Source organism: Anas acuta, chromosome 2 (genome assembly GCF_963932015.1).
Source record: "Anas acuta chromosome 2, bAnaAcu1.1, whole genome shotgun sequence".
NCBI lineage: Eukaryota > Metazoa > Chordata > Aves > Anseriformes > Anatidae > Anas > Anas acuta.
The window spans coordinates 86,380,043-86,668,400 of record NC_088980.1 but is presented as its reverse complement, the minus strand read 5'-3'; the positions used below and the strand labels follow the sequence as shown (position 1 = coordinate 86,668,400).

The following is a 288,358-nucleotide window of genomic DNA, read 5'->3' as shown; positions in this document are numbered from 1 at the left end:
TACATAATGTTTCTGCTTCACCACATGGCACTTATCAGTGTCTACATGATTATTCAACGTCAAATAATGGTGTCAAATGGTCTGGTTAGCTTTATTCAGCTGGGTTCTTCTCAGGGAACGACGGCTGTTCCCGTCCACCGAGTCCTTGGCAGAGCAGTTAAGTCAGCATGATCCAGCCCTTTTTTCGGGGCCTCTAGATAGTGAGAAAATAGAGGAAAAATAATAGAGCCTTGAGAGCAAAAGGGACAATATGATTATGGAGGTTAATGATGTCTTGGATTGTATCGACACAATTTCAGAGGATCAGAGTAAGAATTTATAGCAGTTGACAATGAGACTCTGCGCCCACACAGACAACTGGGCATTCCTCCCACCACCGTATTATTCATCCTGCTGTATGTAGTCCATAAATCCACTGCTATTTCTCTGTGGGAGGAATTCCCCATGGGACACCAGTGGCATGTGGCCGTGGTTTTGCTGGTGGGCTCCTTCTCCAGGATTGTCACCTTTCTCTGGGTGGCCTTTTGTGCAAGGCACATGAAGTTGTGGTGGGCACACCTGCCAACATGTGCAAGTGCATGTGTGCAGAGGAGCATTGAGCAGTGTGTGTTTAGAGACTATGAAGGATCTGTTCTCAACTCTTCCTCAGGTCTCTTCTGTTTCTGTTTCTGCTTTTTAGCACAATTCAAGAAAACCCATCTTTTCACTGTTATTTATTAGGAATATCACAGCATTGACAACAGCTACAAAAAGAAACCCTTCCCATATGGATCTGCAAAGTAACTTAGGGCAGAACGCAAAAAGACAAAACACCATTTACAATTCAAAGGGAAGGGTTTAAAATGATACATTTATTTTTATTTCCACTCTCTTTTTAACTGAATTTTTCTCCACGATGGATTTCTGTTGGAAAAAAATAACAACAACAAAAAAAATTGCTTCAGCTATTGATTGCAAACAGATTACCCAAAAAATGCTTTTTTGTTTGCTTGTTTGCAAACAGTACCTAACTCCCTAACTCCACCCTAGAGAATAGGTGAACTGGCAAACCCTTCACAGTGACTATTTGCTCATCCTCGTTTAAGGCCTGTGATTGATATGCTGGGTGACGTGATATGTGTCTATTCCCTCGGTGCTGCGATTGGATGACTGGAGCTCTTTTAAATGGAAAAATAATGAAATAATCACTTGTGAATAATAAATCCTTGTTTGCATGCTAATACTCTGTTGAATATCAGGTGTGGTATAAAAAGTGGCTATTCCCCAAACAATTTGCTCAAACAAAACCCTTGTTCTGAATTCAAACACTGTTTCTGCCATATCCAGTCATCTGTAGCCGGAGGCTTCACAGAGAAAGTGTGTTTCAGGGAATGATTTAAATGAAAATGGGTGGTTGCTTGGATCATAAAAGAGGGAAGGAGTTCCAAGAATGAGGAACAGTTTGGAAAAAGGGCCAAAATCATAAAATGTAAATTTGTGCTTTTAGGAATTCTTCCCCACTTTTCAGACAAAAGGAACTGCTTATCTTCAGCTCTCTGGGAAACATGTCCTCAGCTGCGGGAGAACAAGAGGCTGTGAATTTGATAGGAAGACGGCTGATGCTGTAAAGGGGAAGCTACAGCCCATGAGTGGACTGCCTCTAATCCTTGGGTTCAGACTACACAGCGATGCCTATGAAGCCCTGGGCTGCTGACAGGAGAAAGAAATTCTTCAGCTCAAACCCAAGGGACTTTGCTTCTTGAGCAGGAGGAGACAAATCCCACATCAGTGCTGCCTGCAAAGATTGCTCTGGCAATATTATGAGAGAGACTAAGGAAGACTTTTTTGAAAGTGTTTCAGAATACACACACGTCCATGTGTATGTAGGTAGCATATATATAATGCGTATATGGAATGTGGGTGCATATGTGTGCGCATGCATCTACAAAACATCAGACTGACAATGGAAGTTTGTCTCTAAGAAACGTGGTTTTTTTTCAGATGCGGTTTGGTGATGTAGTAGGCCTGATTATCTGCCGAAACTGAAGAGTTAAAATTGTTGCATGCTGTGCAAAGGATTTTTATATCATTATATTAATCTTAAATTAATTTTAATAACTTTATTAGATTTACTTAGGTATCTGCTTTGTTTGCTAGATTGGATTATCCATTATAAGGACTAGATTTCCCTCAAATGTGGGGATACGCATGTTGCTATAGCTACCCTGGTGCTGGCTATTTATTCTGTAAAGCAGGAAAGCAGGAGTTCTGAACAGCCTTCCTGTTCCAGCATCTGAAACTATCCGTCCACAGTTTTTGTATTCACGTGGATCTTGCATTTAAGTAAATCAGATGGCAGGAGTTTTTGTTTCATTTGCCTCTAGAGAAATTGCAAAGACATTCATCTGAGGACATTTGAACTTCATTTAGGTACAAGGAGGGACATAAGGTGTTCAAAGAACACCTTTGAAATTAAGAATTCACAAAAGGGACAGTGGTGAGACCCTGGGGAAGCCCTCCTCTGCAAGAAATGGCTAGAAGAAAAGTAAAGAGGAAAAAAGCAAAAGCTAAAATGCCGCAGAGGAAAGCTCAGCAGCTGGAGAATTATCTAAAAGGGCCATCCACACTGAAATCCTGGAGATCGGGAACACACAGCTTTCTGTGTTTGCTCTCTCTCTGGCAGAAGACATTACTGGAACTTGATCCCTGCTAGAAGCGGGGGAGAAATCTAACCTGAGGTTCAACTTCCCCATCCAAAGCATCACTATAAAGTATCCCTCGGAGATGCTCTCTGAATTCCAAGGGTGCATTTAACACTGCCTACCTGTCCAGGGTCATACTCCAGTCCGAGTTCACCTAGAAACTTCTGATGGTTGTGTTCAGATGTGAATCTAGGGGAGAGTGGAGGGGAATACAGGGGGGTGGGTGAGAGAAGGTATGAGGAGGACAAAACATGTTTTGTGACTATAGTGCATACAGAATGGATGCAATTTAAACACCTTGGAGATGACCATCTATCCCATCTGGCCTTTAGGCCACGTGTCTAAGCAATCCTTTGTACATGGCTCTTCATATTACTTGACCTAGAAGCAAGCAGAGCATACAGCTCAGAGTTTCTTATGCAATGTGGATACCAACAGCCTGACCGAGAAGCACTGTGGAGGTGGTGGCACAAATGCAGAGAGTGAGGTCAGGGGGCACATCAGACTTTCCCTATTTTTGCTTGACAAGCCGTGTAGACATAGCCTAGAATTATCACCGTCCTCTGCTCCATCGACATCTCTGGTATTTCCTCCAGGCCCTGCAACTGGCAGCACTGGATTCTTATTTTACCTGGCATCTGTTGTTTCCTTCAGACCAAATGGTAGCCAGTGTGTCTCATACACTTTAATATCATATTAGCAAAGCCTCAAAATATGTTCGAACACTGGGAATGTGGTTTCCTAAGGTTACACGTTGTCTCCTGTTTTAAAGCCCAATTCAAGGTTTTTGTGTGAAATAAATAAAATAGAGGGGAAGTTTCTACCCAAGCAGGAGTTTTTAGCTTTCAGTCTGCCTGAAACCCCACGAAGTTGGTTCAACCAAAGGGAAAGAAATAGTTCACTGTCAGGCATGCCCTACCCCCCCCTCAGGGGCTGGCTGCCTCACCTAAGCCAGCCCTCGCTGTCTGGGCTGAAGAACTGACATATATAACCTTGACTTCACATTTCATGGCATGCTTAGTCCAAACGCTTTTATTATTCAACAGTTCGTCTAAGCAGGGTGTGACTATTTGCAGAAGCTGAGATTTCAGACTTGATAGGTATCAAGTTACACCTTTATCACGTATTAAATTACTTTATGATTCCTAATAGCACGAGGTAGACTGTCCAGGATGTGCAGTAAAGTCTGCCCATTCATCAGCAGATGCTATGAATGTGACCTTATGTTCCTCGAATGAGCTGTTGATGCAGTTCAGGTTTCCCTGACCCCGTCTGTCACCCATGTTGCCTCTCCTGCGACCTCTCCCAGCTCCCTGAGGGCACCCTGTCCAAGCAGTAAGCAGGTCCCCTCACTACCTTCTCAGGTATGAGCTAACAATCTCCCCAATTCCACCACCAGGACACATCTTTGTGCCAGCTGAGCACGACACTTGCCCTTTACATGCTGTAAGACCTCGGCCTGGAATTTCCCTCATGCTTTGGACAACCCAGTTATGCTTTGGACTCTCTGATCACTGGCTTTTGTGAGAGACAATTTTCTATTTTCTCTCTTCAGGAGTCAGGCCCTTAACAGACCTCTTCCTTTCAACTCTAAGCCATGTCAAACAACTCTGCCTCTGGGCTGAGGAGCCAGGACTGTGGAGTCACCTTGGAGCTGTAAATCTGTCTGAGGGGATGCTAATTAATTTGGGCACTGTTTTTACCTTTCCTGCACCCTTTTTTAGCAACCACTTATGATCTAATGTTAATAATTCAGATAAGGGTTCTCTGTCACACAGACACACTGAGGTTATATGACATGCACCTAAGTAACACACATTAAAGTTCAAACTTTGTGCTGGGAAGTTAATAATCAAGTTACCCGAGTTACCCATGTCAAGGACATTTTGACCTGGCAACCTTCATAGAGACAGCTTCACTTTTACAGTGGGTGAGCTGCAAAGGGCTGTGTTCATGTGCCTAACAATCTTAATTATGTCCTAACCACATCCCAATAATCTTAAAGGTGTGCTTTCTCCAGAGATCACGATTTCTCCTTGATTGACCCCATCACAATCTTGGTCATTACCTGCCACCCTGCTTAGTCACATGACTTCTGGAGATCAAGAATCAAAGTGTACAGGAAGTGCATCAAAAATCAGTATCCTACCAAAACACAAGGGTCTGATTTTCGTAAACAGTTCTACACAGAGACATGTTTACCAATGTTTTTAAAAAATTATGGTAAGAAAGAGGTGGTGTCTTGCCCATCCATTGATCACCTTTTGTCTAGACAGCTATTGCCTTCCTTTATCTACAGTAATTTCATGTTTATTTCTCTCCAGCTCTCTCCAAGTAACATCACTTCCTTAATACCAGTTGATCTTGCTGTTAATCTCTTTTTTACTTTTTCTTGTACATTTGGATGTATAGTACAGGCATCTGATCTTTTTTTTTTTTTTTTTTATGCTCAAAACTTCAGTATGTCAAGCTCCGTTGATTTAAATCTGTTTACACTAGTGGGATATCCAGCACAACACATCTGTTACATGTTCAGAGACTTTCCTCATCTTGGCCCTTACTTTGTAATCTAAATTTTAAGAACAACATTTTGCCACCATCAAAAATATGCTTAAATATGGCAATACAATTTATTTTGAACATCAACAGCATGCAGTATTCAGCATTAAAATGATTAAATTTGTTTACCTGAAGTTTTAGAAACAGAGAAAGTTATTCTCCATACTTTCTTAAAGTAGCTCGTTGTGCAATTTATTTAACTGCTCCAAAATGGCAGAATAATAACATTTAATTACATTGGGATACACTGAACTCCCAGCGCACTTGTTTAATCAAAAGTAAATGTTGTATCTGCAGAAGTTTTTTTAACAATGTGTTATGACTACAGCATGTCATATAATATGTTGTTAAACACAATTGAAAAAGTAATATAGAAACATCTGTTCTGTAGAACAATGATATTTTAACACAAATAGTTTTCTATATTAACAGCCTGCTACAGAAAATGAAAAATGATAATAAATATGACTGAATTATCTAATGGTTTATATCTTTCTGTTTTCAAATTTGGCTTTGGCATCTTTCAACTTTCAACTACTGACTGCTCAGCATGGTATTTAAGTTACCCAAAGACTTATTATATAATTTATTTATATAATTGGTTCCAGCAATATGCTGAGTGTTGTTTGAAGCACAGTGATAAAAACATCTCTTGTCACAAATTATTTACAGTCTAGATAGAGACATGGTCCAATTCCCTCACAGCTCAAAAGCTCAGGATACTAACAGTCTTGACAAAAGTTAAGGATCATGTTGGTTTCAAGAAATTCCACTCAGTAGTATCCTTGCCCAAAGTCTCTGCTGCAAACAGCACAGGGTTTTGTCTTCCACTCTAGCTGAGTTGCTCAGGTGCTCAGGCACCTTCAGTCTCTTCCTGCCAGACTCCAGAGCTGGACAAAGATTATTTTGGTTGCAACCCATGCCAAATGGAACAGAAAGAAGGAATAAATTGTGGGTTTTAGGCTACTATTAGACCTTGTGTCCATCTTTTGCACTCTGTCTTGCACGAATCTCTAAAGAACCATTCATTGCCTGCTCAGGAGGGAGGTAAGGGGCCTTCTCCAGGAGAAGAAGCTGACCATCCTGTGGCTCAGGAGCTCCCCAGAAGCACAGCTGCTCACCACCTGCCTCGCTGTGCTGCCGGTGGGTTAGGGGAGCAGAACAAGAGAAAGCTGGGCCTTACACAAGTGAGAAAACATCCATGTCAAACATGACAGGAAGGGAAGGTTCCTGCCTCAGAAAAGGAGTCCTTTGATAAGCACGGTGAATCATCTAAAACCCAGCAACATGGCAGTCGTTAATTAAACCATCATGCAAAAAGGGGCTGCTTCAGCAATTCACTTGCATCAGGCATTTCTAAAAAGATATATGCTGTCCCACCCAGATTTTTCATGAGTTGCGACCTCGGGACACGTCTCTGTTACCAGCTGTGCAGCGGTGATAGCATTTGTCATGCGGCGAACCCAAAGCAGATGAGGCAGAGATGAGTCCTGCAGGGCAGCTTGAGCAGGTCGCAGTACCTCATACCACACCGCAAGCAAGCCTAATCAAAAGCAGAGCTTTGCGTGAAGCCTCGGGACCTCTGCTGTTTTATTCTTTCATGAACCAAGTGTCAGCCAGCACTCACCAGCTATCTCTCTCTGAGCAATGTTTAATTTATTGAATTGTTTCATTTATCATGACCACAAGGGTGCTTTAAAGTTTGAAATGTATTATGTCACTGAGAAATGCATGCTTGGAGAGGGTGAACTCTCCTGCTGCTGCTGTCATTACTAAAGTCGTTAAAGAAGATGATCAGAGTTTTAATTGTTCCCTGAGTCATTGCATCATATCTTTGTTTGGGTTAGGGCAGAATGCTTCATGGGCTAGTCGCCATTCCAAAAAGTGGTGGAAATTAATCATCTGCTGTCTCACTGTGGTCCAGGGACACTGACCCTAAGGAGAACAAACAACAAATCACCTCTCCATCAACAGGCACGGCTGCTGATTGCCCATGTGCATGTAGAAGTGGGCCTGGCACCCCTGACACTACTAGAGGAGACCTCTGGCTTGGACAGAGGAGCAAACAGACAGGCGCAGCGCCCACCCCTTGTCCCCTGCTCACCAGAGACTGAGGGAGAGACAGAAAGAGGACCCAAAGCACATGCTGGTTTTCTTGAGGGCACTGCCCAGAAGCTGAAGATGTGAGCATATTGTTTTTAAATGGTAGGGAGGGAGTCAGCATGGGTTTTATCTGGCCAACTGCCTCAAAATGAGTCGCTCTAAATCAGTCCCTTGGAATCCAGACAATGTAAACCTTTCCTGTCCCAAGCACATGCCAGCATTCACAGCTGCTAAAATGTGGGCATACTCCTGCATCCCAAAAATAAATTGTGACCATAGTCGATATACCCAGCCCTGCACCCGTGGCTGCAACTGTCTTAGAGGCCAGCTGTGCAGAATTCAAGGCACTTAGACTATTAGGAAATGCTGGCTATAGAAGGGAAGAGAGCATGGCAAAATGTTTTTCATATCTTGTGAGTTGTGAAGCCGGGGAGACAATAGACACAAATTAGGGCAAGAGCTGAGGTGGACAGGGTAAAATGGTTTGGGAAACTATTTGGGAAACATTGATCTATCTCTAGGCCACTGCCTGTATCCTCTCTGGGAGGCTCAGCTGGGGCTGTGCTGAATTACACCACCTAGAGGCTCTGACCCATGGCATCAGGTTGGCTGAGAAGGTTTGAGCAATAATCATATAGCCCTTATGAGAGCCAAGAGATAAACAGAAGAGCAGTATCCTGCTACATCCAGGAAAAGTGCCGGCTAATATAAAATGTCCACTGTAGTGTCCTCTAAGGTGGTGGACAGTCTGGTGACTCTTGGAAAAATTAAAAATTGGTGAATAGTGGTTTAAAATGGACATGGCTCAAATTATGGATGTGGTAAGAACTGCCTTGTGTTTTGAAGAATGCTTCAATTGCAGGAAAAAGAAATTATGCCCTTTCTGTCCTTCTGATCCCAAGAGGTGGGATGATTGCCAGACTCCCATTTTATACTAGTAAGGACTAAAGCCACTCAGCACCATGCAGAAACAGAGCCCATAGCTATTTATGAGGAACATTTGCATGTAGTGATGATCCTAACCACTAAATGAAAGAACACTGCAGTCTGCATAGTCCCAAATGCATCAGATAAAAATGGTCATAAAAGAAGATGATTTGCTGAGGCTTAATGTGTTTAAATATTCGGTTTTCCAACAGGAAGAAAATCTACCTAACATATAGCTTATAAAATATATATATATATCCTGCAAGAATAGCCTAGGCACCTTTTGTAAAAGAAAAATGTTTTAATTATAAACTGATGTTGCTCAGAGTACATTCTCCTATCTTTACTACTGTGATTCTAGGAGCTGAGGGTTTGTGGTTGTTCTTTATAATTTTCATTTTGGGTGGAATATAACTCTATTCAGAGAGGAAACAGAAAAGAAATGAGGTCACTGAATTTAAAAGAAGGCATTACACATCATCTTCCTTTCTCCTCACAGTCGTGAAATAAATTAAGTGATAGTTCCTCTAAACTTGGTGTTCACCTCTCAGAGCTCTGAATGAGAGTTACATGGACAAGACCACAGGAAACTCTCTCCCTACAAAGCAAAGAAAGTTACAGGGAAGACACAGACAGTAACTTGCTGATCACAAAAAAAAAAAAAAAAAAAAAAAAAAAAAAAAAAAAAAAAGGCAAGGTTGAAATGTACTAGGTAGGGATCATCAAAGGGGTGAGTAGTCACAAACTGCCTGAAATCCAAAGGCCTGTTCAATGTTGTGCCCCCTTTCAGATGTGCCCTGTTGTCTGCACCCACGGAGGTGCTGAGACCTGTTGTTCTCCTTTCTTGCCGGGACCACTCGGAAAGATCCCTCAAAATAATAAGATAATTACACCGAGAATAAAAATCCCAGTAGAGCTGCTACTGCTTTACTTTCCCTCAATAAAAGTATTGTCCTGTGCTCAGTCCCATTGTCCCTCCTGGTGGGAGTAGGCCAGTCCCCAGCAGACCTCACTTGTGTCTCTGCAGGCCCTGCATTAACTAGGACCAGGTAAGCTTGCTGAGGTTTTGATGCTTGTTTGATTTTCCCCTGGAAGGTGAAGAGTCTTGGACTCATCATGACCTGCATTGTTAGAGGCAGACAGGAACCAATTCAGCTGAAGAAAAGCTGACCACAAAATAAGGCTGGCCTCTTGCACATCTGGGTTTCTTTCAAGGAAGCACAGACTTTTCAGGCTACTACCAACTTCACAAACAGCGCTTTAATGATGTTCCTCCAAGAAGGACATGTTCACTGAAACATCTCAGCACCTGAGGATAACAAATCAGGCTGATTGGCTCTATTTGACATGCAGAAACAGAAGCAGGAGGGCAATGTTTCTCATGCATGGCATACTGTCGAGGCTGAAACGTAAAACTGCCCGAAGCAGGAAAGTGCACTGCGAGTCTTATGCTCATATGTGACATCGGGTTATGTCCCTGTAAACTATTATTAATTTCTTATTTATAGTTCTAATAGGTATAGAAATGAGTGCATAGGACAAAGTAAATTGTTTAATTTCGACAATTACATTTGTGTCATAGGTGTTCAAGCATAAAGGCCTTTAAGTTAAAACCTAAACTGCAAGCTCGGATTCTGCAAGAGATAAAGCAAAGAGGACCGTGATCATGGGCCTGAATTTCTACTGCAGATGCTCTTCTTGGATTCATTTCAGGTGCCTCTGAGTCTACCATGTAATTAGGCAATTTTTTAACTGTTACATCCCCAGCACAGGAGCTCGACTGATTTCTGTCAGACCTAGATGATGCTCTGACCCTGAAGTCCAGCAGCCTCTTTCAAATTGAACGAAACTAAAGCATCTCATTTTTCTCATTCTTCTTGATGTAGTTTTAAGAAAGATAAATTTTGAAGTGGACAAGAGTAAATACTGCCATTTTGTTCTTGCTCCAGATCAGGTAGCCTCTCTTGGCCTCTGTGTTAAGTAGCTGAAGTCTCATGAGACGGTTTCTGAGACGCAGAGGCTGGGAGGCGAACACAGCAAACTGGATAGGCAGGCAGCTTGGGAGATTTTGTCCTTTCCTAAGCTGGGACAACACTGTACAATACAACAGACATCCTATTTCCCTTAGCAATAATCGTGTTCCCATGTAGGGAAAAAACTGTTCAGTCCTTCAGCATTCACAGTTTATTCAGTCAGGATATGTATTATGGCCTCATAAACTGGGACACCTGTCTCGTTGTCTATTAAATATTAACAGCAGCAACGTAGAAATGAACTGTAATACTTTTATTATAGTGGTGTTCTGGGTAAATCTCATTACAGTGTAGTGTAGATGTCAACAAACAGGGAAAAAAAATTATGAAAACATGAATTTTATATGAAAATTGCAGACTGATTTGATTTAGGCACAATAGCACCCTTTTGGCATAGGTAACAGTACTGAGTCATCCTTCAGTATTACATTATAGAAATGATAATGCTTATCACCCCTGAAGTATCTTTGTATTGGTAGATATCAAAGCACTTGTTTAGGGCTGAAAAAGGCCTTAGGAGCACGAAGCAAAAGAAACCAGAGGTACAGGTGGTACCTGAAACAGGCTGCATCAGCCTCAAGAAAGGCAGTGCAGAAATAGGGCTGGCACCCTGACTCCTGGTCCCAGCACCCTGCTTTATCCACTTAAGGGTGCTTGCTATAAAGGGACGGCACGCCACCACATCTACCCACGACCTATATCCCACGCAATCCCATTAGCTCTGCCGCCTGGTTCCTGACCTTTATCAGCAAAGTGCGCCAAGCTGGGGGGGCTTGAGAACCGTCTTTAAAAAGCAGCGTACTCGATACTTCCTTGTTTCAGCCCAAGCAGGAAGCAGCAGCACAGAAATACTGCACCAGAGGCTATTTTTGCCACTTTCCAAGCCCGTGACCCTCAGCATTGCTGTTCGCGTGGATAAGACTCCACAAGTCTCCGGATTGGGCTGGAGGTCTCCAGAGTCCCAACTTTCTTGGTGGCCTTCCAGTCAGTCCTGGGTTTAGCTGAGCTGGGAAATCTGTAAGAATAGCTTTTGTCCTCCTGTCACTCGATTCCTGTTTCCCAGCCTTACTGAAACAAAAGAGGGGCAGGTGACATTTCTGGTATCTCAGACAAAAACGATTTTCCTGGAACTAAAGAAAAGGTCAAATTCAGTTCCTGTTGCAACTCCTGTGCACTTCTGGCCCATGGGTCCTTGTGTAGGAGCGGTCTCTCTCTACACTCAAAACCAGATAATGCTTTTTTGCCCAATTGTAGTCCTTTATGCATTAACTTATTTTAAACATCAAGCAAATAAATGTTTTATTCTAGCTTCATTGACCCAAATCATTAATTAATGCCATGGATGTGAAGGGTATAAAATCACTAAGGACTCAGTTTAAGAGATTCTTAATGTCTCTCAGACAATTCCAGAAAACAGAACCTTGAGGCTACATCAGAGAAAAATATTGTATGCCAGGTTAAGCCATCTTAAATGTGTCCTCATCACTCCAGTGGTCCAGTCAGTAATACAGAAAAAAAAATAATCTGAGAAGTGGTCATTTTAATTGAAATTTTGAAGTGTGGAAGTCTGTCAATAAATGACAAATCACCCCAAATAATTGCCAACAAAATTTTACCCATACAGGTAATATTTTTCCTATACGAGTAAAATTTACCTATACAGGTAAAATTTATTGTATATTTTCAATATGCTGACAATTTCCTTTAAAAAGCACCACTTAAAAAAATAGTTCAATGAAGGTTTTATTTAATATTAATGCTATTTTTCGTCTGACTTAATCTGTAATAAAGTCAGAGTTCTGTCATACTATGCATATCATACCATACTGACCTTGACAGGGAAAAGAAAAAATAAGGAGAGTATATACTGGAAAATCAAAAACTGCCTGCAGTAAGTTTTCCATCTGTAATAAAAGTCCTTAAAGGGAAGGAATAGGAGAAGGAACATGTCTGGTCTCTTTTTCTTGCCTTTCTCCCTGGTCTATATTTATTATCTTGCCAGAGTTTATACCTGGGTATAGTCCCAGGCTAAACATTGTGTGGGAATTGAAGGGGTATAGGGAACTCCACAGTTATTCCACATTCCACAGAAATTCCACATTTTGTAGAGATTTGGGAGAAAGATTGGGTGATGTTAACATGACTTCATGTTTGAAGCTGATCAGTGGTACTTCCAGGACAGATGCTCACAGATTTTTACAGTTTTAAGTGCCTGATTAACATTGTGACTATCTCAAAAGCTGGCTGAATGATAAGGAGAAGATTTGCAAATTTATATTTAAATAAAGAACCTTACAGCTCCTTTTAGGGTAGAAGCTTTTGTTACTTCAGCTCTTTGGAGGTCACAGTATTTGTTATTTTAAAATATTTATAAATTCTGAAATTGTAAGAGTGGATTATGTATTATTTGTTTGTTTGGGGGTGTATTTTTGTTGTTTTTGTTTGTTTTAGTTGTGAGTTGTCAGGGTTTTTTTGCTTGTTTGTTTGTTTTGCAAATTACTTTTGAACATTATCCTGTTGAACTTTTTCAGTCATTGGGTTTGGGTGTTACAATTACGCAGTATAACCCAGAATGATAAAGCCGGTAAATAACCAGAGCAAAGAGCTTGCAAAGAAACTATGGGTAGACATACTGCTCATCAAAAACAGCTAGCAAAGTTTTGCAAAAAATTACTTTTATAGGGAAAAGTAGGAAAGATTTTCTGACCAGTGTACAGTCCAAAGAAAAGACAGGAAGTTACAGAAATTTATGCAATGCTGGGTTCAATAACCTTAATAACCTTTCTTTTAATACATGTTATTTATACAATATCTATTGAGTAAGTAGAACAAGAGCCCATCAAGTATATTCTGTACCTTAAGGAATTTATGTTCTGTCATTAAAAAATGGTATTAATGGCTACTACATTGTTTCAGGTCATAAAGTTCAGTTCTGGATTAATGAAGAACATGTATCAATGTTATATTATACCTGAATAGACAAATTTAAGGGAATTTTCTTTCCACTCATGATCAATGTCACATTTAAAGTCACAAAGGTCTCACATACATATTGAAAATAGATTTATTTCATTTAGAAAAACAAACAAACAAACAAACAAACACTGTTGCTTAGTAAGATATTTATACTTTGTTAGGAAGTAAAAAAGAGAGAATATGAGCTAAGTTATATGTAACTGCTCTGTGGCTCTACTTACTGAAAAATGCAAACAAATAAATATAGAAGCAATAATCTATTTCAGTTGTGTCTAATGGCAGATAATGTTGGTGATAAGTAGTGTAATATGTTCTGTCCTCTTATCTGGAAAGACCACAAATAATGGCTAACTACTGATACAAACAACATTTCCCTGAGCAAATTCTTTTTTTTCCTTCCAACTATGTATGGACTCTGTGAATAAGAGCCCTGTGATGATCATGACTTCTGAGTAATTTATGTGATGTCTTGGAATAAATATTTAATTTATGACTTTGTTGATTACCCTGGCTGAAGGGGAAAAAGCTTGAAGCTCCCAAGCCCCCACCTCATCTGCTTTTTCATCCTCCGATGTATTATTTTCTCAGCGGCCCAGCTGTTTTCTCCTAATACTGTACTCATTGTCAGGATTATCTTCAGCAATGTGAACTGTAAACATGGCTCACTGTAGCACAGCTAACGGTGTGGCAGAAGGCCAAAAGGAAAACTGTCCCTTACATCTGAGAGGCGTCTGAAAAACAGACCCAGAAAGGGTCTTTCTTCCCTTTTCTGGAGAATCCCTGATGTCACTCATGAGCTAGTGTCATCTTCTCTCCACCAGAGATTTAGTCACCGTGAATGTTTTCAGTAGAAAATTACTTCTGTGTTTTAATTTAAAAGTTCAGTGGTAATGTTTGAGAAATCGTGTCCATGTATTTACCTTATGTAGCATTGTATGTGGGGAGTAGCCAAAGGTTGTTCTGACTTCACGAGAGACAATGGCAAAGTAAAGCTCCACAATATCAGAATAACAGAGCAGCTGTTTCTAGGAGATGGGGTACTCCTGTGGAGACATGTAGCACTTCATTATTTTTTGCAGTTATGAGTAAAATAAAGATTTGTCTTCATTTTCCACTGGAGGTGGGGATGTTCTTCATCAGCACACTTTCAGAGACCAAAAAGGAGAACTCGAGGCAATCAATTTCCATTTGCTATGAATTTGGGTAATGCAGTTCCTCCATGGTTCAGGTTCCTCACATGTAAACATGGAAAGAAAATCATCCCACTAGTTTGTAATGTATCTTGGTAGCTGTAATATCCAGGCCCTAGCCTATTGCTAGAAAGAAGTATTTTATTCTACTAAAGTCTGTCTGAAGGGTAAGAATTAGGTCCACAAAGATTTGAAATCACTTATTCCTCCTGAAATTATTGGGTAGCAGAGGCCAAAGTGGGAATTGAGAACATAACTAGTTCTCTGTGCCTGTGTCCATGGTACTACCAGTATAACAAGGAGCACCAGTCAAGAAGAATCCATGAAGAAGACTGTTGGCTTAATGGGCAACACAGATGACATCAACAGAGGTGGCTTTTTTAGTTTTGCTTAGCCATTCTTCAAAAAACACGTGTTTCAGGCCGTTGTGAAATTAGCTGTAGTAGGGTAAGGGTATCATCAATGGTATCATCAATAAATGTAGCTTTCCTCTATGAATTCCACAAACGACTAGGAAGTTAAACACTAGAATAGAACAGCTCATCAGCCTTCACTGGAGCTGTCATTAACTCTCAGACCTTACTTTTACTTCCTTACGTCACCCACACTTAGCTTTCAGTTTAGTGAAGGAGCGAGCAGTGCTTCATCCCCAGTCCCAGTGACGGTCGGGATGCAGAGCCACGCAGACGCTGCAGTCAGCAGAATCAGAGCACGTGTGCGAGTCCTGTCTCCAACAACCCCTCACACATATCTCAACTTTAGACCAGATTAAAGGTCAAACTTTGCTTCTGCCTTTTTTGACGCGGACAGCCAACGTCCTCAGGCAAACAAGCTATTATGTTTTATTTCCCCAGTTAGTGGAAAGCAGCTGTAATGCTTAGCATAATTAACGAGGAGGTCAGACAGTAATGCTTTGTATACAATAGTGTTATATGCAGCACTAAGGCAAGTAATTGCCCATAAAAACTCTATCTTGTAAAAAGGGAGGTGAAAACCCATCTCCCTTGGAGAAAAATCTAGGAGCACAGTACTTCCTTTTAGTCATCCCTAAAAATATTCCCCCTTTATGTCCTTCAAGGCCAGAAAATCATTTAACAAAAATATTCAGAAAATAATCCACAGCAATATCCACTCCTGTTTTTATTAAAAATCTGTAAGCATTGACTGTTACAAATATACATGAAAAATACACATTTAAAAAGAAGGAAATTGCACATGGTGCTGTATTTACTGTGTCCCCTGATGTGTCTAAAGATAATTTAAAATTATAATTTTGCAAGTTGATGTTCCAAGTAGCTTCTTGTGAGCTCTGTTGTGGAAATTGTTGTTCAGCGTTTCTTTGATTGCAAAATAATGCATTCCTACAGATAGGTGTGAGAAAAGCTATTTGTATGTGCTCATTTTTGATAAAATGGCTGCTTCATTTCTGCTGAAACCAACAAAGGCAAGAGCAAAAGACACACTTTCAAAAATAATGAACAAACTAACCCAACACTAGCTCAAGTTGAGTCATTCACTAGAAATATGAGGATGCTGAAGAAATGGCAGGAAGAATGGTATCACTTTTAAGCTAAGTTTCACTAGCTAATTTGTCTTTGATCTTTTTTGATAGAAGTACAGAGTGGCTTCTGAAGGACCCACGGTGGTAAAATTGAGGACATACGAACACCTGTCTTGCTCACTCCACTTAAGAGATGATGTTCAGCTCCAACAAAAGGCCTTTCTGGCTCATCCCTGGAGCATCTTCTCTTGCTACTGTAATGATAGGCCATAACACAAAGCATTTCTTGGACATCCCTTTACTTCAAGAAAGCTGTTTTTGATTTTGCTGTGAACTAAAGACATCTGAAGACTACTCTGCCAGACTTCTCACGTTAACTAGTAACCTGCTCTTGTACCAATGTCTTCGGCAGAACTGGAGGACAACAGGATCAGAATATATATTATACAGGTTACAGCATGTATATAAAACTGTATGGAGTCTTGCTTGATGTGACTGATCTTGACAAAATGTCAGTCAGCACCTTATTGCATTTACACTTTCACCAATTTTGTGATGTTCCCAGTGGAATTGATCAGTTTGATGTGACCAGTTCAGGTACTATATAAAAATGTTAGGACCCCATGTAAGAAGGTATATTAATATATGGATTTTTCTAGAAGAATTAATTTTATACATTATGTTTGTATATATCAGATGGTATTAATAGCACCTGAACTCAGCCATCTAGAAGTAAGGAATCTAGTCCTCTCTACTCCACAGGGGAGGTCATCCCATCCAAAGGTCCTTAGTGACTATAGAGGCAATTTAGACAATCATTTTAGATTAAACACTTAACCTTTGCAACTGTTCCTTAGAATGAAATAAAACAAAACAAAATAAATAAAATAAATAATTAGTCCTGACTGGCTTTGGAAAAGGCTATAAAGATGTAAACCATGAGCTACATGGGCAAGATGTTCACTGTCTCCCCATCTTTCTTCTTCTTTTACTTCCGTTTTCACATCAGTATGACCCAGACTTCTGCTTACCATTGCTGGGACACCAGCTCAAATGGAAGGAGCATCTGGGAGGAAACGCACTTGTCATGACATGCTCTGTGAATGTTTTACATGACATTTACATTTTTATTTCACAGCTGTTTTGGCATTTCAGTGGCATGGGAACAGTGCAATTGAACAGGAGCTTGTATATTGCTGTTTTTTGTTGTTTTTGTTGAAGCCTAGAATATTAGTTAAAATCTTCAGGCATGTTTTTCAGTGCACTGAAGAGGCACTCTAATATTTTAACCTAAGACACAATGTTAATAATATCCTTAAGGCTGGCTCTTGGACTCCCTCCTTATGGAGACAAATGCTACCCACACATTCTTTTGCCTGATACACAGACAGTCATAACTTGGCGATTAGCATGGTTTCAAGGCCTACTGAGATAAATCAGAAAGGAGCACCACATTACTTTATATAGACTAATAACTTGAAACAAGTGGGGTATGGAATGCAGAAAAAGCTGTAGGAAGGAATATTTCTATTGAACAACTCTCTGTCAAAGATAACAGCAAGGAGTATAAATTATGGATGGCACAAGCAGAAGAGAGGAAAAACAGGGAGGAATTTGAAGACCAAATAGCCAAAGATATAAAAGCAATTTATAAATTCTGAGCCGATTCTGCCATCTCTGAGACGTGACTAATGCAGAGACAATGACAGCACATAGATGTCTCAGGGAGAAAGAAAATGTTACAGGAAGGAAAAATGGGAAAAAAAAAAAAAAAGAAAAGAAAAGAAAAGAAAAGAAAAGAAAAGAAAAGAAAAGAAAAGAAAAGAAAAGAAAAGAAAAGAAAAGAAAAGAAAAGAAAAGAAAAGAAAAGAAAAGAAAAGAAAAGAAAAGAAAAGAAAAGAAAAGAAAAGAAAAGAAAAGAAAAAGATAGTTAACTGTCCCTAAGTGTGAACTAAAAACAGAGTTGTATTTTGACCTGTATGCAATAATGCAAGGTTAAAAAAAAAAAAAGAGGAGTAGAAAAGCACTGATTTTATATATAGGTTCCATATCTTGTTTGCTGATTTGAGGTGTCTGTTTTCTAGCAGATTAATACTACTTCTTTTCTCAAAAATAAGGAGATATAAAGCACTGCCTGTAGATTTAGTCTGATGGCTGCTTCATTGATTCTGAAGCTGAAATAATGTAGCCTCCAAAACCACTAATATTTCTATTGTGACCAGGCTTGTCCAGAGTTTTACAATCCTAATTAGTTTCACAGTTGTCTTGTTGTTTTCCTGTACTCCCCCTCTGTCTGCTCATCACCATCTGTTGTCGTCCACGGTAAGATCTTAAAGGAAGGACCATCTCTTTGTTCTGCCTTTATACAGCACTTCACAGAAATAGCTCATTATGGGATCCCAGGGCTGAAATTCCTAAACACCATGGCAATAAATGCAGTGGACAGAAAGTGTAATGAGTCTCAGAAACAGTGGAGAAATGCCCCAACTCTGGCTTTTGGACAATATCTCTTGCTTTCTGACTACTTTTTTTTTTTTTTTTTTCCTGTTCCATTTCTGTTTTGGCTATCACTGGAATTAGTAGAACAAGGAGTTAGATGCAAACACAGAGCTTGATGATGATACAAACATCATTTGGGAAAAAAAAAACAATGAAAGATGTGGAACAGACTAAAGTAAACTTCAGAACAAGTCCTCAACACTAAAGTGAGGGCAATATGGAAAGTCACCTTTCCTTGTACCTATACTGCAGTCTATTTGAGTTTTATTATTATTATTATTATTATTATTATTATTATTATTATTATTATTATTATTATGTTTGTTTGCTTATTTTCTCCTGTCAGAAACACTTAAATGAAGACAAGTTGGCTATCAATCAGTTTTCATATTGAACTTTTGGTGGACCCAGTCCATGACTGTGCAGTGACATGGAGCATTAGTCCTAAGGACCTTCTATGCTCTCCTCCTTCAGCAGCTCCTTATTTCCTCTATCCAAGAGCAGACTGAAGCTCAGCATGATACTCAGTAGATGCTTCCTATTCACTGCTCTTCTTTCCCACAAGACCTTTGTGCTTGTCATTTAAACTTGCTAACAACCTAAGATCATAGTTCATACAGTAAGTAAAAGCATGGATAACATAGCAAGAACAAAACAAGAATATTAGTTCAGTGAAGTGAGCTGGTGACCAGAACTGGCATCTCTGAAACTTAGGTGCATTGGAAAATATTGTGTTTTGGAGTCAGGGAGGTGGCTTACATTTTTGAGAAATTGTACGGAAAATCTGAACACAATGAAAATTTTTTACTGCTAAAGAAAACAGAATTAACAAGATTAACAAGAAACGAGGAACAAGAAAACAAGATTAACAGAAAAGGCTAAGCACCATGGAAACACATTAGTTCAAAGGCCTTACTTTGATTGGATGTGAAATGTGAGCTATAAATTACCTCCAAAATCTGAGTTTTGTGTCCATACAGCTGTTTAGGAGACATTGTCTTGAACATCAGTGAATGGAGTTTGGCACTTGAACAAGTCAATACAAGACAGCAAAGCTAAATATTTGGGAGGATAGTCTTTCAGATTTTTTTTTTTTTTTAATACAACCAGTTTTGTGCTTCTTCATGTTAAATTGTGGTCAATATTCATTAAATTCTTCCAATGGAAACTGCATTTTCAAAGGTTTATTATTATTTTAATTTATACATAATTAGTTATGACAACATTCAGCAAATCATTTTGTTGTCTATGCCCACAGTTTGTGTCCATTTTCAGTATTCTCTTATAAAATACTTACTCTGTATTATACTGTGACTTACAGGTCCATCATGACAACCTTCTAATACTCTTTTAACCCTATACAAATTTCTAAGTACATCATTGCTATAAAATAGGGCCTTAATAGGCATGGTTTTTTTATGTTTCAGATGTCCACTTTTTAAAATGCATGTCCTAACCTGTGCTATTATTTTAAAATGACATGACTGATGAAGTAAATTACAGCCCTGTTTTAAAAAATTAGATATCATCTCTGCAACATGTGCAGTCTGTCTTAATGTAGGAAATTGCAAGGTGATTGAGCAAATGCTGAAGCCATACTATTTAGTTGTTTGAGGTGACTTTAAAAGACAAGATGACTACTCAGAAGATGACTGTTCCCAGGGTAGTCCCTTACACTGGTAACACAGCAGCCCATTGTGCAGGGCAGCAATTAGGAGTGCCAGCGCTGATTGGGATCCTGGGGAGCATTGTTCTTCCTGATTTTCAGGTCATTCCACCCAACGGGCAGATGCTGAGGAAGTCATAATAGGGATTATCAATTTGGGAGTTCAAATCAGCAGATGACCATGGGTAAGTGTGGGATTTTTGCACGTCAGAACTGTTTCGTAGAGGAAATAACTGTGTCTGAGAGGAGAGGAGAAGCTAACTGTGACACACACAAGCACCTGGTGTTGATTTTAGGGAGGTAATTGTCAGTGTGCCTTTTGCACCTCAGAGGAGCCATGGGGGCTCACATTCCTTTCCTCTCCTACGCCCTGTAATCACAGGGGTAAAGACCATCATTACCTGCTCCCTGCAGAAATGTTCCCAGGACATATCAACTATTGCACCTAAAGCCTATGAGTGCTTGAAAAATTTCACGGCAGCAATAAATGGCCCAGAAAATTCTGGGGTCTCCCTTGTGAGCTGTCTGCCAGGCTAGCTTCAGGCATATTCCCGGGGAGCTGAACACTTTGGATACTGCCCTTTCTGTGCTAGTCATCCTTGGAGGCCGGTGCCATGCCCTCACAAACAGCCTTCAAGCTCTGCCGCAGAGACCGGTTGGCAAAACTGGTCTTTCTGCATGAGATAGGTCCCCAGTGCAGAAGAGTCAACAGTCAGCATCCTATGTTAAAGTGCTCCTTGGGGAACAAGTTTTTTGAGCAATATCAACATGCTCAGTCCATGCTCCTCCACTTGGGAGAATTGGCTCTGCGCCTTGCCTGTCTCTTGGACCTGGAAAAATTAGGCTGCATATTCCCCTCCCCTCCCTTTGCCTTATTTTTTCTCAACATCTGAGCTATCAACAACCTAGGAATAGTGTCATGCAGATGACCTGAATGGATCTCCAGGTGTGACATTACTGTTAAGAGGGCCTGAGAGAGCCCTTGGTGGATGAGTGAGCTGAAGAACACCAAGCTGGAGCATGGAAGAGAAATTACTGTGCCTGCCTGGGGCAATATAGAGACCGTGGCTAAAAGACTGAGGATTTACACCAGAAATAGGCCATTGAAAGTTGGAAGAGCAGCAAGAATAACTAGAAAACCTTTGCCTTACAGCAAATGACATAAGGATTGTGGTCTAATGGTTTGGAAGTGAATGCAATTAATTGTGGGTGCAGGTTACTGAAGAACACGGTAAAATCTAAATCACTGAAGTCTTTAAATCAGACTGGCTATTATAAAATATAAGATAGCTGAGAAAGGAGTTGAAACAGTGAAATAGCAAAATGATGTCCTACACCCTAGGTGCTGGTTAATCAAGAGATGCTGGCATCGCAGAGCCTAACACACTCTTCATTACGCATTTTCATTAAGTGCAACATATCATTCTTATCTAAACCAATACCTGTGAGTTGAGCAAATTCCTTATGCTTATAAGAAAACATCTCTAATTTCATGCCAAAACTTATTTTTTGTGCCTATGTTTTGCAAATGTTTCTACTCACTGTACGATAGGTCATGAGGAGGCAGGAAAATTTGTGATCAGGTTCCTGTATGGGTGTATAACTGTGCAGTGGTAATATATTTACTTGCAGCAGATGGAATGAATATGGGAGAACATCTAATGTGGTAATTGACGCTAAAATCTAAGGCATTAATTAAATGTGTGTTCTACTTAAGGAGTCAACTGAATGATGAGTGACAATTAAAAATGATGTCTTTATAATTATTCCAATTCCTACTTATGCAAGTAGAGTGTGACTGCATATTAAAATATGATTGAAGGTTTTATGACTCCTTATTCTTTCACAGCTAAAACGTTTGCAATTATTTCTCACTCAGATTAGAGAAATGCATAGCAATGTAAAGTAAAACAGCGTAGGCTTGATTCTCCAGTCACTTAACGCAGGTTTTATATTGGCATATGGTGACTCCCTTGAGCAGAGAACGCCTCGGTTAGGGTGATTTGAATGGACAATTAGGCTCAGCATGCTGAATGCTGCAAATTCAATATGAACATCTGGGGATGTATTTATGGATCAATGATTCATTTTTTAAAATAATATTTGGTCAGGTTTGCAATGTCTCCTGCTGAAACGCTGGCTGCAATGGTAAGGGTGGAGAGCTCTCCTTCCAGCCAAAACAGTGGGAAAACTCCCTTTCCTTCACAGGCAGGGGGGTTAGCCCATTCACAGAATTTGGTGTGCTCTCCCTCAGTCTGTGTATGCCTAACATATTTTTCTGAAAGCACTTAGCTGGTATAGCAGATTCAAACTCTGCAAAAGGGTGCCTGCAGCTCGCTTTGGATTGGAGCAGCTAGAAGTTGTAACTGGCTGTAATTCCAAGAGGCGTAGTCAACCCAACGCTCCTATACTTCCACAAGGACTCCCTGAGACATCAGACAGTGGAAAATTCCCTTCTCTCTCCAAGTTTTTGCAAACTTCTCACAATTGCAGCCAGAATTAATTTTTTCTTGGCCATTATGTAAGCATGAGTAGTCCTCATTTTCTTTTTCCTTCTTTTTTTTTTTTTTTTTTTTTTAAAGTTGTATTGCAAATGTTTTTATCCAGGAACAGAAGACTGGATTTATATTGCACCCAAGAGTTACAGTATTGAGAAGATGAGTGCTTCCTTTATTTAAACTTAACTTTTATTTATTTATACTGTGAATTATTATTATTATGCTTGCACACCTCCTTGCTGTGCTTGCAGTTCAGGTACTGAGGAACCACCAACACAGATCTTTAAGAAGGCAGCAAGCTCAAGGATAGCTGGCAATGCCATTGATTATTTTTACTGCAACTCTGAAAAGACAGAGAACAAAAAGTGTGTGTATGTGTATATATCTACACGTTTATACACACACACACCAAAGATAAATATTCTCTGAAGCTTTAAACCCCGTGCCAAGCCTGGGAAGCTGGTTTTCATGCTGGAGTCTCTCCTAGCACCCAAGGCAAAGGACTCTGCCCCTGGATGCAGAGCAGCAGCAGGGCATCCTTGCAGCTCCTACACTTGCTGTTCTTCCAGGTGGAGGGGAGGTTGGCCAAAAGCCTGCTTCACATGCCTGCTCTTCTTCCTCAGAACTGTCAGTGAGCCTCTTTACAGCCTACATGGCTGTCACCTCTTCATTTGTTCAAATCCACTTGGCATTTTGCAGCAGGAATGTTACTGTCCCCCTGCTAGAGCCTCTGTGCTGGCCCCCATGTTCTGCACACGCTGCTAGGCGCTAGTGCCTGCTCCTGAGGGACACTGCAGGCATCCTTGCTGCCTGCCCTCAACCCCATGCCCCGCAGTCTTATTTTGCCCAGCAAGCCTTACTCCTTCCAGGGGCTATAAGAGCACTTCTACATCTTCATGTTGTGCTTGTCTGTCTGGAAAATGTCTTCCCTCTTCCAGCAGCCTACCAGCAGGTCTCCAACATCTCTCTTGGGCCAGCCAGTTCTCCCAGCCACCCAGTGCATCACAATGGAAAAGATTTGTTATTTACCTCATTCAATTAGGTTTTATTCTGCTCCAAATTGGATTTTAGCAACCCATAATTTATTTAGAATTAGATATATTTTCGTAAGTCATTTGAAAAACAAGGATATCAAGCTTCCAGATGGCATAAAATACTGGTTTCTGGATTTAGTACTTCTCAAGATAGAACCTGTTAAAATCATGACTGACTGGGAGGGTAGAAAAAAGCAAGAGGGCAGCCCAAGTAACGTGCTTCTGGGGGTTTGGGTGTTTTTATTGGTCTTTTTCTTCCAAGCTGGCCTGTTACAGGTGCCAGTTACATGGAAATAAGCAGAGCAGACCGAGCAATCAGTTCCCATATGCAGAAGATGAATCCAGAAGGAAGTTAGGACTTGCACGAGAAGCTAACCAGAGGCTCAGAGCCTTCTTGTTCCTCTTGATGTTGAAGATGAAATTAGATGGTGGAAGTGCTGACATTGTTATTTGTGACACTAGTTTTATTCAGGTCATAATGTGAATTCACTAGCATAACTGTATTAATGATAAACAGCTGTATAATTTAGGATTTATTTATTTATTTATTTTAGTTCAGTATATGTGAAGGCTGTGAATTAGAAAATCAGAAGTTTAAGTACAAAAACAAGGTGATTTTAAGGTCAGCTTTCTTCAACACATTCAGCCCTTAAAACAAATCTTTTTTTTTTTTTTTTTTTTTTTTTTTGTAATTAGTGTCACTCCATTTAGATCTTCTCCTGCTTCTAGCTTCCTTCTTACTTTATAAAGCTACTGCACATCAGCTTATCTCCACTGCAAAGATCCCCACACCTTTAATCTGTTTAGTTTCTGTGTCATGGCCTTTCTCCCTTTTTAGTAGGTGAAATTAAAATATTCTCACTGACAGCCTATCTTTCTCTGTGAAGATTAGATTATCTCGGGATCTTATAGACAGAATTACGAATTGGGCACAAAACACACACTGCAGCTTGCTTCTGCCATGGAGACTTTCCAAATCCTGCTCACTGAAGATCTTTTTGCCCCAAAGCAAAAGCCTGGGAGCTGTGCCTGGCTTTTCTCCAGCAGAAGACAATTGATGAAGCAATATGGGAAAGAAACGTCTAATCAGGAAGTTCCTATCTGGGGAGGGGAAAAGCATTTAGGAAGAATCACAACTAAATAAAAGTGTCCGTTTCCCTAAAAGCTATGTCTGCACACACTGTCTCTGTGTCACGCTGTACATGAGCTCCTTCCCCGAAGTCCCAGAATATTGGGCATGAGCTATACAACCCCACAAAGCATGAGCTGTAGCAAGGCTGGCAAGCCCAGGCGGGTGGTAGTTGTTCATTCAGAGATATTATTTTTGAATGTTGACGGAGAAATCTCTCCATGTTCTTTTGTGGGTCTGCTATCAGCTATGGTGGTGTTTATATTATGGCTGCATTTAGGTAATATTTATGTATTAGTGCTATTTTCATTAACCGACCTTCTCATTTGGAAATTGTGCACACAGTTATGGTGGATGTAAAGGCCACCATGGTGGCCTTACCAGTAGTAAATAAGTGGTAGCTGTGCTTACGGACCTATGCATACATATTAGGCTAGGGGAAACTACAAGTTTAAAACTGCAATAATGCCTGATTTTTCTGTCTGGTTGCAAGTCAGAGGATTGCTAACTTTAACTAGAGACTAACCCCTTCCAAAAATTAGAAGTGCTGACAAATTACTGCTCTAAACTAATAGCAGTGTTGAAGACCTCTCTGCTAACACTATCAGATAAATACATCTACAATTTCTGCTTCCCACATTTGACACTTCTTAAGGGCTTGCCTACACAACAAAGTTGTTCTTACATTGATTTTAAAAAATGTCGTCTGGTTTATGAGTGATTTAGTTCAACCTAGTTTAAATAGATTCTTTTGAAAAATATGTGTTTATATAAAACATTGCATGTACGCAATTACAAAAGGACTGCAAAACCCAACACCATCCAGGTTCTGACTTGGATAGAAATTGGATTGTTGTACAATTTCCAGTCTTGGATTCAGATGAAAGTTTGTGTTTTGCTTTGGTTTTTAAAATAAATGAAAATGTCTCCGGGCATTTTAAATTAATGCTAAATTAAAAAAATATGATTGATATGTATGTATGTGTACATATATAAAAATGTATATATATATATATATATGCATACATATACACATATCTTACTTCTGTTGGCATAACCAGTGCTTTAATTTAGATGTCCTGATCTGCTGAGAGGCACTTTCACTGAATAAAATAAAAAAATTGCTGTCTGAGACAGTCTCTCATATAATCCCAGTATTTCTAGACTGAAGTGCTTTCCTCCTTGAAATACAGAACGTTTAACAATTCCTTATCACTGATATGCTTATAGCTAACATGGCATATCCTTTCTCTGTTGCCCATCCAATGTTCAAAGACCAAACTTAAATCAGAATTGTCACAAGTGGAATTTCTCTTGCTCGGCAACATAGAAGAATAGCCAGTCATCATCTGTATAAATGACTCTGTAGTCATATTCATATATGATACGGTTTTCTAATGAGGCCAATTCCCTAGGCAACAGCCCAACCCTGTAAATATCTAAGCACAGGAGTACAGCCAGCAGGACGTCTAATTCAGTTCAATTGATGATTTGCTACTCATAATCACCTTACCTCCACAAGATGTATGCCTGTTTTAAGTAATGTATTCAAAAGAAGAAAGTATTTAAATACTCCTTCTTATAATGAATTATTTCAAAACCTTCTAATTATTCTCATATTGTACCTTCCACATTCTGAAATATGGTTTCTCTCCTGAAATTCAAAAGAACCATCAAGAAAAACAACTAGGAAATGATTTTGAAAAAGCTCTAAGTATATTTAATACAATGGCTTGTGGCTTGAGTAATCAAAGGATTTTACTTGTCACCTTATATGTTCCCAAAATAAGAATAAGTTTCATTCTCTCAGATCACAGGTCACAAGCCAATCTGCTTTTCTTTTGTCTTGCCTCTCCAACACTGAACTTCTTCTCCCCCGCATATACATTCATCTGTGTGCAAAGTAAAGCAAAAATAACTTAATTGCAAATCAGTGGGATATTTTGTCTTGTTAATTCTTTCAGGCAACTTTTGCATGCATTGCAACAGACACATGCATTGCATCTCAATCAAAAATAAGGCCTAATTGATTTCTTAAAAAGAGGTTGGACAGCAGAGATAATTAAGCATGGTGATAATTTAGCTCGCTTTACATGCAGCGTATGTCTAGGGCACCACAGCATTTGCAGATGTTCTGACAATATCTGCAAACCCGAGATCCACCATCCATTAGAGCTATTAAACACCAACATGGGTTACTGCAGTATTACTGTGAAGATCTGCATGAACTGGCCCCAGGATGAAGGAAAACAGACTTTAAAGTCATTTCTGCATCACTGCCTGGCAACTGTGCTGCTCAGCCTGCCTCTGCCCGGGAACCTGGTGTCGGAGCAGCTCTGCAAGGCTAATAAAAAGAGCCATCAATTTTTACTCCTCCTAAAGGACAATGCAAAGAATATACGCCTCAAAAACAAGCTTTAAAATGAAGTAGACAGTATGAAGGTTTTACTAGGTTGTAAATGTGTGATTCATTATAACCTGACTTACGTGACGGGACAGAGCTCACCTAGATATTGGTTGCATTTTCATTCCCAGTGAACCTGCTGCACCATGTAATATTAAACTGCTAGACACACTAATGAAAAGGAGCTTGGGGAAAGTAAGGGTACATTGCTCCCTATCTGTCAGAAAACTGCCTAGGGAAATGAGGTCAGCTATCTGCTCAGAAATTGTGCTTCAACATGAGGGAGCCTAGATTTGTTTCCGTAAATTACAAGTGTTTTTGCCTTGCTTCCACTGACAGTGAAGGAAAATTCCTTCTGCACTCTCATTAAAGTAGGGTCAGCTTTATAAGGCACAAAGATACAAGACAGCACTGGGACTTGCTGTTTGAGCTGAATACTAAAGTGTCTTTTAAGTGTACGTAGCATTCTTTTTTGTAGTGGTAAACAACAAACTGACAAACTCACCTGCTTGTTTTTTCCTGATTTATCCTCCACACCCTTGCATTTATCCTTGGTTACTCTACCGCTGAAATCATATGATCAGATGGAGAAGGAATTATCTGATACAAACATGTGTTATCAGGAATAAAGAAAAAGGACTTTTACTTGACTAGAGGGACTGGTAAGGTTTTATGTTCAATCTCTTAGCGTGACCTTGACTCTCCTCATCTGGAGGCTTTGTCTTCTGCTCAGGTAGATTTGAACCGCCTTTTAGTAACACAGGGGACAAAATCCCCCTAGCTATGACTGTTCTTTCTGCTGGATCACCTTTTCTGTATATGGATTTCTTTTAGCAAGTTGTGAGCTAGGAATAAAGATGAGTAGTTGTTGCAAGAAAGCATCTATGGTTATGTCTGTCTAGAACTGGAATATTCTGCACCTGTTCTCTGCTATGCAATGTGTGAAAAGACACACCATTTGCTCACCTTTCTAACTACTATAAAGATAAGAAGGAGCAAAGTCTGTTCTTTCACATAAAATTTCATAGTGGAGGCTAGGAAGCATTTTCCAAGAAATACAAACGGAGGAGGCTTTTGAGGGAATGACCTTCCATCTAAAAGCCTTTAGTAGGAAGCTCCTAGAAACTGCTGCAGAATCTAGATGACTAATTAGGAAGGTTATATGAGGACTTAACCACAGCACAATTAAAATATGTAAAGTCTGCAGTACGGGCTGTAAGGTCTAAGGACTGATCATCATACAAGGAAGAAACTGCTTTCCATTTCCCCTGCTTATCTTTTTTGGGTAGTCTGCCACCAAACTGTGAATTAGCCTGGGAAAGTTGGGACTCTTCCATCTCTCGTGTTTAAAGTCATGTTGTCCAGCTCCAGATTTGGGTGGAGAACGAAGCCTCTTGTTCTGAGGCAATCCATTGATGGCTGTAAGGCATTAGAGTTGTTGACATCTGCAAAGAATTTTAGAAATTGTGTGTGGATATACAGTGATGAGCAACACAGAGGCCACATCAGACCGGAGCTTTATGGTCACCAAGGAGTTGCGTAATTGAGGACGATACATGGATTCTTTCCAGAAGATGTCAAACCCAGTCCATCTGCACTGAAGCAGGGCTGCAAAATTTGTACCGTGTTCAAGCAGACATTCAAGCAAAAACTCAGTCGGAATTTCCCTCTCACAGCTCTTCCTGATGTATAGTTCTGCCTTTAGTTTGATGGGCTCCTTAACACATTAATAGCAGTACATTTCTCTTGGTTGCCTTTAACACGGACAGACTTAAATGCACGTATTACATCTCACCTTCCTTGTGCTGATTTCTCTATTATCATATTTGCATTCCTCCACAGCATGCTCTCTCATTTGTCTTTGTTCTCTTTCCTAGGCAGGTGGGAGAGTTAATTAATTAACACTCTTATTGCTGGGAGGTAGAAACATGTAGATTAGCTCAAAATAAGGGCCATTACAAGTATTCAGTTGAGATATTGTAGGTACTAAGTGGGAAATACTTCATCAGAAGCCTGAGACGCCATGGGTTTCAGGCAACTTTATTTTCCTCTTTGGGTCTTGCTTTTCCAACCACTGCAGGAGTTCCTGGTTGGGTGTCCAGTCTCTCCTCATGGTGGTGATGGAGAGATTCTCTGCTCTGGGTTTGGAGGAGCCTGTGCTGATTTGCAGAGTAAGGGGAGGCTTTTTGTATGCTGAGCTGCTACACTTCATATCATATTTTGATTGCATGCCCCTCCTTTCCACCCCTTCCCCATGCACAGATGTGCTGATTGCAAATCTACCATTGTAGCTTTCCTGGTGGCTTACATCCATTCAAATGAGGTGCAAAATCCCAGCAAGTCAGGCTGTCATAAATTCACCTATATCTGATGAATGTGTTGGTGATCAAGATGGAGGAAAGCAGAGAATAAGACTGGAGAGATCTTACTGGGACCAGTAAGCTGCTGTCTAGGTGTTAAGTGTGGTGTCATGCCTTGATTGTAGAGCAAATTATGATCTTTCTATCTATTACTATAACAAACAGTTCTCTCCTCTTGCCCCCATACTTTTTTTCATTTTTGTAAGAAGTTTTTCTTTGCCATAGGTCTTTCCTACTTATAAGACATCAACTGGATATTAAATTTGCTTTTTTCTTTAGATATTGAACTAGAAATACGATCACCTGCAAACATATGCAGGTTTTGGGGGGAGAAGGTTACAATCCTATTTGCCTATCTTTGTAAGCCTTGTTTTCTTTTACACACTGTCATGAGTAGGACTTGCACAAACATGGAGAACTGACTAAGTAAAGAGCAAAGACACAGAAACTTAAAAAATAAAGAGACCTGTCAAATGTAGTGAGTGAGTGGGGAGGAGCAGAAATTTTCTCCTAATCTCTTTCAGCTATTGTAAACACAGATCTCACTTGCAGCAGCACATCTTATCAACAGATGTTGGCTGCTCTTGTCTTTCCTTGCTGCTGTCACTTCAGCTCCTAGCTGTTCCTGCTGCTGCGGCGCAGTCAGTAAGAGGACACTTCTCCACTAATTTCTTCTTGTTCTGCTCTCCTGCCCCTGCTCTGGGGGGATGCTTTCTGTGCAGCTTCTGGAAGGGCAAAAGGTGCTGGTCCCGATCCTACAGGCTGCAGAAGAGGTGTGTGGCAGGCGCTACTTACAGAAAGCTCCTCGCGTGCTCAGGCAGGATCCCCTCTTTATCCTGCATAAACAGTGGCAAAGTATTTTTCTCCACATCATCTGCTCAATTCCTGCCTCTTTGCTGCTCTTCTGTTCCTGCCCCCACCACTGCCTTTTCTTTCTCCCCTGGGACTGGCAGAATCTCAGAGGAAATAAGTAAAGCTTTCCTAATATAGAAGCTCATCTTCTCTGAAACCACTTCTCATTCTGTTAATGGAGTTCTGGAAATGTTTCAGTTCTCTCCCTACTCTAAGACTTTATTCTTTTCCTCTGATAGCTGTCCAAGCACCAGTGTCATCAGTTTTCTTAGCTTTATTAGCTCGTTTTGCAAAGAAATGCACAGGCAGTCTAAAAAAATAATAATAAAAAAATTGGCTGGAGAGTTTTATAGCTATGTACTCTCTTTAAAAAATAAATATGTATCTAGAGACATCTTTCTAAGGCCATTCCTTCACTGGGGTTTTACACTTCACAAATATATATATGCCCTATATAGAAGTAGCGATGGAAGAAAATGCAGGATGCTTAATTCAATTACATACATTTCTTTCCCCCTTCCTTTCTTACCCCAAAATATGTCTGGCCCAGGGCTCTTCTTCCAGAGCCTTTGCACCTTCGTAGACGTGACATCAATGTTGAATATTTGCAAATCCACTCTTAAAAATTTATATAACAAAAGCACCAAGTGCCTGCAAATCCTCCCTGTGCAAGGGAGTGCTTTTTCTGTGCCTCCCTCCCCCTCAGTTACACTCGTTCTGGGGAGAAGCAAAGGCAGCGCAGAGCAGCAGACAAGGAGAAGCTGTTGTTCTGCAACGAGAGGAGGGTTTTCCTCCAGAGAGAAGGTGTGGGGTAGCACCGGGGGCAGTGGGATCTGCCTCACCCAGCGCTGATTCTCTGGGGTGCAGCAGGGATGGAGGGCAGCTCAGGAGCCCTCTGGTCCCCTCCAAACCCCAATTTGGCGGTGGGTGAAGGGCAGCTGAGCAGGGAGCCTTCCACCCTCAAAATAGAAATTGTGGGGAGCAGGAACATGCTAAGCAGGAATGCTTGGGAGGGTGGGAAGTTAGTGGGAAGAGAAGTTCTTCAGAAAGGTGGCATCTGAGGAGGCTATGTCTGAACGCAGGAAGTACGGGCGGCCCATAATGGGAGAAATGCCTGCAGTCGCCCTGGGAGAGAACCAGCTACACTAAACATTAAGCAGCCTTGGAAAGCACCTGCTCAGAATATTCCACACGAATTCTGGAGGCATCTATTACCACCAGCTACCTTCCTTGAGCTCTATCCTAGCTGCCCAGGGCATGCTTTCCTGTGTATCCTTTTGTAGATACAACACATACAAAAATAGGAGCTGACTGAGATAAGCACCACGCACAAAATGAACAATTGCTGGCAGACAGCTCCCTGTCTAAATGGCTTCTCCCAAGTGTACAGGACAGGGAGTAGGAGAAGAGCTGGCCAAGATGGGCTTCGATTTCACGCAGCCTCTTCCATGGGCACAGAAAAACCTGCCAGGCCAGGTTGCAGCATTTGGCCTGTTGGCTCTTCCATCCCCTCGTGACTCACGAGGAGGCTAAGACAGTTGTCTGCCTGTGATAAGGTCCAGCCAAGTCCACAAGTGAGGACAAGAAAAGGAAACTGGACCCCTGCAACTAGTTATATGAAAGCAGTTCAGGAAATGAACTGATCTTGATAAATGCTAGCTCAGCTAGCCTCAGGAGGCAGGGCTATGGATTTGGTGAGAGCTGGTTACTATATGTATTTGGTACACAGGGAGTGCAGGGGCAGGAACAGAATGAGCAAAAACCTGAGCTAAAAAGTGTGTTCTCCAACATGAACATAGAATTAAGGTGCTACTTTTATGCTGCATTTTTATTAGTGGCATCTCAAAAATATTGCTTTCAGCATGCCTTTTTCACTTCTCCCACAGAAGCATGGAAATTAACATCAGTTACCAAAATTTTCTGTTGCTTTGGAGGAAATGTTGAGAGGTGCTTGTACATTATTTGTCTCATTTGCTTTTTTTTTTTTTTCCTTTTAACTTTAGCAAAGTCTAGCTATAGACTTTTTTTTTTTTTTTTTTTTTTTTTTTTCCTCTCTAAGGCACGATTTCATTCTTTTTCCCCTCTCAGGTTTTAAGACACAAACACACCAACAAGCAAATCACAAGACCCTTCATGCTAAGTCATTTTCCATCAAATTTCACACTGGGAATGATACATCAGCTCAGATAAAATGCAGAAGTGAAAGCCACAGGTCTGACACACAGCTCCCAGGGGCAGGCAGTAAGCTTGCTTCCTGGGTGGTTTAAGAAGGTCTGGATTCTGCCCCGTGTAGGTGAATCACTGTGCTGCTCTTGGAGGTGAGGTGGGACCACATCTGGGAGTCACAGCTGATTCCCATCAGTCCTTTATCCCCCAGGAGAAGAGTTTGAGCTCATGTCCTCTTCCAGCTGCCACTGTGCCTCCTAGCGAGATCACCAGGCCCTAAAGATCCCGTCCCCACCTGTCTCAGCCCACCACCCCCAAACACCTCTCCTTTCAGCCCAAATGCACCAAGAAGACCCCACAACCCCACATGCAGGTGCACACAGCTCTGCGGCCGGTGCCAGAGGAGAAGGCAGGGACAAGTCCTATGCCTGTGCAGCCCCCTCCCTGCTCGCCGGGCGTCCAGGCCGCTACACACGCCTGTCTTTACCTGCTCGTAGCCACACGGGAGAGACAACCGGTTGTTCTCCCCCGGGGCTGGAGCACTACCACTTGCAAATAGCTTATGCAATCCCGTCCCTGAGTTAGCTCTGCCCCAGACAGGAACCCGATCAGGGTGAAGGCCGATGCCTGTGAAAATATCCCGTGCTGCTGCTCGGCCTAGCGTCCAAATTACTCAAGGTCGTTTTTTTGTTTAACCATGCTCCCTTCAATGATTTTTTTTTTTTCCTCCAATACTAAAGAACACAATTAGATAACAAAGCCTATGTAGCTTGTTTTCTTGGATTGTTTCTCAGCTTGTTCCTAAATTGTTACTGCCCCTTTGGACTTCAGCAGTGGGGTGGCTGCCAGGTTTCCACAGAGATGTGAAACAAATTCTGTGCAATAAAATATCATCTCTACATAATTTAAGGCCCAAATGTACACGGTGACAGTTTTATGTTTGAATAATATGAAAATCCGAGATATTGGATGTGAGTATAATTTAGGATCAAGACCGGCAAATATTTCTGTGCCCTGGAATCCAGTTAAAATGCACCATTGCACACACTGTGTTTCAGTGGTGAAGTATTGCTCGCCTCACATTGCTGCAGGGTAAGAGCTTTATTTTCCTAACCCATGATTTAGTGCTTTCCACCCCCTGTAAAGTGTAACTAACAATGTCCTCTATGTGAGCTCTGATCGTTTAGGGGACAAGGGGGAGATGGCTGCAGGGGGGAGAGAGGGCGGGAGGAGATGAGATGGGAAAAAAGGGACAGTTCACTGGGTGAACACAGCCACGTCTTGCCTCCTTTAAAGGGATGAAGGCTGGATACTGGGACAAAACCCCAGTTAGACTGTGGCAGCAGAGCTCCACTGATCTGAAGGAACCGAGCCGGCCTGTACCAGCTGAGGAGTCGGCTGCAGTTTTGCATTTGGTGCCCAGCATCGTTCGAGCAGGGGATGTTTGAAACTGTACTCCTCACATACCGTGGAGGGGGCTGTGGGAATGATGTTTGCTTTGGCAGGGAAGCCCGTTAGCGTAGAGCTAGCAGGTTTCGCAGTGAAAGGCTCCATTCTGCACTGTGTAATGGTAACTTCTGCAAAGAGAGCAAATTCATTCAGCGGCAAATTCATTCAAATGTGGCAAATTCATTCAAATTCATCCTTGTTTAATGCACAGGTTCTTGCCCTGTGTGGATCTCAAAGCAAATCCACGTGGATGCTCTTGTCGCTCTTTTCATCCCTCAGTGTCCCATGTTTCCCTGTAGGGCAAAGGCTTCACAGTTTCCCGTGGATACCAATTCCAGACTCCCTCTTTATGTACACATCAGCAGAGGGGGTCCATGTTCAAAGCTGATAAATTCTGATATATTTGTAGTACCTCCTTCCACAGGTTTTGGGATTAGGGAAAAGGAGCCGTTGCATTTCCTCCATCCTCCCTTTGCCATATGGGCACCACAGAAAGGTTTCCCCAGCCAGTCAGGCAGGCACCTTCTAGTGGAACAAGTCCCTGAGAGGGAGCTTGTGCTAAGATTTTCACGTTTCTGGCATGCTTTCTGAAATTTGTTCTCTTTTTCCCTCCTGTTCTCTTCTCTTTTGCCATATCTTCTCTGGCTCTGTCTGGTTAGAGAGAGTTATCTTCTCCCAGCATGTGAAATTAAGAAGTTGCTACAAGGAAAATGTGGAACTAAATAACAGGCTTCTCTCTCCACAGGCAGTCCACAGCAAAACCTTTCAAGCAGAGCAAGAAGGCCCAAATGAGGGAAGGATGCAGCAGAGCTAGCATCTCAGGATGCACCTTACAAAAGCCACGTCGTTTCAATGACTAATGGGGAAGAAGACAGGTGGATAGGTGTGGCACCCAATTTGTTTTCTGATACAGCAACTAGAGGACATGAAACAAATAGCAGGCAAGAGGTTTAAGACAGACAGAGACACTACATTATGCAATTCGTAAGTGCTTCCCCAGTTTGATCACAGAACGCTGTGAAGACCAAAAAATTGCATGGGTTCAAAAAGTGATTGGCAAATACATTAAAAGTAAAGAAAATACTTCTGATGCAGGGAATCTCTGAGACACAAGACCTGGAGGACAAGGAACTGCTGAAGGAAAATACCACATTATTCTTGTCCAGCTGTTGGGCTCTCCCATAAACCTCTACTTGCTGGACATTTTCACAGGTAGGATGCAGGACTTTTAGGCTTTGGTCTGATGCAGTATGGGCACTTCTATCCATGAAAATGCATACAATTGATGCATATTTAATATGACAGAGTCCTCATGCAGAGTCCTCATTTTCCCATTAGCAATCAGAAGGGTCATGTTGGTACGGGCAAAGGACACACAGTCATCCCATTCAGGAATAGATTCTGATCCCTAAATGACTGTACTATTTTCTTCTGATGGTACATTATTTCTCTTCTGATGTTATTACGACAGATCCCGAAAATCCCAACCAGGAGCACGTGTCTATTGACCTGTGCAGGCATTTTAAGCTGCTGCAGTACACTGGGTTTGTTACAGGCTGGTAAATGGTAATCCCATATGAACTGATATTTGGCAATATTTTAAGTGTGGCAACTTGAGCAAGGCTCTGGGCTCTCAGTTAGAAATACTTTATCACAGAGGAGTTACTTATTCAGGTTGGCTGTTATGTCACAACACACCACACCGTGATATGAAATGGTGCAGTTCAGGTTTCTCAAGATCTTAGGGATGTGAGTAATATTTATCATTTAAAGGCCATGCTAGTAGTGTATCCAGTTCTTTGGTAGCAAAGCCTCTGCAGTTCTGTCTTACAAGTATCTAGGATTTCTTTTTAACAAATGCAGAGCAGATGCCACAGCTTTCTATTCAGTTTCTTCTAAATTATAGAATATATGTCATAATGTCAAGTCTGCTTGTTAGGAATAATCGGAAATATCTGTTATCTGTCTCGAATAAATGTCTCCTGCTCTGAATGCCCTGGTGTCAGCTAAGGAATATATTAATATTGAACATGTGAACTTATTCATTCCCTGCTGAACAAAGATTTATGGTCTAAGAGTATACAACTCAACAGTAGAACAGATCATTCATCACAACAAACTGATAATAAGCATTTATAGAAAAATGGGACAGCATACACAATTCTAGATCCTGTCTCCCTTTCTCATTTCAAACACACCAGTGGTGAGTAGCTGTAACACCTCTTGCTTTCCAAAACTACCCCAGGAATTGCTCAGTGGAGCACCAATAGTGTATTTGCCAACAGAGGACCAATGACATGTTTCTTCCACCACCCAAGCTCTCTTCCTTCGGCTCCCTGGTTCTGGATACACAACACAAAACAGAAGTGATTTTAATCCCAACTCAGAATGTTTGAATTGGCAAAGGTTGCGTGATACCTGAACTATGAGATGTTGCTGTAACTTTCTGGGGAATATATCTGAAAGTTCCTGAAGATAATGGGGACAAGGAAGGAAAATTGTTAATTTGAATGTATTTTATATAATTGATTTCAATAGGATCTTCAGAGATTATCAAAGTACAGCCTTGCATATTCATACTACTTCTTGAAGAAGGAAAGGAAAATTGTATGACTGAATTAATATACTTATTTAATAGGTCTCAGTTGTATGTTGAGGTATGTTTAACTATGCTCCTTTCATCTTTTTTTCAAAGAATTTTACAAATTGCTTCTCACAGAGTCCTTTTAAGAAGGTGTGTCAGGTTTGATGACTTTGTACACCTCAACGCAGACATCTGTACAGATGGCTAACCTGGTATGGTGACCATTGCTCCATCAGATCTGATATTACACTTTCAGAAATTATCTGATAAGATTGATTTGGCTATGTATTTTATTTATTTGGTGTAAATTATATACCTAGCTGTCACTGTAATTTCTGGACACTTCATAACTACAGTGTGCTAGTTATCCCTGTTAGCTTTGATATTGCATAAAAAAATAGTCGGGGCCTACCTCTGAGAAAGAAGTAATTAAGAAAAGAGAGGAAGATGTTTTAGGGACAAATTCTCAAAGATCAGGAAGATGTCCTGATGTGCAATTTATTATGCAAATTAACTCACCCCATTCTAGGATTTCATTAGTTCTTTGGATCTTGACGAGTCTGATGTGTGAGACTGCCACTTGCTTAAACTATCCTGTACTAAATTCAGGTTTTCAGCTATCTTTTTTTTTTTTTCTTTTTTTTCTTCTGTTGTCATTCAAGTTCTCATTGCATTGTAAATATAGAAAAAAAAATGCATGAGAGTGCTTGGAGCATGAGAATTCTTAGACTGGATGACCAGATGGGGCTAAATGTGCAAAGATTTTGGATATTTACTTTTCTGAGTAAAATCCAGCCAGTCTAACTCATTTTGGTCAATTTTGAATCTGATATAATTTCCACTTATATTAACAGGAACTTATCCACCACTTCAGTTGGCAGAACCCTGTACTAGCATTAAGATTAGTACAGTCAAGTGTATAACAAAGTTTACATTTCAGCTTGATTTTTAAATCTTTTCATTTTATAAGCTTCTCTAAAACCATGATGTGGTATACCAAAGAGCTGCCTCTCTGTAGATAACAAAATATTTAAATGAGTTTTACATAGGGGAAGAGGAAAAAAAGATGCAAGACTTGCCTAGTAACTGTTAGAAAAAAAAAATGAAATTTTACATTGGGGTTGAACACAGAGTTAAATGGGGACATGAGAGGAGATGAAGGAATAAGAAAAGGGACAGTACACCTATGTGTACTAGGAAATAAAAGAGTATGTTGTATTAGCCAATATGGCTGTGAAAGAGAGGTTAATGAAAAAGTTAGCATTACCTTAAAATTCCTGTTTTATTTATTTATTTATTTATTTATTAAATAAAAATCACTGTTTCATATGGTGTCTCAGTTTCTTCACACCTATTTCCATTACAGAATTAAATATCAAATTAGCTGTCTTCTCAAGAAGAACTGTGCCAAAACATATACTAAATCCATGAATAAAACTATGAGACACAAGTCTTCCTCTTACTTCAATCTAGATATCTTTTATTTTTTATATTTGAACTTGCTATCTTTGCCTACATGACATTGGTTTCTGGAACAGCTTGGATTTGTGCACATTACAAGATGTCTTAAGCTAATTTTTTTTTTCCTTTCATTTTGTTTTATCTCACCACTGTTCAGAGTTGCAGCCATCTGAAGGCAGAATTTCCAGAATGTTTAAAACTCGAGTAAAAAAGCACATACTAGTTTAAGTTCCTACAGCTACCTTAGCCATGCGGCTTTTCTTACCATTTGAGCTTTTATCCTTTTTTTTTTTTCTTTTTTTATTTATTTATTTTAATTTATTTTTTTTTTCCATTTCTTTAGGCCAAAACACAAAGACGGGGACCAGGAAACCTGCTGTGGTAGAAAGGAGAAGAACCAATTTTGTGCTATCCACTCTCCTTGGTCTCCTTCTGGCTGGTCACTTATCACTACTGCTTGCAATGCACTACACATAGGTCTTTCCACTCCTTCTTATCCTCTTCTACTCTTCTTTGCAATGGCGAACTGCCTTTCCTCCACAGATCAACTCTTCCACCTTTTTAGCTGATTTGTGTTACCTTCCTTTCTTTCCAATGAAGTTTTGCGGGTTGACAATGCACGTGTTTATTTCCTTAGAAACAGAAGTCCATGGGTATGGTCTGCCATGTGTTTGCATCGACTTTGGAGATTTTTAGATTCAGTCCTCTCTCTCCAAGGCACGGATGTCAAAGCAATATGTTATCTCTCCCTTGTTGGTTCTAGAGTGTTCCATGTAATACTGCAAATTGAGTCCATGCCTTGCGCGCAGCATTCGGAAAGTTGCTGAATGTTGCTTCTGTGCTGTACATTTATTGACTGAAACATTTCAGTTGTTGCTTTTCGCACTGGTAATTTTAGAGCGCAGATGCCTAGCATGTTTACTCACATACCAGGGCTCACATTTAATGAGCAAAATGTCAAGTATATTGTTATCCACCATAAAAACTGTGAAAAATATCCTTGCCATCTGCAGTATGCCTTCTGCTTCAGCCTAAAAGACTTTTACAAGCAACTACATGAAATTAACATTAAAGTCAATATTTATAAATGGAACCACCTCTAAAGGGCCGGATCCTCTCCCCTCCCACACCCCCGTTCCTACTGGAGTTAATGAGCTGGGGGAGGAGGCTGGGTACAGGAAGCGGAGCTGCCTTGCTTGGCTCCTCATTGCAGTGAGCCAGAAGGGTCTCGCAGGGCTAAGGAAGCGGTGGAAGGAGAAGAGCGGCACTAAACGGCATCGACAGCGGCTGAGGGCCAGATCCCGAGCTGATGTCAGCTGGCATAACTTCATTGTCTTCACTGACGTGACGCAGCAAACGTAAATCAGCACGGCCCTGCTGACTTGTGTAGCCCAGTGCTTGATTTGTGCCAGCTGAGGATAGAGCCCGAAGTAACGTCCATGAAATAGGTGGTGGATAGAGAATAAGAAACCAGGATTTCTCAGACTGCCGTGAGACAATATAGCATCTTCCAAGAAAATGTTTTCTATTGCTCAACAAAATGTAAGCTTCTTTGGGGCAAGAACTGGCTACTTGTTCCAATTTTTTGTGGTGCTGAGGGCAATGGAAATCTCATCTGTCACTACAAACTCTAGGTTGTCCTGCAAGAATAATAAAAATTAATAATTAATACTAAAGCATCCTTCTCCAGACTGTCTACAGGCTTTTATTTTTGCTCTTGCAACGCCTTCCATCCCAGAGTGCTTAGTGCATTGCAGAAATGAGATCTAAGCGCATTTTGGAAAAAATGCTGTTGTCCACTGCTGTTATCCAAACATCTAGAAGCAGCTGAAATTCCAGACAGACCCTTATGGGGCAGAGCTGACGGACCACAGGCAGCACATACTGCCTTGAACAGGGGAGCAAAGATAACTTTGGCCATTTGTTCCAGCTGCTCTGGAAGTCCCCCACATACCCTCAGCTCCACCAGGCTCATCTGATCTGCAGTCCAGCACAGACGTCAGGAGAGCCGATCGCTCCCACAGCTGGAGGCTCATGAAACAAAGGCAGCGTAATCGCATAATCGGTGCTGCCTTGCCTTGTTCCTCATACACATGTTGAACAAGAGGATCAGAGAGAAAATTGCTACAGTAATTAGTAAACACAGCATAAATATTTATTGAGGAAACTCCAGGTCAAATGGATTTTAAAATTTTTATTTAGAGTTGTTTAGATGTAAACATATATCCCTAATTGGACTTTAAGAAGGGCACTCACATGTTTCCTTTTGAGCATTTCTAATGTAATCATCGCTTGGGCAATTAGGCCACTCGCTAAGCCACAAATCTTATCTTTCACACTGGTGAGTCATAAATAACGACTGAATCACAAATAGACCAGACAGACAAATGGTGGCAGAAAGGAAGTAAGATTGGCTGTGAATATATTTAGTCTGGAAAGTAAAAGATGGCTGCGGACTACCTGAGGAGTGCAATTCCCATACAGCTCTCTGAATTGGCAGAATTGAGAGGAGAGATGTAACTTAAACTGCTTTATCATTTAGCTTGGTAAGCTCATGAAAGGGATTGAACACTAAGTAGGAGACTTTCTTAAGGCTGAATTGGATGATCAGAGTCCTTGAGTATTCAGGGTTTCTGCCTGCCACGACTACCTGCAATTGCAGGGTCAGCAGCCTGATTACCCAGGTGGTCCCAACCCATCCTGTTGTTATCAGTGGTCCTTAGGGCTCCCCAAGAACAAAGAGGGGAAGTTTGCACACACATACCTATACCAGTGTCATCATACGTGCAAGGCTCTGTTTAGCACAAAATCTAATGTTTGCGTTGTGTGTTTGCAGCAGTGTGGCCATATTGCAAAACCCTCCTCTTAGAGAAAGTGAGGACATCTGGACTTGTTACGATTGCATTTGAGGTCAAGTGTATTCAATTATGGGGTGCACCTAATAAGATGGATATGGGCTAATAGTTCTACCAGCTAATGAAGTGCTTCCACTGTTTGACCAGTGCAACGACTTCGTGTTGTGTGATCAGAGTTCCTGTGAGCTGTTGCAATACACGTAATGGGACTTAGCATGTTGGGTTAATCTTTATGTCTTCTGTACTTTTCAAGGAGAAAGGGGGGCTAGGATTCTTGCTAGTCTTTGAAGACAATTTACTTCCTTTATGTAAGTAACTCTGAATACTCAAATAGAGCAGATAACGGAGGCTGGAAGAGTGTCTGAGTAAGTGAATGCTTTCTGTGAAGCGAACAAAATCCCATGTCAGTTGAATCATGGGTTTAACTGTGCCTTCCAGTCCTACATTAGCTCGGTGTTGCAGCAGTGGCCTCATCTTTGATTGTGCTCCTTGCTTCACTGTGACACGGTGTGATGCAAAAATGTTGTGGGTTTTAATCCATCCTAGAACATGGATGCACAGCCTGCACCATGTTGGTGTTTGTACCAGTATGCCCAGGACACGGCCTCCTCCCTGTTTTTCCCTTTCCTGCATGCCCTGTGGACTCTTTCCTGTCATAGGGTGGAGGTAGTTGTATTTCCCAGAGGTATCCATGCCTGGTTATTCAGCATAAATGCATGCGATGTGATGTTGAAGCTATATAGCCATGCATGATTATTGTGTGGTAATAGATGTTTGCATTTTCTTAGGCCGATGACCGTGTTCCCCAGCCAGTGCTCTATGCATCTGAATTAAAGGATCTTTCAACTGCAGATATCAGGGCTATCAGCCTGCTCTGACCACAAGGTCTGGTACTAGGATTTTAGGGTCAGTTCCTGCTTGTTTTCTGCAAGCTTATAGTTAGTGTTTTAACATTCTGGAGAAATACTTCTATTTCTTTCAATTTCTGAATGTTTGGTCAGTCTGTACGTTGTGATGGAAAGGTGCTCTACCTCATTGCCTCAGTATTTGGAAAATTTTAAGTAGACAAAAAAATATAGAGCACTCAGAAGATTTCCCTTCAATTTCCTAGAAATTAAGAACAGTTAAAATACTAGTGTGTAAGCAGTTAACATATAAAGTGACTTTTAAGTATGCATGTTGCAGAGTTTAGAGATGAATAAATCAGGTCCAACTCAAACTTGCACTTTTGCCTCACTGAGACCAGAATTGCAGCCTAGGATATAATACAGCCTATTTTTTTTGAAAAGTAGCATGTCAGGACATGAATATCAGCCACTGAAACACATTCAGTTTGAGCCAAATTCTATCAAGTAAAACATCTTTTTCTTTTCTTCTTCTATTCCTTTTCTTTTTTTTCCTCTCTCTTTCCATTTATTTATTTATTTATTTATTTTTAAGTAAAGTATATTTGTTACTTGCATACTTAACTTTCTGAAATGGTAGTTGAAAAGTGAGATTTGCCCCTCCAGAAACATGCAATTTTTGTCTCCTAGGTGGTTTGACACTGGTTCAACTTTCTTTTTCTCCTTTGCTCACCTACATGGTGAAGATCATTCTAAAAGGATTTCTGTTTTGTAGGAGTTGGCTTTCAAACATCTCTGAGAAATCACCCTACCAGAAGCACAAAATAACATCTTTGTGAGCTGAATCCCCACTCCATACCATGCCTAATCTAGATGGCATTGTGAGCTTTGCAAACCATGCCATGTACTTCATACAACATATACCTGATGGTTGTGAAGGTAATGGTTGGCTGATCAATGTTTTTATAGTTCTGCCACTATACAGAGCATAAACCAGCTCAAGATCTGCTGCTGCAGATATGCACTGTAATTGTGCAGAGCTGTCTGCTGTGTGCCCAATGTTGCTCATGCTTGAGGGTTTTGCTTTTGACCTCACTACATATAGGATAAGGTCTGAGAAGTATGCAAGCTTTTTCCCACTCTCAAATTAACTTATTTATACCATCCTCCAACATTTGGGCTGAAATTCTTCACATTTCAGTATCATGACTCTATCAGTTACTATATTGGTGTAAAAAGAACCAGGAAAACCTTCCTGCTTTTTCCATTGTAAAAACTGTTACTGAAGAGCTTGGCCCTTACTAGGGAAGAAACCTGCACGTGTGTTGGTGGAGAAATTACACCATCCTGTCTTGTTCCCTGAATCCAGCTGGGCTGCAAGGTGTAACGCTTGGCTGGTATTCACCTTCAAAATGTCAGTTCCTGCTTTAAACAACTGCTGAATTTGTCTAAGAGGTGCTTTGGGTTGGCGAGCAGTTTTGGGAGCACACCTCATGGGTACACCTCGTGGGCACACCTCGTGGGGTCATGGAGTGCCCAACAGCACGACGCAGTCGTGGGCAGTTCAGGGTCCTCCCTCTGCTGTGTACTGCCCTGTGTGACTTGGGAAAGCCTTGTCTGGCAGTAGCTCTCCCTCTGATTTCCATCCCTTACTTTCACATGCTTGATCTTTGGGTGCCAAGCGTGTGGAAGAATGATGGGATTGGGGAGACGCTTAGAGATTTTCTTCTGACAGAGAATGTGATCTCTTGCTAAACTGAGGGCATGGGAATGGTGCAAACCTGACTTCCACATGCATCAGTCACCCCACGTGCCAGCCCTGCTCAGTGTGCTTTCAGGGTACCAGAAAGTCACATTCGATACTGTTTGCAAAAAGCAGCAGGTTTCTTAGATCAATACCACTACTGAAGTACAAAGTAATAGTACTTCTAGAGGAGGAAGAGGATTGCCTTTTGAGTTGCCATCTGCTCCTGGCCCGATTCCAATTGCTTCATGGTGAGTAATCTGAAGGCAATTTTTTAGAATCAATTTCGTATCACATTTTCACAATATGACATATGTGGCTCTAGGTCTTAAAGAGCAAGGAACACTCCACCAGCAGCCTGCCTCCCACTGTAAAAGTAAATCTTCTAAATTAGAGGATAGTAATTAGTAGGATTCATTGATTTGATGTAAATATCCTTGCTGTGTTGCCACTCCATTGTGGTTCACAGAATGAAGTCTTTTTTTTTTTTCTTCCTTTTTTTTTTTTTTTTTTTTTAATATGGCATTTTCTAAATGATCTCATCCCTAAGGCATGGGTGAAGTAAAGGTCAGTTCAAATGCTTCCCAAACAATAACCAGTGTAAGAGGATCACCAAATCTTGTGGGGGGAGGAGGGAGAACCTACAAAGCGATCAATGTAAGACCAGAAATGTCATTTGTCATCTTAGAGCAGAGGCTGTTTGGAGCAGAACCCGTGCCTTTGTAGTAGGCAAGTGCTCACACAGAAGCCAAATTCCTGCTTCAAGACATCCCTCCTCAGCAGAGCCCTAATCTTGTTTAGGCCCTCTAGCCATCCAGTGTACATATATCCACGAGGAAGTGTATCTTGAGGCGTTTGGTCATGGAGAAGGAACTGATCTTGCCTGGTAGTTGTAGCTGTCCTGAAAGTCTTTTCTGCAAAGGTTCAGTTCACGTTCCCTAACCTTTCCAAGGTCCAAATGGTTTACGGTATTAGGCAAGAGTGCACCTTTATACTACTATGTTCAGAAAAATAGAGCACATATTTATATTGTGGGCTATGGGCTGCCAGCTTGCCTGCCCCAAACTTCCAGCTATAGATGGTGAGAACCTCCCGAGGAGCACCAAGGGATCTCCTCGCAGCTGCTGCTGTAGGTCCTGCAGGGACTTCTGACATCTCGCTGCCTGTCATCCTTCTTGGACCTACAAGCACTGATGAACATCTGCGCTACTGTGTTGTACCACATCTTTGTTTTTTCTACTTCGCATCTGAGAAAGCATCAGAAGAAAGCAATTAGGGGCAACTTGACCTTAATAAATTTAATTGACCTTACTAAGATTAATTACATTCTTTGATAGGCAAATGAGCAATTCTCAGATTTTTCCTTCCCAAGGATGTCACAAATCACACCAAGAACATATGCAGATTTTTGCATATATCTGGCAATCAGGGAAAGGACGTCCTTTGACAAAGAACAACCTTTGTAATTTGAGAGGAGATCTGCGTTTGTCAGGATAGCAACTACAAGGCGGTCCTTTCTGTTTCAAGAGAGAGCTCTCTTAACAAAGGATGTATGTGACAAGGAACAATTTGTCCTCCAAGTTTTTCTCTACAATAACGATGCAGTGAATGCCTGCTTCTGGACAGACAAGCTGAAGTGCAGGTCCCATCAGGATTTGCAGATGAGGAATGTGGCCCCAGCTGACCGAGGCATTCTCTGAATACACACCTACCAGGTTCAGCCTAGCACAAAAGCTGGGAAACGATGAGAGCTCTGGCCTTCTTCTTCTAGATGAGGTGACCTACACCAAGTGGAGAAAAAGTTTTAAATCTCTTCTTTGCTGGAAGTGAGATACCCCTCCGAAGAAACTGACCCCCGTCACCAGGCTGGGTGATATTCTGGCATGAGATTCTTTCAGTCTGTCTTTCTGAAACTGCTTTGCATGAACTCATTAAGTGAGAAGAGCAGGAAGAGTTAAACCAGTACCTAACAAACCTCTGGAGAGTGAAAGTCAGGTCTCTCCTGTCCTAGAAGGCTGTGCAAAGCCTCGGGGTCATTCTCATGCCTTTGGCTGATTAAATATTTTTCCATACAAAAGGGAATCATTTAAATGGGAGAATGACTTCCTACTCCTCTCATATAGTCTAATAAATAAACAAGATTTGTAGAAGATAAGATGTAAAATCGCTGCAGACACAATTTGTATTTTAATGGAAGTTCTCAATACTTTGCATAAGCAATCTATCCACTGTTTGCCACGGATGGAGCAAGGGAGTCTACTCCTGCCAGGTGATTTGTGAGAAAGGTTTTGCTTAATTGGCTAAGGAGTGCTTGTGAGGCATTACAACTTTATGACAAGGGATTAATTTAGATGATAATACGATGTAGGTTTGTTTGGGTTTGGAGATTTTTTTTTTTTTTGGTAATCTCCTGTGCCAAAAAGCAAAATGAGACTCCTGTTGGAACTGAATTCTAAATACAAGAAGTCCAGTGCATTTAAACAATTCGAAAGTTCAGCTAGGTATTTCCTTTTGACTTAAATAGGCATTGCAAGCCTGAAATTACAGGCAGCCTTGAAAATGCAGGAGAGAGGAATGCATAGATTTCTATTCCTTAAGAAACGAATAGTTTTCTAGCAGATATAAGAAGCATTATTTGTCGACGTTTCCGCCAGTACATCGAAATACTTTCCTTTCTTTACACCAGTGGCACAAGATGCTGTGTGCCAGGCAGCCTGGCAGATTGATAAGGGATGTGAGCAGATGCTGATATTCCTTGGAAGAGCTCCTTGCCCAGTTGATCCTGCTCTTTCAGGAAGTTCTTTCAGAACTTTGCATTGGCGAGCACTGGAGCATGGTGTGAGATGTGAAGTGGCCGCTGTAAAGCCTGGCAGTGTCTGCGGGACAAGGGAGGACCAGGCTCAGCCTTGGCTCTGTATTCATGCTGTACAAGTCACCAAAAGACATGCTGACACCTTTCAAGGCTGCGTGGGACAGAGAGGCATTTTAATTCCGAGGGTGCTGGGATCTGTGCATGGCTTGGTGCACAAACCGAGGGAGGATCTGGTTTGGGTCCAGTGCAGCTGGATTGCTATGTCTCTTCTCAGCTGGGTAAAACCTACCTCTATGTAATCCTTTCCTGTTTACATTTCTGTAACGTTTCTGGTTTTCAGATGGCACTAGCTGGAAGATCCTGCTATGGGACTGGTGAAAATATGCTCCTAATAGCTTCAGCATGCAGGACAAGTTATGGCATTGAAGATTTTCTTTTTGTCTTTATTTTTATTCCCTCCCCCCCCGGAACCAAGAAAAGACTTTAGATGAAATCATGGTCGCGCTAAGCTCACTGAGAGCTTTGCACACTGACTTTAATGTGGCTGGGTTTCATTCTGAGTCACAGCTCCAGTTGTGTTCTCTCCTCCTCGGTGGCAAAGCTGTGAATGAGCACGGCATGTTTTGAATAAATCCCAATTTCTCTTGTCAAAAAATGAGAATATGTAGTATAGCTTGATCCGAATCTCCTCCTATCACAGTATAACTTTGAATTTTTCTCCCATCTAGTGTTATCTGGCATCCCAGTTGAAAAATTATGCATCTGGAAAGCAGCTGACTTTGATTTGGAAAAAGCGAAACACTTTTAACATGTCATTTCACTTAACATCTTTGATGTCCAAAAGTACCCAGGTTTCTAGAACAGAACTGAGAGAATATGGTAATATCTAGTCATTAATGTTGAATTAGTGAGTTAATTGTCAGGCTAGCACTGGGAACAGATGTGTTTTTGCAGAATGGTGGGCTAAACGTATTCATTTTTTTAATGCAGTTTCTCTTTGGATCATCAGAATTCCCTTCTCCTTTCTACCACCTTGTGTAACTGCTCTATTTTGCACAGCCAAGAAAGAGCACATATCTTTCACTGGAGCTTACAACTCCATCTCAAATTACAAAATGTCCCTGACTATTCAGCCTTTTGAAAAAGCTGTAAATAGAGATATAACTTACCTAGCAACAAAAAGTAGATCTCCACAGTGTTGTCTATGAACAGAGAGTTTATTCAGTTATGGTTATGCCCTAGCTCTTATTTTCCTGTTGTTAGTCTTTTAAAAAGACTATTAAAAAAAAAATGTTTCTGTTCTCAGCTAATGTTAAGAAATCCTTCTGATAAAAACTGGGCAGAAAATTAATTATTTAAACTTCTACAATTAACATACTCGGTAGAGTTTCTGCTGGGTCAGGTGAAAACAGAATTGAGTGAATACTGGGGAAAAAAAAAAAAGTAAAGTTTTGAAAATGTCAGTTTTTTTATTGAATATTGAAATACAATCTGTAGCCTTCAGCTCATACAGATATATTTAGTGAATGTTTTTATAAACATGTTTAGTGGTGTTTGTTTTTTTTTTTTTTCTCTGAGCATTTTCCTTCCCCTTTCAGCTTTCAAACACCACCATACAGTAATAAAAAGAAGTACAATGGAAAAGAAAGATGTAGACAGAAAGGAAGGAGAATGTTTCCTTTCCCTTTCTTAACATTACAGAAACTTCTTTTATTTTTTCTGTATAGCTTTTAAAAATATTTGAAGCATTTGCTTCAGCTGTAGTAAAAGCAACAGAAATATTAATTGCAAGTTGTTTTGTTCCAGATTTAACCTTATTAAAAATTCTGATGTGTTAGAAGACTTCCTGTCTATTTAAGGTGAAAAGCTTGGTCTGTGACAAAAGAAACTTATTATCATTTCAAAGGTTGGTCAGCATTTTTGCCTATATACCTACTAGGTAATAATGACCACGTTGACCCTTTTTTGATTGCTGAAGGCTTTTATCAGTGCATTCATACTAGTTAAAGATGATGCTCAATGCCGACTTTCATATAATGCTTTCATGAAAGTGCCTTTGAGAATGAAAGCAGTGGCCAGATTCTGATCTCTCTTCTTCAGATCTTACACTGCTGGATTTTCATTTCCTAAATCAGTGTGATAGAAAAGAAAATTATGCTCATTCTCAGAATATATATGAAATCTAAGGGTGTTTCTAAAGAAAACATCGTATCTATTAGGCAGTTTTCATTATTCAATTTAATAAAAGTTTCAGATGACCTCTTTCTCTCATGGAGCTAACTGAATTGCAAAGCTTAGTGTCCTTTGGATAAGTTCCAGAAGGGAAAGTCACCCTGCAGAGTTTAAGTCTCAGTGCAAAGCAAACTAAGTCCACTGTACTTGAACTTTAACTACCATTTATTATGAGGTCTTGAGCCCTAAGTGTAGCGCTAAATAGATGGAGAATGCCTGAATTCAGCTTGTATTTCGGACCTGTTTCTAAAGCCTTAACGCATGAGAAACTTAACTTAATGTAAGTTTTCTGAGGAGTAAACAAGGCAGAGAGGGCCTTTCCCATTTTCTCCTGATACTTCAAGAGCAACAAATTGGAGAATAAATTGAGAAGCTGAGCCTGGTTGTACCACTGGCTCTGAACTGGGCAGCTGCGAGGCAGCCGGGCCCCCTGTCCCCTTCCCCCCAAGAGCCCTTGATTTGAGCATGGCAGGGGAGCCTCCAGTACGCGCAGGTCTGTTCACATCCTCCAGTCTTCACTAACCTCTCCCTTAACTACTGCAAGGATGAAGAAGATGGGGAGTTGGGGCAAACTTAACCTCGGGTGAAATTCCTATGCACAGAAGTCCTGAAGGCACCAAGCATCTGCACTGATGTTTGTGCTTACTTTTGTTGACTGTCCTTGAGCAGAAATGATGTTTATGCAGTCGCAGAACATTATTTCCATCATTATTTCTTGCAGAAAATGACAATTCTTGTCTTAGAGAGAATACTGCTTTTTTTTTTTTTTTTGGCAGATATTTTTATGATATGGCATGCAAAACATATGGATGTTTTTCTGAAGGGTTGTTAACTAAGTGAAAAGAAGATAACTACCATAGGTATGTCCTTCGCTGCCATGGAAAGGATGCATTGCGACTTCTACATTTAACAGCTTTAATGGTGCTATTTTTGATAAACAATTTTATAAGAGTACAGTTTTGTCTTGAAAGACACAGCTGTAGTCTAGGAAACTAAACATATCTCTCCTAGTGTTTTTATTTGTCAGAAGAATATTGTCAATACTCATCTTCATCTATGTTTTTTAGCCCACCGCAAAATGAAAAATATCATATGGTGAAGACTTCTCAGTCTCCTATTTTCGTACAGATCAGAAAAGAAATTTAAGTATAGACACATGCTTAATAATAATTCAATTGAATGTTTTTTCATTGTCAAAAACACTGGTAGAGGAATCCATCAACTATTCTGATTTCCATACAAGTCAATTTACTGTCTTCAAAATGTAACGCTAATGGCACTCAGTGTACACACTGTGATCCTTTAAAATAACGTACATGGCAAGCGGATATGTTCTCATGCATTAATAATTTAAAAGTTAATTTTAGGTACTTACTCAATATGATTAACTGATGGATCAGCAGTCTCATATAGAGAAACAGTGAGCACACTTAAAGAAAGAGCATGCTGGAAGACCGCCAGGTGGCTGCCTGTGGGATGGTTCAAAAATACATGAGCTTTACCCTTCCAGTTTCGCTTCGGCATTGGATGTAGAGCATCATGTTTCTAAGGGCGGTCTCCGGTTTTAAGATTAAATATATGAAGTATCTGTCGGGCCGAGGTATCAGAACTTTTGGGGAAGAAGCGGCGTGTTTCGGAAGCCAGGAATTCCTGCAACGCAGTGCTGGTGGTGCCTGATGGACTCTGCAGCGCCGGTCACGATAGATAACATCTCCCCTTTCACTTCTCTCTTTTTGAGGACACCCTGTAACGCTGGGCTGTAAGCTGATCTTCCGAGGTGGAAATACTACAGATGACAAAGTATAACCATGCCGCTACGCGGCCAAAGAATGTGCCAGGGCAAATAGCATTAAACAATACGTAGCATAGGCGGGTGCTGAAGTCTTTGGCTGTGTCCGGGCAGCGGGCTCTGCAGAATTAGTAGGAACTGGTCTTAGGGACATCTACTGCACAACCCCGCTCAAGTCATACAGGGTTTGTGCATGTATCATGCGAAATGGAGAAAATCATGCGTGCTTTATACATGCAGGTTGCTTCTTATGTGACCACGTGAGGCTGTGATGCCAGGCACACCAGCCCTAGTACCTGATGGTCAGTAGGTGCCTCTTTGTCTCCAGAGGGATCTTGGGCAGAAATCAGATGCCACCTACCTTCACCTGCCCACCAGACAGAAACCTGGGCTTCATCTTTTTGCTAGGGGGAGAGCGGTCAGCTTTTATCCTCTAGTGAGGCACCAGCACTCTCTGAGGATGGAGCAGGACCGCTCAAAGAGCAGTCATGGGGAGCCATCACCCACCCTGCCACAGAAACTTGGCCATCTATTGAAGGGGAAGAGGGCTCTGACCTCTGGGAACGTGACATCTCCCACTGACTTCTTGCAGGAACGCTTCCCAACACTCCCCCCAAAAAAACAATTTAATCTGTGTCAAGCAACAGCCAGTGGAAAGTCAGGGCAGGCCGATGTGATGGCGGGACGCCTGAGGTGACCTGGGGCGGGATGGGACGTGTGGTAGCGGTGCTGACAGGCTGAAGAGCAGCCCTCAGCGCTGCGTGAAGAGGAGGGAGACAGCCGAGGGCAGAGTGGTGCCGGGGGCAGGCCAGAGGTTGGCCATGGGAGGAGGGAGGCCGGAGGGTGGCCAGGCAGCCCGCAGCAGGGCGGCACACGCGCCCGTGAGGTGGAGGTGATGCGCGTGAGGAACGGGGAGGTTATCTGAGAAGCCGAACAGAGAGAATGGGCAGTGAGAAGAGAGATTGATCTGAGCAGGGCGGAAAATGTGGGAGAGCGGGCTGATAGCAAAAGCATTCCCTTAAATACAGCAAAAAAGAGCCACGGAGGAGGAAAGAAGGATAGCGAGGAAGGTATCACGTTACATTTCAGAATAGGTTCGGCTGGAGAGTCCGGCCCCAGCGCTGCTATTAGACTGCGTGCATCTATCTGTCTTCAGAGGAAAAGCATGGAGGTTTGCTTCTTCTCGGACTCGGCTTCCTTTTATAGTGCCAGCCACTTCTTACGAGAGGTGCTTCTGAGCCTGGCAGGTGGACTATCCCCCCGCTGCCCGAGTGCCATGGGTCACGTCGAAGCCTATAGCGCCGTAAAATGGTAGCTCCGAGGGCTACCTAACCAACGTCCCTCCTCGCACGGAGCCTTCTCTCCGTCCGAGTTACGTGCAAGTTACTCGCCAGCAGGACTGCTGCGGCAAAGCTCTGGAGTGACATCCGTGCAGTGAAACACCCAAGGTCCCGCTGCCAGGAGCCGCAGCAGGCTGCGGGAGCGCTGGTGGCAGCGCGGGGACTGGGGGGATGAGGGTGTTTGGGGTGTTTGGGGTGTTTTGCAACACTGAGAAGTGCTTTCCACAGCCTGGCGCACACCGAGGCACGCGTCGCTTGGGCTGCCGGCATAGTTTGTAGGGGTAATTAAAAAAAAAAAAACAAGAGCAGGGTGTGCAGGTGCGGTCCAAAAATAAATAAATAAATAAATAAAGCACCATCACCACCACCTGCACTCACTCCCGGGAGCACTTTATGGCTTCTTTTCCCTCAGGACCCCTCAAAAAAAAAAAAAAGAAAAAGAAAAAAAGAAGGAAGCAGGCGGCGGGACAACCTGCCGCCTCACTCTCCTCACAAGGCAGAGAGCCTCGACCCCCCTCACCCCGGGGCGCTGCAGCAGAGCCCCCCTCGACCCAGCACTCGCCGGCCGCCCCCTGCCCGCGCCGGGCCGGGGCCGGGGCCGGGTCCAGGGCCGGGTCCGGGGCTGCGGCTGCGTGCGGCGGGGCCGGGGGCGGGAGCGGGGCGGGGCCGGCCGGAGTCAGCTGGGCGCGGGGCGGGAGCGCGGCGGCGGCGGGGCGCCGTTAGCACCGGGAGCCGGCGGCGGCAGCAGCAGGAGCAGGAGGAGCAGCGGCAGGAGCGGCAGCGGCAGGAGCAGGAGGAGCGGGCGGGCAGAAGTTTTCCCCGCAGGTCCCTCCCGCAGCCCGGGGCCGCCTTGCGGAGGCGTAGCCGTCCCCGTGCGCGCTGGGTGTGTTTTTAATTTTATATATAATATATAAACATATTATCATTATTATTATTTTTTTTCTGGTTCCGATTTTTTTTATTTTATTTTGTTATTATTAATTTTTTTTTAAATTTTTTTTGGAGGCGCCCGGCTCTGAGAGCTCGCCTTCCCACTCCCCCGCTCCCGACCCCCTTTTCCCTCCGCCCCGAAACTTGTCGGGGTGGCGGCGGGCGGGGTGCCGGCCGGCCGCGCTGCAGGTAAGGGGTCGGGGGGCGCCGGGGGGGGGCCGGGAGGCGGCGCCGGCTCCGGCTCCTCGGTGGTGGAGGCCGGGGAAAGCAGCAGCAAGCAGGAGGAGGAGGAGGAGGAGGAGGAGGAGGAGGGGAGCAAACTTCCTTTTCCTGGGGCCGCCGAGCCCCGTGCCCGCGGGCAGCCCCCGGGGCTGGGCTGGGGGTGCCCGGCGCTGCCCGCGGCCCCTTGGCTCCTTCCCCCGCTGCCCCCCGGCGGGAGGTGGGCTGGGGACCTGCTCTGCCCCGCCGGCTGTTGGCCGTGCTGCTAAAAGTCTCTTCACCCCCTTCTCCGCTTTCCTTCTCCCCGGTTTTCCCATTTTTTTGCTCCCCCCCACCTCCCGGGGGAGGGATCCCCGCTGGGCACCCCGCAGAAGTGCCACCCCGGGGTGCTGCCACCTTCCTGCTCCCATGCTTTGCAAACCCGCGGCGGCAGCTGGGAGCCCTGTGCTCTCCTACCGGCTCCTTGCCTGCCCGCCGTGGGATCGTGGGGAGCGCTGGGGGTGCCCCCGGCAGGGTTTTGGGGTCGGGGAGGGGGGGTAGCGGGGGTCCTCGCTTCCCCGTTTTGGGGCCAGAGCTCTGCATGCACCGCGCTCCCCTCGTGTGGCTGCGAGCTGGGACCCACGCCGGGGCATCTCCTCCGTACGAGCAGTTTGCAGTTAATTGCTTTGGCAGATGAACTCCTGCGAAATCCTCTTGCCCACTTCTGCTGCTTAAGTGCCCCCCCCCCCCGCCGTCCTTTCCCCCCCCCCACCCCTCCCCGCTCTGCTTTGAAGCCTCGCATAGCTCTGTATTGCCAGCAGCACGGAAAGTGCTGATTCAGCAAGCCCGGAGCCCCACTCCATCTGAAGTGGTGGTCTGCCGAAAACCTTCCGATTTGTTGAAACGGGAACATGTGTTGCTGGTATGTCAAAGCAGCACTGATCGGGTTTTTCTAAAACGGCCCTAAGAATGTGGCTTACTTTTTCCCTTTGCAAAAGAAGGAGTGAATTTGGGGGGGAACAGCCCGTGCTTAAGCGGTGAGAGGGGGGATACGAGGGACGTGGGTAGCTACCACCTTCGGGTAGATTGTGTTGCTTCATAAAGGTGCTGAGCAGTTCCTCACGTTAGCGAAGGCTTTGTGGGATGTATCGCAACGATGCCTGAACGCTTCAAGTCAGTCTATTCCTGCATCTAGAGGCTAGTTGTACTTACTGCACTAGAAAAGGTACGGAGAAGGGCAACAAGGCTAATCCTAGGATTAAAAGGAGTGAGTTATGAGGACAGGTTTAAAAAAAAAAAAAAGCATATGGAGGTTAGAAAACCTGCTTGGAAAAAGGAAATACGCTGGAAACTTTAAGTGACAGCCCTGGCTGTGCTTCGTGATGGTGCTGGGGCAGGGGAGGGGTGCTGGGGTCAGCAGGATGCTCGGTGCGTGCTGCACTCCTCTTTCTGGAGGGCTTACCTAACAGCAAAGCAGAAGAGGGAGGACTCTGCAAGAGCTGTACTCCTCCGGCTATTTCTGTGCAGTTTTGTGCTGGTATCAAGGCTGTTTGGGCTTGCTTCCTCTGAACCAGGACTCTTTAAAATTCTGCACAACGCAAACAATAAAGCCTGAAGAGCAATGTTTGGTAGCCTTATTCTAAGCAGTAATTGACAGAGCAGCAGACCCTGACGCTTGCCTCCGGTGATCATTTCACCATGTTATACTCTGATTTATTTTCTTCACTTGGACTTTATTTGTTCTTAAAGTAGGTCTTGTTTGCCCTGGCTACATATTAAAGATCTTGTCGTACTTCCATGGTTTCCCTTGGTTTTGTTAATCAAAATATCCCCTCCCTTACTGCTGTGAGAGTTGGCTTTCATCCTCAGATATGACCACACCTGGATTTCAGTAGTGTATTTCTATAGATTTTTATTACGTAGTCCAAAAGTACTGCCTAAATGTGAAATGGATCTCTGCATCTCAGTTCTGCGTAAGGCTATATACCGTGCGCTCGGTGAATGAGAAAATATGTTTGCAGCCCTCAATCTTGCAAGTACTTAAAAGACTCCAGCAAGAATTGTCACAAAGGTTTTTAGAAATCTCCGGTCGTGTTCTCAGCGTCTCGCTGGGTGTAAATGGGCTAAAAGTATCTGGATCTCTCTGGCAAAGGGATTCTTCCAACGCGGGGAGTTCCCAGCTGGCAGAGGAAAGGCATAGCTGGGTCATGTGCCATTTCTGCCAGCAGCAGGAGAGTATTGCACTGGGAGTTTGTTTTCTGACAGTACCAAACTAGCAGATGTCCCTCTAGACTGCGAGGCACAGGCAGCTTCCCCCTGCGTGCATAGCTGTGGCAGGGGGCTCCCGAGCAGTGTCACACCGGGTGGGACCGTGCTGTCACGCCTCTTCTCCCTTCTGTCATAGCCCCAACCACGTCGGGTGTAGAGGCTTACAGCGATATGCCAAACGAGGACAGATTTGTAGGCAGAACTCTTCCTTAGACCAGCTGAGCTCTCTTGCGGGAGGTGGGGTGTCGGGGGGGACTTTAGCCCATCTTTAGAGACGGGGTAGTGCTGGAAGCTTGGGGGGCAGGTTGAGGGGGTGCCTTTGGATGACCAGTGGTCTGCATTTTTAGGATGCACATAAGTATTTGCTCAGGCACAAATCTTGGTGGCTACAGCAAATGCTGTGGTGCAAAAAACTTGTCAGTTTCTGCTTGATATGCTGTCGAAGGCTGAGATTTGCTTGGGCTGGTTTCAAGCAAAAACTATTGGGAATGGCTTCTGGACCTGAATGGGCTGTGGCAGTCCTGCTGAGTTCCTGGGCCTTTTTATTCTAAACCTCTATGTGAACTTATTAGTGGGACAAGGGAAGTGCTTTTCTTCATTTTAAGCCTACATTCATGTGAACGCTAGGACTAAGGAAGCCTACTTTTCTTTGGGTTTGTCTTATGATTCATTTCCTTTGTTGAATATGCCGTGAGCTCTGACTAAACCATTTTTGTCGGCAGCATTTCTAAAGGATTCTTGACTATGAGGACGTTGGTGCAGATTCACAGGGTAGCATTCCTTGTGTGTGCCCATCAAGCCCACTACTTTCACAAACAGGGAAGGTAACTCCTGAGACCACTGCTTCTCTCAGGATTGTGTGACATTTGCCAAATGGCTTGGTTACAGGGTGACTGCCTAAGTCTCCTTCAGTAGGAGAGCAGGCTATGAAGGAAGGATTGTTTTTCTTGGAACCTAGATCTGCTCCTGGACGTGTCCAAAACATATCGGTTGCAACTCTTCGGCTAGGGAAATCTGGGAATGGAGATCCTTTTCTAAAAAGGTGAACCTCCGATATCTTTTTAGGAACTAAGAGGTTGCCAAGGAATCCTTACATGAGCATTGAACTTTATTTATCCTTGTACTGCCTGCTGGTCAGGAGAAGACTTTATCTAAGCTTAGTTGTGGCAAAGTAGTCTTGTTTCCCATCATTGTTCTCCCAAACTTGTGGTTTTACCAAGTATACAGATGCTGTATCACTGCCTTTCTTTTCTTACACTTGTTGAGCTGTGTACTTCTGAACTCATCCTGTGCCAGGTCTTTCCTGTTCTGCCATCTGTTGAATTGGATGATCTTTCCTGACAACAGTTCTACTAACTGAGTGTGACTCCTGTCTTGTGTTGTGGATGGGGGGAGAACTATCCAAGGAAGCCAGGATCCACTCTGAGGACTGCATAAAAGAAAGTTGTTAATCGGGGTGATGCATCCTGTCTACAAGCAGACTGTTAATCTCTTCAATGATGGAAATAACCAGAATACCCTGACTTTGAGATCTGGTTGTATATACTGCACAAACCCTTTCCTGGCATGCTTTGTTCCCTTGGGCACTGTCTTTTTAGCAGATATCTGATGTGAGAGACAGACAGGTGCTACATTTTTCATAGAAGTACATTCATTTGGAAGTGGTGGTTGTTGTGGTTTCTAGCAGCTTTTGGACTCGGGATGTACACAGGAGCACTGAAGCTTAAAGGATTCATGAAGTGAGATTTCACCACTGCCAAGTTATCTTGAAATTTTCATTTTAAGAGAGCTTCACGTTCACACTGATGTGCACCCATTGCCTGAAAACTCATTTCCCTCTTGCTTTCCTAGGATGGTTCAGCTCATGCAGCCCAAATGTATGCAGGTGTCAGGACAGAAAATGGCAAATCCAAACCCTTATTTAGAGAAGTGCCCCTGTGAACTGTTCTGTCTTCCCTGATGTCTGTAGCAGGGAAGGACAGCAACTTTCATGTGAAGCACATAAAGTTCAACATGGCCAAGTGCAAAGTGCTGTAGCTGGGTCAGGGCAATCCCTGGTATCTGTACAGGTTTGGGGTTGAATGGATGGAGAGCAGCCAAGTAGAGAAGGACTTGGGGATATTGGTGAGGAAAAAAAAAAAAATGTGAGCTGGCAGTGTGTGCTAGCAGTCCAGAAAGCCAATTGTATCCTGGGCTGCATATAATGAAGTGTGGCCAGCAGGTGCATTTTTTTCCACTCACCTATACTCCACTCATGTGAGACCCCACCTGGAGTGCTGTGTTCAACTCCAGGGCTTCCAGCACAAGAACTACAGGGACCTGTTAGACTGGGTCTAGAGGAGTGCTACAAAAATGATCAGAGGGCTGAGGCACCTCTCCTGTGAGGAATAGCTGAGGGAGCTGGGATCGTTTAGCCTGGAAAAGAGAAGTATCATTCAATATCATCCTGCGTTGGAATGGAACCACAAGGATCATAGAATCAGAGGGTGATAGAATGGTTTGGCTTGGAGGAGGCCTTAAAGATAAGCTAATTCCAACCCAGTGCCATGAGCAGGGACACCTTCCACTAGACCACGTTGCTCAAAGCCCCATCCAGCCTGGCCTTGAACATTTCCAGGGATGGAGCATCCGCAACTTCTCTGAGCAACCTGTTTCAATGCCTCACCAACCTCATGAAGAATTTCTTCCATATATCTAATCTAAATCTACCTTTTTTTTTTAGTTTAGAGTCTTTACTCCTTTCAACTAAAAAAGGATAATTGAGTACCACTGGCTCCACACAGCAATATCCAAAAATCAAACCATATGGATGAGAGTGTTGCCCAACTGCTTCTTAAACTCCATCAGGCTCAGTGCATCCCTGTGGAGCCTGTCCCAGTGCCCGACCACCCTCTGGGTGCAGACCCTTTCCCTAACCCCCAGCCTGACCCTCCCCTGTCCCAGCTCCATGCCGTCCCCTCGGGTCCTGTCACTGTCCCCAGAGAGCAGAGATCAGCGCCTGCCCCTCCGCTCCTCTCCTGAGGGAGCTGCAGGCCACCATGAGGCCTCCCCTCAGCCTGCTCTGCTCGGGGCTGAACAAACCAGGGGGCTGCTCCTCATATGTCTTGTCCTCTAGGCCCTTCACCATCTTTGCAGCCCTTGTTTGGACACTTTCTGATAGCATCATGTCCTTTTTATACTGTGGCACCCAAAACTGCACACAGTATTTGAGATGAGGCTGCCGCAGCAGAGCAGAGTGGGACAATCCCTTCCTTCAACCAAGTAGCCATGCTGTGCCTAATGCGCTGCAGGGTATGGTTGGCCCTTCTGGCTGCCAGGGCGTGCTGTTGACTCATACTCAAGTTGCTGTCAAGGCTTCCAGAAGACCTTCAATACTTAAAGGGAGCTTATAAGAAAGTTGAGGAGGGACTATGAGGGTGATGAGGTGCTGTAACAGGTTGTTCAGGTTGTGGATGTCCCTTCCCTGTTAGTGCTTGAGGTCAGGTCAGATGTGGCTTTGAGCAACGTGATGTAGTTGAAGGTATCCCTCCCTGCCCATGGCAAGGGACTTGGACCAGATGATCTTTAAGATCCCCTCCAACCCAAACCATTTTACAATTTTGTGATTTGTATGTAATGGTGAAGAGCCAGTGAACTTGAAAACTTGCTGGAAGATGCTCTTACTACAGTATGAGGTGTAGAGCAAGGGGTGAGTCATTCCTTGTTAGGAGAAAGCAGGCTGAGTGTGTTCTTGAGGTAAAGAACAAGTAAACAACTTGCACTGGAAAGGCCCAGAGACTTGTGTGTGAATTGAAAAGAAGTGTAGGTATGATGAATCACATGAGTTCTTCAAAACAGTATTAATGTTCCGTTATAAGCCAAGAGAACTTCTAATGAAACTTACTGATTGCATCCCAGTTAGCTATATATATTAGTGACATGCATATTGCCATTCTTGAATGGCTAAATCAAAACTTGACCATCATAAAGAGTGGATATTCTAAATGAGTGGTCTTTGTAGCAGAGTAGGAGACCTTATCCAGTAGCATAGATTTGTACTGTGGATGCCTAATGATATGAGTTTCTACAGGAAGCTGTGAACACAACTCCACAACTTAGGAGTCCAAGTGAATATACCTCACAACTTGAGAGAAATCTTATTTATTCTATCTGGAAAAAACAAACAAAAAAAAAGTGTGAAGTGGGGAAGGACAAAGTGGGAAAAGACATGGTCTCAAACTTAACTGGAAAAAATGCTCATATATATTTTTTTTCTCTATCAAATTTCCCAAAATTGTTGAGGTTAAAAAGGACCTATTGAGATCATCTAGTTCAACCCTCCTGCTCAAGCAGGGTCAGTTAGAGTAGGACTATGAACAGTTGTGTTTTTAGTAACTCCACATCTTCTCTGGACAACCTCTTCCAGTGTTTGATTACCCTCACTGTAGAAAAGTGTTTTCTTGTGTTGAGGTAGAATTTCATATAAGTTAACTTGTTCCCATTGCCTCTTGTCCTGTCAGTGGTCACTGCTGAGAAGAGTGACTCTTCATTCCTTGAAGAGTCTGCCTCCTCTTCTTCATTTAGACAGGTGTTCATACACATTGGTAAGATCTGCCCTGAGCCTTCTTTTTCCCTGGTTAAAAAGCCCTAGGTCTTTCAGCCTTTTCTCATATCAAAGATGCTCCAGTATGTCCTTTGTCTCTCTTGTACTGGGGAAACCAGACCTGTATGCAGCACTCTAGATGTGGCCCTAGAGCTGAGTAGGGAAGGATCACCTCCCTCAACCTTCTGGCAACACATTTGAAAGCAGCAAGTCAAATAATAGGAACTGAACTGCAAGTCATACAGTAAATTAACGTGAGGGACTTCTTCCTTCCCCAAGCCTTTCAGAAACCTTTAAGTCATTTCTGGCAAGTGATTACATGATGCATTTCTTGATGCTTTGGGACTATGCTGGTAGTTGTGGTCTGTGGACGTAGAGGTGATGAGTGCCTTAGACAAGTTTACGGGGAACATTGTGACCGTCTGTGTTCTGTTTTTGTGGGCTGATGTTATAGAGTATCTGAGCAAGAAATGCAGTGTCCTATTTCTGCTATATTCTTGTGCTGGACTGCAGGGGAAGACTGCAAATGGTTTTCCCATTATCTAACCCTCTTGCTGCTGAGCTGTTGCCTGTAGGCCAACAGCAACAAGTAGAGCCGATACATTGATCTTAATGCCCAACAGTTGTGTTAATGATTAGAATATTAACTATTAGACGGTCTTGTTGGTCAACTTAAGAGTGTATTTCTTAGCAAGTCTCTTTCAGCTTTTATTCAGAGGCCAAAGCCAATGAGCATGGGCAAATTCCAAAAAGGCAGTTTTACACAGGCAGGTCATGGTGAATGGAGTAATTGTAAACATATGTTTGGTTAAACCACTAGCAAACTGGCATCTGATTCTTCCCAGCCTTGACCAATGCCAACTTCTTCTAGTTCTCAACAGGACAAAAATAGGAAATGACTTTACTCTCAGGCGATCCCTAGAGGAAATACCATGCCATCCAGTTTGAGTAAACCTATAGCAGAGTGGGAAGAGGTTCTTGTACTGAGGGGCAGTAGGGATTTCTATGTTTGTTCACAAAGTAAATGCAGAGCACAGTTCCTATGCTTCCTTCACCCTTACTGTGCAGAGTTTGCATCGGTAGATAGATTGGAGAAAATGAATGGTTGCTATGAAGCCAATCCTGTGGATGCTGAAGGCTGCAGATAAGTAAGGGTGGATAATACTCCATGACACCACTATCATTCTTCTATTATGTATCCCTGGTGAGAAAATCAATAAGCAGGGAGAATCTCTAAGTCCATAGAGACTTCATGGTGGAGATTAGCACTTGATGAACACTTGGAGACTGCTTTCAATGCCTGAGATCTAAATTCTGTGTTTCTGATGACTTGATCAAGTGGCTGCAGCTTTATCAGAACTCATTTTGTTGGTCTGTAGCACAGAGTAAGCTTCCAAAGCTTTTTTTTTCCTTTTGATTAACTTTATTTCAAGGTCATCTTCAAGCACTAGTGTCCTTTTTGAAACAACGGGGCACAGAATTCTTGCAATGTTACCTGAATTTGGTTCACCGTGGATGTTTCTGTTACAGAACAGATGGACCCTTAAACATATTCCTGATCAGGGGGTTGCAGCTGGACTATATATCTGTGTGCTTCATGTGTTCGTAGAGTGCTTCAGATTTCAGAACTAACTGGCAGCAGGGATTTGGATCCTTTTCTAGAGGAAAAGCTGATAGAAAACTTTTCCAGATCTCAATTTCAATAGAAGACAGTAGGACAATATAGTTGCATGTTAGAAGGGACTGGGCTAGAAGTTTTCGAGAGTCAAAATAAATGTAGGGGAGTAAATGAGGGGGGGGGAGAGGGGCGCGACCTTTCTTGTTTCCTTTTACCCCGTGATGTTCATCTGTGCCAAACTATGGGGCAGAAATTCAGATAGGAGAAGGTTCCTCTTAAATGGGAATTCAGAAAGGGGGAAGAGAGAAGGACTGGGGGGAAGTATTAAGTCTACAGGTTGGTCTTGCTTAGTGTATTGCTAAAAGCTCTGAACATCCTTGAAAAGGAATAAGTAGCTTTTATTCTATCAAAGCACAAACTTCAGGGAGCCTGAGAAGCTAAAAATTCAGAAGCTTGTGATATCTTAGATTTGTGCCAAAGCCTTTCCTAAAAGGCCTGCTTTCCCTTCTGGCTCAAATGTATTTAAGTCCATTTAGGAGAATGTTAAGGGAGGAATATGTATTACAAGGCCATTGATTATTCCCGAATTAATGTCTTGTGGGCGATCATTCTTCATTCTAATAGCTGCTTGTGCTGACATCATCCAAGATGTCAGGGGATTATGTCAGAATTCAAGCCTTGATATTTTACAGAACAAAGGCTCAAGTGCCAGCAAACACTTTTGCAGTGGGTCAGGTTGCTTTATTTTTCTTTTCTTGCTTTAACTGTGATGTTCCAGTTACTGTACTTGGTTACAGTGAGGAGTGTAGTAAACAGTTTCCCAGAGGAAAGCATCTGTGCAGGATAATTGTAAGAGCAGAATACTACTTGCCACTAAATTTCACACTGGAGGCAGATTCAATGTCAAGATCCATACTCTAGACACACAACGCATGTGTTTTTAACAATTTATGGAAAAGCTCATCAACTTTAAGCCTTGGCTTTATTTTCTTTTGTGATGAAGTGTATCATCCTTGAATCCTAAACTTCAAAAAGTTTAGGCTGAAAGTGTGTGTGTGTGTGTGTGTGTGTTAATGGTTTTGTTTTGTTTTGTTTTTTGTCCTGGCTTCTGGATACCTAGCTTCAGTTTTTAAGTGATGGTTCTTAGTGAAGGCCCTATAAGGGGTAAGCGATCAAAATAGCCTATTATTATTCTCTATGACTGATCAAAATAGAATCACAGATTATATGTGACTTTCATAAACTGATAGGTTTTGATATTATTAATTGGTAGGATATTATAGCATTATCAATATGACATTTTTATGTATGTTTTCAGAGGAGACATTGTTTTTCTTTTTGAAAAGGCTTAATGGGAGTGGAACAAGGAGGCTATGAGGTGAACTGCAGGGAGTGCAAATGCTCTTTGGGCTGCTAGCATCTCCAGGGTGTGCTGAGGCTTGTTTTGTATTCAATGTGCGTTTTTTGTTCTGGAGATGACATTAAAAAGGTCAGGAAAAAATCTGTGGAGTTCCTTGCTAGTGAAGGTGGATTCATTGTTAACAATTCGAAAGTCAGAGAAGTGTTGCAAAGGATGTTTCAGCTGATGCTGTGCATGACACGCTGAGTTCAGGTGTGTGACAACACTTTCAGTTATCATCAGGTAACCTTTTTTTTAAAAAAAAAATAAAATAAAATAGTTTTGCTGATACTGTCTTGGGTAGAGAATGACGTTGCAAGATGCTTCGCTAGTCTTAGCCTCTTAACCTTAGCTAATTTTAGTAAACATATGAGTTATCCTGTTTTACTTGCAAGTAGTTCAACTCCTGTTCCCAGTAGTTGGGGAAGTTCTCATGGGTGTTTGCAAAATGGGTGATGTTAAAAAGCGAAGCAACAGAAGGAGTTTGGTGCTGTGACAAACAGCCTTTCAGATTTGCTTGCGTTCTTCTCTGAGAACTTCTTGACCTCTGAATGTCCAGCAGTCCAGCTCCTACAAGGTTTGCTCCTAAGGTCCATCTGATTTAAAATAAGATGAGCTAAGATGACGTTCTTTAGATCATGTGAAGTAACCTATCAGGTCAATTTGGCAGCTCTCAGCACAGCTTCATGGGGCTAGTGTGCAGCCAGATGTGATACGAGTCACTTTTATCCTTTTTTAGAGAGCTGAAATGCAAATTTCTGTTGTGAAAAATCTGCAGATGTGAAAAGGTTGAAGAAGCTTTTCCCCTGGAAAAGAGGCAAAAGGTGTGAGGAATGCCAAGAGCTCACTGAAAAATGAAGTCGCTTTTGCCAGAACACATCTCTTATCTTGTGCCATCTTGCTCATTCGCTATGCGTTCTCATGGCTGAATCCCAAACCAGGTAGAGAGCTGCACCATGCTTGTGTGTGTTGTTTTTTTTTTTTTTTTGTGAATTGGTTTTCTTCTGTGTTAGAGAATGGGATCAGCTTTTGAAATTATGCAGTGGGGCAGCCAAAGAGATGCGTCCTTCCAAGAAAAGGAAGGGAAGAAATGGGAAATAGAAAATGGAAGAATAGGTCTCCTTTTTCTTTCAGTATTTGACTTGCTGCTGAGCCAGCTCAGCCAGGGAAGCCTTCTGATTTTTTTTTTCTGAAGCCCCAATATAGGTTTGTGTTTTTTTTCCACCCCCTGTGAATCTCAACAAATGTTACAGAGCTATGCAAGCAAACAAACTGCTGACTAGATCTGGCTTTCTGCAGCATCTCCAGAGGCTGGCTGAATTTGCAAGGATTACCTATGGAAGGGAGTCTTTTTTTATTTTTCAGTGGGTGTGGGTTTAGAGAAAAGAACTTGAGTTAACCTTGTGTGTCTGATCTGCATACAGCCCTGAAATGTGAATCTGAGTGACAGTGTCTTAATTTCGGTCTTTTTTGGAAAACTGACATGCATTTTGCCTTCTTAAAATGAACGTGAAATGTGTCAGTGCTAGGTGGGGATTTTTGGTTGAGCAACTCAGCCATAACACAAATGTTACTATTGCTTTGTACTCTTCAAAAAGAAAAATAGCACATCCGCAGTTTCGGAAGATTATGCAAGTAATGTGTGGCTGTATCTTATTATATGATCATCATAAATCAGAAACACTGAGGAAGTAACTGGTAATAAATCCATCGTCATTCATATTATGAGAAATACTGAGCGTAATAGTTGTTCATACTTACCTCAATGCTATGAGGAACGTTGCAGATTGGATTGACTTGCCCATTCTGGTAAAATGTGCTTGTTTCAGGGTCACTGGCCGAAATGTCCTTTTTTTTTCCTGTAACATCTTCACTGTTCCGGAGTTTCACAGTCCCAGGGTTGCATGTGAGCTGGTTCAGCCACTCAGCTCCTTTGGGTAGGGGTCTATACAGCAAAAGTCAAATAAAGGCATTAGAGATGACCACTTGGCTTCTAGGAAATGGTCTTGGTTGTTGAGCAGATCTTGCTCATAAACTCCTGCAACTCTTGAGGAGATGCCTTTGACAGGCTGCAAGTTTCTGAGCCTTGCTAAAGCTAATATGTTTTAGCATGAAAAAGAAAACCCACAAAGGAACAGCAAAATAAGATGCTTCTTTAGTAATTTCAGTTACTATTCTTGCCTGTGGTAAAAGTGAAGAATCATCTTCGGTTACTTTGTAAATATGGAATCGTTTTTGGTGGAGGGTGACAGATCATGGCTTTGTTTTGTTTTGCTGAGCAGAATTTGTGAAGAGCAGGAATTTGGGTTCTTAGCTTCTTGATTGCACAGCGGTAAATGTTGTTTCTCTTTAGAAACATTTAAATCTGGCATTTTCCATAAATTTAACCCCAAAAATGTTGGGCTGGTTGACTAGCTCAGTCTTTCAGGATAGGTACCCATAGTGTTGAATGAAAACTCTTGGATGCTCTGAGGAAGAGATCTGATTTGAGCCTTCACCACAAGGGTCTGCCTCAGTCTAAGATCACATTTTGTCTTTTTGCAAAACCATTTGGAGAGTGCAAAATGCACATTCAGTGTTCTTGCCACCCCTTGTATTTGGGGTGCTCTATACTAGCTTACCAGCTACTAGACTAAGGTCAGGTTTTAGAGTAAATGCTGCTCATAGTGCTTCAATCCCTTCATGTTTCTGTATTCGGATTTTGGGCTATGGAGATGAAGGAAGTCACGAATGACAGAAGTAGCTTTATGGGCGCACTGGCATGGCTGCATACAAACGCCAGGTTTCTTCCTCTTAACGGAGATGTAGCCAGCTTGTCTGCTTGACTTTAGCCGTGTCATTTCTGTAATGACTTTGGCAGTGATTCAGCGGGAGGACTTACCCAGCCAGAGAGAAGCATCCATGGGACTTTCCTCTTTTTTTTTTTTTTTTTTTTTTGAACTGTGGCTCGTCTAAAGTCAATGTTTGAGTACAGATCTGTGTTCAGGCGATGTGGTCAGAGTGAATTTTTACCTAAACCTATGGTTGAGCCATAAATCATTGCTCCGTGTGGGCAGCGATGCTTTCATCCAGTAGCTGCTCTTACTTCACCTCTTCGTGTGAGTATGTGAGTATCCTCTGAGTCTGCAGCCCTAATTGTCTGAGGCCAAACAAAGAATGTGTGCTTTGTGTAAGGAGCTTGCAAACTCTTTGAAATCCTGGCTTGCCATGTGGAAAGAGGGGAGGTTCTCAAAGCAGCTTTCTCTGCTCCCCCTCCCATCCTGCAGCCAGGGCTGCCTGCAAGCAGCTCTCCAGCAACGTCCCTGTCGTGCTCACAGCAGCCCTGTGGCCACGCTCTCCCCCCTCCCTGCTACCCAAACACCCCGTTTCTCTCTGGAGGTCCGGGGCTGGGTGGGGTACGTGCATCTTTGCCTTGGGAGAGCTGCCAGAAGTCCCCAGTGGTGACTAACTGCAGTGAGCTGGAGTTGGTGGTAAGCAGCAATGTTGTGAAGTAGAAGAGGAAATGTCTGAAAGATTAATAATCTCTTCCCGCATCAGTCCCTCTTGAAGGCAAAACAGAGCTCATCTCCAGTAGCTCTCACTGAATCCAGGCAAGTTTGTGCTGTCTTGAAAAGGCAGTAGGTGTGCCAAAAAACGAAAAGATCTTGCAGTAGGAGCAGTTTTCCACTTGTATTTTGAACTGTGTTAGTGTGCTGTGCTGACACTAAGTCAAGTTTTTAGGGCAGAGAATATAGATTCTCTGTACAGAAAGTACAGAGCTTCTGGGATATTTTACGGATATCGGAGACTTGCTCATGGAGGATCTTTAATGAGATCAGGAGTTTGCTAGGTAGACCTGACAATTGATGTAGTGTGGAAGGTGGGAACACAAGGGAAAAGGATAAAGGCAGAACATGTTGCTTCTCCGAGGGTGATAAACATCCATCTTTGCGAGTCAGGCTTAGTGCATCATCAGCATGGTTTCAATTGAAGTTCACTGGATTAGTAAGTGGAGTGGTACTCCGACTGTATTTTATTATGCGGCCCCTTCATGGAGCACATCTCCTGCGCTTCCTTAAAGCTGTCTGCAACCATGCCTCTCAAGGAGAGAACTTCAGTTTCCTTCTTTCCAGTCTTCTGGTGTCCTTTTTAAGAAGTGCTGGTGTGACCAGGTAACCGATGCTACCTGGTGCCATTGCAACACGGAATGAAGTTCCTAGAAAACCAGTGGACCTTCAGGACTTGTGCCTGAGGTGCTGCCTCTGAAATCCACTAGCGATTTAAAATGAACCAAATACCCTAGCTAGCTTAAATGAATCTTAATGACTTTCCGCTGCTTTAATTAGAAGAGTCTACAGCTGCCTTAGTGCAGCATAGATTGCAAGTGTTTTTTATCAGTGAGGATGATTTTGTAGCATGGCAGTCAAAAGTTAAAGCCTTGTCTGGGCAATGTAGAAATAACCAGATTTGTATAAGCCAAAGCAGAGCAGCCCAAGGAGCATTTCCTAAAACTGATCTAACCAAGAAAGCTTTGAGTTGCAATGCTATTTTCCAGCAGAAAGCATTGCAAAATATCCTTGCCCCCACCAAGGAATCTAATAAGAAAGGACTGAGCCATCTTGTTGTTAGGGAGGAAAAACTGAATAGAGGCTAAAGATGTGAAATATAATTAAGGATATAAATTCACTGTGGTTTTTTGGATGTAAATGAACATCAACTAGAAATGTTTCCTGGCACTTTCCTGTCATTCTTACTGGATAAGAAGAAATAGACACCATGCTAGCTTGCAGCAGCAGACAGGGAGGGGGGAGGAGAGGAAGCTACTCGAAAGGAGAGTGTTTGGGCGACGTGTTGAGAGCCTCGGAAAGCAGGCATGAAGGCAATATTGACACAGCTTCAAGCTTGCTAACTGACTTGACTTTTCCAGTGCACCCATTTCTCAGCGATGTGAGAGGAAAAGGAATCAGGCTGATACCCGTGGTTATGTAGGTAGTTCCTACGTGATGGAGGGACAAGGAGAAAGTAAAGCAGGCTTCTCCCCACAGCCCTCGGGTGAAGATGATGTGGTGTATGGGAGCTGGGATGGAGGAGAGTCACGGGGTGGCCAGGCCATGGCTCTGACAGTGCCAGGAGCTGATCGTCTCTTCAGAGTAAAGCTGCCCTCTTTCTTGGAGCCCCTGTTGGGGCTCTGTGTTTTTGGGAGCGGTGCTCTGCCAGTGTGATCACTGCATTGCTCTGCACTCTCTTCTACATCCCAGCTTGTGGAAATTAAATTCTCTGAGATGATGATTGCCTTTTCAAATGTGGAGGAAGTGTTAGGAAGAAGAAAAAAAGCAGCAGAGATCTGAGTATTTATACCACAGTGTGTGGTAAACATCCCACTTGCGATACAGGTAGCTAATTCACATCTCCAATTTGGCCTGACTTCAGTCCTGCTCTAAACCACAAGTGTCACTTTTGAGTAGATGTTTATTTGCCATGTCCTGTGGTCTGGTGGCAATTCGGACAGCCAAGAATCTCAGGGTTTACCACACAGTGAGGTGGCTAAGGAAAAATGCTTCTGGTCTGAATGCAGATGATGGCACCTTAAAACTGCATGGAAATGGCAATGGTTGCTCAGCTTTCTTGACATTAAATGCCTACACCTATTGATGATTTTTGTTTATTTTCTTTTCCCCCAGCCCTGGCCTTCTTTAGGAAGGACTGATAATTTGCCTTTGCAGACTGTCAGCCTAGGGCTCCATGATCCTGGTATCGGCAGTCCTGAAGATGCCAAGCGGGGAGTGGGGAGTCCTTCCTGATAGCGAGGGAAGGGCACCAGCACTAATCTGGTAAATCCACAGCGGGCCCCTCTGTGCACAGAAACCTGATCTCAACTCGCATATCCTCCTTGCTGTTGCTGTGATATTTACATAAATCCCTATTTCTTAAAGCAAGAAGCGGTTAGATCAGGTCCGTGGATCTAAGAAAAACTGCATTAAACAGCCTTAAATTTTTTTTCCCTGAATCAGCATCTTTCTCTGCTGTAGTCAAGAAAAGATGGCAAATAACTTTATTTTTGACACTGTATGATATAAAGCAAATGCAATTCCAAAGCCACCCTTAAGCCTCTGTGGCTTCCTTAAATATCTTCCAGTTGCATGGTTAAAGTCTAAGCAAAGTCTTGTACCCAGGGGTAGCGGATTTGGGAGATTTGTAAAATGCACGTCCCAGGCTACTTCCATCACTGTAAATGGTGGAAGGCAAGCTGTGGTGTACGTGGGGGGAGCTGGGGAGAGAAAATTGGCTGGGTAAGATGATAGTGCTTGCAGCTATGTCTAATCAGAGTTTGTTTCCCCTAAATATTCCCCAAGGATTTACACAGAACAAATATAAATGTGGTTTGGTATATGCTGGTGGGTACCGCTCAGTGCTCACGATTCATGAGCAAAAAACACTGGAAGGACTGAGGTGTGGGTTTTTCTTCTTCTCCTAACCTTCAGCCCCGTTTGCTAAGTGTTAATGCCAAGCTGCAGAGTGGTGGGGTTGTATCTTGCAGTGCTAACTTCGGTTAATTGTGCTGTAGTAGCCATATATAGATGATCTTTTTCCACACTCCTTGGAAGACGAAATTTCACCACTCTTTGTACCCGTCAAAAACCTGACAGCCAGTGAAACCTCATGATTTTGATCTGCAGCTCATGGATTGTGGCTAAGCTTATAAAAAAAAAAAAAATGTTCAGGGCAGTGGAGGCAAAGTGGTGTTTCAGTTCTGTATCCTGCAGAATAGAGGCTCGCGAGTAAAATTCCCATTGCTGTTCTCTCTGTGGGGCGTTGGCCGCACGCCTCTTTGTTGTCAAGTTCTGGTTTGTTTGTAGTGTTGGGACATAGCTGGGTCCTTGTGTCAAGGGGCAAGTACATCGGTTAGACTTTAAAAAAAAAAAAAAAAAGGATATTTTAACACATGCAGTTCACAGTGGGTTGGCTTTCTTTGAAGGTATTTCAGCTTGGAAAGTTACAGCTGGCATGCACCTTGTTGGCATTCTCATTCTTGGATAATGTCCTTGTAAGAAAGAGATGCAACACATTGGTTTTAAGCTTATTTCTTGCACAGCACAGTCCTAGATCTGGAGAGGAGATTTTAGGGAGGTCAACTTGTCAATGCAAAGCTGAAGTATAGCTGTGGTGGATTTTTTTTTTTTTTTTTTGCATGGTTTGGTGACAGTGATAGGGAAACTCCATATACTCTCCAGACAGTCTGTCTGTTGACTCATTGGTTTTTTCCTTTTAGCAATTTTGATTTGGTGTTTTTCTTTCCTCTTTCCTCAATACCCTCACACCACACCCTCACTGCCACTCCACCCAGTGATGTTTTCCTAAATCTTCTTTGTTGCTTTTTCTGTTTTCTGTTTCTTGTTCTGAAAGCTGTGGACATGGAGAACTCCTTACTATTTCTTTGCAGCAGGCGTTTATATGTTTGAAGAATATCATCTTGACCCTCACTTTCTCTTTGGCTAAACTCCAGAACTCTGGTTCATTCTTTTTTTTTTTTTTTTTTTTTTCTCTCCCAGATGTCATGTTTTTCTAATTCTGTGATGTTCCTATTGCTTTTGCTTGGAGTCTTTCCAGTTGATCTTTTTTTGAAATTTGCTGAAAACTGGATACAGCATCATGCTGGAAGCTTTATCAGCTATGAGTAGAACAGAACTGTTACTTCATGCCTCTCACATATGTTCCGCTATACATTCCGGTATGGTATTTGCCTTTTTCTCAACAGAGAATTTTCCAGTTTGTAAAACTTACTTTGAATTCAGTCTTCCAGCAAGCTGGCAGTTTCTTCTAAATTAGCAGCTTCCCCGAATTTAATGAGTGTCATTTTCTCCTTCGTTATCTACAGTGTTAGTATTAGAATAGTGTGGGAGCAGGGCAGGTCTCTGCAGAGGTTATTCGGTATGTCGGACTATTTTCTGAGTCTTGCCATGTGAGCGAGTAAGTACGTACAGTTACCAATCCCTTTCCAAGCTGCCCGTAAGATGGTTGTTTTTGTTGTTTACTATGTGACAGTTTTCCCAACTTTTCATAACAATGTGGATTGCATCTTTTGACTTTTTTTTTTTTTTTGCCGAATTCCAGGTTTCTGTGTCTGGTTTCTGTGTTCCTGCAATACTGTTCTGCCATAGCTGGAAGTTGAGTTGGTTTGACCTGGCTTTCCCATAAACAATCAGTTTTTTTGTTGATTCTGATCTCTTGTTTGCTTCTTACTGTGCTAACAGTTGGGTTTAACAGCAATCCTAGTGCAAATAAGCAATAATTATCATTCTTCAGGTTCTTCTTTCCACTCCTTCCCCCTCCAACTTCTTCAAGATATGGTAGTTTGGCCTTCTCCAGCCTCTGTTACCTCATCAATCCTCTATGGACTCTGAAAAATAGTTGCTAATGGTTTAAAGCTTAAAGAGAAATCCAAACTGATAAACATCTTCATGACTGAATTTAATCAAAAACAGCTAATTTGAGAGAATGTTTTTATCTACGTAGTACTGGATCTGTTTTATTCTTTTCCTTGGTAACATCACCAGTATTAGCGCTTTTGTTTGTTTGTCTTGGCCTTCTTGTTTGTAGCTTTCTTGAGAAAATGGTGAGAGGCCTAACCTCCTTGATCATTATTTTATTGCTGTAGGATTATAGAGTGGGTCTTATTAAATTTATTTAGCTTCTTAATGTCTCTTGCTTCACCTTCGCTAATTTTGATATTGCAATAACTGTCTTCAGGTTACTGCTCTTCTTAGTGCTGCACTGTAGTGCAGCTGAAGGGACTTGGTATGACCTGTGTAGCTGGTGGGGGAGAAGATGTACATTTTGGTCATGTACAGGCAACAATAAAACTTAGACGTCTGGGATCTGAAGATTAACTGGAAGCCAATTAAAAACTGGAGATAAGGGAGCAAGCAATCGATGGCAGAAAGCTGTCTTAAAGTACAAAGGCGAGTTCCTTCATCCAGAATCAGCCTATTGAAAAGGTTAATGGGCGAATGCCTAAAGGTTGAATCTTCACATTAGCTGGTTTTTGTCAAATTTGGGTTTGAGAACATCATTTAGTTGGTGCCTCTGATCAGCTCAGCCATAATTCAGAAGCTGTATAAGGTTTTATATGTGGTGCTTCTGCTGCTGTCTGAGACTAGAATTGTTTAAAACGGAAAGTACTTAAATATACCGATGAACCCAAAATGACTAGATAATCATATGATTAACTAGAGGTTTGGTCATGTGTCATAACCAGATCTAGAAACATGTTGGATAAGGGGATGCTTATGGAGTGGAGACAGTGAACAATAATAAAACTGCTCATAAAATAAGAAGCCTTCTGAAAAGGAACGTACAGTTTCAAGAACAGATGGTCTAGTGGTAATAGACACTAACAAATTTTTGTTGGCTGGCAGTCTCCGTTCAGGTTAGGATCTTCTCTTGAAAGCTCTTCCAGGGAGTTGACTTCCTTTCTCCAAAATGCATGATAAAAGGGCAGACTAAATTCCTCATGGAAAGCTGCTCTTCCTTGTCTAACAAAAATGAGTTTACAGTGGTAAGAGGCAGTAAGCTCACGAGGCAGGTAGATTCATTGGAACAGCCTGAGGCTATTCCAGATCTTATTCTGCTCTTCATGCCTCAGAATTATGTTGCAGGACAGTTGTCACCCCTCTGATGGAAAGTGGGATGACTGACTTGGAAACACAAGCAAGTCTTGCTTTGATCTTCTCTTGCTTCTTCTGCAGGAGCATATTGTTTGTTAGACACAGCTTACATAATCCTCCTTCTGTGTGTGTGTGTAAACATGTTTAACACAGGCCTTTTTGTTTCTTTTATAGTTGAAACTTACCAATACTATATGTGCTGCATGGAAGGGAACAGAAGAGGGGTGAGTTGCAGCATACATTTATGGTTTCTCCTCTCTTCCAGTGCCTCAGAACCTGTGCAGACTTGTAATAAGCAGAACAGAAATGAAATACTCCTGTTTTCACCTTCTATCTATACCTTATCCTGCTGAGAGCAAATTGACTTTTTTTTTTTTTTTTTTATAAATTAATCAATGTTATCAAGCCCTCCACCGCCACCATCCCGCCCTGTGCTCTTTTCTAGCTGCGTTGATTCCTCTGTCACACAGTAGCTGGTAGAGAGGCTTTAAATGCAGCATTAGCGAATAAGCCTGTGCCATTTTTGGCCTGCTGTTAGCATTTAAAGTCTTTAAAGTCGCCCACTAAAGACAACGAAGAAGAACAAAAGTTGGCCTAGATATGTGGCATGTGTGTTCTTGTTTAATATCGGAATTTCTGGTATGGCCAGGGACACATGCCAGCTTTTGCAGTACAGGCCACGGTTCAGATACTTAAGTACTATACTAAAAATAACAGGACTATTTTAGACTGGGACCCAATTAGGGAGAGAATAACTTGTTGCTCTGCAATCAGTAATCTAAAGTAGTAGGCAGAGTGCAACGTGCAAGTAAACCCTACTGTTTTGCTTGCAAAGTTGCCAGTTTTCACACTGCTTCCTCCATGTGTTCCTCAGATGCTTTTCCAGAGGTTAAAAAAAAAGATAATCCTTCTCTTCAGGGATACTTTGTGTACTTTTTCTTCAGATTTTGATAATGCACTGTTTAATAGCGTTATGGCTCCTAATCCTGCAGCAGCCACTTCGGAAATTCCTAGAAGGCAGGGTGTGGGAGGCGAGAGTGGCAGCGCCGTGCCCTCCCCAGCACTGCTAGCAAGCCTTGCCCTCCCCTGCAGAAGGGCAACAGGAGGAAGTGCTGAGGATGAGATGGGGAGCAGAGGGACCCGTCTGGAGAAGGAACACGGATGGGATGAGGAGGAGAGGGACTCATCTTCTTCCTCTGCTTTGCCTACGAGGGACAGAGGAGAAGGGAGCATGGTTCCTAAGACGTGCTGCTGCTGCTTGCTTTCCCCCATCAAGAAGTACAGTGAAAAATAAGTAACTTGCACATTTAAGCATCTGAAACTACATTATTTTACACTTCAGTAGTTTCTCCAAGATGGCTTTGCTTTTGGTGATGATGCTTACTGCCACCTTCTCTTAGATCAGACTTCAGTGAGACAACTTAGAGGAATCTGACTTCATTTGTGCATGGGGCGGTGGGGAGGGAACATGCGCACTCCAGAGCCTGAATCCTCTGGTGCTGAACTGCTTTGAAGCCATCAGTTGCAGTCGGTCCCAGTTCTCAGCTCCTTGTCAAAACAGGGCTGTGGATGAGGTAGCACTTGATGTACCCTTATGCAAATGCCATGTTGGATAGAATTGTGATGATGCTTGAGATGAAAGCTGAACGCACCTAGAACGTCTATTTTTGTAGATATCTTTCTAGCAAGCTATTTTGGGAACATGAAAAAGCCAGAATCTTTTTGGTGTTGTGACTCTCGTGCTATTTTGGAAGTCATTTTTTGTTTTATTCAAAAGAAAAAGCTGATAAAAGAAGAGTTTGAGGCCTTATTCAACTGCCAACTCTTAACTAACTGCTTTCAGTGCAGTGTTGGACTTGGTGTTGTGATTTCAGGAGGACTTCACCTGGCTTGTGCAGGATGTTTCATGTTCTTTCAAACCCTAGATTTGCTTATGTCCTGGCCTGAAATGTAAAGGAAGAGTCTCTCTAGATGCCCGGTATGAAAATGGCACCTTTCATAATCAATGCTGAAACACGGCACATCCCAGGTGCAGTAAATTCCCACAGAAATTGTGGGGGAGACTCCCCAGTGAAGAAGTTAGTGTTTTGCATTGTATAGAGCTAGCTTCTAGGCATGTGCTTGTCAACTCACGAGCTATATGTATTCTACCTTCTGCATACTGCAGCAGTCTGCAGGACTTGCTGTTAAAAGTAAATGCTATATGGAGGATGCCTAGCAACTGCAGTTTTTAAGCCTGTGCCAAATTGTTAAAGGTGCAAATCCCTTAAATAAAGGTGCAAATCTGGTGTGGTATCTTCTGGAGGACGCAGTGTGATGGTGCTGAGGCTGCACTTCTTGACCTCTGTGATGTGGTGGTGGTCCCTCCAGCTCTCTGTCATGATTGTGGTGAGGTTCATGTCTAGCTCCTGCAATTCATAGCTAGGAATACTAAGTTAAAAAAAAGCTGACAGCATTAATTGAATCACCAGTAAGTCCATGTGGAGGTACTCTGCTATTGAGTCTGTCTGAGGGGCAAGTAGCTCTCTGTCCTGTGGTCTGTGATGGGGGGATGTGACCTCAAGCACGGGGGTGCTGGGAGTAGCGATGTCCTGAGATGGAGAGCTCTTAGCTCAGAAACCTGCCTTCTGCTGGTGCCTGTGCTTGGGGCCTGCTTGGTGACCTCAAATCTTTTCTGTCTGCCTCGGTTTCTCCATTTGAAAACGGAGCCCTGTAACAATTCCTTTGGGAGAGCTCTCCAAGAAGGGAAGTAACCTGTGTAGGAGTGGGCATAGTTTTGGCTGTTTATCTCGATGGACGAAGCTGTAGAGCACCAAACCACAGGTTAACCAAGAACAATTTTGTGTGTCCTTGGGCCGTCGGTAGCAGCTGCTTAGGTGGAAAGCCTGAGATGAGTTTTTCCCAGCTTTCAGGTCCTCTTGCTTCATAGTAATCCATGACAAGGTTCCCTGGACTGTGCATCTACATTAGTGTAGTCACTATCCCTTGACGAGCTTTCTGTAGTGCTTAGCCTAAATTATTTTAACACATGGGTATGATCGTCCCATCAAAATGATTTTTCACAAGTCATGTTTCTTATCTATTTCTTCACCACTTTAGATCTCTTACTTACCTCTGACTTTTGAGAGGGAATAGTCAATTCTCTGGGCACTATGCCCGTGCCATTTATAACTGACGAGATGATGTCTGTTCTCTTCTCCCTTAGTTGTCTTTTTCTCCAAGCTGAAAGATCCATGTGTTGATTTCTGCTTTAGGAATTCCTCTCCCTTGTACTTTTTCTAATTCTATTTTACTCTGTTAGTGTCATAACAGCCCACAGTTTTCAAGAAGTGGGTGTGCCCTGGGTTTAATGGCTTGTCATGATTCTGCTTTGCTTGCAGCAATTCCTTAATTCTTAATGCTGTATTTCCATGTGAGTTAGTCTGCCTTCTTTTGAACATCAAGTTGATGCTTTCAAACAAAACTTAAGACTCCTGATAGTTATTGCAGTGATAATCAAGGACAAGGTTATTTTTCTTTTTATACATTGGCTTGAATTTATTAAAATTAAATCAGAGTTGTGCTTTTAGATGCCTGTTTGCTCAGGATTATGAGTTTGTTCCACTGTGCTTTGCATGAAGTTCAAGCTCTGGTGTCTGAATATTTCATGTTGCCAACAACTTCGTATCACCTTTCTGTTTGTCATCTTTTAAATTGTATATCCATTGAAAAGAATGGCAATGGGGATAACTCTTGAGATGACTCCTGTGGGGAAAAAAGACTCAACGTGTTTTCCCATCTCTTATTTCTTATCCTTCAGCAGGTAGTTAAGGTGGGCATCCATTCCTGCAAACTAGAGCAGCTCAGGTTCTTTTGAGAGTCCTTGGTTCAGAAATCTGTCTTTGTCCTGTATCAGAAAACTTGGATAGGTTTGAATCATAATTTCTGCAAAAGCTGTGCTGATTCTTCCTCATACTATCACATTTATCCATGTCAATTTTATCATGTTTTAACTAGCTCATTTGATAGAGAAGTCATTTCCTGATTCTTTTCCAGTTCCCTGGATTTATTTTGAAGTCTGTTCTGAAAACTGATCTGAACATACCATCTTCCATGCTGTGTCCAAATCAATTGAGGTATGACAGGGTTTAAATTGCAGTTAATAGCTTGGCAATTTGATGTTTTCCTTCAGAGAAGTTGGCTGAATTCTTTCCATTCTAGTAACTTACTCCTGTCTTTTAACACTTTCCCTAAAATGTCTTCTATGATCTGTTTATGGTGCCTGGTGAGCTTTTGGAGGTTGATTTACCAAATATTATTATTATTTTTTAATATTTATTTATTTAATGAGCAAACATAATAAAACAAAAATGGTCCTTAGGAGATGTAGGTTCCTTATCTTTTCTTACTGTCAAGGAGCCTTTATGACGCTTGCAGGTAAGGTGAGTTTTGAAGTGAGAGGGAGAAAACGTTTGATTTACTGTGTTTTGCATTAAAACAGATAGCGGATTCCACTCCGGTCTGGTCTTATATCCAAGTCCACTCTGGACGTTTGTCTGAAGCTAAACATAAACATGAAACTGATCTTCCCTATCCTGACTTTTGGGGCTTATGTCTTAGGTTAGGAGGAGTGCCTTTTGCAGCATCAGTACATCCTGTGTTTCATGTCTGAACTTCGGTGTCCCGCTTCAGTGTTGCCTCTTCTCAGGTTACTGGGACACCGAGTTAACGTCTTCAAGTACACTTGGCAGAACAGAGGCGCAGAGACGTACTTCTTAGTTAGAAAACAGACTCCAAGTTCTGCAATAAAAAGAGGAGAAAAAAAACTTTTACAGATGAGCAAGTCATCTCTGTCAAGCCTCCCACCAGCAAAGGAAGAGACCTGGAATCACTGCTAGAGACGTACGAGAGCTTCCCAAGCCCATGCCGAAATGCTGCTTTCTTGTCCGCTGTGAGAACTTGTTTATGAAACCTAATATTGCCCTGTGAAACACAACACTTTGCTTCTTAATACTACAGCTCAACGGTGCTCAATGAGGTGGACAGGGTGCTTTGTGTATCAGCTGTTTCAGGCGTCTTAAAGTCTAAATGCAGCGCTTCCTTCGCTGACGCTTGGAAGAGTCACCTGTGAACGGGGTGGGGGGGAAGAAACCTTGGTGTCACAGCAGATGCATCCTCCGAAAAATAAATAAAACCGCTGAGTCATTCGTTTGTCCTTTTCCTTCCATCGTGCTGGCCAATCCTAATACCCGTCTATTTCACGCAGGAGGGAGAAAGCAGACAATACTGTCTTTTATTACTCATACGCCGCAGGACACTATCTTCTTCAGAAAATACGGGTGGCGTCTGTCTGTCTCCACTCCATGGGAAAGATTAACAACAATTAAGGTCAACAATTAAGGTTGTGAAAACCTTCGAATAACTGCAACATCTGCTCCTATACTAGGAAAAATAAAATAAAGCTGGAGTTGTAATTGCCAGCAGAGGACTTGCTCATATCTGTTTTGTAACTGCGGGCTTGTGAAATTCGTGCTGTTAACTGCTCCCTTGCCAGCCCCATGGGGGTGACCCGCCACCTTCCCAAGCCGTGCTCGGCCCGAGAGCTGTGTGCTGAAGATGAGCATGGTGCCAGCAGCAGGACCTGTGTGTCCAGTCAGGGGCATGGCACAAACCCACTGCCATGCATGGGTGGCTTGTGGCATGGCCTTGGTCATAGTGGGCCTTTAACTCAGCGCTAGAGCAGGCCCTGCAGCCTTCTTGGTCCTTTTTGGTGTCAAATAAAGCTGGTTTTCCTCAACTTCTGTTGCCTCTTAACTGGTTTAGCTCTTGTTGTGAGACAGAAGAGGTAATTTGCTATGTCTCGACTGACAATATTATTTCCATGAGCTCCTGAAGTGTGATGGCAGTGGACCACCTGCGTCTGTTCTAGCCCTACAAGCAGTCATTGTGGCAGCACTATGAATAACTGCCTTCTCATGTCTGTGGACCCTTTGCTAATGTTTTGTGGGAAAACTTACAAATTAAAGAGATTCAAATCACAGAGAACGTCCTGAACTTCACTCTGAAACATTCATTCAGATTAAGCCATTTTGGTATAGAGATCCTCCTGTGATTACTAATAAGTAGGAATCCCATTCTGACTTCATTTCACCTGACCATGCTGGGTGATCTGTTAACTTTGCTGATTGTTTCCTCTGCCAGACTTGTACCTTTCTTCCAGAGAACGAAGGCTTCAGTGATGCTCAAGTGCAGGGTCAGGAGCCTAGTCCCCCTTGGCATGCACGATCTCTGCTCAGGGAAGGGTTTGTGTTCTCACTCGGCACAAAAGTGAAGCAATTCTGCTCTTTCCAAGGCTTTTTAAAAAACAAACAAACAAAATTTCCCAAGGTATTAAACCTTAACAGGCTTAACCTGCTAGACAGATGTCTGTATCAAAAGACTGTGAGGGATCTATCATCAAAGTCTGATAGAATGCAGTCATGATTTTCTATTTTTCAGACCATGGGAGAAATTCAGGTGTGTGTGTGTTTTTTTTTTTTTTTTTTTTAAATCTTGGTTTGCTTTGTATTTCTACTTTTCCATCTGTTGTGAGTGGTTTTCTACTACCCTACACTTCTTTAGCTGCAAGATCTTTTCTGGCCAGTACTGCTGCTTGCAATCATGGGAAAAATGATATCCTTGTTATTCTTGCCGCTAACCTCACCATTCTGAGTAGTCACACTGCAATTTACCAAAATGCTGTATTGGGCAACATGCTGTTACACAGAGGGTTGCACTTCAGCAGGAACCGAGTATGACGGTATGCCTGTAGTTTAGGAGACGACACCAGGGTGGTTTACAACTGGAAGCTTCTCTGGGAACCACGGCATCTCCTGCACCATGGAAAAAAGCACTTCATCCCCATGGAGTAGCCTTCTCAACTCTGGCTCTTGAGAGGCATCTGCCTTCAATAAACTTCTCCTACTCTTGTGTTCTGGGGTAGAAAAGGTTTTTTTTTTGGTCAGTTGTTTTTTTTTATTGTTTTGTATAATGAAAAGCTTAAGAGTTCTCATGAAAATTCTGTTGCCTTATTTTAGACTTTTGACTTATATGAGTTCATGGACTAGGAGAGACATGTAGGCAAAGGTGTTGTAGAAAACGGATGAATGATGGCTTTGAAGCCATAGCAGAATTGGCCTAAGACCAGCAGAGCCATAAAAAGAGTGCCACATATTGGTAGCAAATTCTGTGATACTGCTGCCCATGCGAAGGGGGAAATCATATTACAGGGTAGGGATCTCTGTGAGATCTGTAAGTATCAGAATTTTTCGTGAAGGGAACTCTTCTGATGAGAGAAGGCAACCTGAAAACCTGTGGTAAAGATTTGTCTAAAGCAGGCAGTTACATGAGGGCATCCATTAAAACTGAGTTTTAATAAAGTAGTACTGGTGATTAGTGAGGCTGAAATGAAAGTAGAGGCTTTTCTGATGCATCTGTCAAATTTGATTGTATTAATGAGTGAATGCCTCTATAGATCAAAATACAAAAGAAGAGAAAAGCAACTTTTTTGAATTGCTTTTTCATCAATTAACAATAGCAATTGGAAATTTACTATCTGAAGCTCTGGCTTTTTCCAGAGAGCTCATCTTTGCTGCTTCAAACAGTAAAGGACATTCAAGAGAGCACTGAGCTATATATTATGTGTATATGAGGTAGAGCATTCACAATGCTGAGTTCTGCCATGTCAGCTGAGGAGACTCTCTTTTGTATTCCGTATTGCTGCTAAGCTCATCATGTACTTAGAGTTCAAATGTGTGTGTAATACATGTATTTGGGCATCTATATATGTGCGCATACATTGAAATTAAGCCTTAAAAGCTGCTGGGAGAAGCTGAAGCTTTGTCAGGATCAGCTTCTGCAAAAGACAGACTGAGTCAGGATGCTTTGGAATGGGTTTGGCATTATTGTCAGTCTTGTTAAGGTCTTGTTAAGGTGCTGAGAGTTTGGAGTTGCAGTGCTGTGCACCTGGGGAGCGATTCCTCTGGCTGGTTTTGAGTGTACAGGTTGTAGATGTTTATATCTAAGCCAGTTCTTTAATTTCCTTTTGTAGTCAGTGGAGAGAAGTAGGCGCTCCAGATGTGCACATCACAAAATCATTTAGGTTGGAAGGGACCACCTGAGGTCATTGAGCTGGGGTTTGGAGTAAGACCTCTTCTAGATAGCTAGCCTGGAGTAAGATAAATTGTATGTAAACAATGCTCATTTCTCTCTGCTGAACGATGTGACAGCTCAGGGGTTTGTTTCCTTTCTACCCTGTTTCCATAGGGCATATGCCTTTTTTTCTCCTATCCTGTAGTAGAGTTGTGGTCAGTTCTGGACACAGCACAGCCATAGATTTGTTTCAGTAGACATTGCACAGCTAGTCTATGAAACGGGTTGTGCGTGGGGATGCTTATGCATTGCCTTCCCGCTCCTTTCTACTGCTGCCAGTATCAGTTGGACAGCCTCGGGAGTGGGAGAATGCAGATGGGACCTGGTGGGTTCCAGGCTTGGGGTAGAAGTGTTTTGTGGGTTAAAATACATTGGTACGTAGGATGAGATGTTACAGAAGGCATTTTGGCTACATCTGGAGCCTACACCCTCTGAGAACAAACGTTCCCCTTCAGCAGCTTTGTAGTCTGAAGGTTAACTAGGGATGTTTCTAGTTTAACCTGTATCTAGTTAACCTTCGGTGCTGGTGACGTTCACTGTTTCATGCCTCTGTTAAATAGTCTTATAAGGCCTGAAACAACAGATTTCCTTTATGGCACCCTGAAAGAACAGGGAAGTAGCTCTTAATGTAGGTGGCTTGGCAAAATATTCTAGTCAAGTCAAGTATTTGGCCTGCTACCCAGCCTTCGATATGTAATCTTTGGGTGCTGCCAAAATACCATTCTAATTAAGTTGACATAGTCTATAAAGCCTGGGTGGTATTACTTCAGTTTTCTTTCCTGTGCTTTCCAACGCTGCATTTTGAAAGGGTTGATGGAAGCTGTGACACTTAGAACCTCACCAGAGCCTTCGTTAAGCTGGGATTTCAGTCACCTTGTGACCTTCAGGATCAAAGGAAGGAATATTCTCTTTCTTCTTCTCTCTGCAGGTGCAGGCTAATAGCAATAAATAAATGTACACAAATGCACATGGAACATGTGATCAGTTGGCCAGACTTCAGCTTTCCATTGCACATTAACACATTAACTCTTCTACAAAATATTAACCTATTCTGTAAGTTTATTTTCTGTTTTGTGTGTGCTTAGGTGGAAAAGCTATGCCCTGTTTGTCCCAGGGAGAGATTTTTGCAAGTAGGCCAACATACTTGCTTCTAAAATGTCATCTGAAACTGTTTTTCAAGGGTTGAAAAGCTTAAGGGGGTAAGAAAGACTTCTACATTTATCTCCATTTTATTTATTTATTTTTAAAAGAGAAATTCCCAGTCTGTGTCCAAGAATAGAGTGCCGGTAACTTCTTAGCTGTGTCCTCAAAGGCAGTTACGTGGTACAACCCTGACTGTTTGCTGTGAAGTGCCAGTCACCCGTAGATTCGGAGGTTGCATGTTGCGTAATGCCAGCAAATGCATCCGAGATTACAAAATGGTCTCTCTGCTATAATAAGATTGTTCTGATTTGTTAGTGAGGCAGTGTTAAAATACACATGAGGTAACTATGACATCAGTATCTTAAAACTGCAAGTACTTTTTGCAGCTGAGTATGCTCTGGCACTGCTAGTGCTTCATTGCACTCATTCACTCCAGTGTAGCCTCCCAGTTGTGTACTCCAAGCTGGATTGGCACGATTTCTATGTTCCAATCAGTCCGTGATGTATGTATTGCTTTTGTTTGGGTTATCTTTTGCATTTCTTGCACTTCTTTACTATGCCCTCTTTAATAAGGCTGCATCTGCTGTTTGGGGAGCAGCATTGTATTTGCTGCTTGCTGCAGTTGCCTCCTTGTGCTGTTTGCAATGACGAGATAGGCTGGCTGTCATCTGGCTTTCTTGGGGTTGCTGTAGTCTAGGACTCTGTTATGCCATTGAGTTACTCTTGGCTTTAATGAATTATCACTTACCAGCTCTACTATGTAACTCCTACCCTGCTATGACTGAGAGATAAAACATGTTTCCTTGTTTATTGCTATTACTTACTATTATTACTTACTCCTTTGCTGCATTTCAGCTGACTTGTGGAGTCTTTATCTTAATTGTTTGAACACTTCAATTCTTTAGAATAAACCATATTTGGGAATATGTCACCCTAAAATTCTTTGGAGAGTGAATTAATGTACTGTTGATACTGGGGAATGCATCTCTTCCTACAAGTGTGCAATTTTTTTGCAGACACTAAGCAGAAAGTCTTTCTTTTGAGTGTTCTAACTTTGTGAGCAAGGAGTATACTGAGAATAACCTATGCACTTAAGTGTACCTCTTGTGGTATCTCTGAGATACCATTTTAGTGAGTAGTGTGCTGTTTGAATTGAAATGTCTAAACTTGCCCTCCAGCTTCAGCTGTTTATATGGTGTTAGACAATGTAAATAAACTAGTGCTTATTCACTAACATATATTATAGATAACTGTAAAGGCCTCAGTTAGTTGCTTTGCTTTAAAAACATGAACATTACTGTCTAAATAAAAGCTTTTGATAATCCTAAGCAATAACTCTTAAAGAAAATAAAAAAAATCTGCAAAGAGAAGTAACCCATGAATGTTTTCTGATGGTTGGTAATAAGCCCTGTAAATTATCAAAATGTAGAACCTCTTTAATGTCCTTGTTCTGAAATGATGCTTCTCAAACTCTGTTAAATCCAGGAAGAATGTTTTGACCCACCTGAGAACTTCAGAGGGCAGGAAAAGCTGAAGGAGGAATGTGGATGGCTTTGATTGATACTTGCCTGCAGCTTTCTGTGTGCGACTGCAGGTTTTTGTTTTGAGGTCTGTCTTATGGTCAAACATGCTGCAGCCAGTCCTGTGTTGCAAAAACGACCAAGTTCTATGAGAAGCTTTACTGAGACTGCTATGTAAATCTCATCAAGAAGGAAGCTTCCTTTTAAAAAAGCATTGAGGCAGTGGAAAGCAAGCTGCAAATAACAGTGGATCTTGGGTGAAACAGACTTAAAGTGCTTGAGAAACTGATCAGTTGGTCATGTGATAAAAGATGGCTTTTTGTTCTTTTTTCTTTATTTTGCATCAGTCAGAAGGGGAAGAAAAGATCTGGAAGATTCTTCCACAGAATCAAGGAATGTTGTACAGAAATGAGGAAACAGAAGTAGAGAAATGTGCTTTAGATTACTGCTCTGTGAATTTGAGAGTCCCTTTTTCCATATATTTTTGGGTCTAGAAAGATGCCAATTCTGTTTCATAGAATCATAGAATATCCTGAGTTGGAAGGGAGCCACGTGGATCATCGAGTATGCATTATATGCATTTCAACTATTCGCTTCCCTAGCTTTTGTTGTCAGGAGGCTCCAAAGGTTACAGGAGTGGAAAGCATCCTATCCTCTTGTTGGCTTGGTAAGGGGAAATTGAGTACACTGTGTGGATCATTTCAGCATAATTCTTAGTGATATGTGTGTTGATTTAAACTACGTTTTCCACCAGAATCGGTAGTGGTATGACTTTCTTCAACAGAAACTAAGTATGTCTCATGCATGCCGATGCACTTGTTCTTTTTGTATAGCAATTAGGTAGTAAAACGTCTTGTCTGTAGTTTAGTTGGGGTCCTAGAGATACTGGTTTCCAAATCCCATTCGTGGGCAGGGGAAAGGACTGTTTGCAACAGTGGAAAGTTCAAAGCAGAGAGGCTTAGTGTGTTGGATCCAAAAAAACAGCACTTTGGAAGTGTGCAAGAAAAGAAGACTTTAGTCTTGTGTACCGACTTGAGTCAGTAACCACAAGGGGAAAGTAATTGCCTTCAAGAAGATGCAACTTTATATTTTGTTTGGAGACTTACCCAAATGTTTATCTTCTCTGAGATGCTTGGAAAGCAGTAATTCTCACAGACGTGCAGTAGGAAAGGTTTGCCAGCTCCTAATGGCAGTAAACAAAGAAAATGAAAGTTCATGGATTGCCTAGGCCAATGTGATAGTTTGCTGCCACTGGAAAGAAGTGATTTTGTTCCTTTCCTTTCCTGCACATGCTCTCCAGCCATTTGCTTTGTGCCAGCTGAGCTGCTTGTCAAATCTAAGTTTAATGCACTTAACAGAAAAATAACCCAGCAAAACAAATGAGTTAATTAACACAACAGAAAAAAATACTTTTTTTTTTTTTTTTCCCCAAGCTGAACTCATTAAGGACCATACATGGTGCAAAATGGGGAGAAGGAGGGAGTGCCAGAAAGTTTCTCAGAGGAAGTGGAGGAAGAAAGCAGAGCAAGGGATGATGAAGAGTGGGATGCCTGTCCTGTTCTTGGCAGCAACAAGCTATTAAATCATCCTAACTGTTGTATAACTTCACTCTGAGTGTTCAGGTTGAATAATAAAAGCCTAAAATAACAGAAGGAAATCATTATTCAGACCATTTCCCAAAATTACAAAATTTTGGATTCCATAGTATGAGGAGTGTGACTGGGCTAAAAAAAAAAAAAAAAAAGGGAAAAAGACAAAAAAGACAACATGAAGGAGAGAGTCAGTAGTATACGGGTAATCTTTTTGGTTCTCTGGAAGAGAAGGTAGTGAGAAAGTGTATATGCAAAATTAGAGACCATTAGTCACTGTGTTTTCAGCTGAAGTTGTCCTTGAGCTGCCTTGTTATGCATCCCTTGTCCCAGTCATGCATCTATGGACCTGCCCTACTTCTGCATATGGCTTGCTGATGGGATTGTGTACTGTATAGTTCTTCAGTTTCTGTCTAATTAACATTTCATTTAGACTTGGATGTAGTCTGTTTAGTTGTCAAAGTTCCTGCTTCAAAGCTATAGATTTAACTATTAAGAGGTAGAACAGGATTTTGAGTGATCAAGGGAGATGGTAAAACTGCAGTTTCATAAATATTTCATAACTTCATTACCAGTTTGGTTTTTAAGCTGGAATACTTTCTTCAGGGACAGGGAGAAAAATCCTTGCTTAAATGGGCAAGGTGCAAAGTAACTATTTCTCTCCCAGCACATTTTATCCTTACTGTCAGCAAAGCTGGCCTGACAGGAGGTGAACAGGAATTCACATGCTATGAGTCTTGAGGAGCCTTTTCAGAATTTTAGGCAGCTTCAGGAAACCAAAAAATGCTGAACTGCGTATATTTTATTTAATTTTATTTGGCAAGGCTCAGTGGGATGGCATCAGTTCTTCTGTGCTTCTTCTGAAGTATGTATCTGTTTTGGCTTTCAAAAGCCTGAATTGCTCTTGCCAAGATTCTTCACTTTCTGGCAAAATTACAATGGCAAATGGCTTCCTTTACAAGGTGTAATATTTAGACTAACAGCTTTGCAATTAAGAATGGCAAAGAGAATTATATTCCCTTTTTTATAAGACCAGATTTTTTAGTATGGAATCGTGGGAGTGTTTGGACTTAACTGAAGTGCTTTTGATTGATGATTTATATTTTGAACAGTGCTTTTCATTTTAGTGCGCAACACTCGCTTGAAATTTTAACTAGAACAATGCGTTGTTTTCAAAGATATATTCAAAGTATTACTCCAGCTAGGCAGTTGCTCTATGTCGTAGACTTGCAAATGCGTTTTGGGTGCATATGTATAATAAAATGTGTGCGCACATGCCAACTTGTGCAAGAGAAGTGGGAAGAAATTAAGAAATCTGGAAGTATTCTTAACTATTATCTGCTACTAATCTCAGTAGACTATCAGATGTCAACAAATAATGTCACTGAATCCTTTGCAGTTGGAGAGTGATGGCATTCAGGAGTATTTGGGGAGGTATTTTTGGAGTGTCAGGCAAGTGAACTTGTTTGAAGGAAGTTGCACAAGTATAGGTTTTCAGTGTGGGAAAATCAGAGACAGGGTGCAGGGAAGGACTTTCAGAGCTGGGGAGAGAAGCAAGCATGTGGTAGGAGTAAGTAAAATGGGGAAAAGGAAAGTTGAAGTTTTGAGAAATCTGTTCAGATGCTATTGGGTTGTCCATGGAAACAAACAAAAAAGGTGTGCGTGGGGGGAAAGCCTTTTGTCTCTTTGTCAGGCAATATACTTTGTGGATCTATGATGTATCCAAGTGCCTAGCAGGGCCACACCGTGCTTTACTTGTACAGGAGGTTACCAATATTAGTTTGAGGTCAGAGACTTCTGGGTGTATTTGTTTGCCAGCCTGCACTAAGGAAACTTAGTCCTGCTTGACCATCACCAGAGGGGTTCCTCAATCTTGTAAACTGACACTGTCTGTACCAAAACCACCACTAAAAGAGGGGAAATCACTTGGAGATCCTTATACATGCTGATTGTTAAAGCTATGTTGAAATCTGTTGGCAAACGTTTGTGCTGTGTGGCATGGGCAGCCGGGGAAGATGGTGGCACTTCCCTTCTGGCCTGCAGGGCCATGGCAGGGCTGTGTGCTGGTGAGGAGCTGTGTGGATCACCCTCGTGCTTGGAGAAGCACATCTGGGTCATGGAGTTTACATGCAGCGGGGGGCACTCTTAGCCTTCACCTTTTTCAACTGCAGAATATTTGCTGGCAGGCCTCAGGCTGCTGTCATCCAAATCCTGTTTCCATTGCAACTGCAGCAATAGGAGTGGTCACATAAGGCAGAATAAGAGCACCCGTCCTTACGCCCTGTGTTGGTGTTGGGGCTTGTTAGATGACTCCATCTCATATCTCCAAAGCATAGTTTTGGGTAGATCTGCAGAGAAAACAGAAAGCTTTCCAAAACACCATGAAGCAATGGGGACCCTGGGAACAGGCTGAGGGCAGCCGAGGTCTTGTAGATTGCTCTTTGTGTGGGCCAACAAGGCAGGGTATCTTTTCCCCGGCTCTCAAGATGTTGAATTATAAGTTGACCCAGACACTTCTGAAGGTGACTTAGAGATGAATATTGTATGAATTCTGCATTAAGGTTTTGTTCTGACCGACTGTAAAACCAAAGCTTTGGTCTCCGCTGGAAATGCTGTAGTGTGGGGAGAAGTGAAGTGATGACACAGTGTCTGAGAGACTAAAAGACATGTAACCAAGAGAAAGACTTTTAACCTTTATGTTAAACCTGAGGTCTTGCAGAAAGGTTGTCAGTTAGGTGAAAATTTAAGGCAGTATTGAAGCTTTTTTTCCCCTCCCTCTTCAACAGTAGTTCAGTTAAGGAAAGCAGAACATTACAGAAGAAAAATACTAAAATACCCAGCCTAAATACACAGAAAGAGAATAGTATCCAACAGATTTGTAGATTTGTTAAGCTATCTTTCATAAAAGAAATTAACTTCGAGTTTTCAAGCACTCTGGAGCTTGTCTTGCAACTCCACTAGGTTAAAATCTTTATTTTTTTTTATCCTTCTCCTGTTCCTAACTAATCTGCAAGTGATTTTTTTTATTGTTGTTATTGTTTAATTTTTTTAATTGTTTTTCTCCTGAATTTAGAGACTTTGACAGATGGCACATGTAGAACCTGGAAAACTTCCTGAATTGGCAGAGTGACCATACCATCTTCCTGCCATCTTCCTATTGCTGTAGCTGTAGGTGCGTAGGCTGTGTATGCTTCCAGAGTGCAATTTGAGATATCATTTCCTTTGCTGAGAATATGCAAGGAGCAAGTGATAAATCAAAAAGCATACCTGGTGACAGGCTTAATTTCTAGTTAATAGATAACTTAATCTACTGGTTAGGTGGGTAATTTGAACATGAATAGAAACAACTCATTCAGACCAGCATTAATCTCCAGGATGCATACTTGCAATGTTTTCCTTGCTAAATGAATATCAATCTTTGTTTAGATTATGTGAGTTGGTTTAACACTTTTGAGAGACTGAGACGTCAAAGCTGTGCCTCACAATAGACTATTCTTTAGAGAACATCATACCAAAAGTGAATCTCCTTATGACCTTTGAAATTTGGTTTATCGTGGCTATTCTTTGTTCAGGGACACTCTGTCCAAGGAAGACCTCTTAAGTCAGGGAAAGCACGTGAACTCACTTGGGTTTGAGTGTGCCCAAACTGTGTTGATGCTGAACGACTGTTCTAGCCAGTGAATGTGCCAAGTTCTGTAACAGTAATTGACTGCATAGCTTATTTTCTATTTACAGGCCTTAGTAGTTTTCTTCTCCCATCTAATGCATCTGAAGGGCAGTAAATTGGCACTTGATTTTTTTTTTTTTAATTTATTTATGCTGTTTAACTCGTATGGAAGAATATGTAAGAATATACAAGCTAAAACTCATGTAAAGACAATAGGAAAGACGAAGTTGACTTCTTTATCGTCATTTTTATCAGCTGAACATACGAATTGGTATAGAGTTCTGTCCCTGTAAAATATATTGCTCACTGAAGTTGTGGTACAATAGAGCCTTAGATCTTAAAGGTGAGCAAAGGCTTTTTTGTATTATTAAGGCAGGACTATTTGATAAACTGCTTTTAGACAGACAAAAGAGATGTGATCTTAAATCAACGTTAATGTATGACTGACTAGGAATGATATCATCTAAAGATTATTGCTTTCCTCTGTTTCTGTGGTGTTAACAAGTGAATACTGAAGAATGTAGCAGTGAAGCAAATAGGTCTTGATAAATTATGCAGTCTTGACTTCAACTATTGTTTGAGGTAATTGATGATCTTCCACTGCTGTAATGGGGCTGTAGCATAAACTGCAGCACGCCCTAGAGTAGACAAATTGGTCTGGTATTGTTTAGGAACATATTTAATCTCTCTTGTTGCAAGTAAATCAGTAGCTTTTGCTGAAACACCAAGATAAAGACCAGCATTTCAATATTCAGTCCTAAATAACTTACAGTTAAATTCACAACAGTCCTGCCTTCTCCTATTTTCTAAATACTGAGGTAATCAATAAACTTAAAAATTGTTGCAATCCAAGGCTGAAATATTTTCCCATATCTCTTTAGGTAAACTTTCTTTAATCTTTGTGGGTTTACAGACAAATACACTTCTGTATTCTTGTTGCACTGTACCAACTTCAGAACACCTAATCCAGTGGTTTGCCTAATTTCACTGTAGATGCACTTAGAGAAAAGTGTAATCCCCCAAAGTGAAAGGATGTTTTTCATCAGCCAAGATAGAAAGGGTTTTCTTGAATCTCTGCTTGGTTTTCCCAGAACCTACTGGGAGAATGAGTCAAATCTTGCCCTGAAAATGAAATCTTCAATTCCCGTTGAAGAGCTGGCTGCACACTGTAGGTCTGGATTAGGAGCTAGATGGCTGTACAGCACTGTTTGTTTATAGACTTACACGATGAAAGATCCTAGCAAGAATACAAGTTGGGCCTCATACCTACAGTTACATGTTTGAGGTGATTTTTTAATTATTTTTTTTTTCCCGAAATGTGAATCTGGTAAGATTTTAGTCTTAAGCTTAAGTAAATGCTATGGACAAAGTATCTAGAATAAACAACTTGATTTATGCATATTGGATTAAATTGATTTTCAAATTTGCTGTTGCCAAACACTGTTTCCTCTCAAGGCTATGAATTGACCACAGAAAGCTACTGCCTCAGGAAAACCGCAGAGCACAGTAACTTCTTCCTAGAAAGAAGCTCCCAAAAATTTGTCTGCCTTTCTCATAGGCAGGAGGGTACCATATCTCAGCTAAATGTATCCTGGAACTAGATTGAGTAAAGCCTTCTAGATGAGGGCATGGTTTCCTTGGGCCAGAAGCTGCAGCTCCTCTTGGAGCTGTTTTCCCAATATATCTTTTACCTTTGTTTATGACTTCTCTGTCACATAAATCTTCCAGAGAGCTTTGATTTGGTAACAGCTTATGCCTACTGGAGAGCAGTAAACTTAGTCTGTTGTTCTGAATACATACTTGATATTTATAGCAATGAACAAGACAAGAGCTTGCTTGTGGTAGAAATAAAAGTTCTGTATCTGCTTTGCAGTCTTCTCTCCTATCCCTGCCCACCCCATCTGCTAAGATGTGAAGTCACTTGTCTTATACTGCAGGGATGTCTCCAGCTGAATGCAACTGGTTGGGAGAAGTGTTCAGAGTAGCAAATAATGCTTTACATATGTGCTTTTGTTTAGCTTTGTGTCCTTTCTTAACATGCAGTGGCCTTATTTTATTTTAATACCATCAATTTTATTTCTTTTTTTTTATTTCTTTAGTCATGTGTGCCTTTATGTTACATCTGTGGTAGAATTCAAACTGTATCCGATAGCAGAAATGGTGCATGAGAAACACTTCTCACCTTGCAAAGTTACTGCTAATAATCACTCACAGGAGGAAATTCAAGACTTGAATGCAGATTTGCATAGAAAACCCCAACTGAGGTACTAGGTGAGAATAAAGCCGTGAGAGAAAAGACAGTCTGGAGAGGGTAAAGGGGAGAATTTGTATAATTAGATGTAGAAGGCTAATGCTGCGTAAGTGGTTATCACCTTAACTACCACATTTCAACATTTTCTTTCTACAGCTGAGAGTGTAGTGTTGGTTGGCAAGGGCCAGTCTTTGGGTGGCTTGGATCTGTGTGATGAGTAGCTTTCTCTGTTGCTTGGATCATAGAAACAGAGGAGGAGCCATCGAGCCTGAGAATAGTTGTCTTGGGCTCTTGAATGAAATATTAAGTTGAATGTGCTTTCTAGGCTACAGACAACAAGCTTGCAGATTTGCTACTCCAAGTTGATGCAGATCCTTGTCACCTCATCTTGCTCTTCTCGGTCTTCCTCCTCCAACTGTTTTCAATAATAAGTTGATGTAATGTTTTCAGTATGGTTTCTGACAGTTTGTTTGTACTTTGCAGGTCCTGTGAAGCAGTAGATGTGATTTGAAGAAAATTTGAAGGAACAAATGGCTTTAGCTGGCTGCCCAGACTCCTTTTTACATCTTCCTTATCGGATAGTAAGTTATGAAACTGCATGTTCATGTCAGCTTGTAGCATCATATCGCTATGTGCCAATGATTGATTGTGCGTTCAGACTTTTCATCAAACTGTCTGGCAATTCTCTGGGTTTTGCTAAGATTTGGTAGCAGAGCCTCTGTTACCATTCTGTATGCAAGACCTGCTGCTGAAAAAAATTGGGTCACTAATACGTAATAATTGGGTCATGGGTTAAGATTTGATACCTCTCCTTGAAGTAGCTGGTTCATACCTGGGAGGAAGCACCTGTGTGCTGATCCCTTCCACACCCAGCCCCCCAAAAAGGCAAGTGACAGTACCAGTGAAATGCCTTGCACCAAAAAGGATCAGTTTGCTGAATGCTATATTTGTAGGAACAAAGGCAGAGATTTTTACACTTGGTTAGATCCTATGTTTGTCTAGTCATTATGCTGTATCTAAGCAGCCAATATGGCATATTACAACGAGTATTTTAAAAAACCTCAACTCAAAGGTGCTAGGCAAATATGCATACAGAAGTTCTCGTGTATTTGTTTGTTTGTGTTTTTTTTTTTTTTCTAGACAGTTGTGGTTGGCATAATACATGCTTTGTATTTTTTATGGAACTGCATATCTGTTTTTTCAGGCATGACCTGTTTTTTGCCCTTTTTTTCTCTTGTTTTCACACAGTGCTTACTACCCTAAGGATTCAGTTATGATTTCAGGCCCTGCAGATACACAAATGATTAAACAGAGTACCTCATGACATAGAAACCTTTTTCTTTGTCCCAAGAGAAATAATACTACTAATGATTACTACAGTTATGCTGCATATCTGAAAACAAAACAAAACAAAACAAAACAAATACACACACAAAAAAAAAACTTTTACAAGATACCGATCCGTTTCATGATAGGCCAGCTTACACTTTTTTTCCTCCAACAGGAAGCTTCAAATTCATTAACTAATTGGTAACTATTAGTTACTAATTATACTAATGTTAATATAGACTGAGTTGTCAGCTGCACGTTCCTCAAGCGTTTTCCTGATAGCGGGAGCAACATAACAGTCCCATTATTACTTTGTGAGTACAAAAGCAGTTATAAAAACAGAACGGAATTCAAGAAATTGGATGTTCTGAGATACTTTTATTGTGTCTGTAATTTTTAAGAGCATACGTGAATAGATGTGCTTGGACTCTATAATCTTGATGCACTATGAAATTATGCTTCCAGTTCGTCTAGAGCATCATCTGAATTATGATGCTAGGCTGAGGGAGAGAAGAGCTACATAAGAGAAATTGGACACTGTAGGCAGTAGTTTTTGAGCTGCAAATTCTTTACTGGATGCCAAATTTTCTCATGAAAATGTCTTCAAGTGCCCCTGTTCAACAGCCAAGAGTTACATCAAAGGGTTGGTGCAGCTTGATATGTGAGCAGAAAGGATGTGAATTTACCTTGCTTTTCCAAAACCTATAGATAATCTGCTTTAGTCTAGGGCAGTCTACAGACTGGAAGACTCAAAGCAACATGGGTTACTTAAGATGGTGGGGAAAGTGACTTCTATTAACTAATATTTTTAGTCATAGCTTACTGTGCATTATAACAATCCTAAGTGCTTGTAACAGGTTTAAAGATGAGCTTTGGAAGCCCATTCACAACTACTGTGCTTTCTGTCAGAAGTTAAGTTCACATTAAAAAAAAAAAAAAGAAAAAGAAAAAACCCTGAACATCTGTTTTTCCACCCCTACTAAATCTGACTTAGAAGCTTTCATCAGCTTGTCTTTCAAATTTGGCTACAGTACTGGTATTGTGTTGGTAAGGGGCTGAAAGAAGGTTAAACTAAATATGCTCTAGATTAGAGTGTGAAGAAGTATTCTATTTTTTTACAGTACATTTTCTGACTTAATATGAATGGAAGGCTATGCCGAACACTGTTCCAAAGTCCCTAAGGTTGGGATCTTAATGCTGCAACTTCAGTGTTTAGAATAAATTGACACATTTGAGTTTGGGATTACATTCAAAACAGACAGCAAGAGAAATGAGAGCCTAGCTAAGTGAATATGCACTACAGAATATCCTTTAGGATGGCCTGTTGCCAAGCTACCCTTACCCTTCTTATTTCTATTTTGGGGGAGACAGGAAGGGTATACATCCCTGACTTTTGTATTGGGCTCTTCATTTGCAGTGTTTGCTGCTTTTAGAAGCTTTTGGTTGTTGTTTAAGAACAGCTTTTTTTAGTTTTCTTAGGAGTTAGCACATAAACCAGTCACACTGTGTGCATTCTCCTAGAAACAATCTCTAGCTTTGTGGAAAAAATCAATACTACCTTTTAGTGGCTTTCAGGAGCCCTTTCCAAATTCTCTAACTCTTCAATAAAAATCCGGCAGTGAGAATTGGCAGTGTTTGTCTTCTGTTCCTGGAAATTCAGAACATAGTCCCAGAATTTCTCAGAAAAAATGGGATGATTTACTGTGTTTCCGTTCTTTTGCAATCTGTAGTCACAACAGTATTTATGTGCAGTGACTTGAACTCTTAGGGAAGATTTAGTTCTTTAACCCTTTGATGCGCGAATTGTGTAAGTCTCAGTGACATAAAGTGGTATTTTTTCTTGGTTTCTCAAGACAAAATTCTGGGCATGCAGGGGGATGAGGTGTTCTGTTCATCTTCTATTTTCTCCCTTCTGTTTATTTTCTCATACCCAAGATGCTGGAAAAGTCTGTATGTATAGTTAAGTTCAGTAGAGTTTATTTTCAGAGCTGAATTCTTAGTAGAGGAGAGAGTTGTTCAGATCAAACGCATCATCTAGCTTTGCATAAAATGCACTACAAGCACTTGGTCACAACATAGGGAGAAAATGGAAATTGCTTTTTCTCCCACATGTACAGCCTCATGGATTTCAGGATTGATGGTAGTCCTGTTATCCAGATAATACAGCAGAATACCACACATCATACTTGAGAAGCTTTGTCCCCTTCAAGATTGAGGAAATAAATACTTAATAGAATTAATCAATCAGAGTCTAAGTAGTGTAATAAAAGCCTCCTCCTTAATGCTGTTAGATTTTTGGATGTGAAGGGAATGTTTTGCTGTGAATACATCAGAAATGGTCACACTTCTTTGCCTTGAGCTGGGGGAAAAATTAGGTACAAGTTCTCTGGTTTTAGTATGGCAGTTTTGATCCTCATCTTCCATAAAATCATACGCTAAATTAAAAAGCATTTTTTACATGTTTAGGGGTTGTTTGTTTTGATTAGGTGTTTGGAGAGGTTTTCTGTTTTAGCAGAAAAAATTGAAGACGTTTATTATCTGGACTTCAGAGTTACCTTGGTAGATGCCCGAAACCTCATTCCTATGTAACTTCATCTCAGCTCTGCCACTTTGGGATAGAATAGTGTGATACTCAGTGTCAGTGGAGGTCCACATGCTGTTTTTCATGTTAGTGTGAATAAAATACCTTCAGTCCTTCATCACAAAGCATGAAAAATCAGCTGCAGGATTTGTGCACAAATCATGAAACCCTATGTGGGAAGGGCTGTTAAGACATATGTTTTTGCCCACATAGTCTGCCTGACATGGTTTGGAAAAACCTTCATTCACTTAGTGACAAGTGCCTATCGAGACTATGGAGGTATATTTTTTTTCTTATGATTTTCAAGATTAAAAATAAACATTTGCTTAACTTAATCTCTTTAGGCTTAAATGTATAAGAATCCTGACTGTATAGGATTTGGCCTGGAATTTGGGTTTTTCGTGCCAACAGGGCAATATGGAATGACGAGAGTGAACAAACAGGCTTTCAAAGTCCTTGGGCATAGCTGAGTGAAAAAACACCAGCGGCATTATTGAATTGCGTCATTCTTCTACATATTGTATGAAGAAATGGAGCTGAAATGTTGCTACTGCCAATGCAGAAAGTCATCGGATTTCTGAAATATGGTGTCAGTCAACAGATATTTTGTTGACGATGCTCTTGTTTTTAACAGTTTACATGTTGTATGTGGTGTGTAGGGTTGACGGACTGCAGCAGACGTAAAGTATAAAGCAGTGAGAACATTAGTGAATGTTTTAACAAGACGTGTTGCCTCCAGTATGAAGTTATGAAATCTGTCTCTCCAAGTGCAGATTGCAAATGTCTTTTACAGATAGAGTTGAAGCTACTTAGTAGTTTTTGCAGAAGAGCAACTGGAACTGGCTTTCTGGCCTTGGTCTTTTTTTTTATTTTTTATTTTTTGTGTGTGTGTGGAAAGATCTGTTAAAAGAATTGTCCCAAAAGCAGTTGTTTTCACTGACAAGGAAGTTCAAGTAGTCTGGTACATACCATTTAAAGATGCCACTTGCCCACGTAATCACATGTGATCGGGAGACTGTATATGAAGCAAAAGAAAGAAATTTGTATCTCTTACAAGGCTTTTGTACAACTGATTAGTTTTCTTTCTTAAATACCCGTCAATTATTTTGTTTTACAATTTCAATTTAAAAATCTGTAGTTAGCTGTTTGTAATTCTACTTTTGTATTCTAATTTACACAGAAGCTGCTTAGCCAAATGTGGAGACTTTTTTGAAGACGAATATGATCAAGGAATTTCATCTGGCTATATACATATTTCTTCATGATTCTTAACCCACCAAAAAAGATTCAAATCATTCTAATGGTCCAGCTTCTAATGGTCATTCACTATTTACATTACTACTAACAGCAGTGAGGAAACAATCTAGGTATTGCAAGTCAAGTGAAGAAATTACAAGTAAAGAAGCTTAGTTTTGCCTCTTCTTGTTAGTGCTTTATGTTTGTAGGCTAGACTAATCTATCTTTTTAATCTTGTTATTATCATTTTATATGAGTAGCCTCTTAGGTTTGTCTCTTAAATTTAGCTCTACTGTTTATATATGTTTAAATCTGCAGAATTTACTGCAAGACTCTCAGGAGTCTCTTGGTCAGACTCGTGCTGAAGTAAGGCAGGTTTGATGCACATTCACAACTGACGACAGAGTTGACAAATGTGCCTGCTTTATGCCATTCTGTTTTTTTTTTTTTTCATTCAAATGCGTTCAATTCACGTGTTTTCTTTATTTTTAGTAAGTCTTATAACTACGTTCAAAAATTGATTAAGTAACTTACAGGGAAACCTAATGGAATTTATTCAGGCTCTTCGCAAGACTACTTGGCAAGAAAATTTCCCAGCACTTGAATGACAAGAAAATCATCAGTTGTTGTCAGCATGGATTCACCAAGGGGAAGTCACACTTAACCAACATGATAAATTTATATGATAAAATGACTGGGCTGGTAGTTGAGGGGAGAGCAGTGAATATTGTTTACCAAGACTCTAATAAAGCTTTCAGCACTCTGTCCTGGAAGATAGTCATGTTGAATTTGTTGATGCATGAGCTGGGTAAGCACACAATGAGGTGGAATGAATGAAAACTGTCTGCAAGGTTGGTTACAGAGGGGTGGTGAAGCCTAGTTGGAGGACAGTGGCAAGCAAAGTACCCTGGGGGTCAATACTAGGTCAAATCCTGTTCAGTGTCTTCATTAGTGATCTGGTCTGTGGGGCAAAGCATATCCTAAGCACGTTTCCTCACACAAAACTTGAGGAGTGGCTGACTCACCAGAGGGTCATGCTGCCATCCAGAGGGACCTGGGCAGGCTGGAGAACCGGGCTGACAAGAACCTCATGAAGTTCAACAAGGAGAAGGGCAAAGCCCTGCACCTGGGGAGGAACAACCCCAGGTACCAGGACTTGCTGGGGGCCACCCAGCTGGAAAGCAGAGCTGCAGAAAAAGGCCTGGGGTCCTGGTGGGTACCAAGTTGAACATGATCCAGCAGCGTGCCCTTGCTGGTAAGCAGTCTAACACTATCCTGACCTGCATTAGGCGAAGTATTGCCAGCAGGTTGAAGGAGGTGATCCCTTGCTTCTGCTGAGGCCACACCTGGAGTGCTATGTCCAGTTCTGGCCCCCCAGTATGAGAAAGACATGGACATACTGGAGAGAGTCCAAGGAAGGACAATGCAAATGATGAAGAGACATCTTTTATGAGGAAAGGCTGAGAGAGCTGGGACTGGTCAACCTGGAGAAGGCTCAGGGTGGACAACTTGTCAATGGATATAAATAACCAGATGGAGACTGCAGTGAAGACGGAGCCGGGCACTTTCTGTGGTGCCCAGAGCCAGTTCAAGAGGCAGTGGACACATGGTAATGCGGGAGGCTCCCATCTGAATATCAGGAAGCAATTCTGTACAGTGTGGGCAACTGAGCACTGACAGAAGTTGCCCAAAGAGGTTGTGGACTGACCCACCTTGCTGCTATTCAAAAGCCTCCTGGACATGGTCCTGGGCTAGCTGCTGCAGGTGTCCCTCCTTGAGCAGGAGTTTGGAATATGATGAACTCCAGAGGCCCCTTCCAACCTCGGCCACACTGATTCACTGATGTGAAAATCAGTAGCAGTGAATCTCTTCAAGTTCTGACTTGTGTGCAACTTTTAAGATGCCACTTCTGGATTCTATAAATAACATGTTGGTAAAAACAAAAACAAAACAAAACAAAACAAAAATTTCTGCTGTTTTCTCACAAAACTTCATGAGATAACTCTGAAATAATGTTAGCCATTAGTTTAGCTGTCTTGTACCAAACTAAATCCTGTACGTTTGTCTCCTATGAATGGTATTTTTTTCCCAAAAAAGGTAAATATTTAACAAGCTGTTTACCAGCTAGTTATTTTGGATAGCTACAAGTGTTTTCATGTTAGTAACAACTCTCATCATGCAAGAAAGTAATTGATGTACTAATCCTAAGATGGCTTCATAAATCTGTGTAAATGTAGGGGAACGGAAGTATTTAAAGTTGGCCTTGCTGAAGTCAACTGGAATTGCTTTAGTGATTGTTGGGGAGGGTTGTTTTTAATGAAGCTTCCTTCTACAGATGTTCTGTACTCCACTTATGAGGAAATAATAACTGCTGGAGATTTTTTTATTATTATTTTTTGAAGAGGAATATCAAATTGCTGTGCATTTGGAGCTGTCACTTTTCAAGAAAATGCTGTGGCTCAGATAATTCTTTGTGTTGCTGTCCATGCCAATTGGCTCTGACAGGCTTTTTTTGTCCTTGGTAAAGAACAGATATAATGTTGTGTTATGCTTAAGTATTTCTAAGAAATATATCTAGATACAGACCTCACTGAAAGTTTTACTCAATAGATTTTTCTTGCCTTACACATTCTAAAGGGAGACTGTGTGATCAAAGGAAGGATATTATTTCATAAGTACTTATGCCATTATTTTTCCAAGCTAAAAAAAAAAAAAAAAAAAAAAACACAAATTAAAACACACCACCAACAAGCAAACAAACCCCTAGTCCTGCATGAAGTTGTTTGTGAGAGCAACTGCAAGAGGAGAATTTTTCTATTTCTAGAACAAAACTGTGAGTGAAGTTTCCAAATGTTACTGTTGATGTGATGCCTTATGGCAGAGGTCACTTTGATTCCGTACTTGCAGACCGTCTAGCTGTAGTGCTGCAGCTGAGTCCTGAACTTAAGCTGCTGATTCAAACACGAAGGGGTAGCCTAAACTCACCCTGGCTTCGGTAGTGGCTGTGCCACTTTGTAAAGTTAGGGGTTAAGTTATCATGTCTAATGAAGCACTAGGTATGACTGAAGAGGATCTTAACCTGCTTGCCTTGGATCCTTTCTGATATTTTTTTCCAGGTTCTAGTATAATGCAGTGTGAAATACTCTTTTTCAAGTTATTTCCGTGCCTGCAAAACTCTGCCATTTAGCAGGTGTCTTCTGCTTCTAGCATTGCAGGTGTGTTCCTGTCATGAAATGGGGCTAGGATCTTACTCATGTTCTTGAAGAATTGGCTTTGCTATTTCAGGATGGAATTTTACCAAATTGATCAGCTTTCGGGAGTCTTTCATGTAGAAGAGGCCCAAGTATTGGTATTATTGGCCTTTCATGCTAGATAGTATTGATATTTTAATCTGAGGCCTTACAATACAATGTTCTCTTTCTTTTCCCGAAAGAACACAAGTGTCCAGCAAAGCTCTCAGGCGCTATTTTAAGATAGCTTTGGCTTGTGTACTACTGGTAAGACCAGCGTGCATGCTTGAAATTCTAGCCTCTATAATGAAAAGACAAGCCCTCGGAAACAGCCCGTGGTTTTGGAGCATGCTTGTCCTTTGCAAACCGAATGTTAAACAATGACTTAAGACTCTACTACACACTGGCTGTAGCTCTTGATGTCTTACACGTTGGCTCAATTTTTTGACATAATTTTGGCAAGTAGGGGGAACCTGGCAATCCTTCATGCTAGAGGCCTAAGCTCTAATAAAGCGCTTTAGTTATTAGCACAAGTAAATAGTTGTCCATTTGTGCTTCATTAATGCATGTTAGTCATACAGTAAATACTGTCATGCTGGCAAGTTCCCCAGAATACTGAATACTTCTGCACAGTTCAGGAGGGGGTTTCTGACAAAGTGGTGTTGGCACCTTTCTTGAAGAAGTTTTTGAACCTATTAGTGCAGGAGAGTGACAGACTATTATTTCAGCTCATGGGGGCTTTTGTAAAACTGATACTTCGGTGGAGGCAAAGAGGTGGATTTGATTAATTTTACAGTCTTCAGCTATAACTTAGGCAGATCGCTTTGGGGAGTACGAGTGAGATGCCTACTTTTCTAATGAAAATAAAAATTCTGCCATAAAATTGTCCAATATTGTGAAATTTAAGCTGCATATTTTCAGAACTTAGCACGTAACAGTATGAGGAAATCAAAAGGTAGCACAATGTGAGGTTTGTCTCTGCAGTCATCAGGATTCTCCTCTGATCACAGTGACTTTGTTTTTTTTTTGAAGATGAGAAAGCAGCCTCACTGTGGTAATGACCTGCTCACTTAGCACCTTCCAGTGCAGCCCATCTGGTCAGATGGACTTGGTCCAGTCAGCTTGTGCGATCCTTACCTTCGTCTTCCTTTGGTATGAGTAATTCCTTGGTCCCCCAGATGCTGACACTGTGCTCAGAGACCTGGGAGGCAAATGAGGCAAAGAAAGCATTGATCTTCTGTGTCCTCAGCTGCTGTGTCCCATACACAAGTGAGCGCTAACTGGGCTCATCTTAGCCATTCTTTTGCTCTTGCTTAGCTTTGGAAGCATTTCTTGTTGTTGTTACTGGCATCCTTTCCTAGCTTCAGCTCTTCTGCTTGGGCAGCCTCTCCATATTGCTTCTGCATGACCTCTTTCAGCTTAGACCATCTTAGCACTTCAGCATTTGAGCTGAGGCAGGAGTTCCCTGTCCGTTCACCTTGGCTTTCTGCCATTCCCCTGTGACTTTCTGCATGCCATTCTTGTGCTTTGAGGAGGCTGTTCTTGGAGATCAGCTTGTTCTCCTGGGCCCCGTGGACCTTCAGGGCAGTCTCCCATGGGAACCTGGCAAAGCACATCCTTGAGCAAGCCAAAAACTGCTTTCCTGCAGTCCAGGACTGAAATTCTGCTAGTAGTCTTGCTCCCTTTGCTTACTCATGTTCCCTTCATCTCAGGACGCTATCAGGCTGCCATCAGCCTCTACCTTCCCCAACCGGTTCTTCTTTGTCCACGAGTCAGCTTTGCTAGCTTGTTGTAAAGCTGAGCGCTGCTGGAGTTGCCTTACTGATCGCTTGTGTTGTGGAGTTATTTCCAGCCCGCTCCAGAAATCTTTGCAGCCTGCAGCGCTCACTGCACCTGGAACTGCGCTGTTTGCTGTGAGTGGGTCAGAAATGGGATTTAGTTGGCCTGGCTCCAGTTCCTCCTTATCTCGTGCACCTGGCTGTACAAATGGATTTGTTTTGGCCTAGGCAAACAGGTACTCTGAGCTTGCATCCTCTCCAAGATGACGGGTGCTTCTTGGAAACAAGCACTGAGGTGTGAAACGAGGGATGTGCCCCTATGGCAGAAGCAAAAGAGAACCTAAGGGCCATAACCAGTGGCCTAGGTGTCTCCTGGCCCACCTCTGCCCTTTGCAGCCTCCCAGCCAAGAGTCTGGTACTCCATCTCCTGTCGTGGCATGTGCCTGCCTTCTCTGGCACAAACCCTCTTCCCACGTGGCCTTCTCTGAGGACCTACTGTCAGTCACATCTCCCCAGAATCAGCCTCGGGGTGGTGTGGGGAAGCTCTCCCCTGCTAAGTGGTATGTGAGCTTCCACCCTCAAGGTTTGGAAATTTAAGATAAATAAAAACAAAATTAAAAATTAAAATTCATTGTAGGCTAGGGATTTTTCAAGTCAAATGCTAAGTTAAATATTTAAGGTAGTCACTTTGTACTTTTTTGTAGCTTGAGGCATTTGCAGAGCCTGTTCTCTATGGTGGATGTGAATTAAGGCTTCATAGTGCCCATTTCTCTATTTCAAACCATATGGAAGTGCAGAGCAGAGTGTCCTAAGTTTGATGGGAAGAACACTTTCCTACATACATGGTGATGAAACTTCTGTGTGAAATATTTCCTCTGGCATGAGCAAATTGTCAACCAAGAGGGCTAAGCATGATCTGAAAAAGGCATCTTTTGTGATCTTCTTGTTTTTTGTTCTTTTTTTTTTTTTTCTTCCCGGAGTCCTATATATCCTCAAAATTGTGATAAACTGCTGGCTGTTGAACATGAATTGGCTGGATGGTTTAGTCACAAACCATAACTGCTATGCTGGAAGAGAGCAGATTGGAAAAATAGTTTTCTGACAGCATATCTTTTAGAGGATGGCTTGCCTTGCAGATTAAAATAAACCTGAACCCACAAGACCAGAAACATTTCATCAGCTGCCCCACTAGCAATATTTTGAAACAGGAATATTGACACAATAACATGCAGTTGGGATGCAAAATTACACACATACTGTCAGTATTGTGATGAGCTAGTGAACTCCCAAATTTGCCACAATTAATTTTATTTTTTTTTTAGCTAGATGTAATGACCTTCAGTACAAATATATCCAGAGGTGACTTCTTTCATTTGCAGCTTGCTTCTGAAGCCAAGTTCAAAGTTTTTCTCTTTTCTTCCTCATCCTACAATTTCTTTCTCCCCTTTTTTTATTTAAATCTCTGATTTGCCTTTAATCTCAGCAGGGATCTTTTCCACTACTTTTATTGCACAGATCTGCATTTTTTGATTGGAAAGAATAGCTGAAAAGTAGAGGAAGCAATATAATAAATAGTGACTACTGCAGTAGTTTCTACGCTGAATGCTGGAGCTGATCACCACTCTCAGCTAAAGCGTGGTAGCTACATATGTGCAAGCTCCTACCCCTTGAACTGCGAAGTAGTTTCCCCACCATCATAAGCAGTGGTTTCAGGGAAGAAAAAAGGAGATAAAAGGTCTTTTATAGCCACTTTAGCACTGATTCAACAGCAGCTCATCTGATCACACCCCACCTTTCGTGGAAAGCACGCTATAAAGCCATTTGACAGAAGCGTTTGTGTGGTTAGTAGCAGTAACATTGCAGCATTGCTGAAAATGGTGCAATCAAATAGTGCTGTGCATACACACATGCTAGTTTTATGACTTTGGGACTTCTTAAAATTTTCTTTCAATGTCAAAATCCATGCCAAGTTGGAGACCCTGTGCTTGTCTTGTGCCTGCATTGTTTTGGTTGGTTTGCTTGATTTGTAGTTTCTTGCACACCATTCCTTCCTCCTGTATCACACGGGTAGTTATGAGACCCTTTTGGTCTGTGCAGGCCTGGTACTCAGAGGATTTATGCACAATGAAGACAGCTGTTGTTAACCACGTCGAGTATTGAAGTGTATGTTCAGAAGTGCTGTAGAGGTAACTGTTGGATGCATCCCGTAGGCCTCGGCAAAAAACAGAGAGAAGCTGTACAAAATAAGAAGTCACTTGATGTTTATGGTGTGAACAGCTAGTTATAAAACAAAACAAAACCTTCCAAGTGTGAGGAGCTGGTTGACAGTCTTGCTGTTAGCAAGCAATTGTTGCTATGTTTTGTTTTTCCCAAGAGCTGGTTTGTACAAAAACTGAAGATTAACACTTTGTTTTGGATGTTCCTGGGACAGTCTGCACCTTCACGTGTAGTTGGTTACTACTTAAATGCAAATTGCTGAGCTTTTGAGAATTTTCTTCCTTTAGAGAGTAAGTCACTGGAGGTTTTCTTATAAAGCCATCTTCTCAATGCAGGGTAACTGGTAGAGCTGTCTGCACATAGCTCTCTTTCCTTAAGAAGGGGAAAACACAGCAGCCACTGCGTTGAGATGCATGTATGTGTATGAATTGACTGTTTGTATGTAGGTGACACTGCAGGATAGTTTGTTTTAGAAATATTGCCCAACCATTGCTAATGCTTGGGAGCAGTGACTTTATGATGTCTAACAAAGCATCACTCACTGTAGAAGATTCTTTGGGAAAATTGTTTCGATCGGTAGTGTGAAAGATATTGTAATTTCACTTTCTTAAAACTCTGAAGGTGAAATGAGATTCAAAGATAATGAAGAAATGCAGCAGTGTATGCACGTCGCTTTGTAAGTTACGAAATACCTTTTTCTGAAGGCTTGCAAAGTGACCTATTACTGCAATATAAGCACTACAAAAGAACTATGCTATTTTTTTTGAAGTACCCGTGTAGTGTAGATTATTTCTTACAGTCTGTAATTTTATTTGCATAAATTACATTACTGAACTGCTCTCAGAGTGTGGAACCCTGCCATCTGGTTAGCAGGAGAGTGCAATGGTCTGTCCCAACATGAGATCTGATGCTGGATAGTTAATCATGAAAAGACATGGTTGTTGTGGTTTAGGGATGTCTGTGGATTTTATTTTTTTAATAGGTTATGGGGCTATCAACTGATCTGATACATACACATACCTGTATGTATCTCTACCCCCTTACTGAGGTGCTTAAATACCTTCTTTTTATAAGACTTACCGAGATGTGTAGAGTTAGTTCTGCATCTAATTGAAGGCAAGCCACCTGAACTCTAAACATCCTTGTCAGAAGCGGGCAGTTAGCTCAGGGGTGGATCGCACCCTGTAGCAGATAAACGGTTCTTTATCTGTGCAAAAAGGTCAATATCATTGGGATCAGATGTGCGATTGGATGGGCCAGCCATTTCTAGGCCTAGTTAATTACTTATCTAGTGCCAAGGATCACTCTTCAGGGAAAGAAGGGAGGGATATGAAACACACCCTAAATTGCAGCAATTGAGCAAATTGGTTGGAAAGGAGGGAAATAAAGGCCATGCCAGTGGTAGCTGAAGGAAGTAAGAATAGCAGAGTAGTCTTGTATGTCAAGTTCTTCAGTGTGGCATTGATGGAAATTCATCAAGTTTGAAAATTGAAGAACCAAAGGATAATTTCATTAGCACTCTAAGCGTTACTCTGTTAGCTGGTGTCTGGTGAACTTAAATGGTCTCTGTGAGCCTGGTGGCACTTCCCTCCATGGGAGGTTTATTGTTTTATCAGCTCTGTCAAGGGCCGTGGAGAATTGTCTTCACCTATTGTCTTCACCTACCCTAAGGGCCCTTTCAAACCTTCAGTTGACACCTGAGCCATCAGAAAGACAAAAAGGAGCAGTACTATTGCCTTTAAGAAAACAGACCCAAATTCAGATAGCATAAATTCCTTTGTTTTGTGCTTTGTGCTGCTGCCATTCCTTTGTCCGAGTTTCAGTGCTCTTGGGTTTTCAGGGATGCATAGCTATGAGGGAGCATGCACTTAAACATGATTTAGGTTATCTGGCTGTAGCTGCTGCTTCCCAGAGTGTAAAGATTTAAATGCCTGTCCTTAAAGAGCCTGTGCTTATATGAAAACAGTGGTTCCTAGGACCTAAGTAGAATCTTCCCTTCCTTTTTCTCCTCCCTCCTCCCCTCCCCTGGCCCGAGACACAGAAATGCGTTTCCCTGCCGCCAAATCTCAGGGTCCACCAGGTCATCTTTTCAAGCGTCGAGCCTCCCAAGGTTAATGCAGGGCATCGTCAGCCGGAGCTGGGACAGACTGTCCGAGGCTGTTCGCAGAACATTTCCCTTCCACTTTGTGCGAGGGTGCTTTCCAAACCTGGCTCCCACAGGCAGTATTCTTAGAAGCAGCTGGCTAGCAGCACTGCTCTAATCAGAGCTCTGGTGTACTCGATGCCAAGTGGAACAGGCAAGCTACCTTGTGTCTCACAGGTCTGATGAGCATGGGGAGGGCAGCAGGTTGAAAGTGGTCAAATACCACATGCCTTCTTTCTGCGTCCTACAAATTACTCTAAAAGAATACGTGAAGGTTTTTTTTTCTCCTTAAAGTTTTCAAAATTATTATTATTTTTTTTAAGAGACTTTCTCAGAGTGGACAGGTATGTTAGCAGGTGTGTGACAAGCTGAAAGTTTCCGTAGCACCATCTTTTCATCTTTCTGATGAGGAAAATGATGACCATGTGCTGAAAAGCGCTGACCACTTTTGATGCACTTCAGAAACTTGGGCAAAGCATAGGAAGCTAGCCTGTTCAAGAACCCTTGCTAGGGGGAAAGGTTGCAGACAGCAACACTTATGTGTGTAACACACTTCTGTCTTAAATAGCAGCAGTTCGGTAGTGGAGTGATGCTGAACTCACTGAAATGCCTCTTTAAAAACAAGAGGAATATGACATCTTACTGTAGTTGATTTTATATTTTGAGTAACAAAACTCCACTGATGTAATTTCTATGGGTAAACACAATTCTCTTATAGCAAATAGCTCTTTCAGGAATTGTTGGTGGGGTCAATATTGACAAAGAGCTTGGAACATGCAGTAAAATAGGGTTTCAGTAGCTTTGTCAGTGGCAGTCCCTTGCCAGTAAGAGTGGCTTGCTTTGGAGGCCAGACTAACTTGCAGATAAGTACAAGCTAAAGATTCATTATCAGGACCTACAGACACTGATCGAAAAAACATATTTTCCATATAAGCATGTAATTTTCCACTGTGAAGATCTCAAACCATTGCCATTTCCTAATATAAACTTCATTTATTCGGTGGTAGAAATGGAAAGGAACTGAGTGTATATTAAAAAAAGAAGCAAAAAGACAACAGAAGGTAAATGCTTCATTTTTGTGAGCGCTTTTCTAGCTACAGACAGCTCTAAGAAGTGATTGCTTTCACTGACAATCTTGCGCATTTCTTTCATTTCTATATTTCAAGACTTTATTTTAGCTGTAAACTATGTAAACTGTCTCTAACAGCCAGAGTGGTTTTAGACTCATTAAAAATAGAACAAAGCTTTTAGCATTTCCAAGCCTGTCAGTTGGATTCACTTCTTGCTAGCTGATTAAAAGACAGCAACCATGATGCACTGTATTTCTTTTACCATAATAAATGACACCCTGGTCCAAAGAGTGCTCACTGGAATATGCTATCCATTTTCTCTGTGCAGAGAACCAGGAGACAGCTAAATTATTGCAGAAGCGGTTAGTTTGTACTAAAAGAGAACTGTTCTAATGAGAGAAACTTAATTTGATGCAGCTTTGCCAAATTATAGGTGCAACGCTGTTGCAAACCCTGGATAACACCAGTTTTGCCAAGACCAGCCTGTAGAAGCAGAGCCTGCAAAGCCTAGCACGTACGCATGCTGCACAAGTGCCTTGCTGAAGCTGTCAGCAGTGTGTCAGTAGTGTGCTAACTCCAGCCTTACTGGAGAAAAGTCTTTTATGAATAAACTGCGACTGCCAAATGCTGTTGGGAGGTTGCTAATCGTGGTCCAGCTTGTGCCACAGCAGATTCTTTTTTTCTGGGGGACTGAAGAGCCAATTTTCCTGAAAAACAGTATCTTTTGGTGTGAAACAATACTGCTCTGGTAGCAGTTGCAGTGCAGGTAATGGCAAGACTCGTAACTGGTGCTACTCCTTAAAATAAATCTGAAACACCTTCAGAAAATAACTTTCTGGCTCAGCTCTACCAGTATGTTGTATAACTGTATCAGCTCGTGTATTAAAGAAAGCTTTTTTATTTTCTTATCGTAGAAGAAACGCTTCACTGATGTGGGGCATGCACACTATGGGTTTAGGTGCTGACAGGCTCCAAAGCCCCAGGTTTTGCTGACTTGAAGGACTTTCTGGGCAGTGGGTTATTAAAACCCAGAAGGGGGTCGGGAGAGAAGTTCTTCCAAGGACAGATTGGCAAGCCTTCCTGCCTTCCCGTGTATCATGGGATGTAATATAATTCCTCTGATCACAACTTCATTTAACAAATTCCCTGCCGCTGCAGAGACACAGACCATGGACGCAGGTCTGTCTGTCTCTCGTTTTCTTTCTTTCCTGTCTAATTCCTGGTGTGAGGCGTTTCTCGTAGCTTTTGCACTTGTGTACGACAAGCTGTGAAGTCTGGTGAGGCTGCACGAACGCGCGAGCAGCAGTAGCTCTGTGCACGCTGTCAGCTTCTTGCATGCTTTCCGTGATTTGCAGCGGCTACGCATGGAGGTGCCACGGTGTGTCAGGTGGAGCCCAGCAAGGAACGTGCCGCTAGCTTTGCTACTGGGATCATCCAAAACCAGGCTTCTGCGTTGCTCGTCCTCTAGGGTTATCGCTGTCAGTCTTCAGAGAGGTTTTGTAAAGTCAGGAGAATGCCAGCAGTTAGTGGTTTTGCTACTTCAGGAGAGAGCCTGACTTCTGACAGAGCTAAGTGGCTTTATTTTAAGCCCTTGTTTGTACAAGCTCTCTTAGCAATGGGAATGTTAAAATTTTAGGTTCACAGTTACTCTGTTGGCTCACTGAGCCTTTCGCTTGGCTCTTACCTAGCCAAATGACTATAGTTAAGAGACAGGAAACCTACTTACAGCTCTTTAATTATGTAATATGTGGGTTGTCTGTGCTTTAAAGTTTTTTTTTGCCTGGTGTGCAAAGCTTTTTCATTTTTTTCTTTATTTCTGTTGCATGTTAAGCACTGACCCAGAGAAGATGTGATCGGAGCTCTAGGAAGAGACAGCAGACAATATGCTTGAGTAAACTCAAATCGCTTGCAAAGCGGTGACTTTGGACAAACCCGAGAGCAGCCTTGCTGTTCCCTCAGAGCTGTACTTGTGACAAATTTCCTCAAGCTCTGGAGTGTCAGTGGTAAGGCAGGCTGAAAATACGTTGTACCAAACAGCTATCTGCCTGGGGACTGCGCTGCTGTGTTTAGCTGTGAAGAAGCCCGGTGACTTGCAGCTTTTAAGAAAGGAGCATCATGTGCATTACCAGCTAATCTCAGCTGTGGGGTCTGGGTTAGAGCTTTGTGGGGTTAGGACTGGCTCTGTCAGGTGGATTTCTTACTGTATTTGTGTGCATGCTTGCCTTCAGAGGGCTGAGTAAAACCGAGTGACAGAACAGAAACTCTGTTTGTGGCTGCAGACTGTATTTGACTCTGTACTCCCCTCTGTACATCTAATGCTTTATGTAGAGCTGCAACACCATGACATAAAAAAAGAAGCATACCTTAGAAAAAGTGCAAAGCTACTTCACTTTCATGGAAATAGAGTTTTATGTGGGAAGTGAAGAATTACCTGAAGCGGTCCTCAGAAGAAATGCTGCTTTATCTGTTTATTGCCTACTGAAACTACAGAAGCGTGTTATGAATGGCAGTAGTGGGACAGATAAAGAAATGTTCATCTGCCTTTGTGTCCTTTGGCTAAGAGGAACAAGTTGCAGATATGAAGAAAGTGTAATTTCTCCAAGTCTCCCCTTCCTGCTTCTGGGCTTCCTGAGCCAGGAGCTGGGTCCGTGCTTTAGCAGCCCTTGGTAGACTCTTCTTGAGTGAATTTTAATAATTGCTTTTGCTTGAAAACTTCACAGTAGTTTCCTCTGTCTGTGCTAGCAGAAGTTAATTCTGCTTTGCACAAGTTGCCTGAACAGAGTAAAGCTAAGGTGGCTCAAGTAATGACCTGGCTAATCTTCTGTTTACGCTCAGCTAGTTTCAAAACATCTACTTTGGTGTGATAAAGTCGCATCGCCAGGTAGGCAGCGAGCTACTGTGGCTGTAGGAGTGCTTGTGTGCAAACTGAGCCCTATCTGTGTTGACAGTCTCTTGAACCGCGCTGGGACCCGTCAGCATGTCTGACTTGACTTTGTTGTGCTGGACGGTGTACAAACATCAGAAGTATGTCATGATCTTAATTTGTCGCTGTGGGATTGCTGGCATGGGCATGCGTGACTCTTGCTCAATTGAACCTTTTGTTCAGGGGCATGGCTGTGTGGGTTTGCAGACAGCTACAGTAAATCCAAAACCGGGGACTGTCGTCTTGGTGGTCTGGACATCCACGGTCTGGATGTAGTCCCAGGAGCTTCCGAGAAGCTGTGTTACCGCTGGTGTAGCCTTCCTTAATCTCTTGAACTTCCAGCTACTGCTTAAGTTAAAAAAAAAAAAAAAAAAAAAAAGTCTTCAGGAAAGGGGGATTTCCAGACTTCTAGAGAAAGCTACTCTATCTCAGCTAAATTCAGGTCCCTTCTTTTTTTTTTTTTTTGCAAAGAAGGGGGAGAAGGGAAGTGTGGATGATACTTCATTATTTGTACTTTTGGGTCTACTTCCTCCTATCTAAGCCCTGTTTACCAGTAAAATTAGCCTGCATGATGAGATAGCCTTTACTGGAGGAACCAGGATGAGAGGAGCAGCAATGTGCTGGTCAGCCAAAAAACGTCTCGTACTGATAAATGCTATCCCAAGCAAACACGGAGCTAAGCTGCAGGCAGGAATGGTATCACTCGGAGCCAAGGCAGCGATTAGAGAGCACTTATGCAGGCAGCAGTTACTGTAGTATACAGTTGACCTGTTCTCTGATTTAAATACCAGATTTAGTGTTTTCTTTGATAACTGAAACACTTATCATGCTAGCTTAAATTGCAGCAAACATTATGTCAAAGTTGAAGGAGTGTACCTTGAAAGGCTTGGTTATAGATTGAAGAATTAATCCAGATTGTCTGGGTTACTGATACACAGAGATAATGCTCTCTATGAATGGACTTTGCCTCTTGGTATGATGCAGCCATGGAGCGTTTTGCATCAGAAAATATAGGCTTGCAAAAGGACACTGAAATCTAACCTGTAATGCCAGTGTGTTTGGCTATATAAAATGCTAACTGCTTGAAGAGACTCTATAAAAATAAACCCTGCTTCAGATCGTTCTAACACTCTTGCTAGTCACTTGATTAAATCATCCTTGGTTACAGATGCTGACTGATAGAGAAAATAGTACATGCAAACAACTTAGTGAGGGCTAATGCCTCAACAGGCTTCTAAAAATACTGTAATAGCTGGATGGTACAGTAAGCTAAGTAACGTGCTTTGATTTCATATTGAGTGTGTTTATTGGAAGAGAAGAGGGACCTGGGGATTAAACCGTGGAGAAAACACATGACTTATTGGGAGCCCTGTTTCAGCAAGGGGCACGGTGATGGGCCAAAGCAGGTGCCCACTTTGCTGAGGGCCTCAGCCCCGACCTTGTGCCTGACAATAAGGCCGAGCCGGGGCTGTGCCATGGCAGCTTGGCACGGAGCAATTATATAACTTTTTTTTTTTTTTTTCCTTTTTTCCCTTTAACCTTGTTCCTGTGTCTATCTGATTGCTGCTGCAGCTGGCGAGGCGCCATTGTTTGTCTTTGAACAACTGGCATAAATAGATTCTGGAGGGTCATGTGAAACTACCGTGAGCTCTTTAACATCGTGCCGTGCTTACCTTTCCTCGGCTGCCCGCATTGCTGCAGCAGGTGTGGTTTTGTTTATGCAGGCCGGCCGCTGTACTTTAGCAACGGGGCTGTGCTGGCCCTTAGCGCCCCGAGGAAACCTTTTGCTCCACGCTTGGCTCGAGTTGCAGGCAGGCTCTGCAGAGGTGAGCAGAGCTTTGCACCTCCTCAGACAGGCAGGGGCATCGCATCCCAGGTTTAGCAACTGGAACTGCTGCCTCTGGAAAGGTTGCTGCAGGATATGGTGATGCTGGCTCGAGCGTTGTGAATAAGGCCTGTGCTTGTCACTTCTTGTGGTGCAGCTCTAAGGGGTACCCAAGGGTGCTCAACTGCATCAGCATCTGCGGGGTTTTAATGACCTGACAAACATATGAGATGTTGAGTTTCACAGGGAAAGTGCACGAAGAAAAACTGTGTTGAGAGGATGTTCTGCTTTATTCTTAGTGCCTGGGATGTCCAGCTCTCAGCCTTTGTACCAGGTGTGAAATACCTGAGGAGCAGTCAGCTTCAGCTTTGAGTTTTGACTGAAACTTTTCCTAGATAAGTTTTTCTTCCCCACTATTGACCTTGGAGCCTTTGAAAGTATTACTTTAAACTTCTGGGGGTACAGGCTCCTTTGGTATGTGATTTCTGCTTCCTGCAGTTACCATGTCATAATGTAAGTCCCAGCTTTTTTGTCTGAAACTTAAAATTGAGATATTCTGGTCCAGGTCAGTGCTGACTGTGTGGTAGCCCAGAGAAAATGAGAGGTGTGAAAGGGAGCGCTAAAGGGAGGAGGTAGCCAACACAGAGTCAGAAGGCTTAGTGGTCTCCATTGTATCTGGCATAGGTAGACAAATATCATGTGTATCTTACCATATTACTACCTGGACAAGCTGGAAATGTGGGCCCATGTGAACCTAATGAGGTTCAGCAAGTCCAAGAGCAAACTTCTGCACCTGTGTCAGGGCAATCCCAGACATGAGCACAGACGGGGAGAAGAGCTCATTGGGAGCAGCCCTGCAGAGAAGGACTTGGGGATTCTGGTGGACAAAAAGCTCGACATGAGCCAGAAGTGAGTGCTTGCAGCCCAGAAGGCCAACTGTGTCCTGAGCTACATCAACAGAGGGATGGCCAGCAGGGCGGGTGAGGTGGTTGTCCCCCTCTCCTCTGCCCTTGTGAGGCCCCAACTGGAGTGCTGCGTATAGGTCTGGGGCCCCCAGCACAAGAAAGATGTGGGGCTGTTAGAGTGGGTCCAGAGGAGGGCCATGAGGATGATCAGAGGGCTGGAGCACCTCTCATGCGAAGAAAAGCTGAGAGAGCTGGGGATATTGAGTCTGGAGAAGGATCAAGGGTAACCTTATTGCAGCTTTTCAATACTTAAAGGGGGCTTATAAAAAAGATACAGAGCAACTTTTTGCTCAGGCAGATAGTGACGTGACAAGGAGTAATGGATTTAAACTAAAAGAGGGTAGATTTAGGTTAGATACAAGGTAAAAGTTCTTTACTCTGAGGGTGGTGAGACACTGGCACAGGTTACCCAGAGAAGCTGTGGATGCCCCATCCCTGGAGGTGCCTAAGGCCAGGTTGGATGGGGCTTTGGGTCTGGTGGGAGATGTTCCTGCCTATGGCAAGGGGTTGAAACTGGGTGGTCTTTAAGGTTGCTTCCAATCCAAGCCATTCTATGATACATTTATTTGTAAAAACCTCCTATAGTCATGCCACCTTTGGCAGTTCTTGTCTTGGGAGTGCCTGTGGGCTCCTGAACTGGTACAATTTTAAGCATTAGCTTATATTCCGTAAGCTGGAAAAGTTGTGCTTCACTCACAGTTGCACGTAGTTGAAGTCCTATTTGCTGAGTCCACATCATTGGTCTGCCATAATTGTCATTTGCCGTGAAGGTGGTTCCTTTGCTTTGATAGACATGCTATTACGTATTTACATGCTATTTATGTATTTATTTCACACTTTGGGCACAGTAGGAAAGTGTATGAAGTCGTGTATATCACTGTAGCATAGTCTGTTATGCAGCCAACTTCATGTGCTTGCTTCTGTTTGTCCATACCTGCCCTTAATTGGCATATGCAGAGGTATACCAACTTTGTAAGCCTGTGTACTAGCTCTAAATTTCCTTCTCATATTCATATTTCTGAAACTTGGTGTGACTTATCTTGCTTTTCTTATTTACTTTTTTTTTGTTTATATTTCAATTTTCTTGCTTTCTCCTAGCCTTCTCTTCTGGCAAGATCTGTGAGAAACCATGGTATTTTAGACTTAGCCAAATTCAGTGTGTGTTAAAACTTCTTGAAACCTGATCTTGTGAGAGTTCTAGTATGAAAAAAATTCAGGTTGGCATCCAGAACCATGGATGTTTAGATAAACTGAACTTCTGGTTCCTCTTGAGGTTTGGTAGTTCACTACTGAATCCGTTTCAGTCCAGTTAATTAGTTACAAACCCCTAAGCCACAGCCTTGGAATTAAAGAAAACAAAGCCCCAAGCTTCCACATAATTTGATTCAAGAAGAAACTTTTGTTGAACTAGGAAATGCATTTATATTACTATTTCCCAGTTTGAAACGTAAAATTGACATCCATCCAGATCAGCCAGCAACATAGTCATTTATTCTGGATTCACGCTGCCTGTATTAATGTGGCCGTCTAGCGTCCCCCGATACGCACAAATCTTATTTTTTTCCTTCCCATTCTCCAACATTGGTTTCTCCTTTTAGAGGTATGGCAGAGATTTTTCTCCTGTCAATATTTTTGGCTCTCCACATCGTAGCTTACAGGGAGTACAGAGTGCCTGTTTTTGACGAGATTTTTCTGCTCTTCTCTTCTCAGGACAATGTAGATCAGACTTCGGCTCATGGTCGGCGGGATCTGGTGGAACCAGGTTTCCAAGAACCATCTAATCGCATCTCCCTAAATCACCAAGGTAAGAAATAATGGGTACAAATCCAGTCTCCTTGGGGGAAAGCCGGAGTGCTGTGGATGCAGAGGTAGTTTTTCCTCCATGTTGCAGTTTGTCATTCTTGTTAAAAAAAATTACTAAACCAAAAGTTATGGATGGTTGGAGTAGGAAAGCTGAAGATGTAGTTTGTTGGTTTTTTGTTTTGTTTTGTTTTGTTTTGTTTTTATCACAACTATCCTGTGAGCTGTGGATGAAGATGGCTGAGAACCTGTGGTGAACCTGAAGTCTTGTAGCCCAAATTAGGACTGTCAGCCTGGGCAGAAGGAATATCCTCCTCTTTTTAGGGGACGAAGAGTGGAGTCCTGAAATTTAATTCAACGTTTGCAATGTTAACATTACACTTCAGAAACTTTCACCAGCTGTAAAAATGGTTCAGGGCTTTGGCTCAGCTCTTTACTCCTGCAACAAAAGAATGTTTACTTGCTTTGCATGATGGAAATCACCTCATGCAGGGGCAAGGCAGTCTTGAACTAGATGTTGTAAAGCTGATGCCTTGAGATGTGCAAATCCTGGGGCAGATTTACATGGGTGACTTCTGAAGCTTTCTTTGAATGTCCCCCATTCATCAGGGAACATATTTGCTGTGGTTTAAGTTCATTGGATGAAGTGAGAGTAGTTGTGGCTGCTGCTTATGCAGTCTGAATAGGTATTGAAAAGATAGGGAGTATTCCATTTTGATGGCTGAGTGGTAACTTTGAAGCCTAACATCTTCCTAACAGGTCAATACTTCATTTTCAAGTCCTTCTTTTCCCCTAGCAATGTTACAGCACTGAAAGAATCCATATGGGGTCACCTGGTGTGTGGCTCTGCCTCACTACGTTGAGGCTGCGGATGTGTCTAGGCAAAATGGTCCAAACTAATTTTCAAAGCAGGTATCTTTACAAAGAATGCTTTTCGTAGGGGTGTTGTCAGTTAAAGGCCTGTTTCTACAGTAGGACTCAATTAATGTTTTTCCCTGTAGTTTCTGAAGTAGAGTTCACCTTTGCAGCCACAGGCTGTGTTGATATTTTTGTTAGCCGACTGACAGCAATCAAATCCAGTATTTCTCAAATCTTACTGATTTTATTGCTGAAGTAGGTATCTAGCACATTTTTAATCTTCCCTGCCCCTGTGACTATAAAATGCTGTTATGTAAGTGGCACAGGCTAAGAAAAGAAATCTGCACGTCCAGTGGTGGCCTCTAATGCTGCATTTGGCTGTAGCGCTTCATGTTTTCCCAGTGCTGAAGGGAAACAAAATGTTTTACAGCAATGATAGCTATTCTTTCAATATCTTTTTGAAAATGGAAGTGTAATGTTATGGCATGTCCCATTTGTTTGTTCAGTCCAAGTACAAGCTTCTACCTTGTTTTACAGTCTATGAAATACACGTTCTCGTCCAATAACTTGGGAGTACAGCTATTTTAACAGCTGCCCCATAGTCCAGTAACCCATTAATGAATAGTACATAGGAAAATGTAACGTGAAGAACTTCAGAGGGATTTGTGACATGGTGTGAACTAGTTCCAATGCAGCGATATTAGACTAGATTATTAAAGTGGGGTTTTATGTTCTGTGACAGGTTTTTTTTTTTTTAATTCCTACAATAAATTGTGTTATCCATTAATTTCTGTTAAAACGTTGCTGACACTGGTTTAGATGAAAAACGGAAGAGTAAAGCTGCATCCAAAAGTAACTTGCAGCATTTTGATAAGTTTATCTATGCTTTATGATACATGTGGATTACGCTGATGATAAAGATATTTGCAACAGACTGTGGCCAGTTTTGCTTCCAGTTATATACAATATTACTTGCTGAGCTCAGCTGATACTGACTAGTGGATCTAAAGCTTTTATTCCTGCATTTCGCAACAGTTTTAAGGAAAGCCAATAGGCCTGCAACAAAGCAGGTTTAATGCATACTTAACTTGAGCAGAAATTCTGGAATGATTACAACTGACTAAAATATCTGATGTGTTAGGTACTCCTGCCCCCCCCAGCCTTTTTCCCTTTGGTGTGTTGTGTCTGAACTACTGCAGCTGAACTTTGAGCAACCATACTTGTTATGTTTTTTTTTTTGGTGTTTTTTTTTTTTGTGTGTATACACTTCCAGTTCATACCTGACCACCTTGCTCAGTGAGCACAGCAGATTTGCCAGTTTCTGTTGAACATTAACCTACAGCTCTTTGCTTTTCTCTCAGAAAGCTTTAGTACAAGCACTTACAATTCTGAACCAGACCCTGCTTTCCACGGCCTACAAAAATGGTGATTAGCTTCCTTTGAGGTATCTCAATCTCTTCAACACAAACTGGAAAAAGAGCATGCAAGTGGAGACTGAGATATCCCTGCCAACTGTCCCCATGTGAATAAGCTCTTTCTTGAGAAGGGTATTTCAAGTACACGTTTCCTGCTGAGTCACTCTTTTACACGAGCAGTTGCTGTATAACTATTCAGCTTTTTATTTTAAAAGAATATCGTGTAATGATTTGGGAGCAGAGAATACTTCTTGTAAAGCAAGGAGTCTTAAAATATGCAGGTTTCATATAAAACAAATGTAGGAGATGTTGAGTGCAAATGGAATAGTATTTTCTCCTATGAATAGGTTAATAACTGCTTTTGTGTAGATATGCTAATAACACACGTTAACAATAAGTATTTATATATATATATAAGCCATTATTTAGTATTCACTTACAAGTCGTTTTGCCAGCTGGATAAGTTTCATAAAAGTACTAAACCTGAGAAGAACAGGAACTAGGATTTCTTACCTATATTCTCCAAATCTACTTCATAAATGAAATGCAAGGGAAAAGAAAGAAAACTTCATCCAGTAGAACAGTGCTAATACTCAGTAAAGTAAAGAAGCAGGTGTGCTTCAGCTACCTATTGAAAGTCCTGTTTGTCTACCACAAAGTACAAAAGCCAGGATTTTGGCAGTTAATAGACAGCAAGTCAAGTACTTCTCGAGCAGTCACTCCAGATGCTGTAGTAAAGCCTAGAGCATGGAGAAGAAACATGTCTAAACTACGGAGCACATCCTAAAGAATTAAGGAAAGAGGTGAGGAAATGATCAAAGCAATTATTTACCATCTTTCAAAACACAATGAGAACGAGGAAGTAAAAGCATGCTTAGAGGGGCAGCTCTTGTGTGTTATTTTTTTTTCTTCCCCCAGCAGGAGTGTGGAGATGAAGCCTAGTCAGCCACGTATTGGTTCTGTAAAATGTGCAGTACTCACAAATGTTTCATATTTTACAGTGACAGGGTTCCTTGCAGCATTTGTACGCTGTCCAATAGGGAGGGCAATGATCTGGGGACCATAATGATGATTTCAGTCCAAATGCTTGCATTCACACTGAGATACTGCTCTGAGGTCTTTATTAGAGGCGATCAGCTCCAGCACTCATTCCTCCTGCCCCAGCACACCCAAGGGGTGCTGCCGGTTCTCCTCTCTGCCTAAGCACCTCTATAGTTCAGCCTCCGCTCCCCTTGGTTGAGTGCACCCACTGTGGGGTACCACAGGAGTTGATCTTCAATGTGTCTTGTTAGCAAGATAAGGTCGCTTCACCGATTTCCCTATGCTACCTAGGAGTAGCCTTGCTGTATGAAATATGATAGCAAAATACAGCATGCTACAGAAAACTAGATAAGCAACTGGATTTATTTATTCTCAGACTTCATGGGGGCTTAACCTGCAGGCTGTGCTGCTGCCATTTCTCTTCTCGCTCCGTGCTTCTGGGCTTTTCTTCCTTGAGCTCATTCTCATTTGTTTCTCTAACAAGCAGTAAATAATGCCAACTTCAGTCCCAGCTTATGGGCAGTACTTTTTATTAATACTTGACATGCTTTTTAGAGGTAGTGTAGCTACTTATTCAAACTTTGGAAGTCAGGCATAAATAAGATGCATTCTGTCACCTTAACTTTTAATGGAAGTATTTGACATGCAGTTCTGGCACTTTCTTTATGTGTTTACTTGTAGAGATGATTGTTGGTGTCTGTACAAATGTGTTTTGTCATGGGTCTGTAATGAAAGATTCATCTTCCTTTTATTTCTGCATTCGTGCTTTCAGTAGCTGTCTCAGCTATTGTTGGGCTCGATGCTTTTTGTTCCAGGAGTTCCCAGAGGGAGCTGAGCTGAACACTGCTGTACCTCTGGCTCCGCAGCCAGATGGCTTCAGCAGCAGAAAGAAAACAGTGAGATGAGTTGTTATAGCCAACAGCAGTCCTTTGTCAACAGCCAGCTCACCCTTTGGTCTTTTTTGGCTGGTCCTGGTAGGAAATCTTGCCTACAGTGAGATGGTGAAGATGCTGTGGTTGCAGATCAGTTGGCTTTAGGCTTCCTTGGTGTTATGCCTGTACAGAGCACTTGTTCCCACTGAGCAGTGCTGTCTGCTCTTGAGGCAGATGCTCTCCTCTCCCTCGCTGGCTTGGAAGTGAGAGGTAACTTCTATGGAGGTGATAGAAGTCTGATGGTGGGATGTGCCTTTGTAGCACGCTGCTTGGGTCCAGAAAATACAAGGCTATGTGGATGCACAAGAAATTTTGAGTAAGTATGGGCTTAAATGAGGTAGTACAATGACTAAGGTTTAACCCAGGGAAATAACATTCTGTAGCCCTTTTTCTCCAGCAGTACTATTATTATTTGCTTTAAATGTCTTGCCTTTTGCATCTGCCTGATGATAGGCACGTGAGGTTGAGGCAGTTTTGTTGTTAGCTTTGTAACTAAAGAATGTGTTTAGTAACCACTGGTGCTACCTCTGGTATGCTTCAGTCATGGGATCCCAGTGGGATGAATCAGTTATTTGGTGTATCAGGACTAACCCATGTTTTTGCAGAATCCAGCTGGTACTGAATGGAAAATGTAGAATGAAATACAGATAGTTTTGTTTGTATTGCAAAGACAATACCGAAAGCTGCCAGACATTCATGAATTCTCATGTATTGTATAAATGTTTTCGTCATTGTCCAGCCTTAGAAAAAAACACCATTACTGCCAAAAAGATTTACACTAACTACCATTACACACAGAACTGAGCCCGCACTTCCTGCCTAGCTCATTACAGTACCTTTGTCTTATTTTAGAGAAGGCTTCTATTGTATTTTGTGATGAATCTTGTTAGCACAGTTTCTAGGAGGGCGCCCAGAATAGCTGTGGAGAAGTTTAACTTTCCTAATTATATTAGTTCCCAAACCCTTGGGCTGACAGAACTCTGAAAAAAATGGAAAAGATGAAAAGAAGACAAAGGAGGTTGTTTTTTAGTACAGATAGCTTGACGCAGAACTCTGAAGTTACAGAAAGACAAATTTGACCAGCTGATTGAGTACAGCAGGAAAACTCTGTATATACAAGAGCTGCTAATGATGATTGAGTGAAATCAGTGAAATGAGAAGAAACAGGCCAAGTACAGTTTAAAATGCTTGCATGTTCATAGAAACGTATTTTCAGATGACTGATGGATTTTCTTTTATGTTTCATTAACTAGGGATTAACTGTTGCTTTCTTAACTGTAAAAGAAGGGAGAAAAAGACCACATTAACCTGTAAGAGTTTTAATATCAAGTTTGCAAATCTTTTGTTTTGGATATATTTTAAATTGAAAGTATTCCCTGAAGCCACCTGATGAGAGTGTTTTTAAAAACAAACAAAAACCAAAAAAACAACCTCAAATCTCACAGTTGGCAGACATAGGATTTTAAACATGTTTTATAATTTATCACGGTTCTATGTTTTCTGTTTACATGACCATCAAGGTAAATTCATAAGCTTTAAGCCTATTTTCTATTATGAAAATAACTTTATATTTTTTTTATGAAAAATTATAAAGTTATTACTACATTTGCAATTAAATTCTTGACATGTTGGAGGAGAGAGAGTCTCTAGGCTTGTAGTGGTTGCACTGGGGGAGCAGGTGGAGCTGGGCCGAGGCTGAGGAGTTGCGTTCCTTACCTCAGATAATCCATGACACTATCCCAGGCCCTAGGGGAATGAAGCTGCATGGATTTTATGGCTGAGAAGGTGTTTTTTTCATCCTGAAGATAGAGGGATGGTGTTCCTACACTTTCTCTTTCAAGATTTCTGTCTCCAGTTATCCCTGGGGGGGATTCACAAGGTGTGAACTTAGGAGTGATTAGAAGCTCATTTCTTGTTACTCTTGCTCAATTCCTGCCTGAGGCTTTGGGAGGGGAGGATGTAAATTTGGCATCTGGATACTGTGATTCTGGTGCTCCTGTCTAGATGTTTCTCAGTGTGAGAGGGTGCTTACTTCCCTTACCCCTTGTGTGGATGTATTTGAGAACATGTTAGCTTGACACTTGTAGAAGCCTAAAGTATGCTAGTGATGACTAAGATCACTGCAAATGCTGTAATTTGTTTAATAGCGTCTCTCTCTAAAATGAAATTTCCTTTTTCATTCTCTTTTGTCCTTAATTAAGGGATGTGCATTTCCTGCTACCACTGAAGTGGAGCTAAGGCCACCTGCCAGAGCAGTCGTAATTTTGCATCCCTAAGCCAGGTTACAGCTAAGTAACAGTAACACAAGGGATGGTACATGGACATGCTCTTTTTGTGTGTGGGGGGGTGCACTCTGGGACGTCTTGTGGAGAAATCTCCTTGTGTGCTACAGCTATTGCAGGACTGATGACTGCCTGTTTTTGGGGGGTGGTCAGGGAGGGCTTGGGGTACCGCTAAGTGCATGGGTGTGCCGGCCTCTTCTGTCTGCAGAAGGCCAATGTTCAAGTAAGGCACTTGTTTGCTGTCAGCACACTTCCTGTGAGGTACATCAGCTGAGAGCAGCGCGTGGTGCCGTCACCCTCACGGATGGTTCCTGTGCCCATGCTGCTCCTCCAGTTGTGTTACGGTGGCTGGCTGCTGGCTTGTCTCCCTCTAGGCCTCGCTGTCCACTCGGGTTAGCAGGAGAACAACTACACAGCACCTTGCATAAGCTGTGAGGCGCCCTGAGAAAAGCAATTGGGAAGTCCTTCCTGGAGAGGACTTTTTGTTCGGGCTTCTCATTTTCCTCTTCAGGCTCCCAAGCAGTGATGACTGTCAGGAACTCTTCCTTCCATCTTGTCTTAAGAAATCGCTTTTGCCCCAGTGTAGGCTGATGGTCAAACCTGAGCAAGGTTAAATTGAGATGCTTTATTGTCAGCGTTGAATATTGACCAAGGATTTGTTCTTGTGGGTCATTAAAGCGTGAGCCTTAGAAACCAGCAGTCCACCCCAGTGATGGACAGGAAGCCAGTACCCATATGTAGCGTGTGATCTCCAGAGTCCTGTGCTTCTGATGGAAATGGTGTGCTTGGGGAAACCTAGGTGCTAGATGGAAACCAGGATCTCAAGGTCTACTTACGATGAGGTGCTTCTCCCAGGTACCTCGATCAGCTCATTTCTTATGCTCTTATCTCATTTTTTCTTAAATTTGCTTTTATTTATTTATTTATTTATTTTACGTGAGTAAATGAGCTCCAAATCCTAGTGTGTGCTCTCTCCTGTGTAAATCTATTCACGCAGCAACTTACATCATCCCCATCCTTTCTGTAAGCAAATTGGTAAAACAGCTGAGTACAATAGATTTCAATATTTTTTTATTGTCTTACATGCTGATTTATTTACTGTCCAACAGGTAGGGGGAGACTTGTGGTCTCAGGTTGTCCTCTACTTCCTAGGTGGCTTATTTGTTCAATTTGAGTTAATGGTCCATAATTGAGCTGAGTGATTTGAAATGTCCTCTTCTAATTTAATCACTGTAAGTTAACTGTAAAACCTTGAGATGAGCTCATATGTTTTCTGGAATAATTTTATTGCCTTTAGTTATGTTTTATTTGTTTTCTTTTGTAATCTGACTAAATTTGTACTGTCAAGATGCTAAGGGGAATGGAAGGATGGAAAGCAATACTACCAGTGAAAAGGCTGCTCTTGTGATAGATTCCGGATGAATTAGCATGGCTGAGCTGAATTCTTGTCTGTGTTATTCCCCCATCTTCCTGCACGACCTTGGGTTCTGGTTAGTTTTCCCTGTTAGGGCTGTGTGTTTTAAGTGTATTTTGCTTTATGTAAGAACTTTTTGAACCTTTCAGTGAAGGTGTCATAGCCAAATGTCAAAACATGTCTGTGGACACTTAAATTGTCTCAGTATAATGAGCTTTCCAGCTAGGAAAGTTGATTTATTATGTAGCCTACTTTTTAATCATGCCATAACAAAGGCAGTTGTTCAGTAAAGTGTCTTTCTAGCATCATAATATTGACTTCAAATTCTGACACTTTAACCAAAATCAAATCCTAAATTGCAAAGGTGATTTGACATGTAAAGAGGGAGGGTATATTTAAAGATGGAAACAATCTTTGTCACTGTAGTTATACTGTCTGTTATGATATAGTGTTTAAATATATATATTTATATATATTAAAGCATAAGTACCTCTGATTTTGAAATAAAAGTGCTATGTCACAATGCAAGGTCAGCTTTAATGGAGAAAGAACTGTTGTTCAATACTTGATTATGTGAAAAGCTCTTAGATGCTAATCTGATTTCATGACTGTTGTGTTCAAGTCTGAAATAAAGATATTCTGCTTATTTCAGCTGTTAAGCGCATCAGCTCTAAGTAAGTGGGAATTTGATTGCAATTTATCTGCATTACATGTGATGTTTGAAATTCCTGTGACCAAAGAGGGAAGTATTTTTTTGTAAATTTCTGTCTGCTTTGGTGAAATCAGGAAATTGGTATTGAGAGCACAGTGTTTCTGTGCTATCATAAGGCAATGGGAAAACAGCCCTCCCCCCGCCCCAAATACCCAGTCCTATGAAAGTTATTTTTAAGAACATCATAACAGCGGTGTGGCAAAGTAGAGGAAGTTGTTGTGCCAGAAACTACTCCCTGAATTCTTGAAACCGACTAGACTAGAGCTTGGCAAGAAACCTTTTAACAGCCTTAGTTCACCAGTACATTTAGCAATTCTGGGACTAGACATCATTTTTTCCCAGAATAAAATCCATTTAACTTCAGATAAAGACCTGAGTTACTCCTACCCCCATTTAAAGCATACTGAACTGATTTGTGTTCTGTCTCTGATCAGCCACGTACCTTTGATCTCACTTGTGATGGCAGATAATTTCTAATAGCTGACACAATGCAGCCCTCTTGTCTGCAAACAATTCTGGGAGACGTGCATTCAATTTTTAGGTTTTTATTTTCCCTGACCTTTAAGGTTATATTTTTGGTCTCTATCAAAGTGGTGAGAGGGTGGAGAACAGGCAGTGCAGCTCTTTATTTCCTTCCATTGTTTGTCCTAATGATAAAGTGTCCTAACATTTGGTTTCTGTCTCTTCTTTCCAATGCCTCAGGTGGAACAAAATGTGCTAATTTACCTTTTAGTTTCATCCTCTACACAAAGCTTTTATCGTCTTAGAAATGAATACAGAAATTTAACTTAGCTCCCTTTAAAAGAAATAAATAAAACCAAGCATTGTTTAAATCTGTAGCATTTCCTGGGGTAAGAAACAGAATGAGATGGAGGTAAGACTTGTTCTCAGGTGTGAAATGGGGCGTATCTGAGATGCAGCAGTTCTCTTGGCAAAAGTTTTGTGGCTTTAGTATTCCTTATGATTCAACAACTTGCTGGACTTCCTTTTCACTTGTTTGCAGGTCTAAATTAGAGGAGAAATTCTGAATGCTAAACAAAAGCTAGCATGGTACTTAAAAATCAAATGGGTTTTAAAAGTTGGCTGGTACAACTATGGCAAATTTAGGTTAAATAGTCTAGACAATAATAGAATGAGTTTTAAGATTTTAGTATCCTTTTGTGCATAGCAGGGCAAATCACATCATCAGGTAAAGATGGAACACATAATTGAGAGGAAAATGCCCAATTCAAGTTAAAGCTTTAAACAGCACCTTTCTTAAAAATGCCTTTCCTAATCTGTTTATAAAAGTCACTGGTTCTGCCAGATGACTGGGAAGCTAGGACTGCAGATTTCAAGATTTTTCCAGCATAGGAACGTATTGAGTCAAACAAGTTTCACTGGAATGTGTTCATGGTCTGTATCAGCAAGTGTAGCTCAACTCAGTCATGTCAAGAGGAGGATATACTGCGATCTACTCAAGGAAATGGATGTCACTAAAAATACCTGTTTAATAATATTTTTTTGTTGTTGGGTGAAAGTAGTCTTTCTTAATGGCAAAGCTGTTGTCTATTTAAATATCAAAATGATTTTCTGAGTTTTTTTAAAAAAGATTCAAAGTTGATGACTGAAGTCAGGCTTAGCATAAAATGGCACAGTTTCTGATGACAGCAGCATGCTGGTTCTTTTTGTAAGACCTACATCTATACAGTGTACTTGTATGTGTCCACCACAAGTCCTCATTGGAAAAGGGCAGTTTGAAAGCAACAAGTGACCTCAAAACGGCTCCTTACTTTATCAATCATTTGGGTCTATGTGGGGTGAAGATTTCTTTGTCAGTCCTCTTGGAAGTTGCATGCAGTAACAAGCCTCCCAAGTCTGCACTGCAGGGTGGTAGAGAGATTCTTATGCTCATATGCAAACTAGCTAGATTGCCTACTATAGCAATTAATTATGGCTGCAGCAGAACTAATTTGCATGTGTTGCTAGTAATCTATACCTCAGGCAGCTATAAGCTGTTCAGAATAATTGGACCTGACCTGAGGTTTTAATGAAATTGGACCACAGGAATCATTGCAGGACATTGCTAAGCGTCCATTTCTTCACCTGAGCTCAATGAAGCATCGATGGGCTCTCCACTCGCACTATCCCCCCTAGCAGGCATTATGAATTATGAAATACTTGCTGGGGTTGGCCACTGGGCATGTGCAGAGCTGGGCAAGGAGTTAGTGCTTGTTCAACAAATTACTTCTTACATGGGATGAAACAAATCACTGCTGGTTGTCTACCCAACTTTTCCCCATCAGCAAAATGAGGATATTGCTATTGCAAAACTTGTGTCAAGTATGTGGTTGAGATCTGCTTCGTGGGGTGCATGCTGTTTTCACAGATGAAGTCCTGTTTTGTTCATGGTATTAAGTGAGGAGCCAGGCCTGGAGAGATGTAATCAAGACTGAAGTGTTTCCACTGTAACTTTTCTTAGTAATATATACCCTTCTGTGGAAAACCTCTTCACCTCAAAGGCTATTTCAAAGATCAATGATTTTGTTTTGAGGCTTGGATATCATATGAAGTGTGATGTAAAAGTCTGCGGGCAAATACAGAGGCAGTTTCTTCTTGTCCTTAATGGTGTAGTGGATGGGGCTTCACTCTCTGGTGAGGAAGGAAGCAAGTTGCCTCATTCCCAGTGCGTTATCTTGTTTCTGTAATGAATAAAGTAAAGGTCCAGAAAGAACAAATTAACATGTGCTCATACATGAGATTGTATCCTAAGATATAGAGGAAAATGTAGACAGTTACTTTGACATGATGGGTAGCTTTCCTGTAGAGGGACTTGTTGGTATGCAGTATATGACCTAGAAGTGGTAAAAGATAATGCAGCTTTTAAGTGCTGTAGATGTGTTATTTAAGAAGGATTGAAGGTACCTAATTCTGAACTCACAGTAGGGACATGACCGGTGAATTAAGCTGAAAAAAGGGTACTTGAAGTTCCCTGTGTGTGTGTGAAATCAAAGTTGGGAATGGTGACCAGCCTTGCAAGTTGACCTTGGAACATTTACTGAAATAAAAAATTGGCATTAAATGTGGGATTAGGAGATAAGGGAAAACCACTTGAGGCATAAAGCATGGTGAAAAGCCATGGAGTTTCTCTAAGATGGTTTTAGTGTTTAGCTGTAGTGTAACTATTGAATGAGATATAATTCATTTTCATTACTGCAGGAGCCAAGATGTCTACTAATACAGTATTTATGTTTGTGGTAATATCTTTCCACCATTGTGTATCTCTGTAAACCTTATGTTTAAAAAAACAGCCAAACAAAGCAAAACAAAAAGCCTCTCAACCCTCTCTCTGTATGGCCATAGTGTACAGCTCTTTGGGCCAGGATACACGTCTCCTGCTGCGTTAGGCTGGTGAAACACAGAACAGAGAGATCTCTCAGCGAAGAGCAAGTCTAGAGATGAATCTGGCAGATTGTTGGCTCCAAGGCAAATTGAGACTGTTGTGGAGAAATTTGTTCAAGACAGTGCTTGAGTGAAAGCCTCCTTTCTTGCAGCGAGGGTGTTTGAGCAGGAGCACTCTGCGATTGTGGCGCTGATGACTTTGCCCTGAAAAAAGATGTCCTTTCAAGTAGGCTGTTCTCAGACCATTTGCATTCCCCAGGGCCTGGTGTCTCCCAGAGGTCTGGTGGTACAGCTGTGCTGGCACACTTCCTAATGTACTTGTAATAGCAAAGGAACACTTTCTCCGAAGGAAGTTTATTCTGATTTGACAAGTGAAATGAAATGCCGCGGTAAAAGCATTCTTAGACATTTACACTGGAATACAGATAATTTAACAAGAAAAACAGTGGAATTGCGAATTCATTTCCAATGAATTTGGTCATGAGCAACCTTTCTTTGAATTTCAGGCAAACGTAGAGACCAATACTGAGCGAGGGCAGTGAATTCAAGAGGATAACTTTGACTATTGCACATGTCTCAACTCCAGCCTGAAATCAGTCCTTCTGATGTTAGTGCCACACAAAGAGGGGTTAATCTATTTCAAAAACTTTTATGGATATAACATTATCAGTGTAGGCTTGTGATCTATTTACAGTATTTTATACTTGCGATAAGCCCTTGTATAGAGATGAAACCGTCCTGGAAAAATGCTGCTGTTTATCATAACACATTTTATTCACTGACCCAGTACAACCGCCACAAGTACTTTTTGCACGTTAATGAATGCCTACCCAAAAAACATCATTCAAAACATTTGATGTGCCTTGCGCATGCATCTAGGTTACTTCAGTATGTGCTTTATTGAGAGCACATGGGAAGGCAGAGTCATCTAGCACAGACTCAGTTTTGGAGGGCCAACAGAGGGGCTAGTTGATGGGGACAAAATTGGGGTTGTTATTGGAGGAGTGGGCATTATAGTAGTTAATGTGGTTGAAAAGAGCAGGCAAGTAAGTGGGTCTCATTGGCAAGGTGCCTCCTGTGAAGTAAGAGTAAGAGGGTAAGAATCTGAATTTTATTTGAATCAAGTACAAAAGGAGGTGTTGCTCTTCTGCTCACACAAGGTAACTTCCAAAATGAGCTCACAGAAACTGTAAAGGAAGCTCAGGTGGAGTGACAGCTCTGGAGCACTTGGGGATGGAGAAGGTTTTGAAGCTAATTCTAGTGTTTTATGTGGCATAGAAGCACTTTAGTACGTTTTAGTACGTCTTTTCTGTTCTCAAAACACATGATGGAGTTTTGTCCATCTTACGATCACAGTTAAGAATGTATAGTTGTATAAGCACATCAGAAAACAGAAACAAACTTCATTTATTTTTTGCTCTTAAAACTTTAAAGTACTTTCCGATCACTGTATATTCTGCTGTAACAGTGCAGGTGCTGCAAATTGTGCTTTAAGTTGTGTATTTGTCAAATAAGCAAACCTCCTTGCTTGTTTGTTTCTTTTAGTAGTTAGATGGTCTGCAGGTTCCTTAAGGATCTAATAAAAGATTGTAGGACAGCAGTGGAAACGTTGTTGTTCCAAATAAAATTATTTTTAATTATGCAAAGAGGAGCAGAAGATGATAATGCACTGTTGCATTATTTATGGTGTCTGTAGCTTTGAAAAATCTTGTGGTGTTGAGACTGACCCAAAATGAACGAGTATGGCATGTTTCTGTAACTGTAATTCCTTGTATCACCTATAAAACAGACATAGTAAGTTGGGGCATTTTTAAATTTCACATAACAAAAAGGGGAAAAATTATAGAAATATAGAAAGTCAAATTTTATAATTTAATCAAATAAGAGAAATCTACAGGGAAAAAAAAAAAGAGTTGTAATTTGATGTCAGTTGTGCAGTAAAATTTTTCACCACAGTGCAGCATTGTAACAATAAACCTCAGTCATCACTGTCTTTGAACTTATCTGCCTGTGATAAGCACTAGAGTATTTATTCCTGCCTTTATGTAAACACTGTGCTGCAAGTGGCTCATGACAGCGCTTCAGGATGGCAAGCTGTGTCATGCGAGGATACTTTAGAAATGCATAATTTCAAAGCAGCTGACGTTCTTGCATTGAGGATTCAGAAGGTTGCAGCACTTTTCCTAAAGCCAAGAAGCTTCAAGGGGAAGATCAATCTGAATTTGTTAATTTATTTAAGTCTCTTTGTGCCTATTAAAAAGGACAAGATTCTGTCAAGCTAATGATATTTTCAGCTAAAAAAATAAATAAATCAAAAAACCCACATCCACAACAGATTTAAAGTGGGGCAAAACAAACATAAGTAAACCGAAATATAGGACGAAAGATATAGCTAAATTTGTAGTTCTTAACAGCAAGCAGCCGCTTAAGTAATTAAAGTATATAAGGTGCTGCTGACCAAAGCAATTAGTACGTAATTTCATTAATGGTGTTAGGATTGCAGTAACAACATTTGAGTGTTTCTGTCCAAATCAAGATTGTGGGCAGTTTGCGACATGTATAACGTGAGGTTAGAAGCAACGCACTATTATGTTATGGTATGTTATAGCACCACTGTCTGAGTGGATTCGTAACTGCACAAGAACGTGTTTTAAACTGGCTATCCGTCCTTTTAATGCTTCTAATAGGTATATGTTGCTTGCAAGCGTACGTGCACTTGTAAATTTTTATAAGCTTGTATATTTGTATATAAAAAACAAAAAGGACTACTTTTTTTTTGTCTTTGCCGTTCAGTTATGAACTTTCTACCATTCAACAGCAACAACAAAAACCTGAATTATTCTTTTTGTGGTTTGTCCCTAAGTGTTTGAAAAATCCTGGAGAACTCAAGCATACTAAAATATTCACAGTCCTCCTGAAATCTGAAGCACTGCAGATGAAGGGTTTCTAACCTACGAGGTTTGCAAATGAAAGACAAGTGGATGGTGAACACAGCGAGTTGTGTAGTTAGATAGCTTGTACCCTCAAGAATAACCCTAAATATTCTTCAGCAGATCATGATGAGTTTTAGAGACTGGATACAAAAAAATACACATCAGAAAGCAAATCTGGAATATATTAAAGGCCAATACAGGTCACCCTCCAAGGCCAAGCTATCAGCATTGACTGCATGCTTCTTCAGTAAGTTGTCTGAAGCAGTAACATTGCTAGGGTATTGCTACCACAACAGCTGAATTGAACTTACTGCTGCTGTTAAAAAGCCATCAAATTAAGTTCTTTAGAGTGCCAAGACTTTACAGCTGTACAGCTATGCTTTTGGCCTGCTTTAAGTTGTGTCCTGTTCATGCATGGCCTCTTTCCAGGTCTCAGTCTTTCTAGGTCTAGGTCTGTAGATTTGTGGGCGTGCTTTTGGCGGAGGAACCAGTCTTTGCTGCTTTTCTCAGCTGTATTTCAGACATGAAAAAGAGTGAGGTGAGCAGGTTCTCTAACCTCCTGCCAATGTTGATGCGCCTGGGGTCCTGGGTGTCCATCACAGCCACATCTGCTGTAGGGCTTCAAGAGTTTGGTTGCCAGCAGAGTGAAAGAAATGGAGAATGCCTTGTGAGAAGCGATGGTTTGCTAACATTGTACAGTCAGGAGAAAATGCATGTCCGCTGTCCGGTCACCAGAGTGCTTGCTCTTCATTAAAGATCTGAATGGTAAATTCATTTTTCTTTTGCATCATGGCTGGTCTTGGGTGGTTGACTATGAGTAACTAATATCATAGAATCTATTCAGGTTGGAAAAGACCTCTAAGATCATCTAGTCCAACCCTTAACCTAGTACTGAAGTCCACCACTAAACCTAAGTTCTAAATCTATGCGTTTCTTGAAGACCACCAGGGATAGTGACTCAGCCACTTCCCTAGGCAGCCTATTCCAGTGCTATGCGACCCTTTCAGTAAAGAAATTTCTCCTAATATCCAACCTAAGCCACCCCTGGTGCACCCTGAGGCTGTTTCCCCTTGTCTTATCACTTGGTGAAATCAATTGAATATTGATTTCAATGTCAATTGAATATCACAACAGTAACGTTGGGTCATGTAGCATGACACGAGTAGGGGAAGTGCTGGACTCTTGAGGGAGCTTTTTTACAGTTTTGCTCTGCGTCATCCTGGCTCCTCTGTTTTTTGTTTGTCATTACTGTTTTTGGTGCATTTCCTTGCTTTTGTTGACCCAGTTTTAGCCTCTGTTCATATTTTAAAAAAAGAAATCGGTCAATGGGAGCTCTTGGGATCAGCATAGTCGCAGGGGAGAGGAGTGCCATTTGGAGATGCTGGTTCCCGAAAGTCGCTGCCCATTTCCAAGCGCGGCTCCCACGTCGTGGTGTGGAGCGCGGGCGCAGGCAGCAGTGGCTCCAGGCAGCCATTTGGGATGCGATTTCAGCAATATGCTCTGCCATCTGCGAATCCGTGCAGCAGGGCTGTGGTGTTCCCTTCTAACACAGCAAAAGAGGTCCGCGCTATATTACGGTCGTAATTCTTAAATTATCCACCCTCGTCACTTGGTTTCCTCTGCTGGCAGAACCAGAGGAGAGCTCCTTGTTCTGCACCCAGAAGGGCTGCTTGATTTGCTGACTCCCGAGATAGGCTTGCATGGAAGGAGAGCCTAAAATAGGCAGCTGACTTAAGGACAAAGTACCCGTGTGCAGAAGAAATCGGATGCATACCCCAAAATGTTCTTTCCCCTTGAAGGACAAAGAAATGTAAGAAAAGCTTGGATCAGGTGCTGCTGTGGAAATAAGAGAACATCTGTCAGCAGCCTTCTTCATCTGTAAAATGATGTTAACGTAGCGAAGCTCGCTCGCTGTTATTGCAGTTACGAGTTTCAAAAGTCAGAAATTAGGGGCTCTTGGGAGGCTTTTTTGATGTTGAAATTGCGAATGACTCTCCTGCAGCTCAGTCTCTTGTAGATAATTTACTGAAATTACAGTTGGAGCTAATACTAAACTATTAAAGCAGCTGGTAAAAGAACCCCAAATTACCCCGCTGTTAAAGAATTGTACTTCTTCATGACTTCAGTTCTGTTAACTAAACTCTGACTAGAAGTACCTAGAAATATGACGTATTCCTGTTGGCTTTGTAAGTACATGGGTCACAGCTATGTAACTATTATGTTCTGACAAGGCAATCTTTAATTAACCCAGAGGAATAGCTGATTCATTAATTGCTGTGTGCAGCTTCTGGAACATGCATTACATCCTCTTCAGCGTGCTCTCTAAGCCAGCAATAAAGCTGTTCAAAGGAAATTTTAAAAACTCGTGGTTTAAAGTCACTACGACTAAAGGTTGGGTTAGCCCGGCTGCCAAGTGAGGAGGTGCGCGCCTAATTTAATAACGACGACATTTCAGCATCGGCTCTCAGGATCCATCGCGGCGTGAAGGGATGCGCTGATGGGATCCCTGGGTTTATCCACAGCCCCCTCTCATGAGAAAGCTTTGCTCGGATTGCCACAAAATGGCCTTAAAACGAACAGAGAGACTCCCTGCAGGCTGGCAGGGCCAGGCATGCTGGCTGCCAGGCGGGACGGGATGCGCGGCCTTCGTCCCGCGGTGAGCCCGGCCTGCAGTCCCAGGCAGTGGTTCAGCAGCAGGCAGGGTATTTTGGGCTTTGGCTGTGGCCATGCAGCACCTTACGAGGTTACGGGCTCCGTTTCCTGGAGCTGGGGGTGAAGCTCGGGCTTTCTTGGCAGGGCGGGAGTAACTAATCCCGGCAGGAGTGTTTATATTGGGTTGTAAGGAGCCTTCAGCCGGGATTATTCGGCAGGGCATTACGATGTTTAATCAGGGAGAGAGCGCACATTCCCTAAAGGAAAGCAATAGATGCTTTGACTGCATTTTTAACTTGCCTTTAATAGCTTAAACTTGCAAGACATGTGGTAGCTCTTCTCATCTGTCTGAATTTTTAACTCCTTTTTGAACTCTGACTTGTCTGCTGGGGTGTTATTTATTTGTGCATATTTGATTTGCACTCTCGTTAGGTTTTTTTTCTTGTCCTCTGACACAGGAGATAAGAAAAAGATGTCTGAGTAAAACTTTAGAAAAGCATCTTGAATAGAAATGTATATATGGGGAGATGGTAGAATAAACTCTAAAACCCAGTAATTTTCATTCATGCAAGCATAAGGAAAACACAGTATTTTTAAGATACTTCTTTGGTTTCCTCAGAATAAAAATATGCAGTATTAATAAAGATTCAAGTAAACCTGACCTTTGCTGCGTCAAATAGCAGCTCGTGCTGATACAGGATATCCTCTTAAAGTCACTCACCCGTAAATATGACTTTCTAATATAAGATGCAGTCTGCCAAGTGTTTACCATGTGGCCAGCAGACAGTATTTCAATTCATCAATCCCTTGCCATCCGATGTTGCGCTTCCTGAGTTTTGACTGGAAGTGCCTTAACGGGTCAGTAGGTTAACACTGTTTTCCCCTTTCTCTGGAAAGCTGAAGTAGATTTTCTGTTCATTTTTGTGTGGTCTACACAGGCTAGCAGCAGCTCTGCTGCCCTGTTGGGCATGCCAGGCATTACGCAGCCGTATTTTCTGGGAGGATGAGTGACAGCCTTCCTGCAGTCGTGATTTTGGAACGTAACACCACAGCTTTCCTTCCTGATTCTGCTACAGAGATGATACACAGAGATTGAGGCATCCAATTAACCTTACCAGGATGATGAGATATGAATAGAGGATCCCTGGGCTGGCTGGTTGGTCTCTCTGTCTCTTGTGCACTCAGTCACTTGCTCTGCCACCCACTCTCCTTTCGTTTCCCCCCTCCAGTGTAAGGAAAAGGCCACAGTATGGCTGAGTGCCTATTACTTGCATGATTATGACAAGCTTTACATTTGCCTCTGTTTCTCCTTTGGGGTCTGCTGACCCCATGGTATATCAGGGTTTTCCCTGATGCAACCACTCTATGCTCCTGTAGGGTTTCCTTAGGACTGATCTCCTCTGGCTCCAAGTTTGGCCTTAGAAAGAGTGAGTACCCCACTCTGTCCTGTGAGGTGCTAGCAGGGGTATCTTCTCTTGTTGGTATTATTTTCTGTCCTCTGTGTAACTGATGGAGGTGGTGTGTTTATTTTTTTCCAGTCTTTACAAACCCAACCAAACACACACTTTCCTTTTAAGATCTTTCTTAGTCTTTTTCTTGAACTCATACTTTAAAATTGGGTGATATGATAAAATGGGACAGGGTGACCACTGAACCTAATATTCATAGAAGAAAATTGCAGATGTTACCAGTTTCTTGAAAATTAATCATCTGGCTAGATTTTGTAACCATCCCAGGAATGACAATTTCCCAGAGGTCTACTTAACCTCAGACTGCTTTAAGTGACCTGTTTACTCACTATTTACTATACAACATTGCTTCTGCAAACACTGGCTGTGCAGACCCATTTGAAAGGCTGGCAATTGCTGTTAACAGGAGCTCTGCCATCAACAAGCGCTAAAACCAGGGTGTGAGGTGCATTCGCTGACCAGCATTTGGCCATTCCTGCACTCTGTGCAGTAACAGTGGATCAACTGGTGTAGTATTTGGGATTTGGGTTTTGGGTTTTGGTTCAAATGTGTTTTTTTTTTTTTTGTTTTTTTTTTTTTTTTTGAAAGATGCAAAATTAGTTCGTAGAAAACACATATTGGGAAGATTGAATCCCAACTTTTTGTTTCCTAACTGGGATGTTGGGGTGTGTAAAGGGACTGACCATTCATACGTATTTTATCTTACCTCTTACAATAAAGCCCATATGTATATGCACGATCATTCTAGATGTTTTAGATGTTTTCCTTAGGTTTTCTTAGGTTTCCTTAAGTTCCCCTCTCTTATTGCAACATCATCGGTGCTTCAGCATCTGTGCCTTAGAACTGAGGAAGGGCCCAAAGGTGGAGGTGGGTTACCCACTGTGAGCAGTCTTCTGTCCAAACGATGAGTGTAAATGCATTGCAACAAAGGGCCAGCCTGACTTCACGGTTCCTGTGTTAGAAAAGGGAACTTGCATGCTGAGAGGCACTTCTGAAGGCTGTGAATAATTGCAGTCTCATCAAAGGGTAAAACCATTAAAATGTTAACGGAGATATGCTTTACCTTAGTTTGTCTCTGAAATTAAACAGACAGACAAATCCGCTTTATCCGCATCCTCTCCCCCCAAAATACCTAGCTTTTGTCATCTTTATGCTTTATGATGTCAAGTTGTTAGGTGTGTGAATTGGGCAAGAGCTAAATTTTTCATTTTTTAACCCTACTGTTTTCTTCCATCAGAATTCCTGAAACTTGATTTATATGATCAAGACTAGTCTGAGGGTACAGTTGCATTATTTCCTGCTGTAGGACACCTATAACCAGTTGCTCCTGTTACTCATTAACGCTTTGATTTTGACTAACACCTTTCATATGTAGCTTATTCCTATAGCTGTTACCTAGCAACATTAATTTTGTTCAATTTAGTTTGTCTTCTATTTCAAGGGATTTATAAGGCGTGTTTTAAGAATGTTACCGAAGTCTAACCAGAAACCTTTTAGTAAGAAGGTGTTTATAAAGTGAATTCTCTCCACCACCTGTAATTAACGTACATACATTTTATGTTAGCCTTTGCAACCTTGTTGGCAGAAATTGGAATAGATGCATGTGGGATTTAAAAACTACCTGCAGAACACTGGAGTAATTACAAGTTCCCTGTTGACTTCTCTGCGCAGCATTTCAGTGAGCTTAAGGATCATGGATGCCTATCTCAATTTCGTGCTCTTTTACAGAACAGCATCTCTGCTTCTTGCTCTTCTTTCCATGGCACGGTCTATTTAGCATTTTGGAAGCTGCATATACACTGAAGTGACATTTTGTAAGCCAGCAACCATAGTTACGGTACGAAGTAGAGGATTTCACTGAAGATGATTGATGTTAGAAAGTAAAGGACTATTCAGTTCAGAGTCCCATGAGGGGACTTGTAGGGTGCACAGAGTTCTCAAATTTGGGGGTTCATAGTTGTTGTTTTTAATCCAGACTAAATCACTCAGAACTTGGCGATGTCTGTGGGAGACAAAGCTGGGGTTGTGTCTTCACTTAAACAAACAAACAAAAAAATTCTGGGCTCCTAATGTTCAATAAAGGCAGTCTTTTGATGTTTTTGGATATGGGTCCAATAGTGTACCTGGAGAACAGTATGAACGCATAGGGTTTGCAAGTGTTTTTGTTGTTGTTGTTGTTTTATTATTTTTATTTTCTTTTGTTCTGTGTACAAAGCTATCCCTTTTATGTAGTTCTTAATGCTGAAGGAAGAGGTTGCATGGAATTGGAGCTGGTGCTAGGAATTGGACCATGTCATTCAGCTGTAACACCTCTGTGGAGGTCATGGGGAGAGGGCTTTAAAGGAAATTGTAAGAAATCTGCCTGCCTTCTGTTGCATGCATCTTTCATGGGTGTAGTAGCTGTGGAGTCCTAAATACACCTAGCTGTAGGCTACTATAGGGGCTGTCGGTAACTCTTTCATTGCACAAGAACTGCAAGTCCAAATAGGCAACTGGAGCCGGTGGCATCAGTGGAAGTTCAAACAGTTTGTGGGGGAAGGTGAGACATTTGTGTAAGCATAGAAAATGAACTTACAAGTTCAGAGGAGGAAGGGAACAGAAGCCTATGTCTATGATCTGGAGTGACTTTTTTGCATCTTTACAACTATGTGTTTTCAGCAGTAGTATCTTGCCCAAAAGCTTTACTGGTTTGAATTTCTGAAAAATCCTATCAAAACAGCATTTGGATATGACACTGGGGGGACATGCAGCAGCACTGCCATACTCTTTTGCAGATGGTTCCTGTAAAAAGGTGTTATTTTGTAAAAAGGAGCTTGTGGCAAGCCTTACCTGGGTGGTTATTTCTGATCATAAAAGGTGAAATTTCCACAACACCAAAAACCTTGCAAAACACTTACACCACTGCTATGACTCAGAATAATTTATATACATTTTTAGGAGATCTGAAACAGGATGTTGAGGTGGATACTACAGGCATTTTACCTCTCTTTTTTCCCTTTTCAATTCTGGTAAAGTCCATTTTAGTATGAATTTATTTTTCCTGTATTACCTACAATTTATGTAGTGTATCACCACATAATCGATGCAGGATGATAGGGTATATGGAACCAAGTGTACCTTTTCTTTCCCCGTTTCTCTCCGTCTCCTTGAGGGTCAATTAATGTGCATTAAGAGGACATTGAAAACATGGTCCTTTACTTTTCTAAACTTGGGTGAAATCTTATGTTAGTTGTACCTTAGCTTCTTTGCTTTGTCAAGTAGGGTCTTGAAAGTGCAGGACTGAACCTGATTTTGGAGAACTGATCCACCAGAGTTAGGCTGTCAGGGACGGGATCAAAGTCAGCAGCTGTCCTACTGTAATATCAAACACTTGTTTATATACACACTGTTATGTTACCTATAGTATCAAATACACTTCCATGGAGACAGAGAGGTGGTATAGCCTTTCTATAAATCTTCTGCTCAGTTCCTAGTAGGGCTCGCATTAGTCTTTTCTGTGAACTGATAAGAGAGATAATGCTGAAGAATTAAATTCTGAAACGAGTAAACAAGAAGGAAGTTATGTAAGTATGCAGCTTTAAAATCACAGCTCACTGAAGTCCTGCAGTGTTTTTCGGAGTATTCCCTGTGAGATACAGACTGTATGTAAAAAGGAAGGGTGTTTGCTGAGCTGCCATTTAGAGAAATAAAATGTAAGCTGGTCTCCAGTCCAAAGCCGGGATTCTTTCCATGTTCAGCTTTTTTCAGTAAACAGAAGCACTGCAGTGTAACGAGCCCCTTGACAGCTGTGGAAATACCTGCTTAATTCAGGAGGCTGCCACAGATGAAGCTGAGCAGAACTCATTTCAGCATTATACTGCTTCAGAGTAAGTGGGATACTGCTCGTTCCTGTTAGCTGAGCTGACACATCAAGGCCAGCAAGAACCAAAATAAGTAAATAAATTAGGATCTAGGGGACAGGGAAGGGCTAGAAGCAGAAAGACAAATGGGACTTGGAAGGCCTTTGGTTAAGCAAAGATTAAAGTTTACTCAGACTTAATTGAGTGGCTATCATCCTGCTGTGGTATGCTCAAAAACAGTCGAATAGTATTCAAAGTGCTTTAACTTTTGTGGAACATGAGAGCTTAGCTCACTAGCTCAATAGCAGTTTTAGTTTTATAACAGGATTTTCTCTTGCCTTGAACTGAACTTTTAAATTCTTTTTTTTTTTTTTTTGTAATTGAAATCATGATCTACTTTATCAAAAATCTTACTTGCAAAATCAAGTGAAGCTGGTTTGTGAACAAAGCCAAAGCTTAACAAATTGCGGGCAAAGAAGCAAAATGAAGTTCAAACAGCTGCCAGAGAGTGCAATTCGGTTCTAGTTTGGGAAAGCAAAGGCACGACAACATTGCTCGCTGCCATGCCAAGTATTCTCATACGGTGTAGGAAGTTCTACATAACTACCAACATCCCCTCCACCACCAAAAACTAACACAATAAAAAAGAAAACAAGAAATAAAAAGACTGCTTCCATGTTTGTTCATGGAAGTTACAAGCTAACCCACCGTGCAGTTCAATTCAGAGAAAAAAGCAGATACTTGAATATCCCTTTTCACTGCAGAATTCAATGCAGATTAAGGAAAACAGTCTTTAGCATCCCTGGAAGCATACAACTGGAAGACAGCTGGAGAAGGAGGTACCTTGGCAGCCTGCACCTCTGCCTGCTGTAACAGCCAGAAGTAGTTCTTCCCAGTCAATCACAAAATTTGTGTGTGCATACTTGGAGGACCAGCATGATATGATACTGTCTCAAAGGCTAATGATTTGCAAATGTTGTTGTTAGCTGGCAAGCTTCCTCAAAATCATACGGCTTGTTTTTTTGTTGTTGTTGTTTGTGTTTGTTTTTTTCCAAATAGGATGATCTTGATAGAGGTTGTATCTTGCAGGTTGGTAGAGGAAGATAATCTGAAGAATTGCACTGTATCTGAAATTTCCTTTTGAACAGTATATCTGCAAATGATTTAAGCTTAGCTTAGAAATCCTGTGGATCGCTTATTTGATTTTTATTTAGTTAAGTTCTGTAGAGAGGCATCGCAAGTAACATAGTGTATTACTTGGCAGGCTGAGACATCTGCTGGCACTTCCGAGGTAGGCTGCAGCAATGAGGTTTCTTATTGCAACATCCTGAAATCTCTCCAAAACATAATGGCATTTAGTAGTAAATGCTATTGTATGGAGATGAAACTGTATGAAATTCAAGATTGCAGGCTTTATCTCCAAAAAGCTTAAGGATATGCACTCCTGCAAAAGTTGTATAGAAAAACTGAAGGCTATTATTAGCAGTGCTGCACCCATGGAGAAAAGGAGCTGACAGGGGAATGAAACCAGATTCCAGACTTCAGTGCAACATATTATTAGGAAAACTGTATATTCACCTGTCCTGTTGGAAATTGACTTTAGGTGTGTAATTGATACGCTTAAAAGCCTGCTATGGCAATTCAATGCTTTAAGCTATGTACTTGGTTTCCTTAATGTTTTGCATGAAGTGCCTCATTTTGTGCTTATTAGACTTTGTATTACACCTTTGTGCCTATTTGATTATTCAGGGGTAGCTTGAGCTGACTCTTAATCATTCTTCCCAAGTCACAATCATCAGAAAACTTAATGATCTTGCACACTAATAGCTTTGTATAAGTTGTTAATAAATTAATACCCTCAGGGACAAAGTCACACAGCTTTCCACAGAATGTACACCTTGACTTTCTTGTATTTCTGCTAAACAATTGTTGTTACTTTCTGTAACTTACTCCCTGACTCTGTGGCCAGGATCTTTATTCTATTTATTACAGAATTCTCTATATCTCCTTCATCCAACCTCTAAGCTTTTACTTGACAGCCAGCTGACACCCTGCAGCTTGGTCCTCTAGTACTGTAGATGAATGATAAAATTCAGAAGCCTTGTAATCCAGCCTCTCCCTCTTTATACTCCTACTCTTGTGGTTCCCTTGTGATTGCTCAATAAGTGTTTTAGGTATGTATTCTCCAAATAGGATAAGAATCTGGAGGATGGAATGAAACTTAAATTGCAACTCTGTCTCAAGATCCCTAAAAATAGCTGGAGAATTATTGTAGACTCATTCCAAGCAAAGCAAAGACTAGATTATTGACAAATGCATGAACTAGAGGACAGAGAGAAGATGGCATAGCCTACTGAAGATGTCTTAATAGTTGGGTGGTACCTATTAAGTATAGTGACTGGGGAAAATAGCCATAAAAAATAAAAAGAAGGTTTGTAAGGTTGTAAGTTTTTTTCGTTGTTTGTTTGTTTTGTTTTTTAATTAATGTTCAAACCTAGAAATCCTATGGGTACGTTTTCAGTGAAGGCTAGGTGGTTTTTACTTTACTAAAGGTCCTCCTGACTCTCAGTGAGGAATGTCATATTTCAAGCCATTAAATAGGTCTCAGAGGCATGTACGTGACTAGCACCTACTTAATTCTTAGATCTTCAATTCCTCCAATGCTGAGAACTGTGGTCATAGCATCCCAGAATGGTTTGGGTTGGAAGGACCTTAAAGACCACCCGGTTCCAACCCCCTGCCATGGGCAGGGACACCTCCCACCAGACCAGGTTGCCCAAAGCCCCATCCAGCCTGAGCCTTGAGCACCTCCAGGGATGGGGCAGCCACAGCTTCTCTGGGCAGCCTGTGCCAGTGCCTCACCACCCTCTGAGTGAGGAATTTGTTCCAAATATTCAATCTAAATCTCTCCTCTTTTAGTTTAAAGCCATTCTCCCTTGTCCTGTCCCTCCACTCCCTGACACAGAGTCCCTCCCCAGCTTCCTGTAGGCCCCCATTAGGCACTGGCAGGTTGCTATGCGGTCTCCCCAAAGCCTTCTCTTCTCCAGGCTGAACAACCCCACCTCTCTAATCCTGTCTTTATGGGAGAGATGCTCCAGCCCTCTGATCATCCTCACAGCTCTCCTCTTGATTTGCTCTGATAGGTCTATGTCTTACTTATGCTGGAGGCCCCAGAGCCGAAGGCAGTGCTCCAGGTGGAGTTTCATGAGAGCAGTAACCCTGTTGTAGAAAGCCAGCAGATTTGTCAGGCATGGTCAGTGGTCATCAGCATTCAAAACAAAAGCAGTCTCAGTGCAACGTTCAGATCCCATTATGGTTATTGAGGCACATTGTTAGTAGACAGAAATTGAATGGTACTGTTTCTGGTGATGTCACTGTACTGATGGTGCCTTCCAGAAAGGTGATATTGGTACAAAATCACTGAATAGCTCTTCCTCTTGCCTCGTTTACCTAGAAAATATGGCAAAAGAATGAATATCAGTAGATATTTGGGGTAAGAAGCATATTTTAGCTGCATGGTGCTGTGTAAATGTTTGTTAGCTCCGTTGGTTGGCTCTACTTTCCATCCATCTGTGACATGAAGAGTTTTGAGAAACTACAGTCTTTGTAGGCAGCTATAGTGTATTTTACCAGGCCAATTGATACAGTTAAAAAAAAAAAAAGTCAAATGTCTGGAAACAAAGTTGGTTTTGGTCTAAAGTAGTCATTTAGGCAGTCATTGTGAAGTAAGCAGAATTAGATAACCATGTGTACGTTTGATAGTGTGTTGAACTTCTAATAGATAGTAGTGTAACTTGTGGCTAGGGAGTAATTACAGTACTCTGAAATTGGAGTTTAGAGAGTGGTTAGTTCAAAAGACTCGCAGATTTCTGTTGTCTTGCAGAGTAATTATTGTTCAGGAGGAATGAATGAAAATGAGCTATGTTAAGGTAAGGTGGCGTATGCAGGAGGGATGGTGTACGTTTTATTGACTGATGTTCTTCCAGCCAGGTGCACCACATCCCTAGTTGATTTACATTATGCTCTTTAAGGCAGGGATCTTTATTGCATTACAGGAGTAAGCATACAAAACTTCTTATAAAGTCATGGAACGATATGAAAAAAAAAAAATAAAAACTTAGCATTGCCCTTCAAAATAATTTATCTCAAAAATAGGCAGACATGCAGACGAGGGCTTTTTAGTAAATTATGACAGCTTTCCCACTTGTACAAGTACATCCTTCACCTATTGACTTGTGCAACACTATCCTTTTTTCTTGTCTATAAAGAATTGGATTTTTCAAACAGTGTTTATCATACTGTTTGGCAATCTGAACTGAGATATTTTGTAAGTGATACAGATTTTGAAATGTATGTCAATTTAACAGTAAGTTGTGTTTTACATCAGCATTGGTATTGTTAAAAATCCCATAAAATATTGGTGATTGATAAATACTACAGTAGAAATATTGCATTCAGAGTTGATAGCTTTTTACTGAGGAAGACAAAATAAAACATGATCACCAGTGGCTTTTTGTAAGAGTTACTAGCTATGTTATTTTTTTATATATAAAATAAATAAATTTTCTCTAATAAAAATTTGCAATGTAAAAATATAGCTGTAGAATACCTGATAAGTTTTCTGAAATTTTGTCTTCAGTCTTTCAAAACTTTTTATCTGGGACTTTCAGATATGTTATGCTGCTTTTATTTTGTCTTTCAGATGACGACGTGGACCTGGAAGCTTTGGTAAATGACATGAATTCATCATTTGAAAGTTTATACTCTACGTGCAGTATGCAGTCAGAAACCACTCCGCTCCTTCAAAATGGTCAGCTTAACCGCAGTCAGTTGCCAACCTCAGGATCAGGTGCCCTGCAGCCCATGTCTCCCAGGCAGAAGGTGCAGCGGTCTCAGCCAGTGCGCATTATGGCAGTCAGGTAGGAACGAGGGACTGCCCTCCATTTGGTTCAAGCTGTCTTGAAGTAGCGTTAAAAGAACGACATTTTGAAATAGTAGATGAGCTTCAGTAGGGGTCTGGTAGTCTCACACTGGACTCCTGCATAGGAAAAACAAATTACCAGGTAGGTGGAGGTCATAGATTTTCCATGTATTTTGTAATATGCAAATATGTCTCACTCCTACTCTTTTTGTCGATGTTTGATGTGCCTGTAGTAGCAGACATGCATAGAAGCATATCATTAGTTCAATTTTCAGAAATAATGTCGATGTTTGGAAATAAATCCAAAGCATTCAAAACTGTTCTCTCAGCTGTGGTGCCTATTAACAGCTTCTTGGCTTTATGCAACATAATGAATGATACAGATATAGATGAGGTTGCATTCAGATGGTTTTGGTATACAAAAATATCTCTCTTAGTGGAGGTTTCCTGAAAGGTCCAAGACAAACAAAAAAAAAGAACATGTAGTTCTTCAACCATTCTTCCTAGAGCACTTTCTTTCACTTGAGTGCATAATGGTAGTCATTACAAAAGAGACGCATTTAGGTTGTCTCACTGTTGTCAGGATGGGGACTTGAATTCAAGCTTAAACTGGAATACTCCTGGTGGCTATTGGAGAGTCTATAGATAAAGCTGTGGTTCTTAAAATCTTTTTAAGCAGCAAGAAGAAAGGAGCTCCTGTTAGTATGTATATGTAAATTTCCTGAAGCAGATGTATTTGGAGTTTTCTTTTTCTTCTAGTTAAGAAAGCCTTCTCCAATAGAAGTGAGGGGTAATAATAATAAAAGAAAACTCCAACATCTAGAAAGGGTTGCTCCTAATTCTTTACACTGATGTGTTTCCTATAGGAATGATATTCTTAAGGCAAGCAGCTTTTCTATGCAAACTTGTATGCAGTAACTGTAATATAACCACACTAGCTAATGATGCAATCACGTCTACAAGTTTCATGTGTAACCTTGAATAGCACTGTACTAGAAAACTCACTGTAGAGCAGTATAGCTCTCCATGTTTTCCAAATGTCTCAGTCAAACTCATTTAAACTGTTTTTGGCACTTCAAAACTTAACAACTTTCTTTGGAAGACACTTAGAACATTATGTGTTTATCATTAAAGAAAATAATAGCAAAATTTTTATTCAGGGTTATCTAGATGCCTTTCCTGTACAGGGAAACAACAGCTGTGTCTTTTCCTCAGCCTGAACAGAATGGTTGATGGTTGTAATTATCTTAAGATAATTATCTTAAGCTTTATGTGTATCTCAGTAATGAAATAAATGATGCACTGAAGCATTGTCGACAGAACAAAGTGCAGCATGGTATACTCTCATGTTAAGAAAACAACACCTTTTGAATTGTGTTGAATTTGTAATCTCAGTTATTATAATGGAGGTCAATGCAAACACACAGTTCAACACCTGCAATACAAAGAACTATAACAGTTACTGGTACAGTCTTACATGGTTCTTTACTTTATTCTCTAGAGAAGTGTGCATTCAGGTAGCTCAAAAAATAAAGCATGTCAGGCAGTCTTTTGCATAGCCCATATTTATGGTTGAAACTTGGTATATATCGCAAAAAAAATAAAAATAAAAATCTGTAGGGCCATTCGTGGAATACCAAGGCAACTAAATTGGGGGATAGAATTACTTGTTAGTTATTTTATCAGCATCCCAGTTCTGGTACAGGCATGGGCAGCAAGCATGCCCAGAATGGGACGTGTAGCTAGAGGCAAAACCAACAGTTGTGTCCCAGAAACTCTGATAAGAAGACTCTGCTTGCTGAAGGCAGTAGGCTGAAGAAGGTGAAAAAAATGATAAATTAAATGAGAATCCCTTAAAACTTGGATTACAAGGGTTACAATACAATAGTTATTAGTTGATTGCCTTTGGAAACTTTTACAATTGCCACTAGGTGGTGCATTCTGCACAGGCAAATCTGCCAGAGTCGTCTAGCAAACCTTCAATGCTGGTGCACCAGCAGTAGGAAAACCTAAAGCTGTCTGTGTGGTCATGAACGGGTCTTATATCTTTTCTAACTTTCTTTGTGCTGCCTGGTAGTCTTTAATTTTCCTTCTGTCGGTATGAGCAGTACAGGTGTATTGAAAACTGGAGCTTGCAAGTGTGTTGGTCCTACTTAGACTTTAATAAGATGTATCTCAGCAGGTGTAAGTAAAACGTGTTTGAACAGTAATATTACAACTAACATAAGCTAGGAGGATGTAATTGCAGTTTATTGCTTGAGGTGAGTCTTTGCACTTCCGTCTCTCCAGAAAATACTGAGTTGCTTAGAGATGGGATATCATACTGTAATGAGGTGACAGTATTGGTTTCAGCCTCGGCCTAGCTATTTTACTGGGCTGCACACTTGTTTTGCTGATCCATGTGGAATTTGGCTCAAAATTAGTGGAGTTATGTCCTCTTTTAGGTGAGTTTGAAGATCTTAGCTGACTTTCTGGCATATGGAGCTTACGCTTGTAAGCTAGCGCTTGCAAAAGAGTGTATAGGCTGGTATTTCTGTTTATTTTAGGTGCACAGTTACCTCCGTTATTCACGCAAATATTCAGGTTACAAGCAACAAAACAAGCATAGATGTGTGACCAGTCATTTTTCACATGCAATTACTTAATTTGGACTTGCAGTTGCTGTAACTGTATAGTAGTTGCTTAAGAAAGCAAAATCATTTTTTTTTCTTTCTTTAATATTAATACTTTGAATGGTGGGTTAGAAGATGCAGGTCTGGTGATGCCAGTTTGCTTTTCTTAATGCTTGATGCTTCTATGTTTGTAGGCGTCTACAAGAAGAAGAACAGCAATTCAGAACGTCGTCTTTGCCAGCCATACCAAATCCATTTCCAGAACTCTGTAGCCCTGCAAGCTCTCCAGTGCTGGCCCCTGGATCTTTACCTCAGAGTCAACCTGCTAGTAAGCATGTGAGTATGGAACAAACCTTTGTGTCATGCATTAGCGTCCAAACCAGCAGTGGCCTATTTCATTTTGAAGGCAGAAAGTAAGTTTCCACATACTTACAAACATTCGTAGACTTTGTCTGTGAGTAGGGCAGCACTGGCAAGAGAACATCTTCAAACAGGCTTCAAAGTTCTTGTTTTTGTTTAAAAGGTGTTGTAAGAATAAAGGAATATTTCAGATATGTGCATGTTGTGAATGAAGCGGTAATACCTGATATCTTTGGAATTTCATTATCCAACATAATGACTTAGTAATTTAGAAGTCAGGTTAGATGGCTTATAGTTGGAGCAGGATCTGTGTTACACTGCATATTCTAGGTCCCACAAAGATGCTTAATAGCCTGTTAATCATTTTAAATTCATTCTCTCTATAAGTAGCTGTCTTTTTTCTTTAAGGGCATGGTGCCTCTTTGTTTTGCTGTTTTTCATGAAGCTGCTCAAAAAGCAAAATACTATTCTTAAGAGCATGTAACTAGGCACAGCTCCTTGTAATGGCGTGGATGAGCAGAACTGTCCCGTGGAGGGCTGACTGAGTAGCTCTCCAGGTCCTTTACAATGAAGTTCTTTACAGTTTTGTAAACTGTGCTGACTTGCACAGGGATTAAAAAACGTGTTGCTTACACTGACTGTTGGGTTAGAATGGATTTGCACATGAGTACCCAAAACCATGGTGATGTCCTGTATCACTGCTGATTTAGTTTGTAAGTAGCTCCTTTGGCTGCCTCTGACTGATAAAAGGGTTTGGGTTGGACAATTCAGCTACATAGTGTGCACCTGCATATATTCTGCATTATTTTGTATCTCTGTAAATAGCTGTCAGTTTTCTTGAAGGATACAGTTCATCTTTGGGTTTGCTGTATTTCTTATATATATACACAAGTTAGATAAATAACCAGATAATGCCTTAAGAGAAACAGACTCATTCAGTTAGAAATTTAACATGGTCTAGTCTGAGTCCTCGGCAACTGCTAAGCGGAGAGGCTGCTCTGTCAAGGGAGCGGTAATCTGACTCCGGGGAGAGAAAATAATGGGCAATTCTCTTGTGTATCCTGCCTCTTGCCAACAGAACAACAGCATGGCTGCCTTTCTGAGACAAACTGGTTACGGATGGAGATGCATTTACCTTGCTAAATATTACCCGGTTTCAGGGATTCTTTGCTTTTCAGCTGTATGTTTTACTAGAATGTGCGATTCCATCCAAAAGATGGCTCTACGAAGCCTTAAGAAACGTAAAACATCTGTGCATCAATTTTAGATGAAATTTATAAACTGGTGGTTTAACAGTATCTAAATATAAAAGTAAACAAAGCATTAATATATGTAAGAAGATGGCTATAAAGATAGAATAAAAGCAGTTTTTTTCTAAACTTTACTTAATAATTTTCTGTTAAAAATCTACCTAATTTTAAGACCGTAAATCGTGACAAGGCTTTCCAAGACCTAAAATGAAATACATACTTATATAGCACAGCTGTGCTTGCTGCTGAAATTTTTAATCACAGACAAGCTAGTGTAATGGTAAAAGGTGTAGGGGGTGAGATGAGAGGAGTTGGTGCATGTGAGACAGTAATGGCTTCCGTAGATGCATGTATATTGCTCATTTCAGCTTATCAGCTGATTGGAGGCAAATGAGAAACACAGTCTCATGCCAAGGGATGGGAAGAAAGGCACTCTTTTCCTGTCTTCAGCGAAATAGTAGATAAATACATGTATAACCGAAAAAATCCTCTATCTATAAAATGTGGATAGACGAAGGTTTAAAAATAAAAATAAAGACAGAACAAATTGTTCCTTCATGAAGAAAAAAACTTATTTTTGTTTAATACCTCAGATTTAAATGTGGTGAAATGTTGCTGAATAACAAAAAATATGCATGTTCAGCCTATTCAGGGGACATTAGTTATATTTAATCCAGTTTTAGTACCATTCAATGGAGTCTAACAAACATCATAAGTTAAAAAAATTAATAATGACTTAAGAAATTTTGCACATCTCCTCACCTTCATCCAATAATTAAAAAAAATAAAAAAATAAAGGAAATTAAAGGTTGGAAATTCAAATATATTATTTTAGGATACACTTTTGTTTAGATAAATGTCCACAGATGGAATACAAACTACTTGTTAATAAAGTAAGGGATGAGTTTAGTTAAAGGACTGCAGCAGCACATTTTAATGGCTGGTATCTAGTGAAAATGAACTGCTCTTTTACAAAAAAAACTTGGATACAAACTATAGACTCAGGATATTGAATGCAAACCAAGGTTAAAAATAATGATGCGTAATTTAAGGTTTTCTGCTTGCAGGTCATGAACTAGGATTAAAATTAGAGATTGGAATGAGCCATTCTGATTGTACGGGGTACGCGAGGTGTGAGTGAGAATGGATTCCCTTCAAGCCTGTTGAGCCTCTGGGAGCAAACAGGCAAACAGCAGTGCAGCCTGTACTGCTGAGCCCTGAAAGCTCAGAATACACGTGGTGTGAAAGAAATGTTGCCTTTGGTCGTTTTTCCCCCTATGTAGGGGACTTGAGAGGGCCCCAAGTAGTCTTGGATTTCAGAATGGAGTGGGTATTTTCTTTGCTGACTGTGAAACACTGGGGTCGCTGGGGAGCTGGGATGTCTGATGTGACTTGATAAGGAATGAAGTGTTGTTGGTATTGTTGCTCATGGAACAGCTCAGTTTTGCTTTTCAGTAGTTTTAAAATGCAACCTTGCAACTATAAAAGTGTTAGTGGTTATGCTAGAGAAACTTAAAGATCAAGTCAAATGCAGAACATGACAATTCTCATATCATATTGCCAAGCCTTGGGTATAAAGAAATACCCAAGCTCTGTTCAGGTCTTACTAAATTAAAACTTTTGCCCAGTATATTGTTACCTATAGGGAAAGTTGAATGTGAGTCAGAAAAGGAGCTTTCAGGCCATAATGCTTGAATTATATTTGCAGCTGAAAAAAAGGGGTTGTCTTTTCTTATATGCAAAACTATGTTCATGTAGCTGGAGTTTAAGCCATATGTTTCTTGTTAAGACACTTTTGACCCTTTTCCAATACTTTTCCATCCAGTTGTCCCCACTTTTCTTCAACAAGCAGTTTGCAACATTGCCTATGCACAGCTCTGCATTTGTTTCATATTCTTTCTTGTCCCGGCGAAGAACTATAAAAGCAGTAAAGCACTGAAAAATAGCTGTAATAAACCACTCTTAATTTTCTTGCAGTAGATATTTGTTGTTGTTTCACAATAGTAACAAGCCATTTTCTTTGTTTTACTCAAAAAAAAGTGCATGTATTGGGAATCATTTTATTTTATTCTTCTCGAGCAATCCTATTGAGGCAACTATACCAGTTTCACCTCCACAGGAAGCAGTATGCCAGCTCTGGCTGTGCTGCCACACAGGCACCCAGTGCTGTTTCTAAAGTTGGTGACAACTGGAGTGCTCCCCGGAAGCCAGAGAGCAGTAAGAAACAAGGGGTGTCCTGTACGTCCATAGGGGATGTGGGCATTTCTGCAACTGTGGCAAAGTCCATGCCGAATTTACATGCAGCCCAGACCTCTCACCTGATCTGCCGATTGCCTGTGTGCTGTGGTGATGGTCTTTCTTCAAAAACAAAACCACATGTAGGCAAATGGGACAATTGTTTAATGGAAGCATCAATGCATCCATCTTGGATGTTAAACTGGAATATGAGCTGTACTGAAATCATTACAGGTTTATTCTTCTGTGTAAAAACAAATAACAATTATTGTAGGCTTTTTAAAGCATGTAGGGAGCTTGATTACACTGACATACAATTTAATAGTAAAAGCCTGAGAAAAGCAATTACTCTAAACCTTCAGATTGTTTCAAAGGTAACTTCCACAGTCCAGAGGAGGTCTAATACAGTGGTGTTACCAAATGTTTCATAAAAACAAATTGTAATTAAACAGATATATGCTCCTAAGAGGTTCACTGCTATGATCCTTTATTGCAATTCTGCAGATGGAAACAGCCCATTTTGAGTTAAGTCTTAATGGTGAGAAATTCTAGATGTCAGCCTGTTTCTAGTAAATGGCAGGCAGTTCTGTAAAAGCACAGTTGAAGTTTCAGTAATATGGTCAGCCAGCTTGTGAGCACGGGGATGAAAAGAACTGACTAGCTGTGCTGTTCAATGAGTAACTACTTAAGAAAAAACACAACTGCATATCATCGTAATTTCATCAGCAGCTCATGTGGTGAGCAAGACAACTCAGATGTCTCATGTTTGGAGAAACGATGACCCTTCGAGCAGGAGCTGCCAAAAAGCTCTTAAGTTCTTTTTCAAAGCATCAAGTAGCAAATAAGCAGTCGAACTGAGAAAGTTTTGTCCGTGAGCTATGGCAGGAGAAGGCTGACTGGAGAGACCAGTGCAGGAGCAAGCATTTCTTTCTTTACCCTGTGCCTCCCCGTCCTTCAAGTACCACCCGTCTGCCTTCACCCACAGTGCCTGGCCAGCAGCCAAGCGAAACTTCAGCAGAGCTCTGCGGCCGCCTCAGCTCTCCTGCTTTCTGCTCTGGGAAGGGCAGCTGAAGGCAGGAGCAGGAAGGAAATTCTCGAGGAGACGTGATGGGGCATTGCACAGCCCTTTATCCCCACGTCCCCATGTTCATAAGATGCGTGCACACCTACAAATGTGAAATCTCTGCACGCCTTGCGGGTGGGGAGAAAGGACAGCTGAAAGTTTTTAAACATCATTTACTTAACAGAATAAATATGTGTAAGAAAAATGGTAACCAGAAAATTATACCAAACCGAGACCAAGCATTTGTCTAAAAGATTGCTAAAAACATCAGACAGCTAGGTTACCACTAATTGAAGTCCATCTTTGTGTTGCTGGTATAAACTAAGAACTGGTTGGTAACTTAGGTTATAATTTCTGGTTGTGTACAAATATTTTGGAAAAAGTATGCAATAATTACATGTAGGTCACTGCGATGCCACAGGATATTAGTCTAAAGTATCTTGTGTGAGTCAATGAAGCTTTCAACTGTAAAAATAGGGCAAATTTCTCACATCCCCCCTCTATACAGCCCAGGCAATCTTCCAAATAGCAGTTTGATGTACCAAAATTGTTTACTCTTTTCTAGCAAATTAAACTCACAAATGCATATGAATTAATGTTATTCTTTTTCCAGATTTAGTTATCCTTCAAGGGAGCTCCTGTAAACAGACTTCTTAGTTTTAATTGTTTTAATTACATGTTACGATACATTTTTTTGATTTTTCTTCCCATAAAGCTTTCATATTGGCTGTTTTGAAGACAAGGATGTTGATTTCCAAAAGAGAAGCTGTATAAAAATGTGAACTTGAATAATGTGTATAATGAAAACTTCATGTGCCGTTAGATTTTTCATGTGACAGATAACAAATTTTGTAGTTAATCTTTTATTCGAATAACGTTTAACAACGTGACTTGGTGAAAATAGATGTTGGCAACAAGATGTTCAAAAAGTCTTTATTTCCCCTAAACAGGCCAAATCCTGTAGCTAGATTAACCTAGGCAATTCCTTAGATCCGGGCAGCCCTTTGGCCCAACTATAAAACATAGGTTTCCATGACTGTGATATATAATGTTGTTTTCCTCAAAGCTTTCTTTGAAAGAAGAGTTTTAAGCTAAATAATATTAATAAATAATAATAAAACTACATAGATTGCTTCGTAGCATGTTTATTGTGTTTAAATTGGGGAAGATCAGGCCTCTGCTATGGGGCTGTCATCCCTTTATAATCATAGAATCATTAAGGTTGGAAGAGACCTCCAAGATCAACCATTCCCCTGCTACCAATGTCACCCACTAAACCATGTCCCTAAGCACCACGTCCAACCTTTCCTTGCACACCCCCAGGGACGGTGACTCCACCACCTCCCTGGGCAACCCGTCCCAATGCCTGACTACTGTGAGGAGAAATGCCTCCTAATTTCCGTACTAAACCTCCCCTGATAAAAGCACGTCTTTGAATCTCTCTCTCATTTGGTGAAGTAATGCTTTCCCAAACGAGATGACCCAAGTTCGATGGACAACCACTAAATGAGACGTGTAGGAAAGGCGCCCCATTTCTTGTCGTCTTGTGACCCGTGTCACGCGAACGCGTTGTCCCATTACTCCCGAAGAGATCAGGGAGTGAGCTCATGCGGTTTGGAAAGTCTCAGTAGCTCGTTACTGATGATAAGACTAACGAATAACTGAAGAGTAATGAGCCCGCTGGACTACGCTGCGGGCAGCCAGTCTTCAGCGCTGTCCGTGAGCGCCGAGGCTTTTTGGCCAGGGCTTTGCAGGCTGCCAGGGACCAGGATGAGGACAGATCCAACGCCGCTCTTTCTTCTTCCTTGCGCCTGTTGTATCATGAGGCTCGGTAGAGAGAAACGCGTTTCTTCCTTCTTGCTTTTGGGAAGTGCCAGAACAGTAGCCGTAATCCCAACACGAATTACTGGAAATATGAAGAGCGTCTCGCGTTCAACCCCCCAAGTATGCTATTTGTTGGGCTTTTTTTTTTTTTTCTGTTTGTTTTTAATGACACAAACCTGGCCTTGCTCCCGGGAGCATTTTGGCTCTCTACCCGTAAGCAGCGCTCCCGCGGCGCGAGCGTGCTGGAGGCCGGCTGCGTGCTGGGGGGACGCACTGCGAGGGCTGGCCAGACCCAGACCTGTGCTGGCAGCCCTGAGGGACTTTGCTGCCATGCAGCAGTGCTTTAAAAAACAGTTTACGGTGTAGTGGCACCATTGCAATTAGCCTGTAGGACTGCCTTGTGTAAATATTGAAATATTGAGCGGCCTGTAGCATAGGCTGTAGTAGCTGTGCGTTTGCATGTTCACATCAGTTTTTTTTGTATGCACATCTTAGGTGTGCCCTTGCATGTTTTCTATTGCGTAGTGTGACTCTTGCTATATTTTGTTAATAGCACAGTGAAAAGAAAAATATATAGCTATCCTCTGCTTTGATCAAGAGCTGAAAGAATTGAGAAGCTCTCAGGCTGAGAGTGCAGGGAAAAATTACGGAGTCACAGCGTGGCTTGGGTTGGAAGAGACCTTAAAGACTGTGTAGTTCCAAGCCCCTGCCATGGGCAGGGGTGCCAAACAAGAAAAAGATGAGAGAAATTCCAGTGTTTAGTGAGGCAAGCAGAAATAGGTTTTGGTATAAACATCAGTGCAGTAGGGAATTAAAAAAACAACAACAACACAGAACTCTGTGGAGTGATTCTAATTATACTGTGAGTGAATGGCTGAGATGAATCAGAGATGTCATAACTTTATCAGTCATAAATGCTAGCCTTTAAGGAGTGACCCAACATCATGGGTATAGCTGCGCTACATCTAAGCTCTCCTTGCCCGCTGTGCTGTCTGGACTCAAGGTGTGGATTCAAGTCAACCTTAGTTGTCCTGCACAAAAACCTTTTGGACCTCATCTGCCCAGTAGAGCAGATGCAAGAGAGCACCAGCTCAGAAGTTAGAGCCCTCAACTTTCCACTGCTGCGTATCCTACGTGGTCTTGCAGCACCGTGGTGTTCCCAACAACCAGCAGATGAGTTGACCATGAAGTCATTTCTGAAGCCTAAGGCAGCCCTTACAGAAGTGGGCTGGCACCTGCGGCCGAGCTGCACGCGATCTCCTGGTGTGGATACTGTGGACACACACAGCGCAGGGCTGGGAAGATGCCCAATTTTTTGCTTGCTTGTTGGCATCCACTTCTAGGGTCAATAGGCAGAGCCAGCGTTCAGTGTGTTCACTTCCAAACCATCAGAAGGGCGGTTGCATAAGTATTAGGAGTAATGTTGTTCATTCTCAGCAGGAAAAAAGCTTATTTAGGCTTGCGGTAATTACCTGGACAGTGAAGTGTGCCCACATTTCAAATGGAAATCTGTTTGAAACTTCTGTCTTCACTTAGGCCGTGTTTGTGTGTGGACGCACAGAGGAAGAATGAACTTGTGAGTTCATTGGTGTGGTAATTGGATGTTTATGCATTCCTCCAAAGCTTGCATGTATGTTTTTGTTCCATTTCCTAAATGGAGGGGATGTTAGATGGAATTTAATAACATTTTTGCATTAGAAGAATACCGCTGAGTTAATTAAATCATTGTGGGACAAGTTTCAATTCTCTGCTCTCTTGATTTATGGTCTCCAATAATCAAAATCTAACTATCAAATTCTTACTGTATTATTCTTTCTCCTAATAGGAGTGCAGAATTGCTGTTCTAAAAAGTGATTTTGTTTAATTAATGTAAGTACTTTCAGTCTTTGCTTCAGCCTGGCTGTAATCTGAACATCATTTACAAAATGTACATAAAAGCAGGTTAAATTTGAACTTGTTAAAAGGCAAGCCATCATCGATTCGCAAAAGCTACATGTCATGTTTCTCCGTTGGCATTAGGACTGCTTATTCCCTCCAATGATGAATCCTGCTGCTGCCAGGGTTACTGGAGCTGGTTTCCTCTGCTGCATTTCAGGAAGCAAGAGTTGGAAATGTCTTCATGATGGCATGAAGCATAAGTGTTTGTTTTTTCTCCTGTTGCTGAGGGGGAAATGAGTAGTGCTTGGAAGCAAAATGGATTAACCATCAGCTGGGAGTTGGGATATGAGATCCCATGCTGAGCAGAGAATGTTTCTGGGTGAAGTGGATAAAACAACTCTACCCCAGCAGACTTAAGCAAAATTTCATCAGCAGCAAAACAAAAAACGTCCCTTGAGATTTTGTGGCAGGAGGGGGTGAAGGTGGGCAAGAGTTTTAAAATCGTCATTTGTTCCTGACCAACCAGATGCCACTTTAAAGCATTTCCAGCCCCCCTTTTTATCTGCCAAGCCTTCTTGTCTGGCCAGAGGGAGAAACTGCTCATCTTTTTAGGGATACATAGGTATGACACGTACCCATTCACAATGGATGGCTTTGACACTGCTCTCCACTGCACGCATGCAGTGTCAGCAGTGCTTGAGGTGCTTCCAGAAATCTAGGCCTATCATCGACCCCTGTACTTCGCATTTGCCTCCAGAAAAGGCATTTCAAAGGCTATGGTCAGGCATACTGAAGCATGCTCCTGGAGGGGCTGGGCAGGAGGAAACAACTTCATTGCCTTCAGTGTCTGTGCCCTGCAGCCACAGGGGAAGTAGAAGTTACTGTGGGGTAGTCTTGCACACATTTCTCTGCTCACCATGTCGTTCACCTTCCAAAATCATGTTTCCCACTACCCTGCCAAAATAGGCAACAAGAGTAGGAACAATACATCCCTAAGGAAAAAATAGTACTTAAAAAAAAAAAATCAACAAGTGAGGTGCAAAGGATTACAGAGAATATTCTAAGCAGAGCAACAACATTCTGGTAGTAGAAAAGCGAGATTAAATTTTTACAGACAATTTGCCCTCGGGCTTCTGTGAGTCATTTTTGAGCTTGTCCTTGCCTGCAAGCTGTTAAGAGCAGCTAATTACTCCTAAGTAACTTGTCATACTGTTGCTGGTCACACTTCCCTATTGCCTACTAAAATCCACAGAAAGTGAACAAACCGCAGTATTTCCAGACTTTATAAATACCTTTACAGATGTTGGCAGCCTTTCCCATTCCCCAAATACTCAGTTGACCTCGCCAAACTAGATGTTGTCTGTGATAAGTGAGGTACACAGTTTTAGCAGTGAAAGATACCTATTATGCTTCAGATTAAGAATATTCTTTACTAATTTGTCCCAAACTCCAGATTAGTGTTGTTTTTAAGAGTTTTAAGTACATATAGGAGGATAAATTGCTTGCAGTACTGTCGCACATCTTGCAAATGATTTGTGGAGCACCTTGACAAGAAATAGGCATTAGATATTTAAGGATTGCCCTCCTCTCCGCTAGACATGGAGTTGAAAGCTAGCGTTACAGGAACAGCAACACCTAATCATACATGGAAAGCCTTGAATTTACTGCACTCAGAGTATTTTCCTGTGTTCCATGCTGCCTTGTTCTGTGGATGTTTTTCATGGCTGACCTTTGAACTTTTTTCTTTAACATGCTGTCTAGCTTGGCAAAGCGATGTAGAGCCGGTCCAAGTGGGACTGAGCCTTGGCTCTTGTGTTACAGCCTTGTCAAGCGGGTGTCCTCTGACAGGCTGACTCAAATAATGTTGGACTGAAAAATGTCCTTGCTATGCTTGAAGCTAATGCCATTCTGCTTGTAACATTTAAAAGATACTAAATATATTTAAGAATTAATTTTGTCTTCTGTGTGCTTCATGGGAGGCACTGAGGTTGGGTTTTATTCCTGAAAGTGGATCCCACCAATGTTTCTAATGCTCTTTGGTGAAAATGTTGTTTATACTTTTTGTTTATCTTAGAGCATCCTTATCCTTCATGATTCGCATCCTAGTCTGTTTTTTTTTTCCCCCCTCTGTTTTGTTTTTTACTAAACAGATGAAAAACATAATCCAGATCTTTCATCTTCTGAGAGACTAGCATCCGCGGGGACTGGAGTGCTTGTGAGCCGGAGCTGGCAGGAAAGTACTGCCTTCAGCTCCAAGGCTGGAGAATGTATATTTCTAACCATTTGTACAGTGTGACACATTTCTTAATATTTTCTAGGATATTAATAAGAAGGCAAATTCTGTCAGGAGGCAGCCAGCTATATTTGTGCGAATGTACCTTCAGTGTAATTTCCCTTTGCTCTCAGTGAACATTTAGTTCTGCGTTACACTGCAAGTTACAAATGAGCATTTGCTTACAGGCTAATTAAACATAGCTTAGAGCAGTACTTAATTGCAACATTTAGAGCAATACAGAGGAACTTAAAGCCAATCTGGCTAACAAGAAATTAACTTCGTACTCTGCACAAGGTTGCGCTAGCTGCTGTTTCTGTAGGTTTCATTACTGATTGCCCTCTCATATTTGCCTGGAATAGCACTTGAGCAATTTCACTCTTTGTCTAGGAAAAATTTTTAGGATTTTAAACTACAGCAGGAAATTCTGCAAGAGGTGAGACGGGTTGAGGGCATGATGGACTCTTTGAGTGGGCAGGGAAATTGCTTGCACAGCAGATGCTGGCTTTGAGTGTCTCTAGCAGTTCATCCGTCGAACAGATGTCCAAACGGGTCTAAGTTGAAAGACTTTTCTATGTTGATGTATTACCATTAAAATGAAAGAGCTGAAGGAACTTTATAAAGTTTCTATAGAAAGCTTTCTATATGTTACTTTTATCCCTTAAATAAATAAACAATCTAGTAGCTCTGCAGATGATGAAATAAATTTTACAGCACTGTAAACACGCTCACATCAATTTCTCCTCTTTGCCTCTTTCTCAAGCTTTCTCTAACATGCAGCTGTAAAAACTGTGGTTGCTAACTGATTCCTGTTGAGCAAAATGGTTGAGGACGATGTGGATGCAAAGGGCTTGTTTCTTCCCTAAATCAGAGCCTTACAACAGCTAAGCTCCCCATGCTCAAATGGCAGCCATTGAGGAAGGGGAGTCTAATAAAATTCCAGCAAAAATAATGTAAAAAGGCTTTATGGTACCAGCCGTGATTCACAGTGACTGCATTCCTTTATGAGCTTGCAGCAACCTCTGCTTTCTACGTGATTTATTTCATCTCTACTACAATTGTGCATCTTCTAAACGTACATCTGAATCAGGAGATGCTACTTAGAGACAATGTCTGAGTAAGGGTATTGATGAAGGAGGGCGCAGAGGAACTGGTTACGTCTCTATGTGAAATGCTTCCTCATTCCCTTTTAAAATCTACAAATGTAGGGAAAGAGAAACTGATTTTTTCCCTTAAACAGTGTGAGTTCAATAAATACATTAGTAGAAGAAGTTGAGGAGAAGGTATTTAAATTCTGAGTTGATAGCAGCTTATATTGTGCAGCACCGAGTTGTGTGTCAATGGAGAAATCTCACCCTCATATAAAAGGACTTCTATTATTTCTGTTGGTGCAAAACTTTCATAAGGCCAGTTTTGCTGCAGTGATTTAGCATACCTTTGAAAGGCTACTGAAGAGGCTGAGAGGTACTTTCCTTTCTAACTACAACCATATTTTGGGTTACTCCCAACACTAGCAGTGACTGGAAAGGGCATCTTTGGCTTCGTGAAACATGATTGCAAGTCAGGTTTGTATGCTGCAGCTGAACTACCAATATCTGGAATTAAGTACTTTGATTCAATATTGAGTTATAAAGAGTGTGCTTTTCATTTTATTCATTGTGCACTGGCATTATTTTTTTAGCTACTGTAAAGTAGTATGTAGATGAATGAACATATCCAGCACAGTCATTTATCTGCTGCTGTGGGCAGCCCTTCTTGAATCTCAGCTTGCAAGAAGTTCAGATGAAAACCTCTAACTTTGAAAAAAGATACTGGAATTTCTTGCTGGAGATGATCTTCATCGTTCTGCATCTGACTTGATACTGTAAATGCTGATGCCAGCAGTTGGCTGGAAGTCAATGTACAAAGTCACAAGTAAGCTCTGACAAAAGTTGGGCGCAATCACCCTTAGGTTATCAGAGCCCTGCTGTCAGATTCTTTCAAGGTAGATATGATAGCCCCAATCTTTTATAATCCTTCTGCTCAAATACCTCTTCAGGGAGCTGCTTCCCTCATTTTAAAAATGACACTGAGTGCTACTTCAGAAAGGTGTTGCATTCCACGTTGTGGTTCATTAGCCTCATGTCTGACTAAGGGACAGAGAGTAGTGTGTGCTCCACTCAAAGTTATGTCACTCCATGGGAGGGGACAAAAAGTCCTTTACAGAATTTAATCTATTTCCCTTTACTCTGTAGTAAAAGCAGAATAGGACTTTCCAAGAAGCTCCTCTACTGAGCAAATCTTAGGTAGTATTTCTTTACACATACAGATAGAGAGACAAGGGAATGTAATATTATGCATCCATTTATTGTAGTTTTTCACCTTTAGACAGTCTTTGGGTGAGATTTATTTCTGTGATTGAGTATCTGATTTTGGTTGCTTGCCTGAGTGTTTCCTTTCAAGAATATTCATGACATTTCGGGGTAGCAAAATTATAGAAGATAAATTGCATTAAAGGGCCTCTTTCTCTTTTCATTGATTATACATGTAGTAGGAACCTAAATGATTAGTGAAGACTTTATGCCTAGATTGAAATGGCTAGTGACAACTCAAATGAATACCACCTCTGCACAGTTTGGATGGAATGCAAAAAAGCATGTTAAACTGATAGTTTAAGTTAGTGATCTATGATGGAGAGCATCCTTTCCTTCCCTTAAGTTACTGAACTTTCTTACTAGACCAAAATCTGGCCTTGATTCTAAGTGGGACATTTTTGTTGACCATTCACCTGACTGGCTGACCTTCTCATCAGTTACTTCAAATGGCAGAAACATCAGAATTTATCTCTCTGGGGATATGCTGGCAGCTGCGTAGGGATGATTTTTTTTTCTGTCATCTGCTAAGGGCCTCTGAAAAACGATCAGTTTATAACCACATTCCTGTTGTGCAAATTAATTAAAGTCAGAGCTCTTCCATGTGTTTACTTAGTATTTTACCTTTAGTATGTAGCGTTCGGACATCTGAGGTAGAATTTTCAACAGACAGATTTATTTATACATGATTTGGGAAAGGGATATGAACTTTCATGGACAGACACTTATAGCCATCAGTACTTGATACCTTACAGTGGCCTCAATTCTGTGAAAGAATGTGTTTGAGGAACAAACAGCAATCGCTGAGAAGGGAAAAAGAGATTCAAAATCAAGTAAGCCCATAGGGGAAAGTTGATGGCAGAAGTTTCTGTGGTGAAATTTTAAGGAATTTGACCGCCCTTTCAGAAAGTAATGGCCTCTGATTTGCCAGCTGATAGGGAAGGCTACCCTCAGCATTTGTTTTGAGTAGAAAACCAAATGCAACAAACTTAAGTTGGTTTGCAAAGGAGGAGGGAATTTCCTAAATTAATTATATCTTGTCATTGAAGTGTCAAAGTTATTAGGATGTTACCGTAATGCTTAAGATAAGCTACATTTGTCCTCTCAAGGTGGTTTCCATGCTAAACTCTACAGTGAAGCCACTTAGTAATTTATCTAATCCATTCTGCACACATGGAACATAATGGTCCTTACAGAGCAGGTCGGGCTATTAGGCCTAACATGGCACTGTCTGTAGGAGAGGAAGTATGTTATATGGCTTGAAGAGGATGAACCTTTTCAATTATTCTCTAAACAGTTTTCATAGCGTAGCTTTCATAAGTTCATGCATGAGCTATTTGGTTGTATTTCAAAAAGTGAAATTCATGGAGCGTGTGTGTTGGCAGAGCCTCCGTTGATGCAAGTACAGCAACCAAACTTGGGTTGTTCTCTGTGTGGTTGAGTGCACTGGAAGAAGAACCTGAAGAACTCCATCAACAAGTCCATAAAACCACTCTTTATTCTAGGTTACACTTTGGGTCTGATGAATATCTGTTTGGTTGATGGGTATATGAGCAACAGTTGAACAGAAAATAGTTTTACTCCAGAGTATTTTTCATTAACGCTCTGCAGCAAGCCAAAATGTTTGCCTTTTGCAATGTGTAATCTTGTACAATAAGATGGGAGAGTTGCGGAAGAGGCAAACCTTGTCTCAATTTTCTGTGTTATACAAAAGGCAAGATAGATTTTTCTCCAATCAGAATTACTGTTATTGCTAAACCACCAGTCAAAGACACAACTTTCTGAAGCTGGAAAAGGCAATAAAGTTTTCCGCACATATAGCATCGTCTCTAAATGAATGAAAAGAAGAGTGATAATTCAGAATTCAATGCAGAAATCGGGATAGATTTGTGTTGGACACAGATATAGAAATTGATGCAATACATATATATTTTTAATGGACACTTTACACTTTAAAATAAAATAGCCTTGACATGTACAATTATATTGTTAAGCTAAAAAAAATACAATGTTCATTGAGCAGAAGTGGTAGATGTTGAAATCTAAGTTGAAATCTATACAATGAAATTTGAGTGTATATTGCCAGTTTACGTAAATGGAGGACAGCAATAAGCATATACTCCAAAGCAAGTAGAACTTGGTTAATATTCAAGTTCATACCAAAACTAAGCTCGTGTGTAAATAAATCAAATAGAGCAAAACACTATTTTCATTCATATATGCTTATTTATTTAGAGAGTAAAGTCTTGACTAGAAAGGAGTGTTAAATGTAGTATGTTGTCCAGGACCCTAAACTGAAATGTTTACTTATCTTCTGTTATATGTTGATCTAAGTTGTACTTTGGCCCTTTAAGCCTAGCTGTCTTAAAGTTGTTCTTATATAGCTGGGTCTGTTTGTGAAGTGTGTGCCATATTTGAAATGGTTTATTTTGGATGGGGATGGAATTAACTTATTCATAGAAATAAAAGCTTCAGAATGAGAAAGATGTCCAAAGGTTGGTCTACCTTCTGCCAGTCAATCTGGAAAAAAAGAAAATGAACTTGTGAAATGCAAAATAAATTTTACATCAGTGCTTTTACATTCTCTTTCAGTTTGACTATGGTTCAGTTTAAGAAGGTTTAAATGATTAAGTTTTTTCTAAACATAATTCCCAATAAAGATCCATGATGTAAATGCAGAGCCATCAAAACTCTTTAAAAATTGTTCTTTCTGCCAGGATGGAAATTACCAGTAGCTTTGTATGGTGGATTTATTTAACTTATTGACAATAATATAGGGAAAAGGGGAAGAAGAAAGCATTCTTGGACATAATGACTTATATTATCTACAAAATATAAAAATACAAAGTCAAATCCCTTGTCATTGTCTTTCTGAGTGTTGCAAATGATTGATTTCTCCATGATCAGTTACAGTAATAAAGCCATTGTTCAAAGATTTCCCTTTTAATACCATGCAGAATTGGTTTCTAGGGAGTGTCTGTTGTCTTAAAGAAAAGATTCACCCAATATTTGTTTGTTTTCTGTGGGGATCTTTTTCATATTCGTTTGTCTATGCTAAACAAAGAAACTAGACATGTGAGCTATTTGAATATAAATGTATTTCTAATGCAGCTAATTATTTTAAATGTTTGATGGGAATCTCATGAAAATTGTTGGACAAGCTTTTCAATTAGAGGGAAGACTCATTGATTGCATTTGTGCAAGATGTTTAATTGGGTGGACAACACAGAATAAATACATTTGGAATTTGTCTCATTATCTAATTTTAGGGGGATGCCTATAGGGAGGAGAAAGCTTTGCTTCCAATCAGCTTCAAAGATAAGATGGCTTAATTGGAAGCTGTCCTGACAGCTTCAGAGCAGCAGCCACTTCCATGTAAAATAATCTGAAGCAGATGTTGAATGAAGAAGTGGCATTTTCTTTCATGCCAGCTCTGACATCAAGTCTCTAGCATTCTGTTATCCAGTTTTATATCAGGAAGCATGTTGTAATTGCGACACTGGTTTCAGCACACTACCTCATATTTATAATTACATAGTTAAGTTCATCAGCCTTTGTCAAGTGGATTTTGAAGTGTTTCTAAACCACTTTGAACCACTGTAGCACGACTTGGGAAAATGTTGATGAAACATTCTAGGATCCCTAAACAGCGATCAAATTTCACCAGATTCTTAATACTTTTAAGTAAGTATGTGCGTAACTGCACTATCTGTGTAAGAGACAAAAGGCTGGAGAAATGGGCTAACCAGGAGCCTTGTGAAGTTCAGCAAGGGGAAGTGCAAAGCCCTGTACCTGGGGAGGAACAACGCCAGGCATGAGCACGTGGCCAACCATCTGTAAAGCAGCTTGGCAGTAAAGGACCTTGGGTCTTGGTGCACACCAAGCTGAACAGCAACGTGCCCTTGTGGCAAAGGCGACTAAAGGTGTCCTGACCTGCGTTAGGCAAAGTGTTGCCAGCAGATCAAGGGAGGTGATCCTTCCCCTCTGCTCAGCACTGCTGAAGCCACACCTGGAGCGCTGTGTCCAGTTCTGGCCCCCCAATACAAGAAAGACATGGACATACTGGACAGAGTCCAGTGAAGAGCAACAAAGATGATGAAGGGATTGGAGCACCTCTCCTTTGAGGAGATGCTGAGAGAACTGCAACTGTTCAGCCCGGAGAAGAGGAGGCTGAGGAGGCATCTCATCAATATACGTGAATACGTGAAGGGAAGATGCACAGAGAATGGAGTCGAGCTCTTTTCAGTGGTACCTGGTGACAGGACAAGAGGGAATGGGCACAAGCCGAAGAAACACAGGAGGCTCCATCTGAACATCAGAAAGCACTTCTTTACTGTGGACAACTGAACACCAGTAGAGGTTGCCCAGAGAGGCTATGGAGTGTCCCACCCTGACGATGCTCAAAAGCTTCTGCACATGGTCCTGGGAAGCCTGCTCTGTATGTCCTTGCTTAAGCAGGAGGTTTGAACAAGATGATCTCCAAAAGCCCCTTCCAACCTCAACTTTCTGTGATTGTTCAACTTTTACAATGGGAAACAGGGGTGGAAGGCATGATGGCTCTGAAATACGTCGCTTTCCTGCTCTGTCCTAATATTGAAGTTTGGAATTGTGATGATAAAGCCCACAGTAATTCATTTATGAATACTGAGTTTCTAAGAAGAGTAATCTTTTTACTTAGCACAGGCTGATTGCCTAGCGTGTGTCAGCATTATCAACACAATCTACTTAAAACATCTCATAAGAATTCTGTTAAAGTTTGCTTCACTGCTGGGGTTTTCTCTGTTGAATGTTTGGGTCTTATTTGACCATCAATAGGAATGAAATTAAGCACAGGTAATAAATGTATAGCCAGATACCTGTTCTGCGTCATACCAGCAGAAACAGGAGACAGTGGTCTGATTTACAAATACTGAAAACCTGGACCAGGGCACACAGAAGATCTCTTCTCATGGGAAACCCTCAGCCTTGGAGGCAATGAAAATGAAATCACTCGAATGCTTATTCAGCTAATCGTATGGGATAGTCCAGCTTTAGAATAAAATATTACTAGCTGGCAAAAAAAGATGATGGGAAACATTTAAGGGCTGTGAAATGAGGTTTCTGTGATGCAGTGAAGCTTTGCACTGTTTGATAAGTAGCAGTGAAATGCTGATACTGATGTATGCAAAAAGATTAAAAAAAGGTCTGGGAGTATGATGAGAATATCTGTGGGGACGTATTGATGGTGAGAGAAGCTGCTTTTGAACAGGTAGCTGTGTCGGTCAGCAGTATGAAGCGGCGTTCACATCTGGGGGAAGATATCCCAGAGGTGTGAGCTGTGGTAGGAGATGCAGAGAAGTGGCACGTTGGTCAAGTTGTGAGGCAGGAGGGATGGAGCTAGTCTGGTGGAGCGGTGTGGGATACATTGAATTAGGCTGCTGCAAACAGCACGGAGAACATGAGAGAGGAGAGGAGAGGCTGCTGCTGCTCAGGGACTGCTCCGTGGCCACGGGTGCTTTAAAGCAGCTTGCGTGCCTGCCTGCTGAACATCTGATCCATTGTAGCTTTTGCGAAGTAACCTTCTTTTTAAAAGTTAGCGTGAGCACTGCAGACTTGCAGGCTAATAATGCTGTATATAATGAGCTGACTGCTTTGCTCTTGAGCCACTGCTGCTCCAGGAAGCGATGCTTGGAAACCTGGGTACACCTAGATGATAAGGGAGAGCTGCTAGAGAGTACGATTGTATAGAGGACCATTCAGTTAGTTGCCTTTGTTTCTCAGCTTTTGGTAAAAACTAGCTGAATCTTTTCAGTTTCCAAGAGGCTGCGTTCAGATCCTAAGCTCTCCGTTGCTGTAATGTCATGTATTGCTTGTTCGGCATCTTTTTAATTAGTGACATTTTATTTAGCCCAAATTAAATATGCCAGATGTAGCTGATTTAGTGGCTAACAATGATGAGTGAGGGGAGGGAGGGAGAGCTAACATTATATAGCCTTCTGTTCTCAGGGAAGTTTTTTTATTTCTAGTTCCACAAGAGAAGTTGGAGTGGTAACCATGGCAGCAGGGAATTTGTCCCTGTGAGCTAGGCAAAGGGTTGGGTTGTGTGGGTTTTTTTGTTTTTGTTTTTTTGTTTGCAGTGCCCCCACTAGGAGGAAGGGGAATACAAAACGGCCTGGAGCGAGCCCTCGAGAGGGACCTCGGAGAGACGCGCTGGAGACGCTGGGCATGGAGTGAAACCTCCCAGCATTGCTGGAGGTGCCACAGCATGCATGGGGCTGAAGGGGTGCGACAGCGTAACGGGAGATGGGAAAAATGTCTCGGTAACATCAGTTTCCACGCCAGGTGTTTTGGGGAGGGGTGCCTAGACGTTGTCTACTGAACAGTCCCTTGTACAGTTGCGCTTGGGTTTTCTCCGATATTTTTCTCACTTTTTTTCCACCAAAAATGAGTAATTCTTCCTTTCATCAGGTTGGAAGGGAGTGAGATTTGCCATGGGGCTTGCAGCGTTCAGGAGAGAACATCCAGCTTAGTCATGATGACATATCCCCAGGTTTTGCATCAGCCCTGGAAACTTTCGGTAGATCGTTCTTGAATTTGGGGAAAACCATTGTTTTGCGCCACTATCCAAATAATTTACTAAAATTTAAACAGCAGAGCAGTTCTGTGGAGCAGTTGCTGATTAAAGCAATTGCTGAAAATGTGAATTACGCATTTACTGGGGAGAGGATAGCATGAGGCCTCCTCTCCCATTGACATAACCTTTCTCGGGCTCCGATCTGTAGGGGTTAATTCTGGTCGCACGAGTGACGGATGCTTACAGAGTTGCACAGAAAGACGCTCCCAATGTGAGCAGCTCTGTTCGAAGCGTTATTGTGTGTGACAAACCGACCTATAAAACATCCTGAAAGCCGCAGGCGGCGACAATCAGCCAATGCCCGCGGCTTGAAATCGCCGGCGTCCAGCGCCAGTAACGTGGGAGAAGACAGGACGTTCAGCAGCATTTCTGAGGACGGCACAGTGAGGAAGGAGCCGATGGCCACGCATTAGCGATGCTTTACCACGCTGCCTACCGCCGATTGCAAAGCATCCCTCTTCTGTTGCCGGAACAGGACGAACTCAGCCCTGTTGGGAAAACTGTTGTGAGTTGCAACTGAGGCTATTGAAGTGCAGGAAATTTATATTTCCGAGGTGCACGGGAGCTCTTAGGCTTCTCAGCACGCAAGGGTCATTAGCCTGTTCATAGTGTATTTATACTTGAGGTCAGCACCATTAAACAATCGTTGTTCCTCACGTGCCCGGAGGTTATATACAGTCTTCATTAGGAGTCTTTCTCCAGTTTTTGCCTTTTCTTTCATTAGCTCACGTTACCCTTTTCACTGCCCTAAGTTGCTCTCTTTTTCATGGTTTCGCTCTTCAGTTTGCTGTAGTCCCGTGTCATGTCCCTATGCAATGTACCACACTTGATTCTTCTCTGGTGAAGCTATCAAGTTCATGGAGTTTTTCCCCAAAAGTTTCATTTTCTGTTTTGGTTTACAGCCTCCCCCTCTTGACTTGTAGCTTAGTTGTAACTTCCTGGACTGTGACATCAGTTTTGTTTCATTTGGACGTGGAGGGTAGTAAGGTGACTCTTGATAATTGCTTCTTTTAATCCAAGACACCTCCATACGTGTTGTGAAAACTCTTTTTATCCTGATATTCCCAACTCTGGCAAGGAAGCGTCAGATTCAGGAGCTGGGGCTTCAGCTGAGAACTTGCTTTTATTAATTTATTTCTAATTTCTTTTAGCCTTCAGAGCTGCAGAGAAAACCGTAGTAACTCTGCTCTTGCCCGCACCAGGGAACAAGCTCAAAAGTTCTTAATTCCTTTGCCTTTTCACTCCTTGTGATTACATTCGCTTATTTATGTATTTATTTATTTTTGGTGGGGGAGTGTAGGAGCAGAAGGAAGGAAGGAGAGGGAGATACAGGGGTGGGAAGAGGGTCTGTCTTTCTCTTCCTCTGTATTGCATTCTAAGGTTGTAATTTCTGACCAGCTCTATATCCTTTGAGTCTCAAAAATATGGTGTTTGCTTACATTTCTTTGTTACCAGACTAGGTAAATGGGATTGCAGTTGTTCACCATTGGTTTCATAACTACTAGTTCTTAATATGATGTGTTTGTTTGGCCGTGTCTGGACATTCCCAATATAGCTTATTTGGCATCATCCCTGACTGTGGGGTCGGGGTTTTTGTTTTGTTTCTGTTACTGCATCTACCACAGTCAGAAACGCGGGATCTTGCTGTGCTACGTAAGAGACAGTCGCTGCCCCCAAAAGTTTTCCCATGCAGTATTTTCAAGTACTCATCCTTGGTTTCCAAAGACATCTTCAAAAGTGGTCTCTGGTCCCTTTCCTAATCATATGTGGCTGGGGCAGTGCGTGCAGACCGAGGGCTGGCACTCAGTCCAGCTGTATGGGCAGCTCTGCATGGTGTTCCTGTGATAATGCCCCATAACCTCTCTGCTCCTTTTTCCTCAGACGAGCCTAGAAGGGAGGGGGCATTGTGCAGACTGCCCGTGTGGAGGTTGCACTCAGGCAATAGTAAATCATAGTGAGAAGCTAATTGTACATTGCTGGACCCTCTGCTGAGGTGGCTTTTTGGCTCAGAGCGTGGCCGGGGCTCTCAAATGGCAAGTGCCCCAGCTGCAGTTGTCACAGTGTCCTCCTGGGAAAGAAGCAGCCGTGCAAGTCATCGGGACCTGCACCATTTTTCTAAATCCTAAGGAAGGCTGCTCCCCGGAGCCTTGTTACGCTGTCTGCCAAGCTTCAAATTAATGTGGTTCTTGTGGTTGAAAGCCTGTACAGCAAGGAAGATGTGGTAATAATTCCTTTTCTAAAGAGTAATTTATAATGGCAAAACAATTTAAAATACTCGGTAACTAGCTTGGTTACTTAAGAATTTTAATCAAGAAATTATTATGGTTTTTCTTTGTATTACCCTTTCTAGGATTATTAGGTACTTGTATTGTGCTCGCAAGAACTTTTTTTAGTAAACCTTTCTCTTGGAGCAAATTCAGACGATAAATAATGCATTCTGTAAGCACAGCTGAGGAAGATTGCAAACTATCTGGGGATAAATTGCGCAATAAAGTATATGGCAGATAAAGGTTAATGCCAGCAACACCACTTAATGTCTTTCATTACATAATCAAAGGAGTGTAACAGTGTCTGTAACTATCTTTTTTACTTACATAAAGGATCTAGAAACTAGAAAGGGTTTTTGCATGAAAAGCAACTGCTGTTGGGAGGAGCTGTGTGGAGCAAAAGGAACTCATTTGCAGACCGACCATCAAAAGTCATGGGAAATGCTGGGTGGCAGAGGACTCAGGCAAAGAAGAAGAGGCAATCTGCCGGTGCTGCAGCCACATGAGGAGTCTGGACCCCACGTTCAGGACTGGGTGAGCTGGCTGTCGCTGGGCTGCCTTCCCACCTCCTGGACGGGTAGCTGTTGAAGAGTCTGCCTGGATTCCTTCCCAAGCTTTCTCACCTCCAGTATCCTGCAGATACCCCGAAGCTTCAGCAAAACTCATAAAGGCCTATTGTTACTCTGTTGCAAGGATTGAAAATTAGTCTTTCTCCTTTATTTTACCTAAAAATTACCGGAGGCATAGGAGGAATCGAGTGGGAAGACTGAAAAATGTCAAATGGGTCAAATGACTTAACTGAACGTGTGAGCATCAAACCAAAGGTGGAAAGAGAGAGAAATAGCTTTGGGGGATACTGACAGAAAATCAGTGTGTTGTCTGTATGTAGGCATGTAGCACTTAAAATTGCATTCTGCTATTTATTTGTAAAATATGGAAATTACAGGGTAGGAACTTGCAGTTTCCAAACCTTCAGCCTTCAAATATGCTGAGAACATGCTGGAATAAATCTTCTGTTACACAGGCAGTGCTTATGTCTTGAAAATGTTCTTGGTACGGTCTTTTCTTAAAGGTTCATGGCACAGTCCACTCCCTTATATGTAAACAGCTGAGATTCTTTAAGTTTCATCTCAGTTATGATGCAAGCCTAACCTTACACAGAGGGCTATTACTTGAAGCTTTGAGAAGATAGAAACAGTCAGACCAGATTTCATCAGGTGTTCCCATACCAAATGGCCATTTTTACACAAGGTTTTCGAATGAGAGGAGGAAAAGCTTCAGTTTGTTTCCACAATATTCTGGTTTTCACAATGTTTGGGTTTTAAACTTTAATTGGACACCAAATGTTCTCATCGTGTGAGTTCTTTTGAATGCGCTTTGTGTATATGCAACATCACACACTGGCTAATTTTTTTTTTAAGCTCAAATGTCAACAATTGCAGTCTGTAATTATGCCTATAGTGCAGGGAGACGTGCTTGCTTGATTAGTCACTGAGGCCTGAATTCGGCCAATGTAGCTTAAGGTATCCAGACGAAGTCCCGAGTTAGGAGCCTGGATTCTCTCTGCAGCTAGCAGAGAGACACAAATGCCTTTATCATGTGCCTTAGCTCTTAAGTTACCCCATCTCTCTCCCTGAGCTTCAGAAGGAATTCAACTCTCTAAAATTACCTGGGGTGAATCTGGGCCTGGGCATTTGTACACGAGCAGTTCTGAAGCGCTGGCATCCAAATATAGATGCTTACTTGAACTGAGTGTTAATCCTGCCCTGCTCTCCTCTGCCCCTACCACTGTGGCTCCCACAACCTGTCTCGCTGCTACGACCCTCACGAATTGTATGGTATTAATATTGGTGTTTGATGACTGCTGAACATGTGATGATACTGTGATTCCCCTTCTTGTCAAGTTGTTCCTCTGACTCTTGGAAATGGATTTAAAATTTGATACCCCAGCGAAGAGGGATACTATCAGGGTTTTATAACATTGGCAAGTCTTTTTTTTTTTTTTCTTTTGATTTCTTCTCTGAATATGAAAGTCAAAGACTAAGATCTTGATCTTACAACAATTGCTCTCCTTTGTTGTTCATAGGCTGTTAAATGTGTACCTAAATATAGTATATGCTAGATGAGAGAGTTAATGTTGCTATGAGAACCTTAACCTCAGCATTTCCTAGGGTTTTATGTTTGTATGTAGAGGGAGAAAAAAAAAAAAAAAAGAAAAAAAAGCAGTGATCAAATAACTCACTTTTTTTTTATATATATAAATAAGTACTGTCTAATGACTTGTATATAAGTGGTCCTATCTGCAATTTATTGCTATTACTGCTGCTGTTTGTCTGAAGGGCTTTCTTTCCTGCATGAGCTGTGTAACAAAGGAGGCATAAAGAGCCATAGGGTTGACCTATATATTTATTTCATTGCAGCACTTGAAATTCCCTCGCCTTACAAAGCTGCCTCAGTGCTGCTGGGCAAGTAAGGGGGGACAGGGTGGTTCTCCAGGGTGCCAATGGGGCTGATGGGGCTTCCTGCCTGTCAGGTGTGCTCAGAGCATGCCTGGAGGCTTTTCTTTCCCACCTTTGGGAAGCAAGCCCTGACTTTTCTGTTACCTCTTCAGCTAGGCAAATAGCAGTTCAAGGGTGCAGTGCATGCAGAGCTTGAGTCTTCAGTGGCTTTGAGTTGGCTGAAAGCTTCCCAGTTTCTCCAGCGGCTCTGATCCTACTCTTGTAAGCCCGTGAGTGCAGAAAGCTTTTGGAAAAAAATGAATGATTGCATCGAAACGGGGTTCCAGTGGAAAGTGCAAGTGCTATCTTAGTGTACCTACCTGCCTGTCACATAGGTGCCTTCAGGAACAAATCACACATTCTGCCTGTGCAAGGTACATGTGTTTCACTTCAGTTTTCTTTTTATCAACATCATTGATGGGATGTGTCTCATGCCTGAACAAACGAGTGAAATCAGGGGATGAAAGTCAAAACCTGACGGACTGATGTTTAGTTTGTGCAGCTTTTGGTACAACAGAAAACTGAAATGACTCTACAGTGTGTTTTAATGACTTTCTGTGACGTGTCTGATCTTTGGCTGTTAGAAAGCAAAACTTTTTCAGAACCTTTTACCTATTAGTTTTCAACTGGACGGCCCTTCTGGTAACTGGTGCTCTCTCCTTATACTCAGTTTGGAGTCGTAGTCCAGGCCAGCAAAGGTTGGTTAGCACTGGCATAAATTACGCTGTGATCTGTTTCAGATTGTAGAATGCAAATTTGGATCCGTTTGATGCCGAAGATTGTCAGCATAACTTCACTTCAAAGCCTGAGGGTTTTTTTATGATAATTGTATACAGTCATAAGTTTTCCTTTGCAGAAAAAGGAAAGAAAATGGTACAAATAGAAAAGTGGAGAAGCAGGAAGAAAGTAGTGTGACTGTGACATGACCGGGTTTATTTTTTTGTCCTCGTTCCTTATAATGTTTGCATTACTTGATGCACACAAAATATTCCACTTGGTACCGTGAGGTTGAGGAACTGAGGCTATAAGATGAAATAACGATGAGGGTACTCGTGGTACGCGACCCATTATATGAAACTAGCGAAGTGATGAATATTAATGTTCTTTTAAATTTTTAATTTTTAAGTCTTTGTCTTTTAAAAGAAAAAAAAAAAGGAAAGAAAGAAAGCTGGGGGGAAGAATTCCTCGCAGAACAATGGTGCAGTCTGTTATCTGCTCCTCTGCACTGTAAAGCACTGAATGTTCAGCCAATATAGCGCTCTGGTTGGCTTAGCATTCTTAACCTTAATTTTGAATAGAAGGTGCCTTGTGCTGCTGACGTAATTGGGGCCTTTTGTAAATCACTGTTGCAGGCAGTCTGCTGTTGCATTTCACTGCATTTTTCTGAGCGACGCAGGGCAAAAGTGTCAAACTAACTTTCTGAACCCCCTCTTCAGGCTAAGTGTTTTCATTATCAGAGTATTTTATTCAGAATGAGTTCTGCTTCGTTTTGCTTTGGAGATATTAAGCCCTGGATCAATTTTGCAAGTGAAACAATATTTCTGGTGGAAAGAAGTTTGAATGGGGAGCCCTTCGCATCTTAAAGTGGCGGGTTCTTCCTTGGAAAAAAAAAAAAAAAAAGAAACAAAAAAATGATAGGGAGTGCAAGAGGGCTGGATCGGACCAGCTCACTCCAAGTCCCATCTGCGGTACAGGAATCCTGTTACCTGCCTCTTTTGTCGCTGAAAGCATCAGAAAGTTTGGAGCTGGATCGTTTTCGTCAGGCCGGTTTCTGCATTGTGGTTACACGTCATGCTCCGCAGCGTGCTGCGGGGACATAAAATCCCCTCGCCTTTGGCATAAGGCTCTTATGGACCATTGCGGTCTTGCCTCCGCAGAGGCGTGGGGTTTCATCTCACTTCTGTCTCTCTTGTCCTCTGTCATAGGGTTCAGCTCAGGCCGTTACATCCGCTACTGATGTAGTCTTTTATATCCCTGATGTCAGCGGTGATACGTGGCCTTGTGCTGTCCTTGCTAGCAAACACAGCACTATTAATAGTCAGTGATGTTAACTTGCTCATTTCTGCACCCGGGCCGCCCACTCAACCCAGTGCTGGTCCCCTAGCTTTAGAGGAGCCCTTAGAAAGCACCGCTGCCGGCTGGCCTCGGAGGCCGATCACAGGGGTGCTGATGGCCCACCTCTAATGGTGACTCTGCTGTGGGAGTGTTGGGGCGCCTGGCAGGTGGGCCGGAGGAGCGTGGTGCTACAGCTGGGTGGCACGAAGCAGCAGCAGCAGCAGCAGCCCCATGCCCCATGGCTGCCATGAGATGCTGTCGCACCTCCAGGCAGCCAGCGTCAGCTCTTGCGTGAGGCAAGGGGTGACGGGGTGGGACACTTCATGCCAAGGGAGCTTGGTGTAAGCGGGCAGCAAAGGCAGGTTTCTTCCATTGTCCATACTCCGCTAAGTCTTTCCGTTCCTGTCAGCCTGCCCTCACTGCTGCCTCAGTGCCAGCAGAGCGGCAGGTGAGGAGCAGTGGGCTGAGGCTGAGGCAGCGCTGCCCTGGGGTGGGCTGAGGCAGGCTGCAGGGCAGCTGCGGCCCTGGGCAGCTGCGGGGTGCAGTCAGCCCACCCGGGGCACCTTGGCTTCCGTACAGAAAGAGCTGAGAAGCCCAAAGCCTGTTCCTGCCCCGCTGCCTGCCTGCTTGCCACTCACCCACCCCGCTCCCTTCACCGGGGCATCCCGGACCCGAGCTGGGGGCATGGCGAGCACCCGGTGCACCCGGGGGCAGCACAAAGCCGGGGGGCACCCCGGGGCTGAGCAGCACGCATGCCTTCCCCAGGGTGACAGCAACCGGGGCTCCCCCTCCCTCCCTCCATCCCAAAAGAGCCCGGCTCGTCCTGAACGGGCACCTTCGGGATGGGGGCCCCAAAGTTTGGCTCGCAGGGCCCGGGGCCCGGCGCCATCCTGAGGAGGTGCGGGTGGGTGGCACCGGCCGCTGCCGGGGGGGTGGCGGGGAGTGCGCGGGGTCCCCCCCCTCCCTTTGAAGTTTTTGGGGTTTTCTCCGGCCGGCGGTCGGTCGTAAAAGCGTGTTTCCTTTGTAAGTTTGTGTGAGTGTGTTGTGGTGTTGTTGGGGGGGGCGGGAATAATTTGGAAGTCTGATAGTGTGTGGGAAATGATTACATCAGTCAGAGGGAGGGCCAGGATTGGTCTGCACAGTGTGGTTTGATTCACTACCGCAAAGATTGCGTGTAACCCTTTGAGTGGAGCTCCGGCGGAGTTGTCTCCCTCCCCAGAAACAGTCCCCGTGGCAGGGGCTACGTGACAGGTACAGCGCGGTGAGCCGCTGACACCGCAGCCACCCCGGGCGCGCAGCCGTAGTCCGCCGAGGGTTGGGAGAGGCAGAGAACAAACTCTCTTTCAAGAGGCAACCTCTATTTAAAATGCCATCTTGCTCTTCCGACTGCTGCCTTTTACGTGCTGTTGAGGTAAGATTTTCCATCTCGAATTACCCTGCAGGTTCTGGTTAAGGTTTGTCTTCTCTGGCTAGGATGCAGAGCGCTGGGGACGTGGAGTTAATCTACAGCGTGAACCTGCGCGTTCACGGCGAGAAATAATTCTGCAGCAAGTGTATCTTGTCTGAGCAGAACAATGCAAAGAGGAGAGCATCCCTGTAATTCAGGAGGTGGGGAGAAGGTTCCTGACTTGTTCTTTCATCTCCATTAATACTTGGGATGTGCAGGGCACGCACGGTTGGTTTCCAACTACTGTAAAGCCAGGATCAAAGGAGAAGTCGGGGAAAGGGAGAGAAATGCGTGGACGGTGCTGGCTAATTGGGCCGCGAGCGGGACTTCCCCGAGCGAAACAATCCAAAGTTAGCGGGGAATGAGAAGAGCCATTTTTAATCTGCGGGGTCTTGGCCTGTTACTCCGTAAATGCCCAAAGGCCTCCAGCTGGACCGCAAAGAAAACTGTGTGTGTGTTCGACTGCATTTAATTTCCTGTACCCACTGCTGCAGAAGTACTCTCCTGATACTGTTTCATGTTTGCTTACCTCGCACAGCTCGATAAAGAACCTGCTCCCTCACTTTTTTCCTGTGTCTGTGGTCATATTAACGCTGCTTCACCTTCACGTAGCGCAGGGAGGTGTTGGGGGGCGGGGGGGCAGGAGGCCAGGGGCATCACTGCAAAGTGTTATAAAAGTCCGTCCTCCGTGTCCTGCGTCCAGGCTGCCGAGCTGCTCCAGCCCCTGACACGGCGAGGACGCGTTTCCGCGGTAGCTGGGCGGTTTACCTGTTTCCAGAGCTGTTGATCTGTAAGTGTACCCTTTATGTTGCAGGATGTAAAAGTCTTTAGTGAAGATGGAACAAGCAAAGTGGTCGAGATTCTAGCAGACATGACAGCCAGGGACCTCTGTCAGCTGCTCGTTTACAAAAGTCATTGTGTGGATGATAACAGCTGGACTCTAGTGGAGCATCACCCTCACCTAGGATTAGGTAGGGAACGGTCAAAGGGGTGGCATGGTTACCTGGGAACATGAAATATGTGTGATTCATGTGAATGTGCTTCCAGCTGGAATGTTTTCTTTCCACTGCTTTTATTTGTGAAATTAGCCGAAGTCACGTACATGCTTTTTCTGTATTACAATTTGATGTGTTAAGCATTTAAGCCATTTTAAGCCCTTCTCTTGTTTCCCATCCTCTATTTTTATTTAAAAAAATATATAAAAATTGTCTAATCTTCACGCTAGCGCTCTGTTGCTACCTTGCTGTGTCTGAAGCTATTGCAAATAAACAGCTTAGGCAAATTAAGCTTGATCCTTAGAGCACTGGTCCTGCGAAACAGCTCAGCTCATCACCAGCTGGGAGACCTGGGTGAACAGACTCAGCTCCACATACCTCCAGTACCGCTTATGAAAGCTAGACATGCTGGGGGGGCGGGGAGCGGGGGGGCGGCTAAACTTGACTTCAGGAAGGGAAAAATGGTGGCACCACCCGCCGCACACGGGCAATTCCTGGACCAGCGGTGGCATCTGCTCCCCAGGCAGCCGCTCCTCCACCTGATTGAAATTAAGGTGTCATGGTTACAGTTTCAAGAAGGCAGCAAGAGGAAGAACTGTGGGGAGTTAAATAACACCGCGAATTGGTTTAATTACAGTACCTGAAAGAATCTTATGTTATTCAGTCTTGCTTTTCCTGTTATTTTGTGGCACTGATTAGTTGCAGGGCTCTGATGCGCAGCTTGCAACTGCATATTGCCTGGATGCGCTATCTATAATTCCATCTACCGTAGAATAACGCTTTTAAAAGTGGAGCATTTGGAGTATTAGTCGATACACTTGATGGTGAATTTTTTCTATAAAATAGGGGGAAGACAAATCGTAAGCTGCAATCACCAGCACTGGAATTGTGAATGCTATTTGTAGCTAATAGAGGTTTTTTATGTCTGAAAATGCAATTCGGAACCCTTACAAATAAAAAAAAGGAAAGAATTTGCCGGAAATGTAATGCCCCACACTGATACTGTTAAACACAGATAAATTCACTGCTCTGTAGAATAGCACTACAAAATAATAACAATTAAAAATCTCAGGATATTCTGATAACTTAGTGGTTGTAATTGGGTATCTCTCCTAATATATAAATCTGTGAAAAATTTAACATGAAGCACTCGTGTATATGTCTGTGATATACTCTCAGTTCTGAGGACATAGGACGAGGTGAAGAATTAAGGTATAAATTACAGAATCTTTATGCCCTTCACTTAATATGCCACATGCACGCTTGTACCAACCTTTAAAAATGTTGAGTTTTATCAATGCTCATTAAACTACCAGGCTCCCTTTTTCTATATTCCCTTTCCCATCATTGCTGATTACCAAGGTATTGTGTAAACAGAAGCCTTCTCCTTTGTAACCAACATCCTTCTCCTGCCAGATTCATTCAATGATGCCACAATTCAGTGTTTGTGACATCACAATAGCTTCCATGGTGACTAATTGTGCTGTCAAACTCTGGTGTGTGACATCTCTGAATGAATCGGGCAGGAGGCTGATTAGGAAATCAAAAGCTTCTGTTTACACACAAATAACTTGGTAATTAACAATGATGGGAAAAGAGCAAGATACTTATCAGGCTGCATTTATATACATTAGAACCTGCCCATCTTGGAACTCTGGCTCACAGTGAAGCACAAAGCGGGGCCCAAGCTGTCCTAAGAAGTACGGGGTGCAGATTATGACTGCAGCAGCCACCAAACTTTTTCTTCAAGGACCACTCCGGGACTGTCCTCTGTAGGCCATGCAGCCGGGCCATGTAAAAACGTAATGCGTTGCTTGAGGGTGTAAAACAAAGAGTGCAAAAATACTTCAGATACAGATTTCATATGTGCAGTATTTGGAAGATGTGGACAGAGAAGGGGATGAAAGAGTTCATATTATGGAAGAAAATGACATCCAAGTTCTTCTATTCAGGGACCAAAGTATTCACTGTGGCATACACAATAAACTTCAAATACCAACTTCCATGCGTCCACCCAGTTTTTGTTGCAGTTTGAATTTTCTGTTATATGGCTGCACACTTCTAGGTCCTCATTAGCTGAAGTGCTTCCCTGTGTATCTCAGGTACTGTCAGATCAAGGTAGTAACCTGTCTGCACTGGAGGTGAAGTTACCACTAGCTGTCTGATGTTCCATATTTTTCCCTCTAAAAATAAGATTGCTTATAGCACATCTGGTGTAGCAGAAGTAAGATGCAATGACAAGTAGGTATTTAGCAGTGTGGAAAGAAAAATGTTTCCAGAGCAGCGAGAATCCTGTGTTTCTAGAAGACATATTTCTTACCTGCGACATCCTTGCTGGAATAATGCTGTAGGTGGTAATCCTGAAGCCCACCGAAAGAAGCTAGTTCCTTTGTTAAGTTCACTATCATTTTTTTCCTGGCCTTTCCTTATAGTGCTTTCCAAAGAGCTCAGTTTGCAGAACCAGTTCATCTTTTTAATGCTGGGCAGATAGAGGACAAGAGTAAATCTTTGACGCCAGCTGTGTAGTTATCACTATGGTGATCCTCTAGGTCCCAATTTTTAAGGAACTTTCATCTGACTGGTTTACTTTGCACGCATAGTCGATTGTCTTCCAAACAACACGCGTGCTTGCAAATAACTTCAAACAGCCATTGGGTCGCACACATTATTTTTGTTCTCACTGGAGGCAGTGGTGTGGCAATTTACCACCAGACTCGCTTGGATTTCATGTGTAAATGATTCCTGCTGCGCTTTACCACTGGTATCTAAAATGCTTTGTGGTCAAGATCTAAGCAGTCTGCAAAACTTGATCACGCTATTTGGTTTGTAGCTAGACATATACCTAACCTTAAAACATGGTATGCGCCCTATGTGCTACTCCATTCTTACCCATCATCAGTTTAAGATGGGGTTATAATACAGATATCTGTATTGGACATTAACAGAAATAATAATAATGAAGACAGACTGTCATGATAGTATGCATCTGGACATTGAAAGAATCCCTACCTACAAATCTCATATTTTCAGCTGCAGAACTGACTGTACATCTTACCTAATATACTTGAAGCAGGAAAGAACAGTAGTAGGGATCTGAAATGTATGTAGGGTTAGAAGAAGGAATCATTGCACAGTTTCATACATTGATTTCCTTGTTTCTCTGTATTGAATTTGACTTGCCTTAATCTGCACAAATTAAAAGTGTAACAGTTAGACATTGTGCTTGCTAAAACAGAAAACAGGGTGGACTAGTTCACACTTTGGTCCACCAAAAGTGGACCAAAACACTTTGGTTTGTGTGATTCTCCAATTGGAAATTTTGGGACATGACTACAAGTTGTTCAGTATGGCATCCATCTCATTTTCCCATCTTGTATCAGTTCCACAGTTCTGTGTAAGTCTAGGTAGTAGTACAGGGCAGTTTGGGGGGAAAAAAGAAGCCTGTTCTGGTCCTCTGTAGGAAGTGTGTAGAGGAGACTGAGTTGAGTCCATCCAATAAACAGAAAAGGAGACATTTCTGGTCACTTTAGCTGCAACGACACTTGAAGACAGACTGACTCATTGGACTTAATAGACTGACATCTGTGCTGCTGGTTTTGTAGCAAAAAGCTCAAAGCAGGGCTAAAGTTGAGCTGCTGGCATGTCAAGAGGCGTTTCATTCCACTTGCAGTAACCAAGTACAAGTTAGCGAGATCTTCCCAACTGTGCAACTAAGTGCAACTGTACAACTAAGTAGTAGCAAACTGACCAGAACTACCTTCTTTTTTACATGCACTTGCTATATAAAGTTGCACCTTCAAGTTGGCTGACACCATCAAAATGAAAATTCAGCATTAAATCAGCAGGCACATCACTACAGAATCTCAAAAGGATCTTGATCTGATGAAGAAATACCTCTAGGTCAGTTAATATGAAGCATCTACTAAACAGTCACTGGGTGTATTTACCCAAACTAACAATCAAAATGCAAAACAAATGGTTGTCTATACTGCAGTTCCTCAAGACAGAGTGAACAAGACATGGTTTGTCCCTGCCTCCACGGGAATCATCTTCAGTGTGGAAGGAAAGTGAAGATCTCCGTTTGGTGAGATAGCAGCAGCAGCTAGCAGCAGAATGTGGTCTTCCAGGGTTTATACTGTGATGAAGATTCCTACCAATATAATTAAATGTTTCCTGGGGCAAGGGTAATATAAAAAAGAGAAGGGCCCTCCACCCTCAAAATCACCCCATCTTCCTCATGGTGTGGAAAGAGGAGATTTGACTTAAGCAGTTGCCTAAAACCACGACAGTAGCAGTAGATCAGCAATGATACCTGAAATTTACCTGTGAAGCCTCTAGATAATGCGGAGGTTTAGGTGATGGAGGCTGAGGTGGTGCAAAATGTCCTTAATTAACTAATATCAGCAGTAATATTCCAGTGTACAGTAGTCAAAGAACTAACCTTTAAAGTAGAGTTGCAGCTAGTGCATTAAGCAGCAGCTCTTTATGGAAGAGCCACCACATACAGAATATCTTCAGTGTTAACCCCTCGAAACACAATCTGTAGCAAGGCTGGACATTGCAAAACATGGTAAATTCTGAAGTCATCAATAAGCTTGTGATGACTGACAGTCTAAACACAGATTTAAAAGACATGGGATCATTCAGAGAGAGGTTAAATTTTCAAGGAACTTATGTCAGTTTGCCTAGTTGAATAGTTCAGGTGACTTTCGAGAACTTGCTGCTTTTGGAGATGCCAATTTCTGCTTGCTCTGTATCCAGAAAATACCCCAAGGGAACCTGGGTGGCAGCCTGGCATTTCATATCATGCAAATGCAAGGATTCCTCAGGAATGGGAAGCAGGGCAGGGACTATCCGAACTTCTTTGGCCAGCAAGTTGCATGGGGTTTGGATAGGGCTTTGTGAAAGTTATTTTTTGTTTGACCTCATTTTTAATTCCCTATTATAAATGAGATGAAAGTTCTGACTATTAGACTTCTGAAAAATACCTACATATTTTCTTAGAAACTTTTGAAGATTTGCCAAGATAATGATTTCATTAAGCAGTGTACACTTAGGCTAGTTGCCTTCTTTTGAGTAACTGCCTTCAGTGAATTGGATTTGTTAAGCTATCTGTTCATGCTTTGATGTGTCATTCTTTTGACCAAAGAAGTAGTGGTTATGGGGAGTTACCTTGTAACCAAATCTAGAGCAGAAAATTGCCCTGTCATGTGTACAAAACATTTGTCTCTGTCAGTATTCCTGTAAAGTAGATCCTGTGACCTCTTTCATAATAAACCCCATTGTCTAGCATCTACAATAAAGGCCTGAAGTTCACCTTGAAATGAACTATTTTTATAGAGTGTGGTCAAATAGGACACTGTATTTCCATGCTAGCTCAAGACCTAACAGTGGCCTTTCCACAACTTCTTGTCCCCTAAAGTCTTTCCAGTTCCACAAGATACAGCAAATACCAAGGAAGAGATTAGCGCATATGATTTAAGCTACTGCCCGGCAGTGAGGCGCGCAAAAAATCTTGTTCTTCCCTTTCTCAGAAGTCCATACATACGTAGCCCTGATGCAGGAGAACTCTGCCATATAACATTAAACTTTGTAATGCTTAAGCTCTAGTTCTTTTAAACACCTTATGACAGTATGTTTTGAAAGCTATAAAATGTTTTGTTAACTTCATAAAAGGAATTGCACTGAGTTGTTTTACTCATACTCTTTGGAAGCTGGTCTTGCTTCTTCTGCTGGTTGACCATGTGTTAACATTATGTTCTTTCTCCACAGAGAGGTGCTTGGAAGATCATGAGCTCATAGTTCAAGTCGAGTCCACAATGGGAAGTGAAAGTAAATTTTTGTTCAGGAAGAATTACGCAAAATACGAATTTTTCAAAAATCCCATGGTGAGTCTTATTACTTAGCTGTTTACACCACAGAGAGGGATGGATTGCAGTAATAGTGCTGGGCACTGTTAGGTCTTAAAAGATCTATAAAGAAAAACAAAAACAAACAGAATTCTTTCCAAAGAATTTTTAACCAATGTTTAAATTCTTTGGACTCTGTTCCCAGCCTAAAAACCTCAAGTGTTTTCGAGTTACCAAATATAGTTGTTTCAAAATGGCTATTGCCATGTTGGAGAGTGACCAATACAGACAAATCTTTATTGCTTCAAGTAACCAAGCAGAAGTGCAATTTTCTCATTATCTTCAAAGCTACTTGATTTGATGCAAATTGATCAAATAGTATACAGTATCCAAACCTTTTAATTTCTTGGGGTAGTACTAAAGGAAACGCCTCTGTGTAACCCCTGAAGCACTTGTTACATACAAGGAATTTCCAGTTTGTCATTATGCATGTTGAACATTGTCTTCCATATGGCTGTGCTTTACTAGTGTGCTCTGTCTTCTTTACTGATCATAGTAACTCACCCTCTCATGTCTATCCATGTTTGAAAAGTGGTAGTATATATCATCACTGTACTTAACACTGGTTTTGTAGTATCCTTAGAATGTTGTAGTGGTTCCAGTGTAGTTGCTTATTTGGGGATTATTTTTCAGATTTCATCCAAACAATTAAGTGGGAACAGGCTAGTGATGTAAACCTATGTCAGTTGGTGCAACCCATCGAGACAGTAGAAGGGGCGACAATCCAGTGAACTAGGTTAGAACGGATTTCGGGTCACTCTGGCATTTCTGGTGCCAGAATGAAAAAGATACCTGAGGTTACATGAAAACTCATCACTGATGTTGGTGCAGATGAGAAATTAATTCCTTTCCTCATGGACACTAAGGCACAGAGCCTGCATCCTCACATGTTCTTCCACGTACGTTTGTCAACTGCTAGTGCTCGTTTCAGAACCTATGCCTTGCCTTACTGCTTGAAACATTTGTGTACACAGAGTGCTTGTAATTGTGCACTTCTCTTGAGCTTCCCATGTGATAACCTATGAACATCTGAGAGCTTTACAGAATGTTTGGTATCATAACATCTAGCACATCAGTTTAATGTGGTATACTTCAATTAATAACTGAGTATGGGAGTAAAACCCAGAATGCTTAGCATTCAGTCCCAGGCTCTTGCAGTCAGGGAATAAATCATTCTTTGGGTTTAAGAATGCAAATGCTTCCTATCTTTTGCAGTAGTTATTGCCATATGGCACTGTTTCTACTCAAATAAGCTTGTAAATGTTAGCTTTCATAATTCATTGTGCAACCTACCTGGCAGAAGGGTGATTCCTCTTCAGCCCTTCTCTTTGTGCCTTAAAGACTGAAATGTATATTGCCTGAAGAGTGGTGAGTGTTCTAATCTATAATAATTTTTGTTGTGATTCATCTTATTACAGTCAGTCATTATTTTATGCCAGGCATTTCTGCATGTCTTTATGCTTCAGATAATGTTTAAATGCCTCAGGAATGATTTAATGTAATTGTTGTCTATAGTAAATTCAGTATATTGAATTACATAGGCGTTTTTAAACATGGTAAATGAAAAGGAGAACTGGAGGAAAAAAAACTGAAGTCAAGTCATCTGTTTAGCAGACAGCTGTCTGACCTTCACGATGTAAAGATTCAGCATGAATGAGATACTGCATAGAGTGCCTGAAATATAAAAGCTCTTCAGAAGCACCTTGTTTCTGTGTTAAGCAGTATTTTCTTCTGTGATGGCAGGATGGGAGAGAAGGAGGTAGATGTCTGCTTTGAGATTATTCAAATCTAGCATCTGAAGCAGGGAATGCAACACAGAGTGTTCTGGCGTAATTATTGCACATGTCCTTTTAAAGTTTTTAGTATTTCATTTCCTATAACATGTAGCTGACTGATCATTACAAGAAAAAATACCAGGCTCTGTTATGTTGCCCTGAAATAACAACATACAGGAGTAGATTTTGCAAAGGACAGATTGAAGGGTTTGAAGTCCTGAGTATAAATGACTGTTGAACAACCAAGTGAAAGCATCAACAGTCACACATGAGCTCTTCCTCATAATTAAAGGCCGTGAATGGCAATTCATGGGGAGCGTTCTGATGGAACTGAGCGGGTTTGAGGTTCAGGCAGATGCAGCACTGAAGAACTGTATTTTGGATAAAAGGAGAGTACAATCAAAGGTAAAAGTGATTGCTGGAGAACCTGCGGCATCCCCACCTGGGATTCCTTTTAATGCTTTTTCATCCTGTTTACCCCTCTGTGAGGTAGAGAAACCTCGTTATTTCTCCTGATCTGCATCTTCCACATGGCAAGCAGAGTTACCAAGAGTTTGTTCACCAAACAGCCTTCCTGGAGGGGGAGGGAAACCAAGAAATTTGGTGGCAGAATGTGCAATAAGCAAGGAGTCATTGAGCGCCCAACCTGCAGGATCATTCTTCTTCTCCTTCCCTGGAAAGTAAAGGCTGTTAGAGATCAAAAAAAAGCCCTTAGGAGAAGAGGAAGCATTGATAAAATGCACTTATGAAATACTGTGTACCTGATACTTAAAAATCCAAATTCTGCCTCCTGGTTTATGGCTTTTGTTGAGCAGAAGGAAAGGAAGAATTTCTCCTGAAAGCTCTAGTATTATTTTCTTTAAAAGGGGATCTCCAAATTGATTTAAGAATGAAAATTTCACAAAATTGACTGGAAGAAAATTCTACTGATTCTTTATAAGTGTTCAATATCTAGTGTGACTTCAACTTGTCTTTTCTTTTTGTCTCTAGAATTTCTTTCCAGAGCAAATGGTTGCCTGGTGCCAGCAAACAAATGGCAGTATTCCCCAGTCACAACTTTTGCAGGTACTGTAAGTTATCTATATGCACAAGGTTTTGGAACCGGAGGGGGGAGGTTGAGGGGAAGGAAGGGAGAATTCAGTGGTCTGGAAATAGCTGATTGGAGAAAGACCAGCGTAGTTAGTTAGCATATGTCACTAACGATGAAAATATCTGACAGAGGTCTAACCCAGGGGCACTGAGGTGTAAGTTACAAACAGGAAGTGTTCATAGCTATATTCATAAGTATTTGTTCCATTATTATCCAGCTTTTTCAGGTAACCACTCTACAGGAAGCCAGTGGCAGCCACCTCTGTGTAATGCTGTCCTGTCCACTTAAAGACACAAAAGAACTCTCTTTCTCACCTTCTCTAGTGTTTTTGTGCTAGTGGCTGCCATCCCCTTGCTGATTTCTTTCATTAGTTCAGGTAGAGGTCCTAGTTTGTACTTCAGACACAAGTCTGACATGCCAGGTATTTTTTTGAAGTAAATGAAGTAAGTGCAGGTAGTTACAGAAATCTAGATGTATCATTTGTTTCCTGAGTAAATGCTTGAAGCTCCCCAGGTTAAATTGCAGGTGTGTGTACCTTATGTATGTATGTTGGTAGAGTTGTGTAATCTGTGTGGCAGTGGCATGTCCCTGAGTTAATACTGATGTTTTGATGCTACTGCACAGTTCCTTGCTTGCTCATGAAGGAGCTGTGGTGCAGTCGGCTGACCTCTAAGGATGGTGCTGCAGGGTTGCCTCCCTGGCCAGTGTCTCATCCACTTAAACCTTAAATTTAAGCATGCCAATCTAAAACCCATCATCTAAATCTTTTTCACCTTAGTCATTTGCTCAGCTCACAGATGTGTTGAGGCCAAATTAAAACACATTGTTAAGGGCTCTATTAAGAGTATAATACAGTGATACCTGGAAGACAGTACTGTGAATAACGCAGGAAAATTACAAAGCAGAAAGCACAAACATAAAAAGAAAGTACAAATACAAATAACAGATTTTAGCCTCATTTCTATCATTCTGCATATTTGCAAATACTCATTGACTATCTGTTTAAGTAAAACAAGTTTCTACTGTCTTTTGAACTAATGCATTCATTTTGACCTGTAACCACTTCAGAATCTATTAAACACTGGCTCCAGGTTCACCAAAAAGAGTTTAAACTGTTTGCGTGCACTTTCGTGTGGGAAACAAAAATCAAACCAGTTCCTGGAATTAAAAATGAAAGTCACATGCAACGAAGTTAAATGCCCTTGGTCAACTTTGCACTCGTACTTCCCTAATTGGGACCCTGCTTTTCATGGCACGTTAAATACTTATAGAGCGGGAACCTCTCCCTCATACTGCCACGCAAGTACTTCATGGCCTACTTACTCGGTCTGGATGATCTGCAGGGAAGTGGGCCAGACAGAGAGAAAGCACTTGGAATGGGCAAGCACTCTTTCCATTGCTTTATCTAAAATCTGGTGGTAATCGGGAAACCAAAGTGGTACGAACAGACATTTCCACAGCCTGGTAGGACTAGAGGTCCCTTGGACCCTTTGTCCAGCAGTATAAGTGGAGATTCAAGATTGCTTGTTACACAAGAAGCGTGACTCCATAAAAGAGGAAGATGTTTCTGAAGAGGAAAAAATGTGGAACATAGTGCAAGTTAGTCAGTAGTGAAAGGAAAACCATACAGCATTGTGAAATACAAGAGTTTGCTTCTGGGAAGGTTCAGTTAAGGTACAGTCCTGAAAAAGCATGACTCATGGAGGTTAACAGTGCGAGAGAGCTGGGCAAAGAGGATGGATACATTCTCTTTCGTTTACTGTATAACTGTAAAAATCAATCTTACTTAACGCATTTATATTAAGTACCCTTTTCTTTTTAAAAACCATACAACTATTTTGTCATAATTTCAGTGACAGTTGTAATTTGTTGAAGGTAAACTTCCTGCAGTCTAGTAGTCATTAAGCATGTTGCATCTGAGGCTACCTCAGACATGGAGTGCACTGTTTTTTTAATTACACAGGAAATAGGAAAGGACATTAAACATCATGTCAAATATGTACTGCATTAAAAGCTATTACTTCTAGTCTTAACAACAGCATTAATGATGGTGGTGTCTGTTTTCTCTAGTGTCAGTCTTGCTCAGATATGCAAAAAGCATGCATCTTAGTTTACTGTTGGTTCAACTAGCTGGACTATAGTTTTTCTGTCTCTCTAGAGAGAATATTTTCTCCCTTTGTCTCTTCCTTTCACAGTTAAGAAGTAGGTTTGTAGTACAAATAGCAGGAAAAGTGACTGTTCTCTTCCGAACCGTTTTTTGGTTTTGCTTTATTTTAGCACTGTCCACCAAGTAATACAATTTCCAAAAATTTCAGAGGCATCTAGGCCAACTACACTTACGGATTTTTCTTCCTGTTATTTGAATTTATTAAGACTTTGGTATTTAACCTATTTACTAAGCCCTCTGTCATTTAAAAATCTAGCCCACTGCAGCAAGGGAACAATCCATCAGCTGGCTAACCATAGTTATTACTTCCTTCCTTTGACGTATTGCAAATCAAATGATTCCATATGTGATCCCTCTAATTATGTCAAGAACTTAACTTACATACTTCTGGATCTGGAAGCGTAGTCTAATTGCTGACATTTATTTTACTGCTCCAAGTTTCCGTTTGAGTTAAATACTTTTGTCTGTCTTACGTCTTGTCCTGGGGCAGGTGCATGTGTACTGTACAGGACTTTGGTGTGGGAAATCCTGCAGTAGGCTGTTCCCATTCTAAAACTTCTGGATAAAGTTGCAGATTTTGGCCAATGCTTCCAATTTAGACTAGTTGGCAGAATTGTTGTGGCGAGGCATTGTTTTCTTCAAAGAATTAATAAGCTTACTTTGTGTCCCTGTGGGCCAAATACAAGTAGAATGGGGATACAGATAAATGGTTAGCCTTTTGGACATGTAAGTATCCACACAGAAAACAGGAAAACGTCAGTGCATAAACTTGAACCGATTGTTTTTACAGCACTAGAGAGATGTACACTGGAATAAATAGAGGAATTCTGCCCAAGAAACATGCTATTTAAGGCTCCTGTTTCACGTCTGTATTCAAACCAACCTGCCTGCAGCTGCCACTGAGGGGCTGCTGTCCTGTGCTCCTGGCTGTGCAATTGAATTACCTTCCCTCAAAAGTGAGCAGAGGCTGGATGTCTTGGCATACTTCATTTATCTGTCAGGACAAGTCTACTTGGGTTGGGGACAGTTTGAACAGTAGCTCAGCTGGCTTTGCGTCACTGAAATTGCTAGTTGTGACACCAGGGAGGTGGCAGGAAGAGTTAGCCAGACAGATGTGAGGGGAGGAGAAGGAATATCCATTGTGGTTGTAAATCAGTTTAAACACATAGGTCATTTTAAGCATAATGTGAAACCGTGGCCAAAGTCTGTGAAATGACTTGCCATTTGCTTCTCTTTTCTGCAAATACAGTGCCAATTTTATGATAAATGTGTAGGACACAATCATCACTTACATTTTCCTCTCCAACAGAACTTTTTAAACTCCAGTAGCTGCCCTGAAATACAAGGTTTCTTGCATGTGAAAGAGCTGGGTAGGAAATCATGGAAGAAATTGTATGTGTGTTTGAGGAGATCAGGACTTTATTGCTCTACAAAAGGAACTTCAAAGGTAAGATTAAAAAAGAAGTTGCACATTACTAGGATGAGAAAGGATTTTCTTCTTTTACAGTGTTTTTTTTTTTTCTTTCTTTTAAATATCTGCACAAAGTGTTTCCCCTTTTTATTGCATAGGGAAGGATAAGCAAGCCATGATTGAATGAAAACAAGTCCTGGGCTCTCAGTGCATGACAATAGCTTTGTAATATTGTTATATAATAAAATCATACTAGCCAGACAGCAGAACTGTCGTTGCTGAAGTCACCTTAACAAGGTTAGCAAGAGAAATCATACTCTCTAAACATGTTGTTCATGAATTTATTTTAAATGATACTTTAAACAACGTTTTGCATTATCTAATTTTCAGATTTCCCAGAAGCAATGAAATAGGTTATGCCATTTCCAATTCAATGTGTTTGAATAAGTATTTTGTCAGCTTCCCGTATAAAACGCCTTCGGATAGGAGGCTGATACTTGAGAGGCAATGTGCAATGTCCACTTCAGGCTGTCTGAGAGGAGCAGAGCGTTCATACACTGCCCTCTGTTGGATGTTGGTCTTTAGAGACAGCAAAGCTTGCAGCAAGGTGTTCCAGAAGCTTATTCTTACATGTACTGTATCCCGTTACTTCTGCAGGAGCCAAGACATTTGCAGTTGTTGGCTGACCTAGAAGACAGCAATATCTTCTCGTTGATAGCAGGCAAGAAGTTGTACAATGCACCTGCAGAGTATGGATTTTGTATAAAGGTAAATCTTCTTGTGAAGTTCTTACAGAGTGCAGGATGGTGTTGGTAGTTCAGACCCAGCCCAGCTCAATGGGATTTGTGTGTAAAACTCTGCAAGTATTTCTGTCAGGAAGACCTGATCTTTAAAGTCTTTCGTTTGGCAGGCATGTCCTGTGAATCTTGCCATCATTTTATGTGACACTTTTAACACATTGTCTGGTGCTTCTTTGGATTGGGAAGTTTCTGAGCAGGATCAGCTCAGAGCAGAAGCATGGTGTGCCTGTCAGATGGCCTTGGTTCACCTCACAGATGAAATCTTTTTTTCCTAGTACTCTGACTGAACAGCAAAGTTTCTGTGGCCAGTGAGCACCAAAACTATATAGCAACAAGGATCAAGATCTGATCGGGTGTAATTGTACCATTACTATAGGCCAGAGGTTTGCAGTCTTATTCTTTAAAGTAGGGGCTTGTCATGGAAAATGGAAATAAGAATAAGCAGTTGTCTTTGAGGATTTAAAGAGCCATTGTGCTGATGGATAGGATTGTATTTTTTGCAAGAACAATCAGATCAGGTAGAAGTCTGGAATTTTAGCATTAGGGTTATTATCAGTACTGCCTCCCTTACAGGTACTCTTTCCCTAGTATGTACATATACTCACACAGCTTATTCCCATAGAGGAAGAAGAGTAAAGTGTGGCAGAGTAAGCTATCTTTTTCCTGATTAGATTGCATCCATAGCTGTTCCTTTTATGTACTACCACTGATGTGTTAGTAAAAAAAAAAAAAATAAAAATTACTTCAAATCTCCATCTCACTTTCTGACAAGCAAATAAGGCCATGAGCTGGTGTTATGAAGAAATGAAGTAGCCACCTTCCTAGCAGCTGCTTCAGAGCTAGACAATATGGGTTTGTCTCACAGTAAAGACTGGCTGCAGCACAGATCTTGAACTGATGGAAGCAGACATCTGGGAAAGCACTCAGTGGGAAGAGTCCAGTCATTCTCTCTGCAGAACAGCATCATGGCAACATAGGCATTTCTTGGCTGTTCTGTACAAAGGCAATTGTCTTCCCTACAGATATTGGCCACTCATGTATGGTCAGCAGTGCTGGGGAGCTATGTAAAAATCTCAACGTGAACAGCAGAAAAAACTTGAAACTGCAGGAGATTTTCCAGAGAGGGCAATGACTTTCAGGGAAAATGATAAAATGGTAAAACAAAATGAGGGTATGGAAGGGAGAGATCTGATTCTGTGAGGCTTCAGTGCAGCTTAGGATCAGTTACTGAAGCTTTCGGTCTCCAGCTTGCAACTGGGGCTAATAAAAGTTCTCACAGTTTAAAGAAGAAAATGCACGTGCCTTGGTTCTGGTTCTGAAATGACCTGACTGCCTTGTTCCTACAAACTGCAAGAATTCAAGAGTATTTTAGGGCACTGAAGTTTATCTTACTGGATCAATCAGAGAAAGTGATTTCTTTCAAAACATGTTCAGCTTCCTTTGAGCTTTAATTCAGGGTGATACGAGCTTTCTCTGACTAGTTCTTAGATGAATACTGTAGCTGCTTTTACTGTACAGGAAAATTTCATTGTTTTTGGTTTTCTACTGAATGTAGCTGAATTCCTTCTAATGCTTTATAGCCCAACAGAGTGAGAAATGAAACAAAGGAACTGAGGTTGTTGTGTGCTGAAGATGAGCAAAGCAGGACGTGCTGGATGACTGCCTTTCGACTCCTCAAGGTATCAAATTTCTTGTATGAATAGAGCTACACCTGTAGTTAAGTTGCAGTTGTCATTTTGTTTGTCAGAAAATACCTATATGTTCTTAAGCATTATCTGCCTCCAAAACAACAGGGACAAGAGCAAAACACCAGATAGATCTGTCCCTCCAGAGCTTTCAAACACAGCACTGAGATGAATCCCTTGCACATGTGAATTAAGTATACTTTCAGGTTTTGAGTCAAATTTATGATATGTGAGTGAACTGACAAAATTGCTTAACAAGGTATTTGCAAGTATCATAAAGAAAACATTTTGGTAATGGCAAGAGAACATCTCAGCTAGAGCAGAGTGCTATCGACAGCATCTGCATTTTTTTCAATTTTCTGAAGGTTCAAAACCAAGTTCAAAACAAATAACAAAAATAAGCCATGCTGTCTCTGGGTGAAAGTTAATCATATCCGAGAGCAAAGAATGAAATTTCTTGATAACATGGAAGGACGCTTCACAAGATTTTTGAAACAAAATCAGAATAGGAAGAACTGAGGAGAAAGTTGATTATTTTGTGTTCTTTGAAGCAGCAAACTTCCTGATCTTTGTAGGGAAATATGCAGAAGGCTTTTTTTTTTCTTTTTTCTTTTTTAGTCTATCCCTGAAGATGCTGCTTTGAAAACTACCATCACCTCCTTCTTCATACCTTTTTAAATCCTCCCTCATATTAAAGGGAATACAAAAAAATACAATAAATGAAATATGGGCACATGCTCTCTCATGTGTTACCCATTAAAATCTCACTTCTCTTCCATGCAGTTATCCTACTCTCCACTATTCTGTGTCAGTCTAACGCAGAAAATATAATAAGAAAATACAGGCATGTACGAACTGGTACTGCGGTACCCAGTATTAGATACACATCCACCAAAATAGGAATGAAAAGCTTGAGCTCAGCCAGCTTTGGCTCTCTCTATAGTAAACTCATAATTCCAGACCCTTGGAAAGGGCCAGCCAAAAAATCCCTTTGCTGTATGTCAGGGAGCAGGGCCAGCCCCAGGCACTGTGGTGGGGATGAGGCCAGGATGTGGCCCTGCTAGGACACCGTGTCCTGCTGGGGACCGCCGTGTGCCAGGCTGTGCCCAAGATGGGATGTGTCATCATGAGCACTGCCAGCAAGCCACTGGGATGGGGGCGCAGCTTTGAGGTTACGTCTGGATGTGTCTTGAGGCCAGCGTGGGCTCCGTCTGCTTGGCCTGTCTCTCCCAAATGACTGCAGTGGCCTTTCCTGTCTAAGCAGCAGGCAGCACCAGCAGCCACTGTGCTCTGCTCCACTCCTCAGCTCTCCAGCACAATGCCCGCTCTCCCACCAGTCTCTCAGGACCCCGTGCTGAAGGTGTGCTCCCACACTGTGACCTGGGCACTGAGGGGAGCGGGTGTCTCAAAACAAGTGCAAGGTTTTGTCGCTTCCTGCTCCAGGTGTGGCATGGACTAAGAGGAGCTCCAGAGACTGTCAGTGTTGCATGAACATCTTGAATCCCCCACCCATGCACCTTTAAAAACTTGGTCTTGTTAGTCCAGGCCCAAGATGTGACAAATCTTTGTTACAATTACCCGTTCCTCTCCTTGGGTGGGCTATCATGCAAAACTGTGTAAATACAGGGAGAACAAGTTAGACTTGTAGGCCGGCAGGTATGAAAGCACAACTTTAAGGTCTGCTGCCTTTTCTCCATTTACCTTGAATGGTCATCTTTTTAACCAGTGCAAATCTCTTTGAATGATCTCCAAATATCGCCTCATTTAATTGTAAGAGATTCTTTATAAATTGCAGTACATAAATTCCTATTTTTAAGTTGTTACAAAGAATGTGCACTGGCCATAGGTATTTCAGGTATAGGCCAGGATGCAAGAAACAGTGTCAGGTACAAAATGCATATTTGATTTCTGCAAAGTTGATACTTCTGTTGGCCTTCATACTTCCAGTTGATACGGCTGGATCTTTGGTGTATTGACTTGTCTTGGCTCAAATTTAATATACTGTAACAATATGATAAGAATTGTATTCTCCATTCACTTCCAAATGCTTCTTCACAGCTGTCTTTTTTTCTGATTTACATGTAATTTTGTATTGTGGGGAAACTGGTCATACAGAGGATCGGCTAATTGTAGTGACTTGTGCCTTGAAGATGTCATTGCTCTAAAGAAATGATGAATTTAGTTACACAGATAAGCATTCACTAGTCAAGGCACTAATGATCCTGAATGGCAAGGAAGAACCTCCCCAGTGTACAGAGTTAGTTATTCATACTGGACAGGTAGACATGCATCTTTCAGAGAAATCTTTCTTTGCAGTGCTACCTGTGGCAAACACAGCGCTGTATGGCAGTATGTTCCTGTATGCCGGCATCTAAGTGGCACCCTCAGGCACTTAACACTAGGAAAGAAAATGGTTTTGTTGAGCACTGAAAGATGATTAAAAGTGTGTAGTCAGGGAAAAATTAAGGCTGTGCCTCAAGGCTGTGGCCATGACCCTCCTTTTTATTTACCTACAGGTTTAGGTTTCCATAGTCATATGCTATTACCTTGTTTACAATATTGGGTATGCTACTTCACTTAGGGCATTTGGTAAGAGCAGTGTTGATACACTTCAGCACCGTGCCTCTTGGGAAGGCATTCAGTAGGTGTTTTCCTACCATCCTAGCTACTGGTGTTTCTAAAATTCATCTTGCTTAAGGAGGAACATGACTGTTAATACGTTCACTGTATAAGGATGGGAAAAATACCAAAAGTGTTCAAATGTATTAAAACAGATAGTGAATTAGAAAGCTTCCTATCTTATATCATTATGAAAACTGACTTCATCTTTGTATTATCTCGTACAGAACTTCTAATGCAGATTTTTTAAAGTTCACATTATTAGAGGGTTAAAAGAAGAGGAGTTAGTATCTTTATTTGTACCTTGAGTAAAAGCTTGTATTGTGTAAGGATTACATGTTGACAGTTGAGAGTGCCAGAAATGAGCTGTGTATTTTGCTCAGGCTTGTAAAAGTGCTGTCTTCTAAATAAAGTTTTTGTGCATGTTTACTGCTCTATTGCCACCTGCCAATCACCATGACTCAATGCAAATTGCTTTGGGACAGCTTCAGATCATGAAAATAAACCGAGAGCACCTTGCTCCGATGTAAGTGGTGTTATGGAATCACTACAGATTTTTTACCTAGGGTGTACCTTTGAATAACAGTTTATTTGCATTTCTGTTGGCAGTATGGAATGCTACTCTATCAGAATTACAGAATTCCCCAGCAGAGAAAAGCCATGCTTCCACACTTTGCCACTCCAGTAGTAAGTAATGAACTTTGCTTCATTAATGTATACTGTTTGAAAAGATGCGTTTGCTTTTGCATTTTAAAAGTGGAAAATTTTACATTAGGAAATGTAAATTGAGCATTATGTAGCAAATCAATGTAAAGTTCACGTTCTGTCTAAGTACAGTTTATGTATCTGGCTCTCCACTTATCTTAGGCTTACATTATCCACATGATTGAAAAATCTTGGATATGCCAGGCACTTTGAGATGTACAGCACAGAGACATCTGGCTGTCCCTGCAGAAGCCAGCTTAGGTCTGGCAAAACTCACTCTTAAATCTCATGAAATGTGTTGGGCCAAAAGCTGACTGTTAGCTATCTAAAATTGAAGATGCTATATTTGGATCCCAACTGGCCCTGAAAATGACTGGAGTATAGTAATAGGGCAAGTGGGCAACTTTATTCTCAGACTTTGGATCCTCTCCCTCCCCTGCCTAAAAGGAAAAGCCGTGTATTTCTGTGTCTGTGAATGTTTTTCAAGGAAGAAGAAAAAAAAAAAAAAAGAAAAAAAAAAAAAGAATAGCTGTTTTCCATGCTGTGAAAGGATAGCTTTGGAAAGTCTTCTGAAACCGAAACATTTTGAAATGAAACTCTCTCAAGTTGGTTTTTTCTTTCCCTGTTTTTTGAAACAAGTGAAAATTCCTTTTCAGAGAAGTGTATCTGAAAACTCACTAGTAGCAATGGATTTTTCGGGGCAAATAGGAAGAGTTATTGAAAATCCTGCTGAAGCACAGAGTGCTGCCTTGGAAGAAGGACATGCTTGGAGGGTAGCTATCTTCTCTTCTTTTCTATTTTTGTAATCAGTAAGTGTCTGTTGAGAGCCAAAACACAGAGTGTGCTATGATACTAGTGCAGTGCTGGTCACAGTATAGCTTAGCTCCGACCTGAAACAATCACACTGCAAGCATGCAGATCTGAAAGTCAATATCCATCTTTAGCAAAACTGTCACATTCACAACAACCTTCTACCACTGCTTCTCTGTCCCCCTAGTGTCCAGAGGAAAGTTGAGGGGGAAAGCAGACCCACCAGAACTTTACTGCCAGTTTGCAAAACCAGTCTCTGAGGAGGAATATGTCAAATTAAATGCTTCCCCACATGGAAGAGGCTGGGGCTCTGACTAATGGCTTGCTCCCAGTAAGTTTAATTGCAGAATATACAAGAGGCAGGACCTCTTGCAATGAAAACTGATGTAACTTGTTTATAGTGTCTTGTGGACAGACAGCTGCAGTACAAGTTTTCCCACATGCTCGTCTCTTAGGGAATAGGAGTCATCACTGAAGCACTGGCTAGTGCTTTATGTACGGGAGGGAAATACTGCTTGATTTACCAAGTGCCTGGTGTTTTGCCTGAGCAGAAACATGTCAGAGTTTTCTTTTCTTTCTGTCATTTTTTCTTTCTTTTTCTTTTTCTTTCTCTTTTTCTTTTTTTTTTAAGATACTGAGCTTTCATCGTTAACATCTGGCTCATGTTTTAAGCCAACTGAACTGAGCTGCTGCTTGTAGATTAGCCCCCTTCAAAGATCTTTTTCTCATCCTTGCATTAAACTTGCCCAGCCCCCAGTTTCCTGTAAATTAAATCTGTATTGCATGTGCACTAATTCTCTTCTGTTGAGGTTTTAGCGTGGATTTAACGTTAATTAATTTTCTCTATAGAAACGTAGCACAAGAATGAACATCTTGGGTAGCCAAAGTCCACTCCATCCTTCCACACTGAGTACAGGTAAATTCTGCTGTTTTGTAAGCATAGTGTAAGAGGCCTTTATGGGTAAATAAAAGATAATTTCAAATGAACACAGAGTGCAGCTGTGTAGTATTAATGCCTTGATATGAAATACTATGTTTTATGTTTATCAGTACCTTCTATGTCATTAGCATGGCTATGCATATAGACATACTAGAAGGAACTTATTTTCCTTTGAAGGCACGCTCAAGCTTTTCTTAAAGTTTAGTCTTTTGAAACCCAGATTTGATGAAAAGTGAGACTACATAAATGTTTCCAATTAAAGAAATACAGAATTCAGTTCTTCATTTTAGACAAGGAAAGTCAGTGAGTGATCTGCTAATCTTTAAACATTAAAAACGAGTCTTCAAAGTAGCATTACTTCCATAATAATTGAGTAATGTAAAGTACAGACACCTGTAAGCTGTGAGCATCCCTGGCATTGTAAATTTAATAAAGTAATAGGAAATTGCATATTAATATCCTGGAATTCTTAAGAGGCAACACAGGTATTCTGTGTTTTTGTTCTGTTGAATAGAAATTAAAAATACCATTTGAAAAATAATAAAACGATAAACATAAAAATATTCGAGGTTAATTCCACCCATGAATGCACAAGCTGAACAGTAAAGTGACTTAGTTCTAACTCGTTAGCTCGTACATTATATTTTAAGAGTTGTTTAGACCCAACATTGTCAAGATACTGTGAAAGGGCAATGTTGTGAGACATTTCTCTCATTAACCTAACCATACGTCTGCAAATCATATAATACATGGAGATAATGCCTGTGTACTTGGAATAACAAGTACATGTATATGCAACAGCTGGTGCATTTTTTCATATTGATTCATTTTTTATATTGATCAATTAAAGCTATTTCACATTCTGCAACAAAACTATACCCACTTTTAAAATGTTTAAATAAATATTGTGTGGAAGAAACTGGTACACGTTCCTGTTTTTAACCATTCTCTCTTTTCCCTCTTTTCACCTCCAGTTATTCATAGGACACAGCATTGGTTTCATGGCAGAATCTCTAGAGAAGAATCTCACAGGATTATTAAGCAGCAAGGGCTTGTAGATGGGTAGGTATTCCTCTTATTTAGTATTTATCATTTCAATGGTAAGCACTAGAAACAAGAACACAACTTCTGCTCTAAGGGTTTTCAGGTTTGTGAGCACTAATGAGTATCCTGATTCTTGAGCAGTCCCATTATAACCTGCCTGGATTTCAAAAAGACTGCAGGATGTGTTTGTAGGAGTGGGTTCAAACTCTTCATCTGGAAAATAAAATATTAAGAAAACACTTTTTTTTTTTTTAATTTTAAAGAACGTGAGAATATTAGAATTTGGAAATAATTAACTACTGTAATACGTATTGAGGAAATATTTTGGGGGCAAAGCTGTACCTAGACATTTACACACAAATTTGTAATCAGCTATTTGTACTCTTTTGCGTATATCAGAGCAGTTAATGGCAATTTCTCAATATTTTTTTATGTTCTAGAGGAAAGAAATTAAAGTACCCATTGCTCCATTTCTGTAAATTTTCTTTAGCTGAGATATAAGTATTTTCTGAGAATCCCTCTTTCAGTTATTTTTAAGTAGTTATGGATATTCTAGGGAAATCTCTTAAACTACATTCAATAATTAATTACTTGTAGGATGGGAAGAACATGGTTGCCTTCAGTTCATGAGTTTCACTGCTGCCAGGGTTAAAGTAGAAACTTCCATGTGTCTTCTCAGAAGACAAACCTCTCCATGGCAGGAACATCACTGATCTTTTTGATTGGTAGCTTGCAAAGAAGGAAACACATTAGACAAAGAGTGCAAGTACACATTCATCAAGCAATGGATTTTTATCGTTCTGTATTTTGGCCAGTGTTTCTGGGCTAAAGCTACTAAGACTTGTTTGAGGAACGATTGTAGCTAGCAGGCCAAAGAAAGCAAAAGAGCACAGCTGAAGGGGCACACATCTGATTTGTTGAGTTGCTGGTTCTCTTGTGCAACAGAACTGCTTAACCATCTTGGGCCTATTTTGACTTGTTGTCTTAGGAATCTAGTAGCCCATCTTTCTCCAGGTTTTCATACAGTCTTTGATGTCTATGAGACTGTTAAATTTGTGCTCCAGCCAGCTTGCTTACTCACTGTGGAAGACTAAGGTCATTTAGTGTTCAGTTGTAGTGAGGTCAGTCAGTAGCAGCAAAGGAACTACTATTACCCATGTGCTCTGAGCTAAGGATCACAGTTTGGGGGATAGTAAAGTTTTAGCTCTGTTTTCCTGATGGGTGTTCTTGAACAAAGGAAGCTATAAAGTGAATGCTGAGGAGGAAGAGGGAAGTCTCCTGACGGTTTGTGTAACATGTCCAGTGATGTAAATATGCCGCTGGTGCTTCCATTTTTTGATTGCTTCTGGAAGCTGTTATGGAAGGTACATCTATATTTGCAGTCCTTGTTTGTGCAGACAGGCTGTTGCTTGCCAAAGAAGTTGTGTAAACACTTGCAGGGTCAGTTGTGCTCAGCTTTGCATTGTGCCCCCAGTTTATGGTACCTTGCATTATCTGCAGTAGCTAGATGGAAGATAATTTAGAAATATCTGCATGAGCAGCTGCAGTGTCCATAGGGCAGATAAGATCTCTTTCCCTGGGATGAATCCCGATGTGTGGAGTCTTCAGTCCTTTTCCACGGGTCTCGACTTGCTAGGAAGAAAAAGGAATGTTCAAATACCAAGCGTGTTCTCCAGCAGTGGCACAACATGCCCATGTCTTAGCACTGGAGTGATCCTGGTTATGATGGTGCATTTTTGTGGTATTGACATTGCTCTATTGGTTCTGAGGACCTAGAGGAAGCTTTTGGGTCCATAAAATACAAGCCGTTCTTGCAACTCTGCCTTGGAAGAGTGTGTTCCTGGCTTAGTGGTTAGCCATTAAGAGGGCTTGAGGCCTGCCCAACTACTATGCTTGGCCATCTCACAAATCCGCTAGCGATTAGCACTCTGGGCCTCACGCCAGAGGTATATTCTTGTTTCCTGTGGCACAAAGAGGTTTTCCTTCCTCAGTTCATAAATGGTAAGGGAAGGACACATTTTTTGACTGCCTAAAATATCTACTTTTTTTTTTTTTTTTCCCTTTCCAAAATACGGATTTAACTATTTGAGTTAGGACTTCAGTTTTGTGGGTATGCTTAAAAGCGACAGTCACGCAGTGTATGTTTTTGCTAGCTATACTTCCTAAAGTATATACTTTTCCAATGATGCTGAGACAAAAATACTGTGACTATTTTAGAGCAAAATCAGTGTTCGCTTTCCCCATCATGATAGTGTGGATGCTACTTAACCGACAAGTCACTTTAAGAAAGTATCAAGCTGTTTCTGTGGAAGTAGAGCCATTTAGCTTAAATGTAATTTTGCTAAAAGTAAATTTCTGTAAACTGATGCAAGATACTGGAGAGTGGCAACAGATTCTCATGTATTAAAAAACAGAAGCTTGATATATACATAAGGGAAGAAATACTGTCGTGTATCTTTCACTTTTTCTTCTTCTGTTAGTGTTGCATAGTCACCGTATAAAATTGGAAAGCAAATTGCCTGTTAATGCAGCTGAAGAAGGGTTAGGCAATAGTACAAAATAACTTAGTACTTTTGATTATTTATGAAAAAATGAATTGTGATATTAATTGTGTACTTAAAAATGTTCTCTCCTAGACTATTTCTTCTCCGGGACAGCCAAAGCAATCCAAAGGCATTTGTACTTACACTGTGCCATCATCAAAAAATAAAGCATTTTCAAATTTTGCCGGTAAGTAAATAATTTTTAAATCATTAAAAAAAAAAATCAAATCATAAAGCATTGTCAATATCTGAAGAGGCCTCCTTTTAATTACAGATGTAATAAGCAGGCATGTTTCCATTAAGGATTATCTTTCTTTAGATTTGTCAAATGTCTGAATAAAAATCCATCTTAAAATTGCCTAGAAAACTAGTTTAAGTCACTTAGGTACAGAAGTAATACAACATAGCTTGTTCTCAACTGCAGCAACTCCATTTGTCTCAATATCACTTAGGCAAACTTAGAATAACTTACAGAAACTTTTAAAAGTTTTGTTTTGCATGTTATCCAATAATGCTGAGCTTAAAATAATGTTGTGCAGAGATATTGAGAACTATTTGATTTTATCTTGACCAAAAAGAGCAGCAGAAGTTTAAGATCATACAGACCTGTTTATTGGTACAAACTCTCTTCTGCTGTGTTGCTTGCTAATTCTGCAGACAGCTATTGACTATTTTTGTGGTAGCTTTGTATTATGTAATGATGCTGTCTCTACAATTTAGAAATTACTCAGCCCACCAGCTTTCATTTTTATAAACAAAATACTTCAAGCTGAGTTAACACAGTTTTTTCCTAGTGATGTGCCTGGTTTCATGCATAACTCTGGGCACTAGGTTGTTTGTGCAGTGCCCATCATTTGTCTCACATCACACGCTGTTATTCTTCATGTTTTTGCCCTGCTTGCATCTTTTCATGTGCTAACTTGAAAAGGACGTTTTATTTCCCCAGTGTGAGGATGATGGACAGATATTTTTCAGTCTGGATGATGGGAACACCAAATTCAGTGATCTAATCCAGCTTGTTGAATTCTATCAACTAAACAAAGGAGTCTTGCCCTGCAAACTCAAACACCACTGCATCCGAGTGGCCTTATGACCTCAAATCTGACTCTCACTGAAGACTGGATTTGCTAGAAGAGTAATTGTAAGAGAATGTTGACACTGGGGAATTGGCAGATTTGTAAGTTGGTAGAAATAAATAAAAATATTATGCACCTTGGGACTCTGAAAGGGATGGATTCGACAGGTGCCAACAGACCGAGATTACTGGTTTGTCTAACACCTAAGAGCGGTTGCTGCTGAGTGTCCCAGCATCCCAAAAATGGGGGGAGGGTCTGTAAAACCATTAGTAAATTTGAAACAAAACTGGAAACTATCTTGGCTGGGCCACTTAACAGGAACAAGTGTGAAGAGAAACCTTTGAAAAGAACTCTTGCCCTGGAATAATCTTGACAATTAAGACTAGTGTGTTTACTTTTTGTATTGATCACTTTTTTTGCACTCCTACTTTGTTTCGGATATTGTATGCAGCCTATATTAGGAGCTGATGTGGCTTTTAAAATTCATGCAGGAGTTGGGTATTAATCTGCACCCTAAGATGTATGGAATGCTTCAGCCTAAAAGGATCTAGAAGAAAATCAAGAAGTGTGTGTGTGTATGTGTGTGCACGCGCGCGTGCGCCTGCCTGTGTCTCAAAACTTCTCTGGAGACCTGAGGTTCGATGATCTGCAGATGTCTTTGAAGAAGCGATGAGGATACAATTCTAAAAGAACATACCACCATATGTGTACTCTTAAAACTGTTGACTTGTAGCATTATGGCTGTAGTATGTTGGTGGCATATTAGTGGCATCCAGTCATGCAAAGACTGTATTAGATTCTATGCACAAACTTTTATTATTGAAGTGGTGGTTTGTTTTTTACAGCCTTTTGACTGTTTTCCTGAGGAAACTTATTGTTACTAAATAGAATAGGACTGAATGACAATTGTATTTGAAACCACCATTTTTTGTGAGAAGATTCTTCTGCGGGTAGTCTTAGTATGACAAACAAACAAACAAAAAAAAACAAACACAGTGTTTTTAGCTTTATAGCTCCTTGAATTTTCAGACTGTTTCAAAGAGCTCTTTCCACATTGTAAAGCTACAGTGAAACAAAGCTCTCTTGGGGGATAGGGCGCAAAGAGAACTATACCCCTTCTGCTTTCTGTAGGGCCATGAAAGTTTACATGGTGAGAAAGAACATACTGGGAATGGAAGCTCATTTAATTGTGACTGGCATTTGTGAACTAGCTGCTGGCAATATCATCCATCGAGGTAACTGGTAATTCCCGTGTCCTACACACTAATGCACGCCAGTACCTACTGCAGACAAGCACGTCTCCTGCTCTGGTGCTGGTTTGTCATCAAAAGTACCTTATTGTTAATGTTTAAATCAATTATTTAATGTTTACACAATAATTCTTTCTGATGATAAACCAGTGCTAAAATTAAATGAGTCCCACGTTAATCCTCCAACTGCAAATATTCTTCGAGCAACACGGTCGGTGCAGGAACTGTTACTGGATTAACTTTCCAACACTTCATGCGTTTATCCATAGCGAGAAACACTTCGCCCTGGGAACTTCCAGAACATAGTGCAGAACGGAGCATTCTTGAGATGGTAAATGATTTATGCAGACTAGTTTGCCATCCTTACTGATGTTTGCCACTGGGTTTGAAATCTTAGCCATCTGAAAGGGTAAAGAAGGAAAAAAATTCCACACCTTTAGGTCTTCATGTAGTGTTGAGAATAGCTTAAGACAAACCATAACCTGCCTGAGTCGTCCATATCAGCTTATAACTATGTCAATGGTATAGAAACACTGTATTTTAGTTTACAGAACACATTTAGTATTTTTTTTCCATTTAATGTCTAGATATAAAAATGAAGAAACTTGATTTTGTTTTTAGTAGAAGCCTTTTTTTTTTTTTAATTGTACATAGTGAAATGAGTGTTCCTGCTTTCTAGACAATGTATTTTAAAACCTTGAAATTAAGCTAACTTAAGTCTGACTTCACTTTGCATGCTTCTATTTGGCCCCTATTAGGAGAAAAAAGATACTTGTATTGACTACATTACCAGTTTAATAAGACCATTTATGCTGTAGTTTTAAGTTTTTCTGTTTACATAGCTTAGTGACGGCCATGCATTTTTCCCAGTAGGCGGATAGTATTTGCAGTGTTTCATATTTATAAAAAACAAAAAACTTGCATCTTATTTAAATTGAGAATAAAAGTTTGACTATGAATCATGATTTTTGTATGTAGATGGTTGACTTAGTATTTTGTACTTTTCCCAGCTAAAGTGAGCTGTTTTGAGAAAGTGACCACCTTCAAAGTGGCAACAATCTTACTTAAGCAGATCACTGCTTTGTCTTCTTTCTGCTGGAAAACAGTCAATGCCACCTTAGTTTTCCAACAGATTCAGCTGGCTGCCAGCTCAGAATACCAAGGACTGAAGGACATTTGACTCTTATTTTTGTATTTAAATGACATGAATGTAAAGGGGATGCTCAGGGTTGTTTTGGAGCCTGTTGAATTTTTATCTTTTTGCCTGTGATTTTATTTTCTAAATAAATACTTCATGTAGCAATCTTGAATATGTTGAGAAGGAAAATGCCAAACCATTTTGGTAATGAGGTTACTAGTTAAGTTATGTTACGATAGGTGTTAAAAGTACAAAAAAACTTTTTATTTGTTAATTAATCTTGAAGAAACACGTGCCTCAGTTTAGATGTTTTGTCTTATCTTTTCTGCACTAAATACCTGACAGTTTGACCAATCAATGCACCTTTCCAGTGGCAAGACTTGCTTATCGTAAATTATATTGTCACAATGCAAGATTTAGTGACTGTAAAATGGAATAAAGTTTAAAGTTTCAGGGAATGCAAAAGGTATTAACTTAAGAGACAAAACCTTTATTCAATATGCTTTGCTTCATACTGTAAATAGCTTTTTGGCTTGTGAACCTAATTGTAATCTTTCAGGTATTTTTGTACAAATAAGGGACTGATATTCTGTTTCTTGTAATTAGAAATAAACGTTAATACAATGCTATTCATTTTATATTGGAATGAATGTCTTCTGTTGGGTGTATCTCTGTACACAGCATGTCTCGCCTTAATTCAGGGTTATTTGGGGTGAGTTACCATATTAAACATCCTTTAAGAAGAGTTAAAAGGAAAACAGAGACCACAAAATACCTCCATTCCAGCTGCTCTGTCTGATGATTCCTATTAGGACAGTTTGTCCTATATTTGAAGAAGAAGTTGTTCACCTCTTTTGCTTGAGGGAAATTATTTCGGATATTCTGCTGTGATATTTACGATATTCATTTGGGAAACATTGCTGGAATCAAATTAGGAAATAGAGCACTAGCATCTTTTGGCTTATAAAACACAACCATAACTCACTGCAAATCTATGCTCTGGATAAAGCGCTCTCTTGGCATGATAGCTGCTGGATTGGGCCACTTCTCAGTAGTACTTTCAGAAAGCAGTTACTTATTGGGTCCCATAAGCCTTGTATTCGAGTGGCCCATCAGCACCCTGGTTGAAAAGCACATCTGCACAAAATACGTTTTTGCTTAAACTCCTGCCGCTCTGCTGGGAAGGAGATTGGTGGTGGTGCTGCTCATTAGAGTAATAGACGGTTGGAAATGCTTCACTTGCTCGTTGGACACAATCTTTCCTGTTTCTGTTTTGCTAACCCGTGGAAGCCAGCAAACACATTCCACTTCAAGCGTTAGTCATGCTTTGGCTTCAGCATGCAGTGTGACTACACATGAGCTGGTATTGCACTGGGGTGTGAGTTATATATCAGCGGTGTGAAATTCATTCATCAGCACAAGGGTAGTCGTTTTGGTTTTTTGATAGTCCCAAATTTTCTCTATCTGGAGATGCATGTTAAAGCACGTAGAGCTCTCTACCCTGTTAGCAGCTAAAGAAACCAACTTAGTCATTGAGTTGAACGAAGGGGAGTAATTGCCTACAGAAAGGTTTGAAGATGCCACTTAGCTAAAGGAAGCTGTGCTAACAGTGAAACTGGCATCCTCTGTCATCATAAAAAGTCAATATGATCCTACAAAAAAAAAAAAAAAAAAAAAAAAAGTTAAATATATAAGCATGGTCAATATGTGTTGCTAAGCCTGCCCAATGGTAGGGCAGCAGCATCTGCATTCTTGCCCAAACTGCCCGCAACTGTGGTGACTGCAAAATGATCCCTGCAGAGCAAGGGGGAACAAACAAGCAGAGCAATGGATCAAACATCAAAATGATCCCTGGCCTTAGACGTTCACAGCAGGTATCAGAACGTTCACAAGTATAAAATTAATCTGGGTCAGAAATGGGTACACGGTACAGATTTGAACTAGTTACTGTGCCTGACAGAAGGTTTGTGTTGGCTTTACATTAATTGCAGGACAACAGTGACATGATCGGACAATGTCTGATCCCACAGGAAGCCTTCTAGCATTCATTTCACCTGCCAAAACGCATTTGAACCTACGAGTAAATTTGAATCGGACCTAGTGTTTCGCAGACTGTACCTGCAGCTCTTTCATCTTGATACACAGAACCCTAAAGCTGGGTTTGTTGTAACACCAGATGGCTGCTTCAGCCTGTACCTGCAAACCCAGATGAGAAAAATATCACCAGAGAAGCCATTTTCCTTCAAGTTGAACTACAGACAACCTCAAATTTATGTTGCTGCTAATTTAGGGATGCTTTAATCTGCTTTGTTGATGTCTACCTTGTATATTGCATTGTGTCTCAGGCATTGATTGTCTGACGTCCTGGGAAATCCTGCAACTATGACAGCAGATGGAGAAAAGAGATGTCTTCCTTTGAAATCTCCACATTGCCTTAATTTGGGTTGCTTCTGCATCCTAAATATCATGTCTTCCTTCCTTAACTTTGAGCACAATTTAGTTAGGATTTGAAAACTTAATATAACCACAACTATGTCCAAGAGCTATATGATTTTCATTAGATATTGTGATTAGTCACATCTGAGACTTCAAAATAAATTAGTTTGTATAACACTCACATTGCAAGCTCTTAGCCTGAAGACATTCTGCTCTAATTGCTCATCATTTTGCACAGATACAAGCAGATGTTTTTACAAGGAAGATTGGTTTATCACAAGACACTAAGCTGCGCCTAACAGCGTCTTATGACACTTGTTGGTTACCCAGGTTGAATGCTTTGCTTTAATCAGGTGTTTTCCATCTGTTGGCTGCAGGGTTCTGGTGCCACAAATGTTTAACAGGAAAGCAAAAGTATAAACACAGCTGCTAGCTCTGAGTCAAAGCACAGCCTGCATTTATAGGCTCTAATGCTCAGGTCAGCTGCAGGCAGAAGTATAGCTCTTCCTAAGAAAAACACCTCATGAGAGCTAAATAGGGAAGGGAAATGAAGTAGGAAGAAGAAGTGCTCTTGGGCAGTATTGCCTACTTTGTGGTTTGGTTGTGATGAGGAACGTAGTATTGTGGTGCTCCAGTGCTGATCAGCAATTCTGTAGAAAGTCAATTTCCCTTCCTCTTCCCTCGGACTTTGTTTATAAATAAAGACAGATTTTATCTGCCTTTTGAGACACATTCTCCAGAGGTGACAGAATTGCCATTTGGGGTTATCAAACAAAGAAATACCTATGGAATTGGTGTTCTCTACAGCCTGCCCATTCTCCTAACAGTCTAATTGCCATCAAGACTAAAGGAAGGTAAAAGTATGATTCAATAGGGCAATTCAAATGAGGCAATAATTTTATAAAGTTAAAAGAGCTAAGTCAAATACTGAAAATGTACAACTTCACTGTTTCACAAAGAATGCTGGATACATCGTATTCAGAAGTATTTTAATTTAGTTAAGCCTTTTAAGCATTTGATTTCCTCCATTACACTTCTCTTTTCCACTGAATTTCTGGAAGATATTTGTGTGTTCCGTATGATTCTTACATGCTTAGTTTTATGTTAGTGCAGTACTCTCAGAATCAGGTCCAAAGACAGAAAACAGAAATGAGGAAAGCAGTGAGGACTAGAGCTTTGTGAAAAATTGCCTAACACAGTCATGGAAGAAAAGAGTAACGACAGAGTAGGTGGGTAGAAGAAATCATTTAATTTTCACTAAAGTGTATAGGGTTTGTGAAAACAGCTGAATAACAAGAAACAGAAACACCGAGGGCTTAAAATGTTTGTCTCAAAATACTTGCAATGAATTGCCTGAACAAGTCTTTAATCTCCCTTATAAAACAGCACCGCAGAGAAGAAGAAAACTGAGTGAGAAAGTACTGCATCCTCTTTCTAATACGTACACCTTCACAAACAGAATCCTAGAAGCTGCTGTCCTTCAAGAAGGGATAAGGGAGCAGGAACTCCCGGGGCAGGAGTGAGAAGGAAGACTTCGGATGCAGGAGAAATGGAGGAGCTATAGGAAGAGCAAACGGGTTGGTCATAAAAACGATCAAATACACACAGATGGTTCCACAGACTAGAAAGCAGTGACTGATGGAAGTATAGTAGACTTCTGTAAAAACATAGGCAGAACGCAAAATACTTAATTACTTTATTTTTCAATCAAAAGTCACAGGGCATCACCTAACGTGTAGGGGCCCAGTTCAGTAAATACAAATTTCATCACTGACTGCCTGGATATTAAAAAAAAATAAAAAAATACCATATGCTAAAAGTTCGCCTGGGTTCATGAAGTGCTTATCAACATAAGGAGCTTCCAGAAACTCACAGATGGATGTTAACTACAAACATAGCATCTTTCGATCAGTAAGTCCATGGGCCTCATGTCACCAAGTGCCAGGAGCGGTCATTAGGGGAAGAATCATTACCTGATAACCTATATTTGTACTCTTTTTTTTTTTTTTTTTTTTTTTTCTTCTAGGGCTAGAGATATTTTTTGGTCTGATACAGTATGTGTTCACATGGGGGCCAACTCACGCAGAAACAACTGAAGGTAGCAGAGGGAAGTGATTGCCCCCAGCCTGCTTGCATAGGGTATGCTGCACAAAGGCAGTAGCTGGCTTCATGTGGCCTCAAAACAAGGTGATAAATGATGGGGACTGCACCTTGCTTACACCTCATCCTCTAACATGAGTATTACAGCAGGGATAGCGCTCACTTGAAAGGCAGGAGTGGGTATCCTAGAAGTTACACAGTAATGGTTATTTCTGGGGTTTTTTGTTCAGCTGCTGTGTAGCAGCACGTTGTGAAGGCCTCTCTCGCACCAGCAGCCTTCCGGATAAAATGCAGCTTTTCCTCCTGCTGTGTGCGAGTAAAGGAGAAAAAAAAAAATACAGGAGATGGTGGGGAGGGAGGGGTGCAACCTACTGAAGTCTTGGGTGTTTTTTTTCTTTTTTCCTCACAAAGAGCTGCAGTGCAGGGGCAGGTCTGAGAGGCTGTCCCCAGCCGTCCAGCACTTACACACTGAGGGAGGAGGGCTCATCCTAGCTCTGGTTACATCCCAACTGTCTCTGAGTTTCCCCCACCAGAGACACCTCCCAAAGGCTGGCAGCCTGGCTGCGGCAGGAGGTGGCTCAGCAGACCCCAGCCACGCTCCCCGGCCTCAGGCAGCTTTTTAATGCCGAGGACCCGGGACTGCTCAGACAGAAACATAGGCTGTGAACTGGATCTTGCGATGCAATAAAAAGAAACACTTTTCCCTACACCCCGTGCCCCTCCTGGGGCGGCGAGGCCGGGCTGGGCCGGCAGGCGGCGGGCGCGACTCCCTCCGTGGGCAGCTGGGCTCCGGGCAGGGGTTCCCATGGAGCCCGAGCGGCTGGGGTCTCACTGTTTTACTTTAAACATGGGGAGATTTGGGGGTGTTTTGTTTTATTGAGACAGCCGACGGTGCGCTGCGTCCCTCGGCAGATCCTGCCGAGAAGCACGGGCAGAGCGAGGAGGCTGCACCGCCAGCCCCCTGCAGGGGACGCGCTGCAAAATGGCGGCGCTGAATGGGGGTGGCCAGGGGGCTTCTCCTGAGGCGTGGAGGGCTTCACCTCAGGGCCCGCGCAGTGCCCCTCTTTCTTATGCTCCTACATTTTCACTTGAGGCTCCCTGGGTAAAGAAGAAGTCACGTATCACACCCCAAATACCTGTGCACGGCAGCAGAATGCGTTCAGCAGCTTTCCTTTTTTTCCTCCTTATTGAGAAAGAATGACTGGTAAAGCTGGTGAACGTTGTGCAACGCGTCTTAATGATTAACTACAGGTTCAGGATAAGCTCAATAGCAATGAAAACCACATAGTTACTGGCAAGGGCTGAGAAATTTTTGGGGACTACGATTCCTTAGCTGCTTGTTGTGATCGCTTCTTAATGCAACAAGAATATCAGGAAACTACTGAAAGTGCATGTGTCCAAAGTGTCTGAAAAAGTGCTGAGATCTCCAAACAGGTAAGGATAAGCTTACTCATGTTAGAAAGTGAAGTCACCTCTGTACTTTCACCAAGTAATCCAATCTGACAAGTCGGCAAAATTTGTTAAGTATTAAGCTACTGAGTATTTAGAAATGCAACATAATGTACTCAAGTTAGACATTTCTGTTTTAATCAACAGTGGTTTAAGCCTATTTTATTGAAATGGTCAGGAGTTCGTAAAGTATTTTAATATAAAAACTTTTGAATTTAAAGATTTTAAACAAAGCAGGTTTTAACTGCTAAAATGGACTCAAAGGCACTGCTTACTAAATGAAGTGTTCTGGAGGAACACAAATGCTTTTGCATGGTGGCATCCTGTGCCGTATAGGAACTGAGTCCCAGCTGACAAGCTACACTAACCTCCACAAATTTGGTCAGAAAAACAAATCTCTTTTGTTTGAAAATGCAGTTCTCCTGTTCCTATAGCTTGGTTTCATTGCAATGTGTGAGATTGGACTTACCTTTGCAGAGAGGTCCTGTTTATGTCATGGGAAGTGGAGCTATTCCCATACAGTGGCATCACACTCTCATGTGTGGCAAAATGCAGAACAGCAAATGTTACTTCAGCACTAGCAGGGCTCAGAGGAAGAAGTTAATGGATTCATAGGGACTTCAATGGAAGAGGAAAGAGGAATAACGTTTTTGTCAATGATGCAAGGAAAAAAGATAACATACCACAATGAATACTTGATGCAAAAGCAAGATTTTCAATATAACTATGATGTGTGATGAAACATTTCTTAAGAAGAGAGCAACCTGGAAGTCAGATGTTCAAAGTACGCATCTCACACCACTAACGTGAATTGGAAGTAAAATGAGGAAACTGGAATATCTGTTGTGAGGAGATTTACTGAGACCAGGGGGGTGAACTGCAGACTTTTAATTATGTAGCTATGTCCTTTCTGCACACACAGTGGAGTAAAAGTTGTCTCACTGGTAACACAGAGACTGTCACCTGTCCTGTCTGTCCCAGACTGTCAGTTTAGTAGAGTGAAATAGCAGGACCTGAGGGAGATGGAAATTTCATCTATTGATCTATTTAGAAGTTATTATAAAAATGGTGTTAACAAAAAGGTTGCCGAAACCTTGTGTTTGTTTGGGAGAATGGTGGGAGATGGGACAGTTTTCAAAAAAGGATGAAAACTGGCAGATTAAACTTGCAAAAGTGAAAAGAGTTCAGAGGTATTTTCCAATCCCTCTTTACAAGTGGGTTGGCTTCTGCTGGATTTCTGTTTGATGGAAAGTTTGCAAAGACACAAGTAGGTGAGGGGATGGGTAGTAGTGTTTGGTACAGTGAGTTGGTACACTGTAGTGGGGAGAAAACTCCTAAAGGTTGTTTAAGAAAGTGTTTTTGGATATTCAGCAGGTACATGTCTGAGAAATTTCCCTGCTCCTTCAGTCCTTCTCATATTTTTACTTTAGTATATGGTTCTTACCCTTTTCTTTCCAACATGTATGAAAAGTGGTCTCTTTGTTCCTCTTGGGCACCAGAATTGATATGGTTTTTATCACATATTTCAGATCATATATTGCATAAACAGCAAGTGTAATGGTAAACAATATTTTGTAATACCACAACTTGTAAGTGGAAAAAATTAGTTCAGTGCATCCTAATCACAGTCCTGTTAGTCAGCTTTACTAAGTGCATTGCCCATACATGACAGCATATGGGCTTGTACACAGTATGCAGAACTCCAGCAGTCCTCAGAGGAGTGTCTCCCCATCTCACCACTCAATCTTCATGCGGCTTATGTTCATAGCAAAGATATCTTTCCTGCAGAAAACATTTTGAATTAACGATTTTATTGTAACTTTTTCACTTTCTTGATCACATGTGGGTTGTATCTCCACCTAAGAAATAAATGAGATCGTAGGGTAAATAGTCCTTTAGTCCTTACTTGAAAAGCAAATTGGGATTTTAATGTTACTTTCTCTGTCAGAGCTGTCAAAAATGTTGTACACTTAAAGGACTGCCCTTAAACACTAATACTAACCATTTTTTTCCCATTTGCTTTAGAAAGGAACCTTTATTTTTAAAATTCATGGCAAGTTTGCTGAGCTTTGTGAGGATGTTATAGTTTTTTGTCCTACCCTTTTTGGTTGTACATTTTGGGCAAATAACAGAGGAATTGGTTGGTTATAGGGATTCAAATGTAATTTATTGTTTCTTATTCTTTCTTGTATTATATCAGAGATATTACTTTACTCCTGATATTATTCTTAGCAGTTTCAAAGGCAGAAAATTGGAATGTTTCTCTAAGCAGACTACTAATGTGAGGATTAATGGCAACGCATCCTTTTTTTTTCTTCTTCCATTTGTTTTCCAGGCAAAGGTGTGACTCCAGTACTACATAACCCATCACTGGGTCTCTGTAAAGGATGTACCTCCCCGTTAGTGATGTAGTGATGTAGCCAGTATCTTTGTTCAAACCACTTCAAAACTCTGCTTCATACTTCATACCCAGTCTTATAGATAAGGCAGAAAGTTTGCAGTCACTGAGCGGGCTGTAAGAAGAGAGGACATGGGACTCGTCTTATCTTAAATTGGAGACAGTGGAAGTCATAGCAGGAACAAGAAGCTGGAAAGTGTATAACCCAAAGAGAGGGGTTTTGGTACCATTTCAGAGCTCTGAGCCGGGCTTGCCAAACTTGGCTTTGTGACATTCCTTATGTTTCAGAAAATTCTTTTCCTTTTATACCCAGTATCTGTCTGATTGCTAGAGTAATGTCAAGCACTGGCATGAGCAGTGCAACTTGGCGTTAAAGGGTTGCTTTAACATCTTAAAATACATAGAAGGATGCTACAAAAAAGAAGGGAGTCTCTTGTTTGGTGGGTAGGATGTAAAGTAATAGACTAATATTGATAAAAAGATATCCTAGAAGAGAATTGATATATCAGCAACAGTAGTAATGCACTGAAATATATTGTTTAGGAAGGCTATAAATTCAGCGTCAGAGTACTGCTGCCCTAAGGTGCTTATAATGCCTCCCCTCTTTGTAAAAGTCATGTTGTTGCAAAGGCATCCTGTGGAGAGGCTGTTTCACTTAAATGAAAAAATCACGAGTTTTAGGTATTCTTTTCTCTGACACACAACAGAGCACACATACAGGTATGTGAAATAACAGGACTATTTCTTTAGGACACTGCAACCATTATTATTAAGACTACTCAGTCATGTTTAAAGGAGTTTAGAAAGTTCAGAAAAACTATGCAGAGCGCTTCCTGCTTTTAGAAACAATCCAACTACAGAATCACAGAATCACCTAGGTTGGAAGAGACCTCCAAGATCACCCAGTCCAACCTCGGACCAACCTCTGGAGGACTAACCAGTCCTCCACTAAACCATATCACTAAGCTCTACATCTAAACATCTTTTAAAGACCTCCAGGGATGGTGACTCAGCCGCTTCCCTGGGCAGCCTATTCCAATGCCTAACAATTCTTTCCATAAAGAAGTTCTTACAGGGAATTAGAAACAACCCAGGAACCTGATGTGTGCAGTTGCTCCTGGAACCTGATGTGTGCAGTTCGAGGTTATTACTGCTTGCAGATACATGAGACAGGCTGAAAGCTGCCAAAGATGCCAGCACCCGAGAAAGGTGTTGAGCAGATACCTTTTCCCTTCAGGCAATACCATAAAGGAACTGGTCATTGCAACAGGGCTCATACTGACATTTCCCATACTGTTCCTTTAAAGGGAGAGAGCGAGAATAAATGCAAAGGATTTAGGGGGAGGTGGTATTTCTTTAATGGAACCCTGTGGGTGCATTATCTTGCACGTTCAGAGACCTTTTTCTTCGTAGCTCGCTCTGATTTGCACATTTCTTTGTGCAATTTTAAAAAGGTTGGACAGTTTTCCCTGAAGAAATACATGTGCCTTCCAGCAGTTTTAAATTGCTCGTGATATGTTTGATATCCTTATACATCTGCCACCCCATCAGAATCTTGCTGAGCTCTTGACTGCAGTGCTTCCTGTGGTAATTATATTTTCTGCAGTTTTAACCACACATCATGGGAAAAAACTGTTTCCTTTTGTCTGTTTTTAATCTGCTGTCTTTTAATTTCACTGAGTAGTCCCTCTCGGGCTTTTGAAATTTGAAAAACAAAAGTCCTTCATCTTTTCCCTTTGCTCTTTCCTTCCTTCTCCTTTCCTTGGCTCCCTGACGTTGCTCTATTTTCGAAGCTAACCAGGCCCACTCATCTGAATCTTCCCCGGAGGAGGGGGTAGTGCCTTTGAGGAGAAATCTTCCCTTAAACGCCAGGAGAGCAGCAAGGTTTTTTCGCAAATGAAAATCTGAGAGCATATTGAGTATTCCGGAACTGTTCCAGCAATAGATCAAAAGTCACTGGAAGATTTTTTTGGTATAACTCACCGGCTTGTTCTTACTGGATCCAAAGCTCTTGCTATTCTCGATCATGCTACTTATTAAACCGAGGTGTTTGTTCAGCAGTGCCACCAAGGTTGCTTAGACTGAGTCCATTAGTTCGCCCTGTAAGGTTTTGGGGAGTGTAATTCCACCCTCCCTCTGTAGGCTGTTACTTCTGAATTAATGTTACTGAGCTCCCCGATATTTTGCGTGGTCTGTTCAGCAAGCGACATTCGTAGCCGTCCCCCCCCAGTTCAGGTGCTTCATCTTTAATGGGAAAAACAGAAAGGGTTGGGGATGACGTCCTTAATACAAGCTCTCCTGTGTTTAGTAACAAATATTTGCTAAGAAATACAAAAGTAATGCTTCTTTCATGTATCTTAGGCAGCTGCAGTCGTCTGCCTGACCCCCTTGGCAGGAGCTGTGACCAAAATGGGATATGCAAAGCATGGACCAGGAGAAATGCACACTGTAGTGATGGCTAGTGACAGGTCTGATACCGCGATGAGGAGTGAGCTTGTGCTGTAATAAAAGGTGGACTAATAATTAGAGAACTTTTGGGAGAGAAAGAGGAGTATAGTGCGTATTTTTCCCCATGGTTATTGACACCTACTGAAGATGTTCCATGAAATGGTAGTCTTTTCTGACCAAGTATAAAAGACCAGCTAATTTTAAAGAATTTACTTAGGAAGTGGAAGAACCCAGTAAACAAAATAATGTATCTCTGGACAAAAAGAGATAATGAGTAGAGAGTATTTCCTTTGAAAGGTAAAAACTAGAAAGGTGTCAGCAATGTCTTGATATTAAATATTAAAAACATCCTAACGATGATCTAAATTTGATTTAAAACAAAACAAAACAAACCCCATATCAGTAGTTCTTCTAAATAATGTATAAATGAAGTTTAACATTACAATATAGACACAGAAAGGCTTGATTTTAGAGAAATAGCTTGAAAATCTCTGTATCACTGTAATTAGTACTACTCAGTATTATACCAAACATTAATTGAGGTATGCAGTCAAACTTTATTATAAACATAGATGCAGAATCATCAATGCTAGATATGTATGTCCTGGAATCAAGTAATTTTTTGATATTCATTCCTTCCCCTTAACAAACCAATTCAACTGATTAATTCAAACGAACCAATGACGTGATGAGAACATTTGGAAAGCTTTGTAAATGGTAACAGCAGAAAGTGGAAAAGTAAGTAATAGAAAGCGTGTGCTCAAACAGAAGACATTTCACACAAAAGCTTCTTTCTGGCATTTTTGTTGAACTTCCCGTGCCCAGGTGAGGTGCAGACACAGGTCTCCTTGGGCACTCACCAGCCAACAGCAGGGCCCTGCCGTAATCCTGAGCAGTTCCACCACTGCCACGTGGCCTGAGCCAGCAGAGAAACAGCCAGCTCGAGCTGGATGCACACTGTGCACATCCTCTTGTGCTTTTTCTTTCTTTCCTTGTTTTTTTTTTTTTTTTTTTTTTTTTTTAGTGTTTTGATCATTTTTCTCCTACCATAATCTTCTATTCCTTCACTATTCATTTTCCTCTAAGGAAATTTATATTTATATTATATTTATATTATACATTTATATATATTTATATTATATTTATATATGTTATTATATATTGTATTATAGGGACATATATTATATGTCCCTATATAATCATTTTTTAATCAGCTAGTACTAGAAGTTATTTAATTATTTAGTTATACTTCCTTGTCATATTTGTTGTGGATAAGAAAACACAACTGTCCAGCCTTTGCTCGGGTGGGGATGTAATCACATGTTTATGTATGTTAGGCTCCTGTTACAAGAATTTTCCAGGCTCTCAGAAATCCTTTATTTTCTTGTTGCTGCAATGGCAGGAGCATCATGCTCGTCTCCCATTTTCTGCTGCCTTGCACATGCTAGAAAGATTTTCTGGCACTGCTGGCTAGGAAGACTCTTCCTCCTTTCATGTTCCTGCCTTGCCAGCTTTCAAATTCTGTAATTCCACCATTAAGGAATTATAAATAATTATGCACTTAGATACCTGGAGAAGAGGTACGTGTGTGCTCATTACCGAGGCCAACAGTTCTGGGACCACCAGCTGGATAGGAGCCTTGTTGTGCTAGGCTACTGAGAATAATGTTTATTATGATGCACAATGTAAATAAACAAACAAACAAAAAAAACAAAAAAAAAACAAAAAAAAAAAAAACAGAGCATTACAAAAGCATACTGTGCTTATGAAAGATAAGACAAAAAATAAAATACATTATATGCGAGTGTGAGGATTCTCTGTGACTGCATCAGCAGCTTAGCTAGTTACACGACTGACCTCAAGATTACCTGCCCAGGGCACACAGCCTTGCGTGAATCCCTGCCCTGGGTTGCTCTTATGCCTGTTTCTACCTTCTCCTTTTAAAGCGTATTGATATTTCTGTTCTTCATCCTGATGACTATGCTCCTGGCTTTGGGTGATTTCCTTTCTAGCTCTGGCCAGCCACCTTACTCTGACCTCAGGATTTACAAATTCACAAAGAGAACTGCATTTAAGGTAAGGACATCCCAAGATCTGCAAAATCTACCTGGGACAGAAAACAAAATCAAAGCCTAGCCATCAGGACTCTGCGACAATGTTGCTACAACCAGGTGTCACCCCTCTCATTATTTGTTTATTTGGGGGAATCTGTTGAGGTCAGGAAGGTTAAAAGACTTCCTGTCTACACAGCTACACAAATGGGATTTAATTAATAAAAATAAAATCTGATTACATGGTTGTACAGGCTAATAATTACCCCACTTTTGATTTTTTTTTTGAGGATATAATGAATCAAATTATTTTTACCCATTTAACCATCCATTTAAAAAAATCTTTTTTACCATTAAAATAATTTGCCATGTTGAAAGTTGGTCTGTTCAGCCCACTAATTACTTAAGTGTGTGCTAGTCTTTAAGTGACTTTAAGTAGCAAAGTACTCATTTGCTCTTACTGTGCCTTCTTCACGTGTTTTCTTCCAAGGTAAAAATAATAATTAAAAAAAAAAATAAATCTTAGTCTTATTGCTGCAACTTTTTCTTTATTGTGGATGTTCCTTTGGATAACATTTTTCTAATTAAAGAGCAGATTTCTTATCCATTTTCACATAAATTTCTTTAAAATACATCACAGGCTTTTGGAGCAACAGTTTTTAATGTAATACCTCTTTATAAGGACCCATAACTTTGGGAGAAATATCATAGCCAGTAGTAGGAGTTAGGTATTAAGGGTGTGGTAGAGGGGAGCCAGTTTTATTCATCTTACAAAATAAGAAACTGTATTACAGATTGGTAAGCAATGTCTGCTGGCACCTTTTCTAGTCAGTTCTTATCTATCCTGCCGTTGAACGTTAAAAAACATGTTTCAATGACTTCATTTTATTTAGAAATTCATCCCTAACTCTGATGTTTCATTGCTCTTGAAACTTAAAATATTGTTCTGCAAGTTGTACTGGGGCTGCTGTTTGTACCGTATTACTAGGAAGGACATGTTCACCTACTTTTGATTTATCTTGCTTATTCCTAGCAAAAAAATTTAACCTCCACTGCCTCATTCTTAAAATTATAACAAAACCCTTGTGATAGAGGCTGTTTGTTGCAGATTGCTTTTAAGTATTTGTTTTTAGTGTACGTATGTTTGGTACATAAAATGCAAAAGTTGATGTGAAGAGTGGTGATCAGTACTCTGAAGCATTGAGCATTATTAAGGGTATCACATCTAATACAGCTCAGCTTGCCACCACATATTGATTTGTCGTCTTCTTGCAGTTCCTACTGCTCAGCACTACTACGTGTTAGAAGTAAGACTGTACTTGTCTTCAGAAGAGGACTGGTCTTTTGAAAGCATGCCGTTCCTACAGAATACTGGTAGTTACTTCAGCAATAGAAACCTCTCTGATAAGTAGTGAAGATGCTTTGAAATTACTGAGATGATGCATCAATTTTTTGTTTTATCCAAAGACACGTAAAATATCCTTTTGCTCTAGAACAGTAAGTATAGAAGGAAAACAAAAATGTAAACTAGAAGCACCATTCTTCTCCATTCTTAAATTTCTATTTGAAAGCATCAGGAAGGTTATCTTTTTAACTAAATAGGAAACGATATGAATATTGATGGCCCAGTCATTAACTCTAATAGGTATTTAAGAGGACAAGTAGGTAATGCTAGATATGGAGCGTAGCTGAGAGCCATGAGTCCAGAAAATTGTCCTCACTGCTGTCACTTGTACATTATACTCAAGGTACCTCTGCAATCCCAATTAAGTTACTTCAGCCTGTTCTTCCCTGATGAGAAAGTGAATACAACCTTATTATAAGAGTCCCTACAGTTCTACCAGTCCCTATTCCAAGTCCAACAGGCGGAGCCATGGCAAATACTTTGAGTCCTACCACATTCTGGATCCCTTGTTCCCCAGACTTCTTCCACGTGCCAGTTGAGGATGCTGCTGGTCATGGTGCCATTGCAGCTTCACAGCTCCTCTTCCTGGGTGGCAGCAGTAGCAGCCAGCAGAGCTATAGCTCTGTAAATTGAGGATCGAAGAATGCTGTTGGACTGTTCACAACAGCTTGTTATCCTAGGACTGGTAGAAACAAACTATTTTTTGTAAGTACGTATTAAATGTATGGATGTCACTTGATTATTCAATGACTAGGAAGTGTCTTCCAGTATACAGAGGTCACGCAATCCATCCCTTATTTAAATCACATTGAGTTATTTCCTTTATCTTAGCAGTGTCACAGGCTTAGAGTATGCTTGACATGCATTATGTTTGCAGTTGAAGAATTATGAGTTAAGCTCCTTTTTTATATAGTAGATTAATTATTCCAATTAATTTTCTTTGAGTTCAGTTACATAACCTGGAGACTGCTGCAGGTAGTTTATGAGCCTATTATTGTGTAAGATACACTAACATTTCATTAAAATGATGATTTATTTACTGTGATTTTACATACCAAGCACACATTAAGAAACAAAATTAGCAGCCAGTATAAAATATTAACCGCTTGTAAATCACTCAAGTCGGAGCATGTAGATGCAGAGCAGTTTTCTTTATTTCTGCTTCAGTGAATAATAGGCATAAGTTTGGATTGGTGTCGGACTGAAAGAGGGAAACTGAGAATATTATCACTCAGAATTCAGCAGCAGCTAAAGGCAGGTAAGGTATTTTGTTCCATGATATGTTGCCAAGTACATAAAATAAAATGTGCTGGTGATTCTCCTTCCTTCAGAATACTTTCCCTCCATTCTGTATTCAATGCTCTGTAATGAGCATTGAATCATAGACTCATAGAATCACAGAATGGCTTGTGTTGGAAGTGACCTCAAAGACCAGCCAGTTGCAACCCCCTGCCATGGGCAGGGACACCTCCCACCAGACCGGGTTGCTCAAAGCCCCATCCAGTCTGGCCTTGAGCACCTCCAAGGACGGGGCATCCACAGGTTCTCCGGGCAACCTGGTCCACTGCCTCACTATCCTTACAGTGAAAAATTTCCTCCTAATGTCTAGTCTAAATCTATTCTCTTTTAGTTTAAGACGATTCACCCTTGTCCTATCATTATCTACTCAAGTAAAGAGTCCTTCTCTGTCCTTTTTATAAGACCCCTTTAAGTATTGAAAGGTTTCAGTGAGGTCTCCCTGGAGCCTTCTTTTCTCCAGAAGAGTGAAAAATTACATTGCTTAAACATGTCCTACTGATGAAAGTGGTAGATGTAGAGGAGTTGTCTCTTAAGACTCCACAAGTCAAGACCATTCCTAAATAAAACAAATTGTTCTAGATATAAAGAATTAGCAGAGAGAAGGAAAAAAAGTCCATCTCAAAATTCCCAGAAGTGGACTGAATCATCTCTCAGGGAACTACATGGAAAGACTGGTATAAACACAGGTAGCTTCTAGACCAGCAACGTCAGACACAGAGGTTCGAAATCTGTGCCTCTGACTGGAGACAAACTTTGCCAGAGCGTGGCTGGGGAGGTGCTGCCACGTTAAACCTGACCTGGATTTAGGCCATTTGGATTCCAGCTGGAGCTGGAGCCAAACGTGGAAACACAGAAAAACAAGCTGGAAGAGAACAGCTCTTCCTAGCAAAATATTTTATGGAAGCTGCTCCTGAGGACATACCCATAATCGCACAACATATGGCAAAGACTTGCATCTGTACTGAAAAACAAGAACTTGAACTCTCTCTGAGCACAAAGGTAATGAGTGACTAGGACTATCCTTCTTGTTTAACTGCCTGTCTCCTCCAGTCACATGTAAATCCTGTCTAAATGAGCGCCTTTCTCTCCTAATGATAATGTGGGAGCAGTGATTATCCGAGGTGTGGAAGTTAGCAGTATTGTAAAGGAGAACAGATGGCAGGCAGTTCTGGCTGGGGATATGGCTAGCTGCGCTGTGGTGAAGCTACCTGCAGCAGCTTCAGCTGTTATCTTTTCCTGGCTGTCTGTTTTGCCTCCTCGCTGGAGATGATTGCCCTTCCTACAGAGTTGGCAAGACGGAGTGTGTGAACACTTGGTGGCTCTGGTGGAAAGCCTTACGTCTTAGCTGAAATGCATCTTCCTAGGCAGAAATCACACATCGCACTCAAGCAGTTGAGACGTGTACATAGATCCCTGCCAGCGCTGAGATGGAGACAATAACCCACCACAGAAGGCAGTGAACATTACCTTACCTATTGCTTTGACTGTGAGTGTGTCCCTGACCAGAGAGACCCCCGGCTGTGTGGAAGATTCAGTTCACATTCAGTCCTCCAGAGCCCTGAGGCTGTTATGCATAAAGTATTTTGTCTTTCTTGGAGAAAGTTTACGTCCACAGGCTTGGTAACTTTTATTCTTGTGTGTTTATTAAGAATAAATTCCCCAGAAAGTCGGCATCGGTCTTCTCTGGGAAGGTGGTCATGTTAGCACAGGGCTGAAGAGGTGTCAAAGACGCCTTTGCAACAAAGCTGTAGGGCAAGAAACACCAGTGTGATCCCTTGCCATAGTACTTGCCATAATCTCAGACAACTGGGCATCAATGTGCTCTTTACAAGGTGACTCCAGTGTTATTCTCATCCCCTAAAGAATGACTTGAGGCTTATGGTGATGGCAAATGCACTTCCAAGCTTATTGCAAGCAGTATGTGGTAGTGCTTAGTCCTCATGACAATGCATTAATCACAGCCAGTGACAAAATCCCTTCTAGACCAAGCGTTGTGTGATCTTTGATATCTTGGTAAACAGCAATCAAAACAAACCACTTGCATAAGAACAAGCATTGCATTGTTTTCCTTCTGTATCTCAAGCCATCTTTTCCTCATGCCTCCTCTGGGTTCGTCTTTTCACCCACATAGTGGGCTATTCAATTCATGAACCTGTTGCTATAATATGCTTTTCTAACATGAGGTCTTGTTAGCACATTTAAGCCCTTTTAGCAGTTCATCTTTCAGCCGTAGCTTCTGTGAGGCTTACAGTGGTCAGTGCTTTAGGGAAGTTCTTCCTGTGAGCAGTGTGTGGCTGGATGAGTGCCCCAGCAGTGCCTGCATCCCTAGGTTAAGCACATCTCAGCTTACAGCACAAGCTATTCCTATCTGTGTATTGGAAGAACATGCATACTGTGATGGCAGCCTGCTCTCACTGTGACTCTTCACAGCCTGTCAGCTTTTCTATTGACACTTTTTCAGTTCATCACAACCTCTCTCTTTCTTTAGGCTTGCTTCCATAAGCCTGAAATGCTTAGGCTGGCTTGAGCCAGCAAGTGTAAGTTAACTCCTCCGAAGCTATGTTTGAGTCTGCATCCACGTTCACTTCGTTAGCAGTTCCTTTCTATCCATCTTTGGTTTACCTTCACACAGACAGCAATATGGAACTGAACAGGGACAACAAGTCACATTCAATATTCATGAAATAAAAGACACTTTCCCAGTTTGTCAGCCCTGTCTGAGAGTCATCTCCTGGCTAATCTGTTGCAAAGTCTACTTATGTTCTGCAGGAGATTTAGTTTTTATCCTCATACGATGCAAGTAATCCATCTATTTGTGTCTGAAGGCTTTATTTAATTCTTACTGTCTTCCAAAGGAAATACACCCTCTGCTTTTTCCAGAAAATTTAGTTGCACGTTTCTGCTAAAATATTCATTTCTTGTCTCATCTTTGTGGCTCATGCAAATTTGGACCTTGTTTGTGGAATACATAAGGACATATGGTACATCTGAGTGATTCTTAAGTCTTCTTTCTTTCCTTTTCCTTTTTGTAGGTAATTTTCTCTTCCACTACCAGTATTATTGAATTCATGGAAGAGTATATTGAGGTAAAAAAAAAAAAAAAAAAAGAAAACGAAAAAGGCAGATTTCATCAGGGTTCTGCTACTAATTCCTTCTGAAGAAGCAACAGCCAGGGAAACATGTAAAAAGTCCTGCAGCCTCCAAAGGTCATCCTCAAACTAGAGATGGGGAGTAAATCAAGTACTAAGCAATAAAAAAGTGCTTTTTCTTGTGTGTGGACAACAGTGGCTGTTCTTTTGACAACAAATGTTGAAAACAAGAACAAACTGTGTGGTAGCATAATTCCTTATTAGTTGCTTCAAGTTTTTTTTCCTCAGTGTCTAAAATATTGATAGAATCTGGGTCAATTTAAAGCTGTTCACTTTATAGCTAAGGCTTGTTCAAACAACATAAGGTTTGATGATCTACAGCAAAAACACACTGTGTCCAAATTTAGTCACACCAGGAGGCAGCATGAGAAATGCTATTCCTCACAGGTGAGGAAAAAATAAAGTTGGGAGTAACTTATGTAATTGTAACTGGACTGAAGGGTTGGGAAAATTGCCTCTTAATTAATTTCTAAGGTGCGTTATATAGCAATGGATGAGATGAGAAATACTGGGACGTGGATGCAAGCTGTTTAACTGCCACTGCTTTGATGCTTTGATCCATGTCTGGTTCTCACAAACTGGCAGAGGGGACTGCAGAGTGACTGATAACACATTGTCTGTATCGTTCTCCAGGGCTGAGCTGGAGCCTCCTGTTCAAACATGTTATCTCTCCCAGCTCGTTTGCAAACCACAGAGTTGAGCAAAGATGTAACAATGGGGATGAATTGGTACCATCATTGCATGGGCTAGCATTATTTATCATCGTCAGGGCGACGTACTTCCACGTGCAAAAACATATTGATGCCTGTCTCCCGTTAGCTCTTCTGAGTGGTATGGACTGTTGGTTGCTTACCAACAAGTCCTGGCCTTTGAACCTTTCAGGATCATCTGTTATTTCTCACATACTGGTATCCTGACTTGTGAAACAATTTTGCAATAAAGGTAAGCTCCTCTATTCATTATGTTTCAGCAGTAAGAGAAGTTCTTTATGAGGGAGCCAGTATACTCAAGGATCTGGAATAAATTTGCCAGGCCATAGCCAACACCTGCAGTACATGGCAAGGTTTTGGTAGCAGAGGGGCTGCAGGGGTGGCCTCTGTGAGCGGAGCCCAGCAGCTGCCCCATGTCAGAGCACAGCCAGCTCCAGCCGGCTCCAAAAGGGACCTGCTGCTGGCCAGAGCTGAGACAGGGAGCGACACTGGGTGGGCCTCTGGGACAGCAGATTTAGGAAAGGGGAAAAATAAAGTAACTGCTGTGCAGTTCAGTGCAGCAGGAGGTGCTCCAGGCAGGCAGCAGCAGTTCCCATGCGGGCTGTGCAGGGAGAGGCCCCCGGTGGAGCAGGCTGTCCCCCTGCAGCCCATGGGTCCCCCACGGAGCAGATCTCCATGCTGCAGCCCCCCCGTGGGTGGAGGAGCCCCCGGTGGAGCAGGTGGATGTGGCCTGGAGGAGGCTGCGGCCCATGGAGAGCCCCCGCAGGGCAGGAGCAGGCCCCGGGCCGCAGCTGCAGCCCCCCCGTGGAGAGGAGCCCCCGCAGGAGCAGGGGGTCTGGGGGGAGCTGCCGCCCAGCCGGGGGGGACCTGTGCTGGAGCAGTTTGCTCCTGGGGGATGGATGGATGGAGCCCGTGGGACGGAGCCGTGTGGGAGCAGTGCTTGAGGAGCTGCTGCCTGTGGGCAGCCCGTGTGGGATCAGCTGGGGAAGGACAGCATCCCGTGGGAGGGACCCCACGGGGAGCAGGGGCAGGGAGTGACTGTGAAGGAGCAGCGGAGACAAAGTCCCCCATTCCCCGTTCCCCTGCACTGCTTGGGAGGAGGAGGTAGAAGAGGGTGGATGGGGGGAAGGTATTTTAGCTTGCTTTTAGTTTCTCAGCGTTGTAGTCCACCAGTGTTAGGCAATAAATTACATTCACCTCCCTATGCTGAGTCTGTTTTCCCTATGATGATAACTGGACCTGCTTGTCCTTATTTCAACCCTGGAGTCTTTGTTTCATCGTATTTTCTACCCTGTTCTTTTGAAGACAGGGAGTGAGAGGGCAGTGTGTTACAGCTGAGCTGTCTATCAGTGTGAAATGATCTTGCTTTTGTCCACAGCAGAAAGATTCTGTTAAGCAATGATTTCTGTATTACCAACAGTTGGTAGGGAGAATTATGAAAAGTAATATTAGCCAGAAGAACTATTAGAATTACAGAAGGAAATGGGATATGCCTTTTAGAAGGACATTTATTTCCTTTTATACCCTTGTCCACTGTTCTTTCCACATTTCATTTCCTTCTTTTTCAAGGATGAAATAAATATAATTTTAATAGGAAATGTAAGTATTCCCTGGTCACAACAACTTTTAAGGCAAGTTACAGGTACAACAGAAAGGTACAAACACATCAGGTTACTTTGAGGTGTTATTTCGACATTCTGATGAAAACGGCATCTTCATACTCAAGTCTTAATTGTAATTTCACTTTTTAAAATTTCCTTTGAAATGTATTTACCTTTTGCAAGCCATTTGAATGAAACATCAAAGATAGATTGAGTTATCTTCATGTTTACCAGACACCTTCAGATTCTGCATGTCTTAAGCCCTTGCAACATATTTAGCTTTTACTGCTAAAGCACTTTTATTCTTGTGGGGTCCCAGTTTGTCCAGGCTCTAACCCTGCTCAGTCAGGAGTTGGTCTGCAGTGGAAAACACTGAGCCAGCTGCAACTGACACTGGGATTTCTCAGTGCTTGCAAGGTTATGGACTGACCATTACACCAGGCACAACCCCAGAACTGAAAATGCAGGTCCAGTCACAGAACAACGTCATGCACAGGGAGCACTGTGAAACCTTCAAGCCTATCCACAGATTTTAGTTTGCATTTTTATTTTTAATAGGCTCTTTCAGAATTGTTAGCAGAGTTATAATTAGGTTTCTATCAGCATAACAGCAAACACAGCTATCACAGTTTTAAAAGATACGACAGAAGAGAAAGTTTTCCTCCTTCACAAAAAGGTTGGCTGCAATACTCCAGTGTGCTGAAGACCAGGGTGAGAGCAGTGGCTGTTCCAGATCTCCTGCCACCACTACCTGGCTATAAGCTGTTTAGGGCTAGAAAATGCTGATACTATTTGTTCAAATAAACTTGAACGAAATAGAAAATGACAGGCAGTCACCTGACTTCATCTAAGAGAAAGAGCTCCCCATAAAACTTTCCTTTAAGAACAGAAAAAAAATACACATGAAAATTTCCTGTTGCTTTTAAGTGTACCTTTGATGAAAGAGGGAAACTGGAAGAAGTTTGACACAGCATAATTGAAGATTATTGTTAGACTGTTAATCCAATATGTATACCGGTTCAGAGCTTGCAGAGCGTTGAGTGGTATTTCAACCTCATCTGTGCTTTCTCCCTGAAAATAAGATTTCACAGGAGCGGTTCAACGCACTGCTCTCACAGTGACAGCCACAGCAGAAATGCCAGAGTGCATGAGGCAGAGCAGGAGCGTGTGGTCAGGCACTTGTGGAAAGAAACGTACGTGACTTCACTTAGCAGTTAACGTAGGTAATGGCCGCTTCTCAGTTACATCAATCCGCCTTTTGGGTGGCTTTTCTCTCCAAATATATTTTGGAGGAGGTGTGGGAGGAGGGGGAGATGCTGCTGCTGAATGTTAAATGCAAAGCACTTGGCTGTGATAGGCTGAGGGGACGGGGATCCTCTGCCTATATATACTGGCAGCTGCATCCTCTGTGCTTTATAGCTGTCACACAGGAGCAAAGACAGACAGGGAGAAAGAGAGGAGAAGGAAGGACCTTACCAACTTGCTGTAAGTAATATTCTTTGTCCTTAAAGCCTTGTGGTTGTTTGATTCAAGTTGGTACATTTGGATTAGTGCAACAATTGGTTACTTGGAGTTGGAGCTCAGCTAATAAACAGCCAGCCTGTGTTATTTTAGGGATAATCCGGGATGCTCAAAAAAGCATTTCCTTTTAATCTAAGTTTGCATGATGTAGTGTTTGCTTCTAATTTTTGTGTGTACTTGTTTTTACATGATTTATGTCAGCTATAACCATTTATGTATGTTTTTGTGGAATGCCATGCACTCAAAAGTTTATAGCTTACCTTTCCAAGCGAACCAGTTTTGAATAACCATGCAGACCCTGAGAAATTCTTTGCGAAATAGTCTGAATAATAGCATTTTCAAAATAAATTCAGCACCTGACTTATTAGGGTGAGGTTTTTGCCAGATATAACCCTTTCCCACTATCATAACAAAAACTCAGAAGGGAAAATTAGTAAGTGGCAGACTTGGCAGACTCTGTGCGAGTGACAGCAATGAATAAAACCAGCACTTTCTAGTTGGAAAATTAAATTATTAAATTAAATGCAGGGCCTATAACATATATACCTAACTCTTGCCATGTGCAAAAGTAGAAGTACAGAGTAGATCTAGTTCCTTTCTACTCACACTGAAATGAAATTCATCCTGAAGTCCTTATTTAAGCACTACTCCAATTGTCAATAGTAGAAATTCAGTTTAATAGTCGCAACATCTGCAAAAACCTTCAGCTTCCTGGGTTCAATAGAAGAAACTCCTCCAGCAATGTCACTGTAGCATCCCAGACCTTTAAATTACACTATTTTCTGCTACAAACAGTTGGCAGAATAGAAAGTGCACTTGTCTCATTTATTGGAAAGATATATAGTTATTGCTTTTTTTGAGCCAGTGCAGTCATCAGTTTAAGGTGCTATTGGTGTCTGTGTGTTCTTCCTTTCTGTATTTAATAATAAGAGCTGCTCAAACATTTTATTGATGTTAGCTTTTTTTTTTTTTTAATTTATTTCGCTTTGATCAACTTGAGAACAGGTGCTCATAAAATTACATCAAATATAGCTCCTTCCTCATTTACTATTTTTTTCTTTTATCTTTTTTTTTTCTTCCTTCTTTTTCCTTTTCTTTTTCTCTCATGCTTCTATTTTATTTTTTCTTTTATTTTTCCTTTTTTTTTTTTTTCCCCATTAGAAATTTCCTGGTAGTATTTAGCTATCTTTTACATTTTATACTTAGTTAATACATACACACATAAAAAATAATCTAAATTATAGATAACACTGTTAACAGAAATAATAAATAATCAAAACATTCTCTACAAGTGTATTTGATACTCTTATGTATAAAGTGCTCATTGGTATGGTTTAGTTTCAGATAAAGTATAAAATGTTTTGTGAATGAACATGACACTAAATATACAATCTAAAGGTGAGAAACAGTTTTTGGTCACTTCACTAAAATAAAATATTATCATGTTCTAATTTCTGCACTCAGGTAGAAAGATTAGTTTAAACAAGGCATCAAAAGCTATGTTAACTTTAGATCATGTTATCTACTTGTCCTGTGACAAGTCCCAGCAAAATTAAAGATCAAAGGGCTTATATATGAATAAAAGTAAAGGTAAACTCATATCATTTAAGATGAATATGGTTCTTGCTCTTGCCTGAAGTTAGTAGAAAAACTCAATCTTCTTCAGCAAAGTAGGACTTCATCCAAAGAAATATGCAGTGTTGATAATATCAGTGGACTTTTGTTGGGAACAAAAGTCATAATATAGGACTCAGACATAATACATGTTTGATAAACTTACATTTTATCAACCCAAGTGAGGCTTTTTTAATGAATTTGCATAGACTGTGCTTTCAAAGTATCAGGGGTTGATAATTAGGCTGGGTGCCTCCTGAAAAGCTGTGCTCACCTCGGTTGGAGTTAAGCTGGCAGATGTTGAATATGCTGAAATTAATCCTGGGCGGTGTGGGATCCCTGGGACATGGAGCCTTTACCAGTCTCTATGGCCTTGGTAGAAATAGACCACTATCAAGAGCTTCAGAGAGAGGATTGGTTTCTGTGAAGTTTCCATTTAGTTTCGGAAACTCAGCCTGCATTACTTTGCAGATGAAGTCCCTTTGACTTAAGTGGATCTTTCCAAATACACTCAGATTGTAGCACTCAGCCCTTCAGAAAGTATGTGTACTCTCAAGCAGTTCAGACCCTAAGAGCTGAGTTGTCTGGAGTATTTTGTTCCTTAGAAAATCCCATTCCAAATTTCTAAAACATCTTGCCTACCAGGAACTTCTGCGCTCGTTGTGTTATACACATTGCACAGGCACATGAGAGGCAGAAATGAGAAGTGTCATGTACTGGTAAAAAGGTGAAGTAATTTGCATTTTTATAGTACTAACTGGGCAGCATTACAATTGTCAGATATTCAGTCTACTGGATGTGGCTTCTGTAGCAAATAATGCTATTAGGCAGATGGAGTGAGGTTTGTAAGGAACAATTGAGGAGGAGAGTAAAAAAAGGGATAAGAGTCTAAGTGGAAAGAAGATGCACAGATACACAGATATGGACAGACGATCATTTTAACTTCGGTATTGCGTTTGGGGAAAGGAAGAATTAAGTACTTTGCTTCCAGTTGAAGTAGATTGATGTACTTCAGTAGATTGAAGTGAATTGAAAGTTCATTAGAGGTTAACTAGATATTAGTTTATATCAATTTATAATGCTGCAGTAACTCATGGCAGATTTGGGGTGGATGCTTCACCCTCCCATTTTTTGTGCTTAAGCTTCCTGGATCAATTACCTATCCCATGCAAAACAGTGGGTTTCCTCTATAATTTAGTTCTTTTTCCTGAATTTTGAGAATGATGTTGCAACACTGTGTTATGAGATCCAAAACAATGTTCGGATGAGTCATTGGACCTCCCGTTCATGGGAAGAACTTTAGCAAACAATGAATAAGAACTCAGTGATTATCTAAATGTGTAGCTGGCAACCAGAATTGACAAATTCCAGTTCGGTGGTGATAGCCCCAGTCACGAAATGTGTACCTGATGTTTAGATCCAAGGTTTATTTGCTTAACCTGATATCCAGAAAGAACTTTGTGCAAACTGCTAATAATAAAAATGGCAATAAATTATATCAACGTAGTATATAGAAAAAAATGATGCAAATACTACTTGGAATAGAAAGAAATTTCAGATCTAAAAAAATCTAGGTAGTAAAGAAACAGTCACAAGCTGTATAACATAGTATCCATGTTGTAGTAATGTGATAAAGTACATTTATTTTTATCTGTGTGTCTGAGTTGTTTTGAGCTTATACGTGATGCTATTTAATTTATGCCATTCAATTTATACTTTGGGAAAAGACTAAGTGAGCACAGAAACTTCTGTGTTAATGATCTGTCTTTGAGTGATAGCAAGTAAAGCTGGAGAGCCAGTGAAAGTATGGTGAAGCTCCTATCTGTCCTGACATTGTACTGACAGTTCATTGGGCACACTGACATTGGATTAAATGTTCAGCTGAACAGATCCATGTTTAAAAGTCCAGGGGAATAGCATTAAGTCAGTGCTGAGCATCCGTAGTGCTAGAAGACCAAATCCCCAAGTTCTGAGTCAGTTCACTCTTGGGCAACTCCCCTTCATTTGGCACTCATGGGTTAAATTCTTATTTTTAACAGCTTTCATCTCTGACCCCAGAGGGGGGAAAAAACAACCAAAACCAAGAAGAAACAAACAGATTGCCATTGCAAAGTTCTTTGGAACATGCTATGGAAATAAACTAATAAATTAAAAAAAAATGACAGCATTGCTTAAGGGTTAAGGTAGAGGTGCCTTAGGAAAGAAGGAAAGCTGTGCAATATTAGATTTCTTCTGGCAAAAATCTAAGAACTAACCCAAAGAACTGTGCCTTTGGGTGTAATTAGTTTGCTGCCACAGAGAAGATTATTGATTACCACGGTCAATGCTGATTTATGTAGAAAGTTTATTAACATTTTCAACTGTGATTAAAGATGTGTTAAATGAAAACGCATGTAGGACTTTATTGAAGAAATAGAATCATCCCGGTCGTAAAGGAGGACAAACAAAATTGCTTGCTTAAACAGTCTTTCAAAGGGGAGTTGACACACAAACCTGCCCATCGGGATACTCAAAGGACCATACTGATGACAATTGGTAATGCATTTCCAGCAACTTAGTAGCGAGATCTGAGAAAGGTCCTAATTGCCCTTTCAGAAATATACAGTGAGCCAAATAAACACTTACATGGTAGTTAAAGACAGTAATACAAAGCTAACACAATAGCAGCAAGAAAAGCTATTCTCTGGGGGGCTGGCAGTCGCTCCTGTGCAGATCCCCACTTTCCTAAGTGGTTCGTGACCTACAGCAGCACCCTGCCTTCCTAAATAACAGCAGCAGCTGCTCGACAGAAATCCCAGATCCTCTATTTGTGGCAGCAGAGATGTCTCTAGGATGGTGTTTATCAATGATGTCTTTCTTTTGTAATGTGACAGTGCTAATTCAAGTATAATAAAGCCCAGAAGGGTCTCTCTTTTCTCAAAATGATGCCCTAAATTATAAATTCTCAGCAGAAATAACCGATATCTAAGAAATTGTCTCTTAATTAGATAATATTCATATTATGCTTAACGTAATTATTTCCTTACAAAGTGAAGATCCGAAGGTATGTGAACTAGGCATAATAATTATTTATGCCAGCAGTGAGTATCCTTGTTTCTTTCACCAATTTTCTTTCTGGATCCCAAGGAACAGGATTATTCACTCACTCTGTGCATATAAAGACACTTGGGAGCTTTTTAGGAACTGTGATCTCAGCTTTGTATTGGCTGAACACAAAAGTTGTTGGGGGCCAGGACAGCAGGAGCAGGCACCCTGGCAATATAAGTTTATGCCTGCACAGCACTTTGTAGGCAAACTCCAGCTCAGTCACCCTACCGATACATCCCCTTGGGAGCACTCACCCCTTTCTGCCTGGTGCAAAGTATAACTGGTGCTGCAGCCCAGCGTCTGGGAAATAGGGACAGCCCCAGGCAGAGCTTCTTCCTTCTGCAAAATACAGTACAGATCAACTCTAAGTGAATTCTGATTCAACTCTAAGTGAATTCTGATTGAACCTCAACAAGAAGTAAGGTTTTGTTGTAAATGGTATAGCATATGCATTTATAGTGAAAGAGCAAAGAAGCTAAATCTTGAAGCAAGACAAGAGGCAAGAAGTAGATACGATGACAGGGCAGCACAGTGGATTACTGCGATAACTGTGGTTGTTATAGTTTGTTATTATAGATAACAATAGAAACATGTAGCATGCTATTTCCTTAAAACTCTTCTTTATAAGGCAAGAGGGAGCTGATTATTATGTGTGAACAGTGACACGTTCTTGTGTCGACCAGCAGCAGAAGGGATTAAATCTGTGATTGATGAATCTTCATCAGTGTGCCTCTACTGCTCTTCTGAGATAAAGATAAGGCCTACCTGTGTTAATCTAATCTACTTCATGATGTAGACGTCAAAGCTGTAGCAGCCTGGTTTACTTCTGTGCAATATCCAGCTAAAGCTGGAGTGCAACAGAAATGCACTCCAGAATAAATGGAAAACAGAATGCGACATTGCATGGGTATTGGCGTAATATGCAGAAATTAAAAATAAAAGCGTTTGGTCTAGTTTTTCCAAAAGGCCATGAGAGTCATCCTATAAATTACCTGAATAACAGTTCTGAAACTAGTGATATTTTCTTTCAAAAGTGATTTTTCTTTCTTTTTAGGTTTTCTTTTCTGGTAAGTCCTAAGCTCTGATACCCATGGATGCTGCAGAGTTCCGCAAGAGAGGGAAGGAGATGGTGGACTATGTTGCAGATTACCTGGAGAAGATAGATAAAAGACAGGTCTTCCCAGATGTGGAACCAGGATATCTGAGGCCCCTCATTCCGGACTGTGCACCCCAGGACCCTGAAAGCTTTGAGGATGTCTTTAAAGACATTGAGAAGATCATTATGCCAGGGGTAAGGAAAATGTGTCTGTAATGCAATATTCAATACTGCATCTAGGTATTCAAAGACTTTAAGGAATGTGTGGATGAAGGCTGTGCAGACAGACTTTCCAAACGGAAGCACCCACATTGATTAGCTTTTAAAAGGGAGAAGTCTGCTGTATGCCCATGGTTAAATGTGTTCTAACACTACACGACTAATGTTCTTGCTAGAAATAATCCAATCATTCTTTTGTTTGATGTGAGGCTTGCTTTTGGAAATAATCCCCTTTCCTCTCTTGAATCAGTTAAGGCAGAGCTTTCTAACTTTCAATTTCACGTTATATATTTGCTACTTGCAAAGCATATCAAACATTTTATAAAATGGGATTTTTATTTGTCTGCTGTTCATAAAGTGTTCTTTCAAGCTGATCTTTAAATGTTAAAATTGTCTCATGAGACTTCTTTTTATTAGAGTTGACTAGAAAGGATTCTCCCCAGTACTTTTTATGTTGACTTACTCTCCTAAATGTTGACTTCTTCTAGTACACTTTAAGGCAGATGGTCACTACCTAAATATTAGTCTTCGGATAGATCAGTGATGAACAGACAATGCAAAACAAAGCATCTGGCATTTGTTCAATTCTGAATTTTTCTTCTTGTTTTTCCACTCATGGTATACCTTTTTTATTTTAAATATATGCTTGTCTCCTAAGGACTCTAGGTAGCTTGAAGATAGGTGGATGATTAATAGATGCTAATAAAGAATCCCTCCTTTGGATCCCTGCAATAACCATTTTGGATTGCTTCTCTGGATGTAGATAGCTGATACGATTGCTATGTGACTAAACATGGAATCATTGCTCTGCAAATGTGTTTAGTCAGTGTACTGTAATACCAATTCCTTTTCATTGACCAATGTAAATATTTGATATTTGATATGTTTTTATCTTGTTTCTCTTGGAGCCAACCCTGCTGTCCTTTCACAGGCAAAAGCTCCACTAAAGTCAATGGAAATCGCTCCACTCTTCTCAAAGATTTGTGGAGGAAATCTTAAATCCAACAGAATTAAATCAGTGCAGATTCGATAAGAGAATTATGGCCAACATATGTAAATACATTTTAAAGACAGTTTATACCAAATGTTCATGCTAAATGATAATAAGGTAGTTAGATCCTGAAATATGTTTAGTTTTGAAAGCCTTTTTTATTTTTCACTAGAGGAAAATACTAACCATTCTTTTTTTGTGAAGTAGAACAGAAAATACTTTGCTTTGAACCTATCACAATAACTTGAGAACATTCAATAAAATAATACCAAATTAAAAAATAAGAGATGAATCATTTGAGAATAGAAATTGAGGCATTGAATTCCAATTATGTCATCAACATGTCATGTTCCCTCTTACCTAAATTGTTTTTGCAAACAAATAGCAAATAAATTGACTTAGTAAAAGTGATACATTCTGAAGAAAAAAAAGTTCTATCCAAAACTTTACGCTGGTATGAAATGTTAGTATTTCTCATACCATGAGCATGAGTACATAAATCACAGTTTGGTAACTCTGATTCTGCCTGAGTTTTTTATTTTAAGTGCTGACGTCTCACATGAGCACAGAATCACAGAGTCATAGGATAGCTGAGGATGGGAGATCATTTAGTCTACACCCTTGCCCAACACAAGGTCAGTTAGACAGAACCATGACCAACGGAGTGTTGAATATCTCCAGGGATGAAGCCTTCTCAACCACTCCATTGTCCTGTTCCAAAGTTTGAGCACCCTCACAGTAAAAAAAAAAAAAAAAACAACAACAAAAAAAAAACACGTTTAAATGGAATTTCCTGTGTTTCAATTTGTACACATTTCCTTTTGTCTTGTCACTGGATACCACTGAGAAAAATGTGACTTCATCTTTTTTACCCTCCCATGATGCATTTATACACCTTGACACAATCCCTGCCGAGTTTTCTCCAAGCCGAATAATCACAGCTCTCTCAGCTCCTTGTCATAAGAGTGATGCTACAGTCCATGAATCATCTTCACGTCCCTTCACTGGTCTCAATTCAGTATGTTCATGTCTTTCTTGTACTGGAGATCCCAGAACCAGACAAAAAATGATGTGTGAAAATGATGGAACTGTAAAAACACATGGAGGCAGGGAGTATAAGAAGAACGTAGGATAGGAAGAATTGTTAACATTTGTTTTAGACACCTTTAAAACTATTTGTAATTGATTTCAGGGACTTCTGAAATTGGCTATAGGGACAGTCTACCCCCATTATATTTTCCCTTCATCTTCTTCCCATACTTCTCTTGACAACATTAGCAACTGTAAGTATACCTAGTGTTTTTAGCTGTAGTGCTCTTCTAATGTTTTACTCAGGAATGTCGTATTTCCAGTTTATAAATGAGGAATGGGGCATCTTCAAAGAGAATAAGTAATATGACAGAGGTTGTAAAACCTCACATTGCTCATAAGATATCAGTCCCACAAGTGATTCTTGTTTCATGTTGACACCTCTGCTGTGTTCAGATATTTGCTACTGTTTGATGGCTGAAAAAGTGAACATGGTATTCCTTCAGATGACCAAGGATCAATCAGTTGCGAAAAGAAATAATGATGTGTCCATTGCTGTCTTTACCCAATAAGAGAATAAGTATTCTTGAGAGGTATAATTCTTTATTAAGACTTCTTGTGAAATTGGATGTAGACCTTGAAAGAGCAGTCCACTAAATACTAATGGCCATAACGGTGCAAAGTTTCTTATACCAACACATGGACTGAGGGAACAACTGCTGGCCTCTGATCTCCACAGCAGGAAGCCAAGGTGGAAGGGATCTGGATGCAAAGATATCAGTGAGAGCACATTTCTCTCTGAGACTTGCTTTGTTCTCTGGAAATATATCTCCTCCTTTTTTAGAGCCAAAAATGGTCAAGTTTAGTTTTGACTGCAAGTGATACCAAAGACACTAATTTTCCCCCCTCTAGAGCCATTATTCTATGAACTTTCAGCTGAAGCATCTACCCCTTCTATGTGGTAAGGGAACTATCTTGCTCAGACTAAGCAGGCCACAGAGAAAAAGACATCCTTAGATGAGATCTAGGAAATAAAATGTGTCTGACAAGCATCATAGTGGTAATTCTGAGCCCACTTATGTATCAGTGTTTATCAGCAGAGGGATGAACAAACAAGCATCAATTATGTCACACTATTTGCAATATTTTATTGTGTCTCTTCCAACATGGCCAAAGAAATGAATTTTACAGCTGATTCACGTGAAGGGGGGAGGGGAGGCAGAAGGAGAGGAAGAACCACAGCTGCACTTGCTGTAGGGCTTTTGACTTTTTCACTTTATGTGAGTGGTGCAACTGGAATCTGCTGTGTTTCATCAAACAAATGGCTCCCAGCAAGTAGGCAGTTTAACTTGATTAACCCAAGATGAATGTTACAAGTCTTACAGATCACAGAGGATTATGGCTGGGGAGATAAACAGTGGCAGCCCTAGCTTGTTATGGATGTCAGTGAAAGTCTGTGCATGTGGGTCCTATCAGGAGCTGCTGTATATTGGGTATTTTTAATCTGTTTTTTGTTTTGCTGTTAATAATCAAGTCCCACACCATTTTTTTTTCTGCTTTTTGAAAGAAGGTGTCTGCCACAAGTCCTCTAAACCTTCATTACAGCAAAGATCCTGGCTGTATATAAGACATGTATATAAGATAGTCAAAAATATTCAGATTGGCTTGTCTTTGGATACGTGATTTGAAAAGGTTTGGATGAGTGAAATCAAATATATAGCATGTACATTGCTAATTTAGGTAATGGAAAATGGTAGTGGGTAGGGGCCTGTTTCATATGAAAGGGTAGAGACATCTGAAATATTATGTATGCTATACTGCAGCAGATAAAGTCATATCTGGTTCATTATATATATGAAAATTCATTTTTATATATATATAAATGAATTATATATATCTATTCTATATAAATATATATAAGTATTTCATTATATATATATAAATGTATATGTATGGGGTATTTCAGCCCACAGAACAGTGCAGTGCAGCTATCCCTGAGTTAGCTCCTTAAAGCTAACTATGTTCACTATGAAACCTTAGAAACCTTATCACAGAGTGGGAGAGAGGGGAGTTTGAAAGATAAAATTTGTCAGAGGTGGGAATGTGGAGCAAAACAGTAAGGAAAACACCAAGCTCAAAGCAGGAGAGAATGCATGGTCTTAGCTATCCTTCAGCTGTAACAGAAGAACTCCAGTACTAAACAAAAGCAAACATAAAAAACAAAACAAGAAAATAGTGGAAAATGAAGCTACCTTCAAAAACCCAGCAGTCTCTGGATTTCTAGCCAAGGAAAAACTTTCATATATTCTACTGAATTCTTGCTTATAATCCATCTAGTTCTCTAGAAGCACATTTTCTTAAATTTGCCTTTTATCTTGAATATGAAAGCTGTTTTCATCAAACATATTGTATCATGTTATTTCCACTGAGCATAGCAGCGTGGCAGTGCATTTCCTCTTTTCAAATTTTATTAGGTTGGAGTGGTGGAGCACTATCAAGTATCTCACAAATTCTTAAAAATTGCTTAGATGTTACACAAAGTAATTCTTAATACGGTTGTTGCAAAGCAATTCACTAGATTTTGTGCAGTTATTGTGGTGTTCTTACATTGATATGTACAAGTTGGCATTGTACATAAATCATAATCGGTTATCAGAAGATGATAGCATATTTTTCTGCAGAAAGTATTGGATACTGGAATGGATTCTTTCATTTTGGAAGGAGGGTCTATTTAGCTAGATTTGCTCTGTGAATTTTATCAAATAACACCACAGCGTGGGCAAGAAGAGTTCTATGGATCTCTGCTACACTAAAAACACCCTTGCTAAGTCTGTCGTGTCACAGAAATTGAAGAACAAAATACTCTCGAGGGTCCCTAAAAACAGAGGATTAAGAACATCACCCTGCACAGAAATCCACACTGCCATTGCTCATGCAGTCTGTATCTTTTAGGCAGAAAAGTGGAGAGCTCTAATTTGGGGATTGTTGGGAGGTGGGGACAAGAAGTAAGTTCAATTGAATATTTTCTTTCTAATTTGAGTAAAAGGGAGATCAAAACAAAACAAACAAGCAAAAAAAAAAAAAAAAAGTTAAGCTTTTCTAAAAAATGTGATACTGTGTTACAGCCAGGTAGTAGGAAACTGATGACTGGTCCCAGCCTCCAATCCTGTTTCTGATTTTGTGATAATTTGTTTATCCTCTCTGCATTATTTAAAAACAACTATTTTTCCCTTATTACAGGTGACTCACTGGCACAGTCCATACTTCTTTGCCTATTTCCCTGCAGCCAGCTCCTTCCCAGCTCTTCTTGCAGACATGTTATGTGGTGGAATAGGATGTGTGGGCTTCTCTTGGGTAAGTTTATCAGGATATTATGATTTTAAGCATTTCAGTAACTATATTCAATGAAATCATTGATTAATAGCAGTGAAATCACAAGACTAGTTTTATTGGTAAGTTTCCTTGACTAATTGTTTTCACTTAGATGCTCTGAATGATTCCAGTAGTAAAAGGATATTCTCCTCTTATTCCTGAAAAATCAACAGCACTTAGAATTAGTAGTAGCAGTACAAGCTTACCAGTAACTCATTAAACAGTATGACTCTGTTGCCTGTCACTTGGTGGTGTTATTTAATGTGTCTTCGGGATGAATGGTAAACTATGTTTAAAAAAAAAAGCATTCATATCAGATGGGCTCTTCTCAGAAAGGGTTGGTACTGGATGTGGGGGGAAAAAAATCCAACAGTTAAGATGTAAATCCTAGCTTTGACATTTGTCAGTCACGGTTCTATGTGAGGTCCAGTCTGACATTCCTAAATAAGTATTAGGAACACGAAGCACAAAGTGGGCTTCAGGTCTCTAATTTAGTTGATGGAGTTTTCTCTATAGTCTAAAGACAGAGGGAGAAGGAGAGGGACTTGCTCTGGTGGATTCTATTTCTCTTCATGCCCTGATGAGGTTATTCCCTCTGTTCTGTATTTCAATGCAGGCTGCAAGTCCAGCATGCACAGAGCTGGAGACTGTCATGCTGGATTGGCTAGGGAAAATGATTAATTTGCCTGAAGAGTTTTTAGCTGGGAAAGATGGACAAGGTGGAGGAGTCATTCAGGTAAGAGCAGACATGAAAAAAGAACGTCACGTATGTGGTCCTTACAATTTTGTAAAACCTTCATACCAAAACACTAATAAATTAAAGATTATTTTTTTCTGCCACCTGGCTTCCTTTCAAGTTTTCTGAAAGGCTGATACACTGTGAGAATGATGATAGGTGAGTAGGAACATTCATGAAAGTAATGAACAAAACAAAGCTCTCAGATTCTCTTCTCCACGAAAAATTGATAGTGGCTCAATCTAACAGCACAATATGTGCTTAAAATTCAAATAACGATGTTGAAAAATCATGGAAGATTGAACTTTAATTTGTTTATAAGGTGAAGTGAACACTGGGAAGGTTAGTAGCAATGTGCAGTAATGTTTAATGTTTGAAAATAATTATAATAATAAGCAACAACAACAAAACCCTTCACAACTATAAATATACCTGAGGATTATGCAAAGACCACCATGAAAAGGAGTTACAAAGTCTTCCATCAAGTTCAAGTTAAACACATTTAAGTATTTGCTTCACTCAGGTTCCAAAACAGCCTTTCTTTTTTGAGAAAAGTGTCAGAGATTAAGCAATGGAGAAGAATATAGCAGAGAACCTACTATATTTAGAAATAACTTACTAAAAAAAAAAATCTATTTATCTTTTTCAAATAAGTTCATATGATTTTAAGAAGTTTTCCTTATATAATAAAGTGAAATATTAGAAAGTTAGAATAAAATGAAGATGCTTAAAATTTGAGCCTAAAAGGTTCTGTCATTAGATACTGCATTGTAGCCCGAAAATTGTATTATGTTAAAAAATAAAACAAATTTTGGAAAGCTGACTGCTTAATGAAAGCCTACAATGTCTGAACAGAGTATTTGTACAATAATGAATATATTCTCAGTGGACAAACTTGGATGTATAGTAAAACTATTGTATTTGTCTGCTATGGCTTGTTCTTCTAGTGCATGATGTTTCTACAAATGCACAGACTTTGGTCACTCTATTCATCTAATTAAAATAGATATTTTCTGTGGCAAGGGCTGAATTTTAAATAGTTTTTCTGTACTCCTTTGATAATCTCTGAAGTCTTGTGATTGGAGATGAGGGCACAATCTGTTTTATCCCGAGATAGGCTTCTAAAATACATCTGAACTTTATGCTAAAAGTGGGGGCTTCTTTCTTTGATCTCAGCTGCAACTGCCTACAGCATATTCCAATCAATTCTGCCTAACACCTTTCCAGGCAAGCATGAATTTAACTCAACTGCTGTAATTCTCCAAGGCAGACCTGCACCTACACCAATGTGTCTGCAGAGTAACTCTTTACTCATCGTGCTTCCACCGCTAGGACCTTTTTCATTACAGTTACAAGGGAGGGGGCTATGTTCAAGAAAACCAGCTTTCGTCATGCATCTCTGTTATTTATTTTGTACCAGTGAAAGCAAGCAATTATGCCTGATGATTATCAGGAGGAAATACTGTCCTTCCAGGCTGACAGTGCTGGATTGCCCATAATTTTCATCAGATACCAGTCAGTTTCAAGAATCGAAAGTGTGCTCTGTGTTCCTGCTTCTGATGAAGTCATTTGTGCTGCATATCTTCTTGTCTTGCTCTTGAAACAATAATGATATAAATAAGAAAGCATGAGGCAAGAGCAACATGAGCGTGTGAAAGTGCCAGTCACTCCCTTGGTAAATACCAAGTAATTATTGTAGTATTGGGTAAAATGGAGCCTGTGAAAATTAGCTCTTAATTACATCTGAAAGTCTATGTCAATATGAAGCACTTTGTTGTGAGCACGATGACACTTGAAAATGGCAGAAGATGAAAGAAAATTTCAGTTCAGAGCTCTGGTGGACATGAACATCAGCTCTTACTGATATTTTTTCCGCCTCTTGAGCCTGCTTGCCATGGCAACCTTTGTTTGCTTGCGGTAAAAGGAAAGGTATCATCATCCTTCACTTAATGCAGAATACAGCATTCAAGAGGAGACAAAAACAGCTTTTAAAAATGAGAAAGCAACTTTCTTCCTGAAGCTTGTCTGAACATAGCACACATATCCTGCTGTTCACTGTAGATAAACTGCTGAAAAGTGTACATACTTTGAATTTTAAAGAGTTTTCTTTAAACTGCAAAGAAAAAGTATTTTAAGAGTGAAACAAAATTAGACTCAGCCTATCTTTGGTCTGGCAAGAAACGCTCCCGATTTATCTTTCTTGTCAGTAAGCCGAGGACTTCAAGAACCATGGGATTTTTTCCTCAAAATTATTTAGTGAAAGAATGGTGCCAAATGAATAAAATGACCTTACAAACCAGGTTTTGCAAACACTGTTATTCAAAACAGGTGACTAATGGAAACTGAGGCAGAGTAAAGAGGCATGCATCTATCAAGAGACACCCAAATGCATTTCCAGGTGCCTTTAGGTTATATTCCAGCTTTGCTATATGGAGGCAAGATTCAGCTGCACAGCAGGCCCTTTCCTGTTCAGCCTTGCTTCCATGTAATGAAATTCATACAAGAACTGTTGCATTTGCTGATTAGGCACCAGCCTGGCTGAACAACAGCCAGGATGCCAGAACATCTTGTGGCACTCCTCAGAAGAATGAGACTGCTTGAGCCCACTCAGCCAGGCAGTCTGCAGAATGGTGGAGGCTTAAATTTCCAGGTCTCAAATTAATGCCTTCACCTTTTGAATTTCCTACAGCCATTTTCATGGATATATCTGTTCGCATTTCTTAAACATATATATTCCCTATATGTCTTGGAAAGACACTAACAGTTTTACAAGGCCTTTACATTTCCAAAAACAAAGAAAAAATATATAAAGCCATTTTCTATGCATATACTTGAAAGATTTTCAAGTGTCCCCTTAAATATGTATTAAAATAACAGTAACAGTATTTTTTTCACATATATTGAATGCAGGGGTGCTAGAGTGACCTTTACTGTGAATAACTTAGGTTTAGAAAGGTTGCTCTGCGTGACTTGTCTGGTACAAGATGGAATTAGGCTAAAATGTGCACACAGGTTTCATGTTGCTCAACCTCATGCAGACATACAACTTTCCTGAAAAACTGTATAAACACCACAAGAAGTTGCAGCAGTTTGCAAAAATGAGAAGTATTCTCATCTACTGAATCACTGGAAAGGGTATTTTGGGCAGTATACTCTGATTAGACAGGCCCATTATGATGGTCTTCTGGTAATGCAGGGTTCTTTAGGAGGTTATTTACAGCTTGCGAGAAAACAAACCAAAATGTGCACATACCAAAACAAGCAAACAAACAAAAACCAAACAGCTTGTCAGCAAACAGATGGCATTCTTGACTAAAATATTCTTCATACCTCCTTGATACCTTGATCTTCAGAAAACTGGCCACCAAGGACCCGAGTTGTCATAATCTAGCTCACAGCTGTTTCTTATCTAATGGTGTGCTGAGCATGGCAGAAACAGTTTTGGTAACAAAGATCTGATGAGAGAAATTTCTCATCAGGAAGCTTACACTATGTGAGATTCATCCCTCACTTTGTCAGCTAAACACTGAACACACAAGGCACCTTTAGAGGACTAGTCACCTAATGCCAGGATTTTGTCTAAATTAGAGTTATTGCTTTCTGGATAAACCTTATCTCTGTCTCTGTACTAGGGCACGCTTAACAATTAGGCTATCTGAGATATCTAGCTTTTTAGATGGCTTAAGTAAGATAAAATCAGGTTTTGAAAGTTCTTCATTTGTAAGGTAGCATGGCAATGCATTTAATAAATGTCTAAGGGCTGTCATTTTTCCTGTTTACTCCATTCAATTACAGTTGGATTGAGGGCTTACTCAATGTTGAGATGTTGATGTGTAAAAGGCAGCTCTGTCTCTCATGAATAGCTCAGCTAACTTCAGTGTTAATTAGGAGAAAGTCTAAGTTCACTGGGATCATTTTCTTGTATGAAATCTAGAATCAGGCCCATCCTCAGGGAAGAAATAAGACTTCCTAAATAATTAATCATTTTTTTGTAATTAGTGTGTATACACAGGTCTTCAGTACAGGGAGGGTAGAATTTTGGTACAGAATAAGAAACATCACTTCAAAACCAGCTTGTTGACTGGGGATATTTATGAGACATTAAAAGAAGCAACTGTTTTCATTGCAGGGGTACGTGCTTGGCAGAGGAAGGCTGACGTGACAATTGCTCAACTTTGAAAGTACCTAAAAACTCTCTCTTGCATATGGACACCCAAAAGCATTGACATTTATGAACATGTGCTTACAAAATGTTTCTTGTAGCTTAAAAGAGCAGTTTAAAGCACGTTTCATCTGCCTGTTCTAGAGAAAAATAGACAAAATAACTCGTGGAAACTTGTATTCTCCCATGAAATTTGCATAACAGTTAATAAAAAATTCCCCATTTTTATTGCCACAGAGTATCCAATACAAATTTAAATTCTTTATATTTTGTTAGTCACAGTGCAATTCAGAAATACTGGGTGACTGTTCCTTTAATCTGTTTTTGATGAAGGGAAAGTATATAACTAACACTTGGAAAAACAGTCAGCTATATTGAATCACAGCTTTTTTGCTTTTTCTGTGCTTTTTCTCTTTTGACCACAGCAATTGACTTTCCCAGGGTAGCTCTAAATATCATATAAGCTACGCACATTGCCTGACAGAAATAAATGTTGTCAGTCAGATTCTAATTGAAGTTTTATGTGTGGAGATCAAGAGTAGCAGAAATAAACAGTTACTCTGCCATTGCTACTGGTCAATAGATGATCAATGTCTGATTCTTGAGAGTCTTTTTACATGCCTTTAAGCCTGTGAGTCCAGCCTTCTAGCACTGATTGCAAGGTTGGTGCCTAAACTGAACATGCATAGAAATTACAGAGAGCAGACAAAAAGAGGCATCAGGGAAGAAGAGACAAAAGTCAAACAGTTTCCTCCCTTGCTGTCATGCGTACTCTTAGGAAGCATGAAATTCCGCAATTTCTCATATGCAGTTTCTGTTACCAACTTCACAAATTCATACAAAAGAAAATGGTACTTTTATTTTGGAATGTCTTCCTTTTGAATTTTCCTTCAACTTGTTCCACAGGGAAGTGCAAGCGAGGCCACCCTGATTTCGCTGCTTGCTGCAAGAACAAAAACTATTAGGCGGGTGCAGTCAGAAAACCCTGAGCTAACAGAGGCAGAGATTATGGGCAGGCTAGTGGCCTATGCTTCTGATCAGGTGAGTACCTCTCAAAAACATGGACCTGGAAACGTAATGTCTATACTTAAAACTTCAGCCATCTCAATAGTCAAATGAATTAATGTACAGTCTCTTTGGATAGGGGACTAATTGGTTTTGCATGTTTAAATCTTATAGTACAGCATAAGCAGGCTGGAATGTATGTGTGCTACCATAATACAAATAGTAACTATCTGGAAATCAGTGTCACATAAGTATTGCATCTCTGAAAAAAAATATCATTTGAAGTAAATAAAGATATTTGAGTAAGGTGTTAATTTCAGTTGTGGAGTAAGTCTAGACAAACTTTTCTCACATCTAGGCTTGTGTGTCCATGTGTGCGCACATTATTTTCCTCTTATGTGAATACTTGAAAACACACAAACATACATCCTCCCCCATATGCATGCACGAGTGCAGGTGCATGCACACAGACAAGCCAACTGCATGAATATAAAGCAAATTTTTCATAGTACTTGAAGAAGCCCAAAATCTCCATGCATCAATCCAGCTGAGAAATCTTCTAAGAAAACAGAATATGTAATCCTTGATTTCTGTAAGTGCTATTTATCAGACTGAATTAAGCTAAATTCTCAGCAGGCCAGGGCTGTGAGAGGCTTTTACTACTAATGAAAGCAAATTTTAGTCTTATGAGTTCTGCTGCTCCTACCTTTCTAAAACTCTAATCCTACTGAAGGGCCAAGCAGTGTTGCTTCTCTCAATAGCTGTGACATTTTCTTATCTAAATGTCAATGAGATAGAAGGAAAATTCTTAGCACTTGATGTTTAATTCAAAGTAATATCTGATTATATGAAATAAAATGACTGGGTTTTAGGTTTGCCTCATTTTACTACTAAGTGTATGTTATAAAGCAGTGGAAAGCAATTAAAGAGTGCATTTTCACTTTGCTGGTGAGAAAAGGGACTACAGTTGTAAGGTGAGAGCCATCAGGACAAGAATATATGAGGAAAGATAACTGTTTTCAAATGACACAAAGGATTTTTTTTTTTTTTTTTTTTTTTTTTTTTTGTCTGGAGTGCAAAGGTCTGTGTTCTGCAGATCACCAGTTCCAGGGCTCAAACTCTAACCCCGTAATGCACAAAGCCTGTTACTTGTTTTCATTTTTTTGCCCCATGTAAATGTCTGACCTGAAATGAGAACTGACAGGCCTCCATGCCTGCTGAAGGTCAGGGGATCTTATGTTTACTGAAGGATTTGCCTTAAGATATTGCTGATCTTTCAAAGCAGATTGTTGCAGAGCTCGCCAGTCCTTCTCCATTAAGAACAGACCTGCGTGACTCATAGGCAGTAATCCACAAAAGAAAGTAAGCCTAAACCATGCTGTGGCAGAGAAAACCATGCACCAACAGAGCGAAACAGTGCAAGACTGCTTTAGGAAGGAGGCAAAGACCTGACCAGTAGGGAGGGCCAGTGCAGAAAGCTGAACTCAGATCTCGCATATCTTAGGAGATCATTTTAGCTTCCATTGATTTCAGGAAAGTCTCTTTCCCATTGAAATTGTTCTGCTTTGTATTAATGAGCACAGAGCAGGACTGGCAACAAAGCTTTCCCCTGTGACTACTTGAGGGTTTGGAGCCGAGAGAAGCACTGGGGCTGTGCTGGCTGAGGCACATATTGTGAGAGCCGCTGAATGTGAGACCTCAGAGCTGGGAGGAGCATCCAGCTACCCCTGGCAGTGCTCACCCAAATGTTTGGGACCAGGACAGAAGTAAGGGTAGTCATTTGATGTTCTCAGATTTTCTCAGACCATTATCTTCATCAACTTTTGTTTTGTTTTATTTCCTTTGGCTGCCTCAAGCAGCTGCCCACTCATTTCACCAGCTCCTGCTTGGTTCCTTGCTGTCCTTGAGGATGGTGGGAGATTCCTGAGTACTTTGCTGAGCACTGGGTCAGCAGCAGGTCTCTAAAGATTAGTAATCCAAAGGAATCTTGGTGTTTTTAACCTTAAAATTGTAAATGGCTATAGTTATCAAAGAGCTTTGTTACAATTTTGAAGACTTGAGGAAGCAATTCTCAGGTTCTGACTAGCTAAAAACCTCAGTGTATTGCCATAGCTTACTTATTTACGATTCTTACCTTGTACAATTTGGTTATAAAATACCTCTTTCCATTGTATACTTGAATGAAGTATTGTATTACTATGGTAAACACATTGTGTTCCACTTCAAAGGCAGGCTCCATGTGTCTAGACTTCCAAGTTTTCTCAAGCTGGTGCCTAATTAGTTGACCGAAGTAGTTTAACAAGAGGCACTATTGAGGTGCAAGTTAATAGTAAATCTACCCTTAAAATGTGTTCCATGGATATGTTGAAGTTGAAAGGCAGAAACTTTATCTTCATCTAGTCTTGTTCAACTTATGTTTTGGGTTAATCTTCTCCATGATTACATGCTAATTAGAACAGAATTAGTAAGTGCTCTTGTACGCACTAGCAAGAATCAACAAGGATAGCAGAGACATTATGAATGAGAGCATTCAGGACATGACAAGATGAAGAATTTTTCAAATTATTGATGATTAATGAAATATCAGAAGGTGAAAGATAAGGTAGTTTTGTTTGTTTGATTGATTTTTTGGTTTAGCCATGCCTTAAAAGAATATTTTGTGGCTAAACATACCTTTTATTATCGATACATTATTATTGTATTGTGCTTCACATTTTAAAAAATTTCTTAGTAATTTATTTCTCTTTTATGAGTTGTTCTTTATGTTCTAAAAAAAAATATTATTGTAGGAGAATCGAAATAAAATGGATTATATGCAAAATAAATTAGTGAGAATAATCCTTAGTTACCTAAAAAAATAAACGAATGATTGAACAGCAATTTATCTAGTAGGTAATCAAAAACAAATGGGTCATGCAAGACAATATCTCAGCCTATACTATATCATGTCGTATATCTTTTTATGGTTTGGTAAAGCTGTATACCATAAAAATATGCTCTCGAGCAACTAAATTATTATCAGGCAGGATGATTATCTGCGTAGTTTTTGGTTGATCTGAAGCCAAATCCTGAAGCTCATAATCAATTCTGCCTAATTGAAAGCAAGTTAATTAAAGCTCTCACTAAGGTTAATTGAATTCTTGTCTGAATGAGACCATGGCAATAGTTTTAAGAATACTTCAGAATTTCTGGTGGTGTATTTGTGTATGTGTGTGTATGAGTCTGTGTATATATATATATGTGCGCCCATCTGTCTGTGTGTCTATCTATATGAAAGAAAGACAGTCCTTAATAATAAATGTTACATACCAGCAACAGTTCCAGGGTCTCAAGTGTTGCTTTACTTTAAATAAATGATTCTTTCTTTCAAATTCAAATGAACTTCTTACATTCCAATAAAAGGTGTCTGTCTTAAAACTTTCCCATTTCCTTGCAGGCTCATTCATCAGTGGAAAGGGCTGCATTAATCGGTGGTGTGAAGATTAAAAATGTTTCTTCAGATGATAAATTTACTGTTTGTGGTTCAGCCCTAAAGAAAGTTTTGGATGAAGACAAAGCTTCTGGTCTTATCCCATTCTTTGTGAGTACTGGATTTTCATTCATCAGTGGATTTATTCTCATAAACTGTTTTTGAGATGGGGAAATGATCTTATTCCTAACAGAGGGATTGATAGGCAGAATAGCCCATCAGTAGTTTCCATGAATGTTCTTCATACACATGAACTTTGCTAGAGTCATTTCAAATATTTATACATTCATGAAAATAACTGTAATCTGGGGCATTCTTGAAATTTAAGAGGTACTTTGCAGGAGGAGCAACTCCTTTGACCAGCTGGTTGCACTTGTGGGCAAAAATGATGTTTTAAAAGGAGATGAAGTTATACTAGACAGTTGAATAAATTCAGGTGAATTTTTCATTTGCATCTAATCCTGCAAAATTATAATCTCCTGGCACTTGAGTTCCAAATCACCTTTTCTACAAAAGTACAGCTTGATTTTTTAGGTTCTAACTTACATGTAAAACAAATCAAGCGATATCTTTAAAGGATGGTATCTCAATTTAAGCAAAAAAAAATAACAAACAAACAAAAAAACCACCACTTTCCCATTCTCACTACTTTAACAAAGAAAGGAACCTCCATAATGTATGCCAAATATCAACAAGATTAGACGTTGTCAGACAGATATTTGTGAGTATGTGACTTATCTCTAACAAGTCAGCTATAGCAAATCTGGCTGTGGCGGTTTGAGGTGTCATCCATTGTTTTTATCTGTCTACTTTCCTTTTCAGAGATTCTTGCTTCCACAGTACTCCAGAAAAAGCAAATTGTTTGTATCTCAGTAGCTAAAGCTCATAATCCTGCAAGTTTTGACAGAGAACAGTTGTAGATTGCTTACAATTAGATAGTTTGGTTCTTCTATGATCAGTGCCTGATTAAAAAGAATATTTGATTATTCATCAGATCAACTCCTTCTGTCAGGTCAGAACACCATCTCACAAATTTTATTTATTTATTTTTTTATTTTTGGTGGAGTAACTAACTTTTTTTTTTTTCTTACATCAGAAATGTTTTGCTCATTTCCAAGCATTATTCCTCTACAAAACTTGGTATCTTGATATAGACCATGATCTGCATGGACTTATAAGTGGGTGCAATATGCTAGCAATAATATGTTTTTACTGGCCTTCCATTAAAGAAAAGCTCCTTCAGAAATGTGATTTTTTAAACAGAGTCAAAAATATCTTTTTTTTTTTTTTTTTTTTTTTCTCTCCCCAGAAAAGCCATGTCTGACAACAATTGTTCTTTTCTTTCATGTGGTAACATTTTGAAAAGTGCTAATGTGACTTAGATTTCTATGAACTGTTTCAGAAAAAAAAAAAAAAAAAAAGAAAATAGCAGATTAAGCTTGCTTACAGTCATGGATAAGTGCCAAATGGGACAAAGAAGCTTAAATTTCACAAAGCCTTTTGAATATGTAATCTTTTTACTCTTGTTATTACCCTTTAGTTTTATGTATTATGAGGATGAATAGAATGAAAAGTGTTTGTCATATGTGCAGTATGCTGCAAGTTTCAAGGCTGTTTAGAATTGGCAAGTCTTTGGAATAACCAAGCACATCCCATCATTTGCTTTGTAATATCAAAAGACTATGATTGAGAAACAAAGCATCTATAGTGCTGCTTACATGAACTTTGTTCTGCTCCTGTTGACGTGGAGATACACCATAAGGTGTGTTTTATTTCTCTGTTATGTTACACTAGCTCATAATATTTGATATAAGGTCCTGCTTGTTTATCCTTCTGTTAATTTTAAAGAATTCCAAGTACAGCATTATATCACATTTCCTCACATTAACAAGAAAGTTAATGTTTTCTCCTCACCTTCTGTCCATTAACAAAAAATACAGCTTGTCCCCCATAAATATTCATTATTTATTAATCTTTCGATGTGTAGCAAGAGGAAATAAAAAAATCTGTTTTATGCATTCAGCAACACCTTTACAAAAGGTGATTCAACTGTTGTTTTTTTCTTCCTCTGTTTGCTTAGCTGTGCAAAACAGGCTTTCAAAGGCAGCACAGGCTCAGTCTGTGTTAATATGGCCTGTGCCAGGTCTTCCATTTATTTGTATACATAAAACATGTCAGCTTAGATTAAACTAGATCTCATTATCCTTATGGTTGGCCTCTTAACTCAAAAGGTGTGTTAATTCTCTGTCATGCTGAGCAGCAGTCCATGCACTGTATTAATGCTCCCTTTTCTGGCTTGCAGATTTCAAAAGCCTTTCAATTTCTTTTGTTCTTGAGTAATTTGGTGCTATTTTATTTTGTTCTGGTGACAAAGATATGCACATTGCCAAGGAAACACCTTACGCCACTTTATTCCTTGTCTCCCTGTATTCACTGATCCTTCACTAAGGGGAGTGATTCAACATGAAAGCAAAAAGTTTAACAGAAGAAATTCTGCCCAAAGAGACTTGGAAGAGCAGAGAGAAAATTCCTAATGAAGAGATCTTGGTTGCGTCCAAGCTGATGCACTCTTATCAGCAAAAGAAAAGTTTTGTAGGGAATTAAAGGGAAAATGCAAGCAAATTTTCGTGGTTTATATGCATGGTCCTGCTCTTAAATTCAGTGAACAAATGAGGAGTCATTATACTGAAGTTGCTTGCAGAGGTGAGTGGAGAATCAGGGGGTGCATTTGCTTGATGTGAAGGAGGTTCTGTCATTACAGCAAGCTGGTCATTACAAGTTTACTTTTCACATACTGAAGATTTGGTAATCAGCTTTTTTGTTGTTGTTGTTTGTTCATTTGTTTGTTTGTAGGGAGAAATTATCTTTAAAAAGAACCTTAAGAACCTTTGATTTCTTATCCATCATCGTTTAGCACTAGGAATGTGTATATCGCTTTGTTGAGTGTAAACTGCTGCCAAACAATATACCCGGACCTCTACCTGTACTTCTTTTTTTTCTTTTTTTTTCTTTTCTTTTTTTTTTTTTTTTTAATTTCAGGCTTGTGTTATTATGTCTCTTTCAAAATACTTATGCGGAAATTGAACAGGGACATATTTTGATACCATTAAGCAGGCAGACCATGCAAGCAATACACTTAACCATGTCAAGTGCTGAGGAGCCTAACATGCCTTGATTTACTGAGGAGCGATTTCCAAGTGTGGCTGATTCTCAGCCCCTCATCAGGCCACCAGTGAAGGGGGAGCATTAAAGCATGTGCTGAAGCCATGTTCATGTCATTAATTATAAACATTAACTAGAGGTTAAGCACATGCTTAAATGCTTTTCTCCGTTGGGTCCTATGCTCCCAGATTAAGGTAGGCCTCCACATTGGATGAGTGTTGATTGGGGTACCCAAATGTGGAGACCACTAAGTTAGGCAGTAGTGAATTCAGAAATAGGGCCCGCTGCATTCAAGCCTTGTGTGTAAGTGGTCTGTGGGCTTTATGCTGTCTATCATAAATCAACACTGATATATTGCAGCTGGCACATATATATAGTACAATACACTTCAGCCAGCTCATCCAGTATCATGCTGCTGTAACGTGATCTCTTTGCTGCTGAACAAAGGCCCAGCACGAAATCTCTCCGATTCTAGCTGAAATGACTCGTCTGAATGATGATCTGCAGGATATTAAGAAAGAGGCTGTTTGTATCCAGACTCACTCGGGAAACAATAAATCAGAGTTAGACTGACAGAGGAGCCATCTTTTCAGAAGGACTTAGCACTTAGATCCTGACCACAGACTGCCATTTGGAAGAAGTATTCTTGAGACACATACACGCAGACAGGGCAATGTTTCTTAGCCCACAGTTTGCGAATCATTACTGTTTCATTAGGTATTGGCTGTGGCTTGGTGGACTATTGCAGTTTTCTTCAAGCCACAGACATTCCCATGAGCGCAAGCTGGCAAACAACTGGATAGGAGAAAATAAAAATAATAAGAGAACATGGAAAGTTCTGTCTCGTTTCAGTTAATTGCAAATGAAAAGCTCTGTGGTGAAACTATGCAGTATGTGTCCGCATCTTTTTAAAGAGCTGTGGGAGGTCTTAGGTTAAAACGATTGAGAGTCACTGCTCTCAGGCATCATAAAGATTCATGCATGTTCCCTGCCACAGCTCTTGATTTCAGGAAAGTAATATCTGGGATGACTGATGCACACGTTTTAGCTGCTTTGTATTTGCAACTGGGGCTGAGTCAAATTTGAAGTGTGCAGCCTGAAAGAGCTAAGGCCTGCAGGCTGTAGTGAGCCATCAGTCCCATTTCTGCCGCGCAGCCTGTCCCCCACCTCTTGCACAAATGTGATTTTCCTGGTGTTACACAGGTTACAAATTAAGTTAGACTCATTGGTTAGTACTGAGGCAGGGCAGTGAGAGCCCTGAGAAGAGCAAATGCTGTCATTTTAAGTGGGTTCTGAGAATTAAAACAAGTAGCTTTGAGGCTTAGACACCCACAGAGAGGACAAGAAAATTATTTTAGAAACTGAGGTATACTTTACAGAATAAGCCATTATTTAAATTACTAAGCATATTTTTGAACTCATATAATCTCTCATTGAAGCAACATATTCCTTATACTGATTAGAGGGAACATACTTTAGCTGCACTACAACCGTAATAACAATAATTTGTAACTCTCTGTTGTGAAATTGCCATGATTATTTTAATTGCTGGACTCAGCAGCAATTCACCCTAATCTTATCTGAAAGTCCACAACCTATTATTATAAAATATACGCATAAAAGCAGAGCTAATTCTATAGTGCACGCTTTATTTTGGTATTTTTCCAATCTAATCAGTTAACCACTATTTTTTATGTGTTTAAAAAAAACCTGATTTTTCATTATGGTATTTCTTGTGACCCAATTTGTAGATCTGTAGTTCAGCCAAAGATGAAATATAGACTTCTCGTGACTGTGGGAACATCTCGGGTAGAAAATAATGTGATAAATATATTTTATTTTACTTCACATGAGCATGTTCTACTAGGAAAAAGAGGGAGCAGCCTTATGTTTTTTATTTATTTATTTATTTTTAATATCCTGCACTTTCTTTAAGGCAACCTCCTTCAAAAGATGATTGAATGATTGAACTTCCAGAGAGCTCATAAATGTACCTCAGGGCACTGTAACCAGTCTGTTCTTCTAGCGTCTCAGGAATATGGGAAGACCCAGTATAGATGAAGGTTAGATCATCTGGGGAGAAAAATGCATTAGCAGTAAAGTTTGTTATCTGCATATTCAATGTGCTTCTCATTTTCTGAACTGAATTTGTTTCAAACTCAGGTTCTTAGTAGACTCATACAGAAAAAATACTGAATTGTCCCTTTCTTATTTTAATAATCACTTTTCTCATAGCCGACATTTTTTATTAGTGCAATGAAATCTGGTTATGGTTATTGGTATTACTGTAATTATCAAATTGGGGGAACATGTGAGCTGCAAGGAATAAAATATTTTCAGGATTTTTTATGAATACATTTAAGCAGGTCTGCACAGTAGATAGGCAGTATATGACTTCCTCTAAGAGTGTACCTAAATTTATATGTATTGAATACATTCAATTTAATAGAAAAAATCAGCTGCCTAGAAGAAGTTTAAATTAACTGTGTATGGCACAGTGTAGATGCAAATATGTTCAAAAGCATACTTGAAAAAGAGGTTTTACATCTCTAGTAACTGAGGATTTAATCAACTCAATATTATTGGTATGCATTATTTAAAATTTCTGTCTTTCTGAATATATAATTTCCTGGTCTTTTTACAGGATATTTATGTTAGTATGGAATTTTCTAGTAAATTTGAAAAATCTAGTTTAATGGGTATTAAACAACCATCTCTCACCTTGCACAAATCTGCTAAAAATCTGGAACATGCAAATGAAAATCCTATCAAATTTAACTGACTCTTTGTTTGAAAATCAGATTATTTTTCTAAGACTTCATTCTTTTCTAATACGCTGTTACTAGTTTGTTTCATTGAATGAAAGGAAAAAACAAGCAAACAAACAGCTTTGTGGGAAATATGAAAAAAATACATAAACGCTTTTAAAGTTCATGAGAAGTTGGTGTTAGGACTAGTTAGGGAACCCCCAAAAGGGAAAAGCAACTTTTATCCTGAAATGTGTACAGGACCTGTTTCAAGATATGACTGGAGATGACACTTAACAGTCTCCAGTATCCAATAGCTGGTAGAAGTGAAAATGTTAACAAAATCACTAGCTTCAAAGAGAGTGACAACTTTCAAGTGAGGATGTGCTTTTGATGGAACACATAAAAGGGTAAATATTGGCAGATATCAAGCAGACTGCTTAAGTAGAGCAGGAATGCTTTGTGTAGATGCGTATCACCTTTTAAAAAAGAAGGGAAAAGATTTTTTTCAGGAATCCTCCTGGAAAAGTTCACATATATTAGCGTTTGTGTAATGGGAACTCCTAAAACGAAGGAGGTATCAGTGCCATTCAGAAGAGATACCACGTGAATGTCCAAGCTAGAAGAATAGAAAAGTATACAATGTCAAGCTGAATGTGGCATTGGGCTAAAACAGATCAGAGGATTTGGCAAACAACTTGCTATTGGCATAATAGCACTACATTATTTTTTCTCAGAAGAAGAGAGACAGCAAGCCAAAAGCCGGTGAGGCCACAGCAGGTAACCTAAAGCCTTTATGTGCTACAGACGTGCTTACTCACGTAAGAGAACAGACCAAAAGGCCACCCAGTGCCCACACTCCTGCCACCAGCTGCACCTCCCAGCTGAGGTGCATCAGAAAAATTTCCCCATCAGGAAATTTTTCCTGACGGTGTTGTTTCTGCGACAAGGACAAGCAGTGAACCCAGAGGCCCTGTGTACCTGCCCATTATGGAGCTGCCAGCCAAAAATGCTCTGTGTGGAGTTTTAATGTATATTTGTATCTATATTTTGCTAAGACAGCATGTTTGTTTTCTGAAAGGTGTAGTGAATGGACAAGTATCATCTAGGTGTTCCTTCTTCTTCTTAAAGGATTTGTCATGAATTCACAGAGGGACCTGAATGTGCACAAAATAGAAAAGCTCTGCAAAATTAGTCTAGTTGTAGAAGGACAGGGAAAAACACTGAAAGCAAAAGATGGTACATCTGGTTTCTGGGTTATAATTCTGTCTAGATATTCCCAGTAAATTACCATAGCTTATTTTCACTTGATTATATTATATTCTCTCACTACTGTGAAACTTTCTTCCCTCTGCTTTTGGTCATGTAGCAGGAGACATTAAATGAGGACTTAACAGGATGAAGGAAGCATGGTTCCAGATTTTTAGGATGAATCTGGGATAAAAGGCTTCTCTGAGGAAAAAACTTTGCAAACTTTATAGTAAACATATGCTACTGGTGAACAGGTCCCAGGCTGCAGATCCCCTGAGCATAAATCAGTTACAAGTATCTGTTATGGAGCTGTGTGACTCCTTAATTCAAAGAGAAACTTTTAATGATCCATTCTGTCAACAGGAATTCCAGCACTTTTGAGTTGCTCCAGTTCAGAGCTTCCCTATATAGCATAAACTGCAAATCATTTTGATGATAATTGCATATGTGGGACTGGTATGTGGGCAGGGGGGATGTAATCGGATGATCTTTCTGGTCCTTTCCAACCCAAACCGTTCTGTGATTCTGTGGTATTAGGCCACATGGTAAGCGTGTGGAAAACACAGAAAATATATAACATTAGGATTGATATAACACTATGGCTGATTCATCAGTCAGCTTTGCACTGATATTTATTTTATCCATTTGTCTCAATGGAAGCTCATGGAAGCTTTGTGAAAAAAAATCAATTCCCAAAAGTTCCATTGAAGGATAGATATTGGCTAAAATCAAATTATTTTGTCCTATAATATCTATTCTCCTTGTTTACTGTTGCCTTTACAGGCAGTTTTTCTTATTTAATAATTTTATTTGCTGCAACATTAACCAAGTTTTTTCTTTTTTTTTTTTTTTTTGGCTCTGCAGTTTTGTGCAACACTTGGAACCACACCTTGCTGCTCCTTTGACAGACTGTTAGAGCTGGGTCCTATTTGTAAGTCTTTGTCTGCTGCTACTTTCCAAAAGTGCAGATACCAGTTTAAGCCATGCTGAGTCATTTCCAGGGTACTGTGCAGTGTCAGTGACCGAATTCAATAAAGCTACTTAGAGATGAGACCTTCAGTTACAGTTTTCTTTCTAACACGAGGTCGAGCAGTCTCAAACCATTAGGACTGCAGAGAACATTGCCTCAAGGTTTTTTGAGAGGGCATTTTGGAATACTTTCAGTGAAAACATAATGTAAGTGCTTCAGTTTGTAACATTTTTCCTCAAGAGCCTCTGCCTGTTAAGAGCATCCAGAGCAATGCAGATCATGGAAAAGCTGGACTCTAAAACCTCCTCTGCACCAAAAGTTTTGTTTCTGCTTGGTTCTATTGACTACAAAAAGCAGGGAAATACTCACCAAAAATCCATGTGTGTCCTCCTGAGTCCTTCCTCCTTTTTCCCCAATTTCTTTCTTCTTGCAAGAAAACGTGTTAAGTAACAGGGCACTTAATACAGTGACTGAGTCATGGGCTCTTAAGTGTTTCTGACTTATGGTCTTCTGTTGAGGCAAGCTTTGGTCTGCCACAAGGCTTGGTCAGAAGCACATTTTTGCTAGCTGGTGAAAATGCAGTCAAAGTGCATCATATGTATTCCAATTTCAATATATATTCCACTACATTTAGAGTAGGCAATTTATAGCTATAAGCTATCAGAAGCAGCCTCACAGAAACAGGCCTAGATTTGATGTTTAGTTCATTTATTCGGGTAGAGCCTAAAATACTTCAGATTTATGTGGTGGTGACTTGCTTTGTAAGGTTCCCTGACCTCCAGCAGAAGACCCAGAGACTTAGTGTTCTCCTAAGCCTCCTTTCTACAAAAGTTTTGTAGTATTCTGCCTAGCAGCTAGAAACTATTTGACTGTTCAGATTATTCCTATAGACCTGACCTAATAAAATAGTAACGCCAGTACTCCTAGGGATAGTGTGTTTCACCAACTGCTCCCAATGACTTCCTGCTTGTGCAGCGGGGGCCAGCAGAAGCATTACACGCTACTCACATCAAAAGACTTATGCTAGCACTTGTGTGTGTGCACTTCATGTAAATATACATGAGCAGAAGTACTATAAAATAACAGCAGTGTCTCAAACAAAATATATTCAAAAATAAATAATCAAATGAACTTCGAACATCTCTTCAAATAAGCCTACTTTATGTGGATTATAAGACTAATATCTTTTCAAGATATTATGCAAGAAGAAAATGTAGCTCACAAGAATGCAAATTTGTGCATGAACTTGGTGCCCAGGTGCAGGTCTGAATGGCTATATCTCTGTATGCAAAAAATATGCATCAGAATTGGTTGGTGACCAATATGAGGATGTTATGTGGGCTTCAGCCAACAATTCATAGACTAGAATTGTTACCATGTGAATTAATACAGATGATCAATAGCAGAGCATGAATATTTCATTGTAGAAAATACATGAGAGGCTCATATGCTAAAATATTTCTGCAGTGAGTAATCAAAATTAGTCCTTTCTTAACCTGTCAGTGCTTGCTCTTGGATAAGTCTTCCTCTCAGTCCTGAAAATAAATACTTTGCTTCACATAGTTCAGAAGTCTGTACCCACACATATCAGTATGTGAAAAAAAATATTTAGAAATATGTGTTTTGTTTATGATTCATGAGATAGAAGTAGGGAGCACAGCTAGAAGTCTAGCTCCTGTTGATGAAGTAGTGTTATTACCATAGAAATCAGTAACTACATCTCAAGACACATCTTTTAAAAGTGTATTTTGTAATAGTTCTTACATTAAAATTATTTAATGTTTTATGTTAGTATTAATATGAAAAATCTAAATATGTAGGGACCCTCTTGCTATAGCAGAACTGGGGAGGAAGAAGAGGAAGAGGAGTGTTTTATGTATACATCTTTATGTACTAATGGAAACCCAAATAGTAGCAATGTTTCATGTCTTAATTTTAAACTGGGAAAATACTAACATCAAAGAAAATCTCTCAGGCACTTGATTTCATGCAAATCAACAGGGCTTTGTAATCTGCTGTTTAATTTATTTTCTGTTCGATTCCTATTTTTCAGGTAATAAGGAAAATATCTGGATGCATGTTGATGCAGCCTATGCTGGGAGCGCATTCATTTGTCCTGAATTCAGGCATCTTTTAAACGGAGTAGAGGTAAAGGGTTTCTCCTCTAGCAACCTGTTAACACCTTGCTGTTCTGTAGAATTTTTTTATTATTATTTTTTTTTTACATCCAATATTAATGGGGTTTCTAGAACCTCTGAGTATGCTTCTCTTCATCTTGCACTACAAACCTCTGTATATTCTATTACCTAACAAAGTTTATATAATTTTTACCTTTTTACCTTGCATTCTGGGACTATGCAAATTACCACAGCATGTAAAAGTTTGTCATTTGGCAAGGCTAACAGTTAATCAGCCAAGTACCTTACAAAATCATCCGGAAAAGGGGAGCTTTTTCCCAAATGTTCAAAAAGCTGTATTTGATTTGTAACACCCTAATTCATCAAAAAAAAAAAAAAAAAGGAAACAAAAATAAAAAAAAAAATCCAACAAATTAATGAGCTCATTATGCCTGATTTTTGCTTACATCCTGAAAGTCATGTAGGATGCAGCCAGTAGCTGTATCTCAAACAGATGGGGTTTAATAACCAAGAGAAATAAATGAAATATTCCCCCAACAGCACTCGTGTTCCTTCTCCCTCCCCTTGCTGAGCTACTTGGCATTCAGTTGCTTAGATAAGGATACTTCAATTTCCTGCTGCTTCCCTCAGACAGTCAGATAAGTCCTTGTCTTCCACGTCAGTGGAGAAAATATTACTGTTTGGTAAAGCCAGAAGTTTAAACAGAGCACTGATAGGTAGGGACTAATAAAGAAGAGGAGGGAAACCCCCCTAGCAAATAAAGCATTTCTTTCTGTCCCTTTTTTTATCAGCAAATGAAGCTTGTTGTAATTTCCTGTAGGGGAATATATTTTAAATTATTGTTATTGGTTCCTAAGGAAATGAAACAACATCCCTTGTCTGGGCCAACATTTGTCATAAGAGTAAATATTTAACAACCACAAATAGGCTTCTTACCATGCATAATACAGGGAGATAGATAGATAGATAGATAGATAGATAGATAGATAGATAGATAATCTCTTATGAGAGTAATTGTTAATTTCTTACAAGTGATGGGGAAGGCTATGAGAAGTAAATGAGAAAGGAACAGTGCTACATGGAGTAGTCAGACCCTGGTGCTGCCAGGCCTCCATCTCTTCTTAAGGCTTATGGCCTCTGCCTTTGTTAACACAGCCTACAGAAGAAGTGTTTCCCACATGATTTCAGTCTTAGTAGCTACCTGGGTTTCTTCTGATGCCATTTCTAAACATATGTAAAGTAAAACTGGCTTGTTCCATGATTTATGCAATCATGTATTGTGAATGCTTGTTCTGTGTTGGCTTTTCTTTTGACTTAGATGAAAAGATGACTTCCACTACAAAAAAATGACCTGGCAGTTAAAAAAAAAAAAAAGAAAGAAAAAAAGAAAATAGATAATTTCCTGATCATTTGTAATTTTATGGAGTAATGTGATGCACAGATTCTGAACTAACTATATCATTTGTCTCTTTATGTGAATTTTGTGTGTATATGTTAATATTCTTGGAAATAGAAAGTGCAGTGAATTGGTTTGGAAATTGGGATACGAACCTCAGCAGCTAATGTTGAGGAAGCAGAATTTTTTTCGCTTATACTGAGATATATACTTTTGCATAAGATAGGTATCCAAAAGGTGTAATTGCTAGCAAATGATCAAAATTTTGAGAATACCAATAGTTCAGCTCCACACCTAACCTCAATTCCATCCGCAAAATGAAATGAAGATTTAACTGCAATAGTTATTAAGTAAAGTGATATCAGTAGGAACATTATGTATAAAGCCCCAAGTCAGAAATGCACTCATCATTAAGGTTTATTCAGAAAATTTGACTAAGTTGCATCATTAACACATGGGTCCTTTTCTCTTTCATATTTTTTATTTATTTCTCTATTCTCAGTTTGCAGATTCATTTAACTTTAATCCTCACAAGTGGCTCCTAGTGAATTTTGACTGCTCTGCTATGTGGTAAGTATTACAGAAAAAGGAAACTTTGCAAGAGACAAAAATCACATGTTAAATTAATCTGCCCTCCTAGCAGTGGACGTTTATTTACATTTCTCTATTGAAATGAGGAGTTCTGGATATCCTTAACTCTTGTAATTTACAACATTCTCTTTTACATTTAATCCAAGTTTAAAGTACAATTTAGAAATGAGCCTGAGTTCTGCATTGTGCTCTAGAGAGAGAGAAATCCCGGAAAGTTGGCAGATTCATACTTGGTCTATTTTGGGACCATTTAAAACAACAACAACAACAACAAAAAATTAAAAACCTCCCTTTAAGGATGTTAATGCAATGAACAACATGCTAAACAGAACTTTTTCTTCTTTTCCTTAACATTTCTTTATGTTTGAGTCTTGATTCTTTCAAAACCCTTTCTAAAAATGATTGGGATTTAGCTGATGAAAAACAGGTGATTTCAAAAAGGACTATTTATGCAATTTTTTACTGATTTTCAGTTTCTCCAGATGACAGCAGAGACTACATTTTGATATAAAAAGATGCCAAAGTAGAAACCAGTAGACATACTTTGAAACAAAGTGAATTAACCATAGCAGTAATAATAAGGTCCCATAATAGATGATCTTTTTGTGTCCCGAACTGAAATTTCCAGAACCTAATACCTACCTGCATCACGACTAACGATACTTATTATCAAAACAGCAGATCAGTAAATGCAGACTATTTATCAAAATAAATGAAAACATCAATTTCATTTATAATTGAAGAAAATCTATGCAAAAATGAAAGAAGGAAAAAACGAAAGTTAAAAATGAAACTTTAAAATATCATCCAGATAAAACTAATTTCTTTCTGGAAGAAAAGAAGAAAAATGTATGACAGTGGTCACTCGATTGCTTTTGGTTAATCTTTGGCTCTTTTAAAGTCCTTCACGAAGTTGACTTTTGCACAAATACGTTTATTATTCAGATAATACATTACATTTTTGAATATGAGATTATTGTTGACATAGGAACTTCAAATACTCCAAGCTATACAGATTTTATTCTTTTTCTTAAAGTAAATGCCTTAGGTTTCAATCCTGATTCATCAGTAATGGCAGCAATTAACCAGGACTCCACTTTATAAGTGCCTCATAACCGGCTGTCTCTCTCTGCATATGGAAGTAAAGAGAAGATGAACCTTTGCTCGTTTCTTCCAAATTTTTCACATCATTTGAAGATATTGTTATCAAAGTAGCAGCTCTCAGAAATTACAAAATTCACCATCATTCTCTTTAGTATTTACAGGACAATCAGGAGCCAGAGTCTTGTCCATAACAGTTTCATTTCTCTTTAATTCTGCTTTCTGCTATAACCCTACGGAACAATATTAGAACTTTTAACCTGGCTTTTCCAGGTAAACAGCGTATATATAGTCACACTGTGTGTCACTTTATGTTCCCATCTCAGGAGGTTGCAGCTTCTTCCTATAAGATCTTAGACTTTTGACTTAAGAAAGCATACTTTTAAGTGTTTTTCACTTTTTTTTTTTTCCTTGATCTTTCTGGTAAAAACATCAAATAAAATTTATTTCTTTATAGATATGAAGATTCCATTGCAAGGAATCTCAAGAGACCTTGCAAAATGTCTCCTTACTCAAAGCTACACAACTATAGCCTACTATTAAGCCTTCACATTCACAAGCAAAGCATTTATGTATTGGTGTTATTTGCCTGATATGGAATGTGGTATATATTTAAAATTAAGCTCTTTGGCTCAAAGCCATATCCATCACCAAAAGAGGACCAGCTGGACTTCTTGAGGTCTACATCCAAAATTCACCTCTCTTATCAGATGTAATGCTGCCTGAAAAAGTGAAAACTTGTTTTAAATGTAATAAGGGATGAAGGACCCTGGTAGGAAGTAAATGTGGTGACTGTGTAGTCCTTTTAGGATCCATGTAGAGTATTAATCATAATTTTGTAATAATACAGAAAGAGTTCAATATACAGTGAACACCATTTCAGAATCAAATTAAACTGAGTTCCATTGACAGAAAGTCTTCTAAATCACCCAGGCTTGCTGGGTGATTTAGTAATTTCAGCACTTTCTCCATTAAATGCTCTCATTTCTTTTCCTTGGAAGTTGATTAAGAAAATCCATCCATTAAATACTGTAAGGTAATTATTTAACTACTCAGTGCAGTATGTAACACTGATGTCACTTGTGATTTGGAGGCAATTTGATTATAAACCTTTTGTAAAATATTCTGAAACTTTGTGATGTACAAAAAAATTTAGTTTCTTAAAAAAAAAAAAAAGGAATTTAATAAATTTAATATAAGCACTCTAAGAAGGGTATCCAAATTTTGTATTCCTTTAGTGACTCTGGCCTGTTTAACTGGCATTCTGCAGTGTTATAAAAGAAGAGTTGTCTTCTTTCAGAGAGAGAAAAAACATTCATGTTGCAAAAGTCTTAGTATTTTTGCTTTTCTATTGCTCTTTACGGAGGTTAAGTGTTCACTTTTGGTTGAGGAGGTTGTACTTGTATTTTAAAGGAAGGTGCTTATAGGCGATGCTCTTCTGTACCTGGAAGCGAAATTTTCCTTTTGGCTTTTAATGTGTAATAATCTCTGGTTATTTTATCTATTGAAATTGTTAACATCACTAAAAGGTGGAGAATAGAGTGAGGCTGCTAAAAGCTGCAGATGTGCAAGCCAGATAGTTCCCTATCAGATAGTATGAGTACTTAAAATGTGATTTTTATGCCATTCAAACTAGATTTTAGCCTATTACCATACAAACATCAAACCTTTGAAAAATTCTAGTTTATAAATGATTTTTTTTTTTGAAATATATGTTCAGGAACCTTCAGTCAACCTTGGATATTTGCAAAGGAAGTTAAGAATACCACTTCTATCCGTTATCAAACCACACAAGCACTTAGTGCAAAGAGGTTTTTTAAATACTTATGATAAAATCTAGACATTGTGTATAGAGGTGCAGCTCAACTGATTCATATATATTTATGTCAAGGCTTTGGATTTATTTTAGTAATCCTTTTAGATAGTTTTTTACGGTTGTCAGATTAAGACCTGAGAGGTCCCAAATGGAAAAGACACGATCTTTTAAAAAAACAGGAACATCTCAAAGATTACTAATGCTATATTAATAGCAATCCATACATCAACCCACACTTGATAGGACGCAAAATGACAGCATTTTAATAGCTTCTACCTGAACAGGTATTCCTGCAGAATTGTTATCTGTTTCATTGATTAGCACAGCATATTATAGGAGGAGGGATGAATCTCTCACAACACAACTGTGCTATTGCTTGTAATTTGGGTTAGCTGCCTATGGAATGAGCTACTGCGACATGAATATATCAAAGAAATCAAGCATATCAAAATGCAGTGGAACCTTTAGATGCAGTGGACCTTTAGAGGTTGTTTGCAGTATTTACCCTAAATAAAATGGCTTTTGGATAATAGTTTACTTCCTTTGTCCACAGGATGTTTCCAGGACACAAATTTATTTATTTATTTATTTTAATTGAGAGTATTATGAATGTCTTCTACTATTTTTTATGTGCTTACTTATCTCCAGCTGGGTACTTTTGGTACCTGAAGCCAAGTTAACCTTGGTACCCTCCTTGCAATTAAGTAGAGAAGCTCTTCTCTTTGGTTAAGATGTTTAATGTTTATGGTTTTACGTGCACTTTTCCATTAAAACATTAAGAAACATAAAAAGAAATGTACTCAGAAAATCATAAAAGGTTTTGATTTTTGTCTTTTGGAGTGTGCCCATGTTGACATAATTATTGCTTACTTTGTGAATTATTTATAGGCCTAATGAAATTACACAGTGGTTTTTCCTTTTTCGCTTTCTAATTTCTTCTTCTTCTGCCAATGTAAAACCCCACATCGGTAGAGGTGAGTCAGCCTGACACACCGAGTGTTGCCCACTGGTAATGTGTAGCTTGTTCCCTCTGAGAGGGACCCCTTGGCTTTTGAAACGTGGTCCAGTGACACCACCCACCAGCTGGCAAGAGCGAGGTACGCTTCCCAGCTCCACGTTGTGCTGCAGGATGTCTTTCAGCAGTTGTGTCTTGCATCTAGCTAGGCTGCCAGGAAGGCTGGTACGAGAGGGAAACCTGCTTCTGGGCAGGGTGGCCAGGCCCTGCGGGTGGCTGCCACCGCCGCTACCCATGGCACGGAGAGACGAGACGGCGGCCAGCACCCACAGAGCCCCGGCACTGCTGTGTGCCGTGCCTCGCAAGCCACAGCTCTTCCCACACGGCTTTGTACTGCAGTAATTTCAAGGCAACTTCTGTTGACTGCAAACATTAGCATTGCTTTAACTAGTCTCACATTCTGGTGTGATTGTCTATCACCATAAAAAGATCCTCTGCGTCTGTTTCTTATCTGTTTTTAAATATGCAGTCATGCTGCCCGTTCCTGCTGAGCCTTACACTTGCTTCTTGTAAGTACAGTACTGATATTGCTGTGAAAAAGCACTGAAAATGGCACAGGCTGTGCTCAGGAAATACGCCAGTTTAAACACATTTAATTTTCCTTTGCTTCTTGTGGAAATTTAATGCTTTAAATTTTAATCCTTAAATTTCTAATTTCTCTCTCTTTTTTTTTTTTTTTTTTTTTTACTTTCTTTCATACAGGGTGAAAAAAAGATCAGATTTAATAGGTGCCTTTAAATTAGAACCTCTTTACCTGCAGCATCACCACCAGGAGTCTGGTAATTTTATAATTAAATAAGATTATCACTGTTTTATTTGCACACTGATATGTAATAATAATAATAATAAAAAAGACTTAAGATGAAAACTGAAATTCTTAAAACTGACTAACTTGTTTAAGAGCCTATTTCCATATTCAAAATACTTTAGGAAGTTTATTGAAGTGCAAACATGTCTAGTGGGATTTTAGTTAGCTTAAAAAACAGTTGAGGGAAAGTTATTTTATGAAGCGTTCACACACAGCACAATATTTTCATATTGTGATTTCCCCACCTCTGTATTTAACATTGACTCTTTGTAGGATTGTCAGGGCAAGTCTTAATGACCTTTTTGTAGTCAAGTAAATATAATATTGGTTGCTATGTATCAAGTCCCTTAATCTGCATTCCCCAATATATATTTTACCAGAATGGTTTCAAAGTCTGATTTGGTTTTGGATTTTCTAAAGTCCTTGACCTTTTCTCTTCGCTATGCATGCAAGCTCTGATTCATATTTTCAAATATCCATGTCATGAGCAAACATTCCCTGAAATTGCAGAGACGGGGTGAGCTGTGTTTGGTATCCGTGCTCTATTTTGGGTGATAGCTATCTGGGTTGTTATCCTGTTGCACTCACGCTCTTAAATCGATTGCAGCAAGGAGGTAAGTGCAGGCTATCAGTCTTGTACAAAACGCTCACAAAAGCATTTCCTAAAATGCTCTCAAAGAACTTCCAGATCCTGGGCCTAGTACAAAGCTCCTTAATGGATTAGTGTTGCTCCTTGCACATACCTAGTGCGTACAAAGTGGCATTTGCCATCCAGAAAGCTGGTTTTGCACATACAAGTCATAACCAAGTAACTGTGGAGACGGTCACAGCAGTGCAATGTCAACATGTGGTTCAAGTTCCTTCATAACTCTCTCACAAAGGTGTATCACCTCAAGGGTGCATGCCCTTATCATTTGCCATATCTCATACTGTTCCTGGAATTGGTGATGCTGATCTGTGTTCGTTGTGGTGTAACCTGGCCGGCAGCTAAGCACCTCGCTCACCTTCCCCCATCCCTCTCTGGGATGGAGGGAGAGAATCAGGAAAATTAAGCCTATGGGTTGTGATAGAAACAGTTTATTAAAACAGAAAAGAAAAGAAAAAAACACATTAACGATAATAGTACTACTACTACTAATGTGTACAAACAAGTGATGCACAATGCAATTACTCACCACCTGCTGACTAATGCCCAGCCTAACCCCGAGCAGTCCGGCCCTCCTCGCCCTGGCTAGCCACCCCTATCTATTGTTCAGCATGAACCTAGATGGCATGGAATACCCCTTTGGCCAGTTTGGGTCAGCTGCTCTGGGTCTGTCCCCTCCCAGCTCCTGCTGCACCCCCAGGCTGCCTGCTGGGAGGACAGAGCTGAAAAGTCCTTGGCTTGGTGTAAGCACTGCTCTGCAGCAATTAAAACATCAGTGTGGTATCAACATTATTCTCATCCTAAATCCCAAACACAGCACCCTACTAGCTACTGAGAGATAAATTAACTCTATCCTAGCTGAAACCAGTGTTCAAAAGCATATTCTGAGTATGCTTCTCTCTGTTGTGGCTATGAACTCCTTGGCATTTGAATTAATGTAATCCAGAATACCACCATTCACTAAAAAGCACTAGGAAAAAAATGATTCTTGTGCCTCAGCTACCAGAGGCTTCAGATTTTATTCTTTTTTCTACATTTCCAAGAAATGCAAATATAGAACAGGGCAGTAAACAAGAAAATATAGTATCTCTGAAGCTGAGGTTCACCCACCAAAAGCTAGAATTTTTAAGGAGAAAACAAACAAACAAACAAACAAACAAAAAAAAAACAACACTTTTTATTTTCCTTTTAAAATGAGAAATGAAAATTATTGCAAGTATGCTTAAATCACTATCTTTTAATTAATGTACATGAAAAATATTTCTCTTGAGGAGAAAAAAGTCCAAAGTTAACTAAAGCGAAAATATATTCTTGTGACAAATGGCAGTGCTAACAGAAGAATGTTAGGACTTCCCGGGTTAAATGACACCAAAAGGAAATGAAACCTTTCTTAAAACCACATGATTTCACCGAGGCTACCTAGCTGTCCTGAAAACTTCATCTCCCCAGCTGGATACAAAGTTGTTCAGTCTTTGTGTTGCCTTCACTAGCCATGATGGCATGCAATTAGATCTGGACGTAATGATACCAAATGGATCAGCTGATTATTGGCAATGTAGTGAATACTTATTGTGTTCTATTCCCGTTTGCTGACAGTTTTCCAAAGAGCTGGACAACTTTTCAAATGCACATTCCTCTAGTTGAACTGTTCAATCCCATCCACACGTATGCCTTCAATAAAAATGGCCAGATTTGCAAAGGTGCTAGGCTCTTACAGTCACTCTTGATCCCTGAGTGCTTTACGGGATGACAGCACTCCTGGAAATAAGACTTGTCTAATGGAGGGTCTTATTTTCTGAGTAAGTCTCAGGTCTGAGAATTCCCATCGTGGTTTACAAGGCAAATGAAGTAGCATTTTTGAATTCACTCATCTCTCACTCAAGAATTTAAATGAGCGGAAAAATATATCTATCTGTGAGCAATTACTCTTAATAACCATATGGCAATTATGTGTGCCCCCAAGGGGAAAGTCTTTATTTTGTCATTAATTATAATTTTATGTGATTTGCATCATCGCTCCGGGAAGATTATCCTGGCTTGCCTGGCAACCCAGGATATAGGTCAAATCCTAATGGCAGTGTTAGAAGAATGCAGCTCTATACGCTATTGTTAATGCCACATATACTCCCACAATGCAATCCATCCTGGTTAAATACAGATGTAAGACTAAGGCTTGTAATCAAGGACTAATCATTGATTGCATTCTGCTTCACAGCTTGTGAAAGGCGTTGTTGTGGATCATTAGACACAGCCCCTTACAGGAGCGTAGGATTATTTATCTATCACCAGTTGCTTTCCTCTCTTTGCTACCAGCCTTGCAGCTATCAAATACAAATGGCTGTGGCAATGCAGAATGTGAATGTTATCAAATCACCTTGTTACTGAGACAAAACAACCATGTTCACTTCCTGATGTCCAGGAACAGGTTAATGATTGTTGCGCTTTTTTTTTTTTTTTTTTTTTTTCCCCTAGAAAATAACCTGGGAACAGGTTAAAGAGCCAAATGGCTATATGTTGCAGGGAGGAAGGCTCATATGTTTTGGCTGCATGCATGTGAGAGTGTTGGCAAGAGAGTTTGTAGCACAGGAAATGGAGTCTTTAAACTCCCAGGAAGGCTGGGAATCAGAAAAATGATGTAGGCTGGTCAGTTCATGAGCTACAGTTCTGTTTAGTACCTGGTGCCTCATAATGCCAAGAGCACTTAGCACTTTTCCGTGGAATTTAAGTGCATACTTCTTCATGAAGCTTATATTCCACTGCAGGATAAGAAAGCCAAGCAGATGCTTCCATACGTTCCTAAAGAAGTGCTTTGAGATTTTAGGTCGGTTTAATTTTTGTCACTGGTTTACTGCGAGTAATCCAGCTTTATGTTACAGCTTTCTTTACTGTGAAATCAGCCTAATTACCTGACTCAAAGAAAAGGTAGAGGCAACTTGACGCTGTGTGTTCATATAAAAGATATCAAATAATGCCCTCTGCTTGCCTCCCTGCACTGAACTGTTCCGTGGCTTGGTCAAACAGTGCAAGGGCTTTTCACCACATCAAATAAAAAGCCGTAACAATGCAGAACGTTATTCACCAAACAGGAAGAGTTCATTTCTGAGTCAAATTTTCCAGTCACTCATTAGGCATGCTGAAAAAACAGCAGCAAACACATGAATGGGTACAAAAGCTAGTTAGAAACACATTGTTTTGAGAAACGTCAGTTCATCAAGTGGTGGCATTTCGCAGCAGAGGATGAGCATTGAAATGAGTTCAGGGATTCTACAAAAAAAAGTTAATAAAAGCCATCTTACGTACTACTTTTTTTTTTTTTTTTCTTACAAGAGGAAAATAAATGTATTTAGTCTGTGATCACCATGGGATCTGAAGTATAACAGAAAGGAAAATTATTTCTTCTAAAAATTGTTCTACAAGAAAATGTTTGTTAGTGGTACATCCTGGCTAGCTGAGGAGTGAAGCATATTTGCTGTTGACAATGGTGATAATGAAGTTTGTAGCAAACAGGCAGGATAGCTAAAACACAGCTTTTTCAGTAGCATTAGAATATGATTGTAGGTTTTGGCTGTTATGATAAAGCAACGTGAACATTTTTTCTTTAACTTTCAGGCCTTGTAACAGATTACCGGGTAAGTACAACATTGATATGATCATTAATATTACTACTTGTATGCACTGATATTTCCAGGAATTTTATTTTCCATTACTTTCATAAACTTCAAACCCTTACCTTTCTTTCCGTGGTGGATGCTGCTTACTAAACTTTTAACGTTACTCAAGCTGAAACTTTAAACTCTGTTGATTTTGGGGAAAAAAATGTTTAAAGGCAGAATGAGTCTTGCATATGTAGTATTTTAATATGTAATTAATGTTAATATGTAATATCTTAAGATTTAAGCAGTAGAAAGAAATTTCCTAAAGATTGTTTTTCTTAAAATAGTGACTAATATATATTTTTAAAATGCATGTTTTAACTTTGGCAATATAAACATTTTTGTTTTGAAATGGAAAATGGGCCAATCATAATAGATGCTGGCCCCACAACTGTATACAAGCCAATGTATGATACTCATTTTTCCAAAACCTTTGAGGAGAATTTGGGTTGCAAAAAGACAATTTGATTTGCCTTGTGACCCTTCCATGCTGACACCAACCTTCTTTTCCACTTTTCGTTTGAAAAATTTGAGTATCAAGAGTCGTATCAGAGCATTAGTCCATGGCATCTAGGATCTGAAAATGTGTTATGCTTAAAAGTTGCTGCAGCACGTACAATTTCTGCAGTATCACTGCAAAGCTGACTTCTAACATGGGTGCCCTGCCTTCTCTCTGGCTTGCAGCACTGGCAGATCCCCCTGGGGAGGAGGTTCCGCTCCCTGAAGCTCTGGTTCGTGCTGAGGATGTACGGGGTCACGGGACTGCAGGAGCACATCCGCAAGGTAACACAGGTTTGCTTTCTTGGGTAGTCTGCGGTGGGATGGGAAGGGAAAATGAGCTTTATTTACCCCCATCCACTTCCCACAGCTTCTGCACACATCAGAAAGGAGAGGTGACGGCTTTCAGAAAGCTCGTGTTGATAGGAGTACTGCTTTTTGCCCCATCTCGTGTCATGATTTCATATCATGGCAGGATCTCAGCTGTCACCCATTTTGTATTAATCTTTAGAGAAGACAAGCGTAGGAATTTGGAATTTATACAACACAGGACTGTAGGCCCCTCTCAAATTAAGCCAGAGCACATTATTATTATTTTTTTATTTATTTTTTTTTTTTCTGGGAGAAAAAACATGAAACATTCATTATCTCTTTATTTCCCTAATGCACATGGATTGATAGCATGTTTAGATTATGATTAATGTTGTTGGGCTACATTTATGATACAGTACCTTATTGTCCACCTACCCTTGAAGCGATAATTTCTGCTGTTTCTCTGTTTCCTGTTTAAAATACACATTTTTTTAAAAACGATGTGTACAATTTACAGTTTGTTAACATTGCTGTGAGTAAGTACTAAGTTTATTCTTAATGTAAAAAAGATGGGTTATTTAATCACTAAGAAACACACCTGGCAGCAGTCTAAATGATATATATATACTTCCTCTGTAGCAGTAAAATCAAATTCAAGCATGCCTTTCCTTTTTATGAAGTTTAGGGAAACTTATAATGAGGGGAGCTCCATGACTTCGCTCTAAATATTTACAAAAATATCCATTAGCTTAGACTCTGGTCTAGTATACCAAACCCTCTGCAGGCATGCATTCCTTTCTGTTGTGGTACTAAACAGACGAAGGCCTAAGAAGGGCTTCTTCTGCCCCTGTAAAACAGCTGCATGAATAAATCTCTTCCAGTTTGGAAAGGTTCTGGGATGGAGGAGGGTACCCTTTTTGCTTCTCATTTTTATCATGATGTTTTTTGACTGACTCTACAAGGACTTAGATTATATTTTTAGTTTTAGTAAGGCTCTCAGAAGCAAATTTTGAGAACAGTGGCAATCCTGATGCTTTATTATCCTTATGGCAATTTGATACATGCCCTTCCAATGAAAAGCTGATGCATGGTTTGTTACTGCTTTACTAGACTGCCAATTACAGTTTCTAGTGCTTTGCTCTCTCAGGTTAGATTTCTGGAGACAAGTTATTTCAGTATGATGCCAAGGTTTTAAGTAGGGCTAAATCTCTCACTGGGAAAATAGAGGATTGGAAGCCCCATGTTGACGACATGGCTTTTTACCAGGCAGGTTTCCACAATTCAGTATTCACATTCGACAAGATGCTTTGCAGTCCTCTCATTCCCTGCCTCCCAAACATTTCCCTGGCTGTCTAGCCAAAAAGTGCTTGTCTGCCCATTATCATAGCTCTTTTTGTATTTTCTATGACAACACTGTTTGGTAAGGCAAAGCAAATCAATCCTTACCTAAAGATACTGACACTACATTTGGAATCCTCTTTTGTTCCCTTATTTGCAAAGATGATTTGGAAAACTAGATTTCCAAGGCCTTCTTGAATTGTGTGTTTATTTAATAGTTCATTAAAGAGTTCCCCAGTACACAGAGGAAAAAAAGGTATGACCTTATGTTTATCATAAAGGTTGGAAAAGACCTCCAAGACCATCTGGTCCAACCACCACCCTACCACCAATGTCACCCACTAAACCATGTCCCCAAGCACCAAGTCCAACCTTACCTTGAACACCCCCAGGGACGGTGACTCCACCACCTCCCTGGGCAACCTGTTCCAGTGCCTGACTGATCTGTCAAACTGGAACCATTAAGTTAGTTCCTCCTCTTCAGCCCCCCTGGATAAGTACTGATCAAATTCAGTGGGCTTCAAACCAGTGTCAAAACTAGCAAACATTTCTATCTCAGTTCAAAGTTGTTTTTGTTTTTTCTTTCTTTTAGTAGTAACGTTTAGACAGAAGTTGTTTATTATGTTGCAACCTTTAAGGTCTGCATCAAAATGACCAGATAACCACCGCAGCTTGGTATTTGCTCGTGCCAAGACAGGCATTTAGGAATCAAAATATTCCTAGGAGATGAGAATGAGTGACTTTGATTTAGATATAGTAACTTTTTTGTTTTCCAGACCTTCAAGTTATGCACTTTCTTCCCACACAACATGTAATATTAACCTATTGCAAAGTATAGGTTTTAAAGCAGTGGTAAAGGAGAGGGTGGTCATCTCAGAAGGATGTGGGGAGAGAAAAATACAAATTTTGGAGGTAAGTCCCAAAGTTGTGGAGGAGATGTACAAAGAAGGCAAAAGCAGCAACAGTCCTCTGGATTGATTCCAAGAAGTCAGTATAAATGTGAACCCCCCAAAGCCCATTTGTAAATGGCACATTTGTAAACTGCTTGGCCATGTATTACTCCTTTGTCCTTTTAAGTCATCGCAAAGAGCTCAGAAGTCATCTGAGAAATTTAGAGGTTAATGCTTTTGTAGGTAATCCCCAGGAACATTCTGAGTCAGATAAATTCTGTGGAGGTCCAGAAGAAATCAGTGTACCACATTCTCCCTTTCTCACAGACTAAAATGAATTCTATTAACAATTAACAGCTGAGATCAAGAAACTGGAACTGTACAGAACAGCAGGGCCAGAGATAGCACTGCAGCTGGGCAGTGGCATTGTCAGAGTGGCTGTTTAGAGGACACTTTTTGCAGCATCTTCATTCACTCTAGTGAGATGTGAGCTAAAGCATATACACATTATTGCACTCTGATGCTTCTGAGAAACTCCCTTGTGTCAAAAACTGTTTTATTTCTGGAAGGAGTTGCCCTGCTATTTAATTCTCAATTGAAACATTTAAATGCAGGAGCCTATATCTGTCTATGTGCTTCTATTTATCTGTATATGCACACGTATACATACATAAATACAGACTTTTTAAAATAACCACATCTTACTGCCTCACAAGTTCACTGCTCCCATGAGTAAGACATTTCCCCTAATCCTGAATAATCACATTACTTAGATCCCCTTCTTTTTTGCCTTCTCACTGCAAAAGGGCAATGGTTATTTACCTGAGATAGAGGGACACAAAAATCCCTTGCCATGCCCACTCCCAGAGCGGGCGTACGGCTCTTTGAGTCGAGAGAGGCAGGTGTGATATCTAAAAGCCCTTTGACTTCATAGAGTTTGAACTTCCAGGCTTAATAACGTTTAACTTTATTGGATTTATTTATGCCTGGTTGCAACAGTCTTTGTAAAAGCAATTCAGGGTAATAGCTTACGGTTCAAAGGTGCAGGGGAAAGCAAAGCAAGTGAACCTTGGTGGTTCCTACTTTCTCTACTTCCCAGCCCTGCCTGTAAAAATCTAAAACCCTTGGTGCCCCCCAGTGGCTTTTCAAACTATTGCAACTTGATAAGGCTTGCTACGAAAAAAATGACTTACATCGATACAGAATGCTTCCAGTATTTTCATCTGTGTTTTAGTGAATACGCTACATTTTTCCTTGCTTTTATTTCTTTCAAATTCCTGAAAAATCCTTTAGTGCAAAAAATTGGAAATACTTGCTATAGAAAGTGTACAGCAAGTGTCTGTAGTTTTCTTGTACAAACTCCTTGCAGTAAGCCAAATCTCCAATTTTTGCTTTATTAATTTCTCACCCAGGTAAATTCTGATTTAATTCTGTTGGTGATTACATTTCGTTGAGCAGCTGTGAAAATCTCTTGTCATTGAACACCTCACTGAAAGTCATTTGTCTCATCAAACGGGAATTTTTTTTATGGCCTTGACTTCCAAGACCTGTTGTATGCATTGTGAAATTTTGCTGATCTGTGTAAAAGACATAACTTGTTTGGTGCTATGGAAATGAGGGCTGGAGGAGGTAGTAGAAGACTGTTACAACCTGCGTGCATATTTCACATAGGTTTCCCGTGCACTTATGCATACAAATGTGTGTAGGTATACACATACTTCTGGTCAAATTTCACAGTTTTAAGCCCATGCTATTTGTAGGAGCAGAATATTCAAATGCATTAGAAAGAAGTGGGCATTTTATTTTTCTTCTTTCTGACTCAAAGAGCTCTCAGTCTAATTTTAGAGGGAGGTGATAAATGAATGTCACAAACAGCAGAGAGGAAGTGGTAACGAGAGGAAGATTGGCTGGTTACAAAGAGTATGCCCCGTAGGAATGTCTTGAATCAATGTTCAATTCCATATAAACAATGTTTTCCTTTTTTAGGAAATAAACAAACATCAGAAAGCTATGATTAAGATTGCAAAATGTGTTGTTTTTTTTCTTTCCTTTTTTTTTTTTTTTCCTCCCTGTAATTTTTGAATTTTGTTCTGCTTTCTTCTTGCCTTTTGGAAGAAGTTCCTGTGAGATGAAATATTTCACATCTAACCTTGGCCCAAAGTGGTTTGTATTTATTGGTATCTTTCCTTGAACTTGTAAGAAAGCAAAGTGGAACAGAAGGAAAAGACATGGGATCTGTTCGTTTTAGTAAAATTGTTTGCAATTGTAAATACATAAAAGTGTTGATTATTTTTGATGTAGACTGGCTAGTGCATAAACTGTAATTTTAATAGCCAGTTGTCTTTTTCTAGCGCTAGCGAGCACTAAATTGGTGATAACCCGTAAAGGGGGACTGAGTAAAGGACTGCAGGTGCCTGATGTGGATATGAGTTCTTTTTTTTTCCAAGCACTTTTGTATTTATTTTCTGTCTGGGAGAAGGCAAAATGTGGTGTATGTATACAAACATCACTGACTGATGTTCCTCACAGGTTGTTAGTATGCCTGTTGGTATTTTTCTTATTTGATTTTGGAAGAGCATTGGTTTCCTATGCCTTGATATAATTGTTCTGGCTTTATATCCAGTGTATTTTTTCCCTCGGTAACTTTTAAACAGGCTGGCTGAGGTATGCTGTCCATTTTCTTGATTTTACTGCCATCACTTTTCTTTTCAACTGGTCCTGAGTGCCCAGGCCAAAAGAGTGAGCAAGTTATCCACCTCACAGTTACTCTCACGTTATGTCAACTATTCTAAGCAGCGTTATCTGTGTGTCTTGTTTTCCACTGGACATGTGATCATTTTCTCTGTATGAATCCGTGCATCTCCCCTCTTCCCCACTGTCTCCCTTCAGGCAGTCTCAACCAAAACTGAGAATGGTAGAAAACCTGAAGAAGAGTTATTGGCTATTAATATGGTATCGTGAAAATTACAGAACTGTGCCAAAATGTTTCACTAAGAAACAGACCAGTACTGCCTAAGATAGACTGAGCAGCCAGTATAGTAAGTGGTCAGTATGGTCTCTGAAAGTCATAAGCGGGCTGTAAGTTAACATAAACTGATGGCAACATGTGAATATTATCACATATCAGAGGAGGGAACCGAGAAAAGAGATTAAGGAGCAAATCTTTTCTGTTAATAAACCAAATTTATACAATATAGATGCTATCTTTCTCTTCGCAGCACGTCAGGCTGTCACATCAGTTTGAACATTTAGTCCTTCAGGATGAAAGATTTGAGATCTGCGCTGAGGTTGTCTTGGGACTAGTCTGTTTTCGGCTGAAGGTAAGGCAGCTAAGGCTCTCTACTTCTTCTGTCATGTTTTATAGCAACACGATAACTTGCAGTAGAATATAGTCTCTGTAGTTAATATTCTTAATTATTTTTAAGGAGAGTAAGGGGAATTCATGTAGATCAAAGTGGATTAAAGAAAGACACTTAAGATAATTTTCTTTGAATTAAATCAAGTCCTTATGAGAAATTCAAGTATATTAGGGTATGGTGGAATATAGTCAAGGCAAACAAGTGGTCTTAGTCTAGCCAGAAATACAAAATGGCTGTAATACTCCATGCTTAATGGTCTTTGATTAAGATGTTTGTTTAAATATATTTCTCTAGACATCTATTAAAGCCGCATGTATGCATAGTAGATGCTTCTTGTCAAGTTAATTTTATGTGTGTGTATATTTAATACACAACTTTTTATATATATACAATATATCATGGATGAAGATTAAAAAATACTTTTTTTTTTTTTTTAAAGAAAACCTTTTAATTTCTAGAATCCTACAGTTAGACTGGGCAAATTGGAGCAAGATATGAGAAGAAAAGGTTGCGTGCTGGGATAGCATGGGCCAGCTTCCCAAATGCCCTTGGTACTGACCCCCACCACTTTATTTTTTCCTGGACATGACTCTTGCCCCTCTTTGCCTTTCATTACCCCAAATCTCTGTATATGCCAAGTTCATTGATGTGAACCTTGCCCAACAGAAACTAGAAAACTGACTCTGCTCTCACAATAAGAGTGGCAGTAAATGGGAAGGTTGACTCGTTTAATCAGACATTGAAAGAGATTAATGGCCTGTTTTAGGTAAGGAACTTATTAAATAAAGGATTTTGCAGCTAAAGCCTCTGTATAAAGCTGCATTGTGACCCAAAATCTGAAAACCAAGCAACAATGAAAACGGCACTGGTGTTTTCTAGTCTGCATGATACCTCACTGAGTTTTTGTTTTTTTCTGAAGGCTCAGAAGAACATCTTGGCTCCTTCTGAGTAGCGTGGTATTGCTACGTTTCACAAATTCTTTCCTCAGTCATTCAGTTGCACCATTCACTTGAGTTTGATGCAACTGTTTGAAGGACCTAATGAATATTTACCAATAACAATAACGTAATGGTAAATTAATCTCAAATTGCAAAGTTTGAATTTGTGGTGTTGAAAATAAAAGAAAAAAAATGATCTGCTGCTAGGGAATCAGACAGATTACGTAACAGGGTTGTTCCAGTAAATGAAAACATGAATATGTTTTCTTTCTTAATGAGAACTTTTAAAAGATTTTGAGGAACAGGTTCTGCTCTCAATAACAAGATGCTGGTTGTAGTCTGCTCTCTGACTTGGACAAGTAAACACCGGTTTTACAGATCCAGAGATAGCTGTTACTCAGTGCTCTTTGCTTAGTTTAAAGAAACAGAGTTTAGCAACACAGAATTGTCACTTTTGATCAGACCAGTGGTTCACCCACATCTGGTCACCTGTCCCTGATGCTCCAGAGAAAGAAATCAGGTTCACAGGGAAAGGCGTTTACACAAGAAGAGATAAATACTGGATATCTAGCTCATAAACCTTTGGGCAAGTTGTAGAATAAAGGCGTTATTCTTCCGAAAACCAGTCTAGAAACAGCAGTGTTTTCATCACTATTTCCATCAATGTTTTTATTGCCTTCCCTGACCAAAAACAAACAAACAAAACCACAATAAAATAAAATAACACACACACAAAAACAAACAAACAAACAAACAAAGAACACCCCAAGCTAACAAGCTTTTAAATGAAGAGTTTTTTCCAGTTAGTTTTGCAACTTTATTTCCTATTAAAATAATTCTTCAAAATCTTCTGGTGGTTTCTGTACTTGGTATTAAAACGCACTGCAGAAGCAGGGTACCTGTAACTTTTATGTAACTTACTGGGACAACCCCATGTTACAGCAGGACTGAAGGACAGGGGACTTGACCCTATAATGCTTTGAGCTGTAAAAATAGCAATACTTTTCCTTCTGTTGATCTTGAGAAATCTGCTTTTTATTTTTTAGCTGTAACTTTTAATGTTTTTCCTTTCATGCTGTTGAGCAGATGGACTAATAGTCTATGACTTTCATATTATAACTGTTTCATCAAATGTCAGAGAAGGAATCCAAGTATCACGCCAAAGGGTTAATTTCTGGCCTCCCTGTCATGTCTGCAGATGAATAGAAGTCAAGCTAGTCATTTCTCCAAGGGGATGAGAATACAGGCTTATTAAAACTGACAGACTCCATCAGAGCTGGCTGCTGGCTTCTCAAAGCTCTGGGAGAGGATTTGTCACTGCTAACTGCAATTTGATGTGACACCTGAGTGTCAGAGCAGCCCCTAGGTGCAGCTGAGAGAGGAGAATAGAAGAAAGGCACACAAACCTTTCTCTTTCCTCCCCTTACCCCTGCCAAGGGCATTAACATATTATAACTGCTTGTGTTGCCCTAAAGGTAGTGCTGTGCATTTCATATTAACAACGAGGATCAACGTTTTACTGATGGATTACCTTCAGTAAGGCAGCAGTACATCATTCTCACCGGTGATGCTGACTTGGGTTCATCTCTAACTGTAATGGGACCCAAAAGCATGGGAAGAAATCATTTTGTCCGTAGTGCCAAGGGGAAACTGTGTCTCCCTTGTGCTTTGTTTTCTTTAGGAAAAGGGTAAGAAGGCACACCACAACTGGGTAGATTTGCGATAATGTCTTCTAATAAAGATATTTTCAAGGCCACTGCTGTACCAGAAGTGCTGCTGAGCATGTATTTGTCCACTTGTGGCTCTGGTGCTGCAGTGGTCAGTCAGGGAACAGCAGAAGTCCCAGCCTCTCTTGCAATGCCATGTCACCAGCAGTGCAAATGGAAAGAGTAAAGGCCGTACAGTAGCTAGGATCCTTCCCCAAAGAGAAAAATCATAGCCCTCAGGATCAACGTGGCGTATTTTGTTATGTCAAGCAGGCCAGCGAGTCTGAGGCCATTTATCAGGCTGCTGATATAAAAAATTAGACATACGGGTTCCTGTAATTAGGGTAACAAAGACTGCCAAAGATATGCTGTGAACACTTCATCCTGCATTGCTAAATCTGACAAAAGTCCCAAGACCCTCCCATGTTGTTTTCATTTCAAACAATTTACTGGTGTTTTTGAAAATCTAATGACACCTTTTGTTTTATTCTTAAATGCTGATGGAGGTGAAGGAGGAAAACCATTAATGCAACATTAGCTGAACCTGTAAAAGAATCAGCACTCTTCTGTGTAGTCCTGTTTCTTTTAGGGTTGGTACTGAAACCATGCAGCTGCTCTAAAGGAAATACATTCAGTATTTGAGTACAAGGAGGACTAAGTACACTAGAAGAAGATAAAATGCAATACTGAATGGATGTAGTGTCCCTCTGACTTCTTCCAAGTTATTTAGCATGTGTAACTTACTCAGAAGAATGGCTGCTCCCAGTGGGAGGGTCAGTTTGCCACATTCCTAAAATCCCCAAGAAAACACTGCAGGATTCTGTGGAGGACACTTGCTATAGAACTCACAGCAAATACCTTTTTAGGGTTTCACTAACAGTGTGAACCAGATTTTGGTTCCTTGATTCTTTTTATGCCAGGGATACATTACCTTAACTATTACTTAACTGAGGGTAAGATTTCCATCTTCATATTCCAAAGCCTCTCTAACAGCAGCCATGCCTAAGTGAAGACTGGAAGATTTGTTTTACTAATGTTAGTACAGTTCATTGCAAAACTGCCTCCCACGTCTGTTTGATTAGATCTAAGAAAAGTGTAATGAAATGGTTGCAGTAATGAATGCTTTTATGTGAAGCTACATAGCTCATGACCTTAGGTCATGCAAAAGCAGTCAGCTATCACAAATGCCCCAGTGTGAACACCGCTTCTAAGCCACAGTTAATCCATAAATCTCTTTGTGGCTGAAAAACGATCTCTTGAGCCATGATCTTTTTTATAATCCTTTGATGGCAAAGCACTGAGAGATGAGAAAGCGGCCGCATGTTACTGGTGACGCCTTGGCTCGGCAGCTTGGTGGGACTTACATATTCCAGGCTTGTTTCTGAAACTCATTGCTGTATCCACTGAATTATGATGATTTCAGGGCTCAAATGAACTAAATAAGGCGCTTCTCAAAAGCATAAACGAGGCCAAGAAGATTCACCTGGTGCCGTGCTACCTGCGAGAGAAGTTTGTGCTACGTTTTGCTGTTTGTTCCCGCACGGTGGAATCCACCCACGTCAAGTTTGCCTGGCAGCACATCTCACAGCTGGCGACCGACCTCCTGCAAACGTGGGAGCACGACGACCACCAGCAGTAACGATGGCAAAGCAGCTGTGGGGAGGAGGTAATTAGCTGGCTTTCTCTGTGTTGCCAAGCTTTATTTTAGGGGCAGGTGGGACAGTCGAATTATGAGGGAAAAAAAAAAAAACACAAAAACCTGTTGTTTCGTAGCCCAGCTGCCGAGCAAAACCCTTGCCAGCACTCTGTGTTGTAACCTTGGTGATTTGTTCTCTGCACTGTAATCTTATGCACCGCATTCTTGTCTTGCCTCTTTCAAGGCTGGATGTGGCCGTGGGGGCTCAAGCTGTCATTTCTTACCATTTCTTATCTGTTTGTTATCAAGAGCATTTATTGAACCAGGCAACTCAAAGGGAAGCGTTATTACTCCCTCTGTCGTCCTCAATAAACCCCTAGCACACCCACTCCATTCTCTGTAGATGAAACTGCGAGGGGTTATAACCAGATAATTTAACATTTTTGTGACTTCAGAAAAAATCCAGGTTGTGAGAAGCTTGGTAACCTGGTTAAAACACTGTTTGCATTCTATCTAAACAGGCAAGTGCAAAGGTAATGATTTGGTATTTTCGGTATGCAATATTTTTGTAACTCAAGTTGGGACTTCAAGACTTCTTTCATTACATAGCCAAATCAGGGGAAGCTGTGCATTAAATTGAATGCCCTTGTGGCAGGTTCTCTACTCTCTCCTTTAAAGTTTGCTTTTAAGACAGCGATTTCGTCAAACCTCAGCAAATATTTTATGCTGCTTATTGGTTTTCACTTGAATCATTCAGAATGAGGCCTCTTAAAAGCTCCTTCTTCAGTGTTTTGCCAAAATCCATGTGCTACCTGATATTCTGTATTTTTAACCAAGTTATTATAAGCAGTAACTACGTAAAATAAATAATCTGTAAGATAATGTCATGTGAAACGGAATGGTGATTTCTTTTTATGGTTGCCACTCTGCTTATTTCATTGTGTAATAATGAAATAAACAGCAAAAATTATTTGACAAAATATGCTCAGAAACATGATTGCAGAAAAGTTACTCAAATTAGTTAAAAAACAAGATAAAAATACAATAAAAATAGAAAATTTAAGAACTAACCCCCCAAATATGCTGTGGTTCCCCCATCAGTATTTTTTTTTTCCCTTAACAGTTGAGTATGGAATAAACAATAATTAACCATTAGAAAAAGTCAGATAATGTATACTCAACAGACATCATTGATATATCCTCCAGTCAGGTGCAGGTAGGTACCGTGAAGAGGGGAAACAAAAGTCAGAAACAACATCTGACTTTAAAATTTTGAAAGCATATTTTCCAGACAGTTACGTCGGTGTAAATAAGAACAAAATAAATAAGTACTCCAAGAGAAACCTGTAGAATTAATTTCTACATTTGCACTTATTTTAATCTTTCCCTTTAACTTGTCATGCTAACTTCTAAAGCATCTTGAGAAACTTGCAAACTTGCTGAGTTTTCTTTCTCTGTCCCTTGCCAGCGTACTTCCCGCGTATGGGAAGCTGCATGTAGACCATGAAGCAGGTACTGGGAACAGCTGGTTTGGCATGCAGTCTGCTCCCTGCCACATTTTTTCTCTGCATGTTTTCATCCTGTAAGGATGAGCAGGAACAGCCCAAAGCTGCACCAGGGGAGGGTCAGACTGGGCACGAGGAAAAATGTGTTTACCATGAGGGTGATCAAACACTGGCACAGGCTTCCTAGAGAGGTGGTTGATGCCCCATGCCTGTCAGTGTTCAAGAGATGTTTGGACAATGCCCTCAATAGGATGATTTAACTTTTGGTTAGCCCTGAGGCAGCCAGGCGCTTGGACTTGATCTTTGTAGGTTCCTTCCAGCTGAACCATTCTAAGACCCATTGAATGACATTTCCTCATGGCCAGCACAATGCAGAAATCTGAATTTCATAGCTCTATTTTTATCTGAAATCTGGGAATGATTTGAATGTGTAATCAATGAAGGCCTTGTTAGCATTCAGTCTCTCATACCCTCTTTTCCCCATGTGATGATTCCTTTGCAGAGTTCTAGTGTTAAGTCATCTGAAAAAAAATAAGTATCTGGGCTATGTAATCAACTCAAGAACAAAACTGTTAAAAGGAATATTTTTGAAAGGAGGACCTTGCTGCTATTTCTGTTCTGTAGCTTTGAAATATATTTGTAAGTGAAATGACTTTTGGTGGCAAACACTGTATGAATAGTTAATATGTGAGCCTGGATTTATTGTGCCTTGTGTTCAAAAGCTTATAGAGCCTGTGCCGATTAATACTGTTTGCTGTTAAAAATAATTACAAAGTCTCAGAAATGCACTTTAGTAGAATGTCCACATCTCAAAGAACACAGTGCAGCTCCTAGATGAGGGAAAAAAAAGTAACTTTTCAGTAGTCATATGGATTTATTTTTTTTAACTAGTGGAATGCTAGTACAATGCCTACTCTCTTAATAATGACAAATTATATTTTATTACTGATGGTGAAATACCGAAAAGATGTATTTATGAAAGGTATTGCTAATATGTTATACTCTGGACTGCACTGTAGTTCTGCAATTTCTAGTTTCCTCTCGGCGTTACATGTCATACTCTGTTCATGGCTGTTCGTCTCCGCTGTCAACCTGTAAGGACACCGTATTTGCTGAGGAGTGCTCCTGTTGTGATGTCTTACAGCTGTAGTCCAAACCTGGAGATGCACACTTGAACTGCTCGGAGAGTGGAGCAAATGAGAAATAAAATTGGAGAAACTTGAAGACCATGGTGGAAGGGCAGGCAGCTTAAATGATTATTGATGGATAATATCTAAGAGTATGTAGAGTCCATATGACCTAACTGGAAAAATAATGTTTAGTGTTTTTTTATTATTACAATTTGTGAGCTGTACAGTTCCTCTAAAATCTCTATCCAAAGCATATTAAACTGACACAGAGATTTTATTAATGGCATTAATAAATGAAAAAAAAAAAAAAAGACTGGTGTCTGTCTTTGCTGTTAGCCAAACCTCCCGCATTTTATTCGCGCCAGATATGCTGTAAAGCGTCCGTCCCCTGCCAGATCACTTCAGCATGTTGACTTTCACAGAATCACAGAATTTCTGGGTTGGAAGAGACCTCAAGATCATCGAGTCCAACCTCTGACCTAACACTAACAGTCCCCACTAAACCATATCCCTAAGCTCTACATCTAAACGTCTTTTAAAGACTTCCTTGCTCGTTCACTGAACGCACTGCTTTGCCGACAGGACATTTCCTCTCCACTAACGTGCTTTGGAACAATTTATTGCCTCAGCCAGGGCTGAGGCTCCTCACGCTGGGTCCCCCCTCACGGCTGGGTCCCTCCCCCTCAGCCGCGCCGCCCCCCCCAGCCCGCCCTTTCTTCGGAGCCTCTCCCTCCCGGCTCTGCCTGACGACCGGCTGCGTCACCGGCGTCCCGCTATCCTATTGGCGGAGGGGGCGGAGGGGCGGGGCGGAGCGCGCGCGGGGCGCGCAGGGGGCGGCTGGCGGCGGCCGGTGGGTGCGCGGCGCGCGGCGGGGGCCCCTCCCCTCCCCTATCCCCTGCGGCGCGCGCGTGGGGGGCCGTTGGTGACCGTTGGTGGCCGTTGCGCCCCCTCAGCCGTGAGGGGGCCCCGCGGGCCAGGCAGGGCGGGGGCTGGCTGGGGCCGGTGCTGGGGCAAAGCCCCCGGCGCCGCCGGAGGTGTAGGGGAAGGGGAGCTGCCTCCTGGGTAGCTGGCAGGGGATAAAGGGAGTGGAAAATCTCACGTGCACGCGTTTCAGAAGAAAAAAAAAAAAAAGAAAAAAAGTTAAAATTTGGAGCTAGCTGCCGTACTGTGCGCTTACTAGTTCCAAACGCGGCCTGTCAGAGGTGGGGGAGTGATTGCATCGTTGTGAAATGGCTGCTGATTTGGGGGGGGGGGGGGGGCGTGATATGTTTTATGTGTTTATACTCTGAATTATGTGAACCACGGAGGTACTTCACGTGAGCAAATACAAACTTTTATGTTTCATAAGGTGCTTTTAAGCCACCACGGAAAAGCCACGTGCACACTGAGAGCTTAGCATCTTGCCCAGCTCACCTGTTGCAGGTGGGCGCTGGTGGGAACTCGCACTCCACGCGGTAGCTGCAAGAGAGACTTTTCATTGGGCAGAAACTGACGGTAATTTTTTTAATTCCCATATAAAGGCACTGAATTTAAAGGTGAAAGGTGTTCTGGCTTTCCTGCACTTGGGCCGAAACCCAACACAAAATAATTTATCTCCTTGTTTATTACGTGTGTAACCCCTCCTGCCATCACCAGGTCATGCTCTGTGTAATGCTGTGCTCATGCAATTGCTGGGCAAAGACTTTTTGAAAGTAAAAATGAGGCCGGCCCCTGTCTTTACCTTACTTAAGGTATCTCCGCAGTCTTGCACTTTGTGTGCTCTTACATGGCTGCACTCAGATGCACTCTGCTGCTGATTCAAGAGAAAATTGCAGATTGACTTGTACTCTGTTTCTGGGATGCGTGAAGAAAGCATGGTCATGCACTCCACTTCAACAGCTTTTGTTTTATTTATTTTTTCCTTTTTTCTTTTTATTTTTTTTTTTCCTGGCTGGGAAATCCCAGTACCTACTGAGGTTAAAAAGTAGATATTAGAATTTGATGTGTGTCAGTCCTGTCATGTATTGAGTGAGTTTCTTATGGACAGATCAGGAGATCGTAATTACTGTGTGTTAGGCACTTTCTGTAAAGCCTCTTGGGGTGATAGTAGATGTCACTAATTTTGCTGGTGCCTGTGTCTCTCCTGAAATTGTTAATTCCTGACATTAACAGAAATATTTCTGCAGACCGCAGAGAAGAGACAGCTTTGGAAATGTGTCAAAAACATGAGCATGTCCTCTCAGAGCTAGCAAGATGTGCCTTCCGAAGCAAAGGTCATCTTTCGTGTTTCTTAAACTAAAACCTAGCTGAAGGAACTTAAATTCTGCTTTCTAAAACTGAAAAACAGTCATCACTATAAACACACAAGGCCTTAGTTTCTTGAAAATAAGGGAGGTTTTAGTACGGTCTAAATGGAATACGTAGTTTTGAACATGTGTTATGAATTTGTCAGTATCTAACTTGAAAGTTTACTAAATGCAAGCCTATTCATTCCGTTCTTACCTCCCCTCGTTTTGCATATAGTTTTATTTAGTAACTTCATTGTTTCATTTTTTATTAGCATCACTGCAATAAATTTCATCTTTTTGACAATTAACCTATAACCTGACCTCCTCTGCACTGTGCAGTATTCCGTCAAACAGGAGTGAAAGCATTGCTGATTTCAATTAACAAGGCCAATTTTTGTTTGGCCATCTGTTACCTTCCTTTGCAGTCTACTTACCTCCCCAGGAGACCTCTGAGTAGAAGCACTCTCTCTCTCGTGTCCCTTCTTCTTTTCTTTCCTTGAAGGAGAAAGAAGAAGAGTACCCCAGTTTTAGTGGCTTTTTTCCACAAAGCTGTTTGCCTTGTGAAAATGCTGAAGTGTCCAGACTAAGTGACTTACAAGTACTGCGCTATTTCCCTCAATTAAAATAACGCATGTGTTCATTTATATGTCATTAGAGAAGAGAGAAGCAGCCCGTAAGTAGTTGTGAGATGCATTTTGTACCAACGGGTATTGTGTGTGTGTTTCAGTGTCAGCGATGGAAGCACCCACTCACAGCACCGTGCACCTGAGCGACTGGCAGAAAAGTTACTTCGCTCTTACCTCTGGCACCTGCACGCCCGCACAGAAGGCTGATGAATACCGTGCCAAAATTCTGCGTATTCAGTATGCATGGGCAAACTCCGAGATCTCTCAGGTCTGTGCTGCCAACCTCTTTAAAAAGTACGCAGAGAAATACTCTGCAATTATTGACTCTGACAACATAGAGACTGGCTTGAATAACTACGCTGAAAACATTTTGACTTTGGCAAAGTGTCAGCAAAATGACAGTGACAAGTGGCAATCTGCCTTGACAACAGATAATGTATTTGAATTAAAGTGTGTGCAGGAGAGGATGCAGGCTGGCAAAAATTTCCAAAGCGCTCAGATGGCACCGACAGATGCCTTTGTACCAGCCGGTAACGGGGTCACTGCCTCTGCCACTCTGGGTCTTCCTAGACTCGGTGTCTTCAGCAGTGCTGCCGAGAGTGAACGCTGTGCTGGCTCATCAAAATGTGCGAGTCGGGGCCCGGATCTCCTTGAGCATCCCTCGTCTTCAAAGTCTCTTCAAAGCAGTCTGCCTCCTGTGACCAAAACTTTGGATATACCTCCTGCCTCTTCTGCGTCCCTAAAGGAACAGGTTCAGACAGGTTTCCAGGTAACTCCACTGTTTGGAAATAAAGAAATGACCAGCAGCAGTTCTATGAAAATGTCAGGTGGCTGCCGTGACGGGCAGAATTTGTCTCTTTCCAGTCAGTCCGCTGTACATGCATGGTCTGGGAAAAGAAAAGCGTTTTATGGTTTGGCTGATAGAGGCAGCACTGCACCTTCTAGCCTTGCTCCATGCCAGCCTGCTGTTAGTACAGAAGCCAACAGTTTTTCAGGGAATAGGAACGGAAACGAGGAGAGCGCTGCTCCTGGTTTTAGAACGGCAAAAGAGCAGCTATGGGTAGATCAGCAAAAGAAACCTCAGAGCCTCCACCAGCGTACACCAGCCTCATCGTATGGAGGCGTAAAAAAGTCTTTGGGTGCTGGTAGGTCTCGGGGTCCGTTTGGCAAGTTCATTCCTCCAGTCCCAAAACAAGATGGGAGTGAAAACGGAGTAGCACAGTGTAAACCTCACGCACAAGGGCCAACAGATCTGTCACTACCTGTAGATGAGCGCCTGAAGAACATCGAACCCAAAATGGTGGAGCTCATAATGCACGAGATCATGGACCACGGGCCCCCCATCAACTGGGATGACATTGCTGGAGTCGAGTTTGCCAAGGCTACCATAAAAGAAATAGTGGTGTGGCCGATGCTGCGGCCAGACATCTTCACGGGCTTACGTGGTCCGCCAAAAGGAATTCTTCTCTTTGGCCCCCCCGGGACGGGGAAGACGCTCATAGGCAAGTGCATCGCGTGCCAGTCCGGGGCTACGTTTTTTAGCATCAGCGCCTCTTCTCTGACTTCCAAGTGGGTGGGTGAAGGGGAAAAGATGGTCCGCGCGCTGTTTGCTGTGGCACGGTGTCAGCAGCCGGCGGTGATTTTCATTGATGAAATTGATTCTCTGTTGTCTCAGCGTGGGGATGGGGAGCACGAGTCTTCAAGAAGAATAAAAACCGAATTTCTGGTCCAGTTAGACGGGGCAACGACCTCCTCCGAAGATCGTATCCTGGTAGTTGGAGCAACGAATCGACCCCAAGAAATCGATGAAGCTGCCCGAAGGAGGCTGGTAAAGAGGCTGTACATTCCTCTTCCAGAAGCTTCAGCGAGGAAGCAGATTGTGACTCGCCTCATGTCAAAGGAGCACAGCTGCCTTAGCGAGGAGGAGATCGAGCTTATCGTTCAGAAATCACATGGGTTTTCGGGGGCAGACATGACACAGCTCTGCCGGGAAGCTTCTCTGGGCCCAATCCGCAGCCTTCAGTCCATGGATATCGCGACCATCCTGCCGGACCAAGTGCGGCCCATTGCCTTTGTTGACTTTGAGAGCGCCCTCAGGACCGTGCGGCCCAGCGTGTCCTCGAAGGATCTAGAGCTGTACGAAACCTGGAACCAGACCTTCGGCTGCGGTAGATAACTGCATCGTGACTGCCTTGCAGTGCGTTAGCACTGTCACGTGTTAACGCCGTGACAATTCAGTGTGCCTGCACTGCTTCTTGTTTCCATCCGTCTCTGTAATAAATCTTCTGAAGTTACACAGCCAGACGTCTAGGTGCTGGCATGAGGTTTAGCTAACTGGAAAGATGGAGAAACTGTGAGGGAATTACAGATAGCTGCTGTGAAGGGTGGATAAATTTCACTGATGTCCAAGGGGAGATGGGCAAGCTTTCCGTGTAATTGAAGGGAGCACTGGGGCTCTCCTGGGGGAGGAACCTCGCAGGAGGAACCTCCTGAGGGTGTGAAAAGGGATGGTGTCTGGTAAATGGTGGTCTTGTCTGACTGAGCTCTGCACACATCACTGCAGTCTAATCCCTGTTTTTTATTAAATCCTCTTTCTAATTGTTTTCTGTTTGACCTTGTTTTCTGTTCTGTGCCTGTGTGTGTGTTACCAGGAGGACTTAGCACCTGCAGCTGGAGAAGAGGCCGTGGGTCACCGGGGCTGTGGGATCTGAGGGAGGGCCAGCTGTGGACTTGCTGTTGTATCTGGGAACCAGGTGCCATAGGGATGCCTGTGTGTGTGCAAAATTCAGTAACAAAATTCTCTAATAAACGTGAGGCTGGACCAGTGGGTGGGCGGGAGGACACCAGCAGCTGGAGGGAGCCAGGGCCTGGCCCGGCTGCAGGTTTTGGTGTGGCTGTGATGTGAGCTTACCCCCCTGGCAGTGTTTGGAGGTCTCCTGGACATGAAGGTGCCATGAAACCAGAGAGAGGGGCCTGGCTGTGCTGCGAGCCTCAGTCCTGTCTATCAGGAGGCGAGGGATGAGGTGGGGCTGTCTGGGTGCTGCCCCTACACAACTGCACTCGCTGTGTGCGTCGGCACTGCTAAAGGCACCACTCCCTCGGTGCTCGTGTTGGTGTGCGTGCCTGTAACCGCTCTTTGGGGTTTGGGGCTCAGCCTCACGCAGAGCTGCACCTGCAAGCGAAACCAGCAGCAGCTGCATCCACTCAGCTAAGGTGGGGGAGGCCTTGTTCTGAGAGGGCACCTGATCTGGTTGTTGTCTGAGGAGAAATCCCACATCCCAGTCACTCGGCTTCCACTACCCCACAGCAATGGTAAAATTCCTAAGTAGGTTCCGCTCTGTGGCCTTACCTGAGGGTTTGAGGAAATGCACCGCTGCTTTGTTCACGTAACCCATCCTTGCCCGCTGGCTGGACAGAGCCGCCTCTGAATGAAAATGGACCAGCAGCTCTCACCAGAATGCTTCTGGCAGCCTGGCAGGGCTCTGAGTCCAGAGTTTGTTTCCAGTTCCTCTAAAGCACTTCTATTAGGGAACATGCAGAGCTTAAAAACTAGTCTTAGATTTTTCTGAAATAGGGTAAATTACAGATGCTGTTTAGCTAACGTTTTTTTAAAGCCATTTAAAAAGAGGCTGTGAGACTATAGTGAACCTGGACTTTGAGTGGAATGATTTAGGAGTCTTAGCATTTCTTAGATTCATCCTGATTTGAACACAAAAAGTCCATTCTCCTAGTTTGAGATATGGTCTGTATTAGAGATCGTTTTGCAGAGGCTTAAAAATTCAGGTATGTGAATTTACCTTAACTTTTGAAATAGTGGAAATAGAATGATTAGACTAAGAATAAATGTGTTAGTCCAAACTGATCAACTTTTGTGCCAGCTGGATAAAGATGTTGTGGTTGAATCTGTGTCAGTGATGTTAGATGCAGATTTCAAAGGAGACTCAGCTCCTACAACTTCAGCATCAGAGAGCTATAAATACACGTTAGCCACTATTTCTGATCTCTCCAAAGATCTTAAATCCTGATAAAAACATGTTCTTAAAATCTTTTCTCAGGCAAATGAATGAAAACCCCAGAGATCTTTAATTTTTCAGTAAAACTCCAGGGTAATAAAACTATGTGTGTTTAAAGAATTGCCATATTTATGCAGGGAATTAATCTGGTGTGCTCTGTAAGCGTGTATTTCATGTATTCATCTTAATATTTGTATTTTTTATGGAAACAGGACTCTACTGAAAGGACCAGCAAGACCGCACATGATGGTAGAGTAAAATGCCTCCTAAGATAACGAGGAGGGGGAGAGAAATGCTGTGCTGCTGCATTTATTTTCTGTAAAATGGAACTTGTGAAGGAGACAAAAGGTGGAACCGTAGCTCCAGATAGGAGTATTCATCCTCCAGCTTCTTGCATTATTCATTACTTTGTACTCTCGAATTACATGAATATGCTTTGGTGTTAGAAAACTTGCAGAGAAAGGAAACATTAGGTAAATTTTGTTCTTTCTGTTGTTATTTTGGTAATGATGCAGCTAATATGGCCATCTCTTCGGCCATCTCGCAATGGTCAGGCTTTGCTGCAGGCCTCAAGTCTGCAGGACTTCTGACATTAGCCCAATATATATTTCATAACCCAAAAATGTGAGATTAGATCGCCAGTAACATAATTTCACAAAATATAGAAAATTGCTCAGAAGTAAGGCATGATTGTAATTTAAGGGAAATGGTGCAGATAAATCCACTTTAATGGATCTGTTTAGTGTATGCAGAAACCTATGTACTTCATTATTTATTCTTTTTGGCTGGCTGAACTTAGAAATGCAGGACTCTCCTCTAGTTTTGTGGTTCAGTAACGTTTGGTGCACAATCTCTTAGTTTCTCTTAAATAAAGGTAAATAATTTCAGTCCTGGAAAGGTGAGCTCTTATTAATAATCAAGGCCATTCACACTCCTTTCATTTTCTCAGTGCATCTTGTATTTGAGTTAGCGAAATTGTCTCAGAGCGTTCTGAAATCCCTAGATGAATTTTCATTTATAGAAAACTGTGCCAACACAGGTAGGTGAAAAGCTGATGAAGCAGCAATGATCATCATTTGCTAATGGCAAGCGGATGAGAAACAGGCTGGCCTCTAAGAGCATCAGTAAGATTGTCCTATTGAAATAAGGCAATATCTGTTTTTTCTAATGGAAATTACTACTCCAAACCAAAATGCCTTTGGAGAAAAAAACAAACAAACAGAAAAACATTGAACAAGCAAGCAGAAAACCTCTTCCTATTAAAATGATAATTTTGATGGCAATAGGGGATTGGTCTTGGTGAGCACTTACTAAGACTCAGCAGATGCTGAGAACTGTAGTTGTACAAACAATGCTTAAAGTTGTCTTCAAACTCATTAGCACACATTCCTTTGAAATGAAGATCAAAGCTGAGGTTTGGGACGATTTTAAAAGAAGGCCTATGAGTAGTTCTCAGCTGAGGAGTTGTTCTGGTGGGTTGCTTTGCCTAACAGCCAAACATTCCCCCTGCTGCTTGCTCAGTCCCCAGTGGGGTAGGGAGAAAGCAGGATGAGAGAGATTTGTGCTGAGATGAAGACGGAGATTACTTACCAGTTATTGTCGTAAGCACAACTGACTCCACTGGGGAAGAATAATTTAATTTATTGCCAATTAAAATAAATGTGGACAGTGAAAAAGACAAATACTGTAATGACAGCTCTTTTTCCCTGCTGTCCTCCCAGACTCAGCTTCACTCCCACCTTCACTCTTCTCCCAGGCAGTGCACAGGAGATGGGGCGTTGAGGTCAGTACAGAGCAGTTCTTCTTTGCAGCTCCTTCCTGCTTAGGTTTTCCCTCTGCTCTGCTGTGGGCTCTCCATGGGCCACAGATATTCAGGAATATCCATCTGCTCCTGCATGGGCTTACCACGGGCAGCAGTGTGGATATCTACTCCACCACAGAGCAACTCCTCCTGCTTTGAGCATTGTGGTCACTCTGTTGTTTCTCACACTTTTGGTTCCCTCCTCCCTTGCTCTATCTTATATGTGTTTCCCCAGAGACCCCATACACGTGGCTGATGTGCTCAGCTGTGTCCCATGGTGGATTCATTGTGAAGATGGCCAGAACCAGCTGTGTCCAGCAAAGCTTTGACACCTAACACCCGATGTAGATGTCTTCAGGAGAGTAATTCACCTAACTACAGTGATTAGTGAAAATACTGACATTGAATTCCCAAGGGCTAGATTTCTTAACCTTACATTTTAATATTTTACTACTTTTCTTTACCTTACCTGCAGCAAAGCAGTCATGTACAGTGCTGTAGCTATAAGCAGATGCTGTAATCAATCAGTAAGAGCTGCTTTTGTCCTGTTAGGTCAGAAAGCTCCTATGTGAAGACAAAACTGCATCATCATGAATTTATCGGTCTGGAAAGTATTCTGAGAGTTCATCAAATTCTCATTTCACGTAGGATAAATTAGTTTTTTTTGTGATGCCTGGTGTAGGTTTTGCCTAGTTTATTCCTCAAAATATTCATTAATTCTAAAACTTTTGGTCTCTTGTACTTAAGCCATCTTTCCTATTGAATGCTCATATCCTCAACAGCAATTGTATGATGATATTTGAGACTTGCTCTGTACACTGTTTGCAAACACAACCTGATAAATACTTAATATTAACCATCAGTAAAATGGTTTTGTTGCCTGGATTCTTCTTTAGCAAGATTAAAAAGAGGTAAGATTGTTCCCCAATGCCTCATCTTCACTAATATAAGGTACACATTCTGTGTCTTATCCTATCCTTATTGACAGGGGAAAGCTTTAATCATCACCTTTGTAGCCACAACACTTGAGATCTGTTGTGATTTGGCATTACAACGCTATCTAGACTAAACAGATGTCATTCTTTCATATCTTTTTAAAGATGTCCTGTTCGTTAGACTGCTTCTGTGGGTTCATATCTCTCCTGCACTGTGTTACCCCAGCCAGGGCTGTGCTTATCAGTGGTAAGGGATGAAACTGGAGCAGAGTAGAAGGGCTGGACATAAGTGCCAACGTGTAAGACAGGTGAAGTATTCACTGGAGTATGATGCTTGTTTTTTTTTTTTTTTTTCTTCAGTTAATAGGCCGTCTTCAGCAAACTAGTTCAAAAGTTGCTGTATTTTCTTACCTTTCCCGGCTCGCTGTCAACAGCAAAGTTATGCAGTGGAGCCTCTCTCCTCCATCA

At 40.8% G+C, this 288,358-nt stretch overlaps 3 protein-coding genes across 17 annotated transcripts; all 3 read left to right on the top strand.

The window, feature by feature from the left end:
* The first annotated feature begins 52,372 nt into the window (after nucleotides 1-52,372).
* GRB10 (growth factor receptor bound protein 10) lies at nucleotides 52,373-200,933 on the top strand. Of its 8 annotated transcripts, none has more exons than XM_068671083.1 (19): nucleotides 52,429-52,572; nucleotides 72,503-72,552; nucleotides 76,364-76,443; nucleotides 91,151-91,248; nucleotides 113,675-113,768; nucleotides 141,395-141,611; nucleotides 144,420-144,561; nucleotides 173,153-173,309; nucleotides 179,106-179,221; nucleotides 182,008-182,082; nucleotides 185,584-185,721; nucleotides 186,343-186,453; nucleotides 188,066-188,164; nucleotides 191,399-191,476; nucleotides 192,151-192,267; nucleotides 193,154-193,220; nucleotides 194,219-194,306; nucleotides 196,925-197,018; nucleotides 197,778-200,933. In XM_068671083.1, the coding sequence occupies exons 4-19, from the start codon at nucleotides 91,198-91,200 to the stop codon at nucleotides 197,922-197,924; spliced, it is 1,791 nt and encodes a 596-aa protein (XP_068527184.1). In that variant the 5' UTR covers nucleotides 52,429-52,572; nucleotides 72,503-72,552; nucleotides 76,364-76,443; nucleotides 91,151-91,197; the 3' UTR covers nucleotides 197,925-200,933. The 8 variants fall into 8 exon arrangements, with proteins under 8 accessions (XP_068527187.1, XP_068527184.1, XP_068527180.1 ...); XM_068671081.1 differs by lacking the exon at nucleotides 76,364-76,443 and adding an exon at nucleotides 52,695-52,808 and having other exon boundaries at nucleotides 52,430-52,572; XM_068671079.1 differs by lacking the exon at nucleotides 76,364-76,443.
* A 4,638-nt stretch (nucleotides 200,934-205,571) lies between these two features.
* DDC (dopa decarboxylase) lies at nucleotides 205,572-277,935 on the top strand. 4 transcript variants are annotated; one of them, XM_068671089.1, is made up of 15 exons: nucleotides 205,572-206,265; nucleotides 213,139-213,202; nucleotides 228,618-228,854; nucleotides 234,139-234,252; nucleotides 234,887-235,006; nucleotides 240,075-240,209; nucleotides 243,610-243,753; nucleotides 251,667-251,733; nucleotides 253,826-253,920; nucleotides 255,809-255,876; nucleotides 260,532-260,608; nucleotides 264,893-264,912; nucleotides 265,621-265,719; nucleotides 271,193-271,294; nucleotides 275,401-277,935. In XM_068671089.1, the coding sequence occupies exons 3-15, from the start codon at nucleotides 228,654-228,656 to the stop codon at nucleotides 275,614-275,616; spliced, it is 1,458 nt and encodes a 485-aa protein (XP_068527190.1). In that variant the 5' UTR covers nucleotides 205,572-206,265; nucleotides 213,139-213,202; nucleotides 228,618-228,653; the 3' UTR covers nucleotides 275,617-277,935. The 4 variants fall into 4 exon arrangements, with proteins under 4 accessions (XP_068527190.1, XP_068527188.1, XP_068527189.1 ...); XM_068671087.1 differs by lacking the exon at nucleotides 213,139-213,202 and having other exon boundaries at nucleotides 205,578-206,265; XM_068671088.1 differs by lacking the exons at nucleotides 205,572-206,265; nucleotides 213,139-213,202 and adding an exon at nucleotides 222,709-222,826.
* Nucleotides 277,936-278,969: 1,034 nt separating this feature from the next.
* On the top strand, nucleotides 278,970-283,744 carry FIGNL1 (fidgetin like 1). Of its 5 annotated transcripts, none has more exons than XM_068671075.1 (2): nucleotides 278,970-279,098; nucleotides 281,243-283,744. In XM_068671075.1, exon 2 carries the CDS (start codon nucleotides 281,251-281,253, stop codon nucleotides 283,315-283,317), a length of 2,067 nt encoding a protein of 688 aa, XP_068527176.1. In that variant the 5' UTR covers nucleotides 278,970-279,098; nucleotides 281,243-281,250; the 3' UTR covers nucleotides 283,318-283,744. The 5 variants fall into 5 exon arrangements, with proteins under 5 accessions (XP_068527176.1, XP_068527178.1, XP_068527177.1 ...); XM_068671077.1 differs by lacking the exon at nucleotides 278,970-279,098 and adding an exon at nucleotides 279,128-279,450; XM_068671076.1 differs by lacking the exon at nucleotides 278,970-279,098 and adding an exon at nucleotides 279,484-279,670.
* The last annotated feature ends 4,614 nt before the right edge of the window (nucleotides 283,745-288,358 follow it).

Bases quoted from the DNA above. Each gene is read 5' to 3' on its own strand.
- GRB10 (XM_068671079.1), top strand. From the start codon at position 91,198: ATGGCTTTAGCTGGCTGCCCAGACTCCTTTTTACATCTTCCTTATCGG. The intron at 113,769-141,394 runs GTAAGAAATAAT...TTTGTCTTTCAG, and splicing joins CATCTCCCTAAATCACCAAG to ATGACGACGTGGACCTGGAA. The intron at 197,019-197,777 runs GTAAGTAAATAA...TTATTTCCCCAG, and splicing joins AGCATTTTCAAATTTTGCCG to TGTGAGGATGATGGACAGAT.
- DDC (XM_068671089.1), top strand. From the start codon at position 228,654: ATGGATGCTGCAGAGTTCCGCAAGAGAGGGAAGGAGATGGTGGACTAT. The intron at 253,921-255,808 runs GTAAAGGGTTTC...CTCTATTCTCAG, and splicing joins ATCTTTTAAACGGAGTAGAG to TTTGCAGATTCATTTAACTT. The intron at 271,295-275,400 runs GTAAGGCAGCTA...TGATGATTTCAG, and splicing joins TAGTCTGTTTTCGGCTGAAG to GGCTCAAATGAACTAAATAA.
- FIGNL1 (XM_068671075.1), top strand. From the start codon at position 281,251: ATGGAAGCACCCACTCACAGCACCGTGCACCTGAGCGACTGGCAGAAA.